At 39.0% G+C, this 271575-nt stretch overlaps 4 protein-coding genes and 3 long non-coding RNA genes across 18 annotated transcripts; 2 read left to right on the top strand and 5 right to left on the bottom strand.

Moving 5' to 3' along the window:
• Window positions 1–12653: 12653 nt before the first annotated feature.
• Window positions 12654–14966, bottom strand: LOC138920691 (uncharacterized). Its single transcript, XR_011432343.1, has 3 exons — window positions 14766–14966; window positions 13575–13707; window positions 12654–12781 (listed from the first exon to the last, which is right to left on the bottom strand). It is a non-coding gene; the product is annotated as an uncharacterized lncRNA (long non-coding RNA).
• A 15537-nt stretch (window positions 14967–30503) lies between these two features.
• Window positions 30504–66819, bottom strand: UGCG (UDP-glucose ceramide glucosyltransferase). The gene is made up of 9 exons (XM_001490903.6): window positions 66499–66819; window positions 49915–50056; window positions 41593–41695; window positions 40808–40909; window positions 39148–39260; window positions 35760–35938; window positions 34470–34556; window positions 33525–33714; window positions 30504–33056 (listed from the first exon to the last, which is right to left on the bottom strand). Exons 1-9 carry the CDS (start codon window positions 66594–66596, stop codon window positions 32886–32888), a joined length of 1185 nt encoding a protein of 394 aa, XP_001490953.3. The 5' UTR covers window positions 66597–66819; the 3' UTR covers window positions 30504–32885.
• An 8086-nt stretch (window positions 66820–74905) lies between these two features.
• On the bottom strand, window positions 74906–151806 carry LOC102150827 (uncharacterized). The gene is made up of 4 exons (XR_002803833.2): window positions 151631–151806; window positions 86118–86161; window positions 75133–75179; window positions 74906–75037 (listed from the first exon to the last, which is right to left on the bottom strand). It is a non-coding gene; the product is annotated as an uncharacterized lncRNA (long non-coding RNA).
• On the top strand, window positions 75041–229443 carry SHOC1 (shortage in chiasmata 1). Of its 10 annotated transcripts, XM_070251338.1 has the most exons (32): window positions 75041–75358; window positions 76057–76168; window positions 149775–149912; window positions 151642–151920; window positions 152520–152569; window positions 154604–154684; window positions 157247–157370; window positions 164757–164844; window positions 171968–172152; window positions 178397–178562; window positions 178766–178862; window positions 180767–180917; window positions 181881–181982; window positions 183082–183190; window positions 186973–187067; window positions 188021–188263; window positions 191699–192103; window positions 195363–195488; window positions 196455–196631; window positions 199775–199879; window positions 202925–203103; window positions 204169–204241; window positions 206637–206706; window positions 207865–208043; window positions 210275–210392; window positions 211432–211543; window positions 213693–213814; window positions 217813–217906; window positions 221777–221908; window positions 224351–224500; window positions 225152–226118; window positions 228654–229443. In XM_070251338.1, the coding sequence occupies exons 6-32, from the start codon at window positions 154640–154642 to the stop codon at window positions 228752–228754; spliced, it is 4515 nt and encodes a 1504-aa protein (XP_070107439.1). In that variant the 5' UTR covers window positions 75041–75358; window positions 76057–76168; window positions 149775–149912; window positions 151642–151920; window positions 152520–152569; window positions 154604–154639; the 3' UTR covers window positions 228755–229443. The 10 variants fall into 10 exon arrangements, with proteins under 10 accessions (XP_070107439.1, XP_023484421.2, XP_070107441.1 ...); XM_023628653.2 differs by lacking the exons at window positions 75041–75358; window positions 76057–76168; window positions 149775–149912 and having other exon boundaries at window positions 151868–151920; window positions 152523–152569; window positions 186976–187067; XM_070251340.1 differs by lacking the exons at window positions 75041–75358; window positions 76057–76168; window positions 149775–149912 and having other exon boundaries at window positions 151870–151920; window positions 186976–187067.
• A 4168-nt stretch (window positions 229444–233611) lies between these two features.
• Window positions 233612–240697, bottom strand: GNG10 (G protein subunit gamma 10). Of its 2 annotated transcripts, none has more exons than XM_023628651.2 (3): window positions 240536–240697; window positions 235631–235762; window positions 233612–234599 (listed from the first exon to the last, which is right to left on the bottom strand). In XM_023628651.2, the coding sequence occupies exons 1-2, from the start codon at window positions 240614–240616 to the stop codon at window positions 235637–235639; spliced, it is 207 nt and encodes a 68-aa protein (XP_023484419.1). In that variant the 5' UTR covers window positions 240617–240697; the 3' UTR covers window positions 233612–234599; window positions 235631–235636. The 2 variants fall into 2 exon arrangements, with proteins under 2 accessions (XP_023484419.1, XP_070107447.1); XM_070251346.1 differs by lacking the exon at window positions 240536–240697 and adding an exon at window positions 239675–240143.
• Window positions 240698–240772: 75 nt separating this feature from the next.
• Window positions 240773–265505, top strand: LOC106782557 (uncharacterized). Of its 2 annotated transcripts, none has more exons than XR_001379785.3 (3): window positions 240773–241108; window positions 247697–247823; window positions 258906–259178. It is a non-coding gene; the product is annotated as an uncharacterized lncRNA (long non-coding RNA). The 2 variants fall into 2 exon arrangements; XR_002803831.2 differs by lacking the exon at window positions 258906–259178 and adding an exon at window positions 264759–265505 and having other exon boundaries at window positions 240799–241108.
• Window positions 248643–267131, bottom strand: DNAJC25 (DnaJ heat shock protein family (Hsp40) member C25). The gene is made up of 4 exons (XM_023628650.2): window positions 266666–267131; window positions 254648–254800; window positions 252375–252845; window positions 248643–249863 (listed from the first exon to the last, which is right to left on the bottom strand). Exons 1-4 carry the CDS (start codon window positions 266996–266998, stop codon window positions 249741–249743), a joined length of 1080 nt encoding a protein of 359 aa, XP_023484418.2. The 5' UTR covers window positions 266999–267131; the 3' UTR covers window positions 248643–249740.
• Between the last annotated feature and the right edge of the window lie 4444 nt (window positions 267132–271575).

Genomic DNA, 271575 nt, shown 5'->3' with positions numbered 1-271575 from the left:
CTTCCTGGATAGAGAGAGGGGCTTCAACTAAGTACCCTCCAAAGGCCTTCCAGCTTTGCGAGGCCAGGCTTGGCCCCATACCATCATTTTGGCAAATAGTCTGGGTGGAAGACTTCACCAACAGATGGGGCCTTGGCTTTGGCACCGGATTTGGCTTAGCTTTGTGAAGGCACCTATCTCCAGAGGCTAGAAGTTGTTGCCAGGGAAGATGTGTTGTCTTCTCTGCAAGGACCACCCAGGGGCATGACCCCCTCACAGCCAGGATGCTGCAAGATCTTGGAGAACTTTTAAGACCCTGCTTGCCTTCCCTTCTCTTCTCATCACTACTACCTCTACTCTTGCCCCATTGCTGTCTTCTCAGCAGTGTCCTACCTCTCAGTGGTGACAGCTAATGCTAAAAATTGTCAACTGCGTTTCTAAACCAGTCAGATATGTCCCAGACCCACTTGCAGCTCCAGGTATCGGGATCAGGGAATCTGTGAAGGGCAGATCCCCTATTTAAGGGCCATTTTTCATTGCAACTTCCCATCCGAAACCCGACCCCATAAAGAAGAGAACTGTCATCCCCGCCCCACAGAACCTTTCACAGCTTCACACAACCTATTTAATTCCATCGAGCCACGGTTTTTCTAAAAGCCACTTTCTAAACAGTACTCCAGTGCAAGCCTTTCTTGGACAAAGGGTTGTAGTTGGTTTTCTTCAAGGTTTTCCCACCCTAGCATCACTCTCGACTGAAACTTCTCTCCAATGCATGCCAAAAACTACCCGGGAAGGCAACAGAATTAGGGGGACTAAAGTTGATGTTCCCAGAATCCAGAGATCTGTGTGCAGCATTTTAGGACAAAAGAAGTCCCAGAGACAAGGTAAGAAGATGGAGCACATTCATTTCAAGTCCATGCTGGGGGTAGTGGCAGAGGGGTTAAGACACTGTAGAAGCTACTGGAGCAGAGGTCACTGAACTTCCCATGCCCAGGGGCCACCTTGATGGACTCCCTCAGTGTTCAGATGGGAAACTGAGGCCTGGAGAAAGGAAAGGACCTGTGAATCAGTGACAATCTTGGGTAACCGAGTGTCATCCAAGCTCACTTTGCAACCCTCAGGGAGTATGAAAGCTGTCCCCTCCTCCTCCTTAACTCTCTCCAACTGCCCAGCTTAGAAAAGGCCAGTGCCCGGTAGATCTGGGTAACGTTTTTATTTCCAACCTTGATCTCTAGGTTTGCATTTAGGGTCTTTCAGGACCCAAGTTGCACTTTCTTCACTTGACCCTTTTCATTTGGAAATTTTGTTAAAAAAAAAATTTGAGAGCTATCAGAGGTTAGGTGATAATCTGTACAACTTAGTTAAATAACTGAACACGGCTTTCTTTTTTTTAAATTTAGCAGTTATTATACATTAATAAAAGTACGTGACTTTACTCTTAGCCCACCCAACTTTCAAGACTCTCATTGACTATAGCTGAAAGGCCAGATTCTGTTCGCAGACTTTACAACCCTCTAAGCTCTGGCCCCACCTACATTGCTAGTCTTATCTCCCATTCTTCCACCCACCACGCCATGCTTTATCCAACTGAACTTCATTCTTCTTCACTGGTGTGCCCAGCCTTATCATACCTCTGAACTGTTTGCTCACACAGAGCCTTCTCTGCCTGCAATGCCGTCTGCCCTCTTCTGCACATCTCTAAATCATTCATATTTTTCAAGGCCTAGCTTGAGGCCTCGCTTCAAATTGGAAGGGACCTCCTGCCCATCTCTGAGCTCCCATTGTATCTTATCAACTCTTCTCTTAAAGCACATACCACTTCTTACCTCACCGCATAGTTATCTAGGAATCTGCCCACTGCACTGTGAACTTTGAGGCAGGATTCATGTCACATGAAGCATCTTTGATTTCCCACGGCATGTAGAACATTGCTGAGTGATAAATGGAGGGTACCTGAGTACAGAGCATGAGTAATAAACTGAGTGAACACAGGTCCAGAGACTCTAGGACATGAAACTTAAGAACAAAACATGGAGATGAAAGAGAACAGAGCTACTAAGGAATCAATTACCTTAGGCTAGAGACTCAATGGAGGGCAAGTAGGTAAGGATAAAAAGGGAGAAAGAAATAAGTACTGTGGTTGTGGGAAAGAAATTCAGGCTATCCATCCAGCTGAAGGGAAGGAAAGGGCAAGATATGGCAGTACATACACTCTCCACCCTACTCTGAAATTCTGGTTCATGTAGGACCCGAGTACAGTCATGCGCCTCATAACGATGTTTTGGTCAACAACGGACCACATATATAATGGTGGCCCCATAAGATTAGTACCATATAGCCTAGGTTTGTGGTAGGCCATACCATCTAGGTTTGTGTAAGTACACTCTAGGATGTTTGCACAATGATGAAATCACCTAACGACGTATTTCTCAGAACACATCCCTCTCATTAAGCAAGACATGACTGTATGTGGCAAAATCCTTGCTTCGTTTTGCTGATGGTTTCACAGAGGACAGAGGAGGCAGTTAAAGAAGCAAGAGTGGAGAAGCAATACTGATGAAAAAATGAAGTTAAATTAATGAGACACATAGACCACGTACTAATGGAATAATTTCCTCAGGGGGATTAAGAAGAAAAAACGCACTTTTATTGTAATAAGGTGGGGATTTTTTTCCCCTGAAAGAAATAACACTCATTTTGAGCCAGAAAATGCAGTAGGTCTTGGGATTAGGATGAGGTGAGATTCCTGCTCTTAGGAGCTGGGACGCTGAGATTGTAGAGAAAGGTGCTTCTATGTAGAATGGATGGCCAAGTTTGGAAACTCGTCTGGATATAGCACTCTAGCGCTATGAAGATGCCTTGAGAAAAGAGGCTGTGTGTGTGTGTCACCTAAAGACAGAGCTTTGTAGCTGGAGAGCTCCCACATTGGATGTGACTACAGCTGAGCATCACACTGTAGAGGGAAAGCATTATCTTCCCCTCTGCTTCTGGAGAAACTACCATCAGGCTATGGTGACAAAGGGTGTCTCGATATCCAATGCACTTTCTTCAGGAGTCAAGGTCCTCTGGATTTCCAGAACACCATATTTTGGGGAAAGTGGCATCTAGGTCACCATCATGTTTTGGGGAATGGATTAGAAGGGCACAGAATGGTGGACATAGCAAGTATTGGACTTTCCAGCCTCTGTAGTGGAAGATGGCAAGGGAGAAGGAGGCCTGGAATGGGTTGATGTATGAGTTTTCTATGGCTGCTGTAACAAATCTACCACAAAGCTGGTAGGTTAAAAACACAAAGTTGTTTTCTTACCATTCTGGAGGTCAGAAGTCCAAAATGGATCTCCCTGGGCTAAAATCAAAGTGTCAGATGGACTGTTTTCCTTCTGAGGCTCTGGAGGAGAATCTGTTTCCTTGCCTTTCCCAGTTTCTAGGGGCCACCCACATTCCTTGGCTCAGGGTCCCTTCTTCAATTTTCAAAGCCAGCAATGTAGCATCTTTAAATCTTCTCTGCCTCTCTCTTCCACGTTTAAAGGACCTTTGTAATTACATTGGGCTCATCTATATAATCCAGGATAATCTCCTTATTTTAAGATCTGCTGTTTAGCAATCTTAACTCCATGTGCAATCTTAATTCCTCCTTGCCATATAACATATTTACGTGTAACATAACATATCCCCCCTAATCCAGAGATTAGGAAGTGGACATTTTTGGGAGGCCCTATTCTGCCTATCATAGTCAGCAAACAATGATTGCCCCCCATGGAAACGTGGAGAAAGGATCCTTATATTTATTCTCCTTCTATCATTCTCATCAAGTAGAAAGCTCTTTGAATCCAAAAAGAGAAGAATCAACACTGACTGGAATCAAAGCTCACGATGGGTGAAGAGGCAGTATGAGCTCTGAGCTCTCGGATTGGAATGAAATTCACCACAAGATATTGAGAATTTAGGAAGGAGATTTCCAAACTGCTCATGGAGAGTTTTGAGGAGTCATGGAGAATAGTGAACATGTTAAAAGATTAGAAATGGGCAAAACAGTGTACTAGTTTTGAAAAGAAAGGAGATAGATTCCTTAAACTATAGGTGAATGAATTCAGCATTGCTTTTGGAAATAATTTTGAATGAAACGTAGAAAAGATGGCTCACAAGCACCTAAAAGAGTCCACTGGAATTATGAAACAACATGGGTTCTCTGAGAACAAATCATATTTCCTCTGTTGACATGCGTAGGTCTAGAGGGGAGATAGACACTATACGTCACCAGACTATAAGAACCTCACGGAGCTTTCCTAAGACAGAGATCATATGTGGCTCATCTGTACATCATCAGTAGTGTGTGGACTTGGCTCATGCTGGCTCACAAGAGCTGATTGCACACCTCTTCCCACCCATGTTCAGTGATATCACATTGGTAGTTTGAAATCTGCCATGTTGCAAGTAGATATGCCACAGAAATGAGCAAACACTGCAAATCAGGGATTTTTGCCCCCCTGGGTAGTCGATTGTTAAATATTTACCAGCACAACATTGCCTGTACCACCAAGCATTTAGTACAGTGCCAAGATACAGCTTGTGCTCAATAACTGTTGCTGAAGGAATAAATAACTTGAACAAGAAACTTAACAAAGTCTCCCCAATATGATTGCGGTCAAGAAAGAGACATCTTAACTGGACGCCAGTGCAAGAAATATCAAAAGAAAAAAAAACAATCAAGCTGGAGGGAATTTTCTAAGAGTAGGATAAACAACTCTGTCATTTGTCCTGTGAGTCTTGAGTAATCTTTGTACCAACATGAGAGAATGAGCATGTTGTATGATACAAAGACGTCTTCACCATCTGGAATGATGAGCTGAACGTAGAAAGATGAAATTTCACAGAGGCAGACGTAAAGTCCTGTTCTTGGATTGAGAACTAAAGTGATAAAGCTAACCATGCAAATATAGGAAGGGGTAGGGGTGGGAGCGTGAGATGTGAAATGCGAGTCTCATTTCTTCAAACTGGCCGGATGATAACTAAAACATTCTGCCCAGATCCAGACACTACATAATTGAGCATCCAGAGAAGAGTGACTGGAGTGCTGGGAGATACAAAATTTCTCATGTGAGGCATGATAGAAGGAATTTGGAGGTTTTCATCGGAGGAGAAAAGACTCAAAGGAGTATGAGATTGACACCAAATATTCCCACGACTGTTACATAGACAGGGCTATCGCACTGCTCAACTCTAGGGGGCACCATTTCCGCTGTAGTCTATGTGACGAGCAACATCCAGAGCTGTACAGCTCATGTCTGCACAATACGCAGTGCTACTCCTGCGTGGGGGCAATGGCTTGCTTTTTCAAATAGTAGAAGCCCCCGGGAGTTGTGTTTCAGCTCAATTTCAGCAAGAACCTCAGAACTCCTGAAGAGGATTTTCTCTTGCCTTGGACAGATTCAAAGCATAGGCTGGATAGTCACATATCTTAGGGGTGGAGGAGAGGATTCTGGCAACAGAAAAGCAGAAGGAAGATTTTATTGGATGACCTGTAACATAATTCCGATTCTGAGGTTCACTAATCCCAGAGACGAGAACTATTTATGGAGCTTCCACCTGTGCTAGGCATTGTGTTAGGTGTTTTATACACCGGATTTAATTCAGTCTTCAAAACAACCCTACAAAGTCAATATTATTATCCTTAATTTACAGATGAGGAAACCGAGACTCAGAGATTAATTATCTGTCCACGGTCATCCAATTATTAAGTAGCTTAGCTAGGATTTAAACCTGGGAGTATATTACTCCTTGATTACTCCTCGGTTGTGCTGATTTGGGAGGAAAGCTAACCCTCCACCCACTCCAGGACTACTGGTTAGCTGTGTGACCAGTTGACACCAATATTATAGTCAGAGGACTTGTGGGAGGAAGCTCACTGGAGAAAACATGGAACCACAGCTGTGGGTGCTATTGACTGGCTAGTGGCAGCCGTGTCTTGTAGGTAAGGTTTCCTACCTTGCCAGAGCTGACTTTGCTAGATCAGACTCTTACTTTGCTCCTTCCTTTGGGCTGTCATCATAAATTCACTGTGCCCTGAAGAAATTGAAGATGCTCACGGAAACACAGTCCCTGATAGAATCTCCCTCTTTGGATTAAAGGGTGGGTGTCAGGAGTCCTTTTATCTTGCCTCTTTACCTGCTCCCCTGAAACTCAGGTCCTGATGATGACTCCGTGGGCTCATAAGGAGCCCCAGCATTGCTTGCACGTAGCCACTGACAGACCAGAGCAAGTTCCTGGGAGCTACCACGTAGCTGACAAACTAGAAAGCGTGATCTTTGACTCATCCATCCATTACGCAACTAATCAGCATGACCGAGTTTGGGTGTTCACCATGTGTCACCACACCGCGTGTCACCGCCAGAGCCACGCCTCTCCATGGCTGGAATAGCTTGCTCAGCTGGCTCCTGAAGCATCAGAAGATATTTGTTGACTTGGAAGAATCAGCGCCTTTTCTGTTATCTAATGAGCTGTATCAGGACCGCCATTCCTACTCACCAGTAGCATAATTCTTCAGTGTGAGAATTTGGTTGTGGGCTGATGTTATTATGTCTTGGGCAATTACTTTGAATTTCTCTGGAGCCACCCTTGTTGACATGATTTGTGCTCACACCTAGGATTAAAGTCTGCTCATTATCAGAGAGCAAACACCTGCCCTCACAATCAACACAGTTAAAATTACAGTCGGGGACTCAGCTCACGCTCTTTCAGGCTCTCAAAGGTACAATTTGCTTTTGGCCTTGCTATTTTTCTGGCCGAACTATCTGCCTGCCATCTAGGCACTCTAGACCCCATCGTTATTCTGTTCCACCCCATACCCACTCCCCGCCAGTTCCTTCCATGTCAGTAAATTTACCGCAGAATCATAAAAACTGGCACTGCAGATAAGGAAATAAAGCACAGGAAGGCTTGTCCCACTAAAACAGCAAGTGAAATGCTCTTTCCACCAAATTAGATGCCCCCTTAAATAAAGAGCTATTGTAATGTGTGGCAGGAACGATGGGAAAGAAGTAAAAGACAATGCATATCTTTATTTTTCTAGAAGACTCTAATATTGCCTTAGAATTCTCCAAGCTCAGAACTTTATGAATATGGCAAAATGAAGCACTGAGAATGACTGAAGGGGGGCAATAGCACACACTGCGTAGCAACCCATGGTGGGTTCTGATCCCCAGCTCCCGCTCTGCTTCAGATGATTCTGGTGATGGCCCTAAAGCAGAGGGGCAGGTTGGGTCTAATTCTCTGTAGGCAGCGCACGTCTCCCCATCTCACAGTGTGCCCTGCACTGGGAGGTCTGCCTCTTTCTACAGGATCTGATTACTAAACGTCGTTTTCCGCACACGCTGAAGGGACAGTGTTTGCACGCTGAGTCTGGGAACAGCTGAGGGGGCTGGCACTCCGAATCTCTAACCGAGGTTAGAGATGGGCTCTGCCGTTATAGTGGCTTCTCTTCTAGTGGCTGTATTCATTACAGACTGCGGTGACAAAAAGGGGTTTTAAAGGCCCTCTGGCCAGAGAAGTCCCTTCCAGCTTGAGGTGAGAAGTGAAAATGGCTCCTCCATTTGCACAACGCTCTGGCATTTCCTGTGCAACTAAATGCCTCAGTGGCAGGAGTAACTTGAGATCTTGCTTTTTAATCACTTTTTGTTCAACATCTCCTATTACATGGTCGCAATCCTCGCATCCTCTGTCGTTCATCTGAAAGGCAGAGCAGTTGGTGAACAGCTTGAGTTCTTTAGTGCAGTCTGTAAGGGACATAGCGAGGTGCTATCTATGTCGTTCTACTGGAGAAATCAGAAGAAGGTTTGTGGAGGGAGCTGTCACCTGCAGGCGTCCATTCTTGATCCAGACAGGCTGTTGGTTACAACGCCAGTTATCTCAAATCATGGGCTGCGGAAAATTCCAAGATGGTTTCTTTTTCATTAAATCGCTCCTTACGGGACACTCCTTGAAAGAGATCAAAAAGAAAGTTTGCTGCATGTATGACTGTATCCGTAGAATAAATTCCTCGAAGTGGAACTATTAGGACAAAAGGCATGTATATTTATAATTCTCATAGTTGTCCCAATTTATACTTCTGCCACCAATGTATGAGCGTGCTCGTTTTCCCATCCATTTGTAAATAAAATGGGCCTTTAAACTTTGTCAACTTTGTAGGTGAGAAAATAAAATAAACTTGGCACCTAACTGAAAAAATTCATGCTTTTATCACCTGAGACTCTTTGGGAGAAGGAGATTTGGTTTACTGACATCATCCCAGGGTCCTGAAGAGAGAAGGGGATAGAAGAGAGGAGGCAGAAGGGGAGGGGAGAGAAGAGAAGACTGGCAGAGAGCAAAAAAGAGTGAAGAAGATGAGGAAGGAGAGTGCAGCAGGTTGCAGCAAATCAGAGCGACACTAGAGATTCTAGTTCCCAGCTGATCAGGTGCGCTCGTGTCCTCTTCCTGTTTGACTTACCTCTCTCCACCCAACACATACATTTCCACCCAGCTGTTCCACCTCCTGTGAACAGGGACTTACGCTCTGAGTGCTTAATCATCTTGACTGCTCATGCCATTCTCAGACCTCAGGACAGACACTAAACATGGACACATCTACTGCCCAAGAAGCCCCTGCTTCGAGTGCCAGGAACAAAGGAGTTGTCTACACTATACAGGGAGGTTTCTAAAGCTGCATCACCGATTATTTGAGAGGGAGGAAATGACTACAGGGAGTTCTGGGCTAATCAAAAGACCTCAGGTCTTACTACCAGGTGGATAAAACTACTGGCTCAAAAATTTTAGTACTAACGTGTATGGTTTGTACATGTAGGGTTGCCAATGGAAAAGCTAGCGTGTTGGCCTCTTTGGGTTGTAAGGTACAAAAAGGATTATCCAGATCACCCTGAGTGTTGATGGTTTAAGAAGCTACATGTTTTAAGCAAGAGTGACATCTTGGCCATACAACCAGGTCTCTGGGGAGCCTATAAACAGCTCAATAGTTAGCTGCCCCAGGACCTAGAACATAGTTTGGTAATTGGAAGGTAGTATAGGATCCAACACAGGTCTGGCAACTGGGTGATCAGACAGCAGCAGGAAGCGCTGATTGTTCTAGAGCTGCACCATTGCTTTGATCCAAATCTCCATCTTTTCTTCCACTGTTCACATCTCCACCTGGGAGAAGTGCTCTTAACTCTCTACCTGACCTCACACTCTCTTCTGACTCAGAGCTTCAGCTTATGTCTTCATACTGCCTGTTCTCTGCGTCTTTTGCCCCTCCCATCAATTGCTCAATGCCCAATGTCTTATATTCAAAAATCCTCAAAAAAACAGAATCTGCTTGATTCAGTCACTGGAGTCCCCACTGCTCACTTTATAGACCAGCGTATAGGCTGACTATCCGTGCATCAGAGGCCCATTCAGTCATGGCCAAGCTGGAGGAGTCCATAGTGTCTGCACAGGACCTCCAGTGAGAAAGCCTTCGAAGGCGGTCATGAGCATGGGGCCAAGGTCATTAGACTTCTTCAGGGCAACCAGACGAAATGTTTGGGTTTGCATCCCAGCTCCGCAACTTTTCATGTGACCTTGACAAACAAGCCTGACAGGTATGCAGGCATCTGTTGTACATGATCTCTAGGATTCTTTGAATCTATCTAATTTGGTGACTCCATCAGTCCCCGAATACCACATCTGCTCTTCCAGTCTACTCCTCCTCCCTCCTATATGATTGCCACGCTTACCTATTTTTCTAGATTAGACAACAAAGGCCATTGTCTCTTGCTTATGGTATTTAGAGGAGAATACGATCAATCTCTTTCCTCATCAGAATGCGTTACATTACTGCCTCAGCTGATGGTCCCTGAGAGATTCAGGAGGTTGCAATCTGGGAGGCAGTGTTGAGAGGGAGGAATGCTTGTCCTCTTTCCTTGCATTGTCATGGAGAGGAGAAGAAAATATGGACAGACACGCTCATCTCTATCCTTCACACAGTGTTCCCTGAGGGAGTAAGAGTGACTAATTGGAATAGTGAGAAGGGGAAAATTCTCTTTTGGAGCAGCCTACTCTCAGTAAACTCAGGTTCTCTGCTTCTCCATGCAGTGAACTTACCAGAACATGTGGAGGACTACAATTTTGGGGGTAGATGGTAGGAAGTCTGGGGAGGTGAAGCCATGGTCTCCTTTATCAGTCACAAAGCTAGTATTTTGATCTTGGTCTGTGTAGCTCCTATGATTATATCTCAGCGGCTTTGGAAATTGGCTTAAGAGGGAGGAGTATGGTTCGTTAGCACCATCTTGTTTCCCAGTTCACTGTCATCCCTGGGCCTGGATGCTTGAGAAAGCACGCCACACCAGCTTTGAGTACAGAATAGGGTGATTTGCCTTAAGGACCCCAAAGCAACCCGAGGAAAGAAGAACATCCTGCAGGGATACTGGCCCCCTACCGGGAAGTCCCAGACCCGTGACTCTTATCCAGAAAGATGCTCCATCCCTCCTTTTCTTCTGTGGCTCCACGCAGTGGAAAATGCCCTGGTTTGGAAGTCAGAGGATTTGAACTCAGACCTTGGCTCTGCTGGTTACTAGTTGCATAACTGTACACACAGGAGTCTACTTCTGAGTCTCAGTTTCTCCATCTTTAAAGTGGGCCTAATGATACCTACCGCAGAGAGTCCTTGTGAAGATTTCGTTCAGTGAGAAAACCAGTGGGAACCATATTTGTAAACTCTGCAAATGAGATTGGTTGTCTTTAACCTCACTCCCCTCACCCAGCCACTTCCCTTGCTTTTCCTTTTAGGTCCCAGTGGTCCTAGGCTGCAAGTGACAAAGATGTGGTGGTTCTCTCTATGCCTGCAGCATTGCTAAGTTTTCTGTGAGCCTCTTGATATGGAGCAAAAAGAGAACTGGGGCCCCAACCAGGCCAACGGGAGCTAAATTCGTCTGGCAGGTGGGAACTCTGAAAACAGCAGGGAATTGACTTGTGAGAATCGCGGGTTGCTCTTATCACCTGTAAAATGAATATAATCATTCCAACCTCATAAAGTTCTTAGAAGGAATAAATGGGCTTATGGATCTGACACTTGATCAGATAGTCAATTGTTACTTCTCTTTTCCACTAAACACTGCGTAAGACGTAAGACGCTGCTCCTCAGAAATGTTTTTATAAAAGTATGTGCTTTTGCAGAAGAGCAATTTTTGAGGACCTCACAAAGAGGGAAGTTCAGGGAGCATCATTCAAGCTGGAATCCACACCCAGAAAATACTGTCATGTGACATGTGGGTAGATTTGAGCTTGATAATTCTTTTTTTTTTTTTTTTAAGGATTGGCACCTGGGCTAACAACTGTTGCCAATCTTTTGTTTTTTCCTTTTTTTCTGCTTTATTTCCCACCCCCTGCCCCCGGTACATAGTTGTATATCTTAGTTGCAGGTCCTTCTAGTTGTGGGATGTGGGACACCGCCTCAACATGGCCTGACGAGCGGTGCCATGTCCGCGCCCAGGATCCGAACCCTGGGCCGACGCAGCGCGGAGCACGTGAATTTAACCGCTCGGCCACGGAGCCAGCCCCTGAGCTTGATAATTCTTTCAGTCAAATGCCAGAAACATGATTGGTAGTGACTTTTAATTATTTAATTTATGATTAGAAAGCCATGTGTCCCTTGTCAACAGTCACACCAGGAATGAGACTGTTATCCACCTCCACTGCCCGTGATCTAAACCCCAGATCTAGTCCAAGCCTCAGTGTCCCCACCTAGACTAGTGCCATGGTCTCTTCATGGGTCTTGTCTTGGCCTTAATTGGAAATTATCTTAAGTTCCTCCTTAATAAAATTTCCCTACTACTGCCAGTTTACTTTTCCAGAATCATCAGTCTGATTCTATCAGTTCCCTGCTCAGAAACCCGCACTGGTTCCACAGTCACACTTTCCAGCCTTGTCTTCCGTTCCTTCTTTTCACGTATCCTTCAGTCCTTTCAGATGGAACCAGTACCTTTATGGATCAGTCAGAGTCACCAGTTGCAAGCAACAGAAAGTGTCTCTGGATATTGGGTAGTTTGCAGACTAATTGACAAGACCAGAGAATCAGCCAAAGCTCTGTATTTCTAGGGACCCCAAAACAGAACTGGCTTATGAGAAAATCACCCAGTTGTTTCCCCAAGCACTAACCAAATGCTGTAATTTTCCCCTTTGCCTCTTTTGTGTCAGAAATTTAATTTTATTGCAACCGCTACTGCGGCCAGTATCTGTGACACCTCTTCACCAAGAACTCAGTCTTGAGCGTTCTGAATGCTAGATACTTCTGTTACTCCGTTAACAGAAAATATATATACCACGCACTACTGCTCCCTTATATTGCTCACTTTGAAACCAGTGTCTCATGGATAAGCTTTACTGATGGCTGGGTACATGTTTATGCCACAGTTGCCAGGAAAGCCAGGAAAGAGAGTTTTTTGGGCTTTTACTTGGGGGGAGTGGGACATATAAGGTGGTAAATTCCCCAGATACAGCAAGGGTCCTCAAAAATTTACAGGGCAGCCAGAAAACATGATAAATATCTACAGCGTAGCCAACTCTTAGTTTGCCCAACATTAACATATACCCTTCTTGCATACTTCTTACCAGTAACAACTTTCCTGCCTGAGATTACGCAACTGTCCCCCTATCGAAAACAGGCTTACCCTCAGTCCAAAAAGGAGACACCGCAAGGTCTCATCAGCGCATCCAGCTTCACATGCAGGATCTCTCTCGGTGATGTTCTTTCTCTAGTTCCAGCTGGCTTCCGTCTTTATATCCTGTAACCTATGGACTGCATTGTAAAGATAACCACCATCACCAAAAGTAGTAGAGGAATAGAAAAAAGGAAAAAGAATAACTAGTTGTGACACATCAAGGAAAAAATACAAGAACGTATTATAGCCTCCCTCACCCCCCCAAGTGGTTAAATGATCATAGTTGGTATTTACATGACTTCTTTTCTCCACCGTCCATTCTATGCTCCTTTGCCCTTAGCTACCATGTTGGCTGGATCATTCTATACATGCTATGGTGACCAAACCTTTATTTGCCTGTATCTGGTTTCTGTAGTTTTCATTTAAACCTTACTGGACAGAGAAGTACTGGGAGTTATAAGGTATATCCTGTGTTTCAGACATACTCCTCCCTGCCTCTACTGTGTAACAGCAACCTTATTCCTCCTTGATAATCAGGATAAATCACTCTAGTCCAGACCCTGACTCCCTTTATGCCTGTTCTTCAAGTGATAGGAGATGTCCCAAATGGCCAAGCGACTGTTTCAGCTTTTACTTCAGTGTCGTCATCTTTATGTCCCTGGAGGAAATATTCTCTGATTGGTTACTAAGATTTCTACAATAGCAGAGGTCATAGCTATGGAAATGAGCTTCACAATTTTTCCAAGTGGATCATTAGATGTAGTAGTGAAAGATGCTACACCCACCATTTCTAACCCTTCCCCACAGGACCTGCATATTTGGGCTATGGAAGAAACAGCAGCACTGGTTCAGAGCATAACCTCAGCCCAACCTCGCGAGGTCTTGTCGCCTAGGCCTTGCCAAACCGGAGCCTTCAATAAACAATCGCACCTGCTTAAGGCTGCCTGCTTCTGCCAGGATACATGGAGAAACACCTGAACCATAAACACCATAAACATCAGCCCATTTTCTTCTTAAATTGTAAAGTGAGTTTCTTGATCAGAACCAGAGGAGTCCGTGAGACCTGGGAAAATCATAGAGAGAAGGAAAAACAAATCAAAACCTAGAAGACCCAGTGGGGGCTTTTGGTGAGCATTCACATGGGACACAATCTCATGCTCTCACATATTTTGATAGGTTCTTCAAAAAAACTTCTTCCCTAAACCTTTCTGTCATCAATCCATTTTGTTCTTTCCAACTCCTTAAACATCCGGATTAGCCATTTCCCATGAATCTATGTTGTACATTCCCCATGAATCTACACTGTAGATCCACGCCTGAGGCCATCTTACTTTACAGGAAGAGAGACCTGTACAATATACACTCCAAAGTTCTGTCTGTCGGGGAAATGCCCTTCCCCGTTTTGTTTCAGGGCCATCTTTAAGGGGGCCTAAATGCTTCGCATTCCACTTCCTTCTGGTGCCAAAACATCATGCAGTCATCTACATTCTTCCAACTTGTTATAAGGAACTCCATGTGAGATCACAGCTATGTGCCAAGGAAGAGATGGCAGCGTGACAGAATAGGCACACCGAGAGTTTGAGTCACCTATGCATGTAACTTGCTTGTGCCTTCAGGACATTTTAATGGGGTGTTGCTAAGTAAGCTTGACTTAATGGCTTGATGGATCAGAGAACACCTGGTTCATAATGGACAGTCCATATTACACGGATTCTTGGTGTCCATTGACAGGAATCCGATCTCTACCAATAACAAGCCAAGATGCTCCTCGAAAAAAGAATAGTTCCTTGCCAAAGAGTACACGGCTTTTCTGCAAAACGTCAGGGAACCCAGTTGTGGTTCTCCTGTTGAGGCTTGCCACAGCTGCCATCCAGCATCCTGTATCTACACAAGTACGTCAAACACCACTGGATCTGCAGGAATGCTAAGTGTCAAGTGTTAGAAACAGCTGGGGAGTTTTTTCTTTCTTGAGGTCCTGCTCAATCCCAGAAGCCTTTTAGGTCATGCGAGAAAAGGGTCAAAACAGCACGCTTAAATATATCTATTGCCTCCCAAATCTAAAGAGGTCTCCCAAGCAATGTGTTTCTTTCTTTATGGTGACAGTTTGCAAGGTGAACCTACCTCTTCCTTTGAAGATGACATCCAAATCCTTGGACTTTATAAGAGATTTATACTTTAATGAGGTGGCAGCCCTTTATACTTCCATGGGCTACATCTCTCACTTTGGGCACATATGTATCTTATCCAAGGTGTCTACAGCACCTGCTATGTCCTGCCTCCAAGTCCTATTAGTTTGATGTCATCGAATGCCAGCATCATGTCCTGTGGAATAGGGAGAACGTCAAGCATGGTCTAAATTGTGGCACAGATGCAGAGTTGACATAATCTCAAAGCAAGATAGTGAAGGTGGACAGCTGTGCCTGCCAGGTGCAAGTAAATTGCAACTAATGCTTTCTCCTCATTTGAATGGACAAAAGCAGTCACCGCATCCGTAGTTGCCTACCGGATGTCAGGAACTGTGCTGATTTGCTGCAGTAAAGAGACCACATCTGGAACAGTAGACACAATTTGAGTCACTACCTAATTAAGCCTATAATAATCTATATTTCCTCGAGATTTATCTGACAGCTGCATAGGCAAAACAGGCATGTTAAAAAGGGATTTGAGAGAAACCATAAGCCCCGCAACTTCTGTTTTTTGATGGCACATACACTTCTGAGATCTCCTAGCAATGCAGCATTGCTTTTGGCTTACTCTCATGGTCCAGAGGGGAATCTCTAGAAATGTGCTATCCAATAGCGTAGCTGTTAGCCACATGTGGCTATGGAGCACTTGAAATGCCGTTGGTCCGTAATGAGGTGTTCTGTAAGATACACACCACATTTTGAAGACTTCATACAAAGATAAGTATATTCATAAGTTGCTTATTGATTACAAGTTGAAATGATACTATTTTGGATATGTTGAGTTAAATAAAATGTATTATAAAAATTAATTTCACCTCATCTTTTTAAAAGATGCCTACTAGAAAATTTAAAATTAGATATGTGGCTCACATTATACTTGTATTGGACAGCACTGCTTAAGGGCTTAATTTGCTTTTCCTACCAAAATAAGCCTCATGGCCGGGGTTCGGTCGCCAGTTTGGAAGTTATGCCAATTGCTGGATTTATCTTTTCCAACTGTACACTCAACCACAAGATGGGTTTGGGGTCTCTTAGGGCCCAATGTGAGGTTGATTAGAATTAAAGCATATATAATCTGATCACCATAAGGCTGCCACTGCCTGGTAATCCATAGTGGCATTCTATTTTCACACTATTTCAAAGCCAAAGGTTTAGCTATTTTCGTTCCCCGAGTGTGCATTTACCCTGATAAATACCTGTCTCTTTGGAGAAGATGAGGAGGAAAAGGTACAGTATAACCCTGTCATGTTATCACAGAGCCTTTTGGCCGGGGTATGCCTCCTTCCTTTCACGTGTGGGGTCAGAGTTTCGGAAATAAATCAGGCCTAGGCATTGAGTGCGGAAGTGGCATTCTCTATTCTCATACCCTAGTCACTAAAACAAGGTCTCTTTCCACCAGACTGGGGTTTTTTGGTTCCATAAGTCAACTGAAAACTTGTGGTGGGCTGCCCATCTGTTTCACTTCTGAATCTTCCGATCAGTTAGTTAGATACTCTCAAAGAGTCAGACTCTTCAGATTACCACTGTAGTACCTTTGCCAATTACGGTAATTAGAGACACCATGCCTCTGATGGTTAAGTGCGATGCTTGGCCATGTTCAAGGGCCCTAGCCCCATCCCAGCATCCTTATTGGAATCAAGGAGACTATTTCAGCACAGCCAGTCCCTCCCATCTACATCCTTGGCCCACATGTGCTTTACAAAGATTCTGGCTCTCCCTGAACCAAAATATTTCTCAATTGTTTGGTGGTATGAGTATTTTCTTAGTCTTCTTTGGGAAGGGGGCTGAATCACATGTGATAAATCTACTCCAAAATTCCTGTCTTCCTAAGTCTTTTTATTCCTTCCTCTCCGTTATACCCAGGAATTTCTGACTTCTTGGCTTCATCTAGCGTGGTCCATCCTTGAGTCAGTTTCCAAACAGCCAATTGAGAAAAACAATTAAACTTACTCCCAGGTGTCGGAGCTAGAATTTTCATCCAAAATTACTGGGAAGAATACCACATTGAAAAACGTAGCCTAATCTTTATTCATGTCCCTCTCTCCTTGGCCAAGCCTTAATCTCACTCACATTCTCCAGGGTTTTGCTGATAAAAATTAGCAAAGACTTAAAAGTCTTTTGATGTCTTCGCCTTCTTCCTAGTTCTGGGCCCCTGGGGATATGCTAGGCTATAATTCTGGTTATAAATTTGGAGACAATCAGAAATGGTAAGGATGGGGCATGAGGAAAATTGGCTTCTTCTTGCGAAGAAACTCCCTGTAGAAGATCCTTGTGGGATCCCCCATGAAAGAGGAGGGAGAGCAGCTGCGTCTGTTGGCAAGAAGGCTCAGTGGGATTTGGGATACTCTGAATCACATGAATTCCCCCAAGTCAATTCTTGGGGACCTACTTCTTTCTGGTCAATGCCATAACTTTTGCAATAGATCTGATGAAGCTATAAACTCAACTAAGGTTTTAATTTAACATGCTGCAGAATCAAACTTTGAATATTAGGCAGCAGCAGGGAACATCAAGCTGGTCATGATATCCAAGAGTGAGGAGGAGACTGGAATGGGGAGATGAAGTCCATAGCACTGGGAGCCAGTCATCGGCAGGAACAAATCGGAGAGTGAGGTCGGGGGAGGTCAGGTAAATGTAGGAAGTGAGGTGATGTGGGCTGTGATCCTGACATGGATTTTTCTTGGGTGTCAGCCTCCTGGGACTTTGGGAAGTCAGACCCTCATAAACGCAGACTTAGGGTTGGTAGGATTCCCATTAGAAAGTGAGCAGTTTGTAAGTGGCACATTCCCCTCGGACCTTCACAAAGGGAAAAACGAAAAGTTCCTACCCACATGGAGGTCACAGGGGTGGGGATGGTTTCCACAAACAGACAGAATTCCTCACTAGGATTAGAGCAATGGCTTTCCTGCTGGTCTCTCTGCCTTCAAGGTCATTATCACTACAAGCTCATTTATCTCCGCATAGGGGCCAGAGAAATCTTTCTAACACACACAACCTTCAATGGTTCCCCATTGTCTTAAGGATAAAGCCTCAATTCTTTAACCAGGATTTCAAGGCTCCAGCCCTGCTGACCTCTCCATCTTCATCTCATTGTCTCCGCCTCCATCCTACCCCTGTTCTCAACCCTATAGCTTTCCAGTGATCCTGAACTACTTAAGGGACTCTGTAACAGAGAAGGAGAAATATTCTTTAAAAGTGCACAGCCTTCTAATGAGGGTGGATTCTGTAAAAGCAAAGACCACCATCACAAGCTTTCTGCTAGTCTTTTTTATTACTAAGGGAGAAATTGCTCCTTTTGTGCAGCTGAGCATCTTGATGGGTTCTGGATCCACACAGGTGAGCCTGGAGCTAACTTTGCAACCTGCAGCCAATTTGCTTTGTGTAAAGACCAAGATGAATGTGGGTAGAAACAAAAAAAGGATGAGGAGCTGAGAAGTTAAAGAAAGGAGACAGCTCGGTTAAAAAAAGAGAGGGGTGGTATATTACCGCCAGTAAGAAATCCGCCGTGGAAGAAACTACTTTTCATGTGTAAGGAGCAATTTTAAGTTGTGCACTGGGGAATGGCATTGCAGCCTCTCTCTCACAACTCAGAAACTTCGACAAAGCTTGAAACCACTTTTACTTGCCTATTTTCTTTCCCTTCTCTATTCCTAGGTTTTGAGGTAACTTAGACTTTTAGCCAAGACTGTTGAAATTTCCCTATAATAAGTCTGATCTGATTCAAAAATTCTTATTCTTCCATGTCACACTAGCACCATCCGTTTAGATCATGACTAATGCAATGTTCATTATTCACCACTGTTTTCTTGTATTCTTTGTCTTCTCCTATGCAGAGAATTTTGGATGGGGTTATTTTCTTGAGTACTTTCTTAACTAATTTCCTCAGATGGAGTACCTGGGTGATATACTTTCTGAGGCCCTTCATATCCAAAACTGCCTTTTTTTTTTTTTTTTTTTTTGCCCTCCTATAATAATGTTTTGACTGGATATAAAATTTTCAGATCATAATCCATTTTTTCCCTGAATAGCCTATAAGCATCATTCCTTCGTCTCCCAAGAGCCTCCAGCGTTGCTCATAGTCCAATTATGGCCTCTTTCCTTTGTCAATAACTTGTTCTTTCTGGCTGATGAGTGTTAAATTTATCCCTGAAGCTCAGAAATTTCACCAGGACACTTCTTTGTGCGTGTCTTTTCATTAAACACACCTGGGACCAGGGACGCCTTTAACTTTAAATCATCGTCTTTCTCGAGTTTTCTTCTGCCTTCTTCCTCCTTCCGGAACTCCTATGATTAGACATTTAAGCCTCCAGCTCGTTGGTCCTCTCTGTCTTGTATCTGTGCATTTTAGTACGTAGTATGTTTTGTTTTGTTTTGCTCTGGGTCACTGAAACACTCCCCCTCCCGTAAACACGAATTTGATTTTCTGAGGTAATCATTCTCTTTAATTTCTACATTAAAGTTCCAAATTTGGAAACCATGCTTTTTAGTTCCATAATTTCATTGTTTACGCTCTATCTTCTTAAGAGTTCTCATTATGTTTCCGTCTTCATTATGTTTTAATTGAAGTTTGCTTCTGTTTCTCTCATTAATTCTGCTTCTGTTTCCCCACATCTCTGGCCAGCTTGGTCTCTTTCCTGAAAATGTCGTGTTCTCTTTGTTGGCAATCTCTTTTGCCTGATAACTTGGCAAGTCAGCCGTTGGAATTCCTCAAGCAGTGGTGGCAGCCCCGTACATGTCCCATGACCGCTTTCCCAGGTTTGATTAATTTGCTAGAGTGGCTCACAGAACTGAGAGAAACATTTTACTTACTAGATTACCAGCTTATTATAAAAGGATATAATTGAGGAACAGCCAGATGAAAGAGAGGAATAGGGCAAGGTATGGGGTAAGGGCCTGGAGCTTCTCTGCCCTCTCCGTGCACACCATTCTTCCCAGTCTCCACGTGTTCACCAACCTGGAAACTCTCTGAAGCCTGTCCTTTAGGGTTTCTATGGGGCTTCATTATGTAAGCATGATTGATTAAATCTTTGGCCCTTGGTAATTGATTCAACCTCCAGCCCCTCTCCCCTCCTTGGAAGTCAGGGGCGTGGGACTGAAAGTTCCAACCCTCTAATCACACAGTTGGTTGCCCTGGCAACCAGCCCCCATCTCAGGCGTGGTCCAGAAGTCACCTCATTAACATAACAAAAGATACCTTTACCGCCGTGATCCTTTAGGCAATTCTAAGGGTTTTAGGAGCTCTGTGCCAGAAAGGGGGACAAAGACCAAATATATGTGTCTTAGCATAAATCACAATATCACTGCCACTTCACCTTGAAATCAACAAAATGACGTCCTAAGGGCTCAGCCTCAACCTTCCTGCCCCCAAGGCCACCACTCCACTGTCCTTGACTTGTGTAAATGCATCCCCCTGGTGATACACCTGCGCGGAAATGTTCCTGGAAGTGGGCTGGAAAGGACCTGCAGGAGAATCTCAGAAAAGCTTGTAGAGGGTTAACCTTCTTGGCTCCATCACACGGGAGCGGGGCACTGCAGTTGGCATTTAAAATAAGTCTTACTTGTACTATGGTTTGGGAACCATGGAAGCTACAAAGCTACGTGGAAGAAAATTCCCTTTCAGATGGCCAGTTCTGGAGACCTCAGCACCCCATGCTCACTGCTCTCAGGGCCCAGAGTCAGAGAACACCTGGGAAACTGTCTTTGAATTCTACAGAACCAGTTGTCCATTAAAAGAACAATAGCTGGAAACGTTCCAGTCAGATAAAATTCCTTGAATGTTGCTCATGTCATGGGTGCATCTCATTCTAAGTACTGTGTGCAATGCTGCGCTGCGAACGCCAGGTTCCCCCAGCCTTCAAATTTTGTGGACTATTCTTGTAGGAATGCAGGCCTGTACAATGAAGTCTTGCAACTGCCTGCCCGGCCTTCTAGCTCAGTTCATTGACTCTAACAGTCGGGACTGTATTATATGGGCTACAATAGCACTATTTATAACAGTTCGAATAAATCAGATTGATTTTTCTCCTTGAACACTAGAATATTTACTCTGAACCACCAAGGGCTGAGGGTCAGTGGCCCTAGAAAACATCATGCAACCCTCTCCACTGGATTGTGAACAATTCTTTTTTTTTTTTTTTTTGAGGAAGATTAGCCCTGAGCTAACATCTGCTGCCAATCCTCCTCTTTTTGCTGAGGAAAACTGGCCCTGAGCTAACATCCATGCCCATCTTCCTCCGCTTTATACGTGGGATGCCTACCACAGCATGGCTTGCCAAGCGGTGCCATGTGCGCACCCAGGATCTGAACTTGCGAACCCCGTTCAGCGGAACGTGCTCACTTAACCGCTGCACCACTGGGCCAGCCCCTGTGAACAATTTTGTTCCTTGAGCCTTTAAGGAAGAAGAGTTACTTTGTCTACCGGGTAACCAAGGTTTCATATTCACTTGGTAACTGCACCCCAGCACTTGAGATCATTAGCAGAGTAACACAGATTTACCGAGAATGTGGCTTTTCATATGCATTGCCTCCTTTAATTCTCACCTTGACCTTGAGAAGTAGCTAACATGGGTGTCCACTGAGGCACAGAGAGGTACAGAAAGCAAATGGTGATGCTGGAAAGTGAACTCAAGCAGTCTGGCTTCAGTCTACACTCTTGACGCTTCCATGATTAGCTGTAGGCATAAGATTAGTGATAAAGGCATGCTTATCTTTATTTGTTCATTGATTCATTCAATACAATGGACTTTGATGCGGGGTCGGTGAGCCGAGGAGTCGAAAGAAAGATTTCTTAGACTCTCAAGATCTGGCAGTAGTGCTCTTTTATTTAGAGAATAGTGTGGAATAGCAATGGGGACAGGACCCATGGGCAGTCAGAGCTTCTGCTGCCGCCGCTTCTGCTGCCCCCGCTGGCATGGGGACAGAGCCCATGGGCAGGCAGAGCCGCTGCTGCTGCCCCCGCTGGCATGGGGACAGGACCCATGGGCAGGCAGAGCTGGTGCGTGGGGACAGGACCCACGGGCAGTCAGAGCTCCTGCTGCTGCCAGTTGAGGGTTAGAGCTAAATTTAAGACATAGGTATGTGAGTTATCTCTTTACAAGACAAAGAATATGTAAAAAAGTTAAAATGGTATCAGTGCCCGTATGGTCTGGCCATTTGGTGGTCCCACAACTTTTAGATAAGAATCAAACCAGATTGAGTAAATGGCAGAAGTCACCGCTTGAATTTTATCCTCGGCTAAAGACAAAGGAGGATTTGGGGGGGGGGGGGTCAGTTACATGAGGTTGCCAGACAGTAACCAACTTAAGATCTTGCCTCTGGCATTGATTAAGAGCTTCTAGAGATAAGACCATCCCCTCTTCTTCCTGGCAAGGAGAGGGAGGCATCTTCACAGATAGAGGTTTCCCTTAGAAATGTAAATGTTTCCCAACAAAGGGGCAAACAAATTCCACTCCTTGGAGCCTGAATCTCATCTGTAGTTTTAAAACTAATCAGCCTAAAAATCCTCATCATAAGCCATTTTAAAATTAAGCAGCCTAAAAATCCTCATCAGACTTCACGTCAGGTCCTAAGGTAGCTGCTTGGGATACAAGATTGAGTGTTACTGACCCTCCCTGCCCTCAACATTCCCAATCTAATGATGAACACAAACAACGAAAGGGGCAATTAAAATAATTAGTGTTGAATGCTAGGGCAGGAGTGAGGGGTGTGGCTGCGGAGGCACAGACCCAGGGGTACACAACCCGTGGGAAGATAAGTCACGGAGGAGTTGGCGTCTGAGTGGAGTCCCAAGGGTGGGGTGGGGGTTAGTTAGACGGACGGGGCACTCACTTGAGGAAGCAGCATGCACAAAGGCCCAGAGCAGGGAAGGGCAGACATCTGGGAAATGGCAGGAAGTTCACTACAGGAGACTTTGCGTGAGTGGTTAGGGCAAGTGGTGAGGGTTGAGGCTGGAGGGGTCGCCAGGGACCTAACCTAAAATGGCCTCTCTGCCATGAGAAAAGCTTGGGCTTTATCCTGAAGGTAACATCGAGCCATTAAAGTGCTTTAAGAGGAGGAGGAACAGGGTGAGGTTTTCTTTATAGTAAGAGGATCCTGGGGGCCACGGGAGGGGATGGCCTTGCCTGCAGCTCTGCTCTCAGATCACAGAGGCGCAAGTTCAATCGGCACAGGGGCAGCAAATCTGCCCAACAGCATACGTGGCCAGAAAGAGTTTGCAAAGAATTATGAAGATGATATGTGCATTTCTATGGTGTAAATGACTAAAACTGACTTCAAAAGAGTAGGAAATATCAACTGATTATTATTGATGAAATAAACTTGAAAATGTTATTGAAGTGCCAGGCCCCTAAGGTGTTGTGGATAAATTCTTTCAAACTTTCAAGGAACAGATAATTCCCTGCTAAATAAATTTCTTCTAGAGCATAGATTAAAAAAAAAAAAAAAGCCCAATTGACTTTGCACTGTTAACATAACCTCACTCTAAAGCCTATAAAATATTTTATAAAATACTAGCAAATGAAGTTCAGAACTGTTTTGAAAAAAACAGTACCCAAATGCCAAGTGAGCTTTATTTCTGGAATGTAAATACACACAGACGCGGAAAATACTATTACTTCAAAGCTGAAAATGGTTTTGTGCTAAAAGGGGGGAAATGACATTTGGGAAAACTGATCTTTGATCTGCACACTTGTGTGCGCTATTTAGTTGCAGAAACGCTAATCAATTATTTTCATGCCTTGGGGAAACATTATCCTAAATGCAGACACTTTAGCAGTGTTCTGTTTGGGTACGTGATCTGTTTCTCTATGTTTAAGAAGAAAAGAGATGTGGAATAAGCTATAAGAAAGCCATTAAGACCATCATTTAAATAAGATTAAGAAATGGAAGAAATTCCAACGGCTAAAAATCGTACACATGAAAATAATCTCACCAGTCATTACAAAAATCCATATATTTAAACGATGAGGTACAATATTTTCATCTGTCAAATTTAGAAAGATTTAGAAAATAGCAATTCTGAATTCTAGCAAGGATGCCAAACAGTGAACAGTTACACACACCCTCTTTGGAAAGCGTTTCAGTAACACGTGTCAGAACACTGAAAGGAAATAATACACTACCAGTGATTTTTATTTTTCCTTTATTTTAAAAATTGAAATATAATTCACAACCATAAAATTCACCTAAAGTGTACAACTCAGTGATTTTTAGTAAATTCGTGAGGTTGTGCAACCATCACCACTGCCTAATTGCAAAACATTTTCACCACCCCAAAAAAGAAACCCTGCATCTGCTGGGAGTCACTCCTCATTCCTCCCATCCCCCAGCCCCTGGCAACCACGAATCTACTTTCTATCTCCATGGATTTGCCTATTCTAGACATTTCATACAGATGGAAATATACGCTATGTGGTCTTTTGTATCTGGTTTCTTTCACTTAGCATAGTGTTTTCAAGGTTGTGTTGTGGCATGTATTCAACACTTTTTTAGGGCTGAATAATATTCCATTGTATGGCCATACCCAATTTTGTTTATTCATCCATCAGTTGATGGACATTTGGGCTGTTTCAACCTTTTGACTATTATGAGTAATGCTGCTAGGAACACTCATGTACAAAGTTTTGTGTGACCGTATGTTCCCTGTTCCCAATTCTCCTGGGTATATACCTACGAGTGCTGTTATTCATTTCTGTTTCTGTCTTCTAGAGTAAATATGTACTATTTTTATGATTTGAAAAGCAATATGCTACCTTAAAAAAATAAAACACAACAAGAACCAACAGGCTTATAAAGCACTGGTGAGAGGCTTTACCACGGTCACCTTGATTCCTTCCAATAACCATTGGCTTCTCAAAGTAAAAAACAAACAAACAAAAAACTAGAAGACTCCAGAAGAGTGAAACAAAAATTTAGTATTTTACTCACACACAGAGAAACCCTTTTGTTAAGCAGAGGGGGGAAATGAAATATCAAATGCATTGCCAACACAATGAGCAGGTGAAAAGTGTTACATGACATCTGAACCAGAATTAATGAGTTTCTTCTGGACTATCAATAAAAGACATTTACTGAGTGACTATTATGTGAAAGCGCTGGAGGGCAAGGAGGAGTGAAAAGAGAAAAGGGCAGAGAAATGACTACTGAGGCATGCCAAGTTCAGGCGCTTAGACAGCTGGAAACGACTGGCAGACATGGCCTGACAAAATGCTGCAGATAATCTAAGTACACAGAGCTCTGGAGAGGTCCTGGACTGAATGTGAGTTGAGGGCTGAAGGGCAGAGAATCCCAATAGGCAAAGAAAATGAAGCCAGAGGGAGGGCCAGTAACTTTCAAACCAAACAAACAGCCCTGGAGCCAGGAAGCTCTGGTTCCATTTGGAGAAGAGAGCGGTCTGGAGAGAAGGAGGCATGGGGTGGGGTGGGTGGGAGAGAAGGTCGAATGAAATGAGAAAAGAAAGGACTGTCTTTTACTGGACTTTGAGTAATGATGAGGAACATGGGGTCAGACAGAGAAGCCAAAGTCAGGTTACACTCCAGGTCAATATAGAGAGAGCGAGCAGGGAATAAAATAAGCAAAGAGAGAACAAAATGAAAAGGCGCAGACTGTAGGCAGGCCTGCGGAGCACACAACCCTTACTGGATGCCGCTCGTAGGGTAAGGAGGTTGGTCTAGAATAAAGTCAAAAGACTGGAAGGTTGGGTAATGAGCGAGTACCCTACATCATTTTGAGAAATTCAAGTCAGAATTCTTTTTGGTCTAGGATTACTGGGACCTTGAGTGGAAAATGCATCAATGTTGCAGTTTCAAAATATCTGTACCCATAGCTTTCAATTTTTCTTCACATGCTCGTTAAACCCAAATAATCTGATTTCTGCTCCTTCCACTCTCCTGAACTGGCTTCCTAGGAGCGGCCATTCTTAAAACGTTTTTCCGGCATAAGAGCTAAATGGGCACTCTCAGGGTCAGCAGCAATTTCTGGCTCTATCTGAAGTCCCACCCTTTCTCCTTCACTGAAGAAAACACATTATAATGTAAAACAAGACGGATATTCACAGAGAAGCTGCAGTATTCACAGCTGCTGCTTCACCTATCATTATCGCAGACAATTCACAGGGGACTGAGAGCCAACAACGCTGGTGGCACTGCAGGGAGTATGTCGGCTCCAGAATTCCCAGACTCTTCTGATTCCTATTGCCCATGACCCCATTCTTGACCATTTCCTTCTTGAAATCTCTTTCCAAGGTCCCTGGGGTACTCGTTTTACTAATTCTTTCTTCTTTGAAAAGGGAGAGGAACTAACCATCGCTAGGCTTCATATACATTACTTCCCATTCCACATGGGAACAACCTTAGGCTCAGAAGATTAAGTTAGCTGCCCAAAGTCCCATAGCTATGGAAAGGTTCAGCCTGACCCCAGGTTTGGCAGCTTCTTCTCCTCGATGTTTTTCTCCCATTGTATCTCAAATACAAATCCGTTGACACTCTGTCTTTGGTTACCACATTCACTGTCTTCAGCTATCATCTCTGTGGAAATTACTCCCAGGTTCCCACTTTTTTTTTTTTCTTTTTTGAGGAAGATTAGGCCTAAGAGAACATCTGCCGCCAATCCTCCTCTTTTTGCTGAGGAAGACTGGCCCTGAGCTAACATTCATGCCCATCTTCCTCTACTTTATACGTGGGACACCTACCACAGCATGGCTTTTGCCAAGCGGTGCCATGTCCGCACCCGGGATCCAAACCGGCGAACCCCAAGCTGCCAAAGCAGAACGTGTGCACTTAACCGCTGCGCCACCAGGCAGGCCCCCACAGTTCTAAACCTACTCTTTTCCACACTCCAGAGCAACATGTCAATAGCCTGCTGGATTTCAACATCCTGCCTACCTTCCTTCGGCTGGCCTGGTGTTGGTCAGTCATGAGGAGAGATGATAGAAGTTCCAAGGCTGATGACAAGGGTAAGGAAACAAAGAAAAAACCCGGTAACAATGAGAGGTGTGGAGGCAGCAGGGGAGGGTAGAACAGATACTTCCAGTCCTAGATAGAAAGAAATTATATCCTTAAATTGTTTAGATAATTAGAAGTCCATGCTGTTAGAATGGGTGTCTTTTTTTTTTGAGGAAGATTAGCCCTGAGCTAACTACTGCCAATCCTCCTCTTTTTGCTGAGGAAGACTGGCCCTGAGCCAGCATCCATGCCCATCTTCCTCTACTTTATATGTGGGATGCCTGCCACAGCATGGCTTTTGCCAAGCGGTGTCATGTCCGCACCCGGGATCCGAACCGGCGAACTCCAGGCTGCTGAGAAGCAGAACGTGCACACTTAACCGCTGTGCCACAGGGCCGGCCCCTGCCGGTATGGGTATCTTGATGACGAAGTCTAAACAGCATAACCACATGGAACCACTCCATAGACACCCACAGTCTCTGCCGATCTCTCCCGGAACTGCAGAGGGGCCATACAAAGGGTTTAGCACATTTTGGGTCTTAGCAACCAGCTGCTTAAGAAATGGTTAAAGATATGTATTTTTATAAAATGCAGAGATAGTGACTTCAAACTATCTCGCAGATATTAAAATTTTTAAGACAAATGACTCAATTAAATGCACATCCTTGAAGCTTCGCAGGGAAACCGCTCCCCAGTTGCTATGTTTGTACGCTTTCCAACAAAATAAAGTTGATGTTGTCATAAACTATAACTTGAAAGGAATAAATAACTCCAACTCCATATCCTAATAAACTGCAGAAGGAGATATCTAAATGATTTTCATTCACGTGAATATAGTCTTGTGGTATGTACTAATCTCTATCAAATAATGTATGTAAAATATTTTTCCTTCAACTAACTTTATAACAAGTTACATTCTTGTTCTGCAGGTTTGAATCTGGTTCTCTAGAATAATTTTTAAGAGTTGGAATACAGAGGTTATTAAAACTAAGAATTTTTAAAAAAATTGTAGGTTTATATAACAAGTTTTTTTTCTTCTTCTTCCCAAAGCCCCCCAGTACAGTTGTATATTCTAGTTGTGAGTGCCTCTGGTTGTGCCATAGAACAAGTTGGGAAGCTGTTATAGGCAGAACTTTGAACAGCATGATCTAGTGAGTAAGGTACAACACTACAACCTGATGACCTATATACAGGAGCCACTCCCAGCTCTGCCAGCAACTGTCTACTTACCCTTGTGATCACAGGTTTCACAGTGGCTTGGCCACCTTAGCTTATTTACTCTCAAATAAGGGCAGGGGCTCTTCAAAGCTCACCTACGCATAAAATTCTAAGTCTCACCTTCAACTTTGTGTAGGTAATTTCTTGAACGTTAGGGTTAGAAGTATACCTTACCAACCAACAGGAAGGAGCTTTGTTCACTGGGTCAAGGAGCCAGGAGTGGGGCCTCTGGCAGGTCACAGCCAGACCCCTTTCAGTCTTCCACCCCCCGGATTGGCTCTCCAGTGAAGAGTACTCTTCTCGTATGGGCTGGTGGTAAAACAGGCCTGGGAACGCCTCGAGCTTGGGAGGAGTCTTGCCCTGGATGCTGTGTGGCCTACAGCTTTATCTCCTCTTTAGGTCTCCAGCTGCAAAGCCATTCCATTCCTTTCCTTGGATCTGCCTTTCCCAGCCATTGGAATGGAAAGATCTAGAAAGCTGAGTTCAGGTTGGAAGCCCAGGGAGAGGGGAGGCAAAGGGACCACTGAGTCTTTTCTAAATGTTACTATGGGCCAGTGCTTCTCAGGTCTGTTTGCACAGTACAACAACAAGCAGACCTAGGCCCCGCCTCAGAATAACGAAACCAGAATCTCTGTGGGCAGGAGCCAGTCATCGGTATTTTTTCAAGGGTTCTCCAGGTGACTCTAATGTGCAATGTTGAAAAACCTGTCCCTAAGTCAGAAATCTGCCAACGAATTACAAACATGGTTAGTAAAATGCAACTTGTGTAATAGTGATTTAAAAAAAATAAACACAGAGGGGTGGGGGGAGGGCACTAGGGGTGAAGTGGTGTACCCACAACATGACCAATAATGATGCACAACTGTAATTTCACAAGGATGTTAACTTTCATAACCTTAATAAAAAAAAAAAAACACTAAAAACTAGGGGCTGGCCTCATGGCGTAGTGGTTAAGTTGGTGTGCTCCGCTTCAGCAGCCCAGGGTTCGGAGGTTTGGATGCTGGGTACGGACCTTTACACCACTCATCAAGCCATGCTGTGGTGGCATCTCACATACAAAAAATAGAGGAAGATTGGCACAGATGTTAGCTCACGGCCAGTCTTCCTCACCAAAAAAAAAAAGACAGTAGAACTCAACCATATTGTAACATAGCTTTTGCCTTTACAATATTATCCAAGAGCATTATACCTAGAGCACCTTTTTTAGAAGAAGAAGAAGATTAGCCCTGAGCTAACTACTGCCAATCCTCCTCTTTTTGCTGAGGAAGACTGACCCTGAGCTAACATCCATGCCCATCTTCCTCTACTTTATACGTGGGACGCCTGCCACAGCATGGCTTTTGCCAAGTGGTGCCATGTCTGCATCCAGGATCTGAACCAGCGAACCCTGGGCCGCCAAGAAGTAGAACGTGTGAACTTAACCACTGCACCACAGGGCCGGCCCCCGCTAAAGCACCTTTAATAACACTATTCTAATTTATTTCATTTGGATTTATGTATCACTCAGTGTTTGGGTATATAAAGATCCTTATCTTTTCTCTTGCAGGTCATTATTAGATAGCAGTTTGTTAGTTCCAGGTTACTGAATACAGACAAAAATTGTGTGAAATATTCTTTAATTAAAGTTTTTTGCTAAGTTGGTTTCAGTTAGTGTAAGAAGTGTTGTTCCCCCAAGTAAATTTCAAGTAAAATGCTGAATAAATTTTATTTGATAATTACTCAGGATTCAAAATTATAATATGCTGGCCAGCATTATATTGATGTTCCCTCAACTTGGACCTTTACAGGTATGTTTTTAGACATTGGCTACGATATATAAAAGGAAATTGTTAATAAATGTATCTGCTCTCTTGATGTCGGTAGATCATATTAGTGTAATTTAGCCATAGAAACGAAACTGTATAAAACACTTTAGTAAAATAAAGTAGCTCTATCATGAAAAAAACCAAAAAAGTATAGCTACTTAATGGTGGAAATTAGATTTGAATCCATGTTTTCAAGCAACATTCTCTATTTCTTCTTTATAAGCACAGATGCAGTCTCTGGAGTCAGACAGACTTGTGTTCAAACTTATTTTTCCCTTCACTAGTTACGTGACCTTGTGCACATTACTTAAATTTTTTGTATTTCTGTTTCCTCAGCTTTAAAGAGGAAGAATAATTACAATTACCTCACAGGATTGCTATGAGAAATAAATCAGAAAAACCTCAATAAATTACTTAATATAGAAAAAAATAAAAAATAAACACGTAGTGGGTCACAACAAGACTGGTTTTTACTGTGCAGTTTTCCTCAGGGAACGATGTTACCCACTTCACATAGAAAGGAATACACATCAAAGTCTTTGTTCGTGAAGAAAATGCCCTTCCAACACAGGGGGGAGAAAAGGACATCAAAATTAACACTTCACAGAATTCTCCTAATAATTCTGACGTGAATGGTGGAAGAGGTTAGATTATTTATAAAAATAGAAAATAAAAGGAAAGACAGGAAACAAAAATACATTATTGCTAATGTTTTGATTGTATTCAAATTTTTATTTTTTAAACAAAAAACTTAAGACAATGATTTTAAATAATAAAACATGGTAATTCTAGACACCTTTTTTTTAAGACAGTTTATTAAATTGGGACTCCTACAGTTCTGTTGTGTGATGCTTTCTTCAACATTTATATTATTTCTTACCATTTTCTTATCACTCTAAACTTGCTAAACAAAGAATCATTCTGTCTGCTTAGGTGAAGCTTCACTTTAAGGAAATGCTCCACCACCACACAGAACACACACACAGAACAGTCATCTTTTCATATTTACAAAACACAAGAAGTCTGTCCAGCCATTTTGCTTTTGTCGTCACACTGTCCTTACTGAGATCAGCGAAAAGCTAAGTAGTCCACAAGACTTCACCTCAGCAGTGCAAGGATGGCGTCAACCAAACTTCATTACACAAAGCAACGGATTACAAACATTGTCAGTAAAATGCGACTTGTGTCCTAGTGATTTAAAAACAATAAACACGTAGTGGGTCACGACTAGACTGGTTTTTACTGTGCAATTTTCCTCAGGGAACGATGCTCCCCACTTCACATAGAAAGGAGTCTGCATCAAAGCCTTTGTTCGTGAAGAAAATGCCCTTCCAACAAATTCATCATAAGGCAAAAAAAAAAAAAAAAAAAAAAAGAAAAGAAAAAATTGAATGAAGCAGTTTGGCCCAGAGAAAAGCTTATACATAATGTGTATACATAGGTATATACACATTGATAGATATATTGCGATTTAAACCACGTATATAGTCATTAGACAGTTAAATGAATTGGCTCAGTGAAGTGAAAGTGTTCCTTTTCTATAAATATGTAGTTATTGCTAATATGCTACACATTATGCTTTGACATGGAAACTGTAGTAACTGAGAAGGGAAAGCTGCCATATTGCCAGGGTCAGCCCTGCAGCAGGCATTCATACGGACAACATGCCATCCAATCCTGAAGAAAAAGCAAAAATCCCACTACAAAAAAAAGAAAAAGGCTTATGTCCCTTACATTTTTGCCTATTTTTTTTTTTTTAAACAAAAACGAGTCCAGTTCACCACAAGTTAAGCACAATCTGACAAGCAAGTTCAGCGGCACATGGAGCGAAAAGAGTGAAATACAGCATGCATTTACAACTAGCATTGATCTGGCCTATTTTGTCATACAAACTGGAATACAAAAATCCAATTTAAATAAGACTAGACTAACTATAATAGTAAAAAAAAAAAAAACACACACACAGTAGACTTAGTTTGATACTGATTAATTTTAAGAGTAAAACTCATCCTGTCCCCTCTTAATACTCTACTGCAATTTATTTATTGGTGGCTAGAATATTTACTTACTTAAAAAAGATATTAAATACCTGTATCATGAAATTACATTCTTTTTTTAACAATAAGACATACTGTGTAAGAAAATAGCTCATGTGTGAAATGTGTCTGAAATGCATTTTTCCTCACAACTATGAAAACGTCCACTCACACCAAAACAAAAGCACCCCGCACCCCCCACCCCCCAAAAAAAGTTAAGGAAAGATGGAGTGGGTCCAGTGAGGAGCAGGAAGGGAAGTTTTACCAGCACAGTGATTAACAATGGTTCAAGACAGAACCAACGAGAGTTGGTCAAAAAGATGCCTTCGATACATGGCTACAATTAAAAACCAAACTCAACCACTTTTGGTTCATTGCAGTGAGACCAAAAAATCTCTCTCACAGATTCATAGAAATACTAGACTCCAGCTCTTTATTATTATTTTGAAAGGTTTTCCATTTGTTTTTGCAAGGCCTAGCTACCTTATTACAATTTATATTTTGCTCTGCAACAACTACAAGAGGTAGGCAGAAAGCACGAGAAAGTTTCTCAGTTAGTACCTCATGGTGGGTTGTTCACGGCATAACATCGTTCACTTGAGACATGAAGAGTGATGACCTTCTAGTCTTTTCTAAACCCCAAAACAAAGCTGCTGCAATCCCATAAATGTTCAAAGAGTGTACTCACAAATAAGAAACTTTCTCTACTGAAGGATACTGTCATAGTGTTTGTTGCAGAGCGTTCATATATACATATATATTTATTTTTTAAAAATAAACAAACAACCACAAAAACCAAACCCAGGTTCCTAGAACCAATTCTCTTGATTCTCTACTTTCATAAAATAAAGTGTACTATTTGGCCAAGACTACAGATGTGGTTTTTTTTTTTTTTTTGCTTTTTCCCACAGATGCAAGTGCCATGCAAATAAATTAAAGAACAGATACCAAAACATACATGTGATAAAACTACTGAAGGTAGATCTTTAAAAGCATTTATATAAACATAATTTATAATACTTCTCTTTTTTCCATATGTACAGTCACAAAGCTGTAGTTATACATCCAGGATCTCCTCGGCCGTGCCTCCACAGCGCAACCTGTAGCGTCCGGTTCTCCAGCTTATGGTCGGGTCCCACAACGCCGACAGAAAGATGTATATTGTCATGGATTCACGGATGAACCAAGCTACTGCATAATCAAGTTTTGAAAAACACAGTGTGCCACCCTAGGAATTGAAAAACAAAAAAGTGACTTCCCATCAGACTGAAAACACAGTTCAAAAAGGAAATTGTCCCATTTCACTCTTTTCAGCATCCTACGTAAAATCAACAATAAAATAAAAAGAAGTCTGCTTCTTCTGATAATTTAACTGTCATGCTCTACTGGTTAAGAAAATGTTAATTATAAGCAGAAGCAACATCAAAATAACTGCTATCTTAATATATTCTTAGTATTCAAACTAAGTGACGTGATCTGCACAACATCATTTTTTTTTTTGGAGCCTTAATGAAAGTGATTATATAACCAATTGAACGCTGAAAATCAAGTGAAGTTTTGTGTCCACATTCCACTAAGGAAATTAATGTTGAAAACTGCAGAATGGCTCAGATGGATTTTCTTCAACTTTTTCTGAGTTAAAATAGTTTCAGTTCCACTCAAATGACGGCCGCTCTTCTCATGCCTACACACATACCTGGACACCCCTGAGTTGAATGTAGTCAAATATAAACCACGCCAGGCAATGACACATGAAAAACACCATAATGTCCCATCTGAACACATGGTGGGCTGCCCATCCAATAATTAGACTGGCAACAAAACACTCTGAAATTGGCTCACAAATGATTGTAGCAGGAAGCATATTAATTCGCAATTTGGTCCACCTTAAGAAAAAAAAAAAGGATTTTCTTTAGTCAACAGCCTGGTTACAAGATTAATCAATTTTTTCCCAAAATGATCTGCTCTTTACTCTTATAGACAGGCTCTCCTCTTTAAAGAGTATTTCACGAATCTCTTTTCTATTTTCATTTAGTAGTCAAAAAAAAGTCTATAAATTCATGCGTATGGCCTACACACTGATGCATAAAGATTATAAAATTCAAAGTGTAGAAAGTTAGAAAATAGAGATCAGCATATAAAACAATTCAAAGCTTCAATGTCTCTTTTTTGAGTGCTTTCAGGGTTATACAAGTACACAGTAAAGAAAATATATTTAGACATTAAATTTATTTTAACAAGCTAAACTCTCTTTCTAAACTAAACAGAAATCTGACTTTTAGAGGCCAGCCTGGTGGCGCAGCGGTTAAGTTCGTGCACTCTGCTTCGGTGGTCTGGGGTTGATGGGTTCAGGTCCCGGGTGTGGACCTACACACCTGCTCATCAAGGCATGCTGTGGCAGTATCCCATGTACAAAATAGAGGGAGATTGGCACAGATGTTAGTTCAGGGACAATCTTCCTCAAGCAAAAAAAAAAGAGGAAGATTGGTAACAGATGTTAGCTCAGGGCCAATCCTTCTTAGCAAAAACAAAAACAAAAATCTGACTTTTAGATTTTTTTTAAACCAAGTTAGACCATGTAAAATTACTCCCCCTCCTTTTCTTTTAACCAAACATAAAAGAAGAAAGCCAGCTGATTTACCTGATCATTCTGGATTGAAACTGAGAAATTGAATACGAGCCAGAGTTTTGCATTGCAACCTGAGTAGACATCGCAAACCTCCAACCTCTGAAAATGAGGGGTAATGACAAACACACATAAGTATGACTGGTTATGCATTTACTCATCACTATAAAGAGGAAGCACCTGCCAACATTCAGGGTGAGCCTAGTCCCCAGGAAAGTGCCCTACTTAGGGTATCTTGTACTTACGGATAGTTTAGCAATAATCTAGGCCCCTGTCAGTTCCATCTAAGAGGTGGAAGGAACTACAACCCCTTCAACCTTACTTTTTAAGAAACTTAAAATAGGGGGTGGCCCCGTGGCTGAGTGGTTAAGCTTGCCCACTCCGCTGCAGTGGCCCAGGGTTTCGCCGGTTCGGATCCTGGGTGTGAACATGGCACCACTCATCAAGCCATGCTGAGGTGGCATCCCACATGCCACAACTAGAAGGACCCACAACTAAAACATACAACTATGTACCGGGGGACTTTGGAGAGAAAAAGGAAAAAAAAAAAAGAAACTTAAAATACAGGTATTCTAAAAGTACAAATGGAGAGGATTCTGTATTTAATAGTTTACTCTCTGATCATTACTAACCAAAAAAAAAAAGAGGAGAGAATGTGTGGGTGGATATTCAACAAGTAATGTAAACAAAAAGTGGCACTGTGTGTCTCATGGGAAACACTGAGACCATGAACCACATGAACACCATTGTGAAAGAATTTTAAAAACATACTTCAATGTTTAAAATCACATCTTTAATAAATGATCACACAAGGCAACGACCCCCTTTAAAAGCAAACAAGTATCATTTTGTGAAAGAGAAACGTTAAGTCAATCATGTGAATCATTAGGTGGCTTCTTAGCAGAGGACCAAATAATCTACTGAGAAATTTCAAAACTTAAAATCATATCTTTACATTTTCACCTATGGGCTTACGACTGCACTGATAGTTTTAATTCCTCTAAAGCATACAGGAATTTACATCCATAATAACAAAAATTCACAATCACAGAGAAGCTTCCTTTTAATCACTTCAGACCACATTAATCTGAAGAATGACGAGGAATCAGAACATTTACTTCCTTATCATTATGTATCTATGAATAATTAATACAAATGACTTTCTAAAAATACTAACCTATTCTGTACTCACTAGCAAAAAATAAAACAACAAAATAGCTCTCAATGCGTGGGTTTAACAAACAGGAAAACCAACAGAAGCGAGGGACTGAAATTCTACAGCGTAATGTAATTTAGTTTTCTTACCGGTCAGCTATTGCTTTGGCCATAAAGTAATCTTCAGCAATGTATTGAGCAAAAGCTATAAGTCCTCCTGCTTGATCTAACACATCCTTCCTCATTAAACAGGACATTCCTGTCACACATTTGAAACCCGTGACATTGGCAGAGATATAGGACCTCGGATGAGAAGTTCCGAAATATACCTGTCAAAACAAAAACAAAAACATATGGAGTACACAATTAGAATTTTATGGTATGAATATGGTATTTATAAACTATTTTTCCTAATGAATTTCCTTTAAGTATGATTGAGTGAATATCCTATTATTCTTACAGAAACTACGTAAATAAAAACTGGTACAAAACAGTGTTTACACGTAGCAGGCAGGCAGTGATATCTTGGTTGGTTGATTACTCTTGTTGTTATCACCACGACAAAGCAAAATTTACTTCCAGGAGGGAAAAGTATATTCTATTCTCAAACAAATACTGTCTTCCCTAAAACCGCAAGAGCCAAAGATTTATCCAAATAAAACTTACTTTGGATATAAAATAAGACAGGCAAAAATATTACTTATTGACATACAAAACATTAACAAATATTTAATGCATCCTGCTTTCAGAATGTTCAAGGACACACAATCTACGTATATACAAGTGTATGTACGTGTGTGCGTACGTATGTGTAGATATTCACGCACGCATCCATACATATAAATATCACCTATAGGTATACTAACCCACCGGACAACCCTATTTCTTAATTCTTTTTCTTATATCCTTTCATAGCTAGCTGCTTCCTCCCCATGTCACTGAGCTTCTTCCCAATTCTCCCAATTTTATTTTTCATAAACAGGATGGATATAAAATTCTGTCTCCCGTTTTACTGCCCTTTCCCTAGATATGCTTTGAAGTCATGAGATAGGCAAACAGCTAAATTAAGGGTAGAATAAGAGAGACATCACCCTACTGTGTTAGACATAAAACCTGATTTATGATTCACCTCTTAGACATGCTGCCTTTTCTAATAAGCTTGAAATAGCAGTCATCTTTCTCAATGGCAGGAGTTACACAGCATAGAACAAGAGAATTATCAGGGGCGATTAAGAATATGATTCCCGATACCTGCCCTGTGTCCAGACTGTAATGAAGCCCCAGAGTTTGTGGGACTGAATTGAACCAAACTTCTAAGACCAGAAGCGCACATCTTAATTCCTTAAGCAGTTATTAAGGGAGGTCTTAGGAATGAGGTATGACTAGGGACTGTGTCGAAGGCTCCTAGGATTTTTTTTAACAGACTGGAACAATTCCTCTGGCCTATTTTCATTCACTCCATGTATGGCAGAGTGACCCTTAGGGATAAAACCCAAATTAAGGGAGTGGGTGTAATCTGGGAGACGTTTATCATTGACATATTCATAAACTTGGATATTTCTAAAACAAAAGAACAACGTGGCATATAAGAATGAAAAGTATTTTACTTTAAAGTAACTACCTAGAGTTTCTTTTACTAAACAAAAACTCTATTTAAGACGAATGATTTCTTGCAGTTGGACAAATATATTCATAGGTAATATTAATAAAGAGCTCGTGGATTTCACCCGTAAGTGGAAGATAAAGACAACAAACAAACAGAGATCCACAGATTAGATTGGTGATCACAGGGGGAACGGGGGAGGGAGGAGGGCGAAAAGAGTAACAGGGCACATGTGTGCGATGATGGACGGTAATTAGTCTTTAGGTGGTCAACATGATGTAGTCTCCACAGAAATCGAAATATAATGGTATATACCCAAACTGATTTAATGTTACAAACCAATGTTACCTTAAAAAAAAAAGAAAGAATACAAAGAGATCCCATGTACCCCAGTTTTCCCCAATGGTAACATCTTGCAAAACCATTGTACAATATTACAATCAGAATATTGACATTGATACAGCCAAGATATAAAACAGTTTCACCATAAGGATTCCTTATGTGGTCCATTGATAACCACAGACCCCCTTCTCTGACCACTGATAACCACTAATACGTTATCCATTTCCATAATTCTGTCATTGCAAGAAAGTTATATATATGGAGTTACACAGTGTGTAACCTTTGGGGGACAGTCTTTTTTCACTTAGCATAGTTCTCAGGAGTTTTATCCAAATTGTTGCATATATCAACAGTTTATTCTTTCTTGCTTAGTATTCCTTATTATCTTTAGTATTCTTTGGTGTGTACCCATTCAAGGACATCTTGGGTTATTACTAGGTTTTGGCTATTACAAATAAAGTTGCTATGAACATTCAAAAAAAAAAAAAAAAAGGAAAAGAAAAAGAAAGAGCCCATGTGGTTTTTTTTTTTTTTGCCAAAGGTTCAAGGCAAGTTTCCACAATGTACCTTTAGCCCCTCAGATGTGTGGTAATCATAAAACTGTAATTCAAAAGAATATAAATGTACATACGCTTAAAAGCAAGTTGATATATTTAAAGACTGAAACCATATATGCTTCCCTTATAACGTGAAGACAAGTTTTTCCTTTTAAATGTTTAACAGTACAGGAATGGTTAAGTAAAGTATAGGATACATATATATGATAGTCTATGATACAGCCAATAAAAAGTACTTTTATAAGAAATTATTAATGATTTGGGGGAAAGCTTATGAAGTGACAAAAATAAGATACAAATTATTTTTAGAGTACTATTTCAAGTTTGTTTTTCAAAAGATACATAGGAAAAAAAAAAAGAACCCTAGTGCTAAAATGCTAAAACAAACAATTTTTTTTTTAATTTTTAAAAATAGAAACTTCCTCTAATTGGCAGGGTTATGAGAAGTTTGGTTTTTTGCTTCTTATATTTTCCCATAATTTATAGTTTCCTTACAGACATGTTTACATTTCTCTTGTAAAGTGAAGAGAAAAAATGGAAAACATAAAGCAAGTCTCAGATAATTTTCAGAGATCTGTTTTAAAAGGAAATCAAATGGATTTTCTAATGACTTTGTATGAACGATTTTCCTTTTTTTTGTATATTTGAAATACTTGGTGATACGTAAAAAGGATCCTTTTCAGATTGGATCTTTGAAAGAACCGTATGACATGTACTTTTATGTAGGTCAACAGTCTAGAACTGAACTCTAGAAGGGAAAGTGAGGACCATAAAGAAAAAGAATAGACTGTGTTCAGCTGGAAAGAAGACCACAGAAGCTTCCTGTTCACTCACTGCCAGCGTGTAGAGTTGGCAGCTGAATTTCCGCTCGAATAAAAACAGCTACTCTCAACTTGAGGACTCAGTACTCGGCAGGTTAAAACGGACTTAAGACAGTCAACTTCAGGTAGCTCATCTCAACACTCAGAATAATCGCGCGCTTCTGGGAGATTCTGGGTCTGATAAACAAGAATATTATTTATGACATCACACTTACCTGTTCTAACGTGGCGGCAAAGCCCTGTCTGTCTGCTACGTAAGGCAGCCCGTGAACCAGGCCCACCTTCTCTGTCATTTGGTTAACCATGTCAGTGAGTGTGTCTGGAATTACTACAACAAAAAAGAAAAACAGGTGGAGAGGGAGAGAGAGAGGAAAAAATCTTCTACGTAAAATGTCCACTAATGCGAAATATATTTTGTGAGTTGCTATTAAATTCTTAATGAAAATAAATTCTTTTTTGTACATTTGGATCTAATAAAATGAATCGACCACCTTTCTGAGTAGAATACAAAATTTCAAAACGGCGTAATTCATGATAAGCTAATTCACTCTGTACATTTGCAGGCTGGTATATACCTGATATGTACCAAAGGCGGATATACCTTGAATAGATTACTCCCTCCATCTCAGAACCTCCAAACAGGAGTAACGGACAATGTGTCCTAGTGGAAAAGGAGCAGAGGTCAAGGGACCTCAGTTTTTATGCTGGCTCCTCCATTCTTCAGCGATAAGAAATGAGCCTGCACTTTCTTAGACGGTATGAGATTTTCTATCTCATAAAACTACTAACAGGAATTGAATGAGAATACACTTGACAGAGATTTGTCCACTGAAAGCATAACAAACAGAGGATAGCAAATAATTTAAGATAGCAAGTGTGAAGAATGAACATAATTTCTGACCATGAATTGATAGATTTATAATGATCTTGATTAATGAGGAGCACCACACTTTTATTAACTTTTAAATTTGCATTTTAAGCTAATAAAAAAATTTAAATCATTCTCCCGTCTTCAAATAGCAAAAATCTCCTATCATTTTACATGACTCCATTTTTATTTCCTTCAAGTATTTAAGAACTAAATCAATTGTATAAAAGTGTATTTGGGCCTTAAATACACATATTTAAGGGCACATTCTCAACCGCTGGCACACAGGGGACATTCGGCAATGTCTAGAGACATTTCTGGTTGTCACAGCTGAGAGAGGGGTGCTACTGGCAACCAGCAGGTAGAGTGAGGCTGCTGAACATCCTGCAGGACTGCCCGACAGCAAAGAATTATCCAGCCCCAAAGGTCAACAGCGCTGAGGTCGAGAAACTCGAGGTAATTAGAATCTAACAATATTACAGAACACTGAAATTATTCTAAGTAAAAATGTTTAAAAATGTACCCTGGAACTTCCGTATATAAAGGGCTTCCTGCTAAAATTATCTAAGGAAAAAGCCATGGAGGTATTCTAATAAATGTGTGTATCCTAATAAAATATGCACCTATTAATTTCTGTCCCTTTGTGTGAGAGAATATATTATGCACACCACAAACAGATTAAAGTAAAATACAAATGTCATATGAACGAGGGGAAATTTACAGCTATGAAAAAGGCTGTAGACTGCATAAGGGACCATGACTATTTTTTTAATGGTTGGAATTTTCTCATCAAAATGAAAACATTTTTATACACGTAACATACTAAGTTAGCATAGAAAAAAAAATCAAAATTTTAGTAAGTATAACTTGATATATTACATGAAACAATGATGAAATGAATTACTTTATTAGGCAAACAAAAAGGATTGATCAATGTATTTTTAAATTGTTTTTGGCATTTTATCATCAAATGAAGAGTTTTATAAAATAATTAAGAAAAACCTCACCTCTTATTCCACTATCACAAATCCATATAAGATCATACTTTGCAACTTCATATCCTGGCATTAAATTATTAATTTTAGGATTAATGCCAACCTTTTTGCCACCTAAAAATTTAAAGGTACAGCAGTGAAAAACAACTCATGCAAAACTGAAAATATTTTCTATTATACAGATACACAGTAGAGAGAAGTGAAAACTACTTGCATATTTAATAATCTAAACAAACATTTTAACATTGTTTTACATTCCTTATTTCATAATAACATACTTAGAAAAAATTGTCCATTCTCAAAAAGACAATTATATCATTTATCTTTGAAAATTCATTAGTTTCAGTTTCCTAATTCTTAAGTTCTTGCATTAATAGTATGAATCAGTATTTAGTGGCAAATATACATCCACAAGTCTTTAGAATAAGCCTGTAGGCTTTTGGAAAAAACACTTTTGTAATATAATAAAAGTGAATTCTATTGCTCACTCCCAATTACAGCGAAACAAAAATAGCAGACTCTCAGGTCTCAACTGACAACTAAAACATAGTTTGGGGTAATTTTTTTTGTTATTTTGTTAAGCCTAGATATGAAATAAAAATCTTTGTTTCTATAACTTTTCTCAAAAGGATATAAACACCTTTCACTACTCCAACAAACATAGATAAGGTGGTTACACAAGCTAATAACTTCAATGGGTGGCTAACACCTTAATCTTCTGTTTAATGCACAGAAGATTACTGATTCTTAATACTATTAAAGCAAAAGGGTTATTGCAGAATTTATTTGTTACTTACCTATAAACAATCTAGCATCAACATTTGGATATTTTCCAAGCAGCTTCTTACATACATCGATGGCTGGATCATCGTGATCTTGTACACAAAGGAGTACTTCATACTAGTCAAAGAACATATTTTATGCAAATTAACCTCTTTTACGAAAATAAGCACTTATGATTAGCATTTATGGATTGATCAAAAGGCATTAAGAAAAATAAGCAATTGTATACACACAGTTTAAAAGTTAAGAGAGTATTCATAATGGACGCAAACACTTATGATATCAAGTGTTGCTTTAATCGAGAGCAGCCTCTCCAGAACAGGCGCCTGTTTGTGAGCAGAAGAGATAATGAAGAGATGGGCAGTGTTCACAGCTGAAGTCTTGCCATTCCCAGATAGGCATGGCCTAGCAATTAAACTGGACCCCGAGCTTCTCCGTGGTCTTCACCATGGAAGATTTACTAAATGCTCGCAGCGTGCCTCGCAGTGTAAAAGCAACATAGAAAGCAAAATAAACACACCCTCCACTCTCTAGAAAATTTGTCTCCGAACCCATTATTTCAGGAAGTTATTATAAATTACATGTCAAATCCCATTATGATAATATTTAATGGGCTTTCCCAAACTCTTCACATGAAAAGCACAAAGTGAGACTAGAATTTTTTTGTCATATTACAACTTTTTGAAATAAAATAGAATTTCATTTGATTCAAAATTTATGATCCTGAAAAGCATGCCCAGCCTTTTAACTATGAAAATACTCAGGACTTTATTTTGCCCAGTGCTATGTTTACTCTTTGACAGGAAATTAAGGAAGTCATTTCTTAGCACTTGACCGACTGCATCAAAATTCCCCTGGGACATTTATTTTAAAAAGAAAATACTGGGCCCCATTGTTAGACTTTTGAATCAGAATCTCTGAAGTGATTCTGACATGTAACCAGGTTTATAAAATCTTGAGCTAAACCTCTAAGTTACCATTTAATAAACTCAATTTTTTAAAGTGCTTGCTTTCACATACAAAGATGCTACTCTACTATTTTTTGGGATATGTATTCTAAGTAGTATTTTTTTGAAAAGCAGTGATAAATTCATGCTGACTCAATGAAAAACTTCCCACCAAACTCCCTTTCTAAAACAGGTTGAACATTTTTAAGCAAAGGAGGGAAGTTAATTATGCCCACAAAAAAACCCAACAAAGCCATGTGCTCTAAAAGATAAAAGCTAAGAATACAACTTTTTAAGTGTCTAATATACAGGGACTAACTCAGGTAATGTAAAGACTTGTTTTATTTCCATTGATAAGCATACGCAAGTAAAAAATGGAAATAAAATGTTTACAGAGCCCTTGAACACAATAATTAATTACTGTTTGTCTAATAAATATTATCTCAGCAAAAACTGGAAATACAGAAATTAGTGGTGGAGCACAGAAGGACCAGGGTTAAGGTCAATGAGGAAGGTTTAGCTAATAAGGTAAGATTCTTTTCAAGCGCAAAAAATGTTTTCTCAATAATTAAGTAGAGGGAAAAACAAGGCATACTTTCCTCATACTTTCTACCTACTGTGATTTATTATTTTTTTGTGTGAGGAAGAGTGGCCCTGAGCTAAGATCTGTTGCCAATCTTGCTCTTTTTGCTTGAGGAAGATTGTCGCTGAGCTAACATCCACGCCAATCTTCTTCTATTTTATGTGGGATGCTGCCACAGCATGGCTTGACGAGTGGTGCTAGGTCTGCGCCCAGGATCTGAACCTGCAAACTCCGGGCCTCTGAAGCAGGGTGCACGAATTCAACCACTATGCCACCAGGCCGGCCCCTACCTACTGTTATTATACATTCTATCCAATATCTACCTTTAATGATGACTGACCAAAATTGCCACTGCAATAGGTATTGAAATAATCAAGTAACTTTATAGCTACCTGTCCCACAGACCGGACAAAAATCTGCGAATGCAAAGTGCACCACTCCTGCCCACCCCTGAAATTTCCCAAAGGGTTGACTCTAAGTCTCACAAAGCACTGGCCATCCTCCCAACCTGACTTTCAAAACAACGTCTGGTTGAGCTGCCAAAACACCGTGACCTTAACGATGAAGATTAGAAAGCTTAAGTGACTTTCTAAAGGGTAAGAGTAACAATTAGCTTTCCTTCTACAGAGAGCTGCTCAGCCAGGCTGGCTCTAAAGAGTTCCTTGATTTTCCAAACACAGCATAGTTTCTCTAATGCTTTTATAATTTATGCCGTTTTGCAGGTATGTGCAAATAGAGTGAAAGGAAATGTTTATAAGCAACACAATTCCATACAATGCAATTAAAAAGCTACTCTTAGCTTTTGTCCCCAGCAAGAGAAAACTTTGTAATGTATAACACTAGAAATGTACTCAAGGGGAAGGAAAAAAGCTATCCTAGGTTGCAGCAAATGTTTTTTGAGAAGTATATGGTGTTAGTATAAATAAGGGAGGTATAACTTATTCAAATGCAAGGTTTAAAGTTTTTATTTTTATTGACTCCCCTCTTAATTTCAAATGAAAAACAAATACCTTTGATTAGCCAGAGTACAAATCTAACTCAGTTCACATTATCTAAAGAATGTTCATACTTTTATTAAACATGTAACTTTTTTTTTCTTGGTGAGGAAGAATGGCCCTGAGCTAACATCTGTTGCCAATTCCTGTTTTCGCTTGAGGAATATTGTTGCTGAGCTAACATCGGTGCCAATCTTCCTCTATTTTGTATGTAGGATGCCAGCACAGCATGGCTTGTTGAGTGGTATGGGTCGGCGCCCGCAGTTCTGAATGCTCGAAACCTTGGCTGCCAAGGGTTGAACTTGAGCATGTGAACTTGACCTCTATGCCACCACGCCAGCCCCCTAAACACATAACTTTTGCTTAATTGTTTCTGATAATGAAAATTATACCAAATTGGGGTAGAAACACATTCCAAGTGTTTTCTACTGTTTTCTAAAGCATTAGATTTTAACCAGGAATCTTCATTTTTCAGCTATGGTAACTACCTCTGTGTCTTCACAATTCGATCAAACATTTATCTGCTAGAAATCTCTGTATTAGAATAGTTAAATCATTCCAACTACACTACAAGTGGCAAAAAAAAAAAAAATGGTATTAAATTGGTCAAAGGCTTTCTAAGCTAACAAAAATAATTTTTCAGATATTTGTATACTATCTAAAGGATTAGGCATAAATATATATGTTCAAAAATACAATGTTTATTTAAAAAATCACAAAATATTTCAAGAAAACATTTACTTTATAAATCTGTAAGGGATATAAGGTATAGTAAATTCCACTACAAATGGGCACAGTATGAACACATAAAATCTAGAAATAAAGCCCAGAGTCCTCTGGGTGAGAAGGTTAGCCTTTATCAAATCTTTAGGAAGGTTGCTATACAAACAGCTAAACTGACTAATTTTCCCTTTTTCTTTTCAAATAGTGAAATGACTAAAAGGCTGAGGATAAGAGAGGTCTAGAAATTCCACGAACAGGGATTCAGCCCTTTGATATTTAAGAACTGAATATCTAAAACTGTAATAAGCATGAATGCTACTTTTTTGTTTTAGATGCATAAATGATATTAGATCTAGATGTAAAAAAAAATCAGAAAAATCTCCTCATTGTTTCAGCCCTGTAGCCATTAGGAATATAAACTTTTTACTATAGTAAACAACAAAAAATATCCTCTTAAAATAAGACAATATTTTAATACATATTAATCATTCATATTGCATATCAAGCTGGAATATCTTGAATTATATATAGATAACTACACATCACATTTACAGAAAAATAGTATGATGAGAGTGGATTACAGTCGAATATAAGTTTTATAGCAGAATGGACTTAGACCCCAAATGCCTAGAACATTCTCTGGCACACAGGAGGTGATGAATATATTCGTTAAGTTGATGCACTTGTCCAAGGGTAACTTTGGAGCAAAGGACAGATACCAGGAAGGACATGTTTTTTCAGAAAACTGCTCTGAATTCAAAGTTTTGACAAGAAATATTAAATACTTAGCTATTTTCAAGAACTAGGTAGTTCATACAGTTTTTCAAATTTATTTGGTAAATCCCAAATCTTTTCAACTTATTAGTTTTACTTGCATGTATTATACTTGATCTTTCAATAATGGATCCTATTTTCAATCTTCTTTAATTCTTTTTTTTCTGAGGAAGATTAGCTCTGAGCTAACTACTGCCAGTCCTCCTCTTTTTGCTGAGGAAGACTGGCCCTGAGCTAACATCCGTGCCCATCTTCCTCTACTTTATATGTGGGATGCCTACCACAGTATGGCCTGCCAAGCGGTGCCATGTCCACTCCCGGGATCCGAACTGGCGAACCCCAGGCCCCCAAGAAGCGGAAGGTGCACACTTAACTACTGCGCCACCAGGCCGGCCCCAATCTTCTTTACTTCTTTGTTAGAAGATTATTTGGTTAGAAAATAATTTCTCTTAAGTATAGCTACACCAGTGACAAAAAAGAATCCAAACATGACACTGGACTTGTCACAGTTTAAACCAAGTCTATATTTGCAAAAAAGAAAAAAAATCACAATTACATAGCCTCACTCTGTTAATAACTCTGATTGTTAATTTAAAAATTCTTCATATGGCCAGAATTTATTGAAGTAAAGCCATCAAGCCGCTTCAGACGCAGATTATTGACTCTTTCTGCTACTGTTGAATCTCTCCCCAAAATGCCGCCTTCTCTGCTGATGCCAAGAGTACTCAATTTTGTGAAAAATGAATTGTATCATCTTTTCATTCTTACATCGTTTCTAAGGAGTAAGTATCCATATAAGGTAGATTTATAAGACATTTGTATAGTAATAGTCTCACCAAAATTTAAACCTAGAAATTCAGAACAAGTAGCAGAGGTAAATCTTCTTGCACATGTCCAAAACTAAATAAAATGTTAGCATTTCAACATATATTCTATTTTTTTGCCAAATGGCCTATGATGTTCCGAGTCAAATAACAGAGGAAGAGGTACATCCAGAATGAAAACGTTTCCACACTTTTGTAAAATGTTCACATTCAACAAAAAGCAAATGTGAAAGTGGCCTGGGCCTGGCAGGCGCGTGAATGTTCATTTCATGACTACAGGCCTCCTCGGGGACACAGATGACTCATCAGTTCACACTCAGATTCGTGAGATTTCAGTGGTTTCGCTTCAGTCTCTTGTTGTACATTTGCCGTTGCATTTGCTCTTTTGTGTTGTTGCTGTTTTTTTAATCTTACTTTTTTTTTTGTTTGAGGAAGATGAGCCCTGAGCTAACTACTGCCAATCCCCCTCTTTTTTGCTGAGGAAGACTGGCCCTGAGCTAACATCTGTGCCCATCTTCCTCTACTTTGTATGTGGGACACCTACCACAGCATGGTGTGCCAAGCGGTGCCATGTCCACACCTGGGATCCGAACCAGTGAACCCCGGGCCGCCTGAGAAGCAGAATGTGTGAACTTAACCACTGTGCCACTGGGCCGGCCCCTGCATTTGTTCTTTTACACAGCAATTAAAATGCTGTGACATCAAAATTTTCCTGTAGATTGCAGGTAATTTTACTTTTCCTCTGGTTTCTAAACTTTCTATTTACACAGCTAATAATACTTTTATAGTTAGAAAATAAAATGGTGAACTAAAAGAAGAATCAAAATAATCTCTCATACACTGTTACTCATTTTATAATAAGTGTCAAAATAGCTTTCCCCTCAACCAATTTAAATGCCTTAAAGACATGAGTGGAAAAAGAACCAGAAAATAGAGCTCTTGAGATAATCCCAATTGTAATTAAAAACAAACTTCATTCAGAAGAAAAAATCAATTATGGATTCATCCCAAATGTTCATAATTAATGGATACGTATGTTCCTGGGTTGTTTTTAAAAACTCTTTCTACAACTGAAACCTGCACTAACTTCCACAACCATTTAAACTCCATGACTACCATCTCGTGAGAGCTGTAACATAAAAATTCCATAACTAAGTTTTAAGAGTGGCTGGATGGGGAAAGAGGACAGGGTAGGATGAGGGTTAAAAAAATTGAAATGTGAGATTAAGCTTCACAAAGATAAGTACATATGATTCTAAGCTATGCTCTGAGATTTACTGATCATCAATGAAAATATTCTTTCATTCATAAAAATAAATTTTCCTTTGCATTTACTTACATAATATGGGGCTTGAAAAACTTCCACTTTTCTTATCGCAAAGCTTATTTTATGACTAATTTGATTTATATCACTATTCCTGAATTATAAAAGGTCACTTTTTTGCATTGTTTAAAAAAAAAATGAAGAACATAGTTATCTTTTTAAAAATTACAGATTTAATTTATTGGATAATACACACATTTGATTCAAATCTCCAAAATTAATACACACACAAACTAGAAGAAATATATAATTTTTGCTTCAAATTAGCTTCAAATGCCTAGACTCCAAAACTCTGAAAGTGATAACATAACAACACTAACAAAATAGCTGAATGATATTCATGTCTACATATTTAATAAGAGCTGCATTAAGGGGATCACATTTGTGTCTTCTCTGTTCTTTTTATTGGTGCTACCGAGAAAAATAAGGACTAAAATAAAAGAAATCAGAGCATGAAAACCAGTCATCATGAGAAGGGCAGTGTGTGTACCGTCTTCCTTCTCACTGCTTGGGCTACACTGTCCAAAAGAAATAGGAAGGGCTGGGGCCAGCTGGGTGGCGTAGCAGTTAAGTTTGCATACTCTGCTTTGGTGGCCCAGGGTTCAGGGGTTCAGGTCTTGGGTGTGGACCTACACACCACTCATCAAGCCACGCTGTGGTGGCATCTCACATACAAAAGAGAGGAAGACTGTCACAGATGTTAGCTCAGGGACAATCTTCCTCAAGCAAAAAGATGAAGACTGGCAACAGATGTTAGCTCAAGGTCAATCTTCCTCACCAAAAAAAAAAAAAAGAGAAAGAAAGAAAGAAAGAAAGAAAGAAAAAAGACATAGGAGGGAAAGGGTCTCCAAGTGGCAAAAACTGGAAAAACTGAATCAATAAGGTAAAAATTGAAGCACATGAATAGAGACCATAGATGGAAAAGTAAATTTGACAGAAAATCAAGCAGGTAGAAATTCAAAGACATATTCTTCTCACAAGTCACCATCAGAACACCCTTTGAAAAGCTGTCTCTCAAATGGCAATGTAAAAATCTGCATTAAAGCTAATTACAAAAATCAAGGAATAGGGGCCAGCCCTGTGGCCGAGTGGTTAAGTTCGCGCGCTCTGCTTCGGTGGCCCAGGGTTTTGCTGGTTCGAATCCTGGGCACGGACATGGCACCGCTCATCAGGCCACGCTGAGGCAGCATCCCACATGCCACAACTAGAAGGACCCACAACTAAAAATATAGAACTATGTACCAGGGGGATTGGGGAGAAAAAGGAAAAATAAAATCTTTAAAAAAGAAAATCAAGGAATATTAAGTTCTCCTAAGAAACTAAAGGGAAGAGATAAAAGGAATACTCCCATCTTAAGAAAACTGGAAGTTCTCCAATGAAAGGAGTATACTGCGTTTACAGATAGAGAGTCATGCGCTGCATAACGATATTTCAGTCAACGATGGTCCACAAATACGACGGTGGTCCCATAAGATAAGTACCACACAGCCTCGGTATGTAGTAGGCTATACCATCTAGGCTTGCATAAGTACACTCTATGATGTTTGCACAAAGAGGAAATCGCCTAACGACGCATTTCTCAGAATGCATCCCAGATGTTAAGTGACGCATGACTATACAGATTATATAAATGATATGAGCGATACAATTAGGTATTAAAATCCAGAAAAATAAAGAAATTGAAAAGTATAATAAAGCTCCATCTTACCACTAATTCTAACCTATTCTTGACTCAAAAGCCAGATTCTCCAGAGGAGTTGCGTGTAGTCCTGGCTGTCCTGCATCCAATTTCTGACCACTGACCACTGCTCTCTCACCCGCTGCCTCCTCTTCCTGTTGTTTACACGCGATGCTCAGGAAACAAGATTTTTATACTCAAATGACTCAATCAAATGTCTGAATGCCAGGAGGTTTACTCAGGGACTTCTAATTCAGATGGACATATAGGTGGTTAGAAAGGAATTAACATCTTCTTCCTCAACCCCATTTCTGTCCTGTGACTACTACTACTAACTCGTAAATGTTATGAGGCCAACGTCATCATCAATTTTTAATACCTTCACCTTATGTAGCATCAAAATTCTTCTTTAAGTGTTCACCATGAGGGGGTGGGAAAAAAAAAAGCATGGTCTAGCCCATTGCTGGTGAGTATAATGCCGTACTTACTTTGGGATAATCCAATTCAAAGAATGTTTCCAAGTTGTTGATTAGGTTAGGGTCTACTCCTTTCAGTGGTTTCAGAAGAGACACCCCTGGGAGCTTGCTATATGGCTGTTTGTCCGTTGCCTTCTTGTTGAGGTGTAATCGGCTAAAAAGAAAATGATAATATATATTATTTCTGGAGAATATATTAGTGCCAAATTGCTATAAAGTATATACCTAGCTATCAACAAATTACTAAATTCTAGGTCAATTTTTTGGGGGAAAGATTAGCCCTGAGCTAACACCTGCCGCCAATCCTCCTCTTTTTTTGCTGAGGAAGACTGGCCCTGAGCTAACATCCATGCCCATCTTCCCCTAGTTTATACGTGGGATGCCTGCCACAGCATGGCTTGACAAGCGGTGCCTAGGTCTGTACCTGAGATCCGAACTGGCCAACCCTGGGCTGCCAAAGTGCAATGTGCCAACTTAACTGCTGCGCCACTGGGGCGGCCCCTCAATTTTTTTTAATTGACATTTTTCTAAAGGGATATCTAAAAATGAAAGAAAGTAGAACCAGGAAAGCTTCCAGTTTAGGTAAACCAGAACTAAGCAGAATGAATGTCCCAGTGAAGGCTGGAGCTTAAGACTGTTGTTTATTGCTGTACTCTCAGTGCCTAGAACTGTGCGAGGCCTGAAGTAGGCATTCAATAAATGTACAGTGAAGAAATGAATGACATGGTTAGCCCACACATTAAGTGTTCTTCCTTCCCAACTGCCATCAAAGTGGCCAAAGAACTATAAAAATAACAGGGAAAAAATCCCTATCTGCACCAGAAAAATATGGAAGGGTAACCAGAAAAATGCGAGGAATTTCTATAACAAACAGTTCACATAACACATGCCTGACAGAAGTAGCAAGCAGCCTGCAGGACAAACACAGAAATGGGATAATTAGCAGAACTCCCAATATTCACAACTTCAGAACAGCAGGGGCAGAACAGAGGGAAGTTGAAAGCAAGAAAAATTCTCAATGATGAGAGAAATGTCTATTAATGACAATGGAAGATATACAGTGCCACCAAGTTAGAGATAAGTTGGCCAAGGTTCTCAGTGCTGGTCCATCCCAAGGGCGCTGCAGCACAGAGCTCCTAATGAGGGAATTCATGCCAATTCGAGAAGAGAGGATGTGCCCCAGTTAATGCTGGGCTGTCACAATAAAGAGAAGAGATGCCATTCGGCAGGGTAGTAAAATTTCTAGAGGAAGTCACCAAAGGCTTCTTTCCTCTTTCTCACGAGCAAGTCTCCAAGCTCTCAACAGTAATTAGAGGCTAGGACAGTCATGGGGCCATCTGCAAGATATTTTAAGACACACATTGTTAACATCTCTGAAATCAACGGCATCTTACAATTGCTGGCAGCCAGATGACAGATTTGACTTAGTAGCATGAAAACCAACCGAGACCCTTATAGAAGATCAAGAAAACACCAATATCAATGCATTTTAGGTTCGATGAAATACACTATTAATCTATGAATGACTTCTGGAAGTACACCAGTACTACCATCCACAGCAGGTAGCCACAGGCTCGCTCCCCTCATTCAGGCAGTGGTGTGCTGCAGCAAGCACCCAATGTTTCAGATAAGGCCATACCACATCTTTACAGAAAGAAAACAGCTGACCCACAATGAAAAAAATCTTAAACCAACAAGAAATTTAAAGAACAGGATGGGATCAGTTTTTAATCCACAACACCAAAATCCCAGAAAATAACAAGCACCATCCATAGCAGTGCTGCTTGGTGTGGCGGCAGTCCGTGAGCGCTCTTTACTGGTCTGTGATGCGAAGAACTTGAAAGTTATTTAGAAACTTTTACAGCAATTTGACATTGCTATGCCATCCAAGCACGTGATTGGGAATTTATTTTTTATTGTAGTTTACCCAAGTATCGGTCCATGACCGATTGGAAAATTTTAAAGACCTGATCCTTTGCCACAGATAGTTTGGAAAACATTAATGGACAGAGTTCTTTTAGAGGGCTGGACAGAGGCAAAACCATGATCTAAAGTTTATATAACCACAAAAATGACCACTCTTCCATTTCTAACAAAATAGTAGACTAGATGTCTGGAGAAACCCACTCAGTACAAAACACATCTAGATTGCTGGGGGGAAAAAGCTTATATTATATATTTAATTGACCGAACCGGTACTATATCCATATGCTTCAAATCACGAAAAATATTAAGTTTCACAGAAGAGAAGTCTCTCTGTCACCCCTGTCCCCCAATCTGCCTTGTTTCCATCGTACCTCCCCAGCATTATTAGTTTCTCATCTTTCCACAGATTTTTAAAAAAATGCATATACAAGCCAAAACACACACACACACACACACACACACACACACACAATTCTTATATAATATTTATAATTTTCTCTTCTCCTTTTTAATATATGTGCACTAAAAGCATTTTTTAAATCTATGACTGAACTGTTAGGAAAGGAAAGGAAAGCCACCCAGGTGAGAAATGAGGTGAAATCTCTCAGTGAATGAGGGCTGGTGCCTTGCTGAGACTGTCTGTTGGTCCTAGAGCTGGTGACAAGCCTGAGACAAGAATGACAGGAAATTCATTCTGAGAATCTCATATAAATAGGGAATCCCTGAAAGGCAAAGTAGAAAAATCCTGGCCCACAGAGGGAAGATGGGGGTGCTGCCTATCTTGAATTCAGTCCCGAGTGAAGTGGAATAAAAGGAAAGTCTCCATGGAGAGACCTAACCCCATGGGTTTGGAAGCCAGCACGCAAACTACCTGTGTTTCTCGAACAAAACCCAAGAGATGGAAGGAGACAGACCATCATACGTGACAACAAATACATGAAAAGAACCGCACGATGTCTACGAATGAAAATTATGATCGCTGACATTAGAAACTTAATAGACAGGTAAAACAGACGATTGCACACACACAGTTTAAAAGAGAACTGGAAAACTAGAATCCGGATTTGAAGAAATTATCCGGAATGTAGCATCGAGTGAACGAGGCAGACATTGAAATCGGGAAAGAGTTTGAGACGTGGAAGCTACGTTGGTCCCATTGTATGATTAAGTGCTGTCAAACTGGATCAGAATATGCACACGTGAGGCGATGACCAATTACGGAGAAAACTAGCCCGCTAACACACTGCATGGGGCAAGGCTTCAGATCACCAAGAAGGGTAATTTAAACTGCTCAATGGCCCAGTGTTGATCCTTATTCCTGTTCTTTTTCATGAACGCATTTTACTTTACATGCTAATACACATAGATATACCTCCTATCCTTTCATATCAAGAACGCAGTGTTTTATCAAAGACATTCTGACTTGCCAAACAATGAAGCCCTCTCTAGGTTTATGGTGAAGAAAACTGACGATAAGTACTGTATCTGAAATTTCTACTCAAAATAATTATAAGCCAGACTATACCGCAGGACCTTTAAAAATATTCCCATTTGTGCCTGCCCCTCCCCCTCAATCTCTCTCTCTCTCTCTCACTCTCTCTCTCTCTCTCTCTCTCTCTCGCTCTCTCGCTCTCTCGCTCTCTCGCTCTCTCACATTTTCTTTCCATAGCCCAAGGGGCCATCTTGTAGCGTACCTCCTTGGAAACAAGAATCCTACTTTGGAGAAGACTGTTTGGACTTATGTAATACAACTGACCTAGCCCCTTGTTATAAATTCCTTGAAATGTTTATCATGACAATAAAACAATATGCATTAAGTCACACATACAAACTCACAGAGCAATGTGCTCAGCACACAATGGAGCTCCATGACTACTTCACGTACCCTTACTGAACAAACCTATTTTAAGCCCCAAATGTACCCTAGGCAGGATCCTGTGCACTGGAGATACGACGACGACAGGCAAACTCCCTCCTGTCACGGAGCTGTGGCTAACGGGAGAGTTGCACAAGTACAGAAGCTTTCTCCTTACAAAACTCTTGTAGATGTCAACAAAGCTATGCTGTGGAGCAAGAATGTATTAACCTTGCCTGCCACACACAGAAATGATGCCTGCGGGTGCCTCGGCCATGCCGGTGTGTTGCAAACCAATCTACAGCTGTATATTTCAAAATGTGATCATCAGCCCATTTACCTGGTATCTCAAAAGTGGCCTGAGTGGCGGAGTCCTCCAAGTGGACCAGTTTTATGAGTGGCTCTGACAGGGTCCTACAAGGTTCACTGCTTTCAAACCAGTTTTCATCCTCGTGTCTCAGGTCAGGGTTTCTGCATTACCTAGGCAACATGAACTTGAACTTGTTGCACCCACACATTGCACGGGATTTTTCATGGTCATGGATGCCCTTTTCCACCCTCAGCCTGGACCAGGTAACTTGCTTTCTTTTAGGATCCTGGGATCAGCACCTTCTCAGTTTCAGGTTCTGTACTGGGAATCCAGTTCTACCTTCCTATCATGCATTTGGCTTACAGCGTTGACCATTTTGGGAGCGGGGGTTCTTTTCATCAATGCATAACATAGACGTAGTAAAGTCATATATAAATACACAGCTCAACATTAATAAAAAAAAATAAAAAAAAATAAATAAATAAATACACAGCTCGATGAATTTTCTCAAACTGAAAACCCATGTAACCAGGACCCAGATCAAGAAACAGAGTATTTCCAGAACCCCACACGCCCCTGCTTACTCCTCTCCCTTAAGGATAACACTATTCTAACTTCTAACACCATAGGCTGACTTTGCTGGTTTTAAAATTTTATCTAAATGGAATCCCATAGGGTGGACTCTTTTGTGTCTGGCTTCTTTTCTTCACGTCACGTTTGTGAGAGGCATCCTTGCTGTTCCATTTAGTTACAGCTCACTCACTCTCACTACACACAGTACTCCTTGTATTAATATACCACATTTTATTTATCTACTCTCTGTTAATGGACTTTTGGGTTGTTTCCAGTTTTTGGCTATTACAAATAGCCTGCAGCTTTGTCTCTGTCCTTACATAAGTGTCAAAACCCTTGGCTTCTCCCCTCCCATCCATCAGGATCTCAACTTTTGGACAAGATGAAGAAACAAGGGCTGGATTTACTCTCTCACCTGAAACAATTTTAAAAAATCAGAGAAAATATCAGAAACAAGGATTTTTAGGATACTGGACATCAGGTAAAGAAGGACAGTGATTCCTGAGACATGGAAAACAAATGAGGTGAGTCCTCTAATCGCCCCAGCTTACCGCTTTGAGACAATTCCCAGGCCAGGAGACTAGTGTTTTGCAACATTTAGTATACAGAATGCCAGCAGGTAGAAATCACAACTCAGTGGACCAGCTGCAGAGCCTAGGAGTCTGCATTTTTATAAGCACGTCAAATGATTCTGATGTGGGCTAGCAGTGAACCACACTTGAAGACAGGTTACAGAAGACCGTGAACTCTCCGGGGTCCAGCAAAACAATGATACAGAGTATGTTCCCAATTTTTTAAAATGTTGAATAAATGAAGAGTAAATAAACAGCTACATAGAGCGCGGAAGGAAGAGGAGTCTAGAGATAAAAATATAGGAGCCATCCACAGTTTGGTAAACACACATAAGCTCTCCATTAGGTAGAGCATGCCATTAGCAGGTGGCCACAAACCAATATAACCTATGTTAGAGAACCAGTAATGCATGAAGGAGACTAAGAGTGAGTGACCAGAGAAGGAGAAAGATAGCCAGGAAGAGAGGAAAGTCACAGAAGGGTTGGTCTGGCTCGGCTGTTTTCTTTTTGGAAGGGTTTAAGAAAGAACAACATTGAATGCTGCCGAGAGGTTAAGACAAGAACTGAAACATCCACTAGATAGGGTGGACACTGGTGACCTCAGAGCACTTTGGGCAGATAGACAGGTTAAGAAGCAAATGAACGGGAGGTGAGGCACGATAACAGTGAACAAACACTAGTTTCTCTTGAAATCTGACAGTGAGTCAAAGGGCTAAAGAGTAACTAGCTGAAGAAGAGTTTTTCAGTTTAATTTTTAATACGTGAATATATGTGGTAAGGGGGAAAAGCTAGTCAAGGGGTAAAGAGAGAGAAAATAAAAAATAATTAATGGCATGATAGGATCCACAGGGTAAAGCAGGAGTTAAGGTAATCCGACAAGAATGAGGATAGAAGGGCAAAGATTAAGAAGAGCTTCTGTCAGTAACGGATGACAGGGCTAAATATAGAAACAAAGCATTGCCAGACAGCACTGGACGCTCAGCTGAGACCTGAGACTATGAATGTGTCGTAGTAATAATCCACGTGGCTGTGTCTTACCCGCTGCGGGATTTTGAAAGTTGAGAAGCTATAAATTATGAGATGGATTCAGGATAACAGGGCAGACCGACATGAGGGAAGACAAGGGGCAAGATAATGAAGTGATGAATTGTGAGTTCTGGGCTAGACAGAGAATTAAATAAAGCCAAGAGGTAGCAGGTAGAGGCCACAACTGCTGATAAATAGCCTAGGGTAGTTGTTCTCAACCTTGACTGCACAGGGAAATTACCTGGGGAGTTAAAAAAAAAAAAATCCTGGGACCAAGTGGTTATGTTTGTGCACTCCACTTCGGCGGCCCAGGGTCTCACCGGTTCGGATCTGGGATGCCGACATGGCACCGCTCGTCAGGCCATGCTGAGGCGGCGTCCCACATGCCACAACTAGAAGGACCCACAACTAAAAATATACAACTGTGTACTGGGGGCTTTGGGGAGAAGAAGTAAAAAAAGGTTGGCAACAGACGTTAGCTCAGCTGCCAATCTTTAGGGGAAAAACAAATCCTGATGCCCAAACCAATTAAGTCAGAATCTCTAGGGCCAAGACCCAGACAGCAGTATTTTTTTTTTCTTAAGCCCTCCTGGTGACTCCAAAGTGCCGTCAAAGTTGAGAACCACGGACCAAGGCAGACTAGACTGTGCAAGAATAGAAGAGGGCTGAGGTGCAAACTCTTAGTAAAATCAGCAGTTATGGGATGGATAGAAAACGAGGAGCCTGTGAAGGAGCGGTACAAGTTTCGTGAGAACCGGGGAGAGCTGTAGAAGAGAAGGAGGAGGGGCTCTCTCCACAGTAATCTAAATGTTGCCAATTATCAGAAACTTCAGATGTATAGCAACTGGAGAAATTCCCATGCAGATACCCTATCCTTATGAATTACTTCTGGGGTTATTTTTAGGTTGTCACTGGCAGTCTACACATACTGGATTGAGAGCCTGGGCTGGAGCAGGCTGCCCCATTGCTACGCCAGCTTCACAGCTGCATATCCTTGGGCAAGTTACTACTTTATCGCAAAGTTTTTAAAAAAACTGTGGATAACAGTGCCTACCTCATAAAGTAATTGTGAGAAACAGATGAGATTAAGCCACAAAGTAAACAGTCAATGACAGCTATTATTGGCAATTAAAAAAACAAACAAACGTCTGCTAATTTTAACATTTTCCACCAAATATAACTTCTCAGAATTACCATAGTTTTAATAAGAGACTTAGAGATGTCAAACACTGATGAGACATACATCAAAATGGAAAGACCGGAAATTCACATATTTAAAGATTCATATATATTTAAATATTAGGCCATTATGTTGCCTTTTTAAAAAAACACAAAACCAACTGGTGCATGTTAAGAAAGATGAAAAGGAGAAGGAGAATCATCAAAAGCCCCAAATCATGGTAAAAAGAATAAGTCAAAACACGGCATAAAACACATTTAATGCACAGTTCAAATTATATCCAATATTTATGCTAAAATTATATTCAAAGTTAAAATTACACCCAATATTTAGGAACCAATTTAAGGTTCTATCGACATCACCCAAAATTGTAAAAACAGTGCAAGAAGAAGAAGTATGAGAGAGGAACATTAAATATCACAAGTTATTATCTACTGAAAAGGGCCTGTTACTGTTTTTCAGCTGAACGCTCCTTTCAAACTATTAGATGCGTTCTCAGTGGGGCAGAGGTGCTGCATAGTCTCGATTCTCTTAGTTCCTCTGTCCTCAGAGCCCAACTCAAAATGTTGGATTCACAGACACAAGAATGCCCACTGGCTCGGCACTGCTGTAGGGAGAGGTTGCCGCCTTCAGAGCAGAGGGGCAAAGGAAGATAATTTCCACACTGCAGCAAATACAATGTACAAAGTAACTATTGGTTACTATGTAATCCAAGCAACGAGACCTTCTACTATGAAGATGCTTTGAGGGGTTCTGTTGACCATTAAATCACCACGCCTAGCACAGTCCCCAGAGCAAAGACTGCAAGACAGCCTTCCTACCCGGCTCCCTCCTACAACCCTGACCACCCATAGGGCTCTCAATCAGAGGCAGCATGTCTCAGGCATCAGGACCAGCCGAGCCAAAATTTGGCATTACAATCTTCTTAGTTCTCTTGAAATAGAATCTCCCCTCCTAACACGTACATCATTTAATTTTAAGAAATTTGATTTTATTACATTTTCAGGAATGCATTGGGGATAAAAGGAGTGGATCCCTTACATGCTAGTTAATGGGTTTAATTTGTTTCATTTTTAAATAATAAAATGATCCCGAAACATAAGTGAGCAATTTTGGGGAGATAAAAAGCACAGTAAATTTCCAATAGGTGTCATTTTCCTGAAGAATTATTTCTAAATTAAATTTTAAGTCAGGAGCTAGAGTAAAAAAAAAAAGTCACATTTACATACTTAAGGCATGGCACTCTCAAGGGCAGGCAGGAGGTGCCCACAGAGAGCTGGTGCAGGGCTGTGCCAACCAGTGGCAGGAACGAGGAACAGGGGTGCAGGTACCATCGGGGATGCTTTCTCAGAGTTAACTTCAGTCCAAAAGCTTGTGAAGGGTGAATTACAGGCAAACGAGAGAGGCCTTCCGGGCCCTGCTTTCCGTTGTGAGGTAGAAGAACATCTATCTAGACACAGAACACTTCAAAGAGCTCCAAGTGATGGGAAGAAACATTCAGGAATTCTGCTGGACTTTACAGCTTCTTAAGTTTGATGACTCCCAATTGCCTCTCTGCACAAAGGTTTTCAACTTGGAGCCTAATTTTTCCCAGGTGATTTTTATGTCCTAACGTCTCAGTCTCTAAAACTGTTACTGTCTTTGTCATCATTTTAGCTTACTGTTTTCACCTCCTAATCTTTTCGTCCCCTCTCTCTCTCTCTCACCCACTCACTCACCAGTTTATTTAATGGCTTGTGCCCTTTTTAAATGATTGATTTTACAATGTTGTATTCAAATTGAGTTTTGGGCAGAAGGAAAGCCTGGTGTGAAGGGAAACCGCCTGGAGAGAGGGCGGGCTGTGCTCTTCCCCTTTAGCCCGCCAGCAGCAGCCTTTGCAGCAACCACCTCCCAGAAGTCAGGCACAAAAATCCCGCTCAAGGCCTCGAAGGGAGAGTACAGATTCCTTGAGGGCAAAGTTCACCTTGCTTAACAGCCCCAGGATGTGCAGTTTTTATAGTTCTGCTGTGTGATTCAGTTGAACCAATTTATCTGACTCTAGGAATTTATCTCCTCTGCTCCGCACCATCAAGCTTGTTAATATTTCACGTAAAATTATGTTGACGGCTATATCAGCAGGTCCTCTATTTCACAAAGTCCATGAAGGCAATTTTCAACGATTTAAGGGCTCCTGTTGCTGTTGTCACTTATGATTGTGCCCGGGAAGGCTGTTACTGTGGGTTTATGGTCAGTATGTGTCATGACTAATGTTACTTCCAGATGGCACTTATCTTTCCAAAATCGTACTGTATCAAAATGGACTTCATCAGCAACACAAGGCTCACTAATCCTTGGGTGACAACAGAGTTAGCCCTAATGTATGGGAAATGGATACAGCACTGAATTTTGCTAACAGCAACGAAGTAAGGCACCCAGCAGAAGATGTGGTCCCAGCAGACAGTGCTCAGAAACACAAGAGACCCTCAGATATACCATAAACTCAAAATCCACTCTTTTCACATCAAAAGAAAACTAATGGGATTGTCCCTCTCCTCTTCTACACAGTTCCCTAAAGTTACACTTTTAAAGCTGAACATAATGTTTAAACTATTTTGTGTATAAAATAAAATTCTGTGGATGGGGGGAAAAGTGGGGGCAACACTTGTTATGATCTGCATATCAACCAAGATGGACAGCCCTCAGCTGATCATTCTCCAAAGGACAGATCTAAGTGTAAAGATTATTGATGGCAAGACAGGCATTCCCCTTGTAAAAACCTTGGGAAGAAAAGTCAGATCTAACAAAAAATTTGTAGGTAAACATGTTACTGATAGGGCCCTGTGTCTATTTTAACTTGCGATTAGTTAGACATAGTGAGATAAACATTCCATGTGATCCAATTAATTTTATTGAAGTCCATGGCCACCATAAGCGCCCCAAATTCTGACCATCTACCTCACATCACAATGGCCAAATGACAGTGAATTAATGAATGAGAAAAAACCCACCATTACTGCTGGAAAAAATTCAAAGATCATTCAGTCAACAAGCAATAACTGAGTGCCAAGTAGACACTGGAGATAAAATAGTAAATAAGACACTCTCCCTACCCTCAAAAGCTTGTAATCTAATTGAGGAAAGAAACAACTGAACATTTACACTTTGGCTGGGTAAATTCAGATACTATGGCAGGACATAAGAGGGAGTGCCTAACCCAGTAAGGAGCTAAAGTCTACAATGATTTGAATGAGTAGCAGTTAGTTAAACAAAAAGAAGGAAGGAAGGAAGGGAAAGAGGAAGGGAAGAAAGAAAGGAAGGAAAGAACTCTAAAGAGAGTACATTGCATATTCAGAGGAATGCTAGTAATTCAATGTTGCTGGAGAAATAGGCACAAGGGGATGGCTCAGCTCCAAAAGAACTATATGTCTTGTTAAGGAGTTTGAATTTTAACCTGAAGGCAATGGAGAACCAGAGTAAGATTTTAAGCACATGATCTAAGACTAGTGCTGCGGGACGATAAGGCTACAATACAAAGAATAAAGTAGACAAGGAGCAAGGCTGTAGGCAGAGATACCAGAGCGCAGAGATAGTTTCGATAATCTATGGTAGAGGTAATGTGTACTCAACTAATGATACAGGAAAAGGGGAGGCAGGGCGAATCAATAGAACCATCACTGAATATTAACAATGAATTACAATGTCCATTTTGCTTCTTAAAGTTATCACACTATAGTTCAGTTCTGTACCTTCCCAGGCTCAATTGCCTCGTTCATGCATCCAAAAGTGGTCCTGGCAGCAGTGATCCTGATGGATCAATGCTGGACCAAAGTCCAAGGGCATCCTCAGGACTTTGAATGCACCCAGAAAAGCAGCTCTCAATTTACATTCCACTAAGGCTCAGAACACCAACGTACTGATGAACTTAACGCAAGAAATCACACTATCCAAAAATAATATTTTAAATGCCAAAATTTCACTAAAAACACAATTACTTTCTGAGGGGCAGTTTGTCACAGTTATCCGGATACAATGAGTATTTAAATTCCATTCAAAAGCTATGCAGCAGGTATAAAAGTCGCTATACTAGAAAAGTTAGAAAAAGCAGAATTAACTTGAAAAAAAAATGTCCAGGAAAAGGACCTCTGCTTTACCTAAAAAAAAAAAAAAAAAAAAAAAAACCTAACACTAAAGAATAGGACATTATGTACAGAGGAGAAAAAATGATAATCCGCGGAGGGGGGAGGAATGGAGAAAAGAGAGAAGAGAAAAAGAAGGGAGATAGAGGAGAGAAAGGCAAGGTGTCTTGCTTAGACACCCTTAATATCCAGCAATACGGCTCTCAAGGGCTAAAAAAGGGAAGAAAACAATTGGTTCCAGACTTTTATATGATTTTACCACAGCCCCCAAACTATCAAACCACATTGGCTCTCAAAAAAGGCGTCGGGGGGGACCCCATAAAGATCACTTAACAACTCTGCCTACAGAAGCTATAATCATTAATTATTTTTAGACAATAAAAAGTCTTGGGAATAAGAGCTTTGAATTTCAAATGCTCTAATCTGAATGTTATCTTTAACATTATAGGCAGAAATCCCACAAACGTGTGCCATCTAAAAATACATTAGAAAATGACTAAGCATCAGTTCAATATTAAAACTGGAAAGAGCAAAGCACTAGGTAGAGATATCAATGAGTAGAGATAGCTCCAAAATACTGAAAATACTAATGGTTTTCTAGTTTATAAATTACCTCAATTTTTTTATTGCAAGGTTATAGGAATGGTAAGACATTTGTGAAATCAGAACAAATAATTTCATTGAATAAGAACTGTTCACTGTATTAATCACATTTAGCTCCTTTTTTAACACAAGCCAATACTTAGCAGTTTATCTCATTTTAAGAATATACAATAGAACATCAGATCTAAATTAACTAGATACCTTTACACAAGATATTTAATTTTAAAAAAATAACCAACTGGTTTAAAAAAAGTTTTACAGTTTTTCTCAGCAATTTTACTACAATATCTGTATTACTTAAACACTTTTGACAATTAGGAGCTCACAGATTATGCTCCTTAATTTGACAACCTGATATGGAGCCATGTAAAATTTTCCTCTTGCTTTTTTTTTTTTTTTTGAGGAAGATTAGCCCTGAGCTAACTGCTGCCCAACCTCCTCTTTTTGCGGAGGAAGGCTGGCCCTGAGCTAACATCCATGCCCATCTTCCTCCACTTTATATATGGGACGCCTACCACACCATGGCTTGTCAAGCGTTGCCATGTTCACACCTGGGATCAGAACCAGCAAACCCCAGGCCACTGAAGTGGGACGTGTGCACTTAACTGCTGTGCCACCAGGCCTCCCCCAGAGCCATGTAAATTTTTGACAATACTCTCCGTCTCCACCAGTTGCAAACTCTAGGTTTTAGAAGGTGAGTATCAATATCTGCTTATTTTAATTTATTTATACTTTATCTTATTTCAAAAAGGGTTTGAGGACATAGAACATGTTTTCAAAACTATATTCTTCAACAAAATACAGAACGTTTAGCACAGTATTTTAACCAAAATACTGTTGCCAATGTTTGTTAACCTTGCTTGCCAAAATGTTGAGGTATCAAATTTGCAATTTTACTAAATACACTAGAGAGAGGGAGATGAAAACAAAAACCTTCGTTCTCTGCTTGAAAACAACTCATATTAAACTGGGAATTAATTTTTACTTCAATAAGAAAGGAATCAAATCAAACATGTAAATAATTTTGCAGGTGGGACCACAAGAAAGGAACTTATCAAAAAAAGGGTAAGATTTAATTTATACATAAATTAAGCTGTTGATTATTTACTTTGCGTTTGGTTATCCGTTTCAGAAAGGTATTCACAAGGTTCCTTTAATTAGCTAGTCATTATAATCTGTTTTAAACTAACTGTATATTCTTTATTCTATTTTCACATAACTTTCCAGGATCTTGTTACTGTGAATAAAAAAGGTAACTTTGTGGGGCATTAGAAAATAAATACAAAGCCTCTCTACAGTATTTCAACTAAGCTGAATGGTTGCACTATTCTCAAAAACTAAAAATATTTTAAGAAAACTTTGCTCTTTATCATTAAGCACAAAATAAATAACTTAATTGTGGAGTTGTCTCCAGTCTAAGAGTCTAAACACTCCTAGGTGGTTACTCGGAATATTAGGCTACATCGCTAGTGTTAATTAAAGAAGCGTGACTTTATCATTATGTATATAAAATAGAGGGAAGGGGATATATCATGGTCCTATGTTGAAAGAAGTCAATTTCCTCCAAACTGAGCTGTAAATTTAACAATTCCAATGAAAAAAACAACAAAATTACTTAGAGACTGAGAAGAAAAAAGATTGTAAAGTTCATCTTTAAGCAAAAACGTGTAAAAAGCCAAAAAAGTTTGCAAAAGAATAAGGAGGGCTTGCCTCACCAATAATAAGGTAATAAAGATAGTAAGACTTCATTAATTGAAACAGTGGATAATGGAACAAGAACCAATAGATCAATGAAACAGTACTGGGAGCCCTGAAACACACCCAAGTGTACAGAAGAATTTAGTCTATAATAAAGAGAGTATTTCAAAACTGTGGAATAATCAAACAATCATTCAATAAATAATTTTGGGACAAATGGCTAAATATTTAAGTGAACCTAAAATTAAAGTTCTAGATCTTGCCATATAACAAAGTAAAATATTGAGTACAGTAAAGGGTAAAGTGTAAAATATAAAAAGAAAACTCAAAATACTAAAAGAAAACAGATACTAACTATATAATAATTGGGAGGAATTGATAAGATATAAAAATTACACCAGAGACACAAAACATAAAAAAAAAAAAGATGATTTGACTATCTAAAACACACAGGCACACACACTTTTCTCCATCTTAAATATATATACAAAGTTGAAAGACAAAAAACAAGCTGGAAAAAAATTGCAACATATCACAGAAAAAGAATTATATCAAAAAGACTAATGCAGCAATAGATTGCAGCACAGGCAAAGAATTATGAGTATGTAATTTACAACTAAACGTAACTAGCATATAAATATATGAAAAGTGTTCAGTGAACTGGTAATTAAAGGAATGAAAATAAAAAACAGAAAACAGCAAAAAGCCTGATACTTAGTAAGGGGAAATGGGGACCATCACACAATGTTAACAGGACTACAAATAGACTCAACCTTCCTATAGGGCTACAAAGTATCAAAGTTGAAAATGTGCTCCACTTTTGGCCCAATAATTCCTCTTTCAGAAATGTAAACTAAAGACATCATCTCTCAAAGATGTATGCATATGAATTCATCACAGCGTTGTTTGTAATCTTGATAAATTGGCAACAATCTAAATGCCCATCAGTAATAACAATACATATTAGTACCTCATAAATGAAAATGCCATGCATCTATTAAAAATGCTGCATAGATCATATATTTACTGACATGAAAGAAATGGTCATGACATTTTACATGGAAACTACATGTGAGCAGGCGCCCTGGATGTCTTATTCTTCAATCTTATTTCCAGCACCTAGAACAGTGCCTTGTACAAAAGAGCGTCCCACAAAGCATTTATTAAATAGAAGCACTTTCAAGGCAGGTTACAGAACAATAATCATAATATGGTCCCTTTCTCTCTCTCTCCCTCGGTGTCTCCCTCTCTCACATACAGTTACTTACACACACAGAAATATAATTGGAAGGATAGGTAACAGACCTTTGGTGTGCCATCTTTAACTTTCTTCTTCATTCTTTTCTGTATTGTCTAAATTCCTAATATCATAAGCATTTTTTATTTTTATGATTGGAAAAAGTAACAAAATTGTTTTTTAAGAAACTCATATATTTAAAAGAACTCCAGAATGTGTTCATTGGCTACAGCTCACAAACTCCAAATACTAAAATCAGTAACATCCAAGTGGTATCTCTTCCTTACCTTCAAAGAAATATCAGTATCTTACACACTGTAGCATCTTTCTCCAGTACCAGGAAACGCCACGCTACACTAACAAAATACAGCATTTGCAAAAGGGAAAGCACATTTTTGTATAGTAGTAAGGAAAAAACCCCTAAAACTAATTTCTTAGAAGTCCTCCCCGCTCCTCTAGTAACATATATCCTATTCTAGTTGGTAGTAAAGATTGCTGTGCAGAGTCATTTTTTTTTTTTCAGGCCAAAAAGCCAGTGAATCCCTATCAGTAACGTGCTCTACGCAATTCTTTCATTTCTTTACTGAAGGCTCATTTCATTTGAAAGACGTTTAAACAATTGAAATATCAAAATTAATCACATGCTCCTTGTCCCTATTCATCCTATCACCCTGTTTTATTTTATTCCTAGGCTTTATCACTACCGGAAATAACCTTATTCGGATTTTTATTATCTGTCTCTCCCTTCTGGAATGTAAGCTCTATGAGGGCAGTAATTCTGTCCTGCTCATCACTGTCCCCAGTGAATGGCATCTAGTAGGCCTCAAGAAGTATTTGTTAAATAAATAATGAAAAGGTGTGTATGTGTTGGGGAGGGTACAAATCTAAACAAGACAATAAATAAGGAATTGGAAAACAGGAAAGCAAATCATACTGAAATGTACAAGCTGACATGACTCAAGGCTATAACGCCAGCTCGGAGGTTTGGTGGACATTTTTCAAGGTGGACAGGTGTTTAACCCCTATCTAAGGGCAGAGAGCTCTTCCAGGAAGAAGAAAACCCACAGGGAGGTCTCCAGGTAGCTGTGTGCAGCTCCCAGAAGAATGGAAACGATCATCACCATAATAGAAATGTGGCCCAGGTGGAGAGGAAAAAACAATACACCATACATCTTGGCCCAGATGAAAAAATCACAGGAATCCCCAACACAATCAAACCAAGCAAGCAGCCTTCCGACCGACGCGTAAGAAGAGCAGTCTCCGTTGCCCTGGCTGTGCAGTCGCCTGCAGCCGCGCGACCCCCTCACTCGCCACTTTCCTTCCCAAAGACCCCCGACCCCGGCTGGTCCAAGGGGACAGGGAATGCGGGGAACAGTCTGAGAATTAGCTTTCTCCACCCCGACCCGAGCTCAATCCCTTCCAAAGCGCAATGCCTCCCACCCTCGCCTGTCCCCGAGGCCCCGATCCTCGCCAGGGGCTCCTCCAGCTGCCCCTCACTCACGTGTAGATGATGGCCATGAAATGCATCAGCCACAGCACCAAGAAGAGGACGAACCCGAAGATGGCCATTCCCTCCAGGGCCAGGTCCAGCAGCGCCATCCCCCGGCCCGGCCCGGCCCGCTCCAGCCGCCGCCGCGGACAGCGCTCCCGCAGGAGGAGGACAGGGTGGGCGCCCGGCGCGGGGGCGCAGGAGCCGAGAGGAAGGTGGGGAGAGGAAGGGCCGGAGGGGGTGGGGACGGAAGGGGCGGGCAGGGCCTGCGCGCCCCCGCCCGCGCGCTACCCTGGGCGCGCTCGCGGCTGCAGACGCTGCGGCGACCGCGCTCCGTGGTCAGGCCGGCCGTGGCCCCGCGCCCCGGCTCCTCTCCACACCGTCGCGGCCGCGGCCGGCCCCTGCGCGCCTGCGCACCCGCTGCCGCCGCCCCTCCGCCTCGCCGCCGGGCTCCGGGCTGCGCAGCTCCAGACCCTTCGCCGCCGCCGCAGCTCCGCGCACTAATCGAAACCGGCGGCTGGCTCCCCGACTCCCCGGCGCGCCCCGCCCCGCCCTCCGGAACCGCAGCGCCCGCCCTCCGAGGGGCGGGGCGCGCCGCTCCCGCCCGCCCAGCCTGTCGCCCGCGCGCCCGTTGCGTCACGGTCGCGAGCCCGCCCGGGGCAGGCGTCTCCCGATGGACGCGAGCCGGGCTTTCTCGAGGGCTGGGGTCTCCCCGGCCGCCGCCCACCTCTCCGCGTCGGGCGGAGGCGCCCCGGGCGGCCAGCCGTGGAGCCCTGGGCCGGCCTCCCTCGGCGGCGGTGGTGGCGCGTGCCCCCGTGTCCGGCTCGGAGGCGGTTTCCCCCTCTCCGGCTGCGGTGTTCCAGGGCGCCCCAGAAAGAGACGCGAGGTTCCAGGCGGCCTCCCGACTTGTCTCGCAATCCAACTTCCAGCGCTGTGTTGGCAGCCTCCCCGCCGGCACCGCTCGGGGCGGCTCGGGCCCTCCTCCAGGCCACGTTCCTGGGCGCGAGGATGTCCCGTTGCCTTCCTCCCTCGCCGCTTTTAATGCTGTGGACTTGGGGATCACAACGGACCCCAGAGGAAAATAATCTCCTTGTGTCTCACAGATCTCTAAGCACCTCACAGACAGCGTGTAATTTGAAAGACATTCTCAAGCTCAGAATGTAAAGAATCAGTTGATATTGAAGTCCCCTAAGACTACTGTCCGATCGGTCGCCGTAGGTGGCTACCGAGCGCTTAAAATGTGGCTAGTACCTGTCGAGACGTGCTGTGAGTGTAAACCGTACGCCGGATGTCGAAGACCACCTCATTAACAAATTTTACATTGATTACATGTTGAAACAATATTTTTGATATATTGGGTTAAATGTTGTTAAATTAATTTCACTGTTTTTGTTGTGGCTTTACTTTTTAAATGTGAAAAAAAAATTTAATTACACATGTGGATAGCGCTGCTCTATAATAGAAAAAAGTGGCACTGTGGATAGCAAGGTAACTTAGTGTTTCTCTTAATTTTAAGTCGGTCCAGGGAGATATTTTAATCTAGTGCTAAATGTTTCTGTTTGTTTCTTTAGCTTAGATGAGTTTACATTGTTTCTCGATTGTTTTATGTTTAGACAATGTTTATTATTTCAAGTAGTTTCCTTTTAAATAATCCGTGACCTCCCTTGAGAGATTTCAGAATTGAATTCAATTTTGAAAAGAATTTGTTTATTTTATCACTGCTATTTATTATAGCTAATATTGATTGAGCGACTTCAATCTACAGTTAAATGATAAACTACAATCAGAAAAGAGTTTAATGTCGGTATTGAGAACCAAACCTGGATTCCCGGTACCCTTTGCTTCACCAGCGTAAAGTTAGTGAGAAAGAACAGTGCTTAGAGACCAAAATTCCATTGTTGAGAGTTACTGGTTGATAAATTAAAATTACAGCAGGACACTATACTAACATCGAAATCACATTACAAATAGGATTTTTTAAACGTCACTATTGTAATTAATCAATTCTAAGACACTTTTTAAAAACACTTGAACACATTTTAACATTTTTGAAATGGGAATGCATCTCACAGTCAATGGCATCTTACAATTAACTGGTAGGTGTTTTTTTTAATCGTATATAAAATAATAGTGCCCTTACAATTAATGCCCTCTTAGATTTGATGAACCACATGAGTTGGCCAATTTAAGAATTTTATTATAGCCTGCGTTTCTCCAAAATGTTTTTTGGAAACTTGCAACAAAGGATTTTATATAGTATGATCAATAACATGGAAAATGAGGCCCAAAGAAACATGAAAGAAGCAGATGTTCTTAAGAGTTAACAGAATTGCTATAATTGAGTATAATCAGCAGATTAAAGATGAGCTATGTTATGCTTGATCCTAGTTAAACTTGGTCTCTCAAAACCTGGTTGATGATTTTAAAGCAGCAGCTTTAGAATATATAATCCTAACATTCTACAGATACTGCAAAAGTGTAAATTTCTTCTATGTAGCGTAGCAGCGTAGGAGTCCAGCAAAGACCCTGTCCACTGATCTCACTTTTGGCAGTTAACTTTTTCTTTTTTGGTTGTTTGTCTAAAAGGCCCTCCACTCTTTTAGAAAACCAATTCCACCAAGTACAGGGCTTCTGGCTTTTCCCCGTGGCAATCTAGTAACATTAGCATATACTAGAATTCATACATTTTAGGGAGCAATGTTTTTAGAGGCAAACAAAATCCAAGCTTGAGTGTCATTTAATGACCCTAGATAGTTTATAAAAGCTTAACAAGAAAAGAATTCAAAATGTCTGGTTCAAACCACGTAGTGGGAACATATTTTTGACTTGAGCCAAACCCAAACCAAAATATTTTACTTATAGCTGATTCCAAACTGAATCTGAAATGAAGTTGTGTTGGTTCTAGCCCCATGTCCCAGAAAGACCAGAGCAGAAGGCTAGGAAAACACAGTATATAAATTACTTCAGAGAAGCAAAACAATTGATCTTTGGCAAGTTGATACTCTTCGTTACATTGTGTCCCAATGCCTATATTTAAAAGCTGATGTTACATTTTTAAATGTTATTACATTTCAACAATCAGGATTCTTGATTTGGGTTGTATCTAAGAAAAGCATCATCTTTGGTGAGAGTTCCAGATAAATCAAGTTTAAAATGTGACACTGAAAAGCTAAACACAGAAAGAAGACTAAAAGAACTTACAGCAGACGATTATGAGTATTTGTCTTTGAGGAATGAAATGTGTTGATTTTTAAAAATCTACCTTTTTGGGGTCGGCCCAGTGGCACAGCAGGTAAGTTCACACGTTCCGCTTCTCAGTGGCCCAGGGTTCGCTGGTTCAGATCCTGGGTGCAGACATGGCACTGCTTGGCACACCATGCTGTGGTAGGCGTCCCACATAGAAAGTAGAGGAAGATGGGCATGGATGTTAGCTTAGGGCCAGCCTTCCTCAACAAAAAGAGGAGGATTGGCAACAGTTAACTCAGGGCTAATCTTCCTCAAAAAAAAAAAATCTTCCTTTTTGTATTTTTGGTATTTTATAATAGGCATTATTGGTTTTATGATGAAGAATGACCATTTTATATTTTACAAAGGAGTTAATGATGAATACCATTTAGAAATTTTTCATAATTTATTTTTAAAAATTATAAGTGGTACAGTCACTTTGGAAGACAGTTTGGCAGTTATTTACAAAACTAAACATACTCTTACCATATGATCCAGCAATTGCCCTCCTTGGTATTCATCCAAATGAGTTGATAACTTATGTCCACACAGAAATCTGCACACAGATGTTTATAGCAGCTTTATTCATAATTTTCAAAACTTGGAAGCGACCAAGACGTCCTTCAATAGATGAATGGGTAAATAAACTGTGGTACATCCAGACAATGGAAGATTATAGAGCGCTAAGAAGAAATGAGCTATCAAGACTTGAAAAGACATGGAGGAAGCCTAAATGCACACTACTAAGTCAAAGAAACCAATCTGCAAAGGTTACACACTGTATGGTTCCAACTATATGACATTCTGGAAAAGACAAAACTATGGATACAGTTAAAAGATCAGTGGTTGCCAGAGGAGAGAAGGGAGGGATGAATACGCACTTCACAGAGGATTTTTAGGGCAGTGAAACTACTCGGTACAATACTATAATGGTGGATACATGTATTATACGTTTGTCAAAATCCATAGAAGGTACAACACCAAGAATGAATTCTAATGTAAACTATGAACTTTCGGTGATAATGATGTGTCAATGTAGGTTCATCAACTATGACAAATGTACCGCTCTGGTGCAGGATGTTGATAGTGGGGGAGGCTGTGCATGTGTTGGAGTAGGGAGTATATGAGAACTCTCTGTACAATCTGTTCAATTTTGCTGTGAACCTAAAACTGCTCTAAAAAATAAAGTCTATTTGGGGCCAGCCCCATGGCCGAGTGGTTGGGTTCCCACGCTCTGTTTTGGCGGCCGGGGATTTTGCTGGTTTGGATCCTGGGCATGGACATGGCACCGCTCGTTGGGCCACGCTGGGGCGCCGTCCCACATGGCACAACCAGATGGACCTACAGCTAGGATATGCAACTATGTACTGGGGGGGCTTTAGGGAGAAAAAGAAGAAAAAAATAAATAAAGTCTATTTAGACAAAATTAGTGAGTGCTCCATTAAAAAATATATATGTGTGTGTATATATATAGGCAATGTTATAAGTGTCTGAGTAAGTGAGATAAACTAGTTTGTCATCAGATCCCAGGGCTTTGCACCTTCCAGGCACTCAAATATTTGTTGAATGAGTGAATAAATAAACTAATCTACATTGAGAGAAGTACTGGAAAAATTGCTCAACTTTCTCCTTTGTTTGCATATTCTTTTAAAATGTTTTTCCTTTGTGGAAAAAATCCACATTAACTGCCATAGCCCCGCCTTCATATTACAAAATTAGACCACAGAGTTAGAGTGGGTGAGAGTAACTACATATTAGTTCATTTAATCATAAACTGAAGACCTGCTCCAAAGTCCATGCTCTAGATGACAGAGTTTAACAGCAAAATTTTTATGTCAATATTGGACATATTTTCCATTTTTGTCATTATTATAAAGAATCTTTCACATAAACATTTTAAAGATCAGAATTCAGTTCCCTATGGTTAATGTGTTGTTTAAAGATTGGCCCTGAGCTAACATCTATTGCCAATCTTTTTCTTCTTCTTCTTCTTCTCCCCAAAGCACCCCAGTACACAGCTGTATATTCTAGTTGTGGGTCCTTTTAATTCTGCTATATATGGGACGCTGCCTCAGTATGGCTTGGTGAGCAGTGCTGTGTCCATGCCCAGGATCTGAACCGGCAAAACCCTGGGCCACTAAAGCAGTGTGTGTGAACTTAACCACTCAGCCATGGGCTGGCCCCTGTGTTGTTATTTTTAAAAGATAAGTATACTGTAAATTTTCAGCCCTGTGAAAACTAAAATAATAATAATAAAGTAAAAAAAAAGTGATCCTCCAGAAATTGGGTAAATTTGAAGTTTCAAAGACAAAGAATCAACTGATCTGAAGTTTGTAATGCTAATGCCAAAGGAAGCAATTTAATTCTTGTCTTTTTTTTTCCTTAAGCATGTTTGAAATTAGTAGAAAAATGCCTTTTCTACTCGTCAGCTCAGGTGCTTAACTTACATTGGCTTTGTTACCCATGAAATGGTTACTTTATAAGAGCCTTCAGATACTAAGATACTATATTACTGTGAATAGCCTTCAAACGCACAAAAGTTTTAGGCAAATCATCAGTTTAGGGCCTGATCTTGATAAACCACTAGTGTGGTGTGTCCGTATGCACGGGTGTGGTCGGTGGGAGGAGTGCCTTGAGTTCACTAGAGTTCATTTCTTTCTCAGCTGTTTGCTAACTCATTTTCAAATGACTAATTAAAATGTTTTACCTCATACTCATTTTTCTTTTCAAATTTCTATTTGATTTTGTTTTAATCCATAGTGTGCTAGGTCGAAGCACTAATGTTCGTTCTTAAAGGAAGCTAAATTTAAAAGATTTCCAAATATGTCTCATGTAAATATCAACTACTTTCTTTACCAAAATTTTTTTGAAAGTGCTTTCTTTTTAGATGGGTAGTTATGACTCAACTGAATTTATTTATTAAAGTTTATAATGTTAAAACTTTCACCTAGGTTGTGTGTGTGTGTGCGTGTGTGTGTGTAAACAAACTTGGTAAAGTCTATCGGAGAAAGAGTGACAGAGACCAAGACTCTAATGTTTACTGAACATAAGAACATAAGTTATGTGCCAGGTAAAATTTTAAAATTAGCTTGGTTTTCACAAAAGTCATGACATGTATAATTAGACGTCAAAAAGATTAAATTAACTACCCAGGTTGACACATTTGATAAGTAAGAGAGCTGGAGTTTGGACCCAGGTCAGCCAGGCTCCAAAGCCAATGATGTTTATATAAGCAAGTACATGTCAAGTTAATTTAAACACTATATAGTGGATATCAATCCTCAAAGTTCAGATTGCAAAGTCGATTTTGGTTTAGCGTTATTTAGTTTGGTAACCAATATTCTGTATGTCAATTTCACCATCTGATACATAGGAAAGTATATTAAGAATGTATGTTAAGGAAAGTATATTAAGAAAGTATGCTAAGATGCACTGGCAATTTAAACATCTTCCTCTTTGCTTTTACCTTATCTTTTGCTTCAGTTAAGAGGAATTTCATGAAATATACTGTCATTTTTGAACAATTCATCTAAGAGAGTAAACAACAAGTAGAATTAAAAAGAACAGTCTTGGGGCTGGCCTCGTGGCACAGTGGTTAAGTGCACATGTTCCACTTTGGCGGCCCGGGGTTCGCTGGTTCGGGTCCCTGGTGCAGACATGGCACCGCTTGGCAAGCCATGTTGTGGTAGGCATCCCACATAGAAAGCAGAGGAAGATGGGCATGGATGTTAGCTCAGGGCTAGCCTTCCTCAGCAAAAACAGGAGGATTGGCAACAGATGTTAGCTCAGGGCAGATCTTCCTCAAAAAAGAAAAAAAGAACAGTCTTTTTCATAAGTGTTTTCTTCTCATAAAATAATTCAGGAAAATGCCAATAAAATCTATTTTTTCTTGTGTTATTTCATAGTATCAATAATAAGATAGTTAAAGTGTGAATTAACTTTTACTAGGGAACAAAGGCTGTTGAGATAACCTGGATCACCTGAGTTTAGGATCTCTATAAAATATCTTCTATGTTGAGAACACTGTCTTCGCTTTAGGATGTAGCGTACACTATCGGTTAAGCACATACATTGTGAACATCAAAGTGGCTGGGTTTGAGTCCCAGTTCTACTACTTAGTAGCTATCTGGCCTGTGTTGTGAGGACTAAAGTTAACATGTGTAAAATATTTAGAACAGTTTCAGACACATGTAAGTTCTATGAAAGTTTTATTCTTATTCCTTAATAGAGAGAATTCATTCTAGATCGCTAACTTGTTTTCTCCATTTCTCTCTTTACTGTTTTTACCTATAAAAAATAAACTTAACTTATAAAGATTTTTTTTAGCAGATCAGTCTCTCTGTGACAGAAGCACACAACACTTGACAATTTTTGCTTATTACACAAACCAGAATATCCTATAGATTTCATCTTCTTGCTAACATAACTGGATTAGCAATCAGAAACAAATGCAATTAGATGACAATTGTATGGAATAGGAAAAATGTAATTAAATAGTAAAGAGCAAACAAAGATGTTTTTATTCCATGAGAAAAATAAATTTCAGGCCTTGAAATAAAATATTCTATACAAGCGAAGAATAAGATTAAAAAGGTATTTAGATACACATGAGGCCTGGTGCCATGAAACAGTGATATTGAATAAGTGTTAATATTATTTTTGGCAGTAAATAACTTAAAAATATTCAGAATAAAATGCATCAGGATATTAAGATTAACAGAAGGCAGAGTTTCCAGAGCCTCGTTTACATGACTATATATATATTTCTTTTTTTCTTAAAGCTTAGAAGTGGTTTTAAAACAGATTACAACATTTGCATGAATGAGTACCAAATGAACAATGAATTTGTGAAGAAAATGAGCCCTCCACCCAGTCTAGTAATTTTATGGTTCAAAAGTCATATCAGATTATTTTTAAGCCTTTATTTCATTGTGGGTATAAATTTGAAGTATTATCTCAAATGTGAAGAAGCATGAAACAGCTCATTGTGGAGTTCAAGCAAATAGAAACAACTACTGCGGCTATTTCTATACTAAGCTCATCCCTAAATTCAATTGCGATTTTAATTATTTTGAGATAGTTTGGGCTTGGGAGACGTCCTTAAGGGTTAGTTGTTATATAATGAAAAATATTGGGCAAAATTATTTGAACAGACTGTTAAGATGACAAGGTAAACAAATGAACAGCTTTCCTATCCAGTTATTTCTTTTCCTTTATTCATCAACAAATCTCAGAAGAAACTATGTTCCAGGAGCACATTGTTCTCATGCTTTGGATACAAAGTTAAAATTGATATAACCCTTTTTCAGGAGAAGTTCACTGTTGGCTAGGGAAGAGAAACACAAAAACAGATCATTGTAAGGCAACGTTCGAAGTGTTAATAAAGAAGGATGAGAATTGTTTGCCGTTGGGAATGATTACCTTTGAATAGACAAGTCTAGAAAGTCTTCATGGAGAAGTCCTGGGTCCTGAAGAAAGAGTAAGAGATTATCAGGAAAAGAAAAGAGGAAAGCAGGATGTCTTCTGTGGTTACTTTTTAAATCTAAATATTTTAAACGATTGAATAATCTGAGGGAGCATGCTGGGAGTCAGCCAGAAAACAGTCTGAATGGACGCAATTTGAGAAACAGTCGACCTTGGTTAACTGGTAAGTTGATTGATACGTAATTGAAAATCCAGTTATACGGAATGTGACCATATAAATGTCTAAACCAGGACACTTTTGAGAAAGAAAGGGGGAAGTACTGTGTTAACAATCAGGCCAGAACTGGTGTAAACTGAGACCGTCCTAGGCAAATTAGTCACCAGTCACACACTATTTAAAGGACACAGGAGTCAGAGAAGGCTCTGTCAGGGCTCTTGCTTCTTTTTTCTGTGATACTCTTGCTCTCTCCTTCTCTATGTGTCAGGTTTGTCTTCAAGCTGACTTCTCTCATGGTTCTAAGGTGGCTGCTAACAGTTACCTGTGCCTCATGGTTTTCCCTTCACACGCAGGAAGAGAGAAAATGAGTTAGTTATTCACAACCACTCAACAAAATTCTTAAGCTTCTTTTTAATTTTTCCTAATTGGAATGCCCTTGATGCTACTTGCTAACTGGCTTAGGCTACGGACAAGCAGGCTAGAATGGTTAAACAGGACCCATTGAAGTTGGTAATAAGGATAATCACACCAAAACTGTGTAGCACCTATGTAAGGAACGGGGAAAAATAGAGTTGGAGAGATAACCACAATACCACCACACTGAGTTTTTCTAAAATAATGGACAATTTCTAGGAAGTCTTAAATGCGAAAAGATCCCAGTTAACCTCTTTCAACTTTTGTTATGTTGTTTTTTTTAATAACAGCTTTATTGGGATAGAGCCACAGACTGTAAAATTCACTCTTTGAAAGCACACAGCATTATTCACAACAGCCAAAGGATGCAAACAACCCAAATCCAACTCAAGTGGTGAATGGGTAAGTAAAATGTAGTATACCCGTACAATGCAATATATTTGGCTATAAAAAGGAATAAAGTATGGAAACATGCTGCAATGTGGATATACCTTGAAAATATGCTGTGAAAGAACATAGTCACAAAAGGCCACATACTGTATAATTCAATTTTCACCAACTGTCCAGGATAGGTGAATCGATAGAGATAGAAATTAAATTAGTAGTTGCCATGGGCTGGAAGGAGAGGGAAATGGGGAATGACTGTTAACGGGTTTAGATTTCTTTTTGTAGTGATGAAAATGTTCTGAAATTAAGTGGTAATGGTTGCACAACTCTGTGACTATACTAAAAGTCACTGAATTGAAATCAATTCAGACCATGACAATATCGTTAGTCAGTAAGGAAATTCAAATCAAAACCTTAATGAGAGACCACTTTGCACTTACTAGGATGGCTATCATAAGTTTTATTGAGGATGTGGAGAAATGGGAACTCACATATATTGCTGGTGGGATTATGCAATGGTGTAGCCGCTTCAGAAAAGAGTCTGACAGTTCTTCAAAAGGTTAAAATAAAGTTACCACACAGCTCAGCACTCCTAGGTTTATACACAAAGAGAAATAAAAATATATATCTACACAAAAATCTTTTAACCTGGTTGTTTGCAACACCCCAAAATTCATAGATTCAAATCTTAACCCCCATGCTGACATCATTAGGAAGTGAGGCCCTTGGGAAGTGAGTAGGTCATGTGGGTGGCGCCCACATGAATGGGATTCACGCTCCTATAAAAGAGATCACACAGAGCTCCTCAGCCCCTTCCACCACGTGAGGACAGTCAGAAGTCACAGGCTATGAACCCTGAGGAGGGTTCTCAATAGAACACGACCGTTCTGGCACCTTGATCTTGGACTTAGCCTCCAGCACTATGCCAAATAAATTCCTATTGTTTATCAGCCACTCAGTCTGCGGTACTTTGCTTTAGCAGCTCACAAGGACTAAGATAGATGTTGAGCATGTTTTCCTGTGCTTATTGGCCACTTGTATATATTGTTTGGAGAAATGTCTATGAAAATCCCTTGTTGATTTTTTAATTGGGTTTTCATCTTTTTATTATTGAGTTCTAAGAGTTCTTTATATATTCTAGATACAAGTCCCTTATCAGATATATGAATGGCAAATATTTTTTCCCATCTTTTGGGTTGTCTTTTTCCCTTTCTTGATGGTGTCCTTTGAAACACAAAGGTTTTCATTTTAATGGTCCAACTCATCTACTTTTTCTTTTGTCATTTGTGCTTTTGTGTCATATTAAAGAACCAATGGCCCAATCATGAGGTCATGAGGTTTACTGCAATATTTTCTTCTAAGAGTTTTGTAGTTGTAGCTCCTATATTTAGGTCTTTGATCCAATTTGAATTAATTTTTGATATGGTGTGAGACAGGGGTCCAATCTCATTCTTTTGCATGTGGATATCCAGTTGGTCCTGGTATCATTTGCTTAAAAGACTATTCTTTCCCCATTGAATGGTCTTGGCATGCTTGTTGAAAATCAGTTGACTATAGGTGTAGGGATTTATTTTTAGACTCTCATTTCTTTTCCATTGATCTATGTGTCTATGCTTTTGCCAGTATCATAGGGTCTTGATTACTGTAGATCTGTAGTAAGTTTGAAATTGGGAAGTGTGAGTTCTCCCACTTTGTTCTTTTTCAAGATTGTTTTGATCCTTGTGGAGTCTCTTGAGTTTCAATATGAATTTTAGGATGAGCTTGTCAATTTCTGCAAAAAAGCTAAGATTTTTATAGGGGTTGCAGTGGATCTATAGACCAATTTGAGTAGTATTGCCATCTTAATAATATTAAGTCTTCTCATCCATAAACACTGGATGACTTTCAATCTATTTAGGTCTTCTTTAATTTCACTCAACAATGTTTTCTAGTTTTCAGTGTATAGATCTTACATTTCTTATCTTAAAGTTATTTGCAAATATTTTATTCTCTTTCATACTCTTATAAATGGAATTATTTTCTTAATTTCATTCATGGATTGATCATTGCTAATGTATAGAAATACAATTGATTTTTATATATTGGTCTTGTATCCTGAAACCTTACTAAACTTGTTTATTAATTCTAATAGCTTCTTTGTGACTTCGTTAATATTTTCAATATATAAGATCATGATCTTCCAACATGAATAGTTTTACTTCTTTCTTTTCAATCTGGGTGCATTTTATTTCTTTTCCTTGCCTAATTGCCCCAGCTAGAACCTCCAGTATAACATGAATAGAAATGGCAAAATCAGACATCATTGTCTTGTTCCTAATTATAGGGAGGAAAGCTTTCAGTCCTTCACCATTAATTATGATAGCTGTGGGTTTTATCAGGGTGAAGAAGTTCTTTATATTCCAAGATTGTTGAATATTTTTATCATAAAAGGGGGTTTCACTTTGTCACATACTTTTTCTGCATCTACTGAGATGATCATGTGGTTTCTGTCTTTTATCCTATTAATACGGTGCATTACATTGATTGATTTTCAGATGTTAAACCAACCTTGTATTCCGGGAATAAATCTTACTTGCTCATGTTGTATAATCCTCTTTACATGTTGCTGGATTCAGTTTGCTAGTATTTTGTTGAAGATTTTTATGGTTATATTCATAAAGGATATTGGTCTATAGCTTTATTTCTTGCAATGTCTTTGGTTTTGGTATTAGTTAATACTGGCCTCACGGAATAGCTTGGAAGTAGTCCCTCCTCTTCAATTTTTGGAGAGTTTTTCAGAGATTTGTGTTAATGCTTCTTTAAATGTTTGGTAGAGTTCACCAGCAAAGCCATCTGGGTTTGGGCTTTTCTTTTGGATAAGGTTTTTATTTTTTAATTACTATTTCGATGTCCTTACTTTTTATAGGTCTATTCAGATATTCTATTTCTTCTTGAATCTGTTTCAGTAGTTTGTGTCTTTCCAGGAATTTTTCCATTTCATCTAGGTTATCTAATTTGTTGATAAATGCTTTTTTATATTATTCCCTTGGAATCCTTTTTATTTCTGTAAGCTTGGTAGTAATGTCCTCTCTTTCATAGCTTATTTAATAATTTGAATTCTCTCCTTTTCTCTTGGTCAGTCTAGCTAAATGTTGTCAACTTTGTTGTTCTTCTCAGAAAACCAACTTCTGGTTTTGTTGATTTTCTCTATTGTTTTTTATTCTTGATTTCATTTATTTCCTCTTTAATTTTAATATCTTCTTCCTACTTCTGCTTACATTGGCCTTAGTTTGCTCTTTTTCCCCCCAGTTTCCTATGGTGGAAGTTTAGATTACTGATTTGAGATCTTTTTTCTTTTTTAATATAGGTGTTTACAGCTATAAACTTCTGCATTGCTTTAGCTATGTCCCACAAGTTTTGGTATGTCGTAGTTTTGTTTCCATTCACTTCAAAGTTTGCAAACAGGGCACATGAAAATGTTACAAAGCTAACTGCTCTTACCTAGATTCATCCATTTTTCTTAAATAAAGGCTCCTCAGATGGTTGTAGGTCTTTGGTTAATTTTCAGAGTTCTAAAAAAGTTTATTTTGACAATTTTTGCTAGTGTTTACTTTGCTTTTAGTGTTCCAAAAAGATAGAATTTAATATTTTTATGTTAACTTGGGATATGTTACTAACCACTTGGCATACATGATACAATGGAAGTCAGGCTAGGTCTTAACTTAAGACTGACTAGGAAAGAGAAATTTTCAGTAGCATTTATAACCTCCTATATTACAGCATCTTTCCCAATCTCTTCTTATGTCTATGCCCTCCCATCACCTTGACCAGCTCATCTGGCCCATGGGCCTTGATTTACTCCATAATTTATATCACTAACTAACCTTGGCTAGGGTACATATATTTATCAGTGGAACCGGAATCCTTCCAGAGGGCTATAAAATGTATATGCCAGAAAGAGATAGGAAACAATTTATTCTAAAGAAGGAACAAAAGTAAAGTAGTTTCATTAATGTTTGACCATTCATAACTCTTCCAAGGGGGCTATTATTAGATCCCTAGATGAGAATGAACAAGAAGCAGATTCAAATATTTTATATCTTTCTTTGATTTGCAATGGAACCTCCCCATTATTAAAATTAAGGAAGGTACTGCTCCACACTGAGCCAAATTACCCTCAAGATTTTAGCGAACATCCTCTTCTGGCTCCCAGTGTTGGATCACCAACACATAGACTAAGTACATTTGCTCATTCATTCAACAAATATTTATTGAACACCTATTACATAATAGGCACTGTTTTTGAGTGATGGGGAAATAGCAGTGCACAAAACCAAGTCCTTGTTCTCATGGAGCCTATATTCTAATAGAGAAGGCAGGCAATAAAAATAAATAAATAAATACATATATCGGTATGGGAGAGGAGATAGAGAGTAAATATGGGTGCTGCAGTTGTAGAGAGGGCTTCCCTGAAGAAATGACATTTGAGCAAAGACCTGAATGAAGGGAGAGAGTAAGCCACGCAAATATATAAGGAAAGAGAGTTCCAATTAGTGAGAAGTGCAAGTGCAAAGATCCTGCAGAGGAGCACATTTGGCTTCTTGGATGAAGAGGAGATAAGATAGTAGGGCTGGAAAAGAATGATTGAAGGGAAGAAAAGTAGGAAATTGGTCAGAGTAGTGGCCAGGGTTTAGATAATATAAGGCTCTGAAGGTCATATCAAGGATTTTGGATTTTACTTTGAGATATGAAGCCACTGGAAGATTATGAGCACATGGGTGACATGATTTGACTCACATTTTAGAAGGCTCTCTCTGGCTGTTGTATAAAGAAAAGTCCATGAGGATAAGAGTGGTAGCTAATAATCCACTTGGGAGACTATTAAAGTAGTCCAGGGAAAGGATGATGTGGATTGTATCGGGGTGTATTTATTTTTATTGCCTGCCTTTTCCATTAGAATATAGATCCCATGAGAGCAGGAACAATGGAGATGAAGAGAGTAAACAGTTGGATTCAGGAGGTATTTTGAGAGGGATGCCAACAGGATTTGCTAATAAATAGGATATAGAGTATGAGAAAAAGAGAACAGTCATGGATGTCTCTAAGATATGGAGCCTGAGGGTGAATAGTGGTCCAATTTACTGGGATGGTGATCACCAGAAGGAGCAGATTTGAAGAAGAAATTAAGAGTTTTGTTTGGATATGTTACAAGTGAGATATCTATTAGGCATCTGTGGAAGATTGGTAGGCCTAAAGTTTAGGTGTAAGCCCTAATGTTTAGGGCTTCCAAATGTCTTAATCAAATCCTAGGTCCCCAAATCTGGGCACAGGCATACTGTCCACCAGGAATTCCTAGAATACTTGTGATATGGAAGACCCAGTTTGACCAAGTATACAACGAGAATGGTGAGATGTGGACATTAGGAGGCTAAAAAGTAGGATGAGCATCTTTCTGTTTCAGGTCCATATTTTGAAATTGGAAATATAATAGAACTTTATTTGCACTCCTTTGGAAGAGTTTCTTCCTATTTAAATTTCTAGCTACAACTTGATTGCCCCATAAACAAAGAAACAATAAATAGAAAATTTGTCATCTTGTCTCTTACCTTAAAAAGGGCTTTTTGTAAATATTAATAAGAAGTTAAGATTCTAGAGGCCTAGTGAATTGAGTTCAAAGATGGAAAGTTTTAAAATTTTACCACACTTTTATGTTTGAGGTAAGGAGGGCTCAGCATGTTTATTTACATTTTGAGAGAACTGATAGGGATTTTTTCCCTTTTGTTGATGCACATAAGAAATTACACCAGACAAAATGCTAACTCAGAGATAAACAAATCTCAGTTCCCTAGAAGCAGAAGCTAAAAAGAAAGTCATCTTGAGAGTGTCTGAAGGTCATTCTGAAGGACATACCCTTCTTAAAGGGCTACCACATACAGTTATGCCCAAGGTTGTCCAGGATTAATGTCATGAGTATTAATACTCCATGGACAGTGGAAACTAACAGTGGTTTTTAAAGTGAGCTCCAACTCAATTGTACTAGAGAATCTTTATGCTGGTTCAACGTTAACTCTGTGATCACTTTTGAACCCTAAAGTGGAAAAGCCTGAGGCAAAGCGCTGTTCCGCCTGGAGCTTGTTACCAAGTCCCCAGAACTGCTGATGTCTTTATCATTTAAGCAGTGTTCAGAATCCACGCTAAAAAAATAAGAATTTTAATAATAATTACAACAAATAGTGTATTTCCAAGGAGTGCAGTAAAGGGGAATCAGTATATATGTCTAGGGTATCACCAATTCTCTCGTACGAGCTCCTTTGTTTTCAAAGCTCCCAGCAAACTTTTGTTTCACTCTGACAGTGTGTAACTAACAAAGGATGTTCCAAAATTATAAGGGATGATTTGAAATTAAGTTGCTTCTCATTGGAGCAAGTTTATCTAGTATATTCCCAGTGGCAGGCTATGCTCTGGAAAGGAGAAATGAAAGCGAGAACTTGAAGGTAGGAGGATGTGCTCCTCTGAAAGGGGAACAGAGTGACTCAGTGACCAGCCAGGGTGAACATACCGAATCTAATTAGGTACATGCTTATGCTACCTGGTTTTCACTTACAATTAAAAAAGAAAGACATGGGGGCCGGCCTGGTGCATAGTGGGTACGTTCGCACACTCTGCTTCTGCCTGGGGTTCGCCAGTTCAGATCCCAGGTGCAGACCTATACAGCACTCATCAAGCAGTGCTGTGGCAGGCGTCCCACATGTACTATAGAAGAAGATGGGCACAGATGTTAGCTCAGGGCCAATCTTCCTCAGCAAAAAGAGGAGGATTGGCGGCAGACATTAGCTCAGGGCTAATCTTCTTAAAAAAATAAATAAATAAAAATAATAATAAAAAAAATAAAAAAGAAAGACAAAGAGGGTATATTGTTTGCTTAGCTGCTGACTAAGTTAACAAAAAACAGAACTTACTATACCCGCATCTGAAGAGGGATTTTGATGTGCATGTGAGGGGTTTATTTTCAATATGAGGAAAGAATTACATCATATGATCATACACAGATTACATGATCCTTAAGTCAGTGAAAATATTTTCTGATTACAGCAGCAGCATGACTCATAAAGTTACAAGCTTCTCTTTTTACTTCTGTTTTTGTTGTTTAGGTTTCAGCTTAAATATCACCTCCTCAGGGAGGCCTGCTCAGACCATCAAGTCTAAAGTCACTCAGTCTTCATTTCCTGCCAAGTACTTATTATATCTGATTTTTTAACTTATTGATTTCTCTCTTTAGTTTTGGTCTCCCTTACTTCAGAATGAAACCTCTAGTCCATGAATGTAGGAACCTTGTCTATCTTGTTTACTGCTGTGGCCCAAGAACCTAAAATTATGCCCGATGGGACACAGATATTTATTGACTAAGTAAATGAATGAATTGACAGTGAAGAGTGAAAAAATTGGTAAACTTCCCAGTTTATTACATAAACATAACAAAATCCTCAGACCAAAACCAGAGTTAGCACATACAAAAAGAATACTGGCCAGACCAAATTTATTAGTGAAAATTCTGAATAAAACACCAGAATAATAAATATAACTGGAAATTGATAGAATTACCCACCATGACCAAATAGGGTTTCTCTCAGGGTTTTGGTACGTTTTTTACTTTTTTATTTTAAGTTATCAAAGTAATATGGAGATGTGATTTAAAAACTATGATAGAAGCACAGAAAATTAAAAATAAATGTCCTTTACAAATTCCTGCTCTTAAACCTTGTCCCACTTTCTATATTTGTTCCACTTTCCCTCTCTAACCTCCACTTCCTAACTTTGGTCAGACACGCTGATATTGCCAAGGTTAATAACATTTTACGTCCTTCAGTTATCATAAATAATACTTCTATGCTCTGTGGCAGAAGGGAAGATTGGTACAACACAAAATCAGAGTGACAGACAGTGGTTAGATCATTTAGGTCATAAATAATTGTTAGCCTAAATTTTTCTTTTTTATGCTGTGGAAGATTCACTCTGAACTAATATCTGTTGCCAATCTTCCTCTTTTTATGTGAGCCACTGCCACAGCACAGCCACCGACAGACCGAGTGGTGTGGTTCTGCGCCCGGGAACTGAACCCAGGCCGCTGAAGCAGAGCACACCAAACTTTAATCACTAGGCCATTGGGGCTGGCCCAGTCTAAATTTTTTTTTTTTTTTGAGGACCATTAGCCCTGAGCTAACATCTGCTACCAATCCTCCTGTTTTTGCTGAGGAAGACTGGCCCTAAGCTAACATCTGTGCCCATCTTCCTCCACCTTATATGTGGGATGCCTACCACAGCATGGCTTGCCAAGTGGTGCCATGTCTGCACTGGGATCTGAACTGGCGAACCCCAGGCCGCCAAATTGGAATGTGCACACTTAACTGTTGTGCCACCGGGCTGGCCCCATGGCCCACTCTAAATTTTAACATAGATCTGAAAGTTCTAGTCAATGCTGCAAGATGTAAAATAGAAATAAAAGTATAACTTTGGAAAAGAATCAGAGAAATTTAAAATTATTTATTTAAAATATACATTAGGTGGCCCGCCCCGTGGCCGAGTAGTTGAGTTCGAGAGCTCTGCTTCAGTGGCCAGGGGTTTCGCCAGTCCAGATCCTGGGTGTGAACCTGGCATCACACATTGGGCCACAATGAGGTGGCATCCCATATGCCACAACTAGAATGACCCACAACTAACATATGCAACTATGTACTGGGGTGCTTTTGGGAGAAGAAGGGAAAAAGAAGAATGTATTTGAAAAAAAATAATAAAATACACAGGGTGCAAATCACATATTTATTAGTTCAAGCATATTTATTTTATCTAAAACTTTCAACCTTATTTACTTTTTGTCTACTTACTGTTACCAATTGATAGTGTTGAGCTGAAATTCCTGTAAGATTTTTTGTTTCTTTCCATTTCATTTTGTATTTCTAATAGTTTTTTATTTATATATTTTGTAAAGTTATATAGGACATGACGTTCTAATGATCCCATTTGAACAGAAAAATTATTCCTTGCTTTTATTATTTAACAATGTATCTTGGAGATCTTTTTGTGTCATTTACTTTGAGTTTTAACCAGCTACACAGTATTCTAGTGTGTGAGTGACTCATTCTTTATTTTAACCAGTCACCCACCAATCAAGGGCACATATCAGACCTTTGTACTTGCTGTTCTCTTTGCCTGAAATGTTCCTCCCTCAGAGAGCTCCATGGTTGACTTCCTTCCTTCAGATTTCCGGTCAAATGCCACTTTATTACAGATGCATTTCCTGACTGCTGACCACTAAGATAGTGTGCATAAGTACATCTGTGTGAACACACACACACAGTTGCACACACACACACTAGTACTCTTTAGTTCCCTTTTCATACATACAAACATGCATATACACACAGTAGAAACTCTTTTACCCAATGAAGTCAAGACTGTTAGTTGGTTGTTTAATCAAAAAAGTTAAAACAGGAAATCATAAAAAATGATACATTTTTAGTGTATTTTAAAAATTTAATTTTAACTTAAAATTTTTCTTTTGGTATGAGTTTATTAATTAGAGCTTCATGTTTTCTTTCTTGTAAAACTACAGGCAAAGTGCATTTTCTATGATTTCCATTTGAAGTAAGACTGTAATTTTTAAAACATTATTTATGTCTCTTTAAGTAGAATGAAGACAAACAATTTTGAAGCAATCTCAGCACAAAATCCCTCTTGATTTTTCAGTCCCCCCCCCCCAAAGATTTTTATTTGTTTTTCCTGTGGCTAATTTGATAGTTTAAAAAAAAAAAAGAACTCACCTTTATCGAGTTTCTACCATTTCATATAGATGATGGCTTCTTTTATGCTCATTTCTTAATCAGTTTATGTAACATTTAATCTAATTACTTAAATATAATAATAATCATAATTGGCTTAAAAAGGCTTAAAATGAAAATAACTGACTTATGGTAAGAATGAAACTCACCTGGTGGAAGCAGACATGTGGATGCTGTAAGTATTCACTGCGTGCTAAACAGAGAGAATGAAGAGTGTTGGTTAATCTTATGAGTCAGCTAAGTGGAGGTTTGGTTAAGAAAGCACCTATTTTGAGCAGCGGTACGTGTTTGCGTGTATGTGTTAGTACACACAGAGAAAGTTTTCTGGTTGGATGTTTAAGAAATTGCTAACAGTAGTTGCCTCTGAGAAGGATGAATGCAGGATGATATGGGAAAAAGAATGACATCTCATTGTACTGTTTGAATTTTTTGCCATGTGCAAATATTATTTTTTTTCCTTAAAAATTGTTTTAGAAGTGATCTGGGTTTATCAAATTTCAGGCTACTGTTGTTGCTTGTTAGGCATTCCCTCCACCTCTTCTGGTAAGAGATCCTGAATCTCTTGCTTCCATTTCAGGTGAGGTCAATCATGAGACCACCTCCTGGAGACAGTGATTGGTGGAGGGAAGAGTACATGACCAAGGCAAATTAAGTCCAGACCAGTCAGGTTCTTCCTGGTGTTTTTTCCTAACTGAAGCATCTTTCTGGTGAAGAAGCTATCAGAAGAGAGTTCTGTTTCCCCTTAGGATGTGGAAAGTCTCAAGAAACTATTACTCCCACTCGAAAAATACAAAAAAGCCAGATAATCTACAAAATCTTAAATTTTCTTGAGCTCATCACAGAGCCAAGGTCAAAAGGCAACCAAGTAAACTGAACTCCAAAGAGTGACAAGCTACTCCAAAGAGAGATGGAACATGCAAACTCTCACCTGTGGCAAATCATGGGAGAAAAAGGTTACCAAAATAAAAACAGGTAAGAAGAAATTGGCTAAAACGTCAACAAATTCTTAAAAGTCAAGTGTGATCTAGTGTCATTTTGAAATAGCTAGAAGCCCCAGACACAAAAAACGTTTGCACTCACTGGCAAACTCTATTCCACGGCCACTGAGTGCTCACAAGAACAACTGGGGGCAGGGCAGGAAACTTGCGAGAGCCTCTCCTGGGTGGCACAGCCATGAAGAAGGTGATCAGCTACTAATGGGGGACAGACTCAAAATCCCACCCAATTTCCTGGATCCTTCTCTCAAAGGAAACAAAAGCGTTAAGCTCCTGGGAAGGGGTAGCAAATCTTTTCATTCTCAGAGCCAGGCAAACTTCCATGGCCTGTGGGAGAGGAGTAGAAACAAAACCAGGTTGCTTCTGGAGTAAGGGGAAGGAAAGCCTCTCACCTCTAGGACAAAGGCAAAGAACCATTGCCTCTGGGAGAAGGATAGAAGCTAAAACCCCATATTGAAGAAGGAGTGGGAATCTTCCTTTGGGCCCAAGACTCTGCACCAAAAATAAGCGGAGATCTGCTACCCTGAAGGAGGAGCAGGAAACTCTCTTCTACCCAACACAGAGCACAGTTACAAGTCAGAGTTTAACTGACATGGGAAGTCAAAGCAGAAATATGAAGAAGGGGTGGGAATACTGAGAAAACCCAACCTCAAACACAGGAGCACAGGGCCTGCCTAAGACCAAGGCTGGACCAAAACAACAGAGAACCCCTCTGTTCCTATAAGTCTAGAATCAAGCAACAAACAACTTCAGTCTACTACTTAGGGGAACAAGAGCACAGAGAGGGACGCTGTCTGTGGCACAGGTACACAGGAAGTGCTGAAAGCTGAGAGTGGAGCAAAAAAACTGAGATAAATTTACTAGGATCCCAAGCCCTGCTATAAGCATAAGCAACCAAATCCTGGAGGAATAGGAAGACTATGATGCCCTGAAAGTAATGGGAACAACAACAAAACCCAAACCCAGCTCAATTCATGACTAGGTTGACTCAATCCCTCACAATATTAGTCCAACAGAAGAAGAGGTATATTCATTTCTGAATGATGAATAATATTTATTATTATCTCAATCTCTTATGTTTTTCTATGCACACTATCTAGTATTCAATAAAAAAAAAAGGTAAGTTATACAAAAATCAAGAAATAAACAACCTTTTGCTCAGAGATAAAGCACTCAACACAAACAGACACAGAGATGACCCAAATGTTGAAACTATCATATAGGGACTTTAAAACAACTATGATTAATACTTTAAGAGATCTAGTGAAAAAGGTGGACAACATGTATGAACAGATGGTAAATTTCATTAGAGAGAGAGAAACTATAAATAACCAGTCAAATGGATATGCTAAGGAAAAAACATGAAAGAAATGAAGAATTCCTTCAATGCTCTCAGCAGCAGACTGGACACAGGTAAGCAAAAAATCAGTGAATTAAAGAGAGGTCAGCAGAAATTGTCCAAACTAAACATTAAGAGAAAAAAGTAAAAAATACTGAAAAGAGTTTCCAAGAGCTGTGGTACAAAACAGTCTAATATATATGTAATTGGAGTACCAGAAAGAGAATAGAGAACAAGGCAGAAGAAATACTTGAAGAGCTAACGGTCAAGAATTTTCCAAAATTAATGAAAGACAACAAGATACAGATATAAGAAACCCAGAAAAATCACGAGCAAGATTAAAAGAAAAAACAAAACACAAAAATCCCTCCCAGACATCTCATAGTCAAACTTCTGAGAATAAAAGGGTAAAGAGGAAATCTTGAAGGCAGCCAGAGGAAAAAAATTACCTATATACAGTCACAGAGGGGCTAGCCTGGTGGTGCAGCAGTTAAGTGCACATGTTCCACTTTGGCGGCCCAGGGTTCTCTGGTTCGGATCCTGGGTGTGGACATGGCACTTCTTGGCAAGCGATGCTGAGGCAGGCATCCCACATATAAAGTAGAGGAAGATGGGCATGGATGTTAGCTCAGGGCCAGTCTTCCTCGCAAAAACAGGAGGATTGGCAGCATATGTTAGCTCAGGGCTAATCTTCCTCAAAAAAAAAAAAAAAAGAGAGAGAGAGTCAAAGATAATAATTACAACAAAAATATTTTTTAAATAAGAAAGGAATTACAGTATATTTATCATTAGAAACTATGCAAGCCAGAAGACAATGGAGTGGCATCTTTAAGGAAAAGGGGAAAAAACCTGTAAGCCCAGAATTTTGTATCCAGTGAAAATATCTTCCAAAAATAAAGGCAAACTGGGGCCAACCCTGTGGCCTAGTGGTTAAGTTCATGTGCACTCCACTTTGGTGACCTGGGTTCACAGGCCTGGTTCCTGGGCATGGACCTACACCACTCATTGGCAGGCATTGGCAGCCATGCTGTGGCAGCGACCTACATATAAGATAGAGGAAGATTGGCACAGATTAGCTCAGGGCTAATCTTCCTCAGCAAAAATAAATAAATAAATAATAATAAAAAATAAAGGCAAACTAAAGATTTTTTTCAGACAAACAAAAACTGAAAGAATTCATTGTTAGAAGTCCTGCATATTAAGGAATGCTAAAGAAAGTTCTTCAGGCAGAAGACATATGATACTAGATGGAAATTTGGATCTACATAAAGGAATAAAGAGCATCAGAAATGAGAAAAATTATAGTAAATATAAAAGAATTTTTTTCTTAATTCTAATCTTTTAAAGAAAAACCTATAAGGCCATAAGACCACGATTGCTGTTCAGCTTCATTAGAGAAGACTGAAAGAATAAAGTCAATAAAGAATAAAGAAACTGAGATGAGAGATGGCAAGGGAGAGCATACCAACAGCGTCCAGGTCCATTGGTTCTGGAGACCCCCAAGACAGCCACCATTCCTGTCTTCCCCATGATGTTGTAATCTGCTTGAGGTAGCATGAGTTACATTTCTGTCACTTTAAACCAGATATTGTCTAACTTGCTATCCTCTTTGATTTATATTTGTAACAAGGTGACTCTGGGTGAGACTGGATCCCCAAGATTTTTGAATATTCAGTAAAAAAAGACTGAAAAGGAACTAAGTTTTATACAGACTAGAGATGACCCAGATGTTGAAACTATCAGACTACCAGACTTAACCTAAACTGGGCTTTGATTTCTCAAATATGACATGTTTTTAAGATTTAGAAAATGTAATGATTAAAGATATTGTGTGTTTGAGTCTTACTGATTCCCTAGAACCAGATCACATGCCTATGGGGTGGTTTCCCTGCAGGTAATACACATCCCACTAACAATTATCTTAGGGAAATGATGTATTTTTGAGATTGAAAAAAAATAGAGGATATGCAGGACTTAAGTGGGTTTTAGTGATGAGGATCAAGGCTGCCCCAAGGGAGAAAAGCCCAACGTGTCCTGCCCTACATACCCATCTATATCACCCTCTGGAAGTGTAGGACATCCTGACCTGATCCGATCTGATTCTTATCTAAAGCTATAGGACCACCGAATAACCAGACCCTACCTACACTGATACCATTTTAATGACTTTTTTACATAATCTTTCCTTGTCTTGTAAAGAGATAGCTCACATACCTATACCTTAAATTTACCCCTACCCTCAACCCATGTTTGCAGCTCTTCACTGCCCATGGGTTCTGTCCCCATGCTACTCCATGCTATTCTCTGAATAAAGGAGCGCTACTACCAGACCTTGAGAGTCCAAGAAATCTTTCTTTTGACTCCTCGGCTTGCTGAGCCCACATCATTAGAATGAAGTAGGAGGACAAAAACCCTTTTTTTCTAAGGCCAGAGAGCCAGTTTGGCTTGAACTCTGACGTGTGGAGGTACCAATAGTGATTCTAGTAGTCGAATTGTGAACTAACCCTCCAGCCATGGAGGCAGTACATGAGCAAAGCAACGAGTTGGCCCTGTCAGGAAGAAACCTCAGGACAGATTTGGGCTTGTGTGATGGGTATAAGTTGTTCCCATTATTGCTCTACCCTTCCATGATCCCTGAACCATTAGTCATGTCACATTAAAAGTTACAGACTGATCTCCTTTGACTGTGTCAAATTACACAATTGCCAAAGTGTGTTCTACCTTGAAGGCCTACTGGTGGTAGCAGGTGTGATCCCTAAGAAAGAATCCTGTGGCCAACGGCTCAGCTATCTGAGAGTGGTAGGTTGCAGAGTCTGCTGGGTGACAAGTTCAAAAGGACACCACATGGAAGATCATAAGGGGCCAGTTCCTGAGCAGACATGAGACGACACCCTGGAGAATGCCGTGAAATTGATGAGGAATACAATTGCCTTCACTGATGCCCCTGGAAGCAGAACTTGAGATAGGGACTCAGATGCAGGTAATTTATTTGGGTGATCATCCCTGGGAGCAAGAGGGAGGGAGAGGTAGAGTGAGACAGAGCAGGCTTATGTGTAGAGCAGGGTAAACTTTGATTTTTTTTTTTTTTTTAGGAAGATTAGCTCTGAGCTAACTACTGCCAATCCTCCTCTTCGTGCTGAGGAAGACCAGCCCCGAGCTAATATCCGTGCCCATCTTCCTCTACTTTATATGTGGGATGCCTACCACAGCATGGCTTTTGCCAAGCGGTGCCATGTCTGCACCCAGGACCCGAACCAGCAAACCCAGGGCCGCCGAGAAGAGGAATGTGCGAACTTAACTGCTGCACCACCGGGCCAGCCCCTAAAATTTGATTTTTAAACGATGTGGTTTTTCTCTCTTCCTTTTGCCCAGATCATTCTCCTCACTATTCAAGGAGCAGGAAGACATTTTTATACACACACACACACACGCACACATGCATAAAAGGAATTGAATTATTTGGATTTTGAGCTCTTGAGTAGGCTTTTGTAAATCTATGGCAGAGACAATAATCTTCAAAGTCATGGTTTTCAACTTCCTAAACCTGATGCTTAAGAGAGAAAAGGATAAAAATCTGGCTTTAAAAAATAAAGGCAAAGATGGAGAACTCAGAGCATAGAATTTCACCATAAAATATTTCAGTCAATTTGGGATCGATGAAGGTTAATGTAAAAGCTATTTTTCCACTCAAAGAGAATAAAAGTTTGAGTAGCAGAGAAGGGAGGAGATGTGACTAGACCTTAGATACTGCCTGAGTCCTTGGGAAGGTTCTCAAAACAATACCTCTGGGGGTTGGGTAAGAGGAGGCCTAGGGAAAGAAACCTCTGAGAGGGCTGAGATTCCTGAACCCAGAAGATGCAAGCCTCATAAAGAAGCAAGAGTCCAGTGTAGGGCCTAAGAGGTAGCTCAACGGGAGAATGTGCCTAAGGACAGCCATCCTCACCTTAACCCTACCCTCTCTGTGTAGACTGGAAAAAATTAGTGAGAGGGGCTGAGTACTCAAAGGTGTGGGACAAGGAAGTGCTGAGTTTGGGTCAATGTTCTAAAAAGGGCCTGGAGTTAGCATAAGAGGATGTAGAATGTGTGGATGGCCCCATCCAAGGTCATGTCCCCTTCTCAGGACAACCCGTATCCAATGGCTGATCAATATGGAGACAAAAAGACCCAGCCCTCTTACTCAAACTTGGGACAATTCTGATGGGTCATCCCAGCTTCAGATGGGGACACATTGGCAGCTAAGGCCTCTGTTGAGACCACATCACAATTTAACTTCTTCCTCTGTTCAGTCCTCCTTCCTTCCCTTCTTCTTCATCGATGTGCCACCCAAGAGGGCTCCCTAACAAACTTTCTGCATGCTAATCTCCATCTGAGTCTGCTTTCTGGGGAACACAACCTGCAACAGTCTTTCAGCCTGCTTTGGGAAAGGAAGACTTTGTAAGTCAGGTTAAGAGCCTGGATGTTAGTCTCAGGACAAGGTGGAGTCATTGAAGGGTTTTAAGAAGGAGGTGATTTGACCAGCTGTGGATATTAGATCCCCTGGCTACAGTGTGGAAAGTGGACCCAAGAGGGCTTGACTGGAGGCAGGGACATCATAAATGTGGCTATTGAATTACACAGACAAAAGATGATAATTCCATGAACTTGGAGATGTGACAATAGAGATGGAAATAAGCTGACAAATTGTAGTAATATTTACGAAGTTCAGTCAAAAGGACTAATTGATGATATGTGGGTTTGAAGGAGTGGGAAGAGTCAGAAATGATGTCCAGGTTTCTGGATTGAGCAATTAGTGATGCCATCACCGACTCCAAGTTACAGCTCTTAAAAAAGAAGACACTTCCTACTCCCTACTGCACCTGAGCTGCACTGTAAGTCTCAAGGAGTCTGATGATTTCCTAAGTCCTGTATAGGGTGACTTTTTCCAATTAACTCCTCACAGAATGCAGAGCCAGCCATTCCCCTTCCAATGCCCCACCACCACTACAGAAAAGCAGGAGAACTGGGCTCAACTATTTGTGCCTCCAAAACATATAAACAATTATTTATGCCGAAAAGAGAAAGAAAATTCAACATACGAAAAAATTGAGGAGAAGCAATATAGCAGACAGTTTAAAAGCATGCATTTTGGAGTTAGACTGAGTTCAAATTCTGGCTCTACCACTTATGACATATCAATTTGAGCAAGTTATTAACTTTTCTGTGCCTCAGTTTCTGTTATTTACAAAATATGGACAATGATGGCACCTACCCCAAATGGTTTTTGTGAAGATCAAATAAATTAATGCAAGGAAAATGCTGAAAATCGTGCCTGGCATACAGTAATCACTTAATAAACGTTATCAATTATTATTCCACTAGAATGTAGGCTCTGTGAAGATAAGAATTTGTCCCTTTTTTTGCCTGATGAGTCTCCAATGTCTGGAATGGGGCTTGGTGCCTAACAAATAGAGTCACACAATCATTATTTGTTGGATGAATAAGATCCCTGAGAAGAGAGTACTGGTTGCCTACCCCAACAGGCATTCTTCCCTTCCTCCTTAGTAACAGAATCCAGATTTTTGTCTGGGCATACTAATACCTGGAATTATGTTTTCCTGCTTTCCTTGCAGCTAAATTTGGTCAATGAAATGTAAACTGAAATGTCTTATGGAACTTTCTGCCATATCTGGAAGTGGCCCTTCTATCTTGTCTCTTCTTTTGGCCTGCAACTAAGATGCCAGAAGTTGCAGCTGCTGTCTTGAACCAAAAGGTACCCTGAAGATGGAAGCCATGTGCCAACATGATGGACAGAAACATTGTAGCTTGAGACTCTCATGTTCTCAGAGAACTGCCAGGCCAACCCAGGAACGCCGACCTCCAGACTTCTTTTACCAGAGAAATACATTTCCGTATTTTTGAGCCAACTTTGTTTTAGGGGTTTGGTTAAATGCTGCCAAACTAATCCTAATTAATACATTTGTCGAGCTGATGATTTTAAACTACCTTAATAAGGCCAATTATTCAATCTCAGAGTCTTGTATAACAATCTTTAACAGCATTTATCCTTTGGGACTTTTTATATGGTTTTAACAGGAGACATGCTTTGTCCACAACGAGAGGAAAGGGAAACCCACATATATTGGATACCCATAATGAATTAACTTCTTCCACATACATGAATTTATTTAAACATCACACCTGGGACGGTGGGTATTATTTGCCACATTTTCAAATAAGCAAACTTAGGCTACAGATGTTTACTTGGCTTGCCCTCAGTCACCGTGTAAGAAAGCTGTGGAGGTGGAATTTGAACCTGTGTCTGTTTGGCCCCAGAGCCCATGCCCTTCCCATGACCCCTCACTGCACACAACCAACCACATAAACTCATTCTCAAAGGCCCAAGATTGGTTTCCTCATCACGTGGCTAAAGAGGTATCAGCATAGTTATTTCCTTTGGCATAGTCTACCTTTACTTTTTCATTTTCTGGCACTTTGAAAACTTGGGGTCCATTGCTTTAAATCCATCTTTATTTCTCACAGGCCTTGTTTTCAAATCACAGATTTCTATTCACAAGGTGACAGCGGCTCCTAAATATCTCCCTCAACCACTCTGACTTGCTAGAGCCTGTCGTTCCAGTACCAATAAAATGCAAGTGACTCAAATTGAGATTACCAACCTCTCATCAGACCAGCTGGAGAGAGTGCATGGTCTGCCTTGGCCACACCCAGTTCTCTTTCCCAGAGTTTTTCTCATTTACTAAATATGATCTCAAGGCTGCTCCACCTTCTGTACTCTCTATCTCAGTGAACGTCATCACCGTCCATCCTGTTGCTTAAACCAGAATCCTCTGAATCATTCTTGATACCTCCCTCTCCATCATCCACCACATACAGGAAACATTAAGCCTCCTTTTCCTTATCTTTTATGTGTAACATTAATCCATCCCCTATTTCAGGCCAGTACTCGCTTATTGATATTATTGCTAATTTTTCTCCTTGCCTCCAGCCAATTCTACACTTCAAAACACAAATTTTATGTCATTCCTCTTTTTTTTTTTCTGGGAAAGATTCACCGTGAGCTAACATCTGCTGCCAATCTTCCTCTTTTTTTTTTTTAAGTCCCCAACACCCCAGCACGCAGTTGTATATTTAAGTTGTAAGTCTTTCTAGTTCCTCTGTGTGAGCCGCTGCCACAGCATGGCTACTGACAGACAAGTGGTGTGGATCTCTGCCTGGGAACCAAAGCCAGGCCGCCAAAGCAGAGTGTGCCAAATTTTAACCACTAGGCCATCAGGACTAGCTCTTGTTCCTCTTTTTTTTTTTTTTTTTTCAAGATTTTATTTTTCCTTTTTCTCCCCAAAGCTCCCCTGGTACACAGCTGTATATTTTTAGTTGTGGCTCCTTCTAGTTGTGGCATGTGGGACGCCGCCTCGGCATGGCTTGACGAGTGGTACCATGTCTGCGCCCAGGATCCGAACTGGTAAAATCCTGGGCCACCGAAGCAGAGCGCACAAACTTAACCACTCCGCCATGGGGCTGGTCCCTCATTCCTCTTTTTATTTTAATTTTTATTGAAGTATAACTTAATAAAGGTATTAACTTAGTAAAGTGCCCAAATCTTAAATATATGACTTGATATGTTTTTAAATATGTATACCAGATCAAGACAGAGAATATTCTGGCACTCCAGAAGGCTCTCTCATGCCCTCATTTGAGTCATACTCCACCCCCAAGGTAACTACTATTCTGAATTCTGTCACCACAAATTAGTTTTGCCTGTTTTAAAAACTCGTAGAAGTGGAATCATACAATAGGTTCTTTTTTGTGTATGACTTTTTCACTCAATGTCTATGATATTCATTCAGTATGTGGCACTCCTCTTTATTGCTATGTAGTATTTCATTCTGTGAATACATCTCAATTTATTTACCCTTTTCACTGTTGATGGATGTTTGAATCATTTATAGGTTTTAGATATTATGAATAAAACTGTTATGAACATTTTTGCCTATATCTTCTGGTTGACACAAGCACACATTTCTGTTGGTACATAACCTAGAGCAGAATTGCTGGGTCAGAGAGCATTAGTAGGTATTATTATTATGTTGTGTTGTATTGTATTAGGTAGGTATTCGTAGGTATTGTATTATAGGTAGGTCTTATAAGAATTCCAGTTATTCCACATCCTCATCAACTCTTGGTATTGTCTATCTTTTTAATTTTAACCATTCTGGTGGCTTTAAAAATCTTTCTATGACACCTCACCTAGATAAAGTCCAAACTCCATAACATGATAGACAGTCCTTCATAACCTGAATTCTACTTATCCATTTAGCCTTATCTCTAATCTCTGCCCACCTTGAACTTGAAGCTGTATACCTAATAAATTACTTGTGGATCCTTGAGTGCTCTTTGTTTGGTTTTGTTCTGCTTCGCTTCTGGTCTCTGAACTTCCTCTTCTCCTGTGCCTTCTTTTCATTTGGATAAGTCTTTCTCATCCACTGAGCCTCAGCTTAAACAATACCTTCTAAACATTCCCAACCTCAAGATTCAGTTAAATGCCCTTCAGTGTGCACCTAGAATTCCAAATGTTTACTCTTTTCTTAATATGCATCACAGTAGATTGTAATTGCCTGTTGACTTGTCCATTTTTCCTGGGACAGGGACTGTATCTTGTTCAATTGAGTATCCCCAGTGCTTAGAAGAGTATGAGCACATAAAAGGTGCTTAATAATGTGTTAAGTTAATGAACAAATTAATAAATGAAATAACTGAGATAATGAAATAATTAATGGAGTAACTCAAATTATTATTATTAAGAATGAAATTATCAGGATACTTCGAGATCAGTATACTGATTTCTAAATTCTCATTCCTTAGGTTGTGCTTTCAACAAGTGATAATGAGGGGAAAAACACAGCAAGTATTAAATAACTAATCAGTCAATGCATAGAATTAGATAATCTTAAATCTCATTTCACTAAATTTCTCAACTGGTAGGCAGGGATCACGATTTTTCAAAATACACATGCCTCCAAAAACACATTCAGTTCCTGTGATTCACAACTAAGGCAGAACATTAGAAGAATCTAGAGAGCTTTCAAAAAATACTGATGCCCAGAGACCCAACTCTGGTTTCTGATTTGGGCCATAGTGAGTCTTTTTTTTCTGGGGTGAGGAAGATTGGCCCTGAGTTAACAGCTGTGCCAATCTTCCTCTATTTTTTGTATGTGGGATGCCACCACAGCATGGTTTGATGAGCAGTGTGTAGGACCACCCTTGGGATCTGAACCCACAAACCCCAGGCCATGGAAACAGAGCGGGCAAACTTAACCACTATGCCACCGGGCTGGCCTCAGAATGAATCTTTTTGAGGCTTGCCCATCATAAAACAGAATAGGGCTATAGTCAGAAAGTTCTGGGGAGGAAAATGATTTATTGACAAGAAACAAGTATAGAAAAGCCAGTAGACAGTCATTTTCATGCTTCTTGAGTGCTATGAAACTATAGGATCTGTCATGGTACCTATTAAACTATTAAATATTTTTGATGGGAAACCTCCTTAAAGGTGGAAATAAGAGAATGAAATGGAAAGAAGAGAATCTTATACACAAGGTAATATTGCAAACATCTACTCTTACGTTGGGACATCTGTTAGAAAAATAAGAAATGTGTCTATCTAGCTGAGATCTGGAGCTTGACGTAGATTCTAATATCTTGAGTGTGAATAACCCCTTGAAGTATGTCAAGTAATAAACTTAAGTATGGGCCTTAGAGAATTTGGACTGAGTTCAACAGACTCAGTCTGTTGAATATGGTTGGTATCAATCCAGTCTATTTTTCCTTCCTCCAATGACCCTTTTAGATATAAACGTAAAGTACTGGCAAGATTCTCCCCACTCCTCCACTGGGCAACAAGGACCTTCCAAACAGGACTTAACCCTGTTTAATGGATCTGACCTTAACCTGGATCTCAGATTTGGCCTCCCTGATCCTTGGGAGCTAGATGAAACTGACTCAACTGTCCTAATTCCATGGCCAGCAAGAGTTCAGAGCCCTGTGGAAGATTTCGGAACAGGCCAGGGGGTATGCACCTCACAGTCTCTTCTGCATCCTGGGCTTCTGCCTCTATCCCATCTACATTCTGAGCAGGTCAATCTATCCGTGAAATTCAGTTCCTCCACGTGTTTCCATATGAACCCCTGCTCATATACATACATTTTATTTAAGAGCAAAGGCCTATAAGGGAGAGATTATATCACACAGAGCACATTAAACAACTTTTAAAAGCCGCTTTAGATATTCCTGTTTTAAAAAGCCTTTCGGCTGCCCCTCCCCATTCCCTGATGCGGAGACTCCTCTCCTGGCCGTCCTGTCCATGCAGAACCCAGTCTCATACCTTCCCCAGGTTCCCTCACCTTCCTCTCCCATCACAATCAACTGTTCTCTCACATCCTACTGCCACTCCATCTGCTCCAGATAAACAAATTCCTCTCTTTGACTGAAGGAGTAAGGTTGGTCCACTTAGCCCGACCATCAGCTGAACACAAGCTCTTAGGGTCCCATCTTCTCCACTTTTGAGGTATTTTTCCCTCCTTAAGTTTCCTCCCTCAGAAATTTGGGTGCCAGTGGTTGGTTGAATACTTTCTCCACCATATTACAAAGCTTTGCTAGGGTTACAGGTGGGCCTGGAACAAACAGGATGGACTTGCTTTCCCCAGCCCATCCAAGCTTATCTACCAGCCTGCTTCTCTCTCCTCTCATGCATGCTCCACTGTCCACTATGGAGAAGGAGAGGAACGGGAAGGAACAGACTTGAGAGGACTGTCAAGAGAAGCACTCAGGGAAAGTTGGGGCTTGTGACGTGCGAAAGAAAAATTAAAACCACAAAAAGGAAACAGAAAGTATGTCGCTCCTCCTGGCTACATGTGGCCCCCTTTCTTTCCCTTTCACACCTTTCTCAAAGCACTATTTGTGGTCCTGAGATCTGGAATCTGGTGTCCTTGGGTAGGTTCTGGCCTAATCCTCACTTTCATTAAAATTTTCATTATTTTGTTCATCATGGTGTTTTTGTATTAATTTTTAATAACAGCTTTTGAGACATAATTCACATAACACAAAATTCATCCTTTTAAAGTGTACAATGCAGTGTTTTTTCAGTTTATTCAGAGTTAGGCAGCTGTTGCCACTATCTAATTTTGGAACATGTTTTTTTTTTTTTAAGATTTTATTTTTTTCTTTTTTTTCCCCAAAGCCCCCCGGTACATAGTTGTATATTCTTCATGTGGGTCCTTCTAGTTGTGGCATGTGGGACGCCGCCTCAGCATGGTTTGATGAGCAGTGCCATGTCTGCACCCAGGATTCGAACCAACGAAACACTGGGCCGCCTGCAGCGGAGCGTGAGAACTTAACCACTCGACCACAGGGCCAGCCCCGCTAATTTTAGAACATGTTTATCACCCAAAGCATCAATTGTTGTTTCAAGAAACATTACATTGAATATTATTTATCTTGATTACTGAGGCTTTGACACCTCCTTAAATTCTCTGCCCAAGGAAAACACCTCACTCATCTTACTCTAGTCGTGGCCCGGCCGCGCTTCACTGGCAGATGAAGTGTGGGGTGTTTCCTGCCTTTAGTGGTTCTACCGGACAAAGGTACCTGTCAGCACAGCAGGGAGAGGTAGAAGCCTCTGCTGGAGAAGGAAATAGGGCTCGCATTCATTGGCTGCCTGCTCCGGGCCAGGTATTTACTATATGCATACTATCTAATTTTTATAACTATAACAGTAGTTGTTATCATACTAATTCACAGGTGGGGAAGCTGAGACTCAGAGAGGTTGAGAAACTTGCCTGGGGTCACACAGTGAGAGATGGAGCCAATATTTAAGGAGAGATCTATTTGGTTGTAAATTATGAGTTCTTTCCCGTTGTTCTGCTTTCTGAGCAGCAAGCAGAATAAACTTGGGGTCAAAGGAAGCAGAAAGGAAATGACAGATAAACTCCAGGGGTTCAGAAAATTATTTCCTCCATGTTTTCTAGCTGAATCTGAAGGCCAGTGTAAGGGGTGAAGGCAAAAAGGGTGGGAGGCTTCCTCTCTCTTCTAAGAACTAGGTTTTCTAGGCACAGAGCTTCATAATTTGGGAAGACCAGAGTCTCTTCCTAGGAGAAACACTGACGCATAAAAATGCTTTCTATGCCACCTGATACTCTTAGTCCATTATCCATTATGAGCGTGAATTTCAAATGCCTTCCTTGTAAAGGTCACGACTGCTCATCTTTCAGTTTTCCTCGAAACTCAGGTAGCATATTTATGATTTCCTCCATGTCCCATATTATGTTGTAGTGGATCTTTGTCTTTTTCTAATTACTTTCACAAAGAATGCTTACTTAGTTCCGACACTATATTCAGGATTGCACAGATGCAGCTAAATAAATACAGACCCACCTATGAAGGGTTATTATCTTAACTAGGTGGCTCCAAGAACCTCAAGCTGGCAAAATTCATGCTGATCATAATACCTTTTCACTCTGAGCAGGATTCTTCCCCTTTCTGGGTCTTATTCCTCTTCTGTAAAATAAGAGGGGACTGGACCAGAGCAGTATTTCTCAATTAGAGGAGGAAAGAGTGGCATCCAAGTTATCTAAGGAGCACTGAACCGTTCTCCCATCCCCAATCTCAGTCACAGCTGAAGATTCTGTTAGAGTTTCTCCCCCTGCCCCATGATCCTGAGTGAGAACCACTAGCTAGAGGAGCTCTCATCTAACATTCTCTGCAGACAAATTTCCAGGACTGATGTGAATAAAATATTAACTGTATATAAACAAAGAGGCTGGTATGTCAGCCTCAAAGATGTGGCTCAGACTCAGGGATGCTACCAGACTGACTGCACAAAACCCTCAGGGTGGACACATCCCGGGTGTACCCTTTTCCCCTGGGTTCTAGGCGAGCACATTGAAGGCCATGCCCAGGGCATAACTCAGGAAGCACTGCGTCAGAATCTCACCACCCACGTGTCTTTTAGGTGTGACTAACCCAAAGGGAGGGGGCTAAAGGTCTCCTTTTATTCACCATCAGTCTGCTCTCAGCCAGCTCTAGTGTACCTTCCTGGTACCTGGAGACAATGGAAACAGGATAAGCAGGTCAGACAGAAAAACTGCATAATGGTGACTTGGCTCTCCTTCTTGTAGGGTCTTATTGTCACCATGGGACCCACACCACACACATACTAACCAAACATACGCACTTGTCATAACATGTGCGTTAATCTACCACCCACCAACACACTAGGGCTCCTTCCAATACACATATACTCTGTCCTAACACACCTGCATGTGCGCATGTGCCCACTAACACACACACACACACACCCCTAGTCCAAACAAAAGCATATAACCTGTCCACATACAAATAACTTTTTAAAAAACATATCCTATCCATAAATATGCAAAGATGTCCCAAAGCTACCTCTGGAATAAAATAGAAAACTCTGTTCCATCTTTTCTAACAAACATTCTGTAGGGAATTATTCTTTAATTAACTCATTCAACAAATATTTCTTGAACTCCACTGGGCGCCCACCATGCACTAGAGTAACTACTGGGGAAATAATGGTGAGAAAACCAGCCACAATCTCTGTTGCAAAATCTAGTAACAGTGACTTTTCTAGCGGTGTTTGGAAATGGAATTATAAAAGAGACTTGAGTAAATGGAAAGAAACAGTAATGTGAATTGGGAAAGATACATGATTGTTCAATAACTGAGGAATCATTAGTCATTTCTGCTCTCTTGTTGAAATGGGAACAAGAGAGCAGGCAGAAACAGCAGGAGCACCAAGTTAAGATAGCAACCTTTTGTAGGTGGGTCCATATTTATTTAGCTCCATCTGTAGAACCCTGGGCACAGCATCTGAGCTAAGTAAGCATTCTTTGTGAAATTAATTAGAAAAAGACAAAGATCCACTACAACATAATATGGGACATGAGGAAATAATATGCTACCTGATTTGACATTAGATAAGGCCAGGAGACAGTTTTTGTCCCAGAAAAAACTGAAGAGATGCCGATGGACTCCAAGGAGGTTAGATGGTAGGCATCTCCTGATGTCTAGGGCAGCCTAGGATAGATGGGTGTCCGTGATACTAGGGTTCCAAGAGAAAATACAGAATGTTCAAATAAATTTGAACTTCAGCTAAACAAAAAAATTTTAGCATAAGCATATGTCATGCAATATTTGAAACGTATACTAAAAAATGATCCATTATTTATTTAAAATTCAAATTTAACTGGGCATCCTGTATTTTTATTTGTTAAATCTGGCAACCTTACATGATGCCAAAAATAGATAAAGAAGACAAAGTTCTCCAATTTGTGTACAACAGTACCCCCCTTAACTATCATTTTGCTTTCCACAGTTTCAGTTACCTGTAGTCAACGGCAGTCCCAAAATATTAAATGGAAAATTCCAGAAATAAACTATTCATAAGTTTTAAATCGTGAGCCATTGTGAGTACTGTGCTAAAATCCCATTCTGTCCCACCTGGGATGTGAATCATCCCTTTGTCCAGGGTATCTACACTGTATATACACTACGTGCCAGTTAGTCACTTAGTAGCTGGCTTGGTTATCAGATCGACTGTCCCAGTATCACAGTGCTGGTGTTCAAGTAACCCTTATTTTACTTAATAATGGCCCCAAAGTGCAAGAGTAGTGACGTTGGAAATTCAGATATGCCAAGGAGGAGCCATAAAGTTCTTCCTTTAAGTGAAAAGGTGAAAGTTCTCAACTTAATAAGAAAAGAAAAAAAAACTGTATGCTGAGGTTGCTAAGATCTTCAATAACTTTTGTTACAGTATATTGTTATACTTGTTCTATTTTATTACTAGTTACTGTCGTTAATCTCTTACTGTGCCTAACTTATAAATTAAACTTTATCATAGGTATGTATGTATAGGAAAAAAACAGTGTATATAGGGTTCAGTACTATCCACAGTTACAGGCATCCACTGGGGGTCTTGGAGCATATCCTCCACAGATAAGCGAGGACTACTCTAACAGGCCTTTTCAATTGGCTAGTAAACAGACAGGAGGTAAATGGAGTCAAACTGGAGAAGCCAGAGCCCCAGATATCTCTAATGGATAGAAAGAAGCAGAAGGAGGAGGTCAGAAACAGGGATCTGGCAAATGGTGATGGAGCTAGAGTCAATGACCTTGGGCCCATTCCTGGCATAGAGCCTGTGCTACAGATCCTACAGTTTGGTTTCATTACAAATCAAAATCCATCTCAGATCATGTGGATATCTCAATTTAACACTTTGGGCAGCTAAAAACGAGATGGAAAAGAGCCGGAAGCTATCAACTCTATAGCCAGACAGTTACAGATTAACTGGGCTGACTAATTACATTTTTGGCTGAGTTCTAGTTCACTTAGAGATTAACCTGTAATCTGAAATTTTATTCTTTTGTAGCTCTCGGTGTAGCTGACATTGTTTGTTTGCTAGCTCATTTTCATAGCAAAACTTACTTTTAGAAAACTCCTACTGGTAAGAAGAAAAGGATGTTTTCTACACCCAGGACTGGCTGCACAATTTGTGGGGCTCTACATAAAATAAAAATGCCAGGCCCCTTGTTCAAAAATTATTATGGATTTCAAGAAGGAGATATGAAACCGAGCACCGGGTCCCTCTAAGTGTGGCGCCCTGTGCAAAAGCACAGATTGTACACCCATGAAGCTGATGCTGTCCACATCTTAATTGTGACAGAGAGATAAACCTATATACTTAGAGCTAGGGACAGTGGTGGAAGAAGCTTGGACTCATTTGAGAACTCACAGAAATAAAAGGAACTCAGCAGAGACACGGAACACAGGTGGGACAGAGGCGAGGGTCAACTGAAGCTATTCCTACCTTCCTCTTGAGTTTTCTCGGGCTCACACTGACCTTGGGATAGGCGAATTAATCTAGCAGGTCTCCTCCTTATTTCTTTCCAAGTTTTTCACCACTTTCATCTGACATGGTTTATACACCCTTTTCTAGTTTTGTCACTTCTTACTGCCCTTCCCTCTCCATCCACCTCACCATAGGAAATCATGTTTCAGATACGATATATTACACAGTACAATAGGACAATTCTTTCCTTTAATCTGGATGCTACCTTTAATTCAGTCTAATAATATGCTAGCCTTTTCAACAGCTGTTTCATGCTTTGGGCTTATGTTAAGCTAATATTCAATAAAAGCCCTTCAATCTAGTCCACATGAGCTAACCTATGTCAGACTTGAGTTTCTGCAGGTTCTGTTTAAATTTAACATGTCAGACTTTACATCTGCTTGATTTAAATTTCAGCTCTTTGGTTTCATACCAGCATTCCAGCCAGTTGAGATCATTTTGGAAATTGATTCTGTCATCTGTGGTCTTAGCCATCCTTCCGGCTTTGATTCATCTGCAGATTTGGTAATACTGTCATCTATGTCTTCCTACACAACCCTGTTAAAAGTGCCGAACAGGGCACGGCCAAGGACAGACAGGATCCTCCACAAGAGACTTGCCCCTGAGTGACACAGAGACAATAATTCCATTCCTCTAGGCGTGGTTCTGTCAAGCATAGGAGTATGTGAGGCATCATAAGAGGAACTTATTTGACATTCCTTGAGAAGTGCGCAGTCTGAGGAGTCATTTGAAATATTTTTTTAGGGAAAGTGTTAGAAACCCAAGTATCACTAGCAGAAAATGTAAATGCCCAAAGAGATACAGGTAGGTATAAGACATAAATTAAGAAGGAAAAAAATAGACAAAACAAAAAGAGAAAGGGCAAAGAGGAGAATGAGGATCAAAAGGAAGGCCAGAGAGAGATCAAGAGGGAGAGAAGCAGAGAGACTTCAATGACAGCAGCTCTAAAACTCACGTGACCTTGTTCTAAGATTTATCTCTTCCTTTCTCTGAATGCCAAATGAGGTTAATAGCCAGTCCTTAAAGAACCTCTCTTGGAAGGATAATAATTGGACTGATGCGCCACATCAGATAAAAATCAGGATTTCCTGAGGCTAATCCAAACTGACTTGGAACTCTTTGAGGTTTGAATTCTACTTGATAAAACTGGTCATACTCCTTTATCTTACAAAAATTAGAATTAACATCCTTCTGATCTGAATGATATACAGTCAGGAAAATCAGTTGAGTTCCTCTGACTAGTCCTATTAATAACCATTGCCCTCAGCAAAGAGGAAGAGCAACTCTTAAAAGAAAGTTGAAGAGATGAAAAACTTCTTTTGAGTTTCCTCTCCCTGTATTTGGTACTGAGGCACTTCTGATTAAATGATGTAGAATCAGATTTTCTTCTTGTCAGTTTTTTAAGGATTCTGCTAAAGAAGAGGGTTAAAATTAAGGGTTAATTTTATTTATACTGAAATGCCATCATCAGCATAGATGACCAGGACTCTCATTTATCCACATTCACACAATATGCTCAGCCATGCCACCCAATTACAATTTCACCACTTGCGCTCATTCTTCCATGATGATGCTCATGATGTCTCTTCTGTTTAGAATGCCCTTTCCCTCTTGCCTGCTTGGCTAATTGCTACCCATCCTTTAAAGGATCAGTTCAAGTACCTCCCTAGAAATATTTCCTCATCACTCAATTGAGTTAGAGAATATAGATGTCCTGCCTGGGCTAGGGGATGTAGTAACACATTCTCTCTTTCCTCTACTAGACAGAGTATTAAAGGTAGGACTTGATTATTGTTCATCACTAAATCCTCAGTACTTAACACAGGACCTGGAATGTTGTTGACTGCTCAGTAAATGTTTGTGTAAAGAGGAGGACAAGGAAGAAAAGACGGGAAGAAGGAAGAAAGGGAAGGAGATAGGAATAGATCATAAAATCTCATCATATGGAATGACTTTTATAGTATAGACTCTAAAAAGAGTAGGTGACCTTTAAATGACTCTTCAACTTATCTTTCTAGTCTGTCTTTTTATTTATAGGTTTTCATCCATCTGAACTCTGTATAATGACCCATGCTTCAAAGAGAAGACAGATGACCATTTGGCAGAGCTGCAAGCCAATATTCAAGTACATTGATATATGTCATCCTGTTAGTTCAAGGAAATCTTCAAGTTTCTGTTGAATGTTAAAGTGCACTTTGTGATGATATTTATAATCAGTGTGTTATCATGAAAAAAGAGTGTGTTGATTATGGTAGTTCAAGGCAACATAAAACAATTTTAAGTATATAATGAGGTAATTGAGACTGACAAAGCAATTATCCATCAGAGAAATAAAGCTCAACTATATCAGAGGAAATGTGGAATATGATAAACTTCTGAGGAGTAGTTTCAACCAAGGCCAAGAGTTCATCAGCACTTCTCATCCTCTGCCACTTTATACTCTAAATGTAGCACATATACCCTATTACAAGGCGGTACTCAAAAGGGGAGGTGGAAGCATCTGCAGAATAGTGCACTTTGACTCTCAGAGAAATAGGAAAAAAAAAATGTCATTTTCTAACAAGAATTTTGGGAGCCTTTTTAAGAAAATAAATAATGGCTGCAAATTGTCCCCAAGAGTCTCCTCAATTATACCAAAATATACGAATTCCTAATAAGGACCCAGAGTGACACGTCATTTCCTGCTCAGTCATAAGATCAGAGAATTTTTTCTGGATTCCACATCTGGAGATTGAGATGAAATTCAGTTTCAACATCTGGGTTTTCAACACCATTGAAATACCTTTAAAATAAATGTGTTAATATGCCAAAAACTTAAAGCCCTTCTGGAGAAAAACACCAGCAAAAGAAATACTCAGAGACACACCCCCCACCACCACAATCCAACTTAATGTGTCATTATATGCTTTCGATTTGTCAGAGTAAGGAAGAAAGTTGGATGTCTAAGGATCGATCTCTCCTAAAGATAGGTGTGTACATCTCCAAGTCTCTTACTTTGCATTTCTACTGGAATGACCCATCAAACTCTGTACTTAAAAAACTGGAGTCCCAATTCCTAATTTCTGTTCCTAAAAATATTCCTCTTTTTCTGACTTTCTTAATTCTATCAATGGTGCCCCTGAAGAAATGCTTAAAGAGGATATTTCCCAGGTGAGGCAAAGGCCTAGTGAACAGGAACCTACCTGGTGTAGAAGCTTCTGAGATGCAAGTAGAGAGGGACTAATTAATGATACCAGAGAGTTAATTGATGGGGTAAGGCCCATGAAGAGGTAGAGGGGGAGAAACTTTAGAGCACAGAGAGCTTTGAATTTAGATTAGCTTTAGGTCAGAGGATTAGCTTTAGAAGAGAGGAAGGAGGAAAGGAATTTTGCGTACTCGAGATGAGAAACAGAGACTTATGGTAATTACTCTTTGATACTTGTTATTTTCTCTGTAAGATATTAAATGAGGGGCCGGCCCTGCGTCCAAGTGGTTAAGGTCACGTGCTCCGCTTTGGCGGCCCAGGATTTCGCCGGTTCGGATCCTAGGCACAGACATGGCACCACGCATCAAGCCATGCTGAGGCAGCATCCCACACGCCACAACTAGAAGGACCCACAACTAAAAATACACAACTTTGTACCGGGGGGCTTTGGGGAGAAAAAGGAAAAAAATAAAATCTTAAAAAAAAAAAGATATTAAATGAGGCCATCTTGTAAGAATGAAGGGGCAGGGTGGGACACAGAAGGGATACAGAGTTTGAAGAGAATAGAGAAGTTTGAAATAACTTAAGCTTCTATGAGGAATAGGAGAGAAAGCTGACCAGTGATGTGTCATGGAAGGCCCAGCTGTTTTCCTGGGTGGGTTAGATAAAAGGTTAAGGGGACAAAAGAACAGACAATTTTGTCAAAGCAGTAATTGATCTGAAGAGCTAAGAATTTAGGTTGGATGGGGAAAGACAAATAGATTGGAAACAAAGGGAAGAATGAAATACTGGGAGGTCTTGTTAAGACCAAAGAGCAAGTCTAGAAGGAGAAAGGATTGAGAGAAATGGAAGATTGAAGCCAGAGGGTAGGATACTATAGTTTAAGAGTCTGGAGGTAGAGTGGTTTGGGGCAATTGATAAAATCCAAGATTTGTCTATGAATGGGGGTAACTAAAGTTACATGGAAGTCATGGGGTTGAAAAGGTCAAGGAGTTTATGGGTAGGTCATTGACATAGACATTGTGGTGACCCATGGTGATTATGTGACAGGAGATGGATCAGGGGCCAAAGGTAAATGGAGAGGAGGGACCAAGAAGATGGTAGTTTGATCCAAGGAAGGGAGATGTAGTATAATCTAGAGCAGCAGGGGAAGTGGTGTTTTTAGGGGAGAACCTGTGTGAGTTATGTCAGGAGGAAGAGGTCAAAGATGTAGAGGACTTTAGTCATCATGGTCCAGGGGTGGTAGTGAGGGGAAATTGCGAAGCTGGTCTTGGAAGTGGAAGTACAATATGTGGACTACTTTCGCCGTGGAACTTTTCCCCACCAATGTAGTTTTTATTTATCCCTCATTCTCTGTACTTCTAAAAATTAATGTCTTCAAGTGCGGAAACTGAAGGGCATCCTTCAGTATTCAGATTGTCTGAGTCATTGTTGAACGCTGCTTTCCAGGCATCCTCCTAGATTCTGGTGATGTTACACATCTCCCTGATTTCAGACTTTGCCAATATTCCAGCTTTCCTCAGCTGGTCCAACAAGTTGAGAATGATCAGGAGTGGGCAGTTATGGCATACTCTGACTCCCAAGAAGCCTTAGTAATCCTAACATATCCCGATTCCTGCCTCTTTTTTTGCATGGCAGGATACACCAAAGCCAGAGGAAACTTTACCAACAGATTCTCTAATGGGTCCTTCCTAAGGACTCAGGCTTTCAGCAACAAGCAAGCACACCCTTAGAACTTAGGCATGAGGTCGGCGCCAGGGGCAGCTCTTTTGCCTTTTCTTCCAAGAAGTCCTTTCAACCACGTACTCCAACTCCTGGTGGAGCCATTTGGTCACTGACACAAGCTGCATATACTTCCATATACTGTTCACAGCAGCAGACTGAGGGAAAGGCCATGGTCTAGAAGTTTCAGGGAATGGTTGGGTCATGGCCATTAAACCAACATTGCAAAGATGGCTGGTGATCAGGAATTCACAGCCATTCTGACCTAACTCTGCTCAGGTGTCCCACCTGGCAGAGAGAGGGACTTGAGCTCTCTTACACAATCAGGCAGGAGATCAATAGGCAGAAAACTGCCCTTGACATTGAATATCTTCCACCTACTGTCTATGGTCTTTCCTTCTAGTTACAATAGTTTGTCCCAAGATAAGGTTTCTAGGACCTGCAGCTGAGTATATCTCTGAAATGGATGATTCAAGTTCTAGATACTGGCTCCTCCCCACCTACTGAGTACTACCGCAGTTAACTGGGCCATTCTCAACTTTGTTCTAGGATATGACAACTTATCACAAGAAGAAGAGATCATTACTATTATTAATAATAATAGATGTTTACAAGAACGTATTATTTACCAGACATTTTATATATATTGACTCATTTAATCTTCTCAACAACCTTATCAAGTTGGTTCCATTGGCCTCATTTTTTAGATTAGGAAAATGAGAAGTTAACTATACCTAAGGTCACAAAGGTAGAAAGTAGCAGAGTCAGTCTTCAAAATCAGTCTGACTATGGAGACCTCGCTCTACTAATCCACTTGTTTTATACAGATAGGGACAATGTGTGGTTGTTGCAGATTGTACATTTCACTGAAAGAGAACGCTTCACAGATCGAATGGACTGCCTAAGTGAGGAGGTGAAGTTCTTCAAGCAGTGTCTGGATATCAGGAACAACACAATGGGGCTTCAAATCACAGACGGATGGTGGGAGACGGTCAACTTATCAGAAAGCACTGAGGTTGAAACTTAAGGGGACTTCCCAATGCCATTTGAGTGGACCCCTTGGATGCTAACCTCTTCCATACACACATGTAAGATTATCACGCCCAGCATAACTGGAGGCACCCATCACTTCAGAGAGAAAAATACATGTTTTTATTATCCTAATGAGACATCTCTTCAAATGAAATTCGTAATGAAAAAATGGCAGGGGTGAGATTTCAATTCACAAATAGCCAAGTGCATACCTGTTTCCTGTCTGAACTGGTGTCATTAGCCAGTCAATCTACTCCTCCAGGGTGCAAAATTGTAATAGTCTTTACCAACATATGCATACCGGTGGGGGCAGGGAGGGTAAGGAAAGGAAGGAGAGGAAAATGAAAGGTGGTTATCATGTATCAGCCAGGCCCTTTGTAGACAGAATCTCATTTAATCCTCACAGTAACTCCATGACATAAACACTATTATCTCCACTTTACAGATTAGGAAACTGGGAATCAGTCACATAGCTAATAAGGGGTGGTACTGGGACTTCAAAGCTCCTGTTTTTTTACTGTAGCATCCTGCATATTTATGTACAGGTGGGAGGGATGGCAACTTCCACAACGGCTTAGCGAACAAAAGGAGAAGCTGAAGATGAAGCAAGTACAGTAATGTTTGGTATGCCAAGGGAAATTATACCCTTGATTCACTTGGCATGAGGCAAATAGGGAGAGAAACACAGGCCTCTGCACCCTCCAACCATATCTTCCTTCTCATCCTAGATGCAGGCTCCATGGGGTTACAAACCAGGGCTTGCTGCCAAGTCACTTTTATGCTTCCAACCTCTGGAACCCAAACTGAGTATAACTACAGTCTGAAAGAACAGTAAAGACCCAACCTTCTTATTGTACAGACCAAGAGACTGAAGCCCAGAGAGAGGTGAGGACTTATTCAAGGGCAGGCGTAGAGTTAGGATCAAAGCTACAACTGGAACCTGGATCTCTTTTCCAGGCAGGTTTTTTAGATGACAACATGGTTGGCCCTGGGAAATCAGCAGTTCTATGCCACATCTCCTTAAATTCTTAGTGTTCAAGTCCAGTTTGCATCTTTCTGGGGATTCTCTAGAAATTTCCCACATGGAAATGTTGGCGAGGATGAAGAGGATATATTTATATTCAGGAGATATATTTATTTGGGAAATAAACATCAACAGGACTAGTGTGAGGAGTTACTGGGTGGAAAACAGAAGACCCATTATGAAGTCTGAATCCTAAGTCAGAAATGTATCAGGATCTTTAGAAGACCCTGGCCCAAGCAGGGGACCTGATGTGGATGGTGATAAACACTCTGTACCTTGCTTTGTAAAGCCTGTGCCTCTCTACCCAGCCTGTGTCCCCACTCTGATTTATAACTCTTTGACCTTCCCATCAGAGAATTACAATCAGAGAGCTCAGATCTGCTTCCTACTACATTGTGGGAATGAGAAAAAGGTGCTTGTCCTTTGCACCCCTAGCCTCTTGGCTTAGTGAGCAGAGCATGGTCTAGGTTTCTGCCCTGACTCATCTCCTCCAGGCACTCCTTTGCACAGCCCAATTTGCACAACCATAGTGGGCAGTGGCCCTTTCTGTTCTTCCTCCAAAGAGCCCAGATAAGTCAAGGGAATCTTCCCATCCATGATACTTATAATTGTCCACAGGATTTTACCAACCAAATCAGGTGTGGGTGTAGGAGAGGGCGTTACTCAAGCAGTTGCAACTCTGATTGGAACTGCTCAGTTTTAATTGGAGTCTGTTCCATTTATTCCTGAGAGAACCCACTTCAACTCCTGATGTTGAAGTCTTTCAGATTTTCCTAAATTTAAAGTTGGCATATGATTCTTAGCACCTTCTTACTGGAGCAGTGTCTAGCATACATCATTCAAAGGATGTCTGGTGAGCAGAGGAAGGAAAAAGGAAGAAGGAGAAGAGGGAGAGAGGGAGGAGCAGGGATGGAGACTCCTCTGTGACAAAGATCATGTCTATGTGATGAAGAATATAGAATTCCAGCATCAGCTCTGGGCCATGCTGTATTGAGACAGCTGATGCATGATTCATTGGGCTACATGGTATGTCTAGGTGGCAATGGTATCCATGTGTCTCTCCTCCTACCCACAGTCTGCAGGTCTGCAATTGCTAGACAATGCTTTAGTGGATGTGTTTGGCACCTGAGAGATAAGAACATACCACTTAATAATATGCTTTCTGCATATGATACTTTGCTAGACTAGTGAGCACTTATGGCTTCCTGAATGCATGGGTCACTCTCAACCACGACATTAACTACTGAATGGAGAGAATTTATAGAGTTGGGGCTACCAGATCTAATGATGAAACGTCTGGAAAACCCATTTTGGGGGCAGAATGATACGTTGAGAAAGTATAGAGGAGAGACTCTTTATGGCAAGTAGAACTCATGTCAAGGGTAGTGCCTAGCCCTGAAGGAAATGGGCAACGGCATTGTTGACATACCATTCTGGAGAGACCAGGGTGTTGACTCTTCACAAAGTTTCAATGATTTGGCTTGTGTGGTGACAAAATGAGTTCTTGCTCATCTCATCATTGGCACTATCATAATCATTATCAACAATAACACCACCAACGTCAGCAAATATTTATTGGGTGCCTTCTCTGTAAAATTGTCAATAGGATCTTAGGCTTAGGTTCTGAAAGGCCTGGTCTTAAAAACCCTTATAGAGAGAACCTAAAAAATCAGTAATATTATCAATTTAAGATTTAGAAATTGAAGCAGGTGGGTTTCCACAGAGTCTCTGAATACAAAACAAAATCCATGCCCCAAATTGTGATAAGAAATGTTCACATATTGAGGTATATGAGGAAGCTATTCTGGTTTAAATATGATTCGGCCTGACCTGCGTGTGAACTAAAGAAGCCTGACTTATGGCATGTCAAGCCTACCTTGTACATATGCTTTAACCATTAAGGTAAAGGATGCATTAGGCATTATCTCAAAGTGAAGAATGCACTCTTTGAACATAGGGATGCACACTTCCTTTCCTAGACAGCAGTATCCTTTGAAGATAAGTTTCCTTTCCCAGACATCAGGGTCATGTTGACCTGTTAATCTGTAACTAAACATCTCTTTGAAACTTTGAGGAATATGTATCCTGGACACGTTTAGTATATGTTCTTTGTCTAAAAAGGTATAAAACTGTACTGAAAATCATGCTTCTCCAGAATGCTTTCTTCCCTTTGTGGAGACTACATTCCCGGGCTAGTCCTCAGCTTGGCTCAAGTAAATTCGCCTTATCTTTCTTATCTATAGAGTGGTTACTGGTTATTTGTGTTGACGTTTGAAATGCACCAAAGTGTAGACTAAGAAAAGTAAGTCTCCTTCCTACCTCTGTCAACTAACCTCCCAATTCCCCTCAAAGATGCACCTATTCTTTATGGGAAATTTTATCTGAGGAGAAGAGAAGGGTTCTAACTGAACAATAAAAACCCTGGTCAAAATCTTTGCAATGCCACTCACATGTTTTCTGGCCAGGGTTCTGCATGTCCAGGAAAAATTCTTAATGACTGTTGACTGCTGCCTCCTGGCAGGGAAGCAGAAATTCAGATATGTCACTTAAGACAGGAAGGAGCCTGTCAGGGAGGAAAGATTTATCCTCTACACTTCTAAGTTCTTCTGGCTAGTCTAAGAATTAAATTGACATGAGACAAATTGACAGGAGAAAAAGTAACGGAAGTTCAAACACATGTATACCTCCTATATACATGGGAGAGACCCAGGAAAACTGAGTAACTTGCCAAAATGGCCAAAACCACCACCTTAAATATCATCTTCAGCTAAAGGCAAAGTAACATGTTGGGGGTGGGGAGAGTCAGTTATGGGAGGTTACCAGGAAAAGCACAGTAAACAAGGGTAAGGTTGCTATGCAGATTTAAGTTCATGCCTTTTCCATTGATAAGAGTTTCTAGGGATTATGTCATCCCCCTCTTCCTGGTACAGTGAGGGAGACACCCTTACAAATGGAAATTTACCTTACATGTGTAAATATCTTTTACAAGGGGTGGCTTCTACTTGGTTTTCAGATCTTCTCTCATGTCTGCTGTTTCTTAAAAATAACCAGCCTAAAACAATCCTTATGCCACGGAGACCTTTTGGGGTGACAAACTCTGCTTCCCTAAAACCCCAATTCCATTGGCCTCAATGTTAGTTGATGTGAGAATTTGTGGCTGTTATTGACAATGGTAGAACCAAAATTCCAGTGTCAAAGCTAATACCAAAAAAAGTCTCAGAAATCCCATGGAGCTATGGCACTTCTCAAGCCAAATACCAAGTGGCTCCAGTTTACACCTCCAATAATTTGTTGAGGCTGCAGAGATTTTTCCTGACGGGAAAATGCAGAGTGGCCCAGGCCCAAAGAGTAAGCGGTTCTTTTGCAGTACAGCTCCTATATTTAAATTTCATTTTAATATTTACTTTTATTGAAGTAATTTATGGATATGGTAACATATCAAATCGTTCTATTTATGATGAAAAACAATAGTCTCCCACACTACCTCCACTCCATCCCCAGTTCTGTTCTCAGGAGGCAGCCTCAGCCTCTTCTAAGAGTTTAGAACTGTTATTGGTTACCTCTATCATGTTATATATACACATTCTTATTTCTTTATTTCTTGATTTATCAATTTTAGGCATTATCTGTTGACTCTCATTTATGGAAGTTGAAGATTTGGCTCACCATTCCCTTGGATAATTTTATATTATTTTTAGTTCTTTCATTGATTATATGTTTTTATTGATTATATGTTTAACTTTAAACAATATGCTTAAACTTCCATTTCTTATTCTATCAACTTTTACCAGGGCCATTTGACTCCCTACTTTATGCGAGATTGTTAATTCCCATACACTTTCTTCTCTCTTCCATGTGCCACCACTGTCAGCACTTTACTTTTACTTCTCCAAGTTGTTAACATATGCATTCTGCCTGCAACTACAACCAACATTTACTTGGTTTTTCTGAGATAAATCTGAAAGTTACAAACCAGTCAACAACATTTACATTAGTACGACAATGTAAATATTGTCCAGTGCTGGCCAGGTAGCATATTAGGATTATATTTGCTCCTCCAATGTCATGATCTTTCAACTGTATAAAACAAATTGTTACTAACATTGAAGACACATCAAAGCATCTATTTTCTTACACTATCAACTGAAGGGGAGGAAAAAATTATTCCTCTACCCTCTAGGTTCTCCTAATTGGTCTAAGAATTAAGTTGACATAAGACACAATAGGAGAAAATAAAAAAAATTTAATAACATTTATACATGGAAGAAACCCAGGAAAACTGAGTAACTTGCCAAAATGGCTGAAGCCACCACCTTAAATAACATCTTTAGTTAAAGACAAAGGAGGATGTTGGGGGTAGTGGTTTAGGGCTTCAAAGGGGAAGAAGGCAATTTACATGGAGATGGAAAAACAAATGTTTGGTAAAAAAATGTTTGCCTGGCCATCTATAGGGAATGTGACCCAAGAGAGAACTTTGATAAAAATGGGCCTAGCAAGGTTTCTCTCTGTCTGTCGCACCTAGCATTATCTATGGTGATATCTCCTTCCTGGGATAGGTCCTCTCTTAAGTCTGCCTAAATCTTAAATTCATTTAAGCACTTAGGGAGAAAGTCAAAATTTCTTTGAGTCTTTTATTCTTAAAAATAGTCAAGCCAAAGAGATACATTTTGGGGTGGCAATTCTGATCCCCCACACAACCAATTAAAATTAGACTACATTTTAGTTTATTTCTTATTTGCCTTAAATCATACTTGTCTTATATGAATATTGCTACCCTAGCTTCTACCAGATTAGTATTCAAATAATCTATTTCCACCTATCTATTTCCATCCTTTTTGGGTAGTTTCATTTTAGATGTGTCTCCCAGATACATAGAGCTAGATTTTTTTTTTTTTGAGGAAGATTGACCTTGAGCTAACATCTGCTGCCAATCCTCCTCTTTTTTCTGGGGAAGATGGCTAATATCTGTGCCCATCTTCCTCTATTTTATATGTGGGATGCCTGCCTCAGCATGGCTTGATAAGCAGTGCTAGGTCCATGCCCGGGATCTGAACTGGGGAACCCTGGGCCACCAAAGCAGAGCACACGAACTTAACTGCTATGCCACCAGGCTGGCTCCCATAGAGCTAGATTTTTAAGAACCCAATTTGATCACTTTTTTCTTCAGTTAGGTAAGTTTAATTCATCTATATGCTTTGGGATTAATGACATATTTTAACTTAATTTTACCATCTTAATTTGTGTTTCCTATTCACTATCATTTTTCTTGTTTTGTTTTTTTTCCTTTTTCTCTATTTCTATAACTTCATAAAATTTCTGGTAGTCACTTCTTTTTCCTGCCTCTATTAACTTCTCCTCTATTAATTAACTAAATATTAATTATTATAGATGATAGTTCTACTCTTAAGTTAAAAATTTACATAATGAATTATGAATTTTTCTAATAAAGTCTATAAAAATTCAGTATTTCTATTATACTCCTAGCTCAAACACAGGTCTTAGGATGCTAGACCCATTGAATACTAGCCTTATCTTCTTATCATTATTTAGAGTTATAGTTTTAACTCTATTAAAATATACATGTAAATTAGAGCTATTTTTCTACAGGAAATAGTTAAATTTATTGACATACTTTATTCACGGTTTTTCATATCCCATGTCTTCCCTCTGTTCATGTTTTTCCTAAAGATGCTAAAGAACATCTTTAATAGTTCTTTTAATGGAGTTCTATGGATGATAAATTCTTTTGGTTTTTGTATATCTGAACATATCTTTTCCCCCTAATCATAATTTGTCCAGATAAAAAATTCTATGTGGATGGTTATTTCTCATCAGCACCATTATTACTGTTTTCTGACTTCCATTGTTGCTGATATTAAATCTGCTGTTGATTTGTCATTACTCTGTAGATAATCATTCATTTTCCGTGGGAGATTTTAAGATTATGTCTTTATCCTTAATGTTCTGCAGTTTTATTAAGACGTAGTTTGCTATTTTTATTTATTCTGCTTGGTACTGAACATACACGTCTAATCTGAGTGAGGGCAGAGATATTATTTTGTTCACTGTTATGTTCCTAGTGCCTGGCACAAAACAGGCAACCAACGAATATTTCTTAAATAAATCAAAGTCTTTCTTCAATTTTTGGAAATTCTAAGCCATTCTTGCTTCAAACATTTCTTCTCTAACCTAGCTCTATTCACCTTTTATTAGACAATTGTTGAAGCCTCAAAATCTATCCTCCACGTCTTTTAATGTTCTTTCATAGTTAATTTCTTTGTCTCTTTGCATGGCATACTGAGTGAGTTCCCCAATAACGTCTTCAATTTCTAATTAAGTTTCCAATTGTCTCCTGTTTTGAGAGTATTCTTAACTATAACACTTCTTTTATGCCAACGATTATATTTTTTAACAACTTCATTGAGGTATAATTTATATACCATAACCACACTCATTTTTAAGTGGTACAATTTGAAGATTCCTAGTAAATTTATAGAGTTGTGGATCCCTCACCAGAATCCAGTTTTAGAACATTTTCATCACCCCCCAAAATTCCTTCTGCTCATTTGTAGTTGCGAAAATTAATAAACACAAACCTCATTTAAAATGGAATCAAGAGGCCAGAAGAGAGAATGCTCATGCACATGCCACTCAACGCACACTACAGACCCTAACAGGAAGAGATGTACCCTGCAACTCCGACAGGAAGTGATACTACCTTACTACACCAGCAGAAACAAGAAATTCCTCCTTGCCCAGTAAAGCTCAGCCAATGAGAGACTGCCATAACTCAGTTAATGAAAAGCCATTATACTTTAAACTCCCAGTTTGCTCCAAGGGGCTCTTCATTTATAACAGCCCCTCTTAAACTTCATAAAAGAACATTCCCCTGCTTTTTTTCTCTGGACTTGCCTGTGGTTTGCCACAGACCACATCTTGAATTACATTCTTTGCTGTTCCCAAATAAGCTCATTTTGCTGGTAAAATAAATGGCTGTTTATTTGCTTTAGGTCAATATAGCGTAGGGGAGGAAGACTTTTCCTCTACCTAGTGTGGGTTTGTCTGGCCAGAGAACGAATTAAAAAAACATGAGAGAGAATAGCAAGAGAAAATTAAACAAAGCTTTATGAGGACCATGGCCCGGGGACTTTCTTCCCGAAGGAAGAAAGGGCACTGAAGAAGTGGGGTGCACAGAATGGTTGTAGACCCCCAAACAGGGTATTTCACATATGATTGAAATGTCCCTCCCACAATAGTCACAAGATTGCCCTGTCGGCACAGCACTTGATGGACACAGCAGATAGTGGTCTGCTATCTCAGAGGGCGTAGCAGGAGGCAAGTCTATTGTCTTGAGCTGGGTGGTCACAGGTGAGCACAGCAATCAGTTCCTAGCCTAAGGAAAGATGCTTAATCCTTAAGGAGACGCTAATGTTGGGAGGAGGAGGGAAGTCAGTTACAGGAGGTTACCAGACGGGCACAATAAAATGCAGATTTAAGTCCTTGCCTTTGGCATTGACTAAGAGTTTCTAGAGAGAGGGTCATCTCCTTTCTTCTTCCTGGTACAGAGAGGGAGGCACCTTTTACAGATAGAGATTTATCTTACAAATGTAAATGTCTCCTAACAAAGGGCAAGCAAGTTCCACTGCTCAGAGCCTCCTTCCCTGTCCCAGTTTATCAAAAGCAATCAGCTTCAAATAATCCTCATGCCAAAGAGACATATCTTGGGGTGGCCAATTCCAGTCCCCACAATAGTCAATCCTCGTCCCCACTTCCAGCCCTAGGCAATCACTAATCTACTTTGTGTCTCTCTAGATTTGCTTTTTTTTTTTGATATTTCATATAAATGGAATCATACAATATACAGTATTTTGCATCTGGCTTTCATTTAACATTATGTTTTTGAGGTTCACCCCACTGTTGTATGTATCAGTAGTTCATTCCTTTTTAAAATGATTATATTTTTGATCTCCAAGATTTTGAATTGGTTCTTTCAGATATCCACCCGTTCTACTTTCATTTCTACCTATTTTGTTTTATAATCTTATGATCTTTCAAAGGGAAATTATGACCTAATTTATATTTTTTAACATCTTCAACGTATTTATGGTTAAGGTCTTTTCAGACTGTTCTGTAAAGTATTCATCTGGATTGAATTCCTTTTCCAACTGTAGATTTTATTGGCTATCTTTACCCGCAATAAATTCATGTCTTGAGATTTTGTTTCATTTCAAGCGAGAATTTGTTGTTTATTTTATCGCTTTCTCTCTTTCAACCTCTTTCCTCACCCTTTTTTGCCTATCAGTTTTTTAATTCCCTCCACTCAGCCCTCTGGGTCCCTAATTCAGAACTAGTCTCATAACAGTGGATCAGAAGTGATATTAAGGATGGGTAGATCTAGTCACATACCATTGGATGTCTTGGTTTATCTCCTGGTTGCAAGGCTATGACCTTGACCTTGGCCTCCTTAGGCCTGCAGTTCACTAGAAGTTATGGTTCCAGGCAGCACTTGGCAGCAGTTCATTTTCATTTTCGTTTCACAGTGTTGAAGGTGCCCCACTACTGCTCAGGGCTTTGAGCTATGCGTCTGGTTTCAGTCGCCTGTCTCATATGAGCATTTTTAATCCTTTCACATTACAAAAGCCAAGTTGCTTTTTCACTGTTTTGAGTTTCTGTTCTTTTTTGGATTTGAATATATTTAGTTGGTATTTGGGCCTAGTTATGCCTTTTGGTTTTCTTTCTTTATATTTTATTTTTATTATTGGTATGTTTATGGAGCAGAGTGGGCTTTCACGGTATAAATCCACTGTACCATCTTGACCTGGAAGTCCACTTGCTTCATATTTGAATCATGACTTTCTTCTGTTTCTTAACTCTTTTCCTGGAATTTCTAATGACTTTTCTTTCCCCTTATTTGTATTTACATTTTCCTCAAATTTTCCAAGTTGTCAAAAATACTTTCTTCAATATTCAGTTCTCTTTGTTTCTGTAAACTTCCTTCTAAGAGTCTTTAATCTTCCATCTTCAACCTGGAGTAGCTGCTTCATAGACTTGCTAATTAGCTTCAGTCAGGAACTTCCCTCTGCTGCTTTTCTGAATTAGAGTAGTACACTGATTCCTGGATTCCAGGTCTCATCTTTCTTGGCCTGTTCTCTGTTTTTGCTGGGGTACATCCTCAAGTAAGTCCTGAGAACAGGTACTTGGAAGATAACATTTTAGTCTTTTTGTGTCCGAAAAGATCTGTTTTCTTCCCTTATCCTTAATAGTTTGATTAGTGTTGGATTATAGTTTGAAAACAATATTCTCTCAGAACTTTAAACTCTGGAAGGACATTATGTGGAGGAACATGCTCTGGAAGATGTCCCAGGGACATTCAGGATCATAAACAGGTGAGCAGTTCCTTAGACCTTCACAGGTCTGCCTTTACATCTGGTTCAGGCGTCATTAGTGTCTGTACGTTAGAAGGGGGCACGTCAGGCTAACAAATGTCTCTGTGGGGAGTGTAGAGGGTTTTCGATAATCTGGAGAGGTTGACTGTGTTCATTTTAGGACAAAGACAAAATACCTGGGGATGGGCTTCTCTGGCCTGGATTTAACTGCTCTTCCTGGTTAGAATAGTTACCCTCTGAATTCTGCACTCCCTTGGGCCAGCTCTGGATGGCTCGGCGGGGGGTGGGGTGTCATAATCAAGCTCAGGTGCAGAGCATCTGCATGCTGCTTGCTGTACCAGACAGTGCCAGTCCTCACTGGAGCTGGATTGCTGAGATATTACAGGGCAGAGGGAACGAGGAATAGAGAAATGTTTATACGTTTACTTGCCTTGTTTGCGAGATAAGGCATTACCTACCTGCCTGCCCAGTGCATACAGGACGGAGGCAAAAAGCTGGGTCATCTTGTATGAAATGAGGTACATCCCTAGGTCTATCTCAGCTGCTCTAAGCTCATTCCCCATGGTTTGGCCTTCATGCTTCTAAGGCGGCCTCTAAAGCAATTAACTCACTCCCACACAAGGTAGTTGTGGAAGTCAGTTATCTGGCTCCTCTATGAATAGGATAACCCAGAGGAATCGAAGCAAAGCTTCAAACGGTATGGGGGTGGGGAAGGCTTGGGATAGTGGGAGTTTTTCATGGCTTGAAGATGCAGTACGGCACCACCTAATGTATTCTCTTTTATGAGTTGGTTTGGGTAGAAGTGGGGGGATGAACTGCCCATAAGACTGGTAAACCCCAAGCTATGCCAAATGCTTTCCATAATTTTGAGAAAGTCCAATTTCAAAACTGTTGTTAACTTACTAGGTAATCATATGGAAGCCTTGTTTGTTTATGTGGACCAGTAATTAACCTGTGAGTCCCCAAACACAGATCTAATGGTTAAGCCAGTTCTTTCTATACTGCATCCAGGAATAGCCATGGCAGAGATCCATGTGAAGCTAGATTTTTAGAGTAGATCAGGAGGATGTCCCACTAATATAAGCAATGTAGCGTCATGATTATCACTTGAACTGTGAAATCAGGTTTCTAGGTTCTTCCTAGCTCTGTCATTTACTAGCTGTGTGACCTAGAGCAAGTTATCTGCTTTGACTAAACTTCAGTTTCTCTTTCTGCAAAAAGTGATTGATAGTAGTACATATCTCATAAATTTGTTGTGAGGCCTAAATGAGATAATCATATAAAGTAGTCAACACAGTGCCAGCAAAGAATAAGTAATACATATTAGCAATTATTAATAGCTATTAGTTCAGGAGGCCCTCCTGGATCCTTGTCATTAACCACTGGAAGATGCTGGTGGGAGGATTACCCAATAGTCCAAATCGTATAAAGGTGTTCTCAAAGGCCAAGGTGTAACCTGGGAGCTGGAGAGCCATGCTTGTTCCTTGCTTTAATTGTTGGTACCCCTAAGATCCAGCTTCATGAACACTCATGTTCTGGGGTTGGTCCAGAGGTTGGCCATCAGTGAAACTGTGTGGCCCTTTCAGATGGTGAGCCCAAAGAAGATGCAGTAATCTTGAGCCAAGCAGAACTCCTTGTTCCTCGCAGAAGAGCTCGAGGATTGCCATAGATTTGAGGGGCACCTTAGTTTTAGGTTTGGAAAAGGCATAAAGCAATGGGATGGAAATACATTTCATAGTCATACACATTCTTGCATGCAACATGGAAATGATTTTCTTGTAACACAACTTATATTAGCTCTGGAGTCCTTATTTCACTGACGATGGAAAACCTAACCCTGTAATCCACAGTAATCCCAGTAACTTCCAATTTAAACTCAATCTGTTTTTGATAAATGGTCAAGTTAGTATTTTCTCCCTTCACCTCTTTTTGTCCCTTCTTTGTAGTCATCTTCATGCTTAACCTCAATCACATCAACCTGCCTCTTAGCCTTAACCAGTAAATCCGCCCAGTTCAGCTTACATCCATGACTCCTCTCAGCCATAGAAGGTCCCACACCAGTCTCAGCCCTGCTTCACTCAAGCACAATGGTTGTAGCAGGCATATTCCTACTAGTCTGCTTCCACCCATTAATAGAAAACAACAGGACTATCCAAACACTCACACTGTGCTTAGGAGCTATCACCACACTATTCACAGCAATCTGTGCACTTACCCAAAATGATATTAAAAAAATTGCTGCCTTCTCCACTTCAAGCCAATTAGGCCTAATAAGCGTAACCATCAGTATTAACCAACCTTACCTGGCATTCCTCCGGATCTGTACCCACACATTTTTCAAGGCCATGCTATTCGTATGCTCTGGATCCATCATTTCATAATCTAAACAATGAACAAGACATCCAAAAAATGGCAGCCTATTCAAAGCAATACCCTTTACCACAACTTCACTTATCATCAGAAGTCTGGCACTAACTGGCATGCCTCTTCTTACAGGTTTCTATTCTAAAGATCTAATCATCAAAATTGCCAACACGTCATATACCAACACCTGAGCCCCACTAATCACTCTCATTGCCACATCCCTAACAGCTGTCTATAAGTACTCAAATTATTTTCTTTGCACTCCTAATCTAAGTTCTGGATGATCCAAGTCCTGGGTGGTCTATCATTCTGACTTTGAGGGAGCGGAATATGGTTCATGGTCACCAGCAAATCACCTGGTTGGCTTCTGCCGAGAGGAACAATCCCTATTTCCCTTTATTGGATGACTATTCTCACTATAACCATACTGAAATATCTGTGTCCCCTTGGCTCATCAGTCTTGACCACTTCAGGTCCACTGGCCTCACTTTCAGTCATTTTTGTCTTCCTACTGGGGGCCTAGGAACTTTTTTATCCCCTTGATTTTTTAAAATTGTGGTAAAATATGCACCACATAAAAATTTCCATTTTACACATGCCACAACTAGAAGGACTCACAACTAAAATATACAACTATGTTCTGGGGAGATGTGGGGAGAAAAAAGAATTTCCATTTTAACTTTTTTTTTTTTTTTTTGCTGAGGAAGATTAGCGCTTAGCTAACACCTGTTGCCAATCTTCCTCTATTTTATATGTAGGTCACTGCCACAACATGGCTGATGAGTGGTGTAGGTCTGTGACCAGGATCTGAACCTGTGAACCAGGGCCGTCAAAGTGGAGTGCACCAAACTTAACCATTAGGCCACGGGGCTGGCCCCCATTTTAACTATTTTTATGTACAATTCATTGGTGTTATTGTTCATTTTTACATTGTTATGCAACTATCACCACTATCCATCTCCACAACTTTTTCATCATCCCAACCTGAAACCCAAAACCTATTAAACAACAACTCCCCATTCTCTCTCCCAGACAAGTCCCTGGTCACCACTATCCTACTTTCTGTCTTATAAATTTAGCTATTCTAAACATCTCATATAAGGGGAATCATACAGTATTTATCTTCTTGCATCTGGCTTATTTCACTTAGCATAATGTTTTATAGCTTCATTCCTATTGTAGCATGTATCAGAATTTCATTCCTTTTAAGGCTGAATAATATTCCATTGTATGTATATATCACGTTTTATTTATTCATTTGTCAATGGATATTTGGGTTGTTTCCACCTTTTGGTTGTTGTGAATAATACTGCTATGAACATGGTTATAAAAATATATGTTTGAGTTCCTGCTTTCAATTCTTTTGGATATATAGCTAGAAGTGAAATTGCTGGATCATATGGTAATTCTGTGTTAAATTTTGTGAGGGACTGTCACACTGTGGCATAGGAACTTCTGAAGGTTCTCTCACACCATGCACGGGTGTGCAGGACTCTGAGAAGCTGCCTCAGACCTGTCTACCTGGTGACCTCATTTAGCTATTGCTCCTCCCCAGCTCAGATGCTCTTCTAGAGATTAAGTATTCACCACCAGGTGTGCTATCTCACCAGGCCACACTCTGGGGAATCTAATGATGGTTCTCCTGTTCTCAGAGCCCCCTAAACCTCAGAGGAATAGCTGATGTGTTTCTTCAATATTCTTCTTGAGACTTGGCCTGAAAAGTGTCAAGGACAGAATTACACCCATGAAGCCACATTCCTTTCATGTCCCTTCCAATTCTCTTTCTCTTGCCAAGTCCTAGAAATTTTACTTCCTTTTGGCTAGTAAAACTGCTCTTACATCATCCTATATTGTTCCAAAGTCTGATAATTATAGTATAAACTTTATATTTAGATCTTGGCTCCTAATGTTTAAAGCCAAGCTTCTCAACTTAAAAAAAATACTTCCACTTTCAAAGAGCCCAATGATTGCAATTTAAAAGTCTCTACTTGCAAGTATATTGTCTCTGCTTTCAATTTCAAGAGTCCACTTTAGAACTGAAAGCCAAGACTTTGAGTTTTGTGGCTGTATAGGCCCTCCTTTCTAGGGCAGTACCTTTGGAAGCTGCTGCTGCCACCCAATAGCTTGTTCAAGAAAGCCTAAGGGTCAAAAAGAAAACAACCTTCAATATCTCAAAAATATTTTACAGCTGTTAGCTTGGCTGTAACACAGATCATGGATACAAAGTCTGCAATGTAGAGTTACTGGGGGTATGAAACCAGTCACCTAGAGAAGAGCATGAGATAGATTCTCAAAGCCAGAGCAAAACAGAACATCAGAGAGCTCAGGGAGCTGAGAACTCAGAAAAACAAGATACTTATGCATCCTGGGACCAGGATCCTAGCTGGGCAAATGCCAGGATCCTAGGCAGATACTAGCATTGAGGGCTGATACTGGTGACTGACTTTGACATACTTTCTATGGGCTGGCTAAATTGAAAGGGCCAGGAACAGGGTAACATACACAGCACGGAAGTGGACCACTTACATCCTAAAGTGTTCCTGGTACCACTATGTACAGCATCTTATCCTGCAAGTCCCCTCAAAGGGACCTGGCAGGACCAGGTACTTTTGGTGTACTTATCCTTTGATTATCTAAAAGTATTTATCAGTAGGTCATTATTTAGGAAGGAATTTTCTCAATAAATTGTCTGTGTGTGTGTATATGTGTGTGTGTATGAGAGAGGGAGCAATTTTTAAATACAATTTGCTTTGCTTGTTTAGTATATATACCAAGAAACAATAACAACAAAGCCCTCTTCGGAATCCCACAAGCACAACCACAGAAAAGAACCACAAAATTGCTGAAGGCTGACAAAGTTTGATTGAATAGGTATTGTGATTTGATTCAGGGTTCATTGAATTCTAGTCTTTATCCTAGCCCTTAACTAGCTGCGGTTTTGGCTGGGTCATGTTGTCCTTTTCTGTGCTCCTGTTCCTCCCCTCACTTGCAAAATGAGGTCATTTACAAGGAACAGTTTCACTCCCAAAGTGATTTGTGGTTGTTGACTATTTTAATTAGTGAGGCTTTCAGTACTAAGAATTATCAGCATAAACCATCTATGCTCTTTACTGGTAACTGTATGGGTGGAGATGTAATATCATATATCAGATGTATCAATATCACATAACGTATCACCTATCAAAGGTACTATGATTTGCATAGGTATTTGTGTCTAATTGGGCACGTACAGTCATAATCAGAGAATGGATGTTCTCACCATAAAAGTCAGACTCTGTAAGTAACTTCTAAGGGGGGTCGACTGTAGTTTATGGTGACATTGGGAATAGGAGAATTGGCCACAGAGAGGACCAGGGGCTCTATAGAATCATGGGCAGATCGGAGTTTTTGATGACAGATCCAGCAGTCTGAAAGGTTATCTCCCTTTAGCAGTGGCCTGGGACATATGGATGATGGCATTATCTTTCCAGGCTAATGCCAGCCTGAAGGAAAGAAAGAGAAGAAGAGAGGGTTTCATGTTCAGTTAAAGTATGAAGCCTTGATCTGGTGTCTTGGGTGGAGGCATTCTTTTTTTTTCCTGAGGAACATTTGCCCTGAGCTAACATCCGCTGCCAATGCTCCTCTTGTTGTATGTGAGCTGCTGCAACAGCACGGCCACTGACAGATGAGTGGTGTAGGTCCACGCCCAGGAACCAAACCTGGGCCACTGAAGCGGAGTGCACCAAACTTCACCACTAGGCCACTGGGGCTGACCCAGGGTGGAGGCATTCTACATTGATGTCAACTACTTCTCTTCCTCGTCAATTTGATTCAGAGGTTTCCAGAATCTGCACAGGACCAGTCAGTAGAGCCTTCTTTAGCTGCAAGATGAGTACCCAAGGCTCAATGCTTTCTAGTTTCACAGCAGTGTCAGTGAGCAGGAGCAATTGGTAAGGTCCTCTCCAATGGGGTTCAAGGGCTATCTTCCTCTGATGATGTTTCCAGAATACTCAGTCACAAGACTCCAGATTGTGACCAACAGGAGCTTTTGAATTGGGATCTTGGAAAGCTTCTTTAATCTGTTGATGATAGGCTTTAGCATAAGACATTGAAGACTTACAGTAGCTGGTCATACTAGCATGAGATAACAAGTGATCAGCAGAAAGTTGTATACCAATAACCAGTAAATGGTAAACCAGGGACTATCTCATGCAGAGTGAGTTTATGTTTCCCAAAGGCCGCACTGTGAAGTCAGCAAGACCAAAGGCAATACCCCTAGGCCAAGGGAGTCCAGTAGTTTCAGGAAGTTTAGAGATTTTAAGTTTGGGGATCCCGTTAGTTCTCTCGACCTTGCCTGATGATTGAAAGTGATAGTGACAGTGATGATTCCAAGAAGTTTGCAAAGATTTTGTTAAGGCTTGTGTGATTTGCCCAGTGAAACGGGTGCCTTGATCACTGGAGATTATGGAAAGTATACCCCAAGTGGGAAACAAGTTTTCCAACAATTTTTTTGTCACTGTGAGGGCATCAGCCTTACATCAGAGGAAGGTTTCAAGCTATCCAGAAGATGCACATACAATAATAACAAGAACACATTGATAGCCCGTACTAAGCGGCAGTTGAATGCAGTCCAGCTGCAGGTGCTCAAAGGGTCCAGAGGGAGGAGGTGTGAGGCCTCTGGGAACAAAAGAGTTTTTCCAGGATTATGGACCCGACAGGTCAGAGACTGGTGGTAAATTGTTTTAACAATTTTATAGAAGTCTCCCCACCGATGTTTACTCATAATTTGAGTCATCTTAAATGCACCATGGTGGGTGAAGGAATGCAAAAACTAAAAAAGGGGGTTTTCCAGGGAGCCAGGAAGAATCAAGTGTCTGTCTCGGGTTTCCCATAGACCCACCTATTCAGTGAATTTACAACCATTGTTTGCCCATCTTAATGTCTCTAATTCAGGAGCAGACTTTTACTATGTTGCAAGGACATCAGGATGGCAAAAGTCTGGCAAGAAGGGGTCATTTTTTGCAGGAGCAGAATGGAGTTCATCCACATGTGCCATCTTCATAGATTGAGTTGCTGCTGTCTTTGCACGAAAGTCAGCCAGGGCATTTGACTGATACTCAGATTCGGTCTTTTTTAAGTGTGAGCCTCAACTGTGACGACAGCAATTTCAGAAGGTAAGAGAATAGCAATAAGAAGGTCATTTACTTTTTGTCCATTTTTTAGTGAGTCCCAGTGGATGTCAGAAAACTCCTTTGTTTCCATAACATCCCCAAATCATGGACTACCTAAAGGAAACTCAGCTATCAGTATAAATATTAATTTGTCCTCCTGATAACTAGCATGCCCTGGTAAGGGCATGGAGCTCTGCTTGTTGGGCTGATTTAGTTTGTAGGAGGCTTTGCCTCTTAAGTAGTTCACATTGGGTTGTAACAGCATAACCAGCTTGGAAGTTCCCTTTTTCATTTTTAGAGTATGACTCATCAATAAACAAAATTAGATCAGGAATAGCCAAAAAATGGATAGTAGATCAGGATGCAGTGTCACAAAATGGGACATTTTTACCTCGCAGTCAGGGGTTTTGCCTTGATTAGACAGGGGTAGCAACACAGGAAGATTCTAAGAATGTTGCCATGTTTAAGATGTAGATTAGATGGTGAAAGCAGAAGGATCTCCTAGGAGGTTAGTCTGCTTGCAGAGAAATGTTGAGTCAATTCAGAATTAAGAAGACTTTGGACAGCATGTGGAATTTCTAAATAAATGTCATTTCCTAGGGTTAAATCTGCTGAGGCTTCTACTAACTTTGCAGCTGCAGCTATAGCCTTAAGGTAGTTGGGATAGGCATGAACCAGTTGTATGCTTTAATAGGTCATAGGCCTATGTTTATTACCATGATCTTGCATGAGCATTCCCAGGGTTGGTTATCTCTTTTACGCACAAATAAGGTGAAAGGTTTTGAATAGTTAGGTAACCTTAGGGCAGGCAGATCTTGAAGCATTTGTTTTAGTCTTATAAAGGCCTGTTCATGTTTACCTTCCCAAGGAAGGGGTTCAGGGACTAAAATTTTAGTCAATTCATAGAGTGGAGAAGAGGTAAATTAGGAACCCATTGTCTACAATAGTCAGCCAGGCCTAGGAATCCATGAAGCTGTTGTTTAGTTGTGGGCCTAGGGGATTCTTAGACAAGCTTAACTCTTTTTTAGAGATAGCTGGATTCCTTCAGTGCTTAGATCAGGACCTAGGTAATGAACAGTGGCTAGAGATAACTGTAATTTTCCTTTAGAGACTTGACCTCTTTTTTCAGCTAACTGTTGCAGCAAATAAATGCAATCTTTTATGGAAGCCTCTTTGGTAACTAAGCACAGAAAGAAGTCATCTACATATTTTAAAAAAGGTCAATTTCCCAGGGTACTGGAGGGTGCCTAAATCTGGGTGGACTACTTGGGAGAAATAAGAAAGGGCCTCAGTGAAGCCTTGAGGCATGGCTGTCCAGGTATATTGTTGAGTGTTCCAAGTAAAGGCAAGCAGATATTGGCTTTTGGTCTACAGAGATGCTGAAAAAGGCTGAGCAAACGTCTACAACAGCGAACCATTTTGAGTCTGGTAGAATTTCTGATAGAAGGGTGTTTGGGTTTGGGACAACTGGGAAACAGGGAATAACTATCTGGTTAATAGCTCTCAAGTCCTGGACAAGTTGCCATCCCCACTATTAGGTTTCTGGACTGGCAAGACTGGTGTGTTACAGGGGCTGGTATGGGGAATGATCAGCCTGTAGGCAATTAGGTCTTCTGCTACTGGTGTGAGGCCTTGTATGGCCTCAGGCTTTAATGGATATTGAGGCAATTCAGGAAGAGGTTTAGTTATATCCATCTGAATTTTGATAGGTTCTGCACTTTTTATTCTCCCAGTATCAGCATTAGAAGTTACCCACAGATTTTCAGGCACCTCGGTTAAATTAGAGACGTTTTGCTGGAATTCTTCTTCTTCTATGTAACGGACAGATTGTAAGGAACATAAAAGATCAGGTTCAGGGGCCAGCCTGGTGGCACAGTGGTTAAGTGTGCACATTCCGCTTCGGTGGCCCGGGGTTCGCAGGTTCCGATGCCGGGTGCGGACATGGCACTGCTTGGCACACCATGCTGTGGTAGACATCCCACGTATAAAGTAGAGGAAGATGGGCATGGATGTTAGCTCAGGGCCAGTCTTCCTCAGTAAAAAGAGGAGGATTGGCAGGAGTTAGCTCAGGGCTAACCTTCTTCAAAAAAAAAAAAACAGAAAGATCAGGTTCAGGTTGGAGAGGAAATCCTAGGGTGAACTCTCCATTGGAGGCAAAATGAATTAGCCCTTTTAATTAAGAAAGGAGATCTCTCCCTAATAGATTGACTGGGGCTATATCACACAGCAAAAAGGAATGTTTTCCCATAGAAGGTCCCAGAGTCATTTGTACTGGTTGAGGTAGAAATTCTCTCTGAACTTTATTAGACACTCCCACTATGGAAACTTCTTTTTCACTCTGAGGGATTTGTTGTCCTATAGTGGGGACAGGGGGTAGGTTAAAGTAGAGAGTGTAGCTCCAGTATGTACCAGAATTTGGCAAGGTTCCCCATTAATTTTAATTTTAGTTTCCCTTTGGCTATTTAAGGGAATTACTGGTAGCAGTTTCCTGGAGAATCCCTTGAGTCCCATCAACTCTGGGAGGGGCCCACATGGGGACCTTCCTTTGTGGATAGATACGAGGGCATTCGAGCTGATGTTCAAGAATTTTCCCAGGATCTTTGAGGACAATCTTTTTTCCAGTGTCCCAGTTGATTACAATTGAGACATTGATCCCTGGGCTGGCATTTTGACGACAGACCCATAGGAGGGTGCAATACAGAAGGTCGAGGTGTTATTTTAGGTCTCTGGCCTTGCAGCCATTATAGCTGAATGACCAATAGCTTGGTGGAATTTTGTTTACAGTCTTGTTCCAAAGTCCTTTTAAAGTGCTCAGCTATTGTCACTAGTTCTGTTGTCACTAGTTCTGTCAGACTGGTGGCCTCTCATCTTATTTTCCGTCTTTTTATTAATCCACTAATCTCAGGAGATAATCCATTTACAAATAGGGCAGCTAGACTAGATTGAGCGACCTCATTTATTGTATGAAACCAAGAACGTCACAGGAAGAGAGCTTCCAAATGGGCTTTAAAGTCTGCCACAGATTCATCTTTCTTTCGTTTGCATGTTTGAATAATAGACCAATTGGTGTAGGCAGGAAAGACTCCAGGAAATGGCTTTTAAAAGATCAGTTGCCAGGGGGCTGGTCCCATGGCCGAGGGGTTAAGTTCGCGCGCTCCGCTGCAGGCGGCCCAGTGTTTCGTTGGTTCAAATCCTGGGCGCGGACATGGCACTGCTCATCAAACCACGCTGAGGCAGAGTCCCACATGCCACAACTAGAAGGACCCACAACGAAGAATATACAACTATGTACTGGGGGGCTTTGGGGAGAAAAAGGAAAAAAATAAAAAAAGATCACTTGCGAGGTTGTGAGCTTTTTCTGGTCCATGAGGCAACCATGTTGAAGATTGAGGATCTCGAATATCATCCTCGAGGTTATCCCATTCTGCTTCCTGCATCCATTTTTGGGTTTTAACCAGGTTCTACTAACATATGCACAAGTTGATGAAGATCTGGCAGCCCAGGGTCATAGGCCCCGATAAGGACTCTAAATTCTTCAGAAAACTTTTGGAGATTTTCCCTGGGTTTAGGAAATACTTTAACTATGGCCTTTAGTTCAGTTTTTGACCAGGGAGTGAAAGATATCTGAGAAGGTTCACCTGTAGTCTCAGTTTTATTTTAAAAGGTAACTGCTTAATAGTCTCTTCAGAGTGGAAAGGCAGCTCAGACAGAGAATTAGAATGTCAACACTCAGGTAAAGGAGGATAGAGAGGAACAGAACTCATTCCTATTGTCTTGTGTTTCACGTACCTCTTGTATCTTTAATTTTTCTTGTATCTTTTAATTAGCCTTTGGTAACAAATTTTATAATGAAGCTATTTTGGAATACTGAAGCCTTTTGGAAGCTTCTGCATACCAATTAAAGTAGGTATTCCATTCTATTTGTTTAATTTGGGAACCCTTGCTTTCAAGAGCGCTTCTTAAATAAATAATCTTGTCTAACTGGAATGTTCCCCATAACGGCCATTGTAATTCTAGGTTGTTGTTAGTAAGATTTTGCCATTTTTGAAGGTATTTATAGCTTCTGAGACCATAGTTCTTAGACATAAAATAAGGAGGTGTGCCTCAAGGTGGCAAAATCAACTCTTTGGAATTTAAGGGTCCCTTTTCTGTTTTTTAGCTAGGCCTTTGGGTCTCGCAAAGCCAAACTAATACCTAAGAGGGATGTTCTGCTGGGTTGGGGATTGCGTGGTGTTTTACAGGGCACTTCATTGCATGGAAATTTTCTTGAATTTGGCAGGTGAGCTACTATCAATCTAACCCATTCTGTGATCAACTTTTCATAACACAGGAGTCTTAAAGTTAGGTGGCGAGCACTCTAACAGCTTTTAAGGGCTTGACTCATGCCCACCAATTTTGTGGCTTTTGGCTTCCAAGATTCCCATTAGCAATAGCCTAAAACAAAATTTTGCTCACCTAAAGCTTCACACTGGGCCCAGTCCAGTCTAAGTCAGACCTAGTCCGACCCCAGGCCCAGCCTGCTTTCTAAGTTGGACCCAGTATTGGGTTTAAATTGGGCTCTGGCAAGTAACCAGCAGCAGTTCCCAAAGTGGAATCTGGGGGTTGGAGAAAGGACCCCAAAGAATGGCAAGTGTGGACTAGGATTCCAAACAAATGGGGGACTGCAGAGTGAACCACCGGAAGTTCCCAACATGGAATCCAGGGACTGATCCAAGGGCTGAGGATTTCAATCAAATGGGGAGTTGTGGAAAGCCAATTAGATTGGGAACTTGATGCAAAGAGAGTGGAGCTCAGAACTGAGAGGAACCAACTCACAGCCCTTGGAAATGGCAAGAAAGACTCAAAGGGTTTCTGAGTACCACACTTGTGTTTCTCATTGCCGTCAAAGCTGTCAGAAGTTTCCTTTGGATCCCACCACTGCCACCAAATCTGTCAAAAAACAAAATTCAAGTGAGTAAAATTTAAACATCTTAATTGGCTTTATTCAATGATTCATGAACAAATCCCATCTAGCAGAGAGAAAGGACCTCTGAAGAGCTGTACAAAATGGAAGACTTTTATAGGCAGAAGGAGGTGAGACAAGAAAGTTATTCTAGCAAAGAGCTGATGGCTCCAGGCAAGGTGACCTTCCTTTTGGGGGACAGCAGGTGTCTATCAGGCAGATTACCTCACTAGTGCTGACTAGGTAATTCCAGACTGACTGGTTAAGATTATATTCCTGGGAGAGGCTGAAACTGCAATTAGGTTAGGTGTTAAGTCTCGGTTTGGCGACATGGGGTTAGCACAAGTGACTGCATTTGGGACCTGTTGTCTCTTTTTAACAAGAGTTTCTCAAAAGAGTGCCCCCTCTTTCTTCTGACAATGATTTCCATGGACCTGAGACAAACGTGCAGACACTACTTAAAGAGGACTTCGTTCCCAGATCCCATTCATACCAGGAACTTGAGAACAAGTATTTGTCCAATTTATAGGAAAGGATACACTGGTTCCCACTTTAAAAGACAGTTTTCAAGGGGCCAGCCCCGTGGCCGAGTGGTTAAGTTCACACACTCTGCTGCAGGTGGCCCAGTGTTTCGTCAGTTCGGATCCTGGGCATGGACATGGTGCCACTCATCCAGCCACGCTGAGGCAGCATCCCACATGCCACAACTGGAAGGACCCACAACTAAGAATATACAACTATGTACAGGGGGGCTTTGGGGAGAAAAAGGAGAAAAATAAAATCTTTAAAGAAAAAAAAGCCAGTTTTCACAAGTTGCCTGAGAGAACCTCTTCCTCCTATTGTTTGCTCTCCCTTTGACCTTTCTGTCTGATGGGAAGGAGCTGACATTTTTTTGAAGACCCCAGAGGGAACTAGGCTGGCCGCCACATGTTTACCTCTTTCTTTAACCTTATGAAGACATGATTATGTCTTGTGACATGCATGGTGTGTGTTTAAAGCATTCAGCAAAGATATACAAATTTATGAATAAGGCACACTTGTTCTCTCTTTGCTTGGGGGAGACATGAAAAGCCACATGAGTGCCATATAGGATAGAATCAAGAGTACTTTCATCACAAAAAAGAAACGATAATTATGGGACATTTAGAGGTGTTAAACTAATGCTACAGTGTTAATCATATTTGCAATATATAAATGTATCAAATCAATATATTGTATACCTTAAACACACACAATGTTATATGTCAATTATATCTCAATTAAAAAAAAGAATCAAGTACTTTATTGATCTACTAGCTAGTCTGCATAAAACTTCATTCCATTTCTAATAACCATTCTAATAGCGTTGACTTCTTACATAACAGAAAAGGGGCATAAAGTCCTTCTCTAAAGGAAAATAGGAAATACAGACCTATCTTTTACATAAATGCTGTACCTCTAGCAGCCATACTGGTAGCCACTGGAGTTCCCCCAAAGCTACACCTATTTTGCTGCTAACTAGAGATAGCAGCTGAAGTTCAAGTATTCATGAAACTAGTTTTAATGTTTTATTATCATATTGAATTCAGCTCACATTCTAGTGGATAAGAATGAGAAAAAGTGGCTGGGGATATTGAAGGAGGCATTAGGAAACCCTAGGGAAATAAGGAAGGAAAGTGAGGAGGCAGTCGCAGAGAAACTCTCTAGAAATCCTTCTTCCTCCACTTGAGAAATCCAGAATACGTTTATGCAAAATGTGGTTTATAATGAAGGTGACTATACTCCCTGGTTTGTCTGGGACAGCCTCAGTTTGTTCCTGTTGCTCTGGCATGATTATTAATTTGCTTCTTTCATTCACCAAAGTGTCTTGTTTGGACCATTAATTGTATGGGCTCTTTATTTATAATCTAATCTCCAAAATTCTGGTTTCACATCAATGTAGTATTTTTTAACTATCAAGGATTACATTTCCACAAGTCAACATTTTTATTTATGTCTAACCTTCCTCACACACAGGTGAGTATAGAAATGCTGTTTGTACCACTCTAAGGAGGTTCTGACAGACATTCCAGAATTAGTTGAATTAACTTAGCTTTAGCAGAATTTTTGAGATCATGTACTGTCCTATCATACAAAACACTTTGTTTTCTTATGTTGTCATATAAAATCCAAAGTTAGGTAATGTAGAGGGCTATTTAGAACTGTCTTCTTTTATTTTTTGGTCATGCTTTCCACCTTCACACCTGATTGGTTGAGGTAGGATGGTATAAGTGTTGAGAATAGTCCTATTCCGTAAGACAGATAGGTCTGCTGGAATGGAGTGGTACTGAATCAAAGCCCAGCCAGACAATATAGTTCAGCAACCAAAACAGTAAGTAGTAGTAGACAAATTGCTTCAACAATCCTTACTGGACAAGGCCTATCTGCCTGGCATCAGCCTCTTATCGTTGGGTAGTCCTTACAAACAGTTAAATCTTCAGCATTCACACTTTAACCTAAGGTACTTTTACCAAATAGCCAGATCAAATTAGTTTTGGTTAAGAGGCACGTTGGCATATAGAAATCATGGGGTGATTATATTACAATGTCCCTTAAGTTCCCTCAATTCTGGATTTAGTGGGAGTCTTTATAATCATAGGAAATCAGTAACAGGCCACCTGGAGCCCATAGATGCATTGCTTTCTTAGTTTTTCCTAAGCAGGATTTTTGACTATTAGAAATTACTCAAAGGGTGAGTGTACTCTTAAGATTCTACACCCAATTCCAATGTGTAGGGTCTTTCCCCACATCAAGCAATTCTCCAACACCAGCTGGGTGTCCTACAATTCACGTCAATTCTGACACTATCTACCCAGACATAGCATCAGATCCCACAGGTTAAGGGCTCAGTTGTACAAGACTGCCCCCTCACCTCCACTTCAGATGCCAACTGCAAGTCCAGATATTGGAGGTTCGAATGACACCCTCCTTGGTTCTGATTAATTTGCTGGAGCAGCTCACAGAACTCAGAGAAACATTTTACTTACTAGATTACTAGTTGATTATAAAAGGATATAACTCAGGAACAGCCAGATGGAAGAGAGGCATAGGGCAAGGTAAGGGGAAAGGTGAGCTGAGCTTCCACGCCTTCTCTCACCATACCACTCCCCCCACATCTCCACATGTTCACCAATCTGGAAGTTCTCAGAACCCTGTCATCTTGTTTTTTTTTTTTTAAAGATTTTACTTTTTCCGTTTTCTCCACAAAGCCCCCCGGTACATAGTTGTATATTCTTCGTTGTGGGTCCTTCTAGTTGTGGCATGTGGGACGCTGCCTCAGCGTGGTTTGATGAGCAGTGCCATGTCCGCGCCCAGGATTCGAACCAACGAAACACTGGGCCGCCTGCAGCGGAGCGCGCGAACTTAATCACTCGGCCACGGGGCCAGCCCCGTGTCATCTTGTTTTTTTATGGAGGTTTCATTACATAGGCATGATCGGTTAAATCATTGGCCATTGGTGACTGAACTCAATCTCTAGCCCCTCTCCCCTTCCCAGAGGTTGGGGGTGAGGGATAACGGGACTGAAAATTTCAACCTTCTAATCATGTGACTGGCTTCATTGGCAACCAGCCCCCATCCTTACGTGCTTTCTAAAAGTTGCCCTGTTAACATAACAAAAGAAACCTTTATCTCTCTCATCAAAGGAAATACCAAGGGTTTAGGAGCTCTGTGCCAGGAACTAGGATGAAAAACAAATATATATTTCTTATTATACATCAAAATATCACAGCTGCATTCCTTTTGGGATATTTCCCAGGCATATATTTCCTTTAAATATAGAGCTATGCTCTTCTCAACTTCCTTTCATCTCAGACATCAGTATCAGTATTGGCAATCTAATTACTTTTTTCATTATATTTCTCAATACTCTCCCTAGACTCTCAGACATCTGTACCCTGCTACTACAGAATAATTTTGTTACCAGACCAAAGTGGGTCTGCTTCTTGGTGAGTTGAAATCACAGCTTCACCAGAAGTAGTTGTCACACAAAGTAAAATTTATTTGTTGTAAATGAGGAGACCACGTGGAATTCTTTCTAAAGCCATGGCTCCCCAAGCAAGGCAAAGCAGGTGTCTTTTATTCCAGGTGGGGAATGAGTAACCAAAAGGGAAGTTTCATCATCATATGTAGAGGTAGGTATTAGCTTGCGCAAGTGCAGTCTGAAGACACGCCCTCACATACATCGCATGTTATACTAATAAGTCTTCGTCTCCTCCTGGGGCAGAGATTTTAGTATTAAAATGAAGGAAAGGGCAACTTTAGGTCACCTCCTGGATCATCTGTTCAGGTGCTGCCCTTGTGATGGGGCTCAGTCTGGTTCAGGCTGATTGACAATGGTATTTCTCCCTAACATAGCTCTGAAAAACAACCTTGAGGAAGCGTTAAGTTCTTTTAAAACTTCCTTCAAGCTGCTTAAGGCATATACCGGTAACAATTTCCCTGAGGCTGCATTTGCCAATACTCTCACTTTGCTGCTTAAGTTAGAAGCAACCCATCATTTGTGTTAAATAAACACAGAAAAGAACAAATTACATGAATACGAGGCGGGAAAGTCAAAAGAAGATGAGAAATAGAAGTAGAAAGAAAAACCAATTTTTAAAAGAAGAGGAATAAGAGAAGAAAACATGGGGCGGGGGGAGATGCAAGAAGAGAAAATGGGAAACAAAAGCCTGTCCTCAATAAGATTTGAGGGTTTAAGCAAACTGCTCTCAAATAGCCAAAGCAATCTTGAGAAAGAACAACAAAGCTGGCAGCATCACACTTCCTGATTTCAAATTATATTATAAAGCTATACCAATCAAAATAGTATGGTATTAGTATAAAAACAGACACACAGATCTATGGAACAGAATAGAGAGTACAGAAATAAACTTACACATATATGGTCAATTTATTTATGACAAAGGAACCAAGAATATACAATGTGGAAAGAAACAGCCTCTTCAATAAATGGTGCTGGGAAAACTGGACCACTATCTTACACCATACGCAAAAATTAACTCAAAATGGATTAAAGACTTGAATGTAAGACTTGAAATCATAAAACTAGAAGAAAACAGGAGGTAAGCTCCTTGACATCAGTCTTGGCAATGATTTTTTGGATCTGACACCGAAAACAAAGTCAACAAAAGCAAAAATCAACAAGTGGGACTACATCAAACTAAAAAGCTTCTGCACAGCAAAGGAAACCATCAACGAAATGAAAAGGCAACCTACTGAATGGGAGAAAATATTTGAAAATCACATATCTGATAAGGGGTTAATATCCAAATATATAAAGAACACATACAACTCAATAGCAAAAAAACAACCTGATTAAAACATAGGCAGAGCATCCAAATAGACATTTTTCCAAAGAATATATACAGATGGCTAATAGATACATGAGAAGATGCTCAACATCACAAATTGTTACTGCACAAAATTGGGGTTCTCTTGCCCAATGCACATTAAAAAAAACCAATTATTACGGCATCAGCTTTTGGGAAAAGAAAGGTGGCTTTATTTTGTGGGATCGATCTGTAAGGAGACAGGGGGCATGTACCCTCAGATCTGTCTCATGATCCAGGGCTTGGGGCACAACTTATTGGATGAAGGGCAGGGCAGTCTGAAGTGTGGAGATAGATGATTTGAGGTGAGGGGAAGTGAAGTAATTGATGATTTGAACAAGCATAGTCAAGCTTCATGCCTCTTCATGGGACTCATGTTCACAAAATGGCGGCATTACCACAATATGAGGGTGGAGTTTTCAGCTGCTTGATGTCAAAAAGTTCACTTGTCGAGCATTTGTGCAGGCCCAGTTGATAGGTTGGTGTTCTCAACCATCCTGAACTGGACAAGGGGTCTCAGTTCCTGAAAAACCATTTTTAATTACTCTGTTGATAAGATGGGGTCAGTTGAACTCGTCCTGGAGGGCCCATTGCATAATCATCAGGGAAATGCAAATCAAAACCACAATGAGATATCATTTCACACCTATTAGAATCACTACTATCAAAAAGACAAGAAATAAAAAGTGTTGGTGAGGATGTGGAGAAAAGGAAACCCTTGTGCAGTTGGTGAGAATATAAGTTGGTGCAACCACTATGGAAAACAATATGCACGTTACTCAAAAAATTTAAAATAGAAATACCACATGATTCTGCAATTCCACTTCTGGGTATTTATCCAAAGAAAACAGAAACACTAACTCAAAAAGATATATGCACCCCCATGTTCATTGAAGCATTGTTTAAAATGGCTAAGACCTGGAAATAACATAAGTGTCCATAGATGGATGAATGGATAAAGAAAATATGGTTTACATATACAGTGGAATATTATTCAGCCATAAAAAATAAGTAAATCTTACCATTTGTGACAAAAAAGACCTTGAGGGCATTATACTAAGTGAAATAAGTCAGACAGAGAAAGACAAATACCAAATGATCTCACCTATATGTGGAATCTAAAAAACAAAAGAAACAAACAAAAAACTGAACTCATAGATATAGAGAACAGATTGGTGGTTGCCAGAGGCAGGGGTTGGTGGGGTGTGGGTGAAATGGGTAAAGTTGGTCAAAAGGTACAAACTTCCAGTTATAAAATAAGTGAGTCCTGGTGATGTAATGTACAGCATGGTAACTATAGTTAATCATACTTTATTATATATTTGAAAGTTGCTAAGAGAATAAATCTTAAAACTCCTCACCACAAGAAAAAAAATTGTAACTACGTATGATGATGGATATTAACTAGACTTACTGAGGTAATCATTTCACAATATACACAATTATCGAATCATTATGTTGTACCCCTGAAACCAATATAATGTTATATGTCTACTATGTCTCAATAAAACAAAATTATACACACACAAACCGTAAGACCTAGCCATTCACTCCTATGTATTTATCCGAGAGAAAGGAAAACACATCCACACAAAGACTTGTACCCAAAATTCATAGCAGCTTTATTTAGAATAGCCAAAAACTGGAAATAAATGTCCATCAACAGGTGAAAACAAATTATGATATATCTTTATTTTTTTATTGAGATATAATTGACATATAACATTGGGTAAATTTAAGGTATACGTGTTGATTTCATATACTTAAATATTGCAACATGATTACCACCATTAGCTTTAACACTTCTAGCATGTCACATAATTATCATTTCTTTTTTGTGGTAAGAACATTTAAAATCTAGTCTTTCAGCATTTTTGAAGTCTATAACACAGTATTGTTGACTATAATCACCTTGTAGTGTGTTACATCTCCAGAATTTATCTATCTACTAGTTGTATCAGTAGCAGACAAGAATGCTACTATAGCAAATGCTAAGCGAATGGACTCATATTCTAAGAGTGCCCTCATTCTCTGGCTTTTGCTGGCCCTGCCCTTGTCTGCCAGTGTTAGCAGAGCATGCTATTAGACTGAATAGATCCAGGATACACGGAGACGACAATTCCTTCTTATCCAATCTCATGAGGCTACACATGGAACAGTTTACCTGGTCAAGAGTGCCTTGAAAGCAATCTGCTGTACATTAACTAGAACAAAGTACAGGGAACATAATAGAATGAAAATAGATTTGTAAGGAAACGATGTGTTTTTTGGTTACCTATTTTACTCCATCTATTCCAAAAGAAATTTGAGGAAGCATACAAATCAAATTACAAATTAAAGACTGAAGGCTTGCTAATTACATTGGAGCACTTAGGCTAAACATAGTTGCTGCAATTGAAATTTCTCTCTGAAATTTTAGGAAGCTAGGTCCTAAAAGACAACATTGTAAGTTAGCTGGCCATTACTGGGGGTAACCCCTATTTCCCTGGCTTCATGTTTCCATCCAGAACCTAACCTTGAATAATACTTCTGGTCTTTCTCTTCACCCCTCATTTACCCATGGGAGTAGTGACTGAATTGATTAATATATTTGGGAGAAGAAATGAAACATGTTTGACTCAGCATCTTCTAGGTTCTCTACAGAGCAGGTTAACACTAGTCTGTTCTCCACCAGTGGTGAGAAGCTTGTGCCTTCCAGGGAGGCCTGAGGTTGCCCAACTTTGTCTATAACAGGATAGCGAAGTTTTAAGGTGAAATATTAGGAAGTCCAGTCTAGACATACATCAAAATCATATCCTCCAATACAGCTTTTATAGTAATTAGCTAACATTTTTTATGTACACTCTGGTTCTATGGTCTATTTCTCAAATGATTCTGCCGGATTTTTATGTGCCAGGTTTCCAGAAAACAGAAATAAATTGACTCTATCTCAAGGGCTCACAGTTTAGTGAGGGAGACAAACAAGTTAACTAGCAATTACAAAACAGTATGATAAGTATTGTAACAGAGGTAAATACAGGGTATTGTGAAAGCACACAAGAGTAGCAGCTTCTCAGCATGAGGTAAAGAGAGGTTAGAGAAGGAGACCCAAAGGTGACATGAGTTGAGTCTTTAAAGAGAAGCAGGAGTTTGCTGGATGGGGAAGAAAAGGAAGAAAATGTTCTAGGGAGAGACAAAGTAATAAAGTAGGATAATATTAGGAGGAAAATGATATATTTAAAGATTTACTCATTATTTAGCTATAAACCATAAGAGGCTCATGTTTTAATACACTGAATTATTTTTGCATTTCTGGAATAGAATCTATTTGGTCATGGTACATTGAACTTTTAAAATGCTGCTGTATTCAGCTTGCTAATGTTTTATTTAGGATTTTTGCATTTATGTCATTACTAAGAGTGGCCCATAGTTCTCCTTTTTCTGATATTCCTCACTAATTTGTTTCCATAGTTATGTTAGCCTTGTAGAATGAGTTATATAAAGTTTTCCACCTTTTTCAATGTTCTGATAGAACCTGTGTTTAGAAGCACATTGACCTAGTACCTTTTCCAGAAGTAGACATTTGGCAGCGTTTCCCACTTCTTCTACTGTTGTTGATCAGTTCAAGTTTTCTGCCTCTTCTTGTATCAATTTTCATAATTTGTATTTCTTAGATAACATCCTATTTTGTTAAAATTTTCTCTTTATTCACAGGTTAAACTTTGAGTAGCTTTACAATTTTTAAGCTTCTTGGATATTTACATTCTTTGTGAATTTCTTCTTCTTTTTTTTTTTTTTTTCGCATTTTCAGCTGTTTTCTCTTTCATCAGCTTTGCAAGAGGACTGTTTGTTCTGTTTGTATTTTCAGTGGACCAGCTGTTGATTTTATCTTATTTGACCTTTCAAAACCATCAGACACACATTTTCTGTTTCATCACTTAGCTCTAAGTGACACAAAATTCTTAAATAAAAGAGGCTATGGGAAATGACAGTAATTCACAAGAAAGGAAAGCCCTCTGGAGGCTAAAATTTCAAAGTTAAGTGTTTATTGAGATTGTACTCCATAACCAAAATTAATAAAACCACCACCAATAAGAATAGGAAAAAAAGATCCCTTTTGTAACAACAGTATATAGAACACTTAAGAATAAATTTAGTAAGAAACATGAAACGCATATCGTATATATACACATATAATAATAGGTAGTACTTACATGGTACGTACTACGTGCCAGAAATGGTTTTAAGCACTTCAATATTTATTAACTCATTTAATCTTCACAATGACTCTAGGAGGCACTATTATTCCCCATATTACAGGAGGGAAAAATGAAGCACACAAAGGTGACGGAAGAGGTTATATGGCTAATAAATGGCATAGCTGAGTTTGGAACCCAGATGGTCTGATTCTTTTGTTTTTTTTTTTAAGATTTTATTTTTCCTTTTTCTCCCCAAGCCCCCCAGTACATAGTTGTGTATTTTTAGTTGTGAGTCCTTCTAGCTGTGGCATGTGGGATGCCCCCTCAGCGTGGCCTGATAAGCGGTGCCATGTCCGCGCCCAGGATTCGAACTGGTGAAACCCTGGGCCGCCGCAGTGGAGCACGCAAACTTAACCACTCGACCACAGAGCCGGCCCCCTAGACAGTCTGATTCTTGCATACGTGCTCTAAAGCACTATGCTCCATTACAGTGTGCATGCACATACACACAAATACACAGAAACTGTAAAATTATAAATGTACTGCGAGAAAAGAGAGAAGACTTGAGTAAATGGAAAACCAAATCAGGTTCTCTGATTTTGAAGATCTATATTAAAATACGTCAATTCTCCTAATTTATCTATAATTTTTATTCCATCTCAATCAGAATCCCAGTAAAAAAAAAAGTGGGATCTTGACAAAATATTTCTTATGTTTATTTTTAAGAATAAACCTTAGAAGATAGCCAGGACATTTTTTTAAAAAGAAGAGTAGTGAATGAGATTGCCACCCAGAAATTAAAACTTCAATAATTAAAACAGTATAAATAAATAAATAAAAACAGCTCAGGAGTAAACCATCAACAGAACAAACTATAAATCTAGAAAAAATATATATATATGAATTTAGCATATGAGAGTACATGATAAAGATATGTTAAAATCAGAAGGGAAAATCAATAAGCTCACTAAACTACATAAGAAGAATATTAAATTATAAAACTATTTCATGCCTTATACACATACACATACAAACACACACATGCATATATGTGCATAATCCAAAAGATTCTAAATGTAAAGGATGACATGATAAAAAATAGAAGAAAACATATTTGAATACTTAGACAATCTTTGGGATGGAGATGGTCTTTCTAAACAGGACCCTAAAAGTAGAAACAGTAAGAAAGAGAATCATGAATTTGGCTACACAAAAATGAAAAACAAAAATTGAAAAAGTATTCTCTCAATTTTCTTCCTACCTACTGATTTTAAATAACATATAAAAACTTGTTTGTTAAAGGCGTGTGGCACTGGTGCTCTTAAGTGAATAATACAGACTTCAACTTAATGTTGCCTAAGATATTTTATCGGAATGGGAGGGTTTGTTTTCTTTCTGCCTAAATGAACAATAAATACTATGTGTGAGGATGAGTCACATCCTAAAGTGCTCTTATTCTTGGTGGCCAATAAATCTGTCATGACTCTCAACCTGACAGAATATGTTAAGAGACATTTACTCATTCTCACAGTATATATGCAATAACTACTAAGACCAAGGTATAGAGGTAGGATATGTGGGGGCAACAAAACTTGGAAGCCACAGGTAGTACAGCAGAAGGAACACTCAGCTGGAGACAGAACTCTTGGGTTACAGCTTGGGTCATCCTGGAACCTTTCTGCCCTCACTGAGCCTCAGTTTCCTTATCTGTTAATAAAGTATAATAATACCTTGGAAAATTGCTATGAAGATTAGAACCAAACAAGCAAACAGACATTGATTGAGCTCCCACTCTTTGCCAGGTTCTTAACATATATGGAAGAGTGTTTGTAAAATTTTACACAAAAATATGTTACTATCGCATAACAAAGTTCCCTGCTCTAAAGGAAGTAAGAGCAGAGGAAGGGCAAAAAAGCATATATATAATCATTAATAACAAGGTTTGAAAGTGAGAAAAGCTCCACCAGGGGAAAAAAATGAAAGGCTCAGAGAAGATTAGGGAACTCAGCTGGGAAGCTTTGTTGGGCTTGAAAAGGGGGCGGGTATTTGGACCTCTGCAGATGTGTGAGAAGGACCCCATACGCAGAGGGTGTGATATGAGAGGGAGGAAATAGAAGAAAAGCCAGCAAAGAGTATGAAGAGAACAACAGTACTTTAACAAGAGTGTGGGGTGAATGAAGGTCAGCAGTAAGTGGAAAAAATTTGGAGCCAGTACACAAAGAGTCCTGACAGCCAAACTAACGAGTTCGGAATGATTCCTTAAGTAAAGCAGAGTTGTATAACAAGTATAGACTTTGGTGTAAGACTGACTTGGGTTTGAATCCCCGCTCCTCACTTTCTAGCTATATAGTTTTGAGCAAGTCACTTAACCTCTCTAAGCCTCAGTTTCTCATCTATATGATGGAGACACTAACTTAAGCCAAGTTCCAAGCACAGTACTTTGAAAATAAAAGATGCTTGATATGGCATAGTTATTATGTATAGGCATTGGTTGACTACTGAAGGACTTTGATGACAGTAGTGGACATAATCTCAATTCTACAGCACTCTGCAGACTATATTAGAGGCTGGGATAACAGAACAAAATTACAGTAGTCTAGGAGTTCTAGGGGCTACAGAAAAGTTTAAAAAGCAGAAGGACCAAAATAAGAGTTTTAGAGAATATTTTAGAATAGAATATAATTGAGCACTTTTTAGACACAGAGAGAAAACTCATTATAGGGGAGAGAATGAAGATGTACACGACAGGAAATAAGCTTTGAATTAAATTCTGGAGGAGGTGAGTGGGGATGAGATAAGGAATCCAAGGGAATTGTATTCTTTGTCTGATTTATCTTTTTATTCTGTAATACAGAATGGATTTTTGTAGATAGCATAAATAATTTGGGGAATAAGGAAGGGCATAAATATTGAAAGAGAATAGTCTTGGAAAGAAAGAGGAATACTTATCCACAGAAAGAAAAGAGTAAGAAAACGACAAATGAGGCTACATAGACATTTTGAAACAAAAAGAGAAAAGTGAAGGAACATAACTTCTAATTCAAGAAGAATGAGAATTCATCTGCAGGGAATGGGGTAGATTTTGTATATATGACTACAGAGTGTGGACAGTGTGGAAATAGTTTGTTTAGTCTTTAGTTAGTTTAGATCAGGATTTCTCGACTTTGGCACTATTGATGTTTTGGGCTGGATGACTTTTCTTAGGAGAGGTGGGCGGCTTTCCTCGCCATTTTAGGATGTTAAGCAGCATCCTGGTCTCTACACATTAGATGCCAGTATCACCCTTTCCCCCAGTTGGGACAAACAACGTCTCCAGATATGCCCAAATGCCCCGTGGGAGTCAAAATCACCTCCAATTGAAAAGGACTGATCTAAGTGTTGCTGGAATATGATAAGAGGCCTAAAGATATGGACATTGTCTTGTTAGAGACTCTGTTTCTCACATCTAGAACACTGCTGTCACACACTGACTCTCTCTCTTTCTCTCTATATATACAATATACTATAATATAGTATAGACATATATGTATACTTATAAATAAATATATACATATATAATGAAGGGAAATAATGACTGACAATTGGCATTGAAGGAGTAAGTGAAATTACACAGCATATATTTGCAGCAGAACCAATGTGCCTGGTTTTACTGGCGTGTTATTTTCTCCCAAAATTATGGAGAGAACACGTGAGAAAAACCAGAAAGCTAGAAGCTAAAAGAGGAGAATATTTAGAGGATAACATGGTCAGTAATGTTAGATGCTATTGCTTCTGGCTATTTTTTCCTTTCTTTCCTGTAAGAGACAATATAAGTTGTTTAACCTCCTATTAAGTTAGTATACACTGAGCACATGGTAAGTGTTCAAAAACTATTTGTTAATTTATATACTGACGTACAAGACTGAGTCTAAATTTAAAATATGAAGTTCCTTGCACATAAGACATGCTTTAAAAATTGATGGATAAATCAATGAGTAAACAACTATACCTTGCAGGGCGGAAGTCAGACAACCTGTGTTCTAGACCTACCTGTGTAATTTTGGGCAAACCACTTAACCGCATTGGACCATAAAATATGAGAAGCGTTAGGGTAAATGTTACCCAGGGAAACGTTAAAGTGTAGAGTTAGGCTTTCTATTTTTCCCAAGGAAATGGACACTCAAGTATAACTGTTTATTCCCACTTGTAGCTTCTTCGGGGGTACAGAGTCAGGTCTAAGCATGGATAAAGTTTTCATCCTGGCCAGAAGCTTAGCTTAAGTGAATTTTCCAATGTGTGTAAAACATCCAATAAACATATGAGGTATGAGATGGCTCATAAATCAGAAAAATGTTGAGGGGTTGAACACATGGAACAGAGAAAAGTGATAATGTTTATAGAGACAAATATTGCAAAAATAGGCTATAATAACAGTTGGTTTTATTTGAAATAAACTACATGAACTACATGAATGTGCAATGTTAGGTTTCTCTTCTATACTTGTAAAAATTTCTTTACATGCTGATGCTACCCACAGCTCTTTTATAGGATTACTAATTTAATTAGATTGAATATGTTGTGGTGAAATGTCTGCTTTCAATCTATTAACGTCAAATAGTCCCTTACTGATCAAAAGATAGTATGTGAGGCTACACCCATAAATTAGCAACCACAAGGTACTTATGCAACACAATGTGCAATATTATTTCATTCCATATATCCAGATTGTCTGCATGAGCAGGTTCAGGTCAATCTGCAATTCTGGCTCAAGCTGATTATCTGCCATATTCATGCCACGTTCACTTTGGCTGATGTGTATGTGTGTGTGTACATGTAATATTTCATACACATTAGTGCTTCTGCAAAAACACTGAAAACCTACATGTAACAGAAAAATGGCAAAAAAAAAAAAAATATATATATATGATAGCTGTTACTCCAAAACGACCAAGTGTCAGATTTTAAGTGATTTAAACTAAATATTCATTTCAGAGTTTACTCTAGATAAGGCACTGAGCTAGTTACAAAGTATATAAAGATAATTAAGACATAGTCCATGGTCCATGACCTCAAGAACATTACAGTCTGGTGGGGGAGGTAGACATGAACAAAACAATTGTAACGCAAAGCATGAAAATTTCCCAAAGTGGGATACTGACAAAAACTGTAAGAGTACCAAAAAGGTAACAACTATTCTAAGAATGCCAGTAGGAGGAGAAAACATTTGAAGAGGACCTTACAGAATAAATAGGGTTTCAATAGGTGCTTAGAATACAAAATAAAACAGCAGGATTAAAGATTTGGAAGTGAGAGGATGGGGGAGACGTTCAGAGAATGGCCAGTGGCTCAGGGTTCCAAAGTAAATGGGGTTGAATGAGTAGTTGTTTCATGCTAAGGATTTCAGATTTTATCCCGTACATGATAGAAAGATGAAAGAGTCTGAGCAGGGAGCAATATTCTCCGGTAGATGTTTTAGAAATATCATCTTGGCAGAAGTGTGTAGAATTGTCTGAAGAGCTGAAAAATAAGAGTGACTTCAGACAAGGATTTGTGAGCTTCTCTGAGGCAAAGATTTGTTTTCCTTATTTTTGCATCTTCAGTGCCTTGTATTGTGCCTGGCACAAAGTAAGTTCTCAATGAACATTAAACATTATCACCACAGCCTCAACAGCACAGCATGTGAATACAACAATGAGGCTTAATATCATTACAAGAGATTTCCACAAATGTGTGGAACTGGTCTTGATAGTAGAGGGTATTTCCCCTTTCCTTACGGCTCCTCAGCTTAGTTTATATTCAAGTGTGTCTAAACTTGTTTTATTTCTACCTAGATTTAAAATAATAATGGTAAAAACAATGGTGAGTTAAAACTTATAGGGAAAAGTAATTGCTCTAAGATTCTCTTCACATGCATAATTTTACAACAATGCAGAAACATTAACTCCTGAGGAAAATACACAGATAATTTAAATATGGTAAAATTCACCAAAGATATATAAAGAAAACTACTTTTAGAAATTTCCAAAGATAAGCAGGGAGAAAATATTTGCAAAACATATGGCAGACCAAGAGCAAATATTCCTTTTAAAGAGTGTATGCTCTAGCTAAAAGCATGGACTCTGAACCAGTCTGCTTGGGTTTGCAATTCTGTCTCATACTTTCAAGCTCTTTAATCTTGGGTAAGATAAATTATCAATGTCCCAGTTTTCATATCTGTAAACTGGGGTTTATAATATAGTATCCACTTTATAAGTAGTCGTTCAATCAAAGTTAGCTATTTTTAAAGTATTACTCTTAATGTGGCAGAGACTACTATATATTTCCCCAAATCTGTTCTCTTCTTCTTATTTTAATCATAGAATCTCCAAGTTGTAACTATGCAATGACTGTCCAAAATAAACACTGAATCTTCCAGCCTTTATTGCTACTGAGTGACCATGTGACTAGGGCCTGGACAGTGAAATGTAAGCAGAAGTGTTAGGTGGTATCCTACGGGAACCTTCCTTAAGAGACAACTGTATACTTACCACATTCTCAAAATTAAATATAATGAAATTACTAAGGGTTGATGAGGATATAGAGCAACAGGAGCTCTCAAACATTGCTAGTAGGAGTGTAAATTGGTACAATCACTTTGCAAAACAGTTTGGTATTATGGAATAAAAGTGAAGATATGCATACTCAATAATCCAGAAATTCATTCCTAATTTTACATTCTAAACAAATGCCTATGTATATTAGGATACATGTACAAGGATATTGACTGCAGCATTATTTGTAATTGCCAAAAACTGCAATAATCTAAAGGTCCATCAACAGCAGAATGGATAAATAAATTGAGGTATATTTACACGATAGAATACCACTCAGCAATAAAATTAAATTAACATATACACATACAACAACATCCATTGAATAGAAGAATCAAGAACCAATCTAGCACAAACAGTATGATTCAAAAAGAGGCAGAACTATATCATTTAGAAAGGCATACTTGGGTGAAACTTTAAAGAAAAGCAAGGCAGTGATTACCATAAAATCAGGATTATAGTAATCTCTAGGTCTGGGGGAGACTTCCTCTACGGAGAATTGTGATTAAAAACCAGTTTATGAAATTCTTGCAACACTCTGTTTCTTCACTTGAGTGGAGGTTGTATGGATGTTTCTTTAAAATAATTTTTAAAACTGTACTATGTACTTTTCTATATGAACATTATATTTCACAATTTTCATTACAGATATATCAAGAAACATTATGCTCCTGGTCTATTCTCTTTTTCATTCCTTCATCCTGCTGCCTAAAATATAGATACTGCCACCTGAGACCATGAGAACAAGGATCACAATATAGGAATATCAGAGCAATGAGCTGGAAGGTAAGTCCCTGAGGACTTTGGGGCACAGCTGCCATATCAATCTCTGAACCTTTTACCTCTGTACTTCATTTACATTAAAGAGAAATAAATTTTATACTATTTTGGAATTTTCTATATTTATACAGCCAAACCTGATATTAACTAATATACCTATATATCAGATCTTCAAAAAGACAACCTACTTAATAGAAAAATTGCCTGATCTCACACCCACACCCACCCACACACACACCCAATTATGCAATTCATGGGAAAAGAAATCCAAAGGGTTCATAAACATCCAAAAAGTGTTTAATCTCAGCAGTAATTAGAGAAATGCAAATTAAAACAACAGTGAGATAGTATTTTTCATGCATCACATTGGCAGACATTTTAAAGAGCAATATATTCATTTCTGTTGAGTATTGAGGAAAATGGTCCCTCTTTGGCATTAGTAACACAAATTGCTATAAATTTTTGGAAGGTAAATTGGCAATATCTGTCAAATTTGAAATGCTCTCACCCATTTGAGCCAGAAAAGTAACACAAATCTATACCACAGAAGTAGCAGCAATAATATTCAAGACTACATGTCCAAGAATTCTTATTGTGGCATTATTTGTCAATGTAAAAACCCAGAAACAATCTGTTAAATCCAACAGTAGTAGAATGTTTGGAATAAATTATGGCATATCCTTACTATGAAATATTATGCAGGTGTTAAAAAAAATGAGTTATATCTACATATCGTGATTTGGAAGGTTGTTCATAATGTATTGTTTGGTGAGGAAAATAAGTTACCTATTTTTATATAATTGGCCAACCTATTTTGTGTATGCATGTCTATATAAACTTCTATGAACATGCAGGAAGGTGCGGAAAGTTACACCCCAGATTATTAACATTGGTTACTTGGGAGGCGAGGCGGTAATGGAAATTACTTTCTCTGTATTCATTTTTGAATTTTTTTTACTGGTTGCAATGATTATAACTATGTGTTGCTGTTGCTTTTGTAATTTTTACAAAACTACTTAATTTAAAATTGGTTGTAATAAAAGGTATATATCCAAGGATGCAGAATAATGTACCCCAATGCCCAATGAACATCTTTACAATTTATTATCACCAAACATTAAATCTACATTGCTGAAGCAAACTGCACAAACCTGTACAAAGCAGAACGAAGTAGGTCACTTAAGAAAATAATGTGGCTTATCCACTGATGTTTCTTAATTAGTATTTTGTTAATAATTAACTTGAAAGACACCCATGTGTTAGTACAATAAATAAATGCATGTTGCGTCTTGCAATCTTCTGGGAAGGAATTTAATACCAAGCTATGTCATGGAAAGGAAGACAGGAGTTAAGAAATACAGAGAAAGGGACAATTCTTCTTCCCTATCGGGTGGCTCCAGTGATTGCTAAATGAGCGTGTTTGCGAGGAGGTGGCTATCAATCAAGGTATACAGTCTGCATGTCTCAATTCTAACTTAGCTTCCTGCCCTTCCTCAAATGTTCTTCTGCCATCAAGGCATGGCCAACGCCCAGCCAGACACCTGAGTCATGTTTGCCTCCTCCCTCTTGCTTTCCTCTTTCCCTGAATCTGTTTGGTTGCTAAATCCTCTCAATTTCCCCTCTGGAAGGCCTCTGCCTTTGCCCTCCCTCTGGGCTGGATTAGCTAATAACATCGGAGCTGCCACTACCCAAGAAGCTCAGACTCCTTTTCCTGGTCTTCCCACCTTTCACATAGGCTCCTTCTGGCTTCTGGTCACCTTCTCCACTGTCACCCTCCGCGCCGCACGGCGAAGATCCTGCTCACCCGCCAGGACCTCAGCCCGGAGCGGGTCCCGCCGTCTGCCCCTCGGAAGCCTGGGCGCTCCAGGATGTGGGCCCCAACGCAGACGGAAGTGCCGGCAGCTCGAGAGGCGGGGCAGGGGGCGGGGCCTGGCCCGGCTGGCCAATGGAAGCGCTGAGCCCAGAGTCAGAGGTCACATGTGCAGTGGGCGGGAATTTTCTCCTGAGAAGACCGGTAGGAGGCGGTTTTCCCTCTGCCTGTACCCTGAGAGGCTGGAGAGACGAGGGAGGGAAGGTGTTTTTAGACTGAGGGGAAGAAAGGATCGACGTGGGGCTAGAGTATGGCAGCTCCGAAATCTCTGGAAAACAGATTTGTGAGGCGTGGCTGATGTGACCCTGTGGGGACAAGGCCCCAGAACGGGTGTCCACCTAACCTAATTAGGCGAGAACAGAGGGTGTGAAGGACACGGGTAGGCCGACGGGACTTCAGTCCACTAACCAGAAGTTGTATAGCTTAAGCAACATGAGAAAAGATATGAACCTCACCTGTGCCATTTTACATGGTTAAAGCGTGAGCTTTATGCCAGGGAGCGAGGAAGGGAAGAAATCTGATCCCTCCTCCGGTGGGAGGAGATGGGAAGCCAGCCCGGAAGACCACGCTCACCTGCGTGTGGTCTCAAACAATCTTGGGAATAATATGCCATTGTATATATGTCCACCTTAAATAGACACAAGTTTTATTTGGGCAGAAAAAATCTTGGGAAACTTTCCTCCTCCAGCCTTGTGGATGAGAACCTGACCTAATGAGTTGTCTGTATTTCCATTTTGCCCCAGAAGATAGCGGTCAAGAGGTAGCACAGGAGAAATAAAATCATTACAAACAGGTAAGGAAAAATATTTCAGGAATCGCTGCAATTCAAAAGTTGGTTATTTTAAAACACCTTCTCTCTAATCATGATTTTGCTTGTTCCCCCCTTGTCTTTGATTTTAGAAATAAGGCCAATTTATCTCTCTTCCTATCCATCCACCACTCTTAGGTGGATTCAGATATCTGTAATGCAATGAAATAAAGTTGACAGATGAAAGACATTCTGTGAATGTATATAAGGCGTGGTATCTTAAGTATTATACATTTAGCGTGAATTTGAATGATTAACTTTAATACAACAGGGATTATTGTTTAAGGTAGTTGATGAGAGTGATGAATCTGAAGCTAATAGAAAGATTAGGCTTCACAAGAAAGGAACATCTAAGATAAATGCTGACAATAAACTAAATGGGTAAACTACACAGAGTTGATATGTTTGTAGCTTTTTGAAATGACTTCTAGGATGAGGCACAATCAACTTTTTCTGAAAGCACAATATCAAGAAGTGGAAATTCTAGAATCAATATGTGCTTTAAAGATCAGTGATACACTGTAGGGAAAAGGTATGGAAGTACAGTGATTGGAAATATTTCCAGAGACGTAATCACCAGTAAGAAAATGCTGTGTTGGCATTGATCAAGTAAGAGTGAAAGAGGGCGCCAACATTGCGTATTCCCCACATGTGTTGATTCCACAGAATCTAACAATGTTAAAAATAATTCAGATAACTTATTGGGTTTGTTTTCATTGGAAAGCTTATAGTAATATCCAAAATGTCTTCTGATTCATTAATCAAATAAGATCATTGTGTGCTGTACTAAGAAGTTTGCTCATAGTTTTTTTAATCCGGTAGTTGAGTAGTTAAGAATATTGACTTGATAATAACTGAAAACAGGAACAGCTTCATAGCCAATTAACGTAGATGGGACCATCAGGGCTTCTGGTGCAGAACCTTCATCACAGATAAGAAAATAGGTCAACCTCAAACAAATTTAAAATGATAATGAAACTAAGGCAAGACCATTTGGGTTAAAATGTGTATTTCATTCACTGAAAACTTATTGAGGGGCCGACCCCATGGCTCAGTGGTTAAGTTCCACGTGCTCTGCTTTGGCGGGCTGGGTTCATGAGTTTGGGTCCTGGGTGCAGACCTACACCACTCATTGGCCATGCTGTGGGGGCAACCTACATGCAAAGTAGAGGAAGATTGCACAGGTGTTAGCTCAGGGCTAATCTTCCTCAAGTGAAAAAAAAGGGGAATATTGGCAACAGTTGTTAGTTCAGGGCAAATCTTCCTCAGCAAAGAAAACAAACAAACTTATTGACAAACTACCATATGAAAACTTCTAGCTTACATCTGAACTTCCCAAGACATTTTACATGACTGATCATAAAGCTAAGAACTATCTGATAAACTGGACTCTGTCCTAGAGTAATTTTTCTAAGCTGTAATTCCTCTGGTTCTCACATAAGTGAGAACTGTTTTGGACTCATTCAGCATTCTAAATTTTACTCATTGCTTCATTAGATGAATTTGTTAGTTTACCAATAATGACCTAGGAGTAATGCACCATCGTTGCTTTATTCCAAATGAGCTAGCTATTAGGGAATTCAAACTTCAGGCTTTTTATTTTCTAAATGGGAGAGTGGAATTTCCCAAATTCTACTTCCGTGCTTCAATACAGTTTTGCCCTTGGTTATTTGATTTCAAGACTGCTTAGGAATTATGGTTATCCTGAGAAAACCACTCTGCCAGACTTGTGAACTCCAGCCTCTTTTGCAACAAAATGATCACATTAAATATATTTAATCCACCAACTAGAAGTTATATGGATTAAACAGTTTGAAAAATATATGAACAATTTTATATCAACATGTATTATTTTCATATTAGATTTAAATCATAGTAATAAATGTTATTTTTGTAATTAATTTTTTATCATTTAGAGCCTGTCTTTAAATGAATGAGCCAAAGTTTTAAGATTGAGTGGTTTTCTGCTCCTGGCTTTGCTATTTTACCAATATTTAATTTTAATTTTTGTATTTCCAGGTGTTGAAATTTGTACTGCTTGCAAAGAAAGAAGCTATGTTTTCAACATTCAAATATTGTGCAATAGATTATTTATATGAGGTAAAGTGTTATTGGATGACTGCCTATTTACTAAGAATTATGATATAAAAATTGTTATCTGCATTCACTATATGATTATGATAATTTTGCAGTAGTCCTTAGGCTAATCCTTAGTCTTAGTTTAAAATTCACTTAAAATTACTTTCCATTTTAAAAATACCTTAAAAATGCCACTTTTGGAAGGAAATTATTGACAATTTAACATCAATTTGAAACTGTCAGCAGAAAAAAATGGAAACTTTTGGCAAGTTTGGGCTGTTTTTGTGAACAATCTTAAGTGATCTTTCTTGAAAGGAGTGGGGAAAAAATCAATCCCAGTATCTTTATGATAAAATAACAGTAGCAGCATGTGTTAGCCACTTACTATGGGCCAGATACTTTGTTCTTTTGATGGATTATGTTATTTGATCATTTGCTCTTTTGATGGAGTGTATCATTTGATCATCATAACTACCCCGTGAGGTAGCTACTATTATTACACAGGTTTTACAGGTTAGGAAACTGATGTCTAGAGAAGTTAAATAGCTTGTACAAAGCTGAGATTCAAGCTGGCACATTGTTAAGAAACTAATCAGAGTGGTTGTCATACAACAGTTCATTGTTCTTATGATCTTAATTGACAAGTTAAAATTTGGTTTTCTTTGTAACCTTGACCGCATCTACCAAGAAAAAAAAATTACTCCAGTATAACTAAAATTGTGTTACATTTTACAGGGAATAAGGACACATAGGCATCTTCAGGTTTTATTATTCCCTCATAACTGAGGAAGGCAAGTGTATCATTATAACATATACATGGAAGAGAAACAGAATCAGAAGTCATTGTTGCACAAATATGTTTATGAATATATTGGTCACTTGGGAAATTAATCTCCACTCAGACATCCTTAAACTTTTATCCTTGCCCATGATATCTTACTTTTTTGGTGGCCTACCACACCCCATGATACAGCACAAATATGATAATAATCAATGGTCTTGTAAAAGATGCAGGATTTTGTAAAGTTCATGTAAACCATGTTGAAGAACCACTCAGACAACAGATAAAGCTATTAGCAGATGAAGATCTTGCAAAATTAGATCAGTTAACGGACAAGAGCAACAGAACGGTTTGAATATCAAAGGAGTCAGAGACGCCTTGGGGAAAATTGATTAAATCCTCAAATATTTTCTAAAAATATCTTCTTTATGATTAAAGGTGAAGTAATGACCAATATCATACACATCATCATATAATATAGTTTGTGGGGAAATTCTGACAAAGATCAAATATAAGCTAATTATAAATGAAATTTTATTATGTATAAAGTTTAATTTTTATAACTTTATTTCATTTCTTTAGATAAAGTACCAATCAAGCTTTTTTTCCTTTTTACTGTCTTTGGTCCTGATTTTATATAAATTACTTCAACTGATCTTTTCTCTGTACCATTTATTCTTAGATACTGAGGACCTCTTATTTAATATGTTAAAACACCTTCAGCAAACATAAAACTTGGGAAATAATGCAAGAAACCATCTTTTGTCCAAATTCATAGAATAATTAATTCTGTGGGAAGCTGAGAGTCATTGAGGGGGGGAAGTTTCATAGAGAAGATATTGCTTAAGATGGGCCTTGAGAGGTGAATAGGATTTTGATAGCTAGAAAAGAGTAGCAGGACATTTTTCAAAGGCACACTGTAGGTCATGGTGTTGATGAGGAAGTGACTGCTAAATGTTAAGGGGGTAGTGAGGAGACTAGTGTATTTAAAGAGAACATTTAGGGGCTGGCCTGGTGGCATAGTGGTTAAGTTCACGGCCTGGATCCTGGGCATAGACCTACACACAGCTCATCAAGTCATGCTGTGCCAGCGTCCCACATACAAAATAGAGGAAGATTGGTATGGATGTTAGCCCATGGACAATCTTCCTCAAGCAAAAAGAGAAAGATTGGCAATAGATGTTAACTCAGGGCTGATCTTCCTCATCAAAAAAAATTAATAAATAATAAAATTGTTTTAAAAAAAGAACAGTTAGTAGTACAGAGTATGGGAGATAAAACTGAAAAGTAAAGGCAGATCCAAATTATAGATAACTGATTTACAAGTTTCCTTATCCGACTTAACGTCCTTTAAAGAAACAGTTTTATTTATTAAATATTTCTTTTTAATTAGAAACATATTTGCTGGTTGTCATAAGTGAAGTAATGCAAAGACATAGAAAACAAAAGTTAAGAAAGCCATATTATACTGTTATGTGGAAAAAAAAGCACATTGCCAAATGGTATAGAGATATGATCTTACTTTTTCCTCAAACATGCACACACACATTTTAGCTTAAGCTAGAAAGAAAAGTCTGTAGGAAAATACACCCAACTATTAATAATACGGCTAGGGACCTTGACTTTCTTGGTTATGTGGTGCTGTGTCATTTGATATTTTGTAATGAGCATGTATTACCTTTAAATAAAAGTAATATACATTTAAAAGAATAGAGAGTTTTAATAGTCTAAATATGGATAGATAAATGTATTAAATCTGATAAATATATTAAAAGATTTTATAATTTTACTTTCTTACATAGAATGTAATTAGGAAGAAGTTTTCTAGAGATGCTTTCTTGCTTCGAATCCCTTCATGTTTATATCAAGATGGAGATTATCTTACAGGAGTTATTGATAGTGCATTTAGGAGGCCATGGACAAGAGGTATGTTTTGTTTTTATTTCTAAAAAATCTATTTTAAAAATTATTTCTGTTTAGCAGAGTAAATTATTAAGAAAATGCAGTGTTTTTCTCATTAAATAAAAATGCATTGCATTTATTCATATCAGAATTCCAAGAAGTTTATAAATTGATATTTTTGTGACAGAATTTAGGTGACAAAATAAGGAGTTGGAAAGCTTACACTAAATATGAGTAGAACGAATAAAAGATATGTAGATGATGAAGTCTTAAAATATTCTAACATTGTAAACATTTGTTGTGTTATAATGGATCTTGCTCAACTGTAGGAGTGCTACTTTAAGTTGTACTGATACACTGACTATAAAACTATTTTTAAAGGTATGTGTACAAAATATCATCTTTTGCTTTTATCATGTCATGGACTTAAGAAAGAGGTAGCCTTCAGGGGGCAGTCAACTCAGTTAACAGCATTTATTTAGCATGTATTATGCACTAGGCACTATGTTACAGGTGCTAATGACACAGTTACTAATAAGACACGCAAATAGTCCCTGCCCTCAGTGAGTTTTCAGACTGGTAAGGAGGATGCAGCAATAAAAACATTTAGTGTATAAATTAATATCTTGTATTTGTAAGTGTACAGAGAAGACACAATAATGTAATGTGATATGAAATTTCAGGAGTAGGGAGTGCTATGAGGAGGTGGACATTTGAGTTGAGAACTGAGTAATGAGAAGGCAGCAACCATAAAAAGATATGGAGGAGGAGCCTTTCAAACAAATGCAAAGTTCCCGACCCAGGAATAAACTTCATGTGTGTAAGGACCAGAAAATTAGGCCATTGTGACTGGTTGATGAAAAAGGGGAGACCTGAGAAGTAGGGAGTTTCTGAAAGATAGAAGGCTTTGCAAGCCATAATAGCAAGTTTGTTTGTTTATATTATGGCTGATGTGGGAAGTCACTGGACAATTTTAAGAAAGAGAGTGGTATAACCTGATTTATTCTTTAGAAAAATCGTTCTGATTGTCTGCAGCATGGAATGGGTAGGGAATGGGAGACAAGAGTAGAGATAGGAAACTAAATCAGGAAGTGGCTTATTGTCATGATTCAGAATTTAGACTCCTAGGTGAATCTACACTCTATGTAAAAAATGACGGTGCTTTGGACTAGGCTTCTAATAATGGAGATATGAGAAGTGGATGAGACTGGGATTATTTTACAAGTCCAGCCAACAGTGAGAGTGTTTGAAAAAAAAACAAAATTAAGAATAAAGAATCTCTTCTACGGTTTTGACCTGAGTGACTGGGTAGATGGCAGTGCTATTTCCTAAGGTAGAGAAAGGCTTATAGGGAAGCCAGTTTGTGGCTGGAGTCAATAGCTCTGCTTTGCCCAGGATAAAATGCCTATTGGGCATCTAACTAGAGACTCAAGAAGGCAATTGGTTATATAGTAGCGCCCCCTTATCCGCGAAGAATACGTTCTAAGAAACCCAGCGGATGCCTGAAACCGCAGGTAATACTGAACCTTATATATACTATGTTTTTTCTGATACGTACATATTTGAGGTGCAACAGCAAAACTGGCACGAATTTCTTTTTCCTTCTTCTCAATGTCACCAATAGAAGATTTGATCTTACGGTAGATATTAGCAACCGTAGCATACAATTTTTTTCTTTCCTTATTAAGTCCAGAACTTTCACCTTTTCACTTAGAGGAAGCACAGCTTCTCTTTGGCTTATCTGAATTGCCCGCATGACTACTCTTGCTCTTTGGGGCCATTATTAAGTGAAATAAGGGTTACTTGAACACCAGCACTGTGATACTGGGACAATCGATCTGATAACCAAGCCAACTACTAAGTGACTAACCGGCACGTAGCATATATACAGTGTAGATACCCTGGACAAAGGGATGATTCACATCCCAGGTGGGACAGAATGGGATTTCAGCACACTACTCAGATCGGTGTGCAATTTAAAACTTATGAATTGTTTATTTCTGGAATTTTCCATTTAATATTTTGGAACTGCAGTTGATTACAGGTAACTGAAACCATGGAAAGCAAAACGATAGTTAAGGGGGAACTACTGTACACATATTAGAGAACTTTCTCTTCCTTATCTATTATTGGCATCATGTAGGGTTGCCAGATTTAACAACTAAAAATACAGGGACCCCAGTTAAATTAGAATTTTAGATAAATAATGGGTCATTTTTTAGTATATGTTTCAAATATTGCATAACATATGCCTATGCTAAAATTTTCTTGTCTAGCTGAAATTCAAATTTATTTGAACATTTTGTATTTTCTCTTGGAACCCTAGCATCATGGACACCCATGGATCCTGGGCTATCCCAGACATCCAGGAGATGCCTACCATCTAACCTCCTTGGAGTCCATTGGCATCTCTTCAGTTTTCTCTGGGACCAAAACTGTGTCCTGGCCTTATCTAATGTCAAATCCTGCGCTCCTGCAATTTCTGCCTCCTCGCTTGTTCCCATCTCAACAAGAGAGCAAAATGAAGAACAATTCTTCAGTTATTGAACAATCTTGTATCTTTCACAATTCGCATTACCGTTTCTTCCCATTTACTTAAGTTCTCTTTTATAGTTCCATTTCCAAATACTGCTAGAAAAGTCACTGTTACTAGATTTTGCAGCAGAGATTGTGGCTGATTTTCTTGCCATTATTTCCCCAGTAGCTAATCTAGTGCATGGTAGGTGCCCAGTGGAGTTCAAGAAATACTTGTTGAATGAGTTAATTAAAGAATAATTCCTTACAAATTTTTGTTAGAACAGATGGAACAGAGTGTTCTCTTTTATTCCAGAGGTAGTTTTGGGACATCTTTGCGTATTTATGGATAGGATATGTTTTTTAAAAAGTTATTTGTATGTGGACAGGTTATATGCTTTTGTTTGGACTAGCTAGGGGCATGTGTGCATGTGCGCACGTACGAGCACGTGTGTTAGGACAGAGTATATGTGTATTGGAAGGAGCCCTAGTGTGTTGGTGGGTGGTAGATTACTGCACATGTTATGACAAGTGCGTATGTTTGGTTAGTATGTGTGTGGTGTGGGTCCCATGGTGACAATAAGACCCTACAAGAAGGAGAGCCAAGTCACCATTACGCAGTTTTTCTGTCTGACCTGCTTATCCTGTTTCCATTGTCTCCAGGTACCAGGAAGGTACACTAGAGCTGGCTGAGAGCAGACTGATGGTGAATAAAAGGAGACCTTTAGCCCCCTCCCTTTGGGTTAGTCACACCTAAAAGACACGTGGGAGGTGAGATTCTGACACAGTGCTTCCTGAGTTATGCCCTGGGCATGGCCTTCAATGTGCTCGCCTAGAACCCAGGGGAAAAGGGTACACCTGGGATGTGTCCACCCTGAGGGTTTTGTGCAGTCAGTCTGGTAGCATCCCTGAGTCTGAGCCACATCTTTGAGGCTGACATACCAGCCTCTTTGTTTATATACAGTTAATATTTTATTCACGTCAGTCCTGGAAATTTGTCTGCAGAGAATGTTAAATGAGAGCTCCTCTAGCTAGTGGTTCTCACTCAGGATCATGGGGAACGGGGAGAAACTCTAACAGAATCTTCAGCTGTGACTGAGATTGGGGATGGGAGAACGGTTCAGTGCTCCTTAGATAACTTGGATGCCACTCTTTCCTCCTCTAATTGAGAAATACTGCTCTGGTCCAGTCCCCTCTTATTTTACAGAAGAGGAATAAGACCCAGAAAGGGGAAGAATCCTGCTCAAGGTAAAATGGCATTATGATCAGCATGCGTGGTGTCAGCTTGAGGTTCTCTGAGCCACCCAGTTATGATAGTAACCTTGTACGTGGGTCTGTATTTATTTAGCTGCATCTGTGCAATCCTGAACATAGCATCTGAACTAAATCAGCATTCTTTGTGGAATTAATTAGAAAAAGACAAAGATCCACTACAACGTAATATGGGACATGGAGGAAATCATCAATATGCTACCTGAGTTTCGAGGAAAACTGAAAGATGAGCAGTCGTGACCTTTACAAGGAAGGCATTTGAAATTCACGCTCATAATGGATAATGGACTAAGAGTATCAGGTGGCATAGAAAGCATTTTTATGCGTCAGTGTTTGTCCTAGGAAGAGACTCTGGTCTTCCCAAATTATGAAGCTCTGTGCCTAGAAAACCTAGTTCTTAGAAGAGAGAGGAAGCCTCCCACCCTTTTTGCCTTCACCCCTTACACTGGCCTTCAGATTCAGCTAGAAAACATGGAGAAAATAATTTTCTGAACCCCTGGAGTTTATCCGTCATTTCCTTTCTGCTTCCTTTGACCCCAAGTTTATTCTGCTTATTGCTCAAAAAGAAGAATAATGGGAAAAAACCCATAAGTTAGAGTCAAATAGATCTCTCCTTAAATATGGGCTCCATCTCTCACTGTGTGACCCCAGGGAAGTTTCTTATCCTGTCTGAGTCTCAGCTTCCTCATCTGTAAATTAGTACGACAATAACTACTGCGTATAGTTATAAAAATTAGATAGTATGTGGGACTGGCCCCATGGCTGAGTGGTTAAGTTCACCTGCTCCACTTCGGTGGCCCAGGGTTCCCCTCGTTTGGATTCTGGGTGTGGACATGGCACTGCTCATTAGGCCATGCTGAGGTGGCGTCTCACATGCCACAGCCAAAAGGTTCCACAACTAAAATATACAACTATGTACTGGGGGGATTGGGGGAGAAAAAGCAGGAAAAAAAAAAGAAGAAGTTGGCAACGGTTGTTAGCTCAGTTGCCAAGCTTTTAAAAAAAAAAAAAATTAGATAGCATGCATATAGTAAATGCCTGGCCCGAAGCAGACAGCTAATGAACGTGAATCCCATTTGCTTCTCCAGCAGAGGCAGTAGATTTGATAACCCAGAAGGCTACTAAGTGACTGAGGGGCAACTATATACAGTGTGGCTGCCCGGGACAAAGGGATGATTCCTGTCCTGGGCAGGGTGGAGTGGGATGGCTAGAGACTTCATCAAGCTACTCAGAATAGTAGGCAATTTAAAACTTAAGAATTGTTTATTTCTGGAATTTTTCATTTAGTATTTTCAGGCCACAGTTGACCATAGATAACTGAAACCACGGAAAGTGAAACTGAGGCTAAGGAAGGGCTACTGTGTTAATCTTGAGCACAGCTGGAGTTTTGAATTGGAGTCATCAATATGTAGACTGCGCATAAACGCTTGGAAATGGATAAAGTCACTGAGAGCATGAGTAAAGATAGAGCAGAGAGCCTAGGACAGAGTGCTGGAATACTCCAACAGTTAAAAGGCTGGTGTAGAAGGAGGAATCAGCTAAGAAGACGAGATAGGAAAGCCAGATGAGTGTGAGTTGTAGAATTCTAAAGAAAGTGTTTCAAGAGGGGGAAGTAGTCAAAAGAATTGGTCCCTGTTAAAAGGTCAGATAAGATGAGGATAGAGAGTTGACCATTAGGTTGACTAAAGGTCATTGATGACCTTGCTAAGAGTGGTTTCACTGGAATATTGGGTACGGAAACCTGTTTGGAGTATGTTGAGGAAAGAATGGGAAGTGGGGATGTGAGATGTGAATATAGACAACTCTTTTGAGGAATTTTGCTCTGAAGGAGAATAGAAAAATGGAGCACTAGCTGAAAGGAGAAGTGGGGTAAAGAGAGTTGTTTTTGTTAGCTTTTTTTTTTTAAGATGTGTGATTTTTTAAAAAAGTGTGATAAGGAAAAAGGCTGTAAAATATTTATTTACTGATGGAAATGATCTTGGTAAAAAGAGAGAAAATGGTGATGTAGGAAATAAAGTATAACTTAGTAAAAGGGGATAGTATCAAGAGCACAACTGGAGGACTTCGTGTTAGATGAGAGCCAGCGCAGTTGTGTAGTTCTTCCATGGTTATAGATAGGAAGGCAGGGTGTGTAGGTATTTATGCCAGTTGGTTGGTAGAACTGGTGTGGGAAGATGAGGTAGTTCTTCTCTATTTGTATAAATTTTCCATATGGAGGCAAAGCCACAGACTGAAAGTGGATAAGGGGATGAAAACTTGAGTGAGGCAGGTGTTAAATAGTTGTCTTGAGGAGTGAGAAAGCCAATTTTATTAGAAAGGTGTTCTATTATAATCTGTCAATGTTGGATGCCCATTTGAAATTTATGGTCATAATTTCAAATGAGTTCATTCAGCACGGCTGGGTGACCTTTTTTAAAAATAATTTTCAGCTATTCTAGTATATATATACACAAAGTGGAAGTAAGGGTTTTCCTAAGTTAGCACAAAGGAAAGAGAGGCAAGGGAATCAAGAGTCTTTGTAAGGGAGTGGTTCTGGGACTGGCCATGGAACCTGAACTGCGTGAATAAGAAGGTGAGGACATGAGAGAGGATGGGAAATATTGTAAAAGTGGAAGGATCAATGGATTGAAGGTCTCAATCAGGTTGGAAACAAGATAAAGAATAACTCTCATCAAACTGCTTCTCTAAAAGTACAGAAGAAAAAAATGAGTTTATCACTTCTTATTTCTTTTCCTTTGCTTCTTTTTTATAATAATAATGACAGTGACAGCCAAAATTTATTGGGTGCTTACAGTATGTCAGGTACTGTTCTAAGCAATTTTCATGTCTCATCACACTTAATCTTTATAACAACACTATGAAAGGGCTATCATTATTTGTAATTTATAGATAAGGATAGAGATTCAGAGATTTACCCAAAGTCACACAGTTAATAAGTAGCGGTACAAATATTAAAATGTAGGCAGGGTGATTCCAGAACCTGTACCCTTAACAACTAAATTTCTTATTTTTTTAATGAGGCAGACTCAGATGTTAAGTGGTTTGTTCAAAGTAACAAAACGAGTATGAAGTAACACTGGTGGTAGAATACAGGTCATTTGACTCTTACTTCGCTCAATTGCTTCTTCTGATACTAGTACATGACACGATCTCTCTCCTTGAGAGACCAAGGGTCTAATTTGGGAGACAAGCTATAGATACATACAATTTTTAAATATGACTGTATATGATTAAGTGTCAGGGTGAGTGCTACTGACAATATTGTGGCCCTTCAAGGGAAATATGGCAGAGTGAGTTGGAATGGTTAATAAAGACTCTATGAGGAATGACATGAGCTGTTGAACAGGACTATCTGGGATGGTAGTGCTGCATAGGCAAAAGAGAGGCTATAAAAATGACAATGGTATGTTCAGATGATATTGTTCTGACTGTGGTTGAAGTTCTTTTGTAGGGGTTGTAATAATGAGAATGATTAATTATTTGGAATCTGGTATTACTTTGAAAAAAATTACATTTGTGAACAAATAAATATAACACCATAATGTAAAAGGTGAATATTTGGCTTCCTTGTATTACGTGTGAAAGAAAATTCTAGAAGCTTATATTTACCATTCTCCTTTCTAGTGTCAGCTGTTCCATTTGGGGGAATGACAGATATCTCAGTCTTGGATCAATGGAAAGCAAGTCTCTTTATGGAGGATTTCCTTGAGAAGTATGTGTCCTTAACCTCAAATTTCCCCCTTACACCCAGATGATAAACAGTAAGTTCCTCCAGACACCTGAAGAGAAAAGATGCCTTCCTTATATCCTCACAGATTTTCTTCTTTTTCTGAAGAAAAAGCCCTAATCTGAACCACAAAGGAGAAGTTAGAAGAGATTTACATTCTCTTTTTATCCTTCCCCTGTTTATCACATATTAACTGTTTCTCTATGCATTTGTGTTGCAAAAAACACACAGAAATAAAGCAAATATGTTACTTTGCTTTTAATCAATAGGTAAATTTTCTGTAGAAAGTGTCTATAGAAAGTCCTTTGTATGAAAATCAGTCTTTTTTCCTGTAGTATAAATGCAGATTTAATGCTATTTTCTAACATATTTGGTCAAAACATTATTTATTCATCATTCATCAAGTATTTATTGGATACCGTCGTATGTGCCAGGATACAAAAGTGAATAAGACGCAGTCTCTACTCTTAAAGAACTCAAGAAATTAGAGAATAAAGATTTATAAATAAATCATTACAATACAATGTGGGAAGTACAATGATGGAGATAAGAACACAGAGCATAATATGAGGAAGAACATCTAACCTATTCTACATTGTTAATGTAGACATAAATTAGAGATTTCAGTGCAAAAGTAAATAATTTACTCTGTTGCTTCACTTCAAGCAAAGAGTGCTGATCAGACCCAGGAAGGATTTAGTTATTATTCACATTCTCAAGTTTTACTAATTTAAGTTTTCCTTAGTTACGCTTGAAAGAAACAAATAACCAATTTAAATGTGTCCAGACTCTGAATACAGACAAGTCCAATATACCATTTCTGTCATCCTGAGATTTAAAAGTCAGATTAGGAAGATAATATATAAACATATAGAAAATTTAAAGTGTAAGAATTAAATGATAATAAAAAATGACCAACATAATGTCTACCATAAAGCGTAAAAAGCCAGTAAAAAGTATCTGTCACATGAGCGGACTCCTGAGTAGTCAGGAAGCGGAATGGTGTAGTGAAAAGAGTTCTGCATTATGAGTTAAAAGATGTTGATTTCAAGTCTTGATTTGAAAAGTCAAGTACCAACTACTTGAGTAGTCATTTTATCTCTCTGACCCTCGCTTTCTTTATCACTATAATGATGTATCAGCGCTTCTCGAACTTAAATGTACATATGAATCACCTGAGGATCTTACTGAAAATGGACATTCTGAAGATTCACTTGCTCTGTGTTGGGGCTGCGCTTCTTTGTTCCTAATGTGCTCCTAGTCCAAGAACCTACTTTGAGTAACAAGATAGAAGATGATCTCTAAGATCTCTTTTCGCTCCATGAGCTGGAGTGGTAGGGCTGTGCATTTATAAGCAGGAGAGATCAGCTTAGCTTCACAAAGAAGTAGGAAGTGAGCTTGAACTGGGCACTGAAGGAGAAACTAACTTGAGAGAAAACATTTCAGGCAAAGGAAATGACGGGTCTGAAGGCACAGAGACAGGAATATACCATAAGTATGCAACGAAGGCAATGATCAGGCTAGTTTAGCTCAAACAAAAGATTCGTATATGAGAGAAATGGGAGGCCCTGAAGGAATGGACATCCCATGATATCTGACCTTCTATTCATTTTGTGATATCAAGATAGAGTCAATGGGGCCAGCCTCGTGGTGTAGTGGTTAAGTTCGGCATGCTCTGCTTCAGCAGCCTTGATTCATGGGTTCGGATCCCGGGCATGGACCTACACCACTTGCCAGTCATGCTATGGCAGCAACCCAGATATAGAGTGGAGGAAGATTGGCACAGATATTAGCTCAGGGCTAATCTTCCTCAGCAATAAAAGAAAGAAAGAAAGAAAGAAAAAGAAAGAAAGAAAAAACCCAAAAAATAAAAGATAGAGTCTATGGCAAAGAAGGCACCACCAGAATAAAATGTACATTTCTCAACTTCCCTGTAGCCAAATGTAGCCATGTAACTAAGTTCTTCTCAACTGGATATAAGCAAAAGAGGCTTATGCATTTCTAAGGACTATCCTTAAAAGGAAGGTTTTTCTTTTTCTTTTAATGATTGGCACCTGAGCTAACGTCTGTTGCCAATCTTTTTTTTTCTTCCCTTTCTCCCCAAAGGCCCCCAATACATAGTTGCATATTCTAGTTGTAGGTCCTTCTGATTCTGCCATGTGGGATGCCACCTCAGCATGGGTTGATGAGCAGTGCCATGTCCATGCCCAGGATCTGAACTGGCGAGACTCTGGGCCACCGAAGCAGAGCACGCGAACTTAACCACTTGGCTATGGGGCCAGCCCCAAGGTTTTTCTTTTTTATCTTTCTCTTTTCTGATACTGGAATACAGATGTAATGACTGGCTCCAGCAGCTGTCTTGGACTATGCTGACAAGAACTAAATCTAAAAGTCGCAGAGTGAAACAAAAGGAGCTGCAGTCCCTGACAAATTGTGGAACTTCCTTACCAACCATGCCCTTCTAACCTCTAGATTTTTTGTTTAAGCTGTTATTAATTTCAATTTTGTCTCGTGCAGTAAAGTTTAATTTTTAAGACCTTATTTTTTAGAGCGGTTTTCGGTTAACAGCAAAATGGAGCAGAAAGTAAAGAGATTTCCCATGTTAAAATTTAATTTTAACTAATTCAGGAGCTACTACGGTTTTGTTACCTAGTGGAACTTTAGAATAAACATTCTGATCATTAACGCTACCTAGATTTCCTAAATCTTGCTTTTCTTCTCTTTCTCACCTCTCTTTGTTTCTTGTTCCTATTTTTGTTATTTCCTAATATTGATTCTAAGGCCTTAATTCTTTTACTAATTTGTTGGTATCCTGTGTTTTGACATAATGGGCATTTTCTGTCATGTATTCCTGAAAAACCTTATATTCAGCAAAATTGCACACTAAAAATAACAGAGCATCTAGCCAAATTAGCTTTTGTAGTCAAAGCTATGCAACTTGCAGCAGAGCATTAATAAAAATAATAACTACTCTAACTTTAAAAACCACCAGCATAGATAAAAAGGCATATTAAATTCCTAACATATAAATACATAGTAGAGTAAATATAGGACTTAAAACAAATGAAGATAGTTTGATGGACAGGCTAAAAAAGGAGTTGAAGCTTTTGAATTATGGAGACAAGGGCAAAATGCAAAAAGATCAGGGAGAGCCATGCAATAAGCTTCCAAGCTTCCAAGACAAAGCACATGGCCAAACTGAGCAAGAGGAAGAGCATATGACAGTATTTCCTATTCCTCTGTAGCGTGCTGCATTCAGATGAATGCAATTGAATGCAGGACATTGCACGTATATTTATTTCCCATACACCTCATAACAGCTATGTGAGATGGGTATTACTATCCAAATATTGTATATGAGAAACTAAGACTCAGAGAGATTAAGTAACTTGCCCACTGTAGTGCAGCCAGTCAATAGTTGGAGCTGGGATTCAAACCCTCAAATCCTGGTCTGTCTGACGTCAAACCCTATCTTCTTTTGTTTTGTTTATATACATAAAACATTTTGTTTTGTATATATGTTTTATAATATAGCAGCTTTGTTGAGCTAAGTTAATATTCTATATAATTCACTCATTTAAAATGTCCAATTCCAATAGTTTTCAGTATATTCACAGAGATGTACAACCATCACAATCAATTTTAGAGCATTTTCCTTAACATAAAAACAAATCCTGTATCCATTAGCAGTCACTCCTTATTCTTTTCTCACTTCCCCTCAAAAGGCAATCACTAATTTACTTTCTGCCTCTCTATAATTGCCTATTCTGGACGTTTCATATAAACGGAATCATTCAATATGTGACATTTTGTGATTGGCTCCTTTCACTTAGCATAATGTTTTCAAGGTTCAGCTATGTTGTAGCATGTATCAGTACTTCATTTTTTATGGCCAAATAATATTCCATGGTATGGGCATACCACATTTTATTTATCCACTCATCAGCTGGTAGACATTTGGGTTGTTTCCACTTTTTGCCTATAATGAGTAATACCACTATAAACATTTATGTACAAGTTTTTGTGTACACATATGATTTCATTTCTCTATCTAGGAGTATGTTTAACTGTTTTTAACTGTTTGAGGAATTTACCAGACTGTTTTCCAAGCAACTGTAACATTTTACATTCCCACCAGCAGTGTATAAAGGTTACAGTTTATTTGCATTTTTTAATTGGTTTATGTGTCTTTTTATTATTGAGTTTAAGAATTCTTACATATTCTAGATACAAGTCCCTTGTCAGATATATGATTTGCAAATATTTTCTCCTTTGAATTATCCTTTTACTTTCTTGATGATATCCTTTGAAGCACAAAACTGTTTTTGAGGAAGATTAGCCCTAAACTAACATCCACTCCCAATCCTCTTTTTGCCGAGGAAGATTAGCCCTGAGCTAACATCCGTGACCATCTTCCTCTATTTTATATCTGGGAGCCCTCCCACAGCATGGCTTGATAAGCAGTGTGTAGGTCTGCACCCAGGATCTGAAGTGGCAAACCCCAGGCTGCTGAAGTGGAGGCGAGAACTAACCCACTACCCCTCCGGGCTGGCCCCAAACAAAACTTTAATTTTGACAAAATCTAATTTACCTATTTTTTCTTTTGTCACTTGTATTTTTGGTGTTGTATCTAAGAAGGCTTTACCTAATCCAAGGTCACAAGAATTTACTCCTGTATTTTCTTCTCAGAGTTTGGCTGTGATTTTTTTTTTTTAAAGATTTTTTTTTTTCCTTTTTCTCGCTAAAGCCCCATGGTACATACTTGTATATTCTTTGATGTGGGTCCTTCCAGTTGTGGCATGTGGGACGCCGCCTCAACATGGTTTGATGAGCAGTGCCATGTCCGCGCCCAGGGTTCTAACCAATGAAACACTGGGCCGCCTGCAGCGGAGCGCGCAAACTTAACCACTCGGCCACGGGGCCAGCCCTGTGATTTTTTTTAAGAGACACAAATCAGATCATGAAATGTCTCCGTGATAACCCACCAACAGTATCCCATTGCACATAGAATAAAATCAAAGTTCTCACCAAGTCTTACAAGATCCAACAAGATCTGGCCCTGCCTACCTATCTAACCTTACCCTGTTCCAGTCACGCTGACCTTTCTGCTTTTCCTGGAATATGCCAACCTTGTTCCCCAACTTTAGACCTTGTGTGGCTTACTCTCTACCATTATTCAGGTAGTTGCAGAATTATCACTCCTCAGAGGGCCATTCACTAACTACTTGCTCTAAAATACACCTCTCACCAACCTTCTGGCTGTTACTTGATTCCTAATATCTTATTTTATTTCATTAGTAACATTCATGACTACCTAACATTATGCTATATATTTATTAATTTGTCTATTGTCCCATTAGCAGGTAAGCTTCTTGAGGGCAAGAACTTTGTTTACCCCTCCATTCCCAGTGCCTAGAATAGTGTTGGCACATTGTAGACACTCATTAAATATTTCTTTTAAGTTAAAGAATTAATGAATGAGAATAGAGGAACTTATCCAAAAAGAATGATATGGAAATAAAGCAAAGACAATCTGGATTGGAAGCCTGGGAAGCATCAGTATTACAGGTTAGGCGGAGGAGGAGGCACCAGTGAACGAAGAATAGGTAATATTGGACAGGGAGGTAGGAGGAGATCCAGGAAATACTAGTCTTCATAAATCATTAATATCTTGGGAAAGAGAGTTGATGGGGTTTTCTCAAACTATAGTAGCAAGGATTATTACAAAGTGCTGACTCTGTCAGTAACATTTATTTTAAAAAAAGATAGCAGCTATGTAAGCATTAAATTTAGAAGTCTACAAAGATCCACGTGGGAATCAATGTTTTTATGAGTAATATGGACCTAGGTGAGTTGAAATATTTTTTCTTGTACCTTGTATTTTCTTAAAGAATAAAGGAGAAACTTTAGAGATTTTTCTATCTGCTTTTCAGATATGGCATACTCATTTTTTTCTTCCAGTTACATTGGGGAGTTATATTGATTTTGATTCTTTCAGTCTGTATAGGGAATTATTAAGGCTAAAATATTTCAGAAAAAAGGTATATTGAGATGTTTAGCTAAATTACCAAAAATATATTGTCTATTGGAAAATCTCTTGTAATTCCAAGGATCCCAATGGTATAGACAATGGCAGAGATACCTGGATCAATCAGGAAACAGGCAAGGCATGGGCAAGGTCAAGGGAGCCAAAAAGTCCCCAGGACTAGCAACAGCTGGAAGTTGTTACCACCCTAAGCTTGAAGGAGCAAGGAGACTGAGCAGTAACCAACCAAATAAGAAGACTCCATAAGGTCCTATAGCCAGTATAGGAGAGGGGCTGTCTGATAAGAGATGTAACCATTGGTAGGAGAATGCAGCCACTTCCAAACTGTGATCCTGGAGGCAGGATTTGGGAAGAATAATATCTTAACCTGTCTCTCTTCCCACCTTTGATCTCCCACCAGTGCTTCCCATTGGCTGAACCCAACCAGAAGCCAGAAGGCAAGGGAGCATAGCTGGTTCATAGAGATCAGCCTCCCAGGTTGCAGAACAGAATATAAAATGTTTGATAATGTTATGGAAAGCAGACATTGAGTATCCAGCACAAGGGCAATTTGGCAGTGCATGGCAAAGTCGAAAAATCTGTATATCTTTAACCTCATCATTTCCATTTTTAGGAGACGTATTTTGAGAAAATGATTAAACAAGCGCACAAAGATATTCCTTGTATTGTGGACACAATTAAAACAAATTTAAATTTCTGACAATAGGGAACTGGTTGAATAAGTTATGATTTGCTGATACAATGGAATCCTGTTTGTCTATTCAAAAATGAAGTAAATATACATTGATTGACATATAAATGTGTTCATGCTTCATTGTTTAGCAAAAAAGAACAAGTTACAGAATACTATGTACATGAATCCACTTTTGCTTAGAAATATTCAAAAATAATTGAGAAAATGCATAATCTTTGAATTTATCTCTTGAATGGTGGGGCTATGGTGGGCTAGTTTTTCTCTGTATCTGCTGGAATTTGGTAATTTTTCTACAATGAACATAAACTGTTATTAAAGATGTTCTAAAATAAGACATACATAAAATCAGTAATTTTATAATGTCATAGAAAAACAGTTACAGGAATGGTGACCCAGATTAATTGTGAATTTGAGGAAATTGTTCCAAGTTCAAACCCAAACTCCCAAATTGAAGTAGAGGAAGCCAGCTTATACACCCATAAGGACTACAGTGAAGTCTTTACATGTGTCAACTGTTTAGAAAAATGTCCAGGACTTCAAGAGCAGAACCAAGGTAAAACATTTATTTCCATTGTTATAAAACATTTCCTACTAATATACAGATTTTCATTTCAGTGATTTTATTTTATTAAAGATATTCACCTGCAAAATTATAATTCTAAGCTTTACCACATTAGAAAAATATTTTCTCTTTCATTTTTTTCTTATTTATTTGAGGTCACATTGGTTCTCTTTTATATTAATTCCCTTTTTGTAGACTAGGTTGCTTTTGGAGTTTAAGTATGCTGGGCCTCAAAATAGCCTCAGAGATTTGATCGTAGTGTGCTCACAACATATTCCTATAATAATATTAGCATCTGTGTACAAATCTGATGACACAGCAATCTGGTGTAACATTAAATCAGTATTTTATTAAGTGATGGATATATTTTATTTCCCAAAATATGCCAAAGATTTTTAATCTCATCTAATTTATGTGAAACCATAATTCAAAGTAGAGATGGAATAGTTGCAGTATTAGGTCAGGAAATTCACCCAGTTTTTACACTTTTACTGTAAGTGATAATTAAAAGTGTATTTTATCCAAACTGTATTCCAAATCTCTCATCTTACTAGAGGGTGCTGAATTCTTCCAACTGTACAGAAACTTCTGAGAACTACCTTTCTTGTATGTGTAACAGCCTATTCCCTTTTTAAATTAAAAAACTTAAGGCTCCATTATATAATTGCTACTATCATTTAGGATATGCTATAGCTTGAGCATGAGAAATAGTTTGGTTCTTTTACTGCTGATTTTATGTAGATACATAAATTGTATATAAAATTTTTAGTGTAGGCAGAGGTATGTCATGATATATAGAGAGTTAAATCCCTCTTATAGTTTGAGAAGACTGTATGATTGCATTACAGACTAGACTTGAGAGCATGATATCGTAGGAAGACCCTGAATTTGTAATCAGAAGATTTAATGATAATCCAAATCTACTCTTAAAAAGTGGTACGATTTGGGGACAGCTATTAAAAATTTTATGCTTTTCAATTTTCTTCTATAATTTCTCCCTTTTAATTTATTCTTCTAAATTTTTATTAAAAATTTTGTAGGGGTCAAATAATGTGTATGTACATGTAAAGAGATGGTTTGTAGAAAATAACATGGTACCTAACATGGCTGTTATTATTAATGTTGCAAACTAGAAGCTATTGTTGGCAAATTTCCTATCATCAGCTAGAATCAGAACCTTCTTTAACTACAATTCACTGAATGAAAATATACTTGAGATTTCCAAATACATGGGAGTTGTCTGTATCCTATATTTCCTTGGGGGTCCTGTGTCATTAGATATCATTTTATACATTTAGATTTGTAATTTCACTTATTTTCTTTGCAGCTATATTGATTGCTACTGGTTTTATAGATACTTTGATCTCACTAAATCAAGAGGAATGTATTATACTTTGAAATTCAATTGATACTGTAAATTTGCTTTGTCTTTTAAGAAATATAGTTAGTTACTAAATTGTAAGTTAATTTCAAAGCATATATTTCTTTGAGACATAAAAACAGTGGGTAATTTTCTTTTATTGTTTGTTGATTTGTTGACAGGTACTAATTTTTCTACCACATTCATATATTACTTGTCAATAAATGTCACCATTTTATGAATATCCTTCAGACATCCTGGGAATATATAAGCAAATGCAAATAGTTTAGAGAGTCAAGTAGCTATTCAAGGTTTATTATAAAAAAACAGCAGTCCCCTGGCTTCATCTATCACTCACATATTTTTTTCAGCTTTATTGAAGTATAATTGGCAAATAAAATTATAATATATTTAAAGTGTACAATGTGATGATTTGTTATACGTATACACTGTGCAAGGATTCGCACTATGAGTTAATTAACACATCCATCACCTCCCATATTTCCCTTTTCGTGTGTGTGTGAGAGCACTTAATTAAGTTCCACTCTCTTAGCAAATTTCAATTATATATGACAGTATTATCAACTGTAGTCACTGTGTTATACGTTAGCTCCTTAGACCTTATTCCTCTTATAAGTGGAAGTCTGTACCCTTTTACCAACCTCTCCCTATTTTTCCCACTTCCCAGCCTCAGCCCCTGGCAACCACCGTTCTCCTCTGTTTCAATGAGTTTGACTTTTTTTTTTTAAGATTCCACATATAAGTAATACCATGCAATATTTGTTGTTCTCTGTCTGGTTTATTTCTCTTAGCATAATGCCCTCCATGTTCATCTATGTTGCAAATGGCAAATGACACAACATTTTCTTCATCCATTCATCTGTCGACAGACACTTAGGTTGTTCTCATACCTTAGCTATTGTGAATAATGCTGCAGTGAACATGGGAGTACAGATATCTCTTAGAGACTGTGATTTCGTTGGCCATCTGTTTCTTCCTTTACAACACATATCTTTTTTTGTCTTACTATGCTGACTAGGACCTCTAATACATTGTGCAATAGAAGTAGTGATAGTTGCCATCCTTGTCTTGTTCCTGACAGTGAAGGAAATATTTTAAAAATTATAAAAGTGATGTAAATATCATTTCAATGTTTACATCATTTTCAATGTTTACATCATTCTCAATGGTGAAATATTAGAAGAATTAACTTTATTGGGTTGAGGAAGCTTTCTTCTGTTCTGTTTACTAAGAGCTTTTGATCATGAATAAGTATTAAATTTTATTAACCTTTTTCTATAACTATTAAGAAATCTACATGTTGAATATATAGAATGTCCTTTTACTAAGAACTTATAATCCTATAAACTAAACATAAATTGTTTTACTATTGTGATCATACTGTATATGCATTATATTACTTATTTATTTTTTTGTACATGAGGAAGATTGGCCCTGAGCTAACATCTGTTGCCAATCTTCCTCTTTTTGCTTGAGGAAGATTGTTGCTGAGCTAACATCTGTGCCAATCTTCCTCCATTTTTTATGTGGGATGCTGCCATAGCATAGCTTGACAAGTGGTGCTAGGTCTGCGCCGAGGATCCAAACCTGCAAACCCTGGGCCACCAAAGCAGAGTGCATGAACTTAACCACTATGCCAGTGGGCCAGCCCCACAAAAGCATGGCTTTTAATGACTGCAGGTTTTAATCTTATTTATGTATCATATATTTCTCAACTTGAGAAGACTTTTTTTTAATTTCAAATATGTACATAAATATATGTTTCCATTTCCAATTATTTCCTTAGAGTGAATTCCTGGGACTGGAATTATTTGATGTAAGTATTTTTTTCACTATATGTCCACTAGCATGGTATGAGAATACACAGTTCATGTCAGCCTTATCATCAGTGGGTATGTTACTACTGATGTTGTAGTAATACATTTATCCAATGTGATAGGCAAAAATTTATACTTTTACTTGCATTTTAAAAATTACTGGCATTTAGTGGCTATTTGCATATTTTTATTTTGTGAAATGATTCTTTTGTCTATTTTTCTATTCTTACAATTTATCTTTATATATCAAAAATATCAATAATCCCAAATATATTTAATTTGAATCTAACCAGTCCTGCCAATGTTTTTCTGTATGATTTCTTTCATTGGTTTTATATTTAGAAAATTCTTCCTCAAATTAGATAAATAATTATTCATATTTTCTTTAAGACTTCGGTATATATTTAAAAGTAAGGATACAAAATGCTTTTTCCAGAGGCTGGCCCTGTTGCCTAGTGGTTAAAGTTCCATGCACTTCGCTTCAATAGGCTGAGTTTGCAGGTTCAGATCCCAGGTGCAGACCTACACCACCTGTCAACTATGCTGTGGCAGTGATCCACATACAAATTGGGGAAGATTGGTGCAGATGTTAGCTCAGGGCTAATCTTCCTCAAGCAAAAAGAAGAGGAAGGTTGGCAGTGGAAGTTAGCTTAGGGCAAATCTTCCTCAGGAAAAAAAAACTTTTTCAAATGTGTTGGCAGTTGTCCCAATGTCATTTATGGAATAATCTTTCCTTTCCCCACTGATTAGAAATGTCACTTACATAATATGCCAAATCCTTATCCCCATTAGAGTGTGTTTCTGGATTTTCTGTGGTGTTCTCTTGATTTGTCTATTACTGTGTTAATAGTGTACAGTTTTAACTATTTAATATATAATGATGACATGTATTAATAGTTTCCTCTTTTTTCCTACTCTCATATCTATATTCTTCAATATTTATTTTGTAATCAGTTTTCCAAGTTCCAAAACAGACCTCTGGAGAAATTGAAACGTTATTGTGATCTTTTAGAATTTTTACCAATTTGTCTTTTTAGCCAGGAAAATGGTCTATCTTGCTTTTTCTTCAAGTTTTTTTTTAAATGATCCTCATTAAAGTTTTATAGTTTCCTCCATATACTTTCTGCACATTTTTGTTATGTTTATTCCTCAGTATTTGTATATTTGTGGCCATTATAAATGAATTTTTTCATTAATTTTTTACTAGGTGTTTATATATATTTGAAAACCATTGATTTTTAAATTTTTTATCAGACACTTTTGTGCATTCCATTATTTGTTTTCAGTTAGTTATCTTGCATTTTCTAAGTTGACAAAAGTGTCTTCTGCAAAGAATAAACCTATCTTCTTTCCTATCAGTAGACTTCTTTTCTGCTTCTTCTCATAGTTAACTAGCCAAAATTTTGTTTCCTTGTGACAATTTAGCACTCCTCCTCAACAGATGAAGATAGTCTCCTCAGATCTGTGTTGGTACATATAATAGCCATAGTAAAGTAAGAACTCCAGGGAGTATTGTACAGCCATAAGAATATAAGGAAGTAGCATCCTTGGTAAAACTTTTGTGTGGTTATGAAGAACATTGATTGTGGTGTGATACTGCCCTCAAGTGGCTCCATCAGCAAAGGGTGGTTAGAAACAAGAGTTCATAACTGGTATGAGATGTCCCATGGACTCCAGAAATACCAGGATGAGCCTGTAGGAAGGGAAGATGGCTAGGGGGTCTGTGTTTGGAAGTGGAAGGTGGAGATTGGGATATAAATGAATGGTGTTAGGTTTTTACTGTTAATATGAATTCATTGATTCTTACAGAATGGATGTAAGGATGAACCATCTTTAAATTGTCTCAGATGAGACTTGCTTAGACGTGGAACTGATTGGCCAGCTTTCTTTGGTGTGTTACGGGAAGCTCTTGGTCATAAGATTGTCAGGAACTTAGGTTTGGATAAACAATCTCTTAGGAGGCTATTTTATATAGTAAGTTCTCTTTTGGCATTTCAAGTTAACACCAGACAAAGGGATGGTCCCTGGCTGACTGCTTTGCACCACGTATTTATTAAGCACGTGCATACCAAGGATGTAGTTGGTCATGGGAGACATCACTCCCTGCTATCCCTCTCCATGCCATTTCTAAAATGACTTAACCGAAAGACCACCGTCCAGAACAAGAGACTGTTGCTTCCCCTTTAAGGCGGCTTTTGCTCTGGGGAGTTTAGCTTTCTGAGTAGTTCCTCATCTGAGCTTATCTTTTCCTTTTTCTCTTTCCACTCAAGAGCTTATTGAAGAATGGGGGCAAGTGTTATGTTCCCTCCCTTGGCTCAGAAACTGTTAAAGCACTGACACAGTTAGCTAAGATTCTAAAGTAACCCACACATGGTAGGGTGGGGATAAAGAGGAGAAATTTATTCTAGCAATTCACTGTTAGCAGTAGTGTTTCCTAATGTGTAAGAATTATCACACTTCTCAAGTAGGTACTTTGCTCTCTAACTTTCACTGTAATTAATTTTATGGCAAACATGTTTGAGTAGCTTTAGAGTGCTAGAATCAGAGTTGGTCCCATTTGTCGGCTTTGTAGACCATCTCCATTCTCCACATCAGAGTCTCTGGGCATGAATTAGAGACGTTAAGAAGTAAAACGATGTGGAGAAGAAAAGACTAGGGGTCAGCAAAATTCAAATGCTTTTGTTTCTTTACAGCTTTGCTTAGGCTACCCCTGGCTATTATGAAGCATGTGGCCACAAGAAGTTTTCCTCCATTGATTAAACTATTTTTTGTTGAAAGAATATGAGCCATTACAACTCTTTCAGGATATTTGGTTACTACTCAATGTACTGAATAATATTAAAATGCACTGAGTTTTAACTTGTGTGCTAGTACTCTGCTACATGCTTTATATGCACAGTGCAGTGAAGAACTAAAGAATTAAAAATGTGTTTGAAAATCCCAACTCATCTAACGGCTGACTACAGTAACTATCTAGATCCTCTTGTATAACTTTTAGAATTTTTCTCATTCCTTTATATTTCTTATTTCTTTTCAGATTTGTCCATTGATGATGAAGAAATAATTTTTGTAAATAATTTGATGGCCTATAAAAGTCACCTACCAACTTTGCATACTCTGTTGAGTAGGCTGAAACTATTTTTGGTAAAGGATCCCCTTTTAGATTTCCAAGGCCAGATCTTCACAGAAGCTAATTTTTTCAGGTACTTAATTGCCCAATGTCATAAATATTTTTAAGAGGAGAACATATTCTTTGTATGCTCACAAGTCCAGAGGTTATCAATAATAATATTTTATTATTGCTTTACTCAACTCTAATTTTGACCATTATATATTTTGGTGGGATACATTTAGTATGTACCTGGCTATTAGTAAACACTAATTTAATGTTTTATTTTTTGTTAAGGGAATGTTTCTCTTTTCAAAGAGATTTGAAAGATTTTATGAAAGAAGATTTTTACATGGATAAAGAGAACTTTTGTCAGGAGAAGCTAGAAGATACAGTAAGTTTAAATGAAACTGTAATGCTTGCTTTTCAGTAGTATTTTTATAAAAGTAGCAAAGCACACTTTTATAAATTTTAGTAACATACATTGACCATCTACTATTGTCAAGTTAAAAAGACTTGATAATGGGTTGAATGTGTATTGATTAAGGAGTCAAATTTACTTCTAAGATAGTGGTTCCAACCTTGGCTACACCCTGGAATTACTTGGGGAGTTTTCATAAAATACTGATGCCTGGGTTCTACCGAGATATATTTTGACTTGGTCTGGTGTACAGCCCAGGTATAGGGAATTTTAAAAGCTCTCCCAATGGTTTTAATCAATATACCTAGTGTAGGACAATAAGTGGTCATATTCTAGTTTAAAAATTGGAGACTCGAGCTAGAGATGTTGATTTGTGAGTTATGCACAAAACAGATATTACTTGAACTATAAGAGAAGTGATCTCATTGAAGGAGTAAGAATAAATGTGGTCTGAGACTGCATTTTAGGTGCTACCAGTGGTTAACAAGGAAGATAACGTCTTTGCATAATAAAGGTCAAACTTCTTAAAAGCAGTCCCTCAGGGCTGGCCTGGTGGTGTAGTAGTTAAGTTCAGCTCTCTGCTTTGGCGACTTTGCAGGTTTAGATCCCAAGTGTGGGATGCACCACTTGTAAACCCATACTGTGGCATTATCCCACATGCAAAATAGAGGGAGACTGCCACAGATGTTAGCTGAGTGACAGTCTTCCTCAAGCAAAAAGAAGATTGTCAACAGATGTTAGCTTAGTGCCAATTTTCCTCGCCACAAAAAAAAAAAAGAAAAAGAAAATGGCAGCCTTTCTTTTTTTCTAGCATAGAGTTCCAATAGCACACAGAATTGTTATTATGATATTAGTTTGTAAAGAATTCTAGCAGTTGACATTGTGAATAACTTTCTGCAGTTTAACATGCTCAAAATCTAAACCCATATAGGTTAGATGCATTCACAAAGTATCTTAAAATTTTTTTTTGAAGACAATATAAAGTGTTTTATATTTGGGGCTTTTCTTAAAACAGTAAAAGGATATATATATTACATATATGATGGTCTTAAAGCATTTAAAGGTTTTCCTTACAATTAAAAATTTTAGGGGCCAGCCCCGTGGTGGAGTGGTTAAGTTCACGCGCTCCACTGCAGGCGGCCCAGTGTTTCATCGGTTGGAATCCTGGGTGTGTACATGGCTCCACTCATCGAGCCACGCTGAGGCGGCGTCCCACATGCCACAACCAGAAGGACCCACAACTGAGAATATACAACTATGTACCAGGGGGCTTTGGGAAGAAAAAGGAAAAAAAAATTTTTTAAATCTTTAAAAAAAAAATTTTAGCACAAATGGTAAAAATATTAATTCACCTAAAAATATTAACTCACCCTTTTCTCCAGTCCTCCCCTCCCTCCCCTGTTAACTCTGAGAGTTTCACGCATACAGTCTCGGTTGTTGAGGAATCTAGTTCCGTAGAAATGAAGGAGAAACATGTTCCAGGAAATGCAGTAAAGATCCATTCCATTCCATCTACCCTTTTCACTTCTCTCCATTTACCATCTCTCAGCTGCTGCAGGGATTGTTTATAATTTAGAATTTTTAAAATTTGTTGTTATCCCCAGAGAAGATATTTCCGCATCTAGGGATATTGTACATTGCTAGTATAATCAGAGGCCATAAAGGACATTACACAGAGAGAACATTGCTTGTAATCTAATATATTTTTGACTACTATACTTCTGTTTTTTGAATATATGCACAGCATTAAAAATTTTGACTGTAGGTTTAGTTTAAAATTTGGTATACCAATTAAGCAAATGTATCTATTTATAAATTCAGAAATATTTATTTGGAAAACCTCACTAAAAATTTTTTTTACCTATATATTATTTCAGCCATCAATTTTGGCTGATTGTGAATTCTTAGTATCTACAAGCCTCAAGCAAGAAGTTGGTATTCCATCACTCTCAGAACTGAAGGAGTCATTAAACTTAATGCCAGAAGTAATAAATTATGTAGACGAAAGTGGAAACCTTTTCGAAAGAGGTAAGAATTAATTTAGAAATCTATTACTTGTAAAAACTGCTTAATAATATTTATTACAAAAAATTCTTATTCATTAAACTTTTTCTGAACCTCCAGATTTTAAAAAGTGTTCTGCAGGTTACATGGTGAAATCTCAGAATTATTTTTGATGAGACTTTTCTTATTGTCTCTCTCTTTATATGCTTGCAAGCTTAAAATGTCTCTGAAATTAATCTAACCATTTCAAGATAATATACAAGTAAAATTAAAACACCTATGAATATATTATTTTTTTTATTTGTTATCTTATATACAACAACAAAGCACTAACAACTTCTATGCTGACTTTAGTTAGGTATGGAAAGCTCAGAGTAAGGCCACACTTCATGGAATCAGGTGACTAGGAGAGTCATAACCTAGAATTTAGATGTTTCATCCCAGTTAGACTTAGTAAATATTGTTGAATTCTTTTTAATGACCATTTGAGCCCGAACGTTTAACTACTCTCTCATAAATTCCAGTTGAAAAGATCAAAGATATATAATATTAGGGAGGAATGAAGAGGGCTTTGGGATATCCATTGAGAACAGGGTTGCTTGCCATCAACAGACCACAGACTTGAAAGAATTCTTGCAGACGAGACTAAATCAAGGGAGTTAGTGATCAGCCTACAAGTCAAAGCAAGGGAATGAAAAGGCAACCTGAGTAAGTGGATCAATATCATACCAGAACTTGAAAATATAGCAGAACTCAAAACTGCAGCGTGGCCCATGGGCTTGTTAGCAGGACACAAATCTATGAATGCTGATGGAAAGGACAGGTGACTTTACTGAATGACTGTGGTGTTACACTCCCAGCCTTTACTTGTCTCCGATGGTGTACTGGGTAAACAGAGTCATTGCCACAGAGGAATGAACCAGATTACAAAAATACTAACAGGATAACACTTTTGCTGGTGGTAGACTTTCTTCCTTTCCTTTTCAGAGCTTATTACCAAGCATGGAATTGACATTGAAGATAGAAAGTGCAGCTCCACAGAGATTTTGGCCATTCAAAGCCAGTCCGAACCAGAGCACAGTGAACCTGGTAGAAATATTGAATAAATTATTGTTTATCAGTGGTTACCTATATATGATGTAAAAGTACAATACTTTCACATATAAAGTCTACTATGAGACAGTTTTCATGTTTAAAATTTGATTATTGCAATCCAAGTTGTCATTTTTTCTATCTGTTTCTTTACATTTATTACTATCAACTCATTATTCTTCTAGCATCAAAACTGAATAGTATATAGAGGAGAGTTACAAAGATTGAGGAAGAGTAATGGAGGAAATAGCATTAATATTAAAAATAGAAATCTTGTACTATTATAGCTCAGTAATAAAATACTATTATTTTATCTCAGTACTAGCTATCTTGCTGACCCTTGGTACACTTATATAAATTTAACTTTTTAATCCCCCAAAGCAATCCCATCATTATTAATATTATTGTCCTACCAAATTTAGAATCTCAGAGGCAGAGATTTGTGTCGTTGTAATGCCTAATTCTATTGCTTCTGAACCATGTGGATGATACTGTTATTTAGTTATATTTATAATTGGATCACACTAATCATCTGTTTAGAAGTTTACTGCTTTATTTTTGAAAGTGATAGAAGCACACTGACTACTTATGAATAAATGAGGATTTGTTTTTCAAGCCCACCCTGTAAGTATATAACTCTGTGCTAGGCTGCCTAGACTCCAGACTTATTAAGGTGAAGAATTACTCTCCATTAGTATTACTTGCTTAACATCACCAGTATTTATATATGGAGATAAAAATAGTACTATCTGCTAAGTACTAACATAAGTTGTCAGAATTAAAAGCATTATTTTACATAAAGCTCTTAAAATTTATCTCATATGATAAACTCAATAAAGTTTAGTTGTCAATCTATTTTTTAAAAGTCACCACTATCTCAGTTGAGACACCGTGTGATAAATGTGTAATTCCTTATATAGGTGGAAATTTAAAACTTATTTTGTATTTCAAATAACCCAAATTTCATTTTATTGAACAATTTTGTTGCAACATAATCATCAAAGATGATAGTTCCTTATAGAAAATTCTAAATTGTACTCAATTTTATTCAATGTTTATGTAATATTATGATTTTTAAAATTTTTTTGTATTCTAGTGGAGTTAGAAATGCCATTAAGTCCTCTGCTCCTAACAAACCAATGTTCTTCAGTGAGTTCGTTATGTACAGGACTTCAGACATTTCCATTTTCTCCTGTTTGTAAAAAGTAAGTGAAGATTATATTTGGAACTCAAATTACAATTCAGAACAAGCAGTCTTTAATTAAATCTCTCCATATAAAGGCAATTTCCAAGACATCTCTGTGAAAAAATGTAAAAGATAGAACAGTGTCTATAGTAAGCAACTGGAGGGAATATGTGAATATGTATATACATATTTGTTTTTATACGTGTAAAATATCTGTAGAAGGACATAGAAGAATCAGGTAACACCGATTGTGTTCAGAAGGGAACTGGGTAGCCTGGCAATATGGGAGCTAGTAAGTGATAGTGCCAGGCTCCTTTATACTTTCAGTATTTTGAATGTGAATATATTACCATTAAAAATAGACAGTTTGAAAAATTTAAAAGATTCTCCCTGGAACCATCTGCTTAGAACTTTGCCACTGGACCCTTGCCAATGGCACTGCCTCTTTTGGCACTCACTGCCATGAAAGATGGTGTAGTGGTGTCTTAGTTTGCTAGGGCTGCCATAACAAATGCCATAGACAGGGTGGCTTAAACAGAAGAAAGTTATTTCTTCACAGTCTGGAGGCTGGAAGTGTGAGAATGAGATATCAGCAGGGCTGGATTCATTCTGAGGCCTCTCTCCTTGGCTGGTAGATAGCTGTCTTCTTCCTTTGTCTTCATATGGTCTTTCCTCCATCCATGTCTGTGGCCTAATCACCTCTTATAAGGACACCCACTGGCCCACCCTGATCACCCCATTTTAACTTAATTACCTTTTTAAAGGCCCTAGCTCCAAATACAGTCACATTCTGGGGTACTGAGTGTTAGGGCTTCAACATATGAATTTTGGGGGACACAATTCAGCCCATAAGAACTGGTTAAGAGCCCCTGAACTAGAGCCAGGTTACCTGGTTCTATCACTTATTAGTTCTGTGACCTTAGTTGCCCATGCCTCAGTTTCCTTTTCTGTAGTATTGGGATAACCTCACAAGGTTGTTATGAGGTCTTCTAAAAGATTTGTCATAGCTCTCTGACCAGGAATAGCCAAGGATCACAGAGCAGTGTGTTCAGTGGTTGATCAACAGATTTGGTACACCCAAGGAGTACCAGGGATCACATCCCATCTCTAGTAGAGGATGACCTTGTTTACCTCTGTCAATGTGGTATTGGTATTGGGGGAACCAGACGTGTAGAACCAAGGCTTGATCCACAAATCTGTTCCATACCCATTGTTGCTGTGCAGAATAGTCTGTAATCTTCTCAGAATTGATATTGCAGGGTTGGATCATTGTATTCTAGTTTGAGCCAAAATTGCATAGCTTAATAGCCCAGCATCTTTGTCCTCTGACAGAGCCTGAGACAGCTTTGGTTGCTGTCTTATACCATATGGCATACATGAAACTTATGTTTTCTATGTTAGATTAGTCTGCTATCTGGAATAAAGTCACCTGTTCCTCTACTTCTTACACCAGTTACAAAACTAGGAACATAACCAGTACAGCCTCCTTTCCCACTGTAATTCTGGAACTTAATGTGCCCTAAAATAACACATTTTCAGGAAAATTACAGGAAAGTCTACAAGTCTCTAATGAATTATTCCCACAGAGGACACTGTGAGAACCGTGTGCTGGGTTTTGAGTTCTTAGCTGTGATTGACTGAGCTGGCAGAGGAGAATGCTGTTGGGTCACTGGGAGCAACCAGAGCAACTCATCACTAGCTGTTCCGCTTCTGTTAATAGTCTCAGGAAGGCGTCACAGCACGAGATGGAGGAGCCTGGCCTTCAGGGCCCCGATTATCTTCATCTTCTGGCAAAGAATTATTTCATTTGAGGGGTAAATCTGTGCTACACAGAGCTTTACTGTTAACTAGAACTGCCCATTATCAGATATGAGCTCTAAAAATAGCATGGGATGAGTACAGAAACTACCTATAATTGGTCTAAATACTTTTCATCCCTTTGCTAAGGTGCAAGATGTTTATTTGCAGGACTATACTGTCTTGTTAAGTCCTCTTTTACTCTTTTATTTACTCCACATACCCTACTCCATCTGTTAAGGCAGATTGGTAATTAGAAGCAGAATCTAGCAGAAATTAGAATAATCTCAGAATTTCAATCTGGTATTAAAAGTGTTTTCTTAAACTACAATAAACTCTTTTTAATCCCACAATTTATATATCTACTTATTGTTAGAACTCAATCATCTATTGAGAATTTATGAAATGTAAGTCTTATCTATGTATTATGATTTGCCAAAGTTAGAGAAAAAAAGTCTTTTAAGTTAGCCAAAGATTCTAGGGTCATTTGAAACAACTTAAAGCAGTTGTCTCGTCATTAGCTACATTTTCTAGCAAGAGGTAAATCACTTCTGTTTGGTTTGAGAATATGAAAACTTAAAAGTCCCTATTTTAAAAATGGATTTACACCTCAACTGTGAACTAAAAACAAAGACATGTTAAAATTAAAAAACAACAGAAGAGAAAAAGGGAAAAATAAGATGTAATGTTATTGTACCCTTAACTTGTTTTTGTGGTCCCAATTACTTTTATTTCAGAACACAGCATTTTGGTTGGAAATGTACCCAGTTAACAGATATTTTTAGTGCCTACCACATTTAAAACTCTATGCTAGATTTTATGGGGCTAAGAATAAAAGTCTATATGGCATAAGACTTCATTTCCGTACTAACTGATTACTGAATTGTGAACATATTTTTAAATATGACCAAAGAATATATCAAATTCGGACATGTCTTTAGGAAGCTGTGTTAAGACTGAGAATATTTGTCTATATTATGGTCTTGCATAAATATTTCCCCTTTCACTTTGAAATAATTGCCTACAATCTGAGGTGTTTAGTTGTCAAAGAGACCTTTTTAAGGTTTGAGAATTGTCTAGATTCTCAAATTTTGCTCCCACATGCCAGATTTTTGGATCACATGTGTACATTGGATGGCTTAGACATAAAACCTAGCTTTCTACTGCCCGGGGCTGTCAATTTAACTAGCAGTACTTACAATTAGCATGCTCATGTATATTCCATATGAATAGAGAAACAGAATACAATCAGTTTTCACTCAGAACGGAGTGGGAGGTTTGGAGCATAGATTAAAGGATTTGTGAATTAATGGTCGCTTTCCTACCAAGGCTAGTAACTTCATAGCTACTGATGAGCTGTGATTTACACTGATTGTCATTCATATTTCCTCTCTTCTCCCCCAGCACCCCAAAACACATAAACAGACACACATCACTCACACCCCACCAAAATTGAAGGATTTGAACTAAACTTTAGGACCTGTCATTTCCTGAGAAGGTAGAGCAGACATAACTTTTTCATAGTTCTAATCCCTAGCCAGTAGAGGCTCCAGAATTTCTGTTTAGAATGGACTTGGGGACAGCAATTTTGTAAAAATTTGTGTTAAAGCTTCTATTTTGTATGGTAAGCACAGTGATTTTACCTAAATTCTATTTTTATTTTGGGTGGCTTATAGGGTTGGTGCTGGCACAGATTTTGGAAGGAAGTGCTAAAACCCTCCCAAGTCAGCCTCTGGCTCCAGGTTGCACTGAGGAGATAGGGGTAGGAGTAAGTTATAGGCAAGCAGGAGCAGTTAAGATGCTGACTAATTGCCAAACCCTCCCAAAGGAGGAGGAAGTAAGTATTTGAAATTTGGTCTATGGAACTCTCTACTTCAGTTTATGCATTCATGAAATAGTTTTTCATTTGCTTTTGAGTGTAAGAAATACTTTTCTTAAAAAAATTTTATTATACAAAAAGACTCAATATTATTAATGTATTAAACTTTAAATCTTCCTTTTCAGTAGTTTGCTTACTGCTGAAGAATCAGCTAACAAATACTGTATGGTGCGGCAATTAGAAAGCTACAGAAGCTCTTTGAATCCATTTTTGCTTTCAGGTAAAGATTAATTGATTTTGAATACTAAATAGAAAGTACAGATGAAAAGATACAATCAGTAGAAATGTATTGTCAGTTTTGTTATTATTATTATCTTTGTCATTATAAAAAGCACAGTTCCAAAATTAGGATTTTAAAATTTATAATCCTAATTTTGGATTGATGCTTATAATGCAGATGATAATATTAAGTAGTTGTGCTACTTCAGTTCCTCCATACTTTATGATTCATCTCTGCATAGGCTAAAAAAGTAATGAAATGGAAAGCTCTGTGCCACAATATCTAAGGTGATATTCATCATAAGATCTGATTAAATATATCTCTTGTTTAGGCTCATTATAATGAATTAGAATTTCTGATTTAATAAATCTTATATTAATTCATCAAAATGTTATCAAATGAGTTAATTTAGTAATTACTAAATTGGTCAAACAAAATAATGGTTCCATCTCCTACTAGACATTAGAATAATTTGTGTGTGTGTGTGTGTGTGTGTGTGTGTGTGAGGAAGACTGGCCCTGAGCTGACATCCATGCCGGTCTTCCTCTGCTTTGTATATGGGACGCTGCCACAATGTGGCTTGATGAGCTGTGTGTAGGTCCACGCCTGGGATCTGAACCTGTGAACCCCAGGCCACCAAAGTGGAGCACATGAACTTAACCACTATGCCACTGGGCTAGCCCCAGAATAATTTTAACTTCGTGATATTTACACAGATTGAAATAAATCCTTTGTGTGACTTCTATTGCTTTAATATTTTGGACTTTTATAAATATTAGCATCTTGAAGATAAAATACTGGATATAACTTCAAGTTTCACTTTTTTTCCTTATGTGTGAAAATCTATTTCATAAGAAATTTCCAGTGTAGTTCTGTTTATTGTATTTTTCATCTCTTTTGCCCTGTGGACTGTTTCCAACTATTTGTTTTTTGGTTTGTTATTGTTTTTTAAGTGCCAAGAACTGAAGAGCCCAACAGTCAATATTCAGCTACAGATTTGAAAAAGATACTTTCTATTGAAGAAGAAAGCCTTGTGGTTAATCCTGTCAGTGCAGAGTGGTGGAAACAAGCAGGACTAAATCTGATAGTGACAGAAACTTTGGAACATCTGAATACACACTTGTCTCATGATGATCTATCTTCTGATGATACTAAAATGGAGATATTTTTGCCTACAAAATTGCTTCATTTAGAATGTAAGTACATAAATAGTAAATAGTAAATAGTGTGAACATTTTCAGAATGAGAAAATGTTAGGAAAAAAGAACCAAATTCCAGCATTCAATATTGGCTCTAGCTCTGCCAGAATTTATAACTTTGAGCTTCACTAAGCCTCATTTTCTTTCTTGAAAAAATGAAGAAGTTTGACAAGCTAATCCTAAAATCCTTTTCTGTCCTAAAATTCCGTAGTCTCGGTTTTTAGACTTCTAGGCATTTTCAGTTAAAGTGACTGTTTCCTTTTGTAAATTATTAGTTGCTAGTCCAGTTTCCATTTACAACAGCCTAGGCACAAACCTGCACTGTTATTTTTCGACCTCATAGCTGAACTTTGAGTGTTTGATCATATCTACTAATTTCTCTTCAACAGTGGAAAATCTTCCTTTATTACCAAAAAGCTTACTTCTTTAGCATTCTTTACTTATACAGTTTAAGAAGGCAAAAATGTCTTTTGAGTATCTATCTTTTGAGTTATTTTGGTTGCTATGTATGCCATTATAGTAAATGGAACATACTTAGCGCGAATTATACTTTTTTGAGGTATATATATATTGTTTTAAAATCAGTTTGTGCAATAATTAAATTTAGATCTTAAAGGAGTTGGGAAACTTTACGTTTAGTTTATCATAGAGTAAATAAACATATTTAAAAGTGAATTTTAGAAATTATTGTATATGGTGGGAGACTGCTCTAAGGAGGTAAGAATTGGGTTGAGAATTGTTAACAGCAAGGGATGTTTCAAAGACAGAAGACAGAGGGCTTTGGACATGGTAGGAAGAATAGATAAACAGACTGTCTCAAGCAAATGCAGACCAGTCTATTCTAAGGCCTAGATGGTTACCCTTGGTAGAAGAAGAATTTTAAAAGAGGTCACGTCAGATTTTAAAAGGTCACATTGCTAGACAAAGAAAACAGAGAGGAAGATTTTATGAGGTCTTCAAATATCCAGAATTATGTATTAAATCTATAAAACTATGTAAATCTATAAAACTATGTAAAGTCTTTATTATGATATGTAACTATTTTGAGGTTAAAATAAAGCATATAATTCACCTTGATGTCCAATAGAATTGTGATAATAGTTTCATTCTGAAGCTTAAAATGCAATAACTGTCTCAGGAGGCCATGGGCAAGTTGTCAGGATAGCAGTGGTTAAAGAAAAAATATTAGAGGAAAATAATCAGAAAAGTGAAATAATAAACAGTTCCTATTTAACCTGCCAAAAATACCAGGATATCTCTAGAAAATATCTCAGAGGTTGCAAATTGGTAGCACTTACGTCCTATTCGACCCACGTAATATTAACCCATGTGGTGCTTTAATTATTTACCAACATTTAAAATTTGGAGGGTTGCACATAAGTGATCTATATTTTGAGGTTGTCTTTAAAATTCAAAAAACCAGACTCAAATTCTTATATGGCAACAATTGGCCGGGGCCAATAGTACATCAGCATTTTAGACAGACCACGCACCTTCCGGTTCACCACAGTTCCAAGCACTCACAAATTGAGGCCAGGTGTTAGTTGGCATTTAGCATTACTCTTGCACTTTTGTCTTACATTTAGTATAGTTAAGAGGAAAGTAAAATGTTTCCTATGCCAATATCTCTAATAAAAGCAAAAACAAAAGCAAAAACAATTTATAGACTACATTTTGGAAGAAAAAAATACAAAATTTTCTTCTCAAAGATTATGATTTAAGCATTGGCCATTTACTTCACTCATTTACGTTATTTAGCTGGCCCTATAGGCACTTAAGTTTTTTTCAAATAAACTTTATGAGGTACAATTTACATATAATAAAATGCACCCATTCTAACTGTATAACTTGATGCATTTTGACAAATGTATGTACTCATCAAACTACCACCACAATTAAGATATAGAATATTTCTGTCACTAAAAAGTTCCCTTGTGCCCCTTTGCATTCTGCAATCATTCTCCCCCCATCCCATCCCTCTTCCCTACCAACTTTAACCCTTGACATCAGGGAACCACTGGTCTACCTTCTGTCACTTTGTATTAGTTTCCCTTGTTCTAGAATTTCGTTTATGGAATCATACAATGTGAACTCTTTTGTATCTGGCTTCTTCCACTCAGCATAACATTTCTGACGTTGTGTGTATCACTAGTTCATATCTTTTTATTGCTGAGGGATTTTTCATTATTTGGATGTACCAAGGTTTGTTTATCAACTCTACTTGGATTTTTTTTCCCCAATTTTTTACTCAGGAATAAAAGTGCTAGGAATAGTCTTATAGAAGTCTTTCTGTGGACGTGTGTTATCATTTCTCTTGAGTGAATATCTAGGATTTCTGGGTCTTATGCTAGGTGTATGTTTAACTTTATAAAAAACTATTAAATTGTTTTCCAGAGTGGTTGCACCATTGTACATTCACACCAGCAATATGTGAGAGTTCCAATTACTCTATATCCTTGTCAAGACTCGGTATTGACATTCTTAAATTTTAGCCATTCTAATGAGTGTGTTGTGGTATCTCACTGTAGTTTTAATTTGTATTTTCCTGATAAGTAATGATGATGAACATCTTTTTATATGCTCATTGGCCATTTGTATATTTTCTTTTTAAAAAAATATGTAACAGCTTTGTTGAAATATAATTCACATGCTGTACAAATCACCCGTTTAAAGTATACCATTCAATGTATTTTAGTGTATTCAGAGTTGTGTAAGCATCACCACAATCAATTTTAGAACATCAATCAATTTTATTATACCCAAAAAGAAATCTTGTACCCATTAGCAGTCACTGCCCATTTTCCCCAGCTGTAGAACCACTAATCTATTCTCTGTCTCTATAGATTTGTCTATTCTGGGTGTTTCATATAAATGGAATCACACAATATGTGGTCTTTTGTGAATGGCTTCTTTCAGTTAGCATGTTTTCAAGATTCATCCATGTTGCAGCATGTGCCTATCTTATATGAAGAATTGTTCAAATATTTTACCAAATTTTTAATTGACTTTCTTTTTAAACTTTAAGTTATGAGTTCTTTATATATTTTGGATACAGTCATTTTTCAAGTGTATGTAGTGCAAGTATTTTCTTCTGGTCTGTGGCTTACTTGGTATATGTTTTTGACCCTTATAGTAACTGTTACCTCCAAGGCTATGACTTATTGTAAGCCTATTGGCAATAGAGTTTTTCTGGAATTCTTTCTTTGCCTGATAATCTAGCTCCGGTAGTAAGAAAAAGAGGTGCTGGATTTTTGTCCTTCTTAAAATTTTGTTTTGTTTGGTCAAAAACTTGATTTTCAAAGCAGTAAACAAAGTATTCCTAAGGATCAAATTATATGAACAAGAAGCCACAACTAAAATTTATCCTAATACCATAGTAGAACACTCATATGGGCATGGAAGTCATTTGGATCTTTTATTTTCTGTTTTCAGCACAGCTAGAATATGCAAGTTGTTCCTCACCTATTGTACTTATTAAAGAGAAATCTGCAAATGATCATTTATCACTTCCACGAAAGAGTGCATCTGTGGCAGACCTGTGTTTTTCTGATGAAGATATGTCTGTTAAAAACCTAATGAGAGAAGAAATACCAAAGAATGATCTAGAACTAGTTCATAGAATAATCCAAAATGAAGAAAATAATGATTGCTTGGAACTTGGCTGCACAGTACCATCTATTGAATCATCTTCCCCTTCAAAAATGGAAAAAGCATCTTTTAAAAATGGTGAAAAACAGGAGAATGATTTGGACCTTCTGAGTGACTTTATTATGCTGAGAAATAAATATAGGACTTGCACCTCAAGTACTGAAGTCACAGACAGTGATGAAAAAAATGGTGGGTAATTTAGTAATATTTTGGTGTAGATATGACAACTTTAAGGACTAAATGTATAGTTTATTATAGAAGGTAAAGAAATAAAGCTCTTCTAGATAGAATATATTATTCTTCAAAGCCAAAGAAAATGTTATTGATTCATGATACTTACTGTGTATGGAGATAGATATGGATATATAGATATAGGTATAAGTGTAGATATGTATTTTCCAAAAAATTAAAAAGTGCATTTGAACTTGTAAGAAAAATCACTATTTGTAAAACTTGCTTTCTACAACTTGGCCATACAGATTCATAGTATGTATTCCTTACTTTTCCTGATCGTTCTTCCATTCTTTTTTCTCTTTTAGCTGACAGTGGTTTTTTTTGTTTTGTTTTTTTTGTTTTGAGGAAGATTAGCCCTGAGCAAACTGCTGCTGCCAATCCTCCTCTTTTTGCTGAGGAAGACTGGCCCTGAGCTAACATCCATGCCCATCTTCCTCCACTTTATGTGTGGGACGCCTACCACAGCATGGCTTGCCAAGCCGTGCCATGTCCATACCCACGATCTGAACCAGCAAACCCCGGGCTGCCGAAGTGGAACATGCGCACTTAACCACTCCGCCACTGGGCTGGCCCCTTAGCTGACAGTTCTATCTTCGTATTTTAACTTATATTTTAGTGTGGTACTGCAGAACACTTTGCCCATCTCATTGCTTATTACTCTTTTTAACTTTACCAAAGAATTTCTATTTGAGTTGTGACTGTTCACATTCACAGCTTATAACCATATAAAAGGTAGTGTAAAGTGTCATATCATTTCACTTCTGGTAAAAAATAGGTATTCTAGAATATGTTTGACATAGATTGCCCAGATGAAGTAAGTGTAGAAATATTTATGTGTGAAAGTAGAGCATACTTAGGTCTTACCGTCCTATATTCTATTAATGTACACAGTGTCTGGCCCCTGGATCAAGTGTAAAATAAGACAAGGATATATTTTGCAGTTTACTGTATTACTAATAAAGGCTAAGTTGGAGAAAGGAGCTGGATTTGAGAGTCAAATGGGCTTACTAACTAAACATCAGAATTGGGCAGAGTTACCTCCCCAGTCCCAGACTACGCTGGACTGGGACAGGATTCCCCATGGTGGGGGCTTGCTTGGGAAAGATTCATGACATAGAGAAGCAGAGGAGAATGCCTGTTGCTTGTGGGAAACATGCTATGACAGCCTTTACAGGTCTATTTGAAGTTATATTCCTTTGTCAATCAGTGCATTTTTCACAATGAAAAATTCAGCAAAAGTGCAGAATAGTATTTAAAGATCTCAGAATTTTGCAATCCTTTATGTTTATATATATTCACCATAAAATTTTCTTTTTATGCAATAGTTTTACCGCCTTATAACTTACCTTGCTAGGTGACAATTCTGTATGTAACTGAGATCTTTCTAACCAATATTTGTACCATAATTCGGAGCATAACTTCTGCATATTAGAATGAGCAAAATATAGAGAATTACCTTATGAATGTGATAAATAAAAATTTATTTTCATATTTGTGAATGTTTTCATAATCTATTCATATTTGGGTTAAAAAAATAGGAAACCGCTCCAAAATTAATACTGACATCCTTTTCTGGTTGTCGTACTTGTGATAATGGCTTCTAGTAAGGTATATTGACAACAGAAAATGAGAGAAAGCAGCAAGAAAGGAGGAAAAGATAAAAAGAATGTTTTCTTGTAAAAAAAAAAATTAGCCATTAGTTTACTAAACAGTTAAAGGACTATTGATGTTAGGTGGGAATGCTTCTGTACTCCTGATGTTTCCTCATTTAGTGTTATGTTCCTGGCATCTTTGCCCTTAAATAGAATAGGCCAGACATCTCCCCAGGGGAGTTGGAATGAATTATCTGAGTTGTCAATTGGAAAGAACAAGTCGGGCTTAAGCTTGAGAGAATGAGCTGCCCACAAGCAACAGGCATTCTCCTCTGCTTCTCTATGTCATCGATCTTTCCCAAGCAGACCCCTCCCATGGGGAATCTGTCCCAGTCCAGCGTAGTCTGGGAACAGGTAGGGAACTGCCCGGGTCTGGTGTTTAATTAGTGCCCATTTAACTCTCAAACTAAGCTCCTTTTTCCAACTTAGTCTTTACTAGTAATAGAGGTAATATTTTGATATATATTTTACTTCTTGTCTTATCTTATAGTTGATTCAGGGGCAAGAAAAAATATTACAACTTATTAGGGCCCCTCAAAAATTCCAATAATTAATAGTATTTAATCATAGCTATTCCAATTATTTATAGTTAATTAAAAGTATACTTGAAAATAATAACATAATCTAGTTTAGGATGTTTTACTACATTATTTTTCACCATGTATTTAAAGCTCACAATTTAAGATGTTTCAAGATGGTATTGTGTTTCTAAAATTATCTTGTAATCATATTATTAATGGGTAACATTGATATTTACTTAATATAACTCTAATTATAAATTAATAAATTAGCTTTGTAAATATATATATATATTTTTTAGTCCTCTGTAATAATATTTAGGGAAGAAGGAAGAAAACTAGGATTTATTGAACATCATGTGCCAGACATTAAATTACACATTAGAGATAAATATGGTGCTGTTGCTGACCTTGAGAAGCTTATAGTGTAATAGAGTAGTCCAGACAAGCAGATAGATAACTTCAATACAATGTAGTAAGCACCAGGACAGAGGTATGCACAGAGTGCCAAGGAAACAAAAAGGAGGGGCATTTTGCTGGCCTGGAAGTAGGGTGGGCAGTTATATAAGGCTTCTTACAGAAAATGCCGAGAGCTGAAGGGTGAGTAGTAAGAATTGACCTAATTAAGAAAGGATGGAGACAGGGAGGGCTTGGGGCATAGGAGAGGATTAGTAGCAGAAGGAAGGGTGTAAGAAAATTTGCAGAGAAATGAAGTAAAACAGTATGTGCCTTTTAGGTGTTGAGAACCATACTTGTTTAATCCTTATAACGGTATTCAAAGTAGCTACATTTATCCATATTTTACATATGAGGAAACAGGCTAGCGTCAAACTGAGATTGAAACACCGATCTGATGCCAAAGTTCTTTCTTCTGTTACCATTCAGCTTGCTACTCAACATAGTGTTAAGTCCATTGACCTGAATAGGCGTTCAACTTAATACTGATGTGTTTCAAAGAACTTTAACAACTGTGATATTATAAGAAAACATTTTAAGTAAAGCAACATTGTTTCCCTGAGTGATGCAAATTAATATTTTTATTAGAATTTCGAGATGAAGAACATTCTTTGACTCTTCAAGAAGAAAGTCCTGTTGTTTGTACTAATAAAACCCTAGAGAAAATAAATCAGGAAAGGAGAGCAGATAATGTCATTGAAATTCAAGCATCAGGTATGCTATATGCTTTTAAAATGCATTAAATTAAGTAAATTTGAAAGCCCTTTCCTGGGTATCTAGGACATACCTCATTTTCCACGTAATTTTCTTCACTTATTTCAGATATTTCTTCATTCCACTTCTACTTTCAAGTTATTTCCAAACCTGGAATGCCCAATTCACTGCCTCTGCCTGTCCCTTTTCCCCTACTCCAGTCCACTAAGTGTTATTTCTTCCTTCGTTTAAACTGCTGCTTCCCCACATTCATCAGAGAAGAGCAAACTACTCATACTCTTGTGCCCAGTCCGGAAAATGAACTGCTAATGGTTGCTCTCTCTCTTCTCTTACCCACTATCAGGATGATGTAAATAAGTTATTATTGATTCCTGTACTGATTACATTTTTTGTCCTGCTGTAAAGAAGAATATTCTTCTCCTAAACTCCTAAAGAGCAGCCTGCTTAAGAACATCATGCTCACTATTAAAATCAATAAGGAAATATGACACTGGTTCTTGAATATCTTTTCATTCTTTTGGTTCAATTTTATTTATGACCTTTAGATGATTATGAAAATCTTTAAATACTGATATTTTAGTGAAAACTGAAAACAATTTGTCATTGTTATAAATTTGTTTGGCTTAAAGTTGTAAGCTAATAATCAAGGGAAAAGAAAAAATTATGTGATTCTCTTCATATGGCTCTTCATAGTTGCCATGTCGAATTAGTTACTGAATAAATCCTTTCTAATAAACAAGATAGCCATGAAATTATACTAATGCTATGGGGGTGGGGAGGTTGTTTTTACTAATTTATTTAGAATAGATATCCTAAAATAAGCCTCTATATAACCTTATGACTTTTAACTCAGAAAAGAATTTGGATAGAGTTCAGGTTTCCATGAGGTAACATGTTTAATTGGTTTGTCAAAAAGAGCATACCATCCTTATAAAAACACTGCCTTTAATACTTTTGTTTTTGCAGATAGCCAGTGCCAAGCGTACTGTCTCCTAGAAGCAGCAGCTACTCCTATCTTTAAAAAACTTGCATGCCTCTGTACGCTCCCTGTTGCTAATTGGGAATTTGCCACTGTTGTTTTTGACCAAACAAGGTTCCTCTTAAAGGAACAACAAAAAGTAATAAGTGATGCTATTCACCAAGGTGAGTGGAAATAAAAGATTATGTAAAAGAATATAAATTTATGGATTACTGCATCAAATTATTAAAAATTAAACATGGAAGATGCAGAAATTAGTCATGGATGAAAACATAACTGTAATTCAGCATATGGCACCCACAAACCAATACTGCAGCGTCAGCTAAGAAAGGAGAAACAGGTAAGAAGTATTATCTGGCATTGCTGTGAAGCTTCTCATTGACGTATATTACTTGACAGATTCCTATTGCAGAAACCAAATTAACCCTATTATTATTGTTAGCATCTGAACCACTTAGTTCCTTCCCAAAAAAGGAGGGAGGTCAAAAAATAGATTAACGTCAATCCTGGATTTTTGCTTCTGGCCAAGATGGCGTAATAGGAATTGGATTTACCCTCCTGCCAGAAATAGCCAAAAAAGACAAAGACAAAATACATAAAACCAGTTTTTAAGACCCTAGACATCAATCAATAAAGGACAGTGACTCCTGAAAGATGAGAAACAAGTGAGGTGAGCCCTATCATCAAGCTTACTGCCTTGAAAGAGATGCCAGGCCATGGCACGGGGAGAGGTACCTGAAGCAGAGCCCAGTGGACAATCTGAGTTCAGGAAACAGAATTGAGAGTCCAGGGAGACCAAGGCAGCCAGAGTTCAAAGGATAGAATATTAGAGAGCTGAGAGCTTCACATGGAGATGTGGATCTGCAAAGAGTCTGTCCCCCTCAAGTATTCAGCAGAGTACTAATTGAAGAGTATATGCAAAGAAACTCCCTGAGGTTGGAGAAACAAACCATCTGAAAGGATTAGAGGGAAGAGTTCTCTGCATTCACAGGGGCAGACAGGGGATAGTGTCTGTTCCTTCCAGCTAGCCTAGAAAACTCATTCATCGGGCATTGAGTAAAGTGCTTAGGAATGTCTTGCCTCAGTAGTGGGGAATAATTATCCCTAGACTTAGCACTGCTCTGGACCTGCCTGACAAATCATAAAAGCAAGACCCAGGGGCCGGCCCCATGGCCGAGTGGTTAAGTTCGCGCTCTGCTTCAGCGGCCCAGGGTTTTGCTGGTTCAGATCCTGGGCATGGACATGGCACCGCTCATCAAGCCCTGCTGAGGCAGCATCCCACATGCCACAACTAGAAGGACCCACATCTAAAAGTATACAACTAGTTACTGGGGGGCTTTCTGGGGAAAAAGGAAAAATAAAATCTTTAAAAAAAAGAAAAAAAGCAAGACCCAAAGGATCAAACTGTTTCTAAGGAACTTAACTGCATCCCAGAACAAAGCTCAAGAGGACTTATATGAATAGAAAATTATCTAGCACCCAACAGGGTAAAATTCACAATGTCTGGCATCCAATCGAAGATTATCAGGCATGAAAAGAGGCAGGGAAACACAACCCATAATGGGAATAATCAATCAATAATCAGAACTGACAAAGATGTTAGCGTTATCAGAGAAGGACACTGAAACTTATTATAACTGTATTCCATATGCTCAATAAATTAGAGATGTAAAAACGACCCAAATCAAACTTCTAGAAATTAAGCTATGATATATGAAATGAAAAATGAACTGGATGGAATTAATGACAGATTAAATATTGCAGAAAAATGATTAGTTAACTTAAAGGCATAGCAATAGAAACTATCCAAAGTAAAACACAGGTAGATAAAAGGATTAAAAAAAAAGAAAGAAAAGAGCATCAGTGGGCTGAGAAACAACATCAAAAAGCCTAACATACTAGTAATTAGAGTTCTCAAAGGAGAGGCAAAAATGAGGTAAAGAGAAAAAATATTTGAAGAAATAATGACTGAAAACTTTCCAAACTTAGTAAAAACTACAAGCCCACAGATCCAAGAAATTCAATGAACCCTAAGGACAAGAATCATGAGAAAGCTATACCAAGGCATATCACAATGGAATTGCTCAAAACCAGTAAGAAAAAGAAAATTGTAGGAGCAGCCAGGGGGAAATAATAATGCTACATATGGGAAACAAAGATAAGGATTACGTCAGATTTCTTGTCAGAAATAATACAAGTGAGAAGACAATGGAGTAATATCTTTAAATTACTGAAAGAAAAAAACCATCAACTTAGTTTTCTATACTAGGAAAACATACATTACAAAAATAAAGATGAGATAAAGACATTTTCAGACATACAAAAGCTAAAAGAATTCATCAGCTACAGACCTGCACTCCAAGAACTGTTAAAGTACCTCCTAAAGGCAGAAAAAAAATGATCCCAAATCTGGTTTCTCTGCCCTATTCTTATCCCTTCCAGGTCATGATTGACTTGTTCCCACAAGTCCTTCCAGGGACTGGATATACTACCCGTAATTGGGTCTCCTGTTGCCTCTTGATTCCCAATGACCACTACATATCTGCCTTGATCTTCATTGATTAGATCAGCAATTTTAAAGTTTTTGGCAGAACTCTTTGTTCAAATAAATGTTTCATGGGATCCTAATATATGAAACACTGAAAAGTAGAGCTTTTCTGATTAAATTGAGGCAGTGGGCTTAGACTTCTGTCTTCTTGGTCTCACTTTTACATGCAGTAAAATCCAGTGCATCATCTTTAAAAAGCTCTGGAACTACATAGACACATTAATTAGACAATTGGCCTGTCCCTGTGAATACATCTCTTGTTTGGGTCATATCTTTGGACAAATATTCCCAGGTGTCCATCTCAATTTCTAGGTATTACTTTAATGTTATGATCCTCTACCTTTGTCTTAACCAGTAGGCAAGTTATGAGTTTAATTTTCTTCTTGCTTCATAACTGGGAATCATTGAGCTTTCCCCCAGGAAGACTGGAAATAATTGAATATTCTTTGGACACAACAAGATTCTGAGGTCTAAGGTTAGCTGTCTAGGTTTGAATGCCAACTCCCCCATTCATTCACAAATTCACATCAGACAGTTACTTAACCTCATTAAGACTATTTTCTCATCCATAAAATAAGGATCATCATAAACTTCCCTGATAGGGTTGTTATAGATTCAATGAATAACCAACTTATCTACAGCCTGGCACATAGTAAGCACTCAATGACAAATATTAGCTATTATTGTTAAGCATTATGATATAGATTCTAAAATTTGAATGTATATCCTATGTTTTTAAATATGTCTTTGCTTACTTAGGTACAAATGATGAAAGAGAAATGACATTCAAGCATGCTGCTCTCTTACACCTTCTGGTAACAATTAGAGATCTCCTTTTAACATGCAGCTTGGACACCGCATTGGGTTAGTGGGAAAATTTTTTATTTCCCCTTTTCTTCCTATTGAAAAATTTCATGTGAAATAATGTTTACTTTTTTGAAAAGGATGTGCTTTATAAGAAATTATGCAGCTTCCTTTACTTCCACGTTAAACATTATGTACATTTGACATAATTATAATGGAATATATATTTTATTCTGCTTATATTCATTAAAAAAATTATCTTTAACAACAATTGTCACCTAGAAAAATAGGTTTAGGATTCTCTAATCTAGGCCTCAATTACATAGCCCTAGTGGCCTTAAGCAGAATTGATTGTATAGTCATTATCATGTACTACTTTTCAGTGTAAGACTTGACATTTTACCCTATACATTTTAGGTCCTCATTGAATGTTTGTGGCTTTGAATCCATGCTAGATGAAATATAACTAAATTATTATCAGTAGTAGGATTTTTGCAATTTCTTTTTTAATTTTGCATGTAAATAGGATATGGATCACTTAAGTGATAAAAGTAAAAGTATTAGAATGTATTGGAAATTTTTAAGATTTTGGAAATTTTTTCTAAACTATCAAAATCATTAAATATCTGTCTTTCTACATTACTGCTTTAGATCCCTTATTGCAGGATTGTTTAGACTTATTTAGTAGTGGTATGCTTATAGGATTATATTTTGTAATTTAAATTTTCTAGAACCTATTTAAAATATAAAGTGAAAATAATTTTTCTCTGATCTATTACCCAGACGTTTTCTCTTATCTTTGACCCAGACAAATATTATTTCTCTAATCCAAGGTTTTGATAAGTATCGAGCAGCTGTGAGTCACAATCGAACTCACTGTACAGCACTGGGAGTTCTCATACTCAGACAAGTATTGTATTAGTATTATCTGACCATGTCTTATAACTAAGTTATAGCTACCTTTAGAAAGCCCCACATGATACTTTGCCTTTGTTCTCCAATTAAACTACTTGGGTGTTGATGCTGGATCAGGTGGTCTTCTCTCTATCCCAGACAAGTGAGGATTGGGGGCTGTAGTCCCAGTTTACAGTATCTAGAGCTAGTATAAGGGTACAGTGTCACAGGCCCTTCTAGATAGTCACATGTCTTCACTATACTTTTTGATTTCCATAAAAGATTCAGTCCTACCAACAGCTAGACTGCCTATTAAAGCATTATAGTAAGGCAGAATAGCAGAATCGAGAATATCTGAGCTCCTAGTGCTGCAGAGAGAATACAATTATAACTCACTACTGCTCAATACTCATCAAAACCTTGAATTAGAGAAATAATATTTATAGAGGATTGCCTGAAGGATATTCACCTCTAAGGACTCTACACTTTTCCCTGGGATTAAGTGAGACCATTAAGAGCTATATATTTGGAGTAGATTGCTTTGTTCCTCAAAAAATGCATTTGTTAAATCATATGTTGGCATTACTATTTGGCTGCCTTGAGAAATACTATTACAGTAAAATCCTTGTAGGAAAACTAACTTCTTTAGCCCTAGGTACCAAGCTGTAATGAATAACCTAGCTGCCTTGTACATTTTTAGTGGAGGGCTTTCTCACTCCTCTAAACCTCTCAAAATCAAAGAGCAAGTTAGGTTGTCCTCCTTTCTTTTCTCTGTATAGTGGCGGAGGAAGAAAGGTCCATGGGAGTCTGGCTGCCTGCCCTGCTCCCTGCCAGAATTCTGTATTTTTTCCCGGCTTCCTGTTTGCTACCTCTCCCAAGCTAGCAAGGTAACGAGTTTCAAGGTTAAAGGTATAACAGTTTCACTTCTGGGCTTCAACCCAGAAATAAATGCAGGCTTGTGTAATGGGTACTATAGCAGAGATAAGTAGTAATGGCGCAAAGGATGGAGACTGTTACCCTAAGCTGAATATTTTTAACAAATAAGTAGGCATTTGTCAAGCAAACGAAGTATGAAGGAGTATCAAAGGCAGAATTAAGAGCCCAGAAGAATGACGGTGTGCTGCAAACAGTTCCTTATGGCTACATTGAAGAGTACAAGGTGGAAAGCAGTAAGAGCTAAGCCTTAAGAAGCAAGAAAGAGCCAGACAATGAAGAGCCTTTTAAGCTACACAAAGGAGTTTAGACCTTATTCTGTAGATGATAGGGAGTCATTGAAACAGGGATGCGACTGGATTAGGTTTGTCTTCCAGAAGGTTAAGTCTAATGGCAGTGTGGAGAATCAGTGGGAGGTTTGGAGATTAGGAGGCAGAAAGAACATGAGTCAATTTCTAAATTGCCCAACAGTCTAGCTGTACTAATATAAAATTAGGATTAATATGCCCATCAATATTAAAAATGAACATAAACGTTAAATTTTTACAATTTATTATTTCATTTATTGTCCAAATACTCATTGAACACCTGATCTACCTAAGATACTATGCTAGGTGCTCCACTGCAGTAATTCACAAAACTCACTGTGCAGCAGAATCACCTGGAGAGCTTTTTAGACAGAGAAATCCCTGGGACACTATTTAGATTTACCGAATATGAACTCTAAAGGATGGGTCTCAGGATTTTTAGTGAGAACTTTCATTAGTGAGCCTGAATTTAGGGACTGCCATTTTAACAGCTATACAAATTAATTATGAATAAATATCACAGATTATATCCCAAGCTTATAGATTAATGAGGTTAAGTCATATACATAAATAACCATAAATCAGGGACAAAAGTTGTATAGATAAAATACCAAGAAAATTCCAGTGAAGTGAGATTTCTGCAGAACTTGCGTGTAAGTGTAGGAAGAAGGCAATAGTATTCAACAAGCCAGAAGGCAGGAAAGGATGGGATATATGCGGAGAATATATAGAGTATCTCCAGGTATATTGGTGTAATGTAGCTCAAAAAGAGACATTTGGTACATATTTTTCAGCTTCACTCAATTTTAAGGTTTTATTAGTCAATATCTTTGATCAAAATCAGAAAAGGATTAAATGAAATTTTGGCTGTCTCTGTTATGACTCTTATTTCCTTTCAGATTTTTACCATGGAGTTACTCAAAGCACAAAAAGATAGGCTCTTTTTTTTCCCTACTTTTGTTTTTAACAGGATATTTGTCAAATGCAAAAGATATCTACAAAAGCATTTTAGGCTCTTACTTGGATGACATTTGGAGACAGCTGGCAATTGTACAGTTTATTAGGGAAAAAAATCCTGAAACAAACTACAAGATACAAGAATTGCAATGTCAGATACTAAATTGGATGCAAAGTGAACAGCAAATTCAGGTTAAGTATTGGAATAAAGCAGATAAAAGTAATCAGTTTAAATAAGAATTGGATGTAAGATAAATTTTTGCATTTTACTTTGAAATTATGAAATAGTCTATGCTATTTTGCCCGTTGACAGTTTTCTCCTTAAGTAAATTAACAGAACAGAATCAGACCCAAAGAAAGGATTTGTATTGTTATTCATATATCTTGAATTTTAAAATACTTTAATTTTTTTTTTATACACAGTTTTTTTAGGGATTAGTCCTCCAATTCTCAAAAATTTTATCTGGTACTTGTAAGTGCATGAACATATGCCCAATAAAAGAACTATAATAATTTATTTTTAGATAGTGAACTAGAATTTTATCTTATATGATTCTACAAAAGAATCACTTAGTTTATGCCTTGGATTACATTGAAAATTTTTGCCTGACCTCAAGCATATGAAGGTTGCAATAATAAAGATTTAAGAGAAAATACTTTTAGAAATATTGTCAAGCAGAAAAGAATTTCAAATGGTCTACATTAAATCTAGATACAAATTTGACCTTTTTTTTCTTTTTCCTCTCTGTCTCCACTATGTCTTTATTCCCAACTTTATGGTTACTTGGGTAACTTACTTAAGTCATTAAAATAAATTAAATCAATCAGTAAGAAATTTAAAATTGAAACTGATTTGCTGTTCCCATCACCCCCCAAAAAAACTCTTTAATGTTAAGTAGGAAAGTATAGCAGCAAATCATTCGTTTTCTCCAACAAATTCTAACTTGTATGGGTTGAATTTAACACTATAATACAAGCGGAGACAATGTATGTATGGAGAGAGTCACCAGGCGGGAATGCTTGAGGAATGCTAAGAATGCCCTACCCCAAATATTTTCCTAATTGATATTCAATCTTACCAGAATTTATTCCTTTGAATTTAAGCATTGGCATCTTTTTACAGCACAAATATTTACGTTGCAGTCTTATTGTCATTAATTTCATGTAAGCAATTAAGTTTATTGTCACTGTAGCAAAACTATGGAAAAGAATAATTATTCAGATATACATATATATGAAATTCTTATGTTTGGTCAGGTGCTGATTATAATAAGAATGGACTCAGATGGTGAAAAACATTCACTCATTAAAATCCTTGACAAAATGGAAGGTAGGGATTTTTAAATTATGCTTCACTTGATAATAATTACTTGAACATATAAAAATGTATTGATCTAACCAAGTTTTAAAATTAAGATATAATTTAAAAACCATAAAATTCACCCTTTAAAAGTAACAACTCATTGGGATCTAACCAGTTGTTTGGTTTTTTTTTTTTTGAAGGTTGGTACCTGAGCGAACAACTTGCCAATCCTTTTTTTTTTTTTTGCTTTTTCTCCCCAAATCCCTCAGTAGAGAGTTGTATGTTTTTAATTGTGGGTCCTTCTAGTTGTGGCATGTGGGACACCGCCTCAACATGGCCTGATGAGCATTGCCGTGTCCATGCCCAGGATCCAAACCGGTGAAACCCTGGGCCGCCGAAGCGGAGCTCGCAAACTTAACCACTCGGCCATGGGCCGGCCCCAGAAAAGAGCTTTTTTTTTTTTAGGAAGATTGGTCCTGAGCTAACTGCTGGCAATCCTCCTCTTTTTGCTGAGGAAGACTGGCCCTGAGCTAACATCCGTGCCCATCCTCCTCTACTTTATATGTGGGACGTCTACCACAGCATGGCTTGCCAAGCGGTGCCATGTCTGCACCCGGGATCCAAACTGGCAAACCCTGGGCTGCCGAAGCAGAACGTGCAAACTTAACCACTGCACCACCTGGCTGACCCCTCTAACGAATTTTTAAGTCAATCTGTACTATAAGTCTGTAATATAAACATACTATAATATACTTCTATGTACATTATTATTATAGTTAATAATAATACTTTTTATATTATTAGTTGACCCCTTTTGTTGATTACCTACTAGTTGCTAAATAATACTGGCTACTTACAACAACTCTATGAATAGATTTTATTAGCTCAGCTTTACAAATAAAGAAACTAAAGTTCATAAAGTTGATGCCACATGCCAAATCTCTCGGTTGTAAGTGAGGGAATCAGGATTTGAATCTAGGTATCTCTTGTTTCCATGTCATTCAACTCTTCTACCCACTACTGCCCCCTCTGCCGACCCGTTCCACCTTGTGCTGTGGAACACATTGCTTATGTGTAAACTCTTTCCTTCACCTGCTTGTCTTAACTGAAACCCAGCTTTCCCCACATGATACTGCTTCCCCTGTGTTCCTCTCATATAGAAGCTGATAATTTTCTCTCTATATATACCTCATAGAGATGAGAAGGCCATTTCTTGCTTTCCATTATCCTTTCCAAACCATTATTCCTCCATCTTTTCAGGCTGTGCCATACCATTCTCTACCACTCCTTATTGCCATCATCTAGTAACTACCAGGACATTCCCCATCATCCACGGACAGTTGTGCACCTGGCTCATGGTATTCTCTTCACTCCTCGTCCTGCCCTTATCCCAGGTGTCTTTAGTGTGAATGATTCATTAAACACTCTGACCTGATAGATTCTTTGGCCTCCATAACAAAAATGATATGCGTCTTCAATTCACTCCTTGGCTATGCCATCCACCTTGTGGTAATGCAAAACTGTCCTACCCCCAGAGTAATGCACTCAGCAAGTAATCTGCCTTGGGATCATAGCTAATACAAATCATTTAAGGAGATTAGGTTTTAAATCATCTGAACGACCTCATAAATTGTGAAAGAGAAACAGTACTCACTCCTTTCTTATTGCTGCCAAATCTATTGTCATATCAAGCCAAGTAAACATAAAATTACTGTTAAGCATTACTCTGTCATTATTACATCCTGCATGCGTTTGTGAACTTCACAGTGACAAAAGTACACTAATAGAGTGTAGAATTTATTTTAACTAGAATAAGTTTTCTTATATCAGTTATGTCTACCAAAAATAAACTGTATTGTGGGTACACAATTTTTTAAAATTTAGTATATTTTGTTAAGAAATTAGTAACATAAGAAATTTAAATTATAATTGAGAAGCAGGAGTGAATCTAAGGAATGAGTGGTATCCAGTAAGTCTTCTGCTTCTTAAATAGCCAGTAGAAAGGGAAGAAAAGCATTCCTACCACATTGAAGTGCAATTTCTTGCTGTTTAGTTATGTACTTAAATTTTTGGCTAGAGAACAAGGTGTAATCTTTGATGATTTTTTAGCAAAATAAAATTAACAGCATAGAATCTATGCTGTTACTTCACAATTAAGTTTCTGATCCATTTTATTTTACATAATAGATTCAGAATTTCCATACTTATACACAGACAACATATACACAAACCAGATATATTGCCTATTTCTGATATCCTAGACTTAGGAAAATAATCCAGCAAATTGTATTTAAGCAGTTTCCTTGTTCACAGATCTTTGATTCATTTTTATGGTAGTGAAATAGATGGTACACCTAAAAAATATATATATGAACAAAACACTGAAAAAACTTTTTTTGTGTTACTTTTTTTTCCCCAACAGGTTTAACATTGACTACCTTACATTCAAACAGAAGAAAAGATTTTCTGGAATCCGAAGCTGTTTTAAATGGGTAAAAATGTATTTCTTCATCTGTGGGGAGAAAACATACCAGTTCCACAGGAAAAGCAAAATCTCCCCTAGAATTTAACTTTTAAAAAAGGTCTAATAAAATCTGAAACTAATCAATGTCTCTACCCTCTTCCTGAAAAATGCTTTACGTAGAACACTTTAACTCAGTTCATTGCCTTGTGTATTGTATATTATTGTTGTCCAGAATTTTAGTTCAATCGTTTTAATATCCCCAAAGTGTCATTATTATTATCATTAGTACAAGAAGTGTCTATTTAGACTTATCCTTGTTTTTACCAGTTTTTTTGCTCAGCGTTCTTTCTTATATCTCCTTCCTTTCTTTTGGGTTCTCCTTCCTGAAGTATATCCTTTAGAGATCCTTTCAGTGAGAACCTACTAATAATAAATTTAGTGTTGAGTTGTCTAAAAAGTTTTTATTTGCCTTATTTTATGTAGAAATTATTTATTTCTAATATTGGGATCCAAATAATAAAAAGAGAAGAAGTAAATCAAATAGAAGCCCATAAAAGCTAGACATGAATACTTTTTAACTTCTACCTAGATTGCTCCAGCTAGAAAGCAGCAATAGGGAATTTTAATTACAGTGAGTGCTTATTACATGAAATTTGAAGATGGGAAAGATAAACTTATGATATTTAAGTATCCATCTTTTTTTGTTTGTTACGCCCATTGAGGAAAAAAAATTCCAAGTTGTCAGATTCTGTTATATAGATTATATAGATATATAGATTATATAGATATATAGATATATAGATTATATAGATATATAGATGTATAGATTCCTAAAGATTAAAACTTCACATTTGTAAGAAGATGACAGTGATTTCTCATTGTGATTTGTCCGTTATTGATAGGACTCAGGTAATAAAATTAGAGTCCCTTGCATTTGAGGATGTGAAATAGTCCGTAGCTTTCTATATCTTCATTTAAAAAAAAAAGGATGACCATCAAAAGGAAAGATAAAAAGAGTTTAGCACAATTGGAGAAGAAATCAACAGAAAACACACCAGTGCCTTTCCAAGATAAGTAGGTATAGACTAGAGAAGAATAACATAGCCCCAAAGAGTCATTTCTTAGTGTTCCAAGTAAATAATGACACAAGTGTAATTCCATTTTTCTGGCTTTCTTTTGTCTTCAGTTTGAGTTCCTGTGTAGTTGTACATAATCAGTATATTGGAGCCGATTTCCCCTGGAGTCGTTTCTCATTTGTGGTGGAATATAATTACGTAGAAAACTCTTGCTGGACCAAACACTGTGAAAAATTGAATATTCCTTACATGGCCTTTAAAGCGATTCTTCCAGACACAGTTGTAAAGAGTAAGGATATAAACTAAAATCTTCTTTTTGCTCCATTAAAATGAAAATGTTCTGTTTTCTGTTTCTGATTTGTGGAAAGATAATAAGCTATGCAATTAGAAGACTTGAGTTCAAGCTCTAACCTCACCACTCGCTGTGTGACCTTGAGCAAGTCCTTTAACTATCTTCTTACCTCATAGTTCTCATTTGTGAAGTAAGCTTTACTGATTAGATGATATTATCTTCAGCACTTTAACTTCTAATTTTTTCTTATAAAAGCACAGTTTTATTACAGTTATATCTAATCTTAATCTGATACCTTTATGTAATGGTATTTGTTATTGAATTTTAGGGAAAAATATGTAATAGTATGTTGACTGATTCAGAAAGCTATTTTTTTAAGATTGGCAGCTGAGCTAACATCTGTTGCCAATCTTTTCTTTTTCCTTCTTCCTCTCCACAAAGCCCCCCAGTACATAGTTGTATATTCTAGTTGTTGTAGGTCCTTTTGGTTGGGCTATGTGGGATGCTGCCTCAACATGACCTGGTAAGCGGTGCTATGTTCGCGCCCAGGATCCGAACTGGTGAAACCCTGGGCCACCCATGTGGAGTGTGCTAACCTAACCACTGAGCCACAGGGCTGGCCCCCATGGTTCAGAAAACTTTTAATATGCAGCAACCAATTATCCACAAATACTTAGAAAAAGTCTAAAACCACTTTGCCTATCATTTGGTTTCTTTGTATTTCTCAGTAACACTTCACAAGACTAAGGTTGTGAATTCTCAGACCCATTAAATTTAAAAGCCCACATAATTTTAGTCCCAGTGCATCTCTTTCAATACTTTCTACCCACCTCAAGTATGAGTGGGAAGGCTGAGCTCTGAGACGTTCCAACCCAATTCTAAAAATACAATCACTATAATTATTACTTTGGAGTCCTGTATATGTAGAGTGAAATATTCAATTGATTAAATAATTGAAACATGGGCGCAAGAAAGGATTAAAAGATAAGCAGTCTAGTTTATATTTAGAGGCTTCTTCCATTCTCTCAAAGATGAACTTAATTTATTCAATCAATTTCTTATTGGGGGGCATTTGCAATGTTTCAGTTTTCCACTATTATACTGCAAGATTTATAGTAGTTTATATATTTTATGTATCTGTATATATTTGTTCTAACAAGTAAAAATTCCAAGTAGTAAAATGAATTGCTGGGTCAAAGTATGCACACATTTATATATTTCAAATATCCTCCCAGAAACACTATCCCGATTTATATTTTGCAGAAAGTGTGAGAGGATCCTTTCCCACATATCTTTATTATAAAGAGGTATTATTAATCTTTTAAATCTGTGATAGAATTATAAGCAGAAAATATTTTATAGTTATGCTAATTTGTGTACCTTTGATTATCCATATCTTCTCATATGTGAATTGATCTTGTATAGTCATTCTTTTGTGAATTGCCTGTTTATGTCTTTTGTCCAGTTATCTATTGAGGTATTTATTCTTTTCCTATTGATCTGTGTCATTCTCTATGGGTTATTGTGCATGACTTTAAATTTTGATGATAATCATTATATATTTGCACAGCAAATGTCAAATATATACTTAAGCAAATAAAGCAGACTGTAACATTCAGGTAAAGTATGATCCTATTTTTTTCATATTTTTTTGAGTGTACATGTGTGAGTATAGGCAAGCAAATATATAGAAAAAAGTCTCTAAGTACTAAACTTTTTTTTGACCATATAGTAGTTTTAGTAAATTCTGTTAATTCTGTTTTATTTCTAGAGAGGAGGATAACAGGGCTTTCATTTTATTCTTCAGACCTTTCTTTATTCTGATTTCTGATTTTTTTTTTTTTTTTGAGGAAGATTAGCCCTGAGCTAACTACTGCCAATCCTTCTCTTTTTTTTTGCTGAGGAAGACTGGCCCTGAGCTAACATTCATGCCCATCTTCCTCTACTTTATACGTGGGACGCCTACCACAGCATGGCTTTTGCCAAGCAGTGCCATGTCCGCACCCGGGATCCGAACCGGTGAACCCCAGGCCGCCAAGATGTGGAACATGCGAACTTAACCGCTGCGCCACCGGGACAGCCCCCTGATTTCTGATTTTTTACAATAAATATCTGTTATTTTATACTACCCTGTGAATGTACACCTATTAGTCTCATGTTTAGTAACAAAGAGAAAAAGCTGGGAGATGAGAAAAAAGAGAAATATTTGTAAATATTCTCTTATTTAGGTAGCACCTTGCTGGATAGATTTGGTGGTTTTCTTTTGGAAATTCAGATTCCATATGTGTTTTTTGCATCTGAAGGACTTCTTAATGCTCCAGAGATTCTTCAGGTGCTAGAATCCAAGTAAGTTATTGATTTCATAACTTCAGCAAAGATATATATATCCTAATTGGCTAAATATTATGCTATATATGTGGCACTACTTCCATATGACTCAAACCTGGAATTATATCACATAAGAATAGTTTTCCAGACAGTTTATGTCAATTTACACTTCTCTCCCTATCATATATCGTCATAATTATTGCATATTATCTGTTTTGTAATATTTATCGATTTTGTGGAAAATTTTCATTATTGTTAAATTTATACGTTAGTTGCATTTCTTTTATTACCAGTAAATATGAACACTTCGTGTGGGTTTTTTTTTTTTCTGTGAATTATGGTCGTATCTTTGTGTCATTGTTAATATTGAGAATGAGTATTCATATTTAGAGGACTTTAAATACTGCCTGGGAAACAGGATTTTGATGTTCTAAATGAATTCTCAAGTTTTTAGACCTTTCCTTCTAAGATCATACCAACACTGAGCATTTTTAAATCATATAAAACGCTTTATGATAGCACACAAGTTGTCACAGGAATGTTAGACGTTAGGCTGTAGATCAAGGAAGGATGATTATGCTGAGACCTTAGTTAAAATGCAGATCTATTTTCCATGTTTTGTTTTTGTATCTTAAGACTATGGGGCATTCACAGAAGACTATGAGCTTATAAAAGGTAGGTAAAATCTAGGCCAGTTTTAAGGAGAAAGAAAAGAAAATTCTGATAAATGCAGAATGTTTTAGTCTCTTAACACAATGTTTTAATTTCATGAATGATTATTTAAAGAGCTAGAATAAGTTGGTCAAGACATTTGTAATAGTATTTTGTGCAGTAATATTAAATACCAGAATACCAAAGGCAACACACATCTCAGTTAATTTGTCATATGTGTTGAATAAATCATAATTTCATTCCTCAAATTTATAGAGTAAATCGATGTATGAAAGAAAAAGCACAGTAGTTCAAATAATTTAATATGCAGGAGAACAATGCAGCTTTTCTTAAAGAATTTTTCTTATCCATTTCCTTATGGCACCCAAAATATTGTATTTTACAGCTATAATATCACACTAGTGGAGAGATGCTGCAGTGAGGCATTGAAACTCTTCGGGGGCACAGAGCGCTATGTAGTGGTGACAATTGATGAACACACTGCTGTAATTTTGCAGGTAAAACTAGACAGTAAAAAATATAAATCAAACATATTAAAATATATGCATAACCATGAAATTTATTATCAGCTCTACTATAGAGAGCTTAACTATAATATAATCTGTTAGTGATTTCTTCCAAACTTTGCAAATGGGCCATCACTGTGAAAAATGACTATTACCAAGCTTCTTTGATGCCTCATAATTTTTTTTTTTTATGGCTTCTTTTTTTTTTTAAAGATTTTTTTAATTTTTTTCCTTTTTCTCCCCAAAGCCCCCCGGTACATAGTTGTATATTCTTCATTGTGGGTCCTTCTAGCTGTGGCATGTGGGACGCTGCCTCAGCGTGGTTTGATGAGCAGTGCCATGTCCGCGCCCAGGATTCGAACCAACGAAACACTGGGCCGCCTGCCGCGGAGCACACGAACTTAACCACTCGGCCACAGGGCCAGCCCCCAGATGCCTCATAATTTTTAACATACTTTAAGATGACAAAGAAAATATAGAATCTTTAATATTATATACTGACCTATTTTTAAATACATTTATAGAATAATTATAGTGTTGAAGGCTTTAAGAATCAAATCCTAAACACTATGTTTCTTAAAAGGAGGTAGTCTATTAATCCATATAGTAATATATGATTTCCTCTAAGGTAGATAGGGATTGCCTGTAAGTAAGCCAGTTTTTAAAAAGAGAGAAATTCTCAGGGCCTGCCCAGTGACGTAGTGGTTGGCTTTGCGCACTCTGCTTTGGCAGCCTAGGGCTCACCTGGTTGGATCCCAGTGCGGACCTGCGCACTGCTCATCAAGCCATGCTGTGGCAGGTGTCCTGCATATTTAAAAAACAATAGAGGAAGATGGGCACCGATATTAGCTCAGGGCCCATCTTTCTCAGCAGAAAGAGGAGAATTGGCAGCAGATGTTATCTCAGGGCTAGTCTTCCTCAGGAAAAAAAAAAGAGAGAGAAATTCTCTTCAAAAATCCATACAGTTTGGAATTTAAGATGTATAAATTCTTGACTGAATCTCCCTGATATGTTTGCTTGAATGGATTGCAAATTACAAAGAAATTAATTTAATAGGATGGAAGTGAGGAGCAGAAACCAGGTTTGATGGTGTGGAGTATAAATTAATGGCAAATATTATGTTAAGGTAGAAGTCTGATTTGGTGAGCAAATGTTACAGTATAAGAATGACATGATGGATGGAGTATAAATTAATGGCAAATATTATGTTAAGGTAGAAGTCTGATTTGGTGAGCAAATGTTACAGTATAAGAATGACATGATGGAAACACAAAGTTCTGTTAGAGAGGTTCTTTTTTTTTTTTAAGATTTTATTTTTCATTTTTCTCCCCGAAGCCCCCTGGTACATAGTTGTATATTTTTAGTTGTGGATCCTTTCAGTTTTGGAATGTGGGACACCGCCTCAGCATGACATGAGGAGTGGTGCCATATCCACGCCCAGGATCCAAAGCGGCGAGACCCTGGGCCACCGAAGCGGAGCGTGCAAACTTAATGAACTTAACCACTGGGCCACAGGGCCAGCCCTAGAGGGGTTCTTAAGAGAGACTGTGTCTTGCATATTTAAGGTTCTCAAAGGACAATTATTTTGGGTGAAATACTGTTTGGGAAAACGGTTTTAATCCATAATTACATGACTTACTGTTAGAGTAAGACACTTCCTGAATTATTCACTCTATCAAAAATTACTTGTGTTAAAGGAAAAAGGGGATTCTAGACCATTTGATAGAGATTCCTAGAAGTCCATTAACTGCTGCTTTCTAATCTTCCTTAAATAAGCATTCAGTGCAGATTATCCCTTGCGTTTTTAAATGTATTTTCTGTTGCCCTTAGCGGTAGCCAGATCCCTGCCTACAAAGGACTTTGCCCAATAGGGGCACTCTGTAGGCTGCTTTCTCATCTAGGACTTCGGGAGATTCATGAGCCCTCCTTACTGAAGCTATCATTAGCTGTTTTATCTCTGCTGTAGCTCTTTCCCTATTACTTCCAGTGTAATCTTAATTTTTCCATGAAACGGAAGCCCATACCCCTGCTTCTTCTCAAGTTATGATTCATATATCATAGATTCTTGAAATATGGTGACAATAATTTCATAACAACTGTTCAACCTGGTGAATATTTTCATTGTGTTTATTTTTGGTAGGACCTAGAAGAATTGAATTGTGAGAAGGCATCAGACAATGTAATTACAAGACTGATGGCATTATCATTCCAGTACAGCTATTGTTGGATAATTTTATATACCAAAGAAACGTTAAACTCAGAGTAAGTAAATATTTCTTCATCCAAAGTCATATTCATATGTCTTAAGTTACTCAATCCTCTTCTTTGAATAGAAGTAGCATGCAAATTTTCCACTTGCTCATCTAGTTTTGCTGTCAGTCAGGGATTCTCAAGGTGGAGGCATGCCCATAAGAAAACAATTTGGAATTTTGGAGATAATGTATTTCCTTTGGACATTGTGTGCAAATCATCCTCCCCTTCTCTACCTTACTAAGAATTGCTGCTTTAAGTGTTTCACTTCTTATTACTTTTTAATTCTGGACTTGTCTGCTAAAAGACGTCATTCTTAAATCACTTCTCTCTAAAATCTTATTAAATATTAAATATTATATAAATAGCATCTTGCTATACGTTCTTTCATTAACGTGCTTAATTACGAAAAAATACATGCTAAGACACTGGCTCAAGTTATCATTATGTTGTCTTTTCCTCATTTCTAAATTTTGTGAACCCACTGCTTCCACTCTCTCCTTTTATTCTCTGCAATCTGGATTTTCTCCCTACCTGTGTGCTGATCTCTGTCTCTCAAATGTCATTCATCACACATGACTTTCTTGTGTTGCTCCAAAAATATTTTTATCTTTCACTGCTCTGAAGTATTTAAGACTGTTGTCAGTGCTTTCTTTCCTGAAACTCTTCAGTGCCGTGACACTTCAGTGTTTTTGATTTTTTACCTCTCTATCTACTCCTTTTCTGTCTTTACTTCTTCCGTGTCCCAGTCTCCAAATATATCTGGTATGAGTTTTCTTCTTTCTTCTAGTCTATCCATTGGAAACCTTATCTGCTCCCATAGCTTCAGTCATCATCTCTCTGCATATAATTATTATATTTATTTCTGCAGCTCCAGTTTCTCTTTGAAATTCCTAACGTGTCTCTAATTTCCTATTAAATATTTCCACTGTGATATTCCAGAGACTCTCAAACTTGTTCAAGTATGAATTCAGCATATTCTTTATTCCCTCCAAAACTGTATCTCCTCTTTTCTGTCCTTTAGCTATTTATAATTATTGCCTTTCCTTTAGTCACCAAGACTGGAAAACAAATCCTATAGATTCAACCACTGGACTTTCTCTTCCATCTATCCCCTCCCTCCATTTATATTACAAACATCCTTAGTTCAGATTCTCAGTGTTCTGTGTGGACTATTATAACAGACCACCAACAGTTTTCCCACCCCTAGATGGCTTTCAGTTTTACTCTCCATAATGTCTCATACACTCAATTAATGTTCCTAAAACCGGGCTCTGGTATTTCACTCTGATAAAAAGCCTTCACAGGGGCCTGCCCGGTGGCACAGCGGTTGAGTTCGCACGTTTCGCTTCTCAGCAGCCCAGGGTTCACCGGTTCAGATCCCGGGTGCGGACATGGCACCGCTTGGCAAAAGCCATGCTGTGGTAGGCATCCCACGTATAAAGGAGAGGAAGATGGGCATGGATGTTAGCTCAGGGCTGGTCTTCCTCAGCAAAAAAAAGAGAAGGATTGGCAGTAGTTAGCTCAGGGCTAATCTTCCTCAAAAAAAAACCAAACAAAAAGCCTTCACTGACTTCCCCATTATCTACTGAATACAGCAAACCATTCATCCTCAAATTCAAAGTCTTCAGAATATAATCCCAACCTATATTTTCAGGCTTAATTTTCATTGTTTTCCATTTCAACCAAAAGGACTGCTCATTGGCTTGCAAACATGCTCCTTGCTTTCCCACTTCTACCTTTTGCTCATACATTTCTCTCTTGCTACAATATTCTCTACTTCCTCCAACTATTTCATCTGCTGAAATTGTGCCTATTTTTCAGGACCTATCCTCAAATATCGCTTTTTCTATTCAGCTTTTCCTCGATACCCACCTCCCCACTCAGGCATACAGACAGATATTCACTGGTGACCTTTCCATCCTTTGAGCTCTGTAGTTGTCTGTTTTCCCCTTATCTTTAATATTTATCACATTTTGTTTTGTATTGTCATTTTGGAGGACTTGCCCTACAGCACTGAGCACATTGCATTCATATGATAGATGCTTGGTAAATATTGCTTGATAGATGAATGGATCTTTTCTACTAAATTGCAAGCTAGTCTTGTTCATTTTTTTTATCTCTACAGTACCACGACACACCATATCATTCATAATAGAAGTTTTTAAAATATTCTTTAATTTAGTTATTAGAGAAGGTACAGACAGCTTACCTTATGTGACGTTACTTGTGTGATGTTTATTCTTTACTGAATTTCTTTTTTGACTCCATTTTTGTATATCTACTGTACCAAGTTCTCTGTATACAATTATTATCATGTGGGAATAAGCTGGAATATGAGTCTAAACACCCTGGTTCTTACTCATTCTTCTATTAACGATAACCTCTAGCAAATCGTTTAACCTGTTTTTCCCTTCTACCAGTACTGAAAAATAAAAATAATAAATGAGGTCTAAAACTTTCATTTTAAGGTTAATAAAGGCTATAAAGCTTTATCCAGAACTTGGAAATGTTCTAGATAAATAAGTGATTTGGAAATCTTTTAAGTTGTTTTTATAATGCTATCCACCTATAGTTCTAAAGTACAATTGAAGTACAAGAGAGAATAAGAGAAGATTCACACTTATTTTTACCCAGATTTTCATGAAAAAAATTAATGATGTAATACTCTGAGATAGTTTTATGTTAAGGATGTGAAGAGCTATCGTTTATTCACAGTAATATAATACTTTAAGATGTAATTGTTTTCAGACTGCTACTTATCTCAGTTCTATATTTTTACATGATTGGAACATTTAGAAAGTATCTTAATCAACTGACCAAATGAGGAAAATTGAAAATACCAAATAAACGGTTTGAATTACTTTAGTAGTTCATGCCATTAGTTTCTGTCGGAGAAAATGTGTCAGGGGTCTCCCAGCCCTCCCCACCCCAGGTTCGATGATTTGCCAGGAGGATTCACAGGACTCAGCATATACTTGTACATGGCTATGATTTCTTACGGTAAAAGGTTACAAAGAAAAATCAGCAAAAGGTAAAGCACGTGGAGCAAAGTCCAGACGAAGCTTCCAAGAGTCCTTTCCTAGTAGAACCACACAGAATGTGCTTAATTTTCCCAGCAATGAGTTGTGGCAACACCCATAAAATGTTGTCTACCGGGAAAACGCATCAGTGTCTCAGTGCCCAGGGCTTTTGCTTAGGGCTGCTCATGTAGGCACCCTCTGCTCAACACGTACCAAAATTCTAGACTCCAAGAAGGAAAGCAAATGTTCAACAGAATGTACAACGTTGTTTGTACCAACAGTTTAGGCACAGCGAGCCACTCTTATCAGCCACTCCTACGAAAGAGCTTGCCAGAGAAAGAAGCCAACAGAGGAAATAAGAGCCAAGAAATTAAGATAGCCGTTTTCTCAATGACACTGAGCCTCTGGACCCAACAATGCTGTCTCCTATACTGCTTAGTAATATGAGCCAATAAATTCCCTTTTTGTTGCTTGGAATACTTAAGGTGGGGAAAGGTAGTAGAAATATCTACCCACAGTTCAAGACTCACATCTGACCTGCTTAATAACCATAGAAGGAAAAAAAAAATAGTATTTTTCCTAACAGTTCAGGAAAAAGACCAGGGAGGAATCTAACTATCCTGGCTCTGGTCATGTGTTCATATCTGAACCCGTTACTTTGTCCAGGGGGATAGGGTATTCTAGTTGGCTAGGCTTCAGTCATATAGCCATCCCTGGGGCCAGTAAGGGGATGAGTTGAACTTCTCCCATCCCCCTCCTCCACTCTCAGCATCGCCTAGATTTAACAATGTTGTTAAAGAATAGAGGTGGAGGCATTTTTTCCCCAAAAGACTGCTGAGTGGACAAGAAACTCTGAGTCTGCCACACTAGCATTGCCTTAGCCAGGTTGTTCTAATAACATTGTGAAATGTGCAAAATGAAGTGAATTTTTACTAAGTACAGTCAGACATCAAATGAGTAGAAGTATAGTAATAAAATTCTTTTTAGGTACCATCTTACAGAAAAGACACTTCATCACCTAGCACTGATTTATGCAGCTTTGGGTTCATTTGGGCTAAAACCAGAAGAACTGGATGTAAAGGTATTCTTTTCCTATGTGTTTGCTCATAAGTGTTTTTCATAAACCAAAATTATATTCAAACTCAAGGGCCCAGTGAGAAGAAACATTGATTGATTAAACTTAAAAATGCTTAAAATCCATATAAAGAACAGTTTTCAAATTAAGAAATTTTTTTCCACTTAAACTGAATGAATTTAAATTCATATTTTGTCTCTTAATTATTGCTTAGATTTTTTTGAAACATGGAAGTATATGAATAAATATTCCTTGATCAAAAATGTTCGCTTATAAAAGATACACTAAGTTTGTATCATCTGTAAAATGGAAATCTTATGACATATGTCTAGAGTAATGTCTTGGTTGTCTCTGCTCAGTCTCCTCTCTGGGCTCCTTTTTTCAAGGGCCCCTCTGAAATTTAGACATTCCCCCAAAGTCAGGGCTCATTCCTCTTCTGTTATCACTTTATGTTCTTTCCTCAATAAACTCAGACAGTCCCACAAATTTAGCTTTCGTTTCTGAGTATAATCCTTAAAATTTCCCTGACTTTTCTTAAGGTCTGCACCTATATCCTAGCATTCTACTAGAAATAGCCATATGAATATTCCACAGCTATCTCAAACTCTGTATGTGAAACTCTGCATGCCCAAAACATTCTCATCTTCCCCCAAACTGAGTTTATGACATTATTATTGTCACCAAATCAGTAGCTAAATCCTTGTTTTAACTCTGCAGTGTCTAGACTATGTCTCTCCTTTGTACTCCCACTATTTCCCTAAATTCAGGCCTTCACCTCTCACTTGGAGTTTTAAAGTAGCTTCCTAACGAATCTCCTCATTTTTACTCTTTTTGCAGTCCAGTGCATCCTATATATTGACACCTGTTGCATTTCTGAACTACAGCTGTGAATATTTCACTCCCTGGACTGTAAGCTCCTGAAAGAAGGGGAGCGTGTTTGTTCATCTTGGTGTTCCTGGCACTAAGCACAGTACCAAATACATAGTAGGCTCTTGATAAATATATGTTGTTGAGTTGAATTTTCTTGCCCGAAAGACCTTCCATGGCTTTCTACTTCATTCAAAATAGAGTTCAACTCAGCTAGATTCACACTCCTGCACCATTTGGACCCTAGTAATCCTTCCTTTAACATCATTCTACTCACCATTTCCTGAATATGCCCCCACACTGTCACCTCTCAGCCATTGTGCAAACATGTCATTCTGGCCTGTCTTCCCCCAGGAATATTATTCCCCATCCCCTTACTGCCAGACTTCATAGTTCTGTCTTTTTCTACCCACCTCGAACACTACCTCTTTTAAGAAATTTGCCTCAATTAAAGATAAACAAACACATGGATAAAGAGAACAGATTAGTGGTTACCAGAGGCGAAAGGGGTTGGGAGTGGGTGAAAGGGGTAAAGGGGCACATATGTATGGTGGCAGATAAAAATTAGTCTATTGTTAGTGAGCATGAGGCAGTCTATACAGAAACTGATAAATAAGAATGTACACCTGAAATTACACAGTGTTATAAACCATTATGACATCAATAAAATAATTGAAAAAAAAAAAGAAATTTGCCCCAATTATACCCTCGGGATAAATCTCTCCTTCTCCCTTTCTCCCAATGACACTTTATACCTTTATTATAGAATGAGGTTATTTATTCATATATCCTCCACTCTGGAAGGTAAAAACTAGGCCTTTTTTCTTTGTCAAACATACAGCAGCTGGCACAGTGCTTCGTACATGGTAAAAATGTTCAACAAACATCTCCTAAATAGAATTTTAAACCAAAGCACAACCAGTTTAAAAATCAACAAATGATCAGTTTGAAATAGAATCCAGATAATTTTGATCCTGTGATGCCTATTAAACATAGAAATAAAATTCTTGGAAAAGTTATCTAAATAAACGAATGGCACTGTAAATTTGTCTCGTTTATCCATTCAAGTGAGGTTTCACCACTTAATCAGCCTCTTTCTTCCCAGCTCACGGGAGCGGTTATATGCAAAATACACTTTAGAGAATCATTTTATTCCTCTATGCAAGGGGTATGTGATACCAGTGAGCGATTCTGTATTCGTGTACAGCGACATGGCTCGTAGAGGCCATGTGCCAAGGAAGGCATTTGGGGATGAAGTAGGAAGTACTGTCTGAGCACACGATCCATTCCAGACAAAAGTCTCTCCCTCCTGGATCAAACTATTCCAAAAGCTTTGCAAGTTTTACACAATAATTTACAAAGTAGGTCAGTTTTTCCATGGAATTTGAGAAACAACTATGATCAATTTACTCTGTTATCAATATGTCACTAGTCATCAAGCCTCCCAGTCTCCTGACTTGATGACATTATCACATTAGAAGGGGGTTCCCTAGACTCATATTATTTTAGAATATATTGTTGCTTTATCTTATGTTATTTAGTAATATGGATTTTGGCCTTTTAGAGTGCATTGGTATGGATTATTTTTTTTATTTTCAGGCCTCTGAAGAGCCTAACCATAAACGAAGTATTATGAATTTTAAGTACATTTTCTTAAACTAAAAGAAAATACTGCTCATAGTATTATGCTATATTTCATTCTAATTCCAAAAAAGATGTCTATAAATTTCTTATAAAGTCTCTGCAGAAAAATGCATAAATACACATATATGCAAAATTTTAAAAACAATGTCAGGGGGGTTCCTGAATCTCCCAAAGTCTAGCAATGAGCTCCAGAATCCTTGCTCTAATAAATTAAGGTAATATTCATTACCACCATCATAAAATTATGCCTTTTAAACTAAAATTTATATTTAAATAAAAGTATCAAGTCTTCTTAAAACACCCAAAACTTGGCAATAAAATAAATTTGGAATCAAACAGTATATTTCTGTGCACTCTATATATATTTAATGTAATTTAAAGGAAGTCCTTCTTTAGAATACATATACTCCCCATGTATGTACTAACAGTTTTGTATTTGTAGTTTTGTGAAAGAAAAAATTGTCGTAATTATTGTGCGAGGTTTATACAGTCCTTGTTTCTTAAATTTCCACTGCAGGACAGGATATTTATATTTATAAGATAGGTTTGTGTGGGGTAGTATTTCTCTGTCCACATTAAACTGCTAACCCATGAGCTATCTTTCCTTCAATTGAAACTAAAAGAAGGAGATAAGGATAGAAATGAAAGGGAAAGAAAAAGACTGGCATTTCAGAAGAGAGAAGGGCATGGAGGGAAACACAAGTGACAGGCAGGAAGTAGGGGATATTAAGAAATTCTATTTTAGAGTTAAGTTTAATACACACACACACACACACACACATTTTTGGCAGGAGTATCTTAGTATAAATTAGCCAGGATTGGATGAACAATTCCAGTGGGGATGGCTACTTTAAATCAAAGCTTATTTTTCTCTTTTTGATATAGCATCAAATTCATCTGTAAATAGCCTTTATTTTTACTTTTCTTTTGAAAAATCTTGTATTATATTTTTAAAATTCTTATTTTTAGTTGAGAACTGTTAGGTTTACCTAGAAAAGGCAAAATATTAAATATTACTAGTGATATCCAAATTGCTTTTTCTTCTAATACAGAAGAAATACAGCACCAAATATATTAAAAAGAGTTTGTTAATAAATGCCAAATGGAAGTGAAGAAAAACAATTTAGTTCCAGGAATTTGAAACTACAAGGATATCATTTTTAAGAAAGGAAAGAAAGTTGCTTATCCTCACAAATAAAATGTCCTGGATTTCACATAGATAGCTTGATAAATTATGTCTAAAACAGTGTTCAAAGATTAGAATCTGCTGTTTTTTATTTTTCTTCTAATTAAAAACTATTTTTGAATGATATATTTTGCTGCCTAATATTTCATATAATCTAACATAAGAAATATATATTTTAGCTTATAATTGCCCCAGGAGTGGAAGAAACTGCATTGATAATTCGACAAATTGCTGACCACAATTTAATGACCTCGAAGAGAGATCCTTATGAATGGTTGGATAAATCCTGGCTTGAAGTTTCACCATCTAAGGTTTATTTCCTAAATAAATAAATTAGATATTTGCAAAGCAAGTATAAATATATGTATTTGAATTCTCTTTCTGGTAGCATATTTTTGTCCTTTTAATGCTTGCATGAGCATATATAACAATAACTGTATTGCACAATAACATTTACTTGGATCATTTTCCAGAATCACTTGTATTTTTCAATGTCACAAAATTTTAATGGGATATTTTGTAATGAACTTTCAAATCTAACTTATTAGAGGGTGATCTAATAGCTTTAATGCCTAATATTTTTAAAAACATAACTATTTTTCTAATTCCTAAGTTTATTTTTCTTTTCTTTCTTTCTTTCTTTTTTTTTTTTTTTTGGTGAGGAAGATTGTCCCTGAGCTAACATCTGTTGCCAGTCTTTCTCTTTTTGCTTGAGGAAGATTGTCCCTCAGCTAAATCTGTGTCAATCTTCCTCTGTTTTGTATGTGGGATGCTGCCACAGCATGGCTTGATGAGTGGTGTATAGGTCTGTGCCCATGATCCAAACCTGCGAACCCTGGGCCGCCAAAGTGGAGTGCACAAACTTAACCACTATGCCAGTGGCCCTTTTAATTCCTAAATTTAGATGTTTAAGAATAGTAAATATATTAAGAGTATACCAAAATTCTATCATTCCATGATTTGTCAGTAATTCAATTATATAATTAAACTGAAAGTAGAATTGTGAAATACTTATAAGATTAGTTAATTTTTGGAAATTCCTTTTGTTTAAGCATAAATATTTCCAAGTTCTCATACCAACCCACTGTTTCTGTTACCTTTACTTTAAAATATATTCAAATCATGAAGCCATAAAAGAATAACAAAGCTCTTGATGTACTCACATGGAATGACCTTCAAGATATATTGTTAAGTGAAAAGTGAAAGTTGCAGCATAGGGCCCGACCCTGTGGCCAACTGGCAAAGTTTGGGCGCTCAGCTTTGGTGGCCTGGGGTTTCGCCGGTTCAAATCCAGGGTGCGGACGTGGCACCGCTCATTAGGCCATGCTGAGCCGGCATCCCACATGCCACAACTAGTAGAAGGACCCACAACTAAAATATATACAACTATGTACTGTATGTATGTATGTATGTATGTTACAACTATGTAACCCATTGGTGGCTCCGCTCATGTTAAATAAAGGACCTTCACTGGACTGGATATTATTAGCAACTCTTGGTCAACTTCAGGAACTCCTACCTGAAGTTCCAGAAAAAGTGTTAAAGGTCAGTTTGACATCTATATTCTTATATGAGTTTATTTCCTTTCCATTTGAGTATCTGTTTTTACATAAAGGTTTTCAAAATGAAGGTATCCAAGTTTAATTGTTTTGGTCTTCACGTAGCAAAAAAATAATTTCCTTGAACTAATTTCCTTGAGATTTGGGGAGAAAAAGCAGAAAAAAAAAAGAAAGTTGCAACATAGAGCATGCAGGATACTATCATTTGTGTAAAACAAAGGAAGAATAACATGTATTTGTTTGTGAATGAATAAAATATTTCTGGAAAGATACCAAGAAATGATAACATTAATTATCTTCAAAGAGAAGAACTGAGATAACAGGATGGGAATGAGACTTTTCACTTTTTTTTGTATACTTTTTAGTACCTTTTTAATCTTGAACCACATGACTATTTTACCTATTCAAAAAATAAAATTATAAGACAAATAAATAAAATACTCATATACATTAAATCACAGCAATTTTATCTGCCTAAATAGAACATAGGAGTATCTGAAAGTATGGGTATAATTAACTATGACGTGTGTATATGTGTGCAGTTTCTTTCCTGTCAAGTCGTGTCCAATCTATTCATGTCTGTCATTTGACAAAATCAGAGAGAGTGCAAAAAGCCAGTGTAACCAAGAAAAAAAGGAAGTATTGCAATAGTAAAGATAGCTGCTATATTTCTAGACTTTTGTGACATCTCTCTGAAAACATATTTTTAGACTGTCAAGGTCAATTCTGGTTGATTGAAGTCTTCCTATACTCATCACAACAAGGCCTTCTTGAAATTATAACATCTGTTAGATATCATAAACATGGTTCATTTTAATCAAATATTGATACTATGTGGTCTACAAACAGAGAGCTAAAGAAATCTCGAAGCATGTAACTAACACCCTTAAAAGATTTCTCTTTAGAACATCTATCATCAGATAAAGCGATTGTCCTTTGAAGGAGATGAACTGTACCAAAACTTTTTGGATGAGCGATTGGATCGAATGAACTTTAAGATGCTTCCCAATTCTGAGAGTGTATGAATTTTCACTGCTAAGGAAGTTTCTTTCCCTCCTGGCCATACCTTTTTCCTAGACGTCTCAAATTGAGTGTAGGTGCAATGACAAAAATTTTAATCTGCTAGAGTGAGTAGAGTAAAATGAGTCACTTCCAAAAGACCACTGGCTGATTATTCCTTAAACTCTTTTGTAGGAAGAAATGTACTTACTTGATTTTCCATGTATTAACCCATTGGTGGCTCAGCTCATGTTAAATAAAGGACCTTCACTGGACTGGATATTATTAGCAACTCTTGGTCAACTTCAGGAACTCCTACCTGAAGTTCCAGAAAAAGTGTTAAAGGTCAGTTTGACATCTATATTCTTATATGAGTTTATTTCCTTTCCATTTGAGTATCTGTTTTTACATAAAGGTTTTCAAAATGAAGGTATCCAAGTTTAATTGTTTTGGTCTTCACGTAGCAAAAAAATAATTTCCTTGAACTAAATTTCATATGAAATTCTCATTGGCTGTCAATCACATTATACATTTTAAAGCTATCTTATATAGATAATTTGGTACAGTCAGTTTATCACACTTTAAATCATTTTGAAATGTTATTGTCCCCACAAATATTCAATTACACACTCTATATGTGTTTACATTATCTCTTTCAAACAATCCTGATGCCCTTATCATAGTAGTAGTTAGAAAGAACTTTAGCCCTATTGGTAAAGTTTTTAAATTTTTATCAAGGAAATAGTATTCATGTATAACTTATGTACCTAAAAATTCTATTACAAGTGATTAGAAAATAGATGCAAATTCAGTAAGTTTTTCTTTTAATGGATCCTAATTATGTTCTTATTACATGGATCAGAATAATACCTATGAATGGACTGCTTAGTTATAATTTGCCTTCTTTCCATATAGATAAGCATCGCTATTTATATTTACTTTACTAATGTTTATATTGTATTTGTATTATATTAATTAATATTTTTAATATTTTAGCATTTTTGTGGCATCACTTCCTTATTCAAGATTAATTCTTCTTCTGTAAGAAAATCACCTCAAATTTCGTCACTTCAGGAAAATGGGAATCAGACTAGTACCTTTACTTCTCAGACTTCAGCTTCGGGCTCTTCAGGCTCTGTCATTCAAGAACATAACAAATATGACCAATACTCAGACTTAGGAGAGACAGCGCACGACGACACAAACACCGCTTCAAATGACAACTCTTCCCTTATGGCACTGAGAGACATGCCATGTATTTCACCACCTGTGGCTTCTTACAATCAAACCAGCTACTGGAAAGACTCCAGTTGTAACCCTAACATGGTGCAGAACAATCCTTTCCTGATTAATAGAGAATCAAGGAACGTGGCTGGAAACTCCTTTCTAAACCAGAATGGCTCAGAGTCAGATGTCTTTTCTTTGGGTCTAACACAAATGAATGGTGAAACCATAATATCACCAATTGACACTCAGAGGAGACTTACCTCTAATTTTATAAATTATCCAAAGAAGGGAACACATGAAGCAAAAGGACGTATAAATAAAGAAGTGTCTGCCCCTCTCTTTTCACTAGAGGGCTCTCAATCTCCTCTTCATTGGAACTTTAAGGAAAATGTCTGGGAACAACAGAATCACTCGTTCAACTTACAATATGGTGCAGAGCGGACCACATGTGGCAAATGGTGCTCTCAGAAAGATAATTTATTCACTAATCAGCAAAGATGTCTGTCGGATGAGTTAGACAGCTTTATACGTGAAAGTTCACATACTGGGACTAAAAACACGTTCTGGAGAGAATTACCATCTGTCCCCAGTTTGGATTCATTTTGTGCTTCTGATTCTAATGTAAATCCAAAAGAATTCAACAGTCTTTATTTCTACCAAAGAGCTGGAAAATGTTTAGGACAGAAGAGGCACTTGGAATCTTCATCTGGCTCAGGAGACAAGAAATCACTAACAGGTAACACTATCCAATAGTTGATAGTACTACTCGCAAATGTAATTTACAAAGATAGAACCACCACCAAATCACAAAAAAAGAAATCGTTTTAATTACTGCACTTAAGGGATCTTCAGTGACTTTTGGGTGGAGGAGAAAAATCAAAATTCTAATTATAGACTTCTGAGAAAATAAATGCAAAGAAAATATCTCAAATTCTTGTCGCTCTAGAAGAACTAAGCCTCACTTTAAGAAGTTAAAAATAAAAACACAGAACAAATCTAAGTAAAGCGGAAGACTAAAATTAGCAAAGATTAAACAGAGAAATCAGTGAATTAGGAAATTAGCCTCTGTCAGGCAGGAATATTTAATGGACTTACTTATTAAGAGTTTATTATATGCCAGTTGCCTTTCTAAGCCCTTTATGTGGATTATTTAATTCTGACAATTCCTATTAAATAGATACTACTATTGGCTCTATTTTACAGTTGATATTTCTGAACATTGAATTATATCAATTTTTTAATGGATAAATTTGTTTTCTCATTTTTCATAATTATACCTTTTCTTTCTGTGTCATTTCTTATTGCATTGGCCTGAGCCTCTAGAACAAAATATTAAGTTCTAATGCAATACAAGGTGGCCTGACTATGATGGGGAAAAAAAGGAAGAAAAGGAGAAGGGAGGAGCTTCAAAGCTCTTCTTTTGCACAGGCCCTCTTGTAAGGCCTGAGAAGAGCCCAGAAAATCTTGTATTGTTTTATTAAACGAAGTCCTCCCAAATTGTATAAGCCCCAGGACTCACAGAACTTGGATTTGGTCCCATATAATAGTCATAATTTGTTCTGTTCCTTTCAATGGGAAGCCTTCTATCTCTAGTTCTGTAAAAACTTTTGTGAGAAACAGATGTTGAATTTTATCCAAACTCTTTGGCACCTATTGGGGAAAATCAAACAGGTTTTCTCCACTGATCTATTAATGCCAAGGATTATATTTATGAGTTTACTAATATTAAATCATTTTTGCCATTTCTGTGATAAACCTAACTGGCTTTTGAGGAGTGATTCTTCTAATATGCTGTTGAATATGGTTGCTAATGTTTATTTATGATTTTCATATCTACATTCATAATGAAGTTAATCGATTGTGTTCTGTATTTGTACTCTGTCGTATTTTGACATGAAGGTTATTCCAGCTTCATAAATGAACTGAATGAAATTCCATCTTTTTTCCACTCTGAAACAAATTAAGCATGTGAATTGATATGTATTTTTGAACATAGGGTGCCCCAATATATAAGATAATCCCCTTTATCATTTTCTCAATGATAAGATCTCATAAATTATTTTTTTATAATGTTAGTAGTTAAGCATTTAGGAATATGGATGGAATAGTCAAATATCTACCTACATTTTAATTCATTAATTTAGCTATAAATATATTTTTTAAATCATATATTATATAAATAATGTTGATTTAGAAGTATTGCTGTTTTCTACTTTCCAATTATTTCCATGAAACAATTTCATTCAAACATTTCACATAAATCTTTGATGTTAGTATCTTCATTATCACTATGGCAACTTTTGACTTTTTTGCTGTGGTTTTCCATAGCACATCATTACCTCCAAATATGTTATTTAAGATATAACCCTTTTTGAATTCTTATTGATGCAGCCCTAGAAAATTTATCCGGGGCCAGCCTGGTGGTATAGTGGTTAAGTCTGGCACACTCCGCTGCAGCGACCCCAGGTTCCTGGGTTGGATCCCTAGTGCAGACCTACACCACTCATCAAGCCATGTGGTGATGGCACCCCACATACAAAATAGAGGAAAGATTGGCACAGATGTTAGCTCAGGGACAATCTTCCTCAAGAATAAAAAAGAAAGAAAGAAAGAAAATTTATCCAGAGCCACTGGCATAACCTCAAGATAATTTTCCATTTGTCTTGTAGGTGTATATTTGTGATCTCTCTGATAAAATTGCCTAGTACATTGCTTTTTAAATTTGCTTATAATGGCATCCAACTGCTCCAATCATGAAAATATATCAGGAAAATTAAGAAAACTTTTAAATATTTTAGCCTCCCTTTTTTTACTGATTCAATCAATCGACCTCTGTAAGTATCCAAATCTAGAATATTTCAGGCTAATGTGTCATATAAAACACAGTCATATGAGGTAAGTCCATACATGAGCACCACCTATCATATACAAGAACTCAGGATACATTCCACAACAGTACAGGTGTGGGTTAAGGAAATGGCTTAATGAGGGAAACTCAAGAATCCAGGGAGATTTAATTTTTTGTATAAGGCATGAACATACAAATAACGTGTATTTAACACTAATTTTTAGTACTGGGCCATTAGGTACAGGTGCACATATGCTAAAAAATGTAATTTTTTAATAGTCATTATTTTATCCCACTTTGGAAAATTTAACACTTTGTAGATAGATGATGAAGTGAAAGGCTCCACTTGAATAGCTGGAAAAAAATAGCTAGACTTTATTCTTATCAGCAATAAAATGGTTTTCCTTTGTCTCCTTTTAACAGATTTCATGTGCTCACAACTACCACAGTTCAAAAAACGGCGTCTAGTGTACGAGAAAATCCCTGGGAGGGCTGATGGACAGACTCGGCTGAGGTTTTTTTAAGAGAGAGAGTGGTGCTACACGCCATACTCCACTGTTTTTGGTGATAACTCCATAACAAAATGATTTAGATTTGCCCATACATTAAAGAAAATGTAATTGTTCTTAAATGTTCTCAGTGTTTCTATATTAAATTTTCATAATATATATTCTATAGTTTGCATCTTTGTAAGCAAAATGTTCCAATTAGCATAATAATTGCAATAAGATCTAAATATCTCCTACATTCACCTAAACATCCCAAGCCGTTTTTTTTTTTTTTTAAGAAATAGAAAACTTTAGTGTTTGTATATAAAAGGGTTATTTAGTTTTCTTTGGAAGGTCAAGATATATGAATAGATATTTCACAGAAGAAACAAAAATAGGCAATAAACATTTGAAGTAATAGGCAGCTTCATTATTTATTAGGCAAATGTAAATTAAAACAAAAAGTTACTGTTTTTTCACCTATTGGATGGACAAAATTTTTGAAAATTCATAATATCCAGTGTCAGAATATCAGAGAAAAAGAACACTTTCCTATATTGTTGGTACAACATTTTTGGAGGATAGTTTGTGTATTTTTAAATGGATGATGGTAGGTTTCTAATTATTATGGTATTTGTATTCCATTTAATTCATTTAAAAGAAAGATGTAATCATTTTATTTTAATATGTCAGAATTTCTAATAAAATTATATTCTTTGCTACTATTCAAAGTTGTGATGAAACTTTTGTATGTCAACTCTAAAATGGAGATAAACAGGTTTTTTACTTTATTTTAGGTGGTACACAAGCAGAAATTTTTGAAGCCTACAGACATACTCTCTCCTCTTCCTGGCTTCTGAAATTTTCACCGTTACTACTGAAATTGGCCTCTACCTTCTTAGAGCCAAAGGACATTCAGACGTCGTCTTACTTGACCTCTCTTCAGCTCTAGATACTGTTGATCACTTTCTCCTTTTTTCAAACAGGCTTAACTTGACTTTACACGGCCTCTCCTACTTTCCTCTTTCTACTCTTCTCTTTCTATGCTTTTATTTCTAGGATGTTTGCTTTTGCTTGGGTATATAGGGGGTGGAGACTTTAAAGAGAAACCATTTCCGGAAATCTAATTAGAATTTCTGTTCTACTTTCTTAAAGTTTTGGCAGGATTGCTCCTAAACTAAGGTAAGGCTAAGGTCCCCCAGCTTGCAGATCTGCTTTATCCCATCTTTAATCAGCTTCCAGGGGAGAGGAGTTTCTTCACAGGCCATAGAGCCTTCAGGCCAAGCTATCAACACCCCTCTCTGCTCCCTCACCAAATGGAGTGAAAGCGTCTGAGTCCTTCTGCCTGCATTTCTCAATGATGCTTGCTGTTTAAAAAAAGACACATTTTGCCTGGGCCTGGAGCAGCCTTTCAGAGGTATTATTGGGAGGTAAGTCTTGTGTTGGGAGCCCGGGAAAAGTGGATAAAGTAGGTGAGCTGCGCTCCAGCAGAGCATTTCCAGGGAGTGATTACCACATGACAGGTTGGACTGGTCCATAGGAAAAGCCTAAAGGGTCTGGATAGGCTCTTATTAGGGAGCCAAAAATGTCAGTCCAGCCTCCAAGATCCTCTCCCAAACATGTGTCACGTGGAATTGTTTGGAACAGCCAACGTCCAAGATTAGCTCTTGCAATAGAAACTTCCATTCTTTCTGTGAAAGCATTTCCCTGTGAGGTTTTTCATGTTCTAGGGGGAATTAACTTGCCCTTAGATCCATTGCTGGTGACAGAGATGCTCACCTTTGAGGGCTTTTGAGTGGCCGTACCCCAAGCTCCTAGGCCCACCCCAAACTGCAGGCCTCTCCAGAACATCAGCTGACCCTTCCAATTGTGAGTGGACCTGAGACCCTCCTTCCCTTGCCGCTGAGACTCAGTGTACAACTGGGGACAAACACCAGGGTGTCCCACCCCTTGCTTCTCACAGTCAGAGCCTTGTTATTCTCCCCAGATAATAAGCCCCCCCCCCCAAAAAAAACAAGAACTCCAACAATTTTAATAGATGGAGTAGCCTGGGTTGGAAGGCCTTTGGTTGCTATAACAATCCAAAATGAGGTGTGGGGGATCAGATTGGCCACCTCAAAATGTGTCTCTTTGGCTTGATTAATTTTAGGAACAAAAGACTCTGAAAGAAACTTTGATCTCCCCCCACCACAACTGCCTAAAAAAATTTAAAATAGAAGGGCCTGTTCCAGGAAGGAGCTAATACCATAAGATAACTGTAATGTACTGTAAAACGTATCTCTCAGGTCACATTGTGTATAGTTGGCCCATTTACATTTCTGTCTCCATGTAAATTGTCTTCCTCCCCTCTGAAATCCAAACCACTATCCCCAACATCCTCCTTTGTCTTTAGCTGAAGATGAGAGCCTCTGCCATTTTGGCAAGTTGCTCAGTTTTCCTGAGTGTCTCCCATGTATACGCTATAAAGCTTTGTTTGATTTTCTCCTGTTATTCTGTCGCATGTGAATTTAATTCATAGCTCAGCCAGAAGGACCCAGAGGGTAGAGGATATGTCTTCTTCCCCTACAGAAGGATGAAAAAAATACATGTTTTCTGTCTTTTGCTTTTTCATTTGGTTTGTTATTTTTACCATACAAGAGTTTTTAATTCAATATTTCAATTGTCTATTTAAATTAAATTGCTTATTTATTTAATTTAATATGCACATCTTTTCTTTTTTGATTTCTGGGTTTCCTGCCTTGCTCAGGAAGACCTCTTTTATCCTAAAGTTATATAACCATTCTCCCACTTTCTCTTCTAATGCTTTTGTATTATCTTTCTTTAACCCATGTGGATTTTTCTTATATAGTGTAATACAGGCCCAACTTTGTTTTCTTCCAAATGGCGAGCCCATAATGCCAGCACCATTTATTAAGTAAACCATACTTACCACTGAATAGAAAAAAATAGTCGTCTACTCCTGAACTTTATGATCCAATCATCTACTTGCCTATTCCTATACCACAAAATTGTTTATTTGGGGTTTTCTTTTTGTTTTTAATTTTGTTTTTTAAAATAATATTGTTTCGATTCAGCAGCTTCAAAGTAAGTTTTATTGTCTGGTAAGGCAAGTTACACCCTCCCTTGCTTTATACACACACACACACACAGTTAAAAGCTGTTCGTGGACACTTGAGTTTCCATATGAACTTCTTAGATATTTTAACCAGTTTCCCTAAAAGAAAAAAGTAAAATAGGAATTCCATTAAATTTATATATGAATTCTACTGAGTGCATTTTAATAAAATTGTCTTAATATCCTGAAATTTATTTAGACCCTGTTCTATAAATATCAATAAAACCTTTATGACTCTTGCACTGTTGTTAAATTTATTCTCAAGTATTTTTTACAGTTTTGTCCTTAAAGTGGAAATGAGATATAGTTTCCATTTCCATTTTTAACTAGCGTTTGCCAGTGTAGAAAATGCCTTTTATTTTCTATATATACTTTGTATCCAGCCAGCCTCCCAAATTCTATTACAAATTCAAGTATTTCTCTTACTAGATTCTCATGAGTTTTAAAGGAGTAAAATTATATAATCCATAAATACAGATATTCTTTCTTCTCAAATGTTTACACCACTTCATTTTCTATCTTCCTGAATTAGCTGGGACTTCCAAAGCAATGCTGAATAGTGATGATAAAAGGTATCCTTGTTTTGTTCTTAGTATGCTAAATGCTTCCATATTTCATCATGTAGTATGAAATTTGCTATTGGTTTTGATAAACTGCCTTTATCATCTTTAACTTCTATTACTGTTTCACCAATCCACTTAGTTTTTATTTAGAATGGCTATTGAATTTTATCAAATGACTTGTTGGCATAGATTTTGTTCTTTAAACCATTCATGTAATGAATTACATTGGGACTTTTCCTTATATTGAACTAGCTTTGTCAGATTCTATCTTCTCTCGATACGCTACTGAATGATTTGTGATATTTAGGACATTTACATCTATGTTCATAAATGAGATCTCTATAGTTTTCTTGTACTATTTTATAAAGTTTTTGCTGAAGGGGAACGTGGACTCAAGAGAAGACTTTTTTGTGACATAACAAAAAGCTGTACGTAATTAATGCATACAACTTGATGAGTCTGGAGATAAGTACACACCTGTTAAACCATCACCACGATCTGTGCCATAAACGCATCCACCACCTCCAAAAGTTTCCTCCTGCCCTCTTAGTATTCTTTGTTGTGACAAGAACACAACATTAAATCTACTCTCTCAGCAAATTTTTAAGTATACAATACAGTATTGTTAACTATAGGCACTGTGCTGTACAGTAGGTCTCTAGGACTTACTCATATAACCAAAACTTTGTTTTTTTTAATGGAGATTTTCAAAAATACTTATTGTTGTTAAGATGAACAATGGAACATGTTTAAATGCTGATAGAAAGGCTCCAATAGAGAGGTTGAAAATAAAGGAGAGAAAGGATAATTGATAGTGTGACACTTCAGGGAAGACGAAACAGATCCAGAGAAAAATGGAGGGCTTAGAAAAAGGATACCTGACTTATGCTCCAATGGGAGGGACTCAGATCACCTAGATTTGGACAGTTAGTGACCACAAGTTAAGGGGGTTCATCTAATGCTTCTACTTTCTCTCTTGTAACACTACTTATGCTCAAAGATATTTTCATTTCTTTCTTTATGGGTTTATACATAGCTATTTCAAAGAGCAAACGTTGCCAGTAATTGAGATATTTCCACATGTTGCACATATATCTATTTTTTACAAAATTCTACAAGAACTTATAAACAAAAATTTCACTTCCCACCTCCAATACTCCATCTCACAAGCAAACAGAAATCCATGAAACCTTAAAACAAAATCAGACCAAAGTGTTGCTGTCATAGAAAATGATGAATTAAGCAGAAATTTTATTTCCAAGCTCTTCAAAGATTATTACAAACACAAATAAAGTTGCCTTTTAAAAGTGTCCCCAATTAAACCAAAGGCACATTATCAAAGTAAAACACTTGTGATATTAAGAACTCATTTAGGTTGTAATATTTTCACATTACTTTGTTTTTAATCCTTTACAATGTTCTATAGGTCATATTTTAAGCATTTTTTTTAAAGACATGAAATAATGTAGTATTTTTCTTAAAAGTACAACCACAACTATAAAGTAGAGGAACGTAAGAAGACAAAGACCAAATGTGCTTCATACACAAGCTAGGGTCATCACATCCCTAACACATAACTCAACATTAATCTTCCCGAACAAGTTTGCTAAGAAACAGCTCCCATGTTTAGTGTTACAAGTAAAACTATCTTCTCATTTAGAAAAATCAGGACATCATTTGATTAGTAAAGCCTATTCTTCCCCCAATTTTATACTTGCTTGTCTTCATTTAGAAATTGTAAATTCATGAGAAAAGAACAAATTTTGTTATGGTATAAAAATCTTAGGAACGACAAATTGCAAATATTCAACTTTTTTAACAAACAAAAATGTTTTCTTTTCCAAAATGTAAACACCCTGTAAATAAACATACATAATATTCCAGGTATAGAAACACTAGGAATTCCCTTATGAAAGAGGTGTGTGTCGGTATATTTGGTGGGAACGTTTCAGGTTGTCTTAAGTATAAAGCACTTCAACAAAAGAAACAGGCCATTGTTATTTAAAGTCTCCTACTTCACCCAGTTTCCTTATCTGAGCAGAAACTCATCAATTTTTGTAGAATTTTGGCTATAGGACCAGGCCACAGGAAAGGGCTGAAATATCTCAAAGTCATTTGGCTGGAGAAAATTGTTTTCTTGAAATTGGAGGCAGTTATTCATCACTTTGCACTTGAAAGCATTCCTCAGCGAACTTCTTCTCGACTGAAAAGAGAATTTGGTAGGTTTTCACTTTAGTAAGATTTATACATAAAATTAACTACTCATCATTTCATAGGTCACATGAGCATTTTCAAAGTAGAAAGTAACAAGTTAACACAAAAAACATTCACACCACTGAATGAGTAGCACCCATGAAAGTGCTTTGTAAAAAGGAAAGTGCTGTGCCAGCAATAAGACTATTCTTTTAATACCATAAATGTGGACATTTTCCATTCAAAGGTACAACAGAACCTGATAGTATGATTACTTTCTTCTTTTTAATGTGAACAATTTCCTCTTACAAGCATGTGAAAAAGGACCAAAGATAACTACGTACTATCTGAACACCCCTTAGAAGACACAATTTGAAGTATTGCCCCAAAAGACTCCAAGAATCTATTCTCTGACCTCTTCCAAAAAAACAGAGTGAAAATGTGAATGAGACCCCAATACACAGCACTAGAACCCATGAAATTTCTAATACACCACCAGAGAGGGGTTTTCATTTCAAAAACCCATCTTTAAAGCTCTTTTAACCCTACTCACACTTTCCCCAGTAGCTACATTTCCTCCTCCACTAAAACAGCGATTATTCTGAAAGCCTTTGGGAGAGAATCACAGCCAGTGGCAGGAACAAGTCTCCTCCTCTGGGGAGTCCTTAGGCCCAAGAGCAGCGAGTCAGGTGACAGCACTAAGCACCAGATCACAACTCTCGGATGGTGTAAGGACAGAGAGGGCGGGATTAAGGTCAAGAAATTACCATGGGCCAACTCAGTTTAAGAGCTAAAGGACACAAGGATATTCACACTCATGAGTTGGTGCCAAAGGGGACTGAGTCTCTCCTAAGTAGATGTGTTCCCCAGACCGGGCAACTGTAGACTAGAGTCACCCTTCAGGGAAAGGTGTGCATTTCGCTGTTTTTTATTTTAATTCTCCCCAGAATAGCAGACATTCAGAACCCAGTTGCCCAAATCCTTTGGGAAGCCCTGTGACAATGCCATGGCCCCAGGACGGCACAGTGTATCATGACTCACCAGTCTTCAGAGTAAAGCGCAGGATCTGGGCTCCCGGAAGGGGTTGCTTCCGGCTGGTACACCAACCAGCAGGGCATCCTTGCAGGCATTCTGCATGCAGTACCGCTGAAGCTCTGCAGCTGCCTGAGAAACCTGAAACAGGCACCACAGCTGACACAGCTGCTCACAGCCAGACCCAGCGGGCGGCCATTCGATACTCTGAAAAAGGATCTTACAATCCGACCACACTTTGCGCAACCTCCAAAAGTCTCTTTTGTGAGGAAAGTTCTAATAACTGAACTCCAAAGAGGAAAGCTTACAATTTCTATCAACTTGGATTTGGTTTAGTTGCTTGTTCAATAAAGGAAAGATAAAGCTGTATCTTTGATCCATTTAGAATCCTAGTTTTGAGACTGAATTAGTAAAGAAATAGCTCATTCTAATGTTCCCTTTACAAATGTTCACTTAGGAAGCATGCATTGATATATCCAAGTTTGCCATGTGAGCAAACTGTTTGAATGTTAAGGCTGGCGCCTTATCCAGTCTGCTCAACACAAGTGACAAAGGTCCTCCACCAAGCTTCTGAGGCAGGATAGCTTACTGGTTAAGGGCACAGCCTCTGGAACCAGACTGTCTGGACTCAGACTCAGCCTCGTCACTGTCTGTGTGACCTCGGGCAGCTTCTCAGTACGTGCGATCTCGCTGTGAAATGGATTTCGGAAGAGTTCCTACCTCATTAGGTTGATGTGGCAGTTAAGCGAGTTAATGCATATAAAGCACTTAGGACAGTGCTGACACACAATTAGCAACGTATTTGTGGCAGACTGCAAAAAAAATGATCACAATATTTTGCAGCTCCTCTACCAAGAGGTGGAATCTATTTATCCACCCCTTGAATCTGGGCTGGCATTGGGACTTGCTTTGACCAGGAGGATGCGGGAGAAATAACGGAGAAGTGCCAAGCCTAGTCCTCAAGAGGCTTTGCAGTGCCCTCTCTTGATGTGGTGAAACCCTAAAACCACCATCTAATGAGCCCAAGCTAGCCAACCGGGGGTCTTGCAGAAGAGAACCAGTCAGCCAGCCCCCAGCCACCTGCCTACCAACCTCCAGACATGTGTGTGAGGCCATCCGAGAGCATGCAGCCGCCAGCCAACCCTCCATTTGATGGCAGATGCACGGGAGAGCCCAGCAAAGACCAGCAGAACTGGACAGTTGAATCCAGCTTAAATTGTTGACCCAAGAATTGACTTAATAAACGTTGTTTTTAACCACCAAGTTTTAGAGAAGTTTATTAGGCAGCACTTACAAGGTATTATCCTGCCTTTCCTCTTATCCTCCATTTGATCCATAGTTTTACTTGGAAGCTTTCCTCACTTTCCATTTTTCTTGCCTTGAAAAAGCATTTTGTATAAAATCTCATTCATATTGCAGAAAAATGATGGCAATTGCTGTTCAAGTATTACCACTAGTTTGTGTTAATTTTCTAAGCTTCCAAATAACTGGAAAATTAACTCCTTATGTTACAGTTACTTTCTAGTTTCTAGAATGCTTTAGGAATTTTGGTTTTGTTAATATAATAAGTTTACTTCATGTTATATAAATATAAACACAAAATATTATCAGACTAATGTTCAACCTTACTTTTCCCCCGACAGAAGTTCTGACATTTTCACATTAATCGTAATTGGCATTAATGGTTAAATATAAGTTATTAATTCAAAAGAAATTTGGAACCAATTATACTCATGCTCACTATCTCTGCATCAGAGAGAACAGGTAAACTCCACACCTGAGTGAAAGGAGACTATATCCCAGGACCCCGGAAAAATGGGACTAATGGGACCCTAGCCCAAAAAACATACTCAAAAAGATATGGTGAGAGGACATGCAAAGAAAAAAAGAGCAGAAGTGATCAGCATTTCTCTAGCACTTGCAAGGGAGAGAGACTCTAGACTGGGAGAGTACAGGCCCAAACACTTGGAAGCCGTCACCTGCCACTGGAGGCAGGATGATTTTCACCCAAATTATATGACTTTCCTTGGTTTGAGCCCATGTTCACCCAGCAACTTCTGGGCGGCTTCTCCAAAGCAAAGACAGGGTCCTTGGAAGGATATGGAGCATTCCAGTCACTGGGAAGGGATGCCCACCATGATATGCTTGAAAATTGGTGTCCGGGTTTATTTACCAGTTAGCAAGTCTGTTAAAGAGAAGACATCTCTGGGTGTGCTGAGAACATCCATTACTGAGCCCTGAAATGAGGCAGACCAGACCCTGGATTGTCCTGACTCCCTAGGTGCTGCCTAAGAGAAGCCCTGGCAGGCACCCGAGACCATACCACCACGAGGACACTCTCAAATAAGCTTATTATCTGTGTGACCTTGAGCAATTCACTCAAATTCCCTGGGTCTTGATACCGGCTCAACACAAGGCTGACATAAGGGAAGCCATATTGTAGAAAAGAAACCACATTGTACTTTCATCTCTGACTGACTAACCCAGCTGGATACACGTCCTCCAGGAGATCTACCTGCTCTGTGGATTTTATGACCCCTGCTTGCGCAGCTACCTCCCAGCTGCGATAAGATGATTAACTTTGCTCGTTTGAGTTCCTTACGAATGCGATGACCCCCAGAAAGAGAGTCTGTCTGGGGTGGCCACTCCCAGTCTGTAACACCAGAGGGTCAACATTCCTAACCCCTCCCCTGTAACCCACTGGCCTATAAAACTGCTTCAAGTTTCTGTGCCCCCTGAAGATGGTTCTTTTGGACATTAGTCAGCCATCTTCCCCCCTGCTAGCAAGCTGTAATAAAATGCCCTTCCTCTGCCACCATCTTGCCTCTTGGCGACTGCCTTTTGTCTTGGGGTGAGCAGATCGTGCCCTTTGTGCGGTAACGATCTCAGTTTCATCACCCATCATTATTTTTAAAATGTGGATAAGAGTATCTTCCCTAGCTACTTCACAGGGTAGGCAGCCATCGGGCTCACAGTTTCCTTTCCACCTCAGGTCCAACATCAGCCTGAACGTTTTCAGTTTCAGTTCCCTGACCCCCTCTCAAACAACCTTCTCCTCACTGCCAGTAGTGACAGCCAACAGCCATAACTGCTCTACGTCTGACATCTTACACGCCAGCACTCTACTTTCCAATCACAATCTCCTACCATCCAGGGCGCCGCCTCCTGCAGTCTCACTGCACCTGCTCTGTGGTCTCAGGGAGAACACCTCCTGCCCTTTGCTCTGACCCATCACCAGGAGGCCGGCTCTGTGCCTTCTCCATGCAGCCTAGGTTCAGCCTCTTTCTGGGCAGACCCTCAAACTCCTTGCCCTCCACCCCTACTTACACGTTTCTGGCTTACCTCCCCTGCTAACCCACTACTTGGGTTAACTACCATTCACCTTGGGCACTCAGATTCCTGGGTGGCCATGTACTGCTGGAGGAGGGGAAAATCACAAGCAGGACAGTCCGTCTCCAATCTCACAGCAGTCGGGTCTTCAGAACCACAAGGTGTCTACGGATGTGCCTGCTAGGAGGTCCACTCCCCTTCCCAGCAGCACTCTCTCCCTCCCCCTCCCTCTTGTGACCCCATTAGCTCCCTTTCCTCTGCCCCGGGGAAGAAAACCTGTCTCCTGTTTCACAAAGAAAATTAGCATCATCCAAGTCCTTAAGCCCATGTCTGGAAAGCTCTCTTTACCCATATCCTTACCTCCTTCCTTTCTGTCTCGGAAGGGGCCCCTCCAATCCCCCGCCCCATAGACAGGTCCCCTGACTCGGGGACCAACAACTCTCCTCCATTTGTTTCTCCCCTTCGGCGGAAAAATACCGTTTGCTCCTTCCCTTTACCTTCAAAATATGGCTTTTCATTTCCTAAATTTAAAACAAAAGTTGTTCCTCTTTAAAACCAAATTTCTTAAAGTCTGCCTACCCTGTTACAATCTAGAGCCTGCTTCTACCACTACATACGTCACTGAAACCTCCTCTGCAAACCTCTCTCTTTACTTTGTTTTATAATCTTCACATCACTTATCTGAAATTATTTTATTTATTGGTTAATGTGCTTATTACTTACCTTCCCTACTAGAGGTACAGTATTCTCGGTACCTAGGATAGTGCCAGGGGCACAGAAAAGGCATCAGTGAGGCACATCACGGCAGTGTTCATTCATACACACACACATTCCACAAATAATGCCCTACTAGTTGATAAACACAATCGTACAACAGATGCTTTTTAATCAACTCACTAAACATTGGACCCGTTGACTAAGCCCCAAATTCCTGAAAACCCTTTCCTTGCTTTCTCTTGGTTCTCCTCTTCTCGCAGCCATCTCTGTTGGCTGCTCCTCGGGTGTTCACCCCCATCCACTCGGATTCCCTCTTTCAGCCGGGTCTCCGAGCTTCAGCCCGTGGAGCCAAAGCCTCCTGGCTGTCCCCTCGCAGTCCCCCCGTCCACAGCGGCACCCAGCATCCCCCTGCGCCCGCTCTCCCCGTCCTCTCTGCCGCCGCGGGTGGCAGCGCCCCGCATCCCGTCAGCACGCCGGACCCCGAGCCTCGTCCTTCTCCTGCTCGCGCTCTCGTCCCATCGATCCGCACCAGGGCCCGCCCCTGCAGTCGCCTCCGCGTCTCCGGCCTCCATCCTCCCGCAGCGGCCGAGCGCAGGCCCCCAGCGCCGCCTGCCTTACTGCTCTCCTCGCGTGCGTCCCCTCCCCGTCCACGCCACTGAACGCAGACGCCCCGCGGCCGCGCGGGCCCGGGCCACCCTCGCGGGGACAGGGGCGTCTCCCCGGGGCCCGCCGGCGGCCTCCTGCCCCTCGGGCCCGCGGCCCCGCCTCCCCCGGGCGCGGCCCTGCGCGGGTGCCCCGCCGAGGCCGAGCGCCAGTCCGCGCGGCCACCCCTCTGGCGCCCGGGCCGCAGCCGCGCTCGGCGCGCACCTTGATGCGCTCCACGCCGGCCTCCAGCTTGAGCTGCTCCACCAGGCGCTGCAGGGCGAGCACGCTGGCCCCGGAAGCCATGGCGGCGGCGGCGCTGCGCTCGCTCCGCTCCCTCGGGGGCGGCGCCGGCTCGGGGCGGGGAAGCCGCTGCGCCCGCCCCGCGCCCTGGGCCGCCGCCGCCGCCGCCGGGGCTCCCGAGCTGCCCGAACCCCGCCTCGCTGCCTTCCGCGCCTAGATGATACCCGCGTCTACCCTGGCAACCCGAGCCGCGTCGGGGGCCCCGCACGAGCGCGCCTCTCCACGGGGAAGCTTCTGGGATGAGCGGAGTTGGTGTGGGGATGGAGACGGCAAAGACGCAGGCCTGGCCAATCAGAACCGTGATCCTTTGTGGCTGGAGCCAAAGTGGGAAAGGAGCTGGAGGCCTAAGGGGCCGGGGGTGACGGCTTCTCTGCCGTGAGGACCAATTATCCCGAGGGAGAGGAAGGACAAGTGGTGGGACTTCCGTGAGACAGGAGCAGGTCTATCAACCGGCCTGTCGCTGTGTCAGGGGATCCTGCCAGTTGATTTGGTGGGGTAAGTAAGGGAAGCGGGGTGAAATCCCAGACCCTGACATCTTTGCCGAACCTAGAGAAAAGAATTAAATGCAGCCCCGCACTCCCACCTCACCGTTGGACTATAACCATGGTTTCTACGTGCTGCATTTTCTTGTTTTTACTGTGTACATTCGTTTGTTTTACAAAACTGGCATCATTACTATATGTACTATATGTATATATAACGTGGATTTTTCCCCTTAAGGTATCATGAGTATTTCCTTGTTATTCTCGTACACCATTGATTTGTCAGAACCCACTTAATCTAGCTAATGCAAAAAGGTAATATATTGGCTTGTGTAACTGAAAAGCCCAGAGATTTTAAAGTAGTGGATTTAATTGCTCAAAGAATAGCTTCTGGGCTCCCCTTCTCCGTCTGTTGGCCCTGCTTTTTCCGAGTGTGGGCCTCTTTTTCTTCAGTGGTGAATAGACCCTGTGCAGGGCTATCAAGGAAGGTTCCGTGCTTTCACTGACCCAGCCTAGCGGACCCACGAGCAAGAGCGCCTCTTTCCTTTCTAATTGTTCCAGCAAAAATCCCCGTCATGGATCTCCCTGAGCGGCCTGAGTCATGGGCCCACCCCTGAAGCAGTCACTATTTGAAGGCAGGGGTTATGTGGAGTTGGAACGCTCAGATTGGCTGCACCTGGCCGAGAGTGGGATGGGGGTGGGGTCAGCCCCACCTCTAGCGGGTGCTGGGTGCAGCACCCAACTTCCCCATTTAGGACTGGGGCGCTCATTTCCCCGGCTGCTGGGAGTAGCAGCAGCTGATGGCTCTCAGCTAAGTTCCTCTCTGGGAACTACCGTTAGCCAGAGAGCCAGCCCTCCCAGGGTCAGCTCTCAACCGTTGACTGATGTGGGACATATAAGATCGGAACTCCAAGGCCCTTGTCTCAAGTTGGGACAACGTTAAGGGATGGTGCCAGCTCCAGAGCGCCTCCCTGGGGCCAACTGAGGCCCTTATGGCAACGGCCTTCACAGTTCAACTCCTCCCTCTGCCCAGGCCCCACTTCCTGGACACCCCCACATGTGTTGATTTTGACAATCCCCAATAAATTTTTTGCATAAAAATCACCATCTCAAAGTCCATTTCTCTGGGGAACCCAAACTAAGACACCCACCCAAACCACATAGATTTGGGGGACGGGGGAGTTGTTCCCCAAAGGAAAACCAGGATGCTGGAACCAGAAGAGGGCCAGGGGCAGTCAAAAAAATATGCCCTATTCTGTTATTTTTAATGACTGCATGGTATTCCATTGTACCACTGGATCATGAGTTATTTACTACGGCCCTATTATTTAACATTATGGTGGCCACGTTAACAGACAGCTTTGTGCATGTCTGTGTTGTTTCCTTAAGATGCCTAGAAGTGGAATTGATGGGTCAAGGAATACAAACAGTTTTTAAAACTTTCCCCTACTTTACCCTCCAGAAGGTGGTAGCATTTGTTATTCCCACCAGAAGGCTGCCTGTTTCTCTGCAGCCTCACAATTCCGTACTGTGATTATCTCTACTACCAGCCTAATAGATGATAGTGGTATCTCAAGTCTTTTAAATGTCTTAACTGTTGAGGCTGATTATTTCTTCTATTCATTTAGTGAGCAATAGGTTCAGTCTTTGGGGTGTTAAGAGTTTTTCTTGAGACAAGAGCACATTTGCGAATTTTAAAGCCCTCTCTAGTGGCAAGTTCCCTCACCACAAACAACATATATTCTAGTCAAAAGAGGAAAGTACACGTTGGAAACATCCCTAGATTGGTAAGACAGGATAGAATGGTTGCGTGTCAAACAGATGTGGCAGGGGCTGGCCCTGTGGCATAGTGGTTAAGTTTGTGCGCTCTGCTTTGGAGGTCCAGGGTTCACAGGTTCAGATCCCAAGTGCGGACCTATACACTGCTCATCAAGCTATGCTGTGGCAGCGTCCCACATACAAAAAGTAGAGGAGGATTGGCACAGATGTGAGCTCAGTGACAATCTTCCTCAAGCAATAAGAAGAAGATTGGCAACAGATGTTAGCTCGGGGCCAATCTTCCTCACCAAAAGAAAAAAGTGGTGGAGAACTCGGAGTAAAGATATAGACTGGAAGGATTAGGAAAATATCCTCATAGATGGTGAGACCTGGACCTTGAAAATATGTGTCCTGCAGATAGCAGAGAAGAAGGAGGAAAGCATTCCAACAAGGGGGAGACCAGGAGGCCATGTACACATGGGATAAATGAATTAATGAATAGAGAAGGCTCTAGTGAGTAATAGAAGATAAAGCAGTTAAGACTAGAAGTCACAGAAAACCTCAAGAGAAACAGAAAAGTTTGTGGCAAACACTGGGGTAGCCACATGGTAAAACATTGTAGGGTTATTAATCTGGGATGAGGATATAAAATGAACTAAAGTTGGGGAGACAAGATGACTTTCATTAATAGTTTTGTTTTGTCTTTTTGGTGGAGAGAGTGGCTGGAATGAGGCCCTAGAGAGAACTCTGAAGGTAGGATGGAGAAAGTTCAAAAGACTAACAATAGTGCTTCATGGTGGTTATGAAATGCAGGGGAAAGAGGGCAAAGGCTTCGGAGGCAGAGTGGGCTAGACCGATGGCCGTAGCAGACATCAGGAAACAGGATGAGGTGTGGAGGCAGGAATAACGAACAGGGATGAGTTTGGTTTAGGACTGACTGTTCAGTTGTACTGCTACGTGCCTCAAGGCTGTTGCAAATGTTTAGAGGCAAGATGTTGATGTGGGAGACATCAGCAGAGTGCAATGACAGCTGAAGAAATGAGATTCTCTCTAATTAGAAAAGTCGGCTTTAGGGTGGCCCACAGTGAGGGGACACATAAGGTAATACTTGTGTGTCAGCCATGTAGTAGCAGAAAAAGTCCAGGGGGGTGCCCACCTCCCTCCTTCATGCCCACCTCTGTATGATCGCTTGTGCTAGTCTTGGAGACAAGTGGGCTGGCTTTGAAAGAGACAGCCAGGGGCTGGCCCTGGGGCCGAGTGGTTAAGTTCTCGGGCTGGGCTGTGGTGGCCTAGGGTTTCGCTGGTTCGGATCCTGGGCGCGGACATGGCACCACTCGTCAGGCCACATTGAGGTGGCATCCCACATGCCATACTAGAAGGACCCACAACTAAGATATACAGCTAGGTACCAGGGGGATTTGGGGAGACAAAGCAGAAAAAAAAAAAAAGATTGGCAACAGTTGTTAGCTCAGGAGCCAATCTTAAAAAAAAAAAAAAAAGAAAAAGACAGAGACAGCCAGGTGTTAGCACAGAGCCTCCTGCAGCGACGCCTGGGTGAGCAGGCTGGGCCCACTTGTAGCTGAGGAGGGCCAACCATCTGTGTCTTGCTTTCTACTTTACCAGAATGTCTTCTCATCCTTTATCTTTACATCATGGAACTTCAGAGTGGAAATAACGTAGTCCCTTATCTGTAGAACTTCAGATAATGGAGTCCACTCCTAGCTTTACAGATGAGGAAACTAAGACCCACTAAGGAAAGTGACTTGCCTACTATCAGGCCCAGTGGGAAAAGAACTTTCATTTTAGCTTTCAAGAGCGCCTGCTCACCTGGAGGACGAGAGTCTCTTCCCACAGATGCAGTTATTTCTGGAGCTCGGAAAGGAGGGGAGGCATGGGGACAGTCTATCCTTTCCTCCCCACCCCAGCTCAAATCACACATCGCCGGTATATTATTTTAAAGAATTTGTTACACACTTTTCTCTTGGTTAAAATAAAAACTTGTAAATTTCCACTGTTTCTAAGAATCTCAGTAATTTTTCGAAATGTCAGTGTCCTTATGAAGACAAATGTTTCATTTGTTTCCCTGTTACGATCTATAATTCTTTACTCCTCTGACATGTATTTTGTCACCTTTTTACTAACCGTGGGTTATTTTTCCAGAAAAGGAGCTTAAATTACTCTTTTCCATAAAAATAATGATATAATGGGAAGGTGTTTCTTTCTGCCAATGTTATATCAAATGACAGTAATATATACCTTTGGTTTTCTAAAATGATTAAAAAGAAACAGGGAAACACATTAACAACTATATTTAATGTGACACAGTCTAATGCACCGGAACCAAATTACTCCACTTCCCTGTACCCATTGCATTATTTTTAGAATAGAGAATAAGGAATCGAGAGCTAAAGGTTCAGCAGGTTTGTAGCTTCAGCTTCTCTGGGGAGACTTTCCCAGGCACTTTTAGACTTTGGGAGCTAACGGTAATGCCCTCTTGAGCAGCCATTCCGAGATGCCTCTTCTACCTCATTCAAACTGTGGCTCAGGAGAAACACAGGCCTTAAACTAGCAAGTGGCTGATTGTTCTGTTGTCTCTGAAAGTTCGTTCTCTCCGCGCTTATCTCTGCTGCTTCAGCTTGTACCCCAAAGGCAACAAGGGGCAGGCAGCTGCTTTTAACACACAATTCCAAGCCTAAGGAGCATCACTGTTTTCACTCCAGCACAGAACTCTGCGCCAGGCAAGGAATTGAAGTACCCAGTGAAAGACTAAAGACTTTAAACAGTGGATTTGGAGTCATCACTAAACACTCTGATTACCGTGGATTTTAACGAATGAGAATGACTCTTTCATGTTCCCTCTGAAGGCAAGGAAACATTTACTGAGCTCTTAGTATATGCCAGCACTTACTCCCATCTTGTTGAATTCTCGTCATAATCCTGTGAAGGAGCTAGGATCCTACTTTTAGGATCTAGTATCTCATTTTACTATTAAAAATGAGAAGACATGGCTGAGAGGTTAATCTGCCCAAAGTCCAGACAGTTGCAGCGCCAGAACCCGAGCCTTGGTGTGCCAGGCTACAAAGCCAGAGCCGCCAGAGCCATTCCGCTGCATCTTACTCGCTCTTCTTGAGGTTCTAAAAGGAGAGGGTGCTGAATGGGAGGAAGTTTTTCCATCCCCTAATGAAACCGGGGAGGAGTCTGTAAGAAGCCCCACAGGGCACTGTCTTGAGACAATGTGATCCATTCCATGCACAGTTGTCAAGGACGCTCTGAATCCTCTAGGTACTAAGAAGCTGATTAAAGTTTACAAATAATTCTGTAGGCTTTTGTTGTTGTTGTTGGGGAAGATCGGCCCTGAGCCAACGTCTGTGCCCGGCTCCCTCTATTTTGTAAATGGGTCGCTGCCACAGCATGGCTGACAGACAGTGGTGGAGGTCCACACCTGGGATCCAAACCTGCGAACCCGGGTCGCTGAAGCACAGTGCCAAACCACCACAGGCCACGGGCCCACCCCCCCATGTAGGCTTTTAAATTAAATGCCCATAACATTTCTCAATAGCGGGCAATCTAATCTACTGCAGATCCTAAACCTATGTGTATTTGCAGGCCTACAGAATTTTAAATCCTAATTATCTACAAAGATCCCCTCATTTCATAGTTGAGGAAACCAGAAAGGTTAAATAATTTGTTTAGCAAATTTTATTTAGTTATTAGGTTCCAGGTTTAGCCTTAGCCTATATTTAAATGTGAAGAGTATCACATCTTGTAAATAAAATTAATTCTACTTCATCCATACGTGTAGTTTCATCAAGACCAACATTTATCTGCCTTAAATGCACAGTTATAACTCAACAGAGACCATGTCTGATTTAATGTTTTAAAATAGCTAGATATATTTATACTAATGTCTAATAAAAGACATTTCTTGGGGCTGGCCCCGTGGCCGAGTGGTTAAGTTTGCGCGCTCCGCTGCAGGCGGCCCAGTGTTTCGTTGGTTCGAATCCTGGGCGCGGACATGGCACTGCTCATCAGACCACGCTGAGGCAGCGTCCCACATGCCACAACCAGAAGAACCCACAACGAAGAATATACAACTATGTACTGGGGGGCTTTGGGGAGAAAAAGGAAAAAAATTAAATCTTTAAAAAAAAAAAAAAAGACACTTCTCTTTAATTTCCACAGACCTCTCCATTTGGGGCCAGCAGACTGGTTCATAATACTGGCTGAATGTTGGCTTAGCAATGGCTTCCACTCAAGGAAATATCTCCAAGTTTGGGTGATAAAAGTTTAGTACGCTTTCAGTCCGAAAAAAATCTCAAAAGAAATGAACTACTATGATTTTCTAGACATAAATTCAATAGTATGAAAATAATTGCTAATTCTCTAAACTGATTCTAGGCATGGTAACTACCTAACAGGTGGGTTATGAAACAGCAACCTATGATTGATAGAACTTGAAGAACTCATAAAGAAATAAGACCAGTGAGAAAAGGTTAGTACTGGAATCTGTTATGAAGATATTTGACAGGAATAGAACCCTAAGACTTAGCAATGTTAGCACAGACCTCAATTACATGAAGTGATAACACACAGCAATGAACAGCAATGCAGTATAAACCCGTGGATGTCAAGCAAAAGGGGGATGGCAACAGCCCTAAAGTGAAGCACAAGAAGAATTTCCTAACGAGTGGGGTTGTGAGGTCCTCTACCCAGGATCCTCCTCCAGATGGTCCTAACGCCGGAGAAGCTTTTGGTTTTTTGGTGGGGGATGGGTAGAGGATGGACAATACCCAGAGTACTTGAATGACACTTGTGACAACTAATGGCCCTTCCTTCACTCTAGGATTTTGCAGCAGTTATTCTGTCGAGGGAAGGGGAGAGAAGAATCATAGTGCTTCCGTTAAGGAGAATCCATTCATCTTGACCTATGCAATGACCATGATTCCAAAAAGAGACCACACTTTTACCAGGTGAGCAGGCTGCTGGGGACAATTCCTGAAATGAGATCTCTGGAAAGTCAGAAATACAGCAATCCAGCAGATATGCAAAATAATATCCAAAGATAGCTGGTTTTTATCAGCCAAGCTTTACGAATACTAACATATCCAGTCCTCTTATTTTTCCTTATCACTGGGGAAAAACTACTAGAATACCAGAAATTTCTTTGAAATTTTAACAGAGGGCCAAGTGCCTACATTTCTTCTTGGTCCTTATAACACATGGCACATACTTCTGTTCTTAGATGACAAATACCATTCTGTGTTAAATATATGATAATGAATTCTAAGGCGGGTTGCTGGCTCTAAGACCACAGCACCTTTGAAAGGCATTTGTCTCTGGTTAAGAGTTGGGCCCTGCAGGTTTGGAACATAGCTTCCCGGAGTTTGGCTCTGTAGTTTCTGCACCCGCCTAAAAAGAACGGAGGCATGTGACGCTTTCATTTTAAGTTTACAAAAATATAATCACGTCACTTCTAAATTTTAGAGCTGCAAAAGGGCCCTAGTGATAATCTGGTCAAACTCCTCCCCCCATTTTCTAACGAAGCAAATGAGGCCCTCACCCGACTGAGGGACTTGCCTCGGGTCTTTGTCCACATTAGCAAGGGCAGAATTCTTCCCTCCTGCCTCTTGGTCTATGTCACATATTTGGGCTGAGCTCCCGAAAGGACTAGTTTACTTTAGCTAGAAAGAGACTCAATATCTACTATTTACACTAATCTTTTAAAATTATGTAATACAAAAGCAATATGTTAATCTTTGACTTAAAATGTCATACCAACAGAACTGTGATATCTTGCAACCATTTTATTAATATGAAGCAATCGGATAAATCCTTTCACAGGAGTATTGATTCACTACCATGAATGTGTCTCGACACTCTGGTGCAGTATCACACTTGCTTCAGTCAAATTACGTGTGAATTACTTTCACTTCCACATGTATAAACATTTATATTTCATTGAAAGAACAGCACACAGCCATGCACCTCTTCTTTCTGGTTTAAATGCATGTAAATGCACCCATGTACAATGGATTTTTCACCACGCGAGGACTTCATAATACAGGTATATGAACAACTTTTCAGTACACTATTTCTGCTCCAGTATTTTTTTTACTTGAAGGGTGGGGGAGAAGCATTACTGTGGTACAAAAGACCTTCTTACAAGGTCTCTCTGGGAAACGCGTTTGAGAATACACTTATAGTCCTATAATGACTGTAATCAAGACCATCCCACAAGGACGTGAAGGTAGGCTCACTCTCCTGGAGAGTTTCTGCTCTGATAAGAACATTATGACGGGAGGAAACAGTATAAGGATATTCCAGCAGAAGACTCTCCTAGAGAGAGATTCTGAACATACTGCAATCCTAGAATGACTGTAATGAAGATGGCATGATAGCTGAAACCATTTTACTGAAGTCTGTGTCTAGAAAGACACTCACAATCATGTACTTAAATGCTGTTATAATTTTTTATGTTTGGTGAAAATATTAGAGGCCATGAAAGCAGAAAAATGCAGCACTATAACAAAGAGTAAGGAAACACTTTGGAAGAATAAACACGTAACACGTAAAAATTTTAAATGGTATCTAATAAATTTTCACGTCAAATCTTTTAACTAAACATATAAAATTCTTAAATGGCAACTAATAAATTTTCATGTCAAATCTTTTAACAAAATCCACAAATAGATTATAAAAATTGAACAATCATAAATGTCTTATGTATAAAGTTTTAAGGGAAAAGTTTAAATTTCTATATTATTGTTTAATCAAGTATTTGAGGAATTTTAGTTACTGCTGAGGAGCAGCTGATACATTTCTGAAATAATTCAGTTATGAAAATAATGTCACAATTAAGGTTTGGCATAATAGCATTCCGGCAATCTTCAGTCATCCACAAACGTTAACCGTCCCGGCCCTTCATTCTTCATCCACCTCCTGTATCTCTTCCATCTAGGATCGTTTGCCAATTTTTTCTTTAGTTCTTCTTCTTGTTCTTGTTTGTAAACCTATCAGTATAAATAACACTAATTGACTTTATGATCCAAAGGGAAACGCGTCATTAGCTTTATGGCATATTTACATTTTTCAAATATAACTTTAGGTAAAAGTTTCCCAATAAATGTATCGGTTTGTCTTCTGAAGAGCATGCATCTGAAAATACTAAGCAATTAAGCACCTTAACCTTCAGTGTTAAAAAAAAAAGAACACCTTGTACAAGAATACTAATTTTTTGTCACCGATTTCTGTAACCTGGGAATACATTCTTTTCCTCATTGAAATCATACACAAGCTGAGTTTAAAAGGATTACACAGCTCCTCTCTACAACTAATGTCCAATATTAAAGAATCACACTTTATTTTTTTAACACAGTACTCTGTAAATTTAACTGATGACTTTCAGTATTTGTTGATCCTACCAAGGTACAAAATGACCTGTGTAGACATGTGTCTCCAAACTGAACTTACGGCTATTTCTATTTTCAAAGATAATTACTAGTTTTTCAAAATAGTTTATTAAAGTTCCCAAAGAAGGTTAAGTACACCACACAGATTACGAACAAAGACCATCTGCATTTCTGTAACTTTTAGTGGATTTCAGTTAAAGCTAAACGGACAAGGCGTCAAATGCAGTTCTACAGCCACATCAGATTTCAGAAAGAAATGATCCTTTTCCAAATTTTAGGAAGTAATAACTAAGATAATCTCATATAACAACCTACGATAATTCAGCCCAGGATGGTACGCTATGAAAGACAGTTTTGTGGATTGGGCTGCTTAACCTACTAAAAAGAGAAAATCTTCCAAATAATTTAGGAGCAAAATTGTATGTTACCTTCCATTTTTATGTTATTTATAAGCAGGCTGAATATGTCTACTTGCCAAAACATTCTGGCAATTCATAGTAAGTTACTTATTTAATTCAGAATGAAACTGTCAGTAAAATCTAATATTTAGGGCACCACATATAAAAAGGAATGTGTATGAAACTAAAAAACCAAATATATCTCAGATTTCTTAAGGTTTCCCTGTGCTTTATTCTTATTTTAATACCTTAACCAATTAATTTTATTCAAAACCCAAAATATTATTAGGATGAGATTACTAGTTTCTTTAGGACTTCAGCTGAGCAGCTGATCACCTCAAAGCAATTGTTATAGCTGACGATTGTAGAATATAGTATTTATTAAAATGCCCAAAGTTTAGCGGCAATATAGTAAGTCAATTTAATTTAAAAGCAAAATTAAAAAGTTGTGAAATCCACGCAAACGTATACATCATCCCACTGCAGTTTAACACAACCAATTAGACCATTCTTAAAATTTTCAGCATCGGTCAATTCAAGTATTTGAAGTTCATCTTTTAAAAAGACAAGTTACTTTACAAAAAAATGGGGGACCGGCCCCATGGCTGAGTGGTTAAGTTCGCGCACTCTGCTTTGGCGGCCCAGGGTTTCCCCAGTTCAAATCCTGGGCGCCGACATAGCACCACTCATCAGGCCATGCCACGACTAGAAGCACCCACAACTAAAAATATACAACTATGGAAATGCAAATCAAAACTACACTAAGAGATCACCTTACACCCATTAGAATGACAAAAATCACCAAAACAAATGGTAACAAATGTTGGAGAGGTTGTGGAGAAAAAGGAACCCTCAAACACTGCTGGTGGGAATACAAACTGGTGCAGCCACTATGGAAAACAGTATGGAGATTTCTCAAAAATTAAAAATAGAACTACTATACGATCCAGCTATCCCACTACTGGGTATCTATCCAAAGAGCTTGAAGTCAGCAATTTCAAAAGTCCCATGCACCCCAATGTTCATTGCAGCATTATTCACAATAGCCAAGACATGGAAGCAACCTAAGTGCCCATCAACTGATGATTGGATAAAGAAGATGTGGTATATATACAATGGAATACTACTCAGCCATAAAAAAGAACAAAATCGTCCCATTTGCAACAACATGGATGGACCTTGAGGGAATTATGTTAAGTGAAATAAGCCAGACAGAGAAGGACAATCGCTGTATGACTCCACTCATATGAGGAATTTAAATATGTGGACAAAGAGAACAGATTAGTGGCTACCAGGGGAAAGGGGGGTTGCAGGGGTGGGCACAAAGAGTGAAGGGGTGCACCTACAACACGATTGACAAACAATAATGTACAACTGAAATTTCACAAGATTGTAAACTATCATTAACTCAATAAAAATTAACTCAAAAAGAAAAAGAGAAGAAAAAATCGGTGGTCTACATAGGGAAAAAACCCCACAACTATGTACTGGGGGGCTTTGGGGAGAAAAAGAAAAAATAAAATCTTAAAAAAAAAAGACAAATTACAGGTTAAAAACCCACTGTCCCACTACCAAATACGGTCCTACTTTCAGTGAAAGATCTTTGTTCATTACGTGACTCTGGGATTTGAGGAATGAGTGTGCTCCTGGGGCCCAGCCTCACTTTAGCGTGGCAGAGGAGCAACACTGAAATCACAGCAGAGGGATTACCCACCTCATAGTTCTCCTTGATCCAGAGCTCCCGTTTAAGAAAAGTTTCTTTCTGATGATCTTCCAGACTATCAAACTGAGACTTTGACATCTTCATAGATTTACGTATGATATACAGTCTTTCTTCTTCGCCATATTCTTTGCCCTTGATGTTAAAATTATAGATCCACCGGCAATACCACACTATATACGAACACAGGTGAAAAGGAGCTAAGAGAATTTGAAACAGGAGAAGATCACGTATCTGGGGTTTCTGATAGCCTCCCTTAATATCTATTTTACTTTTTATAATGTTCTTTATGATGTTCTCCTCCTCATCACGAATTTCCTCTTTGGACTTCTTGTTTCTGCCCTTCTCTTTGGCTTTTCTGAGCAAGCCCTGCTGCTTGGCAATCTCCATGGCCTGGATGCGGTACTTGGGCACTGTGGCTAGGTAGCTGATTGCCTTGTCGTAGCTATTCCACCAGCTGAAAAACTAGAACATTTAACAAAGAAAAATGGGTCATTTTTACTACCAAAATTCATCTTGGTGAACACCATCCCCTGAGAAACCCATTCTGAATAAAAATAGGGACCTCAATCATCTTAAGTCTGTAATTACAAGATACAACCGAATAATACCCATGTGTGCATGGGGTCTCAACACTGGGTAAGTCAGGCAAGCCCTGAGCTGAGCCAAAAAGCCATTAATTCAGACAAGGGATACCCAAGGTCAGAGGATAGACCGATGGAATCACACCACACCTGTGATTTCACATCTTTACCATTTGGCTCTTCCCTACGATCACTGTCAAGAAATCTCTGTGTTAAGACTGCAATCTACGTACTGGAGGAGGAGTTAAATGGCAAAACTAGCTGGTGAGGAACTGGTTTAAAAAAAATCACAGGATATAGACTCAGGCAACTATACTCATTCCTGCCTCTTTCCTAAACCATCTACCTATACTATAGTAATGCTAATCAGCTTCTGAACTGAAAGATTCAAATATGTTTGAACTCTTTCCTTACTTGGACAGGAAACAACTTATTTCATAAATATAAGCAACCACAATTGGTTTTATTAATTGTCAAAAAAAGTCCTACTTTTCAAACTTGACTTGCTCTTTTACTGAGTGAATATAGTGGTTACACCAATAATATCCTGAAATATTTTAGTAGCGATCTATTAGGAACAGCAAAAAAAAAAAAAAATATCACTAGGATATTACGTTATCTAAAACAGAAAAGTAAAATTATCCCTGCTTTCCCCTGTAGACAACACCTCTACAAAAGCGGATGCATTTAAAATATACAACCTTAGCTTAGGAATTCTTTTTATCACATAAATTTAATCTCATTTCTGGGAATTAAACTGGAGAAACAATTTTCAAACTAGCAAATTACTTCAGTCTAGTCACTTGACATGGTCTTTTCCTCTAAAGGAATTCATGATAGATGTGGTTAGTTTAAGAATAATAGTAGGGGGGCCGGCCCAGTGGCGCAGCGGTTAAGTGCACATGTTCTGCTTCGGTGGCCCGGGGCTCACCGGTTCGGATCCCAGGTACAGACATGGCACCGCTTAGCCAACGCCATGCTGTGGTAGGCATCCCACATATAAAGTAGAGGAAGATGGGCACGGATGTTAGCTCAGGGCCAGTCTTCCTCAGCAAAAAGAGGAGGATTGGCAGATGTTAGCTCAGGGCTAATCTTCCTCAGGAAAAAAAAAAAAGAATAATAGTAGGAAACACTCATTTCAGGCCAAAGTTAAATTTTTGTGATATTTTAAAACAACATAAAAAGTTACTGTAGCTCTTTTAATCTATTTTAGTAGTGTTCAACTCCAGCAAAAGCCACCCTTAGCAGGCACGTAGAAATGTGTGGGACATTTTCAGTTATTACAATGATGGCAAGCACTACTAGCATTTGGTGGATGGATAGGTGCCAAATATGAGGGGTCATATGTGAGGTCATATTAAGAAGTTCAGATTTTTCCCAAGTTTAATGGAAAATCACTGAAAAGTTCTACAAAAGTAAATGATATGATCAGGTTGACAATCACTCTGGCTGTTATGTGGAAAATACTCTAAAGGGGGCAATGAAAAAAAGATCTGCTGTTGGGTTTTTTTGTAGTCATATAATGACATTCATCCTCAATTTCTTGGACTTCCCACTGACAAAGATTCCAATATTATCAACTGGTTGAATAAATGAATATTTTTCTAATGTTAAAACAATCACAACTGGAAGTAAAATTTTACAAAAAGGAACACGTAGACACACCTTTCCATCAATACACACCTGAAACACTGAAATAGCACACACACTGACCAAGATCACAACCCTCACATCCACTTTAGGGGCTAAGCGCCTGCTGTAGTAGTGGTAATAATGGCTGTAGTACTCTTCCGGGTGATCCAGCATGTAGTCGTAGTCTTTGCGTGTTTCTTCATCCTGCAAAATAGCAAGATATCCAATTTCATAGGACATTTCATAAAATGGCCTTAGTTTATAATCTTGATAAGTCAAATCTAGAATTTTATCATTATGTAAGATCAATCTGCATAAAAGAACTGAAACTGTCAAAAATCAAAAAAATTTCCATCACTCTTCAAAGGTACATGTAAATTTGTTCCCAGAACTTTATTTCCCCAAATTCCTGAGTCTTCCTGGAAAAATAAGAACACTTTCATAACAATTAACCATGCCTTTACAGCCGGTGTTGTGGTGCTAATAAGGACGTCATCATGTTCTTAAAACCTAAGAGCATGTTGACACCTATTCTCTGTAACTGTTGATAGAAAAAAATGTTTATCTCCGTTGTATATGTTCACAATCATTTTCCAGCCTTGTGTAGAAAGTTTCCCATTGAAAGCAACGATTAAGACAACAAAAAGCAGACGAAGCCAGTCTGTGCCTACAAAACTGAGTTGCGCTCATCTGAAGAAACAATGATGCAGGAAATGGTCCAAGTCTAGCTTTGTGACTTGGGGTGAAATTTTCAGCCTCTCTGACACTCACTCTTCTTCATTTGTAAAATGGAGATAATAATACCTACCCTACTAATTTTGCAGGGTTGTTTTGAATATCAAATGACATATATTATATAAAAACATGTTACAAATAAATAGTACCTTACTACTATAACATTGTCACAGCCCAGTTCATAAATAAGGTAACATATAGATCTTTCTTAATCACACAAACATGTTGAAAAAATCAGAGCACTTTGAAATGCTGCTCTGAAAGTTCACAAATAAAACATTTCTTAAAACCTTCTCTAATTGTAACCAATCTCTAACAGGGGTAAATGCCAATCTTGTACTGAGCTACAAAGATTGAAGAGCTGCTTAACTAGGTTATGATTTGCTTTTTATTGCACAGGAAACTTATTTTGTCCTGTCCAAGAATGTCAAAGACTAAAACCACAACAAATTCTTTACTCTCTGTAAGTACAACAGAAACCATTAGGAAAACAAAAATATTTTTTAACCTAGAGAATTTCTTTCTAGGATGAATTATTCAACATTCTTACCTGAAGGCATTTCAAAATCTGCACCCAGGGCTTTGCTACCACAGACAGAGGCCCTGGGTCTGTTCAGAGCCCCTCCTGAGTCCTCCAATGTGCAGTTTCTTAGATTTAAACAAGAAGTTTGCTAATGACAAAAACTTCCCTGTACCCATTCAAATCATTATATATTTTCTATTAAGAATTCCGAATTTGCGTGAGCGTATTCTCAGTGACAATTTTCTTAAATTCATTATATTCAAAATATTTTTACCTTTGATTAGAATTTGAAACTAGATAAACTAGTATCTAGTATAACTAGATATAAACATATGTAAAGCCTATTCCATGGCACTATATAGAGGGCCAGTGGGAGAATTGTCTGTTACATAAGGAGAACTGAGCTCTGGCTGATGTTATTTTCAGATTCGATCCTTGTATATTCGTTTCCATAGAAGAAAGATTTTCTGGTGGCAATGGCCACACTTTCAACTGTCAATCCATTATTCCTTCTACAAGTCATCATCATATTTCAGAGCTTCTAACAGAAAGAGGGTAAAACTTTATAGGTCATAAAAATAGCTCTGAAGACTAAAGCCCAGGTCTCTTGATGTATCTCATTTTGAGTACTTCAAGATATCCTTTGAGAATTTTCCCATTCTCCCTCCATTTTTTGCTTTTTGGGCTTATTTCATAGAAATGCTCCACTTTTGGCCTGACATCCTTGACTTTTAGCCTCCCAATCTTGGTAGATGCCTTTTGAAACGTTATGTCTTCAAACATGATTCTTCTCCTTGCTCCTCCTAGATTACATGTAGTTTTGAAACTGTACAGATCAGCTTCCTGTAGTCCTCCAGCATCACAATCTACGCAGAGCCCTTTCCCCAGTCTGTCTGTACTGCTCCTGGGGAAAGACACAGCAAGAGCTTTGAGCCTCACTGAAATCTGCTTTGTGAATGTCCCGCTCCAGTGGCTATCTTCTCTTCTTTGTTCTCTTATCTTAGTAAAGGTCATAATCCATATAATGTAGATATCCCTCTTCAAGCATTTCACCCAAACCTTCCCCCAGGGTCACCATCTTCTCATTAGTCCCTAGAGTTGAGACATCATCAAGTTCTGAGCACATCTAACAGGTCGGTCAACTGATGCTCCAGCAACCAACGACTCTAAAATCTCTACCTTGTGTCAGGCCCCTCTACTGTAACCAGAGCCTGTGGGGTCGATTCTGGGCCCTCAAATGAGTCCTCAAACTACTTAATTCTTGCAAAACGTTTCAGGGTCAAGTCTGACTTCTCTTAGGATGGTTTTCTTTCCTTGAGGTCACCACAAATTTATAACCTTATTTTGGTCATGATTAGAGACAAGAAGTTTGGCCAGTTACTTGTAGCATTTAAGCAGCTAGAAACTTTACTCTTTGGTGTATGGCTTTCTCTTCAGAATGAAGAAAATGATTTTAGGCTGAGGCACGCACAATACACACTTTAGAAGGTTTTCAAGGTGGGCACAAATTGGAGAGAGAGTTCTCAACACTCTAAGACAAAATCCTACTCTTTAGTAACCCACAAAGTTTAGAATCAATCTAGTAAGAACATAAGGATACCAGGAATATTAGCAAAAAAGAAAAGAGAGAGACTGGGACCCAATTAGAGAGCTACAGGTACATTCTTATTTTAACACCATATATTTATTTTTTCTCCTACCCATCTTGCAACTCAAGTAGTCCCGCAATTTTTTGTTTTTTATCTCTGATGCTTCCCCGTGGCTAATAAGGTAAATTAAAATTTCCTTGGCATGCAACAAAGCCTCCATAACTGGCCCAATCTTACCTAGAAACATCTCATCACTCTCCCCTCTTTTGCCCATAGCAAACATTCAGATAGTAATTTCTGGAATTTGGTGTGTTCCTCCAGTACAGGATGCTCTTTCATACCTATGTCTTTAAACACATAATTCTAACTCAAATGCCCAGCCCTTTCTTGCAGCCTCATGAGCTCCTACTAATCCTGTAGGACACAAACGTCACTGCCTCAGACAGAGTTGGACCACTCTCATTGCACATATTTCCTATTTATTATAGCACTTATCACATTGTAATCATTGTTTTTTTCTTTTCCTTGAACGAGAACTTCTAGATAGGTAGGGTGACTCATTAATCTCTGTATATCCAAGGCCTAGCACAGTGCCTGGCATTCAGTAAATGTCGTTTTAAAATGAGTGGAATTTTGGGAAGGCTCTCCCTCACTATAAACATATCTCCCGCCACCGAGGTTTCCACCTCAGCAGGAAGGCTGGATGGGTGATTATGTCACAAAAACTTAGGCTTTGCAGAAATGATTGCTTGATTTCATAGCTTATGAAAATACACTACTTTGGCTAAAATAGCTTAAACCTTAAAACAGTTTAATAGCTTACCTTTCCATAAGGTAGTACTTTTTCTTTCAGCAATTTTGTGGATCTTAAGGTCCCAGGGTCAGGAGATTCCAACTTCTTTCCAAAACCAAAACCTTTATACTTGTTTCTTCCTCCTCTCTGTCCTGAGCCTTGACAAGCAGGGCAATAAGCTCCTTGTTTCTAATCTCTACAGGCAAAAATGGTGCTTCTGCTGGTGTCCACTCCACTCCCAATCCTCTTGGTTATATGCAGGAGGACTGGAACAGAACCACCAATATCTAGATCAAAAGTGAACAAGAGGAAACCCACAAGCAAAGAAAGCACTGAGTCCTTCCTTCTCTTATGAAAGTATTTATTCCCCCCTCCCCAGAGGCAAAAATATATTATGTTCTTGCCCTTGACAGAAACAATGAATTGTTTCATCTCAATAAACATAAATTGCAATAATGTGATATTGCAGCCAGTTTTACATTAAAATTTTTCTAGTACACAGATAGTAGAAACCATTTTAGGATAGTAAAGGCCAGGAATCAATAATATATGAAAATTCCTATTTTGTTCATTCTTAAAAATATATATTAATCCTATTTTTAAAAGCAATACACACACACAAATGATTCTTTAAAAAAAACAGCATCTGTTCCCCTCAATTTTTTCCAGGCCGTTACATCCTACTGAAGAGGAAGGAAATGAACTGCTATCAGTGTCATTTTTTTCTTGTTCCCCGCCCCCCAGCCACTAGTGCAACTATCTTCTCATATGGCTCCTCTTCTCAGACTACATGGGATCTCAACAACTGACGTGACGTGCAGTATCACCTACACACTACGGACACTCAGGTCTGCTTTTCCTGCATCCTCCTATTTTCAAATAGTGTACCTCCTGAACACTTCTGAAATGTAATAAAATATCTCAAATTCAACATGCTCAAAACCCAAATCTGTTCCTCTGTGTTTCAGCTAATAGTACAGTATTACTATCTACTTGGTTATAGGAGCTTTTAGAAACTTTAGTTATTTTTGATTCAGCAAATAATTATGCAGGGCATTAAGCCTTGTGTTGTACTCAAAGAAGGATAAAAAGACAAGATAAGGTCCTGCCCTCAAGAACTCTCCGATCTAGGAGAACCTAGCTGGCAAGAAAAGCACAATTTGACGTGCTAAGGACTAGAGGACTAACTAACTGCCTGAGACCACCGTAATGGGATTCACAGAAGAGACGAAGTGAGTGCTGGATTTTGAAAAGCAAGAAAGATGTGGGAAAACGTCTTCCAGGCAAAGGGAAGAGCAGAAGTCAAAGTACAGAAGCATCAGTGAATATAAAGGATTCAGCGAGGCTTGAGCACTGGGAAATTGAGGAAGAAAGGAGCAGTAAATGTGGCCAGGAAGAAAGGTTTGGATAAGAACTGCAGAGGATCTTATATGCCAAGCCGAAGTGTCAGGGTGTTATTGTCTGTGCTATTCAAAAATGAAACGTTTTAAAGTATGAGAACAACAGCATTGAGTAGAAATACGTATTTTTGAAAAATAACTGATAGTATCGTAGAGAATGGAATGAGGGACAAAGAAATTTTAGAGACCAACAAGCAGAATCAATAAAACTTAGTGTTGACAGGAGTCTAAGAATCGACCACGTCAAGCATGATTAGTGACGTTTCTAACTATAGTTACTGTGGGGACATGTTACTCTAAGATAACGAACAGAGGGAGAGGACAGCAAGTTTGGAGAAGATGCAGGGGGAAACTGCGGAAGATTTTGAAATGGGGAGAAAAAAAATTACTGGGTATCTTTTCACTCCCTGGATTCTCTCTACCTGTATGAGGAGCGCACCTTTGCTTATCTTTGGAAAGTCTATTTTCACTTCGTAGAGACAGAAGTAACTTGCAGAAAACTGGAAGTAATGCAAATAATGCTTTTTCACAGAAAGACAAAGTGTGTCCAGTGAAATGCAACTGATTACCGCCTTGTCACATTGGCCAGTTTCACAGGCATTTCAGCATTCCTTGTCTGACTATAAACCTGTGGTATTTTTTTCTCTTTTGAACAAGTCTTAATATCTTATTGGTTCCCTCATGAATTAATGAGCCAAATAAAGACCTCTGACACATTTTGTAAGGTATGTAAGGTATGAGAGTCATGATTATATCCTCTTTTAAAATTTATGCTTTAACAAAGATTGATTTCAGACATGTTTAATTTTGGGTACCTGTGCCTCAGATGAGAGACAATTGAAAATATGAACCTAGAGACCACACACATTTTAAAGTTGTCAAAGATGTAGCTGAGTTTCATCAGGAAGAGCTTCGAAAATAAAAAGAAAAGAGTACCCAAAGGACAGAACGCTAAGGAAAAGCAATGTTTAAGGTGAAAGCAGAGGAAAAGAAGACTGAAAAGAAACGGCTAGAAAGATAGCAGAAACGGGAGAGAATTACATCAAGGGAGAACAGGTCAAAGAACCACATGGTCAACACCATCGAATGCCACAAAGACTTCCAGGAGGAAGAAATACAGAGCAGCCCCCAGATCTGACGCTTAGAGCGTCATTGTTCACCTCAATAAGAACAGTTCCAGTGCGTGTGCTGAAGCCCATGTTAGTCTACGACAGCTTGGATGGAAGGGAGATGCAGAAATAAAGAGAGCCAACACCGAAGAGAGAAGAAAAATGTGACTGTAGCTTTAAAAGAAGCAAACCTCAGTGAAAGGAATGAGAAATGAACCAACTGAGAGATTCTCCAGTTACCAAAAAGGAATGATGAGATTCCAGAAGATGACAGTGGAAATAAAATGAATTCAGTCAAGAATACCTTCGTGCCTTCCCCAACCCATCCTCAATATTGTCCCCAGAATTTTCTTTCTGAAACAAACATCACACTGCGTTCCTTCTCCACTTTAAAACCTCTAAAGGGTTGTTCATCATCTGATCCCAAACTATGTTCCAGTCTCCTGAAACATTCTCCCTACCATGCACCTGACAGGCTTCTAACCAAGAAGCAGTAGACCCCCTAAAGTCTACGAAAAATGTACTATGGGTCTTGGTGATGTGAGTATCTCAAATGTTCCACTGACCCATGACAAATCTGCACCAGCTAAACGAACACGTCAAGTGTACGGTTTCTGGCTAGAATTATATCAACTCGGTAGTTTTTGTGTTAATCAAAAGCTCTGATTGGTTGTTGATAACATCAAGTGTCACGCAGTCACAGCACTAGAATTAAACACATCTGGTGGATCATCAACTTTGGTCATAAGTAGGGAATAACAACTGGAATTAAGGGCTCAGTAAAAAATAAACACCACTTATGGGTTTATAGCAGAAATAGCAAAGGCAGCACATAAGGCACCACACCCTTCTTCTGGGCCCATAGGAGAAATCACTCTCAAACATGCCATCTTTCCCACAAAACCCAGACAAGGCCTGAAAACCCAGAACAGGCCTCAAAACCTTGACAAATGTTGCAGGGAGTCATGAGCAGAGTTGGCATGTGAAATGAAAACGATCTGCCACCAAGCTTACTTAATTTGGCTGTCTATCAGCATCACAACAATAATAGAAATTTACATCATTTCTACTATTTTTATGGATACCAAATTATTATGAACTGATTAAAATATGGATCAATGCTGCAAAAGAAAAATAGTAATACTAACAAGTGCAGTTAATTTTTTCCCCCAAAACAAAGAGTCCCTGGGAGAAATACAATAAAAGTGATCCTTGGTGGAGAGAATACTCACTACTACAATACCTCACCAAACTACATCTCATTCCTGGACAAGCCTTGCACACTCACGACTCCATGGTTTTGTTAATCAGCTTTTCCCTCTACCAGAAACGTCCCTTCACCGTCAACCCTGGTGACTTCTAGATCCAGATCAAAGAGTACATTCTTCTCAAATCCCCCAGGAAAAAATAATTGTTCCTCTCAGTGCTGCGATAGAATCTACACGTGTTTTTATTATATAACTTAAACAAATAATAACCAAACAATAAGTATCTGTCTCCTTGTTATATTAAAAGCTTAAAGGCAGGAACTGTGCCTTTTTCACTGTTATGGTCTCCTCCCACAGCACCTACGTCAGTACTGGTCAGAGAAAGGGCTCAGTAAGAGAAAATACGAAGGGAGAACAACCAACAGTAATATAACAAGGCAGGGAGTCCAGAATCCCCCTTTTTGCCAAATTCCTCCTAAGTGCTTAAAGCCCTGCGCCATCAATAAGACTGACACAAAGACACTAAAGTGTTCTTGCGACTGCCCTGCCAAGACAGGGCTGGAGCAGTGGATGGTTCTCTGGACACATCCCTTAGCAGATAACCTCCATGCCGGTAATACTTCCAAGACCTTTGCTGTGTTCTTCTCTTGTGATCTCGCAAATGCTGTCAAATTCTATTTTCCCATTTTCTACCAATCATAGTTTTTCTAAGTGCATCCTTTCCACCTGTGCCTTCATCTGCTTATTTCTCTGCCATGCTTATTTCAACTATTTCATCCAATTCTATTCTGTATTCAAAAATGATTAATGTTCTTGCTTAAAAACCCTCAGAACATAATTTCTCCTTAAAAATAGAAGTGCAATTTTTCTCTCATGTAGGAATTTTTCCTTCATACCCATCCAATCTACTTTATCTGTACCACTCCTTAAAATTACAATTAATTTGGGGTAAAATGCCAAAGTAGGCTTCATATAACAATGTCAAAATGCCAGAAATCCACTTTCGACTTTCATTCTATCTGAATCTATCTCCAGATATGAGTTTTTATTTAACAAACATTCATTATCTGATGTGCCAGACATTGTGCTAGGTGCCACGGACATATATACAAAAACTGAGGGGCATGGTTTAAGGCAGAGGGGAGAAGGACCACTCAATATTGACAGTGCAGTGTGATAAGTGCTATATCCACATAAAAAGACCCAGTGTTGACACAGCCAGTGACAGTCTGTTTACTTAACTTCCAAAGTCCACGAATCCCCTGAACCCCCTTTAGTCACATACGCCAAATACGATTCACTGTCTTAACTTACACTATGAAGCAAATATAAGGCAGTGTGTGAAATCAAAATGGTTCCAAGTCCTGCTGAGATCTGGAATTTTAAGTTATTTGAGAATATGAACTAAGCATGATGTGGTGAAAGCATCTGACCGCTGAGTGCCTCTCCTTCCATTATAATCCATCCTTCTTTTTCTGATTTTCCTCAATCTCTCTATGCACAGGTAGAATTTCTGTTGCTAAAATGACAATGACCAAGTGTGATAATATCTCCTTGCCTTACCAACTATATTTAAATCACATTAGTGTACGTATATTTTAACAACCTCCATCTAAAAAATCTGTCTCTCTCAAAGAGGCACTGACCAAGACAACCTCAGAGTCATAAATCCACTGTATCTTACACGAATATACTTCCCATTTTGGTAACGTATTTATCAATATTCAGAGATCCTTGGTTATTAGAAGTTTTGGTGGAACACCACTATAAGGACAAAATACAGCTACTTATATCATACATTAAAAATATTAAGAGACTTGAACAGACCAACAATAAGAGAAATTAAGAAGGTTATCAAAAAATTATGGGGGAAGAAAAAAGGCTCCTGGCTCCAATGAATTTACAACTACATTATTTCAGATTTCAAGAAAGAATCAACTTCTGTTAGATATACTGTTCCAGTGATGGAATCTACCTGTGCATTCTACAAAGCAAATATAAAGTCAACTTTTCCTTCCATACGGCAGGAATAACTGAACATGGCTGTCAAGGAGGACATAGTCTTCCCAACTCCCTCCCTCCTTTCTGGCTGGCTCCACAAATAAGTATTCCTCCTACAGGGTTTACCAATATTCTTTCTGGAGAAAGATACAGCATATAACAAAAACAGCAAATAGAAATGAAACGTGGTCCCAGGTCTACAGTTGCTGCCTCCACCAGATGGTATGTGGAATTCTAGATAGGCTTCTGCCTCTCGTCTTTACTCCGGAGTCACCAGAACTCATCAACTTCTCCCACTGTTCTATCTGACCTGCTCTTAGCAAAAGCCACATGGACCTCTTATGCCTCACACACCCTCTTTCCAACCTGTGGTTGTAATCCAACCAAAACAGTGGTTATATCCCCACTGCCTCAAAGCGATAATTTGGAAGGCCGAGGCTGTCTAAATTGGATGACCCCAGTTCATGAGATCTTTGCATTACCCAGAGATGATATTCTCTGGCAACTTTCTCACAATTTTCCATTATGACAGAAACAAAATCAGACCACCCTGTTTATTTTTAGTAACTTTTTCCACACACAGCAAGTCAAAGTCTGTTTCCTTACTCCAGGAGAGGGCATCTGCAATGCAGTTTTAAAAAAAAAAATTTCTGTAGTATTTCCACTTGGAAGTGGAATCCCTGTCCATTTCTATAAATTTAAAATAGGAGTTTTCATAATGCTCAGCTAGGTCCTGATTTTCCTAGGTCCAAAGCATCCCCAGCCTTCCCTCTTCTCTCACAGATAATTTCCATTCTCTTGCAGTAACACTGAGTGCGGCTGGGCAACTACAGAACGCTCCCTCACTCCCTCCTCATCAGTGCGACTCCAATTCTCGTTTCCTGTTTGGAGGCATCTCCAGGCTACCACACACCTCCTGTTGGAATCAAGAGTAAAGGCGTTACTTTCTCCAGACATACTCGTTTTTAACTGCCCAAAAGTTCCTCGTTCTTGAGTGGACGAATTATTTTATTGAGCTTTTTATTGGCTGACAAATCAGTGCTAAACTTCAGGGGTAGAAACCTTTAGATGCAACCCTTACAGATCCACCAGATCAGCCTCCGAATTTGTCTCTTTAAGAAGAGGCAAGACTATTTTGTCCTGGGGGCCCACCAGCAAGAATTTCTCTACTGTCTCTATTTCTTGGCACCTGTTTTACTAACATGCTCACCATTCTTATGCCAAACCTACCCATCTCCAAACCCAGCAGAAGGCAACCTTTGCCAGTGTTATTGCTGCCCTCTCTTCTGGAATCCTCCCTCTGCCCAGCGCTTCCTTATGTGCCAGGCTTTCTGGCTGTTTGTCTGGACCACTTTCTTTGCTCACTGCAGAAAAACACAGATTGAGGCTGCAGATGCTGGGCTGCCCTGGAAGGAGAATTCTTTCCCATTTTTCCGAAGTCCTTCCTCAATCACTCTGCATCCTAAATAGGTAACCAAAGCCTCTGGCCTCAGCACCTTCCCAGCCTCCCACCCATTCCTCAGCTAACTGCCAATAAAAATTACAATCTCACCAACGCTAGTGAGAATTTAGTGAACTAGGCATGCTCATTTTATGTTTCCATATTATCCAAGCTGCTCTGGAAAGCATGAACGAAAAGCCGTTAACTCCTTGACTCTGTATTTTCAGCTCTGAAAAAATAATCCATGGTTAAATTATAGCATACTCACTCAAAGTAGTTATTAAAAGCAGACTATATAGCAACATGGGAAACTCTGCCTCCAAAAAAAAAAAAGCTAGAAAGAAAAATCTTCAAACTACAATTGCTGTTACATTAGCATGATGGGGGCCTTGAAGCAGTGACACTTCCATCAAAGATGATTTACACTTTGTGATTACTTATATGTTTTGATTTTTGAATAGGAGAAGAAAACAGATCATGCTAGACCTCCCCACAGGACTCAATAAAACTTTTGTCAAACGACTACACACATAGTCACAAAATATTGCCTATTACAAATTCTCAGAGTCTTGAACCCAAGTCATTGAGCACCTATTTTCAGGTCCTACATAGGGATTTCTCTCCCTTATCATTCAATCCTCATAATAACCCTGTGAGGCTGGCCTCAATTTTGCATATGAAGAAACAGCTATTTCAACATATGAAGTCACTATCCAAGGTCATACCGGGGTGTCAGAGCCAAAAGTCAAACATCCAGTATTCTGACTGGTTGTTCATTGTTCTTTTCAGTATTTTTCTAGATCCTTAAACCCGAGCTAAATGTCACAATTAATACTATCCCCAGAAACCAAGTTTCTGTCATCTCAAATTGGCAGGAGCACAGTCACTCAATATTAGAGACCTTTCCTGGGTTCCATCACCGATCTTGGCAATAACAATCACCCTGCTTTCCGAGTGTGAGTTGCCCGTTATTAAAATGCCTTTCACTAAATCCTAAGATGCCCACGGCTTTGCGTAAAAAAGACTGTCACAAAAACGAGGGGGCTGGTTGTCCCCCCACGGCCCGAGGGGGTTTCCCATGGTTGTCAATGGGCCGTGTGGGCTCTTTCCCGGGGCCACGTGGGAAGGTGTGAGCTTCTTCAGGGTCGTGCCGGTGGCCGCGCGGACGCCAGGCTCGCAGAGAACCTCGCTCCCCCGGCGGGGAACCGACGCTGCCGCGCCGCGTGCCTCCCCACGGGGCCCTCGGCCCAGCCGCCCCCCCAGGCCTCACCTTGAGAGTCTCGTAGGCGGTCGCCACCAGCAGGAAGGCCTCCTCGGCGCTCTGCGGCGTCCGTCCGGGGCCCTCGTCGCCAGGCTCGGGCCGGTAGCGGTCGGGGTGGTAGCGCCGGGCCAGCTGGCGGTAGGCCCGCGCGATCTCCGCCTTGCCCGCCGCGCGGCTCACGCCCAGCACCTCGTAGCAGTCCCGCGCGCCGCAGTAGAGCCCCTCCACCAGAGCGCCCGCCGGCCGCGCCAGCAGCAGCGCCAGCAGCACGGGCGGCAGCAGCCCCACCCAGCGCCGGCCCGCAGCCCCGGCTCCCCGGCGCGAAGCTAGCGGCACCGCCATCCCGGCCTCGGCCGCCGCTCCGCTAGCCCAGCCGCTCTCCCGCACTCGGCGGCGCGCCGGATCGGCCGCCGGAGCCCAGCTCCACGTCAGCAGGCGGCGCCGGCGCGCATGCGCACAGGGAGCGGCTGCGACAGCCACTTCCTTCACGACTGTTGCTAGGGCGGAAGGACGCCTCAGCCACGCGGCCGCTTCCGGTTTGTCGCTGAACGGCTTCCTAGTCCCTGCGGCGGGAGGATCTGTGCTTAGTCGGGCTTAAAAGATGTCTCTATGTCAGAGGCGCACTGAACCAGTGTGTGCAGAGCGCGTTACCGTCTACAGTGCGCTTTACACACGAGCTTTTTGACATCATGACTTCACCTACTGCAGTTGGTAGTCTGGCTTTCTTGCCGTTTGGCTACCAGCGTCAAGAAGATGTGTGCCCAGGCGTACCACAGTCCTAGTCGTGACAGTCAAAAATGTCTCTAGATATTGTCAAATGTGTTCTGGGGGTAGGATTGCCAGAAAAAATACAGATCGCTCAGTTAAATTTGAATTTCAGTAAACAAAAAATAATTTTTTAGTGTAATTATGTCCGAAATATTCCACGAGACTATACAGCAACATGGAGAACTTTCCCTCAAAAAGAATTGTATCTGTATAGAACAGAACTGAAAGCCCAGAAATAAAACTGCACCTCTATGGACAGCTAATCTTCAACAAAGGTGCCACGGGTATACAGTGGAGAAAAGACAGTCTCTTCAATAAATGGTGTTGGGAAATCTGGACAAGCACTTGCGAAAGAATGAAAGTAGACCATTATCTCACGCCATATATGAAAATAAACTCAAAATGGATCAAATACTTAAAGATAAGTCCTGAAACCATAAAACTCCTGGAAGATAATATAGGTAGTACACTTCTTGACATTGAACTTATCTTTTCGAACACTGTGTCTTCTCAGAGAAGGGCTACAAAAGAAAAAAATAAGTGGGACTTCATCAGACTAAAGAGCTTCTGCAAGGCAAAGGAAACTAGGATCAAAACAAAAAGACAACCCACCAACTGGGAGAAAATATTTGCAAATCATATATCTGACAAGGGGTTAATCTCTGTAACATATAAGGAACTCACACAATTCAACAACAAAAAAACAAAAAGACCGATCAAAAAATGGGCAGAGGAGATGAACAGACATTTTTCCAAAGAAGATATACACATGGCCAATAAACACATGAAAAGATGTTCAACATCACTAATTATCAGGGAAATGCAAATAAAAACTACACTAAGATGACACCTTACACCCATTAAAATGGCTATGATCTCTAAGACTAAAAATAACAAATGTTGGAGAGGGTGTGGAGAAGAGGGAACCCTCATACACTGCTGGTGGGAAGGTAAACTGGTGCAGCCACTATGGAAAACAGCATGGAGATTCCTCAAAAAACCAAAAATAGAAATAGCATATGACCCACCCATCCCACTAGTGGGTATCTACCCAAACAGTTTGAAATCAACAATCCAAAGTAACACATGCACCCATATGTTCATTGCAGCACTGCTGATAATAGCCAAGACATGGAAACAATCCAAGTGCCCATGGACTGATGACTGGATAAAGAAGACGTGGTGTATATATATATATATATATATATATATATATATATACACACACACACACACAATGGAATACTACTCAGCCATAAAAAAAGACAAAATTCATCCCATTTGCAACAACATGGATGGACCTGGAGGGAATTATGCTAAGCGAAATAAGCCAGACTGAGAAAGACAAACACCATATGATTTCACTCATTTGTGGAATATAAACAAACACATGGACAAAGAAAACAGTTCAGTGGTTACCAGGGCAAGTGGGGTGGGAGGTGGGCACCAGGGGTGAAGGGGAGCACTTCTGTGGTGATAGACAAGAAATAATGTACAGCTGAAATTTCACAATGATGTAAACTATTATGAACTCAATAAAAAAATGTATCTGTAATTCTCTCAGTAGGTATTTATTGAGTCTTTGCTATGTTGTAGGCACTGGGGACACAGTGGTGAGCAAGGCAGACAAGGTTCTTGATCTCAGGGAGCATACATATTCTGGTGGAGGATGACAGACAATAAACAAGCAAATAAATAGCTTGAAGCTGTAATAAATTCTTTTAAGAAAATGAAACAAGGTAAAGATATATATAGCACTATATGTAATACATATACACATGAAAGAGAGAGATATAGAATTAATGGAAACATATCGAAGAGTCACCTAACCTGAAATTATTAGAGTCAGGGTCAGTTGTTAGGTCAATTCCAGAAGGAATTAACATCTAGACTGATTTTGAAGAACAAATAGAGGATGACTTGAGGGGTGGGAGGGAGGGAGGAGTTTTGGGATAAGGAAGTTGTGAAGTAAGTACCAAGAAGAGAAAAGAGACATGGCCAAGAAAAAAAACATGAAACTTTTAAAGAAATGAAAAACAGTCCATAGGACTGGGGATGGTCATGAGGAGTAGAGGGGATGAAAGTGGAAAAAGCCAGATTGGGAGGGGTCATTTTATTCCACGTTGAAGAAGTTGTTCTTTCTCCTAAGAGCAATGGAGAGCCAGTGTGGAATTTTTACGTAGCGTCAATGCAAATAACCAACAACCAGTCTACAAACAAGAGAGATAGGGTGAATTTTACTTGAGTCAAGCTGAGGATTATAACCCAGCAGGGCAACGTTCACAAAGGATGAAAGCATTCTGGAGAAGCATGGTTTTCAGTCCAGTTTTATACCTTTTTAGAATAAAGAATATACATAAAACACTCCTAGCATACATATTCATCAAAGTTTCAAAGAGATATTCAGTTGCAGATTCCAGGTCAACATGACCCTGATATGGGGCGAGTGGGTAGGAAGGAAGCTTATCTTCAAGAGTACTGATACTGGCTTTCCAGATACTAGCTGGCGTGGTAGGAGAGGAAGTATGCATCCTTATCTTCAAAGAGTGCATTCTTTTACTTTGAGATACTGATTAATGCATTTTTTTTTACCTTAATGGTTAAAGCAGATGTACAATGTATGTTTGATAGGCTATAAGTCAGGCTCTTTTTAGTTCAGGCCAGAATAGCTCCCCCATATACCTCAATATCTGAAAGTTTCTTGTCAGTAGTAGAGTGACATCTTCAGAACAATTGCTCTGCCTGAGGAAATGAGTTGGGAGATGTCAGGAAGACCATTATAAGACAGTTATAAGAGTTCAAGTAAGAGATGCTACAGGCCTGTTTCAAGGTAGTAGCCCTGAGAATGGAGAAAAGTTGAGACACATTTATGAAGCAAAATGGGCAGTATTTAGTCATTGGTTCTGGAGGAATGAAGGAGAGGAATGAGTTGGGTTAATGCTCAGGTTTCTGGATTGGGCAACCGGGTGCCATCTCTGAAATAAGAAAAACAGAAAGAAAGTAGACTTATGGTCAAGGGTGACACGTTCATTTGAGACATGTAATGTTTGAGATGCCAGCCATTTCCAGAACAGATCATGTCATTTCCATGTTTGAAACATTTGATGATTTTCATCGAACGCTGCTTCCCATAAGGCTCTTCAGATATGCAGGTTTCCCAGTTCACCTCCTCCATGCAAGCTCCTCTTATAGAAGTTCTTTTCTACCTATTTGGGGCTCTCCTTCCCAAATAGAAGAAATTCCCATGCTGCCTTGAGATCAAGGAAATTTCCTACATTACAAATTTGGTCATGTTATGCTTACTCAACTTCACCCTCAGATTAGAGTTCAAATGCCTTAGGATGGCTTTCAGGACTCTGTGACAATCTAGGGTCTCACATGGTCTGCTGTTACTCATACTGGTCCCTCTGCCTAACACATCATCCGTCCCGCACAGTGGCATCCACCAACCCCCTATATCCTGCAGGACTTAGCCTAGGTGTCTCCTCTCCTTGGACTCTTCCCTTCCCAGGTCGTAGTCCCACAGCTGATTTAGAGCCTAGAAGTCAACATCAAACTAGCAAAGAAAAGACTTACTTCAAAGCAAACAGAACTTTGGTCTGAGGCTATTATTAATTTGTTGCCTCTGGGCTGCAAACCCACCATTTCTTGCCCCGGGGAACTGCAATCTGCAGACTGCATTTCCCCATTGCCAGCTGGCTGGATGTTAAACTCTGCCAATAGAGGGTGCTTGAGGCACACTGCAAGGCTGGAAAAGGAAAAAGAAACATTTTTTTCTTGAAGTAAACAGATCAAGGTGCAAGGTTCTCCGTTCAACGCCAGTTTCTTTGCCACCACATTGGCGATGGCTTCTGTTGTGGGTTGAATTGTGTCTCCCCGAAAAGATATGTTCTAGTCATAACCTCCAATATCTGTGAATGAGACCTTATTTGGAAATAGGATCTTTGCAGATGTAATTAGTAAAATGAAGCCCTGCTAGATAAGGGTAGGCCCTACTCCAAAGACTCACATCCTTACAAGAAGAGAAAACAGAGACGCATACACGGGGAAGATGACCATGTGAAGACACAGGCAGAAATTGGAGTTATGCTACCACAAGCCAAGGAATGCCAAGGATTGCCAGCAACCACTAGAAGCTAGGAGAGAAGCGT

Source organism: Equus caballus, chromosome 25 (assembly GCF_041296265.1).
Source record: "Equus caballus isolate H_3958 breed thoroughbred chromosome 25, TB-T2T, whole genome shotgun sequence".
NCBI classification, from domain to species: Eukaryota; Metazoa; Chordata; class Mammalia; order Perissodactyla; family Equidae; genus Equus; species Equus caballus.
This window is presented reverse-complemented; position numbering and strand designations above follow the sequence as displayed.

Excerpts from the sequence above, each read along its gene's own strand:
- UGCG (XM_001490903.6), bottom strand. The coding sequence starts at position 66,596 with ATGGCGCTGCTGGACCTGGCCCTGGAGGGAATGGCCATCTTCGGGTTC. Across the intron at positions 41,696-49,914 it reads TTGAATTGGATTATCCCAAA|TATGAAGTACTCCTTTGTGT; the intron begins GTAAGTACGGCA and ends TTCTTTGACTAG. Across the intron at positions 39,261-40,807 it reads TTGTGATAGTGGAATAAGAG|TAATTCCAGACACACTCACT; the intron begins GTGAGGTTTTTC and ends TTTTTGTTGTAG.
- SHOC1 (XM_070251338.1), top strand. The coding sequence starts at position 154,640 with ATGTTTTCAACATTCAAATATTGTGCAATAGATTATTTATATGAG. Across the intron at positions 203,104-204,168 it reads AAAGTGAACAGCAAATTCAG|GTGCTGATTATAATAAGAAT; the intron begins GTTAAGTATTGG and ends ATGTTTGGTCAG. Across the intron at positions 217,907-221,776 it reads CAGAAGAACTGGATGTAAAG|CTTATAATTGCCCCAGGAGT; the intron begins GTATTCTTTTCC and ends TATATATTTTAG.
- GNG10 (XM_070251346.1), bottom strand. The coding sequence starts at position 239,738 with ATGCCTTTTCTGTGCCCCTGGCACTATCCTAGGTACCGAGAATACTGT. Across the intron at positions 235,763-239,674 it reads CTGTACCTCTAGTAGGGAAG|GTTTCTCAGGCAGCTGCAGA; the intron begins GTAAGTAATAAG and ends TGCCTGTTTCAG. Across the intron at positions 234,600-235,630 it reads GCGCTTTACTCTGAAGACTG|TCGAGAAGAAGTTCGCTGAG; the intron begins GTGAGTCATGAT and ends TTCTCTTTTCAG.
- DNAJC25 (XM_023628650.2), bottom strand. The coding sequence starts at position 266,998 with ATGGCGGTGCCGCTAGCTTCGCGCCGGGGAGCCGGGGCTGCGGGCCGG. Across the intron at positions 252,846-254,647 it reads GTGCTATTTCAGTGTTTCAG|TTTTTCAGCTGGTGGAATAG; the intron begins GTGTGTATTGAT and ends TAAATGTTCTAG. Across the intron at positions 249,864-252,374 it reads GGATCAAGGAGAACTATGAG|GTTTACAAACAAGAACAAGA; the intron begins GTGGGTAATCCC and ends TTATACTGATAG.